General features: G+C 43.2%; 5 protein-coding genes and 1 long non-coding RNA gene across 16 annotated transcripts; 4 read left to right on the top strand and 2 right to left on the bottom strand.

Moving 5' to 3' along the window:
• The first annotated feature begins 24,805 nt into the window (after positions 1 to 24,805).
• Positions 24,806 to 63,513, top strand: TECPR1 (tectonin beta-propeller repeat containing 1). 3 transcript variants are annotated; one of them, XM_073362135.1, is made up of 25 exons: positions 24,811 to 25,003; positions 30,337 to 30,569; positions 33,815 to 33,997; positions 34,462 to 34,584; positions 35,509 to 35,634; positions 38,739 to 38,913; positions 39,006 to 39,106; positions 41,736 to 41,837; positions 42,286 to 42,431; positions 44,083 to 44,612; positions 45,581 to 45,726; positions 46,734 to 46,889; positions 47,442 to 47,591; positions 48,418 to 48,575; positions 50,282 to 50,409; positions 50,713 to 50,815; positions 51,509 to 51,605; positions 52,066 to 52,145; positions 52,663 to 52,719; positions 54,900 to 55,074; positions 57,981 to 58,116; positions 58,946 to 59,038; positions 59,901 to 60,007; positions 60,445 to 60,564; positions 61,530 to 63,513. In XM_073362135.1, the coding sequence occupies exons 2-25, from the start codon at positions 30,339 to 30,341 to the stop codon at positions 61,725 to 61,727; spliced, it is 3,621 nt and encodes a 1,206-aa protein (XP_073218236.1). In that variant the 5' UTR covers positions 24,811 to 25,003; positions 30,337 to 30,338; the 3' UTR covers positions 61,728 to 63,513. The 3 variants fall into 3 exon arrangements, with proteins under 3 accessions (XP_073218239.1, XP_073218237.1, XP_073218236.1); XM_073362136.1 differs by lacking the exons at positions 52,066 to 52,145; positions 54,900 to 55,074 and having other exon boundaries at positions 24,810 to 25,003; XM_073362138.1 differs by lacking the exons at positions 54,900 to 55,074; positions 60,445 to 60,564; positions 61,530 to 63,513 and having other exon boundaries at positions 24,806 to 25,003; positions 59,901 to 59,987.
• A 5,944-nt stretch (positions 63,514 to 69,457) lies between these two features.
• Positions 69,458 to 75,159, bottom strand: BHLHA15 (basic helix-loop-helix family member a15). Of its 5 annotated transcripts, none has more exons than XM_073361389.1 (3): positions 75,069 to 75,159; positions 74,298 to 74,403; positions 69,458 to 71,628 (listed from the first exon to the last, which is right to left on the bottom strand). In XM_073361389.1, the coding sequence occupies exon 3, from the start codon at positions 71,548 to 71,550 to the stop codon at positions 71,023 to 71,025; it is 528 nt and encodes a 175-aa protein (XP_073217490.1). In that variant the 5' UTR covers positions 71,551 to 71,628; positions 74,298 to 74,403; positions 75,069 to 75,159; the 3' UTR covers positions 69,458 to 71,022. The 5 variants fall into 5 exon arrangements, with proteins under 5 accessions (XP_073217490.1, XP_073217488.1, XP_073217489.1 ...); XM_073361387.1 differs by having other exon boundaries at positions 74,890 to 75,159; XM_073361388.1 differs by lacking the exon at positions 74,298 to 74,403.
• Positions 75,160 to 76,563: 1,404 nt separating this feature from the next.
• LMTK2 (lemur tyrosine kinase 2) lies at positions 76,564 to 166,020 on the bottom strand. 4 transcript variants are annotated; one of them, XR_012161124.1, is made up of 16 exons: positions 165,748 to 166,020; positions 144,897 to 145,021; positions 143,713 to 143,857; positions 138,390 to 138,463; positions 137,824 to 137,942; positions 121,267 to 121,354; positions 109,965 to 110,098; positions 97,201 to 97,285; positions 92,987 to 93,108; positions 91,148 to 91,297; positions 87,789 to 90,804; positions 86,052 to 86,187; positions 84,620 to 84,868; positions 82,659 to 82,796; positions 78,315 to 78,434; positions 76,564 to 77,256 (listed from the first exon to the last, which is right to left on the bottom strand). XR_012161124.1 is itself a non-coding variant. In XM_073362133.1 (14 exons), exons 1-14 carry the CDS (start codon positions 165,899 to 165,901, stop codon positions 82,768 to 82,770), a joined length of 4,626 nt encoding a protein of 1,541 aa, XP_073218234.1. In that variant the 5' UTR covers positions 165,902 to 166,020; the 3' UTR covers positions 78,464 to 82,767. The 4 variants fall into 4 exon arrangements, 2 of the variants coding, with proteins under 2 accessions (XP_073218234.1, XP_073218235.1); XR_012161123.1 differs by having other exon boundaries at positions 76,564 to 78,434; XM_073362133.1 differs by lacking the exons at positions 76,564 to 77,256; positions 78,315 to 78,434 and having other exon boundaries at positions 78,464 to 82,796.
• Positions 165,389 to 182,247, top strand: LOC140918227 (uncharacterized). Its single transcript, XR_012161125.1, has 4 exons — positions 165,389 to 166,331; positions 167,052 to 167,128; positions 179,486 to 179,582; positions 179,951 to 182,247. It is a non-coding gene; the product is annotated as an uncharacterized lncRNA (long non-coding RNA).
• A 22,180-nt stretch (positions 182,248 to 204,427) lies between these two features.
• On the top strand, positions 204,428 to 246,305 carry LOC140917864 (parvalbumin beta). 2 transcript variants are annotated; one of them, XM_073361393.1, is made up of 5 exons: positions 204,428 to 204,451; positions 242,666 to 242,733; positions 244,160 to 244,292; positions 244,652 to 244,761; positions 246,056 to 246,305. In XM_073361393.1, exons 2-5 carry the CDS (start codon positions 242,673 to 242,675, stop codon positions 246,079 to 246,081), a joined length of 330 nt encoding a protein of 109 aa, XP_073217494.1. In that variant the 5' UTR covers positions 204,428 to 204,451; positions 242,666 to 242,672; the 3' UTR covers positions 246,082 to 246,305. The 2 variants fall into 2 exon arrangements, with proteins under 2 accessions (XP_073217494.1, XP_073217493.1); XM_073361392.1 differs by lacking the exon at positions 204,428 to 204,451 and adding an exon at positions 240,710 to 240,762.
• A 19,725-nt stretch (positions 246,306 to 266,030) lies between these two features.
• On the top strand, positions 266,031 to 270,777 carry LOC140917865 (parvalbumin, thymic CPV3-like). Its single transcript, XM_073361394.1, is given in 5 exon segments — positions 266,031 to 266,136; positions 266,139 to 266,216; positions 266,656 to 266,788; positions 267,250 to 267,359; positions 270,662 to 270,777. Coding segments are annotated over 5 exon segments (453 nt in total). The 3' UTR covers positions 270,688 to 270,777.
• Positions 270,778 to 285,519: the final 14,742 nt, after the last annotated feature.

Consider the following 285,519-nt stretch of genomic DNA (forward strand, 5'->3'; position numbering starts at 1 on the left):
TCGTGTCAGTCAGGGTGGGTCAGAGACAAAGCAGCTCGCGGATTTTGTAAGGGGAGGGGGGGGGTTCGTTCACTGGGCAGATATCAATATTATCCCTCCTATTGCAGGTGCTCAGTGCTGTAGGGACAAACTGGGGGACACTGTCCCTGTCCCCCAGAGCACGGCCAGGCTGAAGGGATTGGGTGGCCTTTGTTGCAGTCTCTCAGGCCCCTGGCGCCAGGTTTAAGAGCACACAGGCCATGACATAAAATAGCACATCCAGCAAATGAATCCTCACCCCCTAACAAAAACACACCAACCAAACCACTACAGACTGAAAAGCTAACCCCAGGACGAAGGGAGACTGTCCGGCTGTGGATTCTTTTTCAAAGCTAGGGGTTTTGGGTTGGGGGGAGGGGGTTGTTTTTATGGTGATGTAGGATTTTGTGTGTGTGTTTCGCTGAGACACCATTTAAAAAAATCTCAAACAAACCCCAACTGAGATCCTGCCCCTGTTGCAAACTGACAGCTTGCATCTGCCAAAACATAATGAAGAATGAAAACCATCACTTTATATTCCTTATCCAGTTGATCAGAGCCAAGGTTCTCATCTCACTCTGAGCTGGAGGGAGAGCAGGACCCAGGCTCAAGTCTCTTTAAATCAAGAATTGGAATGGAAGGGAGAGAGGACAAAGACCACCCACCCACCCCCATCCTGCAATTGGATCCACTTGGACAGACTCATGCAGAACCCTAATCACTTCAGCTGGACTCCAAGCAGGTGTAAGTGTCTGTACAGATCTCATGGCAGGATGGGGAGAAAGGCGGCAAGACCAAATCAGAAATAGGGTGACCAGACAGTAAATGTGAAAAATCGGGACGGGGGTGGGGGGTAATAGGAGCCTATGTAAGAAAAAGACCCAGAAATCAGGACTGTCCCTATAAAATCAGGACATCTGGTCACCCTAAATCAGAAATGAAATAAAGCCCTTATCCTCCAAAGACTTATGCACATACTTAAATCCGTGCATTGGGAGAAGTACCATAAGAGTCCAGAAAGAAAAAAAAAAGAGATTTGTGGGCGTAGGGAATGAATGGAAACATTTTCTAAAGATGAACAGTTATAGCAAATTTGTTCTAAGGAAATACTGTGAAGAAAAGACATAAGGTATAAAAGGAAATGAGTAGTGAGGTGTAGAAGATCATTTTACCTCTGTATTTGGGATTGCTGAGACCAGTACTGGAATACTGTGTCAAGTTCTGGTGTCCATAGTTTTAAAAGGATGTTGAAAAATCTAGAGGGTATAGAAAAGAGCCAAAAAATGACTGAAGACCAGAGATAAAGGCCTTACAGTGAGAGCTAAAGAGTTTGATCTGTTCAGTTTATCAAAAAGAAGACTGAGGTGCTTTGATTACCTTCACAGAGAGAAAATACTGGGTATGAAAGGGTTTTTTAATCTAACAGAGAAAAGCAAAACAAGAACAAATAGCTGGAAGCTGAAGCCAGACAAAAATCAAGTTAGACACAATTTTTTAAAAGTGAGAGTGATTAACCACTGGAACGAAGTACAAAGGGAAGTGATGGACTCTCTGTCTCTTGGTGTCTTCAGATCAAGAGTGGATGCCTTTTTTGGAAGATCTGCTTTAGACAAACACGCCTATACTGAGCCCGATTATTTGTAACTGAGTGAAATTTAATAGCCTGGGTAACATAGGAGGTCAGACTAGATGACCTTTGTTCTAAGGAAACAAAGCTTTCTGTCCTTAAAAGCTATGAAAATCTATGAGCTGCTGGAAGAGAATAAGGAAAGTAGGGGGGACGCAAATACCGAGTTGCTTGCTTTCCCCAGTACAGTAACCTGAATCAGTGATTTCTTGGTGCTTTGAGTACTAGTAGTTATTTTTGAAATCTTAAGTTCTTGACTGTTGTCCCTCCCCACCCCCTGAATGTATCAATCACCATCAATTTCTATTAGATACATGTCTGGGAATGTTTCCATCACTCCAGATACCTAGATGGGTCCCATCACAGCAGTAGCTAAGTTCTCCCAGACATTTAAGGACCTATCCTTACAACACTCCTGTGAGGTAGGGAAGGATTACCCCATTTTATAGCTGGAAAAACTAAAAAGCGAAGAGATTAAGTGACTTGTGCAAAATCAAACAGGAAGCCTTTGACACACCTGGGAATGGAGGCCAGATATCGTGAGTTCCAGTCTAAGACCAGGGGAGGGAGGGAGGGAGGCATGCGGGTGTGCCTGCCTTTTTTTCCCCTCTTCCTCCAGACTTGCAAGCCTCATTAGGAGGAATTCAGCAGTGATTCTGCAGCAACGTTTACAGGCTCCTTCCTGCTCTTGGTGATGAAGGATTTTGCTCATGTGTGTATGTGTACATGCTATGTGAAACCTTAAAAGCCTTGCTGAAACAAGAACACAGCATAATCCTTTCTCATCGGGAACAAGGGCACTTCCTTAAAATGAATGTCACGTGGCACGGAGAAGACTTCCTTCTAAAGAGTTGAAACTGAGGAGGGCTTGGAAAAGACACAAGAGGGAAGGGAAATTTACTAGATAGGGCTTGCCGGAATGTTGAGGGGATATTTTCATCCTCAGTGAAATCATTTTTCTTGGAGCTATTAAATTGCAACAGGGGCTCTGTCTCAACCTGGAAAATTTACATGAGAAAGATGCCCAGCACATGATGAAAAAGATTTTAAATGTCCTATTTGTGAAAAGCCCCTAGCAAAGTCCATCATGAGGGAGAGACTTTAAAAACTGCCTTAAAGTGAACCCCATGTGATTCAAGCCTTGGCAAGGCATTTCCCCCCAATTACAGCCATGAGTGTTCCTGCAACCCCTAGTGTAGATAGGCACCACCATTACTTCTACTGGGGTAAGCTTCTCCTGTGCAAATATTGGCCAGGCCTTCCTACACTAGGGGTTACTCTCAACTTTCCAAGATCCTCCCTCCACCTGCCCACAGAGGGAAAGATCAGTGCTGAGCGTGACATCCGGCCCCATGCTAGCTAAAAGCAGGGCAAATCTCCAGCCTAGACGAGGTCTGAGTCACCTTCCCAAGTGAGTGAGACTTGGTAGCGCTGAAGAGCAGGGGAAACAGCAAGATAGGTGTCAGGAAGGAAGACAGTTAAATAACAATCCCGCTCCATGAGCAAAGGCTAGGAAACTTCAGCTCCCTGAGTTCTAATCCTGGTGCAGATGCTCCTTCCCTCAGTGGCCTTGGACAAATCCTGTACATTCTCTGCCCCATTTCCCCCCATCTGTAAAATGGTGCTAATAATAAAGTACCTCACAGACTGCAAACACCATATAAATTATGAGTATTATTAATGCTACTTGATAAAATCATTTTCCTTATAGATTCTAGCTCTGTTAAAACCCCGTGATGATAGTTACTTCCTTCTGACCAGATGTGTACGGTATGCACCCATGAAATGGCACTTCGGTCTCTCCCTGCAGAGAATCTACAGACTCTGACTGAGGTTGAGAATCATGCCAATGCTCAGGGGATACACAGCATTGCCACAGCTGCCCTAGACACTGGTTATGTAGGCTCTTTAGAAGTGCTTATGTGATGCAAACAAGCCCTATACTAAAATGTAACCATGTAAAACCTTCCGATGGGTCTAGCATCTAGCTGTTTATTTCTACAGAATTTTCCTCTCCTTGCCTCCATGCAGGGCCGTCCTTACCCATACACAAAGTACGCAGCTGCGTCGGGCACCAGGAAATTTGGTGCCCCAAATTTCCTGGTGCCCAACGCAGCTGCGTGCTGCTCCAGCCCCTGCCGCATGGCCCCCACCCCTGCTCCGCCCCAGCCCCGTCCCCACTCCACCCCTTCCCCAAAGCCCCCATTCCTGCTCTGCCCCCACTCCAGCCAGCCCTTCTCCTGAGGACTGCAGCAGGGGTTGGGCTTCCTGCACTCACCAGAGGTAGTAAGTAGAGCGACCTGGCCCCAGCCCACTCTGCTCCCCTGGCTCCCAGCCATGCAGCCAGCAAGTGCTGTGGGGCGATTCCCCTCTGCCCCCCAAGGCTGTGAGCCAGGGGAGCAGAGCAGGCTGGGGCCAGGTCACTCCACTTCCTCCAGGAAGTGGCCAGCCCCCACCCCACGGAGGCCTGGGGCCCCACACAGCCCCTCCCACCCCCCGTGGGGGGACTGCGTAGGGCACCAAAATGGGTAGGGACGGGTAGGGATGCCTCCATGTTGAGTGAAAGCTGCCACACTGAAACAACAGCAATGGAGCAAGGCAGTGCTCTGCATTAGGCACCAGGCTGTAAATAAGGGTATGTACGTCTACACTGTAAAAACAAAACAAAACACACAGCTGGAGCCTGGCTCTGAGACCCACCCTCCTCACTGGGTTTCAGAGCCTGGGCTCCAGCTGCAGTGGGAACATCTTCACTGCTCTTTTTACCTCCATAGTATGAGTCCCACAAGCCCGAGTCAGTTGAGAGGCTCAGAGACTCGCTGCCATGTTTTGCGGGGGGAGGGAGGGTTGGCAGTGGAGACATACCCTAAGAGTCTTCATAGGGGATTCGCCTGCTCCTAACTTTAACATTATACTGTGTCTTGGAGGAGCAGGTGAAGGGTGAGCCAGTGCATGTGTTAGCTGGCTACAAACCAGAGATAAGTTACACAAAGGCACCACACTCAATATTGTTGATTTAGTTTCACCTCCAAACTTCTCATTTATAACAAGCAAGAGGAAACTCTGCCACTGGCTTATCATGTGAGCTTCTTGGGCAATACTGCACACTAGCATCACGTGGATGTGATCGTGTCTGGAGACATGGTTTCAAAATCCAGGACTGTAAAAAAAACAAAGAGAATGCTCTGTGAACTTTTACTCCACAAAGGCACCATCCTGTTCCCATCGAAGACAATGGGAGTCTCTCCACTGACTTTAATGAGAGTTGGACTGGTCTAGGAGTTAGGGGGACAGCATAATTCCCGAGTACTGTACAAGTGTAGCAGTTCCACACCCTCCAACGGACCTCAAGGAATGACACTCGGGATATAAATAATACTTCATCTTTATATAGCACTTTGCAATATGAATGAATCTCCACAAAACTCCGAAGGGATCGGTTTAGAACAGAGAACAGTTGTACTGTTCATATTTTTACCCAAGGGCAGGGAAGTTTGCCTGTAAAGCTTGTGTTCCTGAAGGATAATCAGTCCTGCAGGAAACAGTGGATATGGTCAGACGGTCTGACATGCGAAGCCTCACGCAGATGAAACAAACAAGAGGAGCTCTAAGCCTAGCAAGGCAAAAGTAAACTGCAAAAGGGGGAGGGAATGACTTTTCTGGGCCCATTTTTGGCAAACATTTTCTGCAGCACTGTTCCCTTTTTCATCTGCACTTTTTTTCACCAGGAGCTAAACGGACCCCCAAGGGACCAGAATTTAGTCCTAGGAGAGTCAGCCAGACACTCCTTGTGTCTGCTGAGTGATGATCCAAACTGGGAGGCTCTTCTATATGCAGACTTCTCCCTAAAGCATTTCATGCACACATAAGACCCTGACACCCCCCACCCTGACTAGAAGATGAGAGCAAGGCAGATGTATTCTGCCCAATTCAGGTTTACGGTGAGTATTCCAGTTCAGCTTGAAAGTGGCTTGCAATTAAAAATAATTGAATTTACACCTCTCTTTACTAAGTCATTAGCATGCATAGAGAAGGCTTGCAAATGTTTTTTGTTTGTAAGTCTCTTTCCTGCTTTTTTATCCTATTACACACGCCAGCTCTTGTCTATCCTATTTTATTGGACTCTGTGGGCAACTGGAGAACAAGTGGGATCATGACCTCACAAATGACAAGAGATGGAAATTTGAGCAAATACAAAGGGGAAGAAATTTTATTTGGACTACTTGAGGCAGATTGTGACCCTCTTGCTCACAGCAAACAGAACCGAACAGTATGAGTAATCTCATTGAAGTTGAAAAGACTCCTTGTGCAGTAAGGCATTACTCAGCCCTGGTCTACACTAGGACTTTAGGATGAATTTAGCAGCGTTAAATCGATGCAAACCTGCACCCGTCCACACGATGAAGCCCTTTATTTCGACTTAAAGGGCTCTTAAAATCGATTTCCTTACTCCACCCCTGACAAGTGGATTAGCGCTTAAATCGACGTTGCCGGCTCGAATTTGGGGTACTGTGGACACAATTCGATGGTACTGGCCTCCGGGAGCTATCCCAGAGTGCTTCATTGTGACCGCTCCGGACAGCACTCTCAACTCAGATGCACTGGCCAGGTAGACAGGAAAAGAACCGCGAACGTTTGAATCTCATTTCCTGTTTGGCCAGTGTGGCAAGCTGCAGGTGACCATGCAGAGTTCATCAGCAGAGGTGACCATGATGGAATCCCAGAATCGCAAAAGAGCTTCAGCATGGACTGAACAGGAGGTATGGGATCTGATCGCTGTATGGGGAGAGGAATCCGTGCTATCAGAACTCCGTTCCAGTTTTCGAAATGCCAAAACTTTTGTCAAAGTCTCCCAGGGCATGAAGGACAGAGGCCATAACAGGGACCCGAAGCAGTGCCGCGTGAAACTTAAGGAGCTGAGGCAAGCCTACCAGAAAACCAGACAGGTGAACGGCCGCTGTGGGTCAGAGCCCCAAACATGCCACTTCTATGATGAGCTGCATGCCATTTTACGGGGTTCAGCCACCACTACCCAGCCGTGTTGTTTGACTCCTTCAATGGAGATGGAGGCAACACGGAAGCAGGTTTTGGGGACGAAGATGATGATGATGATGATGAGGTTGTAGATAGTTCACAGCAAGCAAGCATAGAAACCAGTTTTCCTGACAGCCAGGAACTGTTTCTCACCCTGGACCTGAAGCCAGTACCCCTCGAACCCACCCAAGGCTGCCTCCTGGACCCGGCAGGTGGAGAAGGGACCTCCAGTGAGTGTACCTTTTAAGATACTATACATGGTTTAAAAGCAAGTATGTGAAAGGATTAATTTGCCCTGGCATTCGGGGCTCTCCTGGATGTACTCCCAAAGCCTTTGCAAAAGGTTTCTGGAGAGGGCAGCCTTATTGCGTCCTCCATGGTAGGACACTTTACCACTCCAGGCCAGTAACACGTACTCAGGAATCATTGTACAACAAAGCATTGCAGTGTATGTTTGCTGGCATTCAAACAACATCCATTCTTTATCTCTCTGTGTTATCCTCAGGAGAGTGAGATATCATTCATGGTCACCTGGTTGAAATAGGGTGCTTTTCTTCAGGGGACACTCAGAGGTGCCCGTTCCTGCTGGGCTGTTTGCCTGTGGCTGAACAGAAATGTTCCCTGCTGTTAGCCACGGGGAGGGGGGAGGGTTGAGGGGGTAGCCACGCGGTGGGGGGAGGCAAAATGCGACCTTGAAACGAAAGCACATGTGCTATGTATGTAATGTTAACAGCAAGGTTTACCCCGAAAGAGTGTAGCCACTGTTTTATAAAATGTGTCTTTTTAAATACTGCTGGCCCTTTTTTTTTTCTTCTCACCAGCTGCATGTGTTTCAATGATCACAGGATCTTCTCCTTCCCAGAGGCTAGTGAAGATGAGAAAGAAAAGAAAACACACTCGTGATGAAATGTTCTCTGAGCTCATGCTGTCCTCCCACACTGACAGAGCACAGACGAATGCGTGGAGGCAAATAATGTCAGAGTGCAGGAAAGCACAATATGACCGGGAGGAGAGGTGGCGGGCTGAAGACAGGACTGAAGCTCAAATGTGGTGGCAGCGTGATGAGAGGAGGCAGGATTCAATGCTGAGGCTGCTGGAGGACCAAACCAGTATGCTCCAGTGTATGGTTGAGCTGCAGCAAAGGCAGCTGGAGCACAGACTACCACTACAGCCCCTGTGTAACCAACTGCCCTTCTCCCCAAGTTCCACAGCCTCCACACCCAGACACCCAAGAACGCGGTGGGGGGGCCTCTGGCCAACCAGCCACTCCACCACAGAGGATTGCCCAAAAAACAGAAGGCTGGCATTCAATAAATTTTAAAGTTGTAAACTTTTAAAGTGCTGTGTGGCATTTTCCTTCCCTCCTCCACCACCCCTCCTGGGCTACCTTGGTAGTCATCCCCCTATTTGTGTGATGAATGAATAAAGAATGCATGAATGTGAAGCAACAATGACTTTATTGCCTCTGCAAGCGGTGATTGAAGGGAGGAGGGGAGGGTGGTTAGCTTACAGGGAAGTAGAGTGAACCAAGGGGCGGGGGGTTTCATCAAGGAGAAACAAAGAGAACTTTCACACTGTAGCCTAGCCAGTCATGAAACTGGTTTTCAAAGCTTCTCTGATGCGTACCGCGCCCTCCTGTGCTCTTCTAACCGCCCTGGTGTCTGGCTGCGCGTAACCAGCAGCCAGGCGATTTGCCTCAACCTCCCACCCCGCCATAAACGTCTCCCCCTTACTCTCACAGATATTGTGGAGCACACAGCAAGCAGTAATAACAGTGGGAATATTGGTTTCGCTGAGGTCTAAGCAATTCAGTAAACTGCACCAGCGCGCCTTTAAACGTCCAAATGCACATTCTACCACCATTCTGCACTTGCTCAGCCTGTAGTTGAACAGCTCCTGACTACTGTCCAGGCTGCCTGTGTACGGCTTCATGAGCCATGACATTAAGGGGTAGGCTGGGTCCCCAAGGATACATATAGGCATTTCAACATCCCCAACAGTTATTTTCTGGTCTGGGAATAAAGTCCCTTCCTGCAGCTTTTGAAACAGACCAGAGTTCCTGAAGATGCGAGCATCATGTACCTTTCCCGGCCATCCCACGCTGATGTTGGTGAAACGTCCCTTGTGATCCACCAGAGCTTGCAGCACTATTGAAAAGTACCCCTTGCGGTTTATGTACTCGCCGGCTTGGTGCTCCGGTGCCAAGATAGGGATATGGGTTCCGTCTATGGCCCCACCACAGTTAGGAAATCCCATTGCAGCAAAGCCATCCACTATGACCTGCACATTTCCCAGGGTCACTACCCTTGATATCAGCAGATCTTTGATTGTGTGGGCTACTTGCAACACAGTAGATTTGCCCACTTCAAATTGATTCCCAACTGACCGGTAGCTGTCTGGCGTTGCAAGCTTCCACAGGGCTATCGCCACTCGCTTCTCAACTGTGAAGGCTGCTCTCATCTTGGTATTCATGTGCTTCAGGGCAGGGGAAAGCAAGTCACAAAGTTCCATGAAAGTGCCCGTACGCATGCGAAAGTTTCGCAGCCACTAGGAATTGTCCCAGACCTGCAACACTATGCGGTCCCACCAGTCTGTGCTTGTTTCCGGAACCCAGACTCGGCGTTCCACAGCATGAATCTGCCCCATTAGCACCATGATGCATGCATTGGCAGGGCCCATGCTTTCAGAGAAATCTGTGTCCATGTCCTGATCACTCACGTGACCGCGCTGACGTCGCCTCCTCGCCTGGTATCGCTCTGTCAGGTTCTGGTGCTGCATATACTGCTGGATAATGCGTGTGGTGTTTAATGTGCTCCTAAGTGAGCTGAGTGGCCTCCATGCTTGCCTTGGTATGGCGTCCACACAGAAAAAAGGCGCGGAACGATTGTCTGCCGTTGCTCTGACGGAGGGAGGGGCGACTGATGACATGGCTTACAGGGTTGGCTTACAGGGAATTAAAATCAACAAAGGGGGTGGCTTTACATCAAGGAGTATTTCAGGGAGGACTTCACGGAGGGTTCCAATAAGAAATGGTGCACCTAAGTAACTGTTCTTATTGGAACAAGCAGGTTGGTCTGGCCTCTGACTGATACATGGCTAGATTTACCTCGCTGCACCTTCTCTGTGAGTGACTGCAGTGTGACCTAGAGGAATGAGTTTCCTAGATGGGGGAGGGGGGGGAAGCAAATGAGTACAAAACAAATCTGGTCTATTTCTTGTTTTGATCCACTCCATCTATCTTTTACATCTTTGGCTGGCAACAGACGGTGCAGAAGGACTGCAAGCCATCCACCTCTCATGGCTGCTCCGCAGAAGATGGTACAGTAGGACTGCTAGCAGTCCGTATCGCCTGCCTGCTCACCATAAGATGGTTCAATAGGACTGACTGCAGGACTAAAGAGAATGACCTGGTCAAGTCACTCTAAATTTAGTCCCTGCACCCATGTCTGCCCCGGCGCTCCTGGCTGACGTGGCCAGGAGCACCTTGGACATGACAATGACGGCTACCAGTCGTATTGTACCATCTGCTGCCACAAGGCAATGGGTTGATGCTGCTGTGTAGCAATGCAGTACCATGTCTGCCAGCACCCAGGAGACATACGGTGACGGTTACCTGAGCGGGCTCCATGCTTGCCGTGGTATGGCGTCTGCACAGGTAACTCAGGAAAAAAGGCGCGAAACAATTGTCTGCCCTTGCTTTCACGGAGGGAGGGAGGGAACAGGGGCCTGATGATATGTACCCAGAACCACCCGGAACAATGTTTTAGCCCCTTCAGGCATTGGGATCTCAACCCAGAATTCCAATGGGCAGCGGAGACTGCGGGAACTGTGGGATAGCTACCCACAGTGCAACACTCCGGAAGTCGACTCTAGCCTCGGTACTGTGGAAACACTCCGCCGAGTTAATGCACTTAATGCACTTAGAGCATTTTCTGTGGGGACACACAAACTCGAATATATAAAACCGATTTCTAAAAAACCGACTTCTATAAATTCGACCTAATTTCGTAGTGTATACATACCCTCAGTGTGAGTAAAAAGAACACCGCCTCACCCTATGATTTACATGTTTGTTTTTGTACACACTGATGTATCTCAAATTCTTGACAAATACTTAGGAGACAAGTTCTCCCTTTTTTTAAAGATACAAACAGTTTCCACTGATCACTGAGAAAGCTCCCACCTCATTTCTCTTATCCTCCAAGGAGTCCTCTAGCAAAAAGTAGTAAGAAAAGACTTGACATTTCTGACATTTCTTTAGGAACAAAACAACCAAAACCACAATTCCTTTATAAACCCCTTTCAGGCCTTCTTTGTGTATCACAAAGAATGAAAATGTCCCAAACCCATTTTTTCCCCTACCGTTGGTAGACCTTTTCTAGAATCTAACTTTCCCTGAAGCCTGGAATGGTAGGAAAATAGAGATTTCAACAAAGACTTGAAGGTGAGTCATATCCTCTCAGCCTCCCTCTCTAATTGCTCTTGGACCTCTCTCTCTGTATTTTTCTTAATACCATAGAAGGCAGAAATTTCAGAGCCTTTGGATGAAATCACTTCCTGCCAGCCTGTGACTTGTTAGCTTTCAGTTTTGTTTTCAGTGCTGCGAACCAGTTTCTCAGGAGCTGTTGTGTTGCATTGCTAGACTGATCTTTTCCAGTTACCCATGGAAGAAAAGAGGTGATTCCCCACTTTTACAGGGGACAGTTATAAAGGAATTTATAATAATATGCCTCAGGGTTCATCCAGATACTGACCCCTTCTATGACCCTTTTCACCACTTTGGCAGTGCAAACAGACCGTAAAGCTGATTGATTCAGCTAGCTGAGGATTCCTTGGTTCAGGGGAGTCCTTAGATGGTGGAGAAATGACACCTAATGTTTTCCAATTGGAAAGAATTTGTACATCTAAACCAGGATTTTCAAAGACACCTAAGGTATTTGGATGCTCAAGCATGCGAATCACTTAAGAGTCTTCGAAAAATCTCATCCCTTATTTACTTGTCATTGTTCATGCCACTTACTTTTTGCATTTCTCTCCTGTTGGACAATGATACTAACTAGTCAGTTCCACCTCTGTTTATAGTAATTTTCACTTTCCTGCCCTAGCACATTGCTGCAAGTGTTTGGGTTGCCGGCCTGAAGGAGAATTGTTTTCTCTTAAAAACTTGCCACTGGGATTGTTTTAGATTTTGTGCAGACATTTTTCTGTAATGGTCTTAGGTTTCATTAAAACTTCATTCTATAAAATCTACATTTGTGGGCAAAATTGCCCTCACAGTGTCCTTTCAATTCTGTAAGTGTGTCTAGTGACTATGATAGGTACATTAAAATTACAATAGAAATGACACTTAGCAAAGCTATTGGTATTTGAAAATCATATAGTGAGTATACGCAGCACATAAATAAGAAACAGTGTGAGCAAAGCAAAAAAGCCCTTCAAATAAATAGTTATCTCTACCCCCAGATCATCTTTACTGTCTTCGTAAACACTTCATTTCCTCTATTTTCCAGTTTTTATATTCACCAGACATTTAAGATTTTTCTTGTTCTATATTAAGCAGCAGATGTTGTTAGACACTGACCAAAACTGCTCTTTTTATGGCTAATTCTGATCTCTTTATACCAGTGTAACTCCATGGAGTTCTTTTACACCAGCATAAATGAGATCAGAATGGAGTTTACATATTTAAGCCCACAAAATACATAGTTAATTGAAGTACCAGGCACATGTGCAAGTATTTGAATTGATCTCTCAATGGGTCATACGTACCAATATTCAATTGTGGAGAAGCTCCTTTTGTACCCTTTTTGTAAACAATAATCCAAATAAATTTGAAACTTGATAATAAGTCATCTCAAAGACTGATGCACTGAAAATTCAGTAAAGTTACTTAGTCCTTCAAAATCTGATACAGAGAGAAATAATAAGAGTTGGGTTAAAATTGCTGGAAACATTGATAAATATCAACTAGATGTTGCAGGGGAAAGCAGTATGCAATGCAATAGAATATAACCAGAAAAATCAGGGTTTGGTCCACAATGTTGTACTAACAAGATGAAGAATTGTGAAGAATACAAAGCCACTCACAATTGTTCTGGAACCACAGAATAAACTTTATAAAACAGATGTTTAATCCTTTATACTGTCTGTGTGGAGAGATTCAGTGTCATAAAGACAACCTGATATATGGCTTTTGTTTTATAACTCCCAGTATGTCCATAAATCAGTCGTTGGTCTCAGTGGCTATCGATAGTGCCTTCATAATAATAACAATGAGGAGTCCTTGTGGCACCTTAGAGACTAACAAATTTATTTGGGCATAAGCTTTCGTGCGCTAAAACCCACTTCATCAGATGCATGGAGTGAAAAATACAGTAAGCAGGTATAAATATACAGCACATGAAAAGATGGGAGTTGCCTTACCAAGTGGGGAGGTCAGTGCTAACGAGCCCAATTCAATTAAGGTGGAAGTGGCCTATTCTCAAGGGGTGAATATCAAGAGAGGGAAAATTACTTTTGTAGTGCTAACGAGGCCAATGCAATCAAGGTGGACGTCGGCCATTTCCAACAGTTGATAAGAAGGTTTGAGCATCAGCAGAGGGAAAATTACTTTTGTAGTGACCCATCCACTCTTGATTCAGTCTTGATTCAGGCCGAATTTGATGGTGTCCAGTTTGTAAATTAATTCCAGTTCTGCAGTTTCTCGCTGAAGTCTGTTTCTGAAGTTTTTTTGTTGAAGAATTGACACTTTGAAGTCTGTTATTGAGTATCCAGGGAGACTGAAGTGCTCTCCTACTGGTTTTTGAATGTTACAATTCTTGATGTCTGATTTGTGTCCATTTATTCTTTTGCATAGAGACTGTCCAGTTTGGCCAATGTACATAGCAGAGGGGCATTGCTGGCACATGATGGCAAAAATCATATTGGTTGATGTGCAGGTGAATGAGCCCCTGATGGTGTGACTGATGTGGTTAGGTTCTGTGATGGTGTCCCTTGAATAGATATGCTGACAGAGTTGGCAATGGGGTTTGTTGCAGGGATTCGTCCCTGGATTAGTGTTTTGGTTGCGTGGTGTGTAGTTGCTGCTGAGTATTTGCTTCAGGTTGGGGGACTGTCTGTAACCGAGGACTGACCTGTCTCCCAAGGTCTGTGAGAGTGAGGGATCGTCCTTTAGGATAGTTTGTAGATCCTTGATGCGCTGGAGAGGTTTTAGTTTAGGGCTGTAGGTGACGGCTAGTGGCGTTCTGTTACTTTCTTTGTTGGGCCTGTCCTGTAGTAGGTGACTTCTGGGTACCCTTCTGGCTCTGTCAATCTGTTTCTTCAGTTCACTGTTTCTGTTTTCTTCATTTATAATAACAGCTGAACAGAAAACAGTTTCTATGAGAATGGCTTTCGGTCCCATCTGTAAATCAATTTTCAATCCTGGATATGATTTATATAAATGTTGCAGCTCAGATGCCTTTTTCAGCAGCTACATCTCACAGAGGTTAATAACAATTCATAGTAAGTACAATCCACACAATATGAGAAGAAGGTTTGCAAGGTTGTCAGTCAGAGAAGCTAGCTATAATTCTGTATATGACTATCTTGTTCCTGAAAGGCATAGTATTTTTAATTGAATTCTAGGCTCTCATGCCAGCATTTCAGCCTGCACTTGTCCTTTGGATCTTCTACAATCTGGAAAGAAAACCAGACACCTTTAGAAGTTAAAACTATTAAATTGCCTTGCCCTCCACAGAAATATTCCTAAAGCAATTTATAAAGTACTTTTAAACACTCTCTTTAAAATTAATAGTTTGAATTATATATTAAATGTACATACAACTCGTATAACCCATGACAAGTAGGGAGATATATAAATGGTGCATTAGGGCCCAGTCCTGCCACAGACAGAGCAGGATTGCGCCTTTAGTGAGAAAACAGTTTTACACAAGAGAGACCCCACTGACACTAACATGAAACAAATCAGGACTGTAGCGGGTCATAAGCAGATGTGAAAGATATGTTCAGTAGTGAGGACAGCATAAAATAAAGAAAGGAGAGGACAAACAACAACAAAACCATGTTGGGTGCTGTGTGTGGGTGTGTATTTATCGCTCATGAGAGGTGCCAGGAAACTGACTTGAGTGACATCCTGGCTCCACTGAAGTCAATGGGAGTTTTGCCATTGACTTCAGCAAGGCCAGGATTTCACCCTGGGACTGCACAGTTCTCTATTTTCCATAGGACAAGTAGAACATGAGTTAGTAGCCATCCAAACGTCTCTCTACCACTGTGGGCCAAAAGCTTTTCCAGGCCTATTCCATTCTTGGTCTCTTTGCTCTGACTGCCAGCAAGGATGACAGTTCATGATAATTGTGCTGGTGTTCAGTGACAGTTACCCCCTCAGAACTGGACTGAGACCAGGTGCTCTCTTAATGTGGGCCACTAGTTGGTAATATTGTAGCCATATACCATCCTTCCAGATTTGAACTTCTGCAGCATAGACAGGTGGCATCCTACGTCATCCCCTCATGGCCTGGAATTGCCTTGAAGGCACATTGCCTCAGTTTCCCCCTGAATTTCCCCAGAATAATCTAGTCACAGCCAAGGTGTTTGAAACAATATTCCCCCTTTCCTGGTCTAATTTATTCAATACTATTCAGTCCTCTTTCTGCTCACCCCTCAGGTTTAGGGTTTCCCAATCCTTCTTGGGACTGTGGCTTTAAGTCCCAGCCTCCCTGCCTTGCAGACTCAGCCCCCTTAAATTAAGAGTTTCACAATCCTCCTTCCTGGAACTGCAGTTTTAAGTTCTGGCCTCCCTGGCCCACAGACCTCCCCTTAAGTTCAGGGGTTTCCCAGTCCTCCTTCTTAGGGTCTATGTTGCATTGCCCAGCCCTGCCTGAATTCCTTCCCCTTAAACAGCTGCCTCAGGCTCAGCAACAATCCCTGCCTGTGCTTGGAGCCTCTTTTTGATTCACCTGCCCAGGCCTCTAATCAGGATCTTAGTTCTTCCCAGGTTGGCCCAGTAACCACCTGTCTATGCTTGCAGGGAGAGAAGGGAGCCTTACCCTGCCCACTCTACCAGGCTCTTGGTCCTAGGCCCTTAAAGGAACAATGGTCTGGGAGGCCCTAGACCTTCCTTCAACACTAACTGCTCCCTGGAACCATCTTCCTTCCTCCCAATGACTGCTTCGGTCATACCAGACACTTGGGATGGGGTAACTGGCCTCTCACACTACCTTAAATGGACAGCACCCCATTACACCCAGGTTCAAGAGGTGAAAGGCTCCATATCCCAATTATCCATCTCCTGAGTCATCCAATGTCTCACACAATGTTAAGAATTTTTATAAACGATGGATGAGATTCCCCACCCTGCTCCAGTCCTTTTACACTGGGTAAAAGCTCCAGAGCCGCATAAAGAGACCCTAAAAGCCTTGTCTGTATCCAGCCAAGGGAGGATTCCCCCAATACATGCACTGCAGAGACAGCCATAAGGCTGTCTTCCAAGGACTCCACCGTGAGTCCTGGTGTAGGAACATGAGATGGGATGGGATTAGGAGCAGAAAGATTGTGTCGGGGTAGGTCAAGAGCACACAGCGCTGCAGAGATTCCAGGCAGTGTGGTAGCCAATGGGGCAGTCCAAAGAAACTGCTGTAACTTAGATAGGCCCTCAGGGCTGTCTAAGTTACATCAGGAGCCTCTCCATACCCTGAAACAGTGCAGGCTCAGGAAGGCACAAAGGCCACCTTAGTGCCCCCCATCCCCCACCAATCCCCAAAGCTGTCAGTTCTATGATGCAGCTCTTAGGGTATGTCACAGCTAAAAATAACAGAGTGGCCGCAGCAGCAGCATAGGTGGCAGCTCAGGCTAGCTGCCCAAGTATAACCCCACCACCACCTCCTGCTTCCATGGGTACCTGGCCACCACAGCCACAATGCTGTTTTTAGCATGCTAGCCTGAGCAGAGCTAGCACATGTATGTCTACTTACACAGGACATTACACCTCTCCACTGCTGTGGAGACATATCCTTAGGCTTATCCTCCATGACTCTCTTACAAGAAATAATTCCTCACTTTTACTTTCGATTAAAAACAATTTTCACACACGTAGTTAGATCATATTCATACACAATGCTGCTGCTAAAATCATTGGGCCTGATTCTGATCTCACACCACAATAAATCAGGAGTAACTCCATTGAAGACAGGTGTAAGTGAGAGAAAAATCAGACCATTATTCTGCTCTTACTGTTCTGACCATGTCCTTTTCTTGGATGGATTCCTCCACTGGTCTCCTCTCAAATACTACAGCTAGTTCAAAGTTCTCATCCTTCCTCTCAAGACTCTGTACCACTCCACCTTGCCTACAGATCTGATCTAATTTCCTTTAGTTCCACTCCACTGCCGGCACTCCTATCTAACCTCCTGCTAAACAATCGTTTGTATCCTGAATCTACTGTCGTCTTTGTGGCTTCCTTCTTGTTACCCCATGTTTGGAACTTCTGTATCAAGGCAGGAATTCACCACTGTGCCAATTCAAGGCCTATCCGCCACTTAAGAAAGACCATACTTATTTGTTTTCTCTCCTTTGCATTGCTCAGAGACATGGCCATTGTCGGGGCATGTGGTACATTACGTGACTGGACTCTACTGTCTGTCTCACTAAGTGAAATGTAGCAGCTGTCTGACAGCACAAAGCAACAGTACACTATAGTTTAGGACAGGAAGTGAAGCATCCTGTATCCAATTTAAACTTCAGGGCAAATGTATGAAAGAATGGAATTACCCAACATGGAATTTGTTCAGTACAACTTTCCCCAACTCTAATGAAAAGTGTTATGGGATTTTAAGGACCACAAGTGGTCAGAATAGTGGTTTTACATCTTGTCCAAAGGATGGCACCACCGCGCAGAGCTGTCCCTTGGGTACGGCGAATCGGGGCAACCACTCCAGGCCCTGCTTTTTGGCCATGTAGACCATGCCGGGCGCAGTCGGTCCCGGAAGTGACAGATTCGTCACTTCCATGGCACGCCCCGTATCCCCGTAGGGATGGCTCTGCCACCGTGCACTGCCAGCAACGCAGAGCCCTAACATTATGCTCTCTCATTGCTTCTGTAGTGACTGAGAAATGCAGTAAACACAGTACAGTACTGAATCATCAGCACCCCTTCCTTCAGCCCCTTGAATTTTCCACTTAGGTTACCCAAATTACTGTCCAGGATTGTCTCTGCTTCCCCTATGAATGGACAACCCAAGGTAGCACGGCTTCTGGCCATATAAACGTGCAGAAACATTACCTACTGTCAAGGATATCAAAGCATGAGGAGGGAATCCATTGTTTATTTGTCTGTCCTGTTAGTACCTGCTTGTTCCTGTCTTGATAGAAAGAAAAAAATTTAGAAAGAAAGAAAAGAGACTAACATGACATCTTACTTTCTAATCTCTTTACTTACCCTCTCTTCAGAACAAGTCACTTACAAAACCTTTCACCGTTAATCCCCCAAAGAAAGAAGTGACTATTTAAAAGAACAGTTCCCTGAAATGGTCTGTGATCCAGCTGTCATCTAAGGATTGATCTTGGAGGTGCTGAGCATCCTCACCTCCTGCACTTTGCAGGATTGAGCCCCCAATCATCCCATATAAACTGCATCATCTTTTCAATATAAACTGCAAGCTCCTTGAAGCAGGGATTTTCTTCCTCTGTGTTTTGTACAGGGCCAAGCACACTGATGGCACATAATAAATCACAATTAGGCTTCCTCAGTTTTCATTTTCAATCTGACACTGCTTCTCATTGCAAGAGAGGAAGCTCATTACTTTCTCAAAGCAGGCGCAGCACTTTACAGTTAGGACGTAAGATCAAGTGCAGTATTAGTTCAGTATTTGCTGCCCCTTGTGCAAAGCTACCTCATTATCCACTCTCAAACCCCTCCTCATAATTCTTCTTTGCCGTGATCCATTGTTTACTTGACAAAAAAATTGACAACTGTTCGGCTCCTGGAGTGCTGTGACTACTGCCTATCACTAGCATTGTTTCCTTGTATTCCCTTATCTGCCCGTATCTATCTGTTGTCTCTTTTCTTATATTTAGATTGTAAGTTTCTTGGTGACAGAGGCTTTTTGTTCTGTGTTCATACAGTGGCTAGTCTAGGGATCGGCAATGTTTGGCAAGCAGCCCGCCAGGGTAAGTCCCCTGGCGGGCTGGGCCGGTTTGTTTACCTGCCGCGTCCGCAGGTTCGGCCGATCGCAGCTCCCACTGGCCACAGTTTGCCACTCCAGGCCAATGGGGGCTGCGGGAAGTGGTGCAGGCTGAGGGATGTGGTGGCCACCGCTTCCCGCAGCCCCCATTGACCTGGAGAGGCAAACTCTGGCCAGTGGGAGCTGCGATCAACCGAACCTGTGGACGCGACAGGTAAACAAACCGGCCCAGTCCGCCAGGGGGCTTACCCTGGTGTTCCGCGTGCCAAACGTTGCCGATCCCTGGGCTAGCACAACGGGGTCCTAATCCATGCTCTGGCTCCTCATAGACTTTTAGGTCAGATGGGACCACCATGATCATCTAGTCTGAATTCCTGCACATTGCAGGCCACAAAACTTCACCCACTCACTCCAGTAATAGATGCATAACCTCTGACTGAATTACTGAAGTCCTCAAATGATTTAAAGACTTTAAGTTAAAGAGAATTCACCATTTACATTAGTTTAAACCTGCAAGTGACCCATGCCCCATGCTGCAGAGGAAGTCGGAAAAAAACTGCCGATCTGACCTGGGGGAAAATTCCATCCCGACGCCAAATATGGTGATCAGTTAGACCCTGAGCATGTGAGCAAGACTCACCAGCCAGACACCTGGGGAAGAACCTGTAGTCACTCAGAGCCCTCCCCACTAATGTTCCCTCTAACTTTTGACAGGCCATGTGCGCAAAAAATTTCTTCTGTGCAAATTTTTGAAGCAGAGTTCAAATTTGTACGCCATGAAGCAAATGCGCCCAAGCGAGTAAAATGCTTATACATTTAAAAAGTTTTAATTTGCAATTTGTCAATTTATATGGGTTTTCAGATAGAGACATCATAAGTAAAAAAAGAAAAACAATAGTTTGTTTTAAATTTAAAATTTTCCTAAAAAATATCAATAAATGATTATCAGCAAAGAATAAGATGTAATTACAAATGCATTTTAATTTCCTTATTGGTCAAAATGTCAAAGACTGCTAAACTAACCTTACTGTTTTTCCCTGCAATCTTTTTCATTTGCCCATTCAATATAAACTCTGTCCAGATCTATCAGTCCTCCATCGAACTGGTAACTCTTAATACACATCAGCATGTCCAAATGATCTACAGTACTTGTAAACGATTCCATAATTTGTTTTTTAGAGTGTTCATTAAGCTAAAGCCATACTCACAGTCTGCACTTTGATGCTAGGAATGTTCCTCCAATATCCATCAACTTTGCAAGATCCTGAAACTGTTCATTCTGGTGAGCAAATGTCACCATATCCGGGAAACTTAAAACCAATTGGCTTTTGATTCTTTCGGCTACTGCAAACTTGAAGTCATTGTACTGACTGACTATAACAATCTCTTCAGCAAGAAAGTCTTTGTATTTTGAACATAGGGATTTGACCTGATGAATTCCAAAATTGAAGTCACACTTAACTATTGCTGCCCAATCAAAAGCGGACGACTCCTGGACTTCATCCTCTGGAAACCTGTCTGCCAAATGTGCACACAAGATGTTTATGAAAGTTATTATGGAACTGGTATCAATTTCATTATTTCCTTGAGAGCTCATATCTAAGAGAGCCTTAACTTTGTCACTTTGAATCCATAAGACTGAATCTCCAAGGTACTGTCTTCTGATCTTGCTCAGTTTACCTCAGGCAAGGTGAAATGCTTCAAGAGGTGTAAGACCCCGTTTCTGGAGCAGTGTGGATAGTGAAGCCAGCTCTGACAAAACATCATTCAAACCTTCTAATGTTATTTGGTATTCCATGGTATTCAGCTTTTTGTGGCAGTATTTAGAAACTGGATCAGTATCTTTGTCTTGCTCAAAAATATTCCAGAAGAGGATTATAGTTGCGAATAATTGCTCGAAGTGCAAAGTGCCTCGATAACCAGCGCACTTCATTGAGTGGGCTGAAAGCCACTGACTAACATTCAGAAGCATCCACTATTTCCTGAAATTTGCATTTTCTTCTGGATGACCGACAGAACACCATGTAGACAGTTCTCATTAAGGTTTCAATGTCGCTTATTAGCTTGACCTCTTTCCATGCATCGGAAATCCCCAAGTCTTCCCGGTGTGCAACGCAATGTTGCTGGACTAAGTGTGGAATATCATGTTTCAGCTGAGCCACCACGCCATTGAGTTTGCTCAACATCATGGAGGCACCATCAGATGTGAACATCACCATTTTCATTAGATCAAGTTGGTGTTTTTTATAAAACTCTTTGATTGCAAATGGCCATGCATCTGAAGAAGTGGGGTTTTTACCCACGAAAGCTTATGCTCAAATAAATCTGTTAGTCTTTAAGGTGCCACCGAACTCCTTGTTATTTAAAGTAGAGTATCAAGTATCTGTTAAGGGATATATCAGTGCTTTCATCAACAGCTAGAGTATGAAACTTTGTCGATGCTATTTCATGCACGAGGTCATTTTGGACAGTTGATAATTTCAAGAAATTCAAAAGCATAATTTTTACTTCTCCAGCTTGATGGTAGAGGCACATACTTTTCCATATGGTCATTAACATCCTAAACAGAAAGCACTGAACTGTTCATTTTAATAGCCAACAACACACTGTCAATAAGTACCTTGATTTCTTCTGGGTTTGAGCGCTTGCGTTCAAGATTAATTTGCCTCCTCTGCTTTTCAGCTGGACTTTCAAGAATCATGCTAAGCAATCCGCTCCATAAGGAAGGGTTTTTGTTTCTAAGTCTTGTTACACCATCTATATGAGACTTACTTGACAGATGACGCTTTAAGAAATCCAACTTCCATACATCGTTCCGCATTCTTCCTGTTGAAAATTCTCTCGAAGCTCTGGCATCTCGACATTATACACAAACCACTCCGTTGTCCTCATCATATGTGACTATTTCATGAAGTTTAACAAGTATTACACTATGTGACTTCGGTGTAACCGTCTCTATAGTCTCATCCAGCCATCCAGATTTAAATGAAGTCGCTGTTCTTTTACGCTTTAGACCTCTAAACAGTGACATTTTGGGATTGATTTTTTTACCAGATTTATTTAAAATTAATACTTCTATTATATGGCTACTATTTCAATGTGCTTAACAGTGTGACTCGACAAAAGGGCAAACGGGAGATCATTCAGATCAGGATACCGGAAGTTTGTGCACAGCTCCGATCACGTCCATGCTTCTGTGTCAAAAAAACATGGGAAAATGGTAAAACATCACGTGTAAATGTATGAAGTCCAATGCCTTTGAAAGATGTCAGTCACAAAAACAACACGTACTTTTGTTCATTTCTGGGAAATCGTTGCAGTTCCTTAGCAACTACGGCCAGGCATTTTGACTTATTCACACATACTTGAGTTTGTACACAGCCAAATGAACACACTACAAGGAGATGTGTGGGTCCCGACCGTCCTGATGTGATCATGTTCCACGTTCAAAATACTGGTGGGGAAGGATAGCTTGGTGGTTTGAGCATTGGCCTGCTAAACTCAGGGTTGTGAGTTCAATCCTTGAGGGGGCCATTTGGGATCTGGGGCAAAAATCGGGGATTGGTCCTGCTTTAAGCAGGGGGTTGGACTAGATGACCTCCTGAGGTCCCTTCCAACCCTGATGTTCTAGGATTCGTTCAATATTCTATGATTCAATGCCCTCCTTTCCCTTTTGCCAGCTAGTAGAATCTGGCTGTGTTGATAGATGGCGGGCGAATAATGTCAAAAGTCACCCGTAAATAGGGTGACCAGATCGCAAGAGTGAAATATCAGGACACACTGGATGAGCGCGGGGGGGGGGAGGTAGAGACCTCCCCTGCCCTCCACTCCCTGAACCCACTATGCCCAGAGCCCTCCTACATTTCCACCACAAATGCACAGTGCTGTGTACACCACCACCCCTGCCCAGCACCCCCCAGCCCACAGCCCCACCACAGCTGCCCAGCACCCCACACAGAACCCCCCACTCGCTAGTTTCCCAATACATACAGATTTCTCCTCCCTCCCTCCCAGTACCCTTCCCCACAGACCCACCACCACAACTAAACAATGCCCCACACAGACCCCACTGCCCAGTGCCCTGACACACACAGATCTCCCCCCCATCCAACACCCCCCAACAAGCCCCCACTGCCTAGCACCCCGAAACACACAAACCTCCCCCACTGTCCAGCGCCCTCCATACCCTCACAGCCCAGCACCCCACCACAGACCTCCCAGACACTCACTCCATCACGCCCTGCCCCCTTCCCTGGCCACACTCACCAGCCCTGCTGGGAGGTCTCTGGCCCCTAGGGTCAGAGCAGCACGGGGGGAAGCAGTGTCTCCAGACTCTCCACGTGCTGTGCCTGCCACAAGCGTGAGCTCCATGGCTCCTGTTGGCCAGGAAAAGGGCCAATGGGAGCTGCCAGAGCCACAGAGCAGGGCTTGCAGGTGCTGGCAGCACACAGAGACCATAAAAGCCAGCAGGTCCCTCTGTCTCCTAGGGTTGGGTCGGGTCGGGGGGGGGGGGGGCGGAGAGTTCTCTGCCCTCTGCTGATGCCTGCAAGCCCCGCCCCCGCAGCTCTGATTGGGCAGGAGGGAGCCGGTGCAGCACACTGAGACCCCCTCCGCCTCTGTGCCTAAGGGCTGCCCGCACTGCAGGCTCCTGCTGGCAGGCGGGCGCTCCACGGGAGCTGCCCCAGGAAGCACCGCCACGCCAGCCCCGGGACTTTGGCAGTGTTGGTGAGTGGTCCCTGATTTTGGGACAAAGGGTGTCCTGACCGATGTGCAGTCGGGACGCGGGACAAACGTGCGCGCGGTGTTTTGCCGTGTGAGCAGGGTTTAGGATCTGTGTGCGTGCACAGTTTAGAGAGAACAGTGCTCCCCACTTAGTATCCCATCACCAGCCATTGGAGCTATTGCCTCTAGCAGTCACAGATCAGCTACATGTCATTATAGGCAGTCTCATCATACCAGGGCTTAAATTCTCAGAGAGTATTTCCTGGAACCCCACCCACGCCATTCGGGGTTCAGGGCTTCAGCTGTGGGGCAGGGGGTCTCAGGGCTTTAATTCAAATTTAAATTCCTCTGTTCAATCTAGCGCATTTCTGAAGCAATTTTTTGTTGTTGTTGCAAAGATCTTCTTCTGCCTGATACAGATTTGACTGAGCCAGACAACCTGTGCAGATGACCAACATCTAATGTTGGATAACCACTTCTCAAGCTGATGCTAAGGGATGTGTTGGGGAGCTAGCTCAATGGTAGAGCACTTGCTTAACACGTGAGAAGTAGCGGGACTGATGCCCACATTTCCCAGGTGCTTTAGTTACGTCACTCAATAAACTACTGGAAGGTGCTCTGACACTACGGTGATGAGGGAGATATAAGAGCCTGAACAGAATAGACATTAGTATGGATAGTACAACATGCTGGGCAATCCCAGACCTCATCCTGCTCCCCCACAGAGATCCCCAAATACCCTTTGTGGGAGGCGGGGTCTAGTGACCCTTCACCATATTCCAGTGCTGTATCGCAATGGGATGTACTGGCATAGCGCCTCGGGCATGAAGATGAGGTTTCTACCCCAAGCAAATTACAATCCAGTTGCTGCTGTTATGAATTATTCATCCAGCACCGACAGCATGCCAGGTGCTGCGCCAGCATCAGGGTGTCATGCCACCCATTGTGCTGGCTCCCTACACTGCACATCGGGGGACACCATCTCCCTCACACTGGGCCTCCTGACCTTTGTGGCTCCAGGGAGGGTGCAGCGGCCTGGGCCTGTGGAGGGACGGGAATGGAGGGACCAGGTGTTCAGCTGCCAGCCAACACATCTCCCACCCACGTGGGGTGGGGGGGGGGGGGGCAGCCGGCTGGTTCCATCGCCCACCTGCATCCCGGGAGGGGGCGGGGGAGAGCGAGCCGTGGAACGCGGTGGAGCCAGCCGACTCCACTCCTTAGCGAATCGCTGCCGGGCTTAGATCCGAGCTGGGATCGCGCAGCCAGTAGGTCGGAGGCTTACATTCGCGCGCGCTTCCTGCTGGAGCCTGAGCCGCAGCCGCCCTCCTTGCTGTGGTGCCTTGGGGCTGCTGGGGCCGCAGGCGGGGGGAAGCGGCTCGAGCGGGAGGCGGCGGCGGTGCAGGGTCTGCAGGAGGAGCCGGTAAGGGGCTGGGTCCTGGGAGGCGGTGGGGATAGGGCCCAGGGCTGGAGCAGGCCCCACCGCCCCTATTCCTGGGGCTGGCAATCAGAGCTCCGCGGCTGGTGCCGGGGCTTTCTTGGGCAGGCTGGGGAATCCAGCGCCCTGGCGCCTGTCCCTCCCCCCGGGGAACGTCTTCCACCCTCTTCTCCAGAGCTTGCTGCGGCGCGCGTTTATCGCTTGCTGGGATGTCGTCCCCCCCCCCTCCCGTGGGGCTCGCGCCCCTTGTCCTGTTTCAAATCTTGTGCAATTCATGGCCCCTGCTCTGCCCGTCTGGAATTGCACGATAAATGCAATCGCTGAAGCATTCCTAGCCGCGAAAGGGTTAATTAACAGCGGGTGTTTAGCCGGTGCCAGAGAGCCTTCCTTGTATTATGCAGGTTTTATGCTGATGCTTTTGTCACCAAACAGGAAGGAACAAAAAAAATAAATAAAAAATCCAGGGCCGTGGCCCTGGGGTCATGCTAGGGCATTTGTTTTGCAAAGGGGGCTTTGAATAGCTGTCATCTGGAGCTTATGGTGACATCTGAAAACGTGAGAATTGCTGCAGCATATAGCAAATTGCCCTCTTTGCTATGAAGCTTGTGTGTATGGCACCATTTCTGGGAAAGAGCCCTGGACCCCTCTTTGGCTCCCCCATAGTATCACGCAGAGGGCATTTTGCGCTCAGGAGGAGCAGTTCCTGACCTACGCATCTGTCAGGGGATGTGACCAGCCACTGGCTGGAATATGGAATGAACTGGGGGCCAGATCAACAGACTTTACCCTGGCTGTGAAATGTTTCTGATAGCTGCTTTATTTCCACCCCACAGTCAGCTGCCATTCAATAACAGATTTATTCTTGTATATATAGTGTGGGATGTTTGTAAAGTGCTTTGAGATCTATTTGAATGAAAGGCAGCGAATGTGTGGAAGACCATTATGGAGCCCTTTTATTATTAGTCCTAGAAATACTTGTCAAGTGCATTCATAGAGAATGCATGAGAAGCCTGTAAGTGTAAATTTTACATTGGAGCAAGAGAATATCCATAGTGGCACAGCTCACAGATCCATCTAAGGTGGCATCCCACCTCCACCAGTGGCCAGTACCTGAAGAGAGAGGCTGAAAACCCCCTCTGAAGAGTCCAAGTAATTTTTCAGTATTGTACAAACAGATAGGGATTGTTCTTGAACCCTGTATGCCTTGCAGCAGGGCTTTTCAATGACCTGTATCATTATGTTAACTTTAACCATAAATATTTATAGCTACTTAAACTATTTAGTTGTCCTAATTTGGGTGGGGAAGGAATGGATGACTTACACACAGTCCTGGTCTGGTCTCTCCCCCAGCCCCACGTAATGGGTAACCTCTGTACTCACTGTAATGAATGACTGCTGCAGGCACTGAGCACCTTTGAAAACTCAGGAAGTATTTCTCGCTTTGGTGACCTACTGCTGCAATGAATGCCACAGACTCCTAAATCCAATTCTCAAAAATAATTGAAACTCGTAAATACTTGTGAAAATTTTACCTGAAGTCTTTTGTTCAGTTGGCTTTACACTTGTTGCCCTTCAGTTCATGGTCACACCCTTTATTCTCAAATAACACAGAGTAAACAGGAACTACTAGTTTTCCCCTCTATCCTTACTCTTGCATACCTCAATCTAGTTCCATCTAATTCTTCTTCCTGGTTTAAGTAGCCTTAATAATCTTTGTGATCTTTCACTGTGTATGGATCCCTCCATTTTGCTAAGCTCTTTCGTTGCCTGTTTCTGAACCTTTTCAATGCTGTCTTTAACCAGCATTGGACAGAGGGCCCTCCATATCTGGATTGATATTTGTTTGTCCTCCTTGTCTTAAGACTCCCAAGCATTCCACTTTAAAAAAAAAAAAAAAACACAACACACAGCAAAAAACCCAAACTACTGTGTTCCGGGCAGATATCTTAATTGAGTTATCCATGAGGAGTCATTTTCCCCCCAGGATCCGGCAGGTTGGGGATCTGAGATCAGTCAAAGAAATGTAAGGTTGGAAAGGACCTTGAGAGGTCATTTAGTTCATCCCCCTGCAATAGGGCCAAATTTAACTAGACCACCCCTGACAGGTGTTTGTCTAACCTGTTCTTACAAACCTACAATGATGGGGATTCCAGAATCTCTCTTGGAAGCTTATTCCAGTACTTAGCTACCTTTATGGTTAGAAACTTTTCATAATATCTATCCTCAATCTCCTTTGCTGCAGATCAAACCAGTTATTTCTAGTCCTACCTTCACTGGACATGGAGACACCACATTCCTTTCTTATAACAGCCTCTAACATATTTGAAGACATATCAAGTTGTCCCCCCACCCCAGTCTTCTTTTCTCAAGACTTAAAAAAAATTATACATCTTTAAAAACCCTTCCTCATAGGTCAGGTTTTCTAGAACTTTTGTTGCTCTTCTTTGGACTCTCTCCCATTTCTCCACACCTTTCTTAAAATATAGTGTCCCAAAACTGGGCACAGTACTCCAGCTGAGGCCTCACCAGAGTCAAGTAGAGTAGAACAGTTACTCCCTGTGTCTTACATATGACCCTCCTGGTATTACATCCCAGAATGTTAGCCTGGTTATCTTTGTCATTCTGCTTTACTCAACAGTTATTCAAATTTTCTTACTTAGAAAATGTAACTTGCACTGCAGTATTTTTCTAACACTAATTTGAAAAGGCTCCTTATCTTGGGCTCTGTTCTTCCAGTGATGCATGCAGTATGCTATAGATCTGGCCCTCATCCCCATATAGTTGTTATAATGCTTCATACTTGCACAGTACCTTCCATTCAAAGATCTCTAAGCACTTAAACATTACACACACAAGCCTCGGTGAGATAATTATCACCCCAATTTTACCTATGGGGAAACAGAGATGAAATGACTTGCCCAAAATAAGATGGGAGGTTTTACACATCACCCATTTCCTAGAGCTGCACCTTAAACACAAGGTTATCCTTCTGTCTGTTTTATGGTAAGTACCTCTATGGCCCTCATCACTGCAGCTTCTCTGAACGTCTCCAGCTCATGACAAATAGTAGCGATGATGAGCTACAACCAGAGAGGGAGGTCTGGGCTCAGATTAAGATCCCCAGAAAGACAGGCTAGACTACGTATGAAGATGCCACACCTGGGCTGATGCATGTCTGCACTTGGGGTCCGTATCAATGCAGCTACTCTTGCAAAAGTTAGGCATAATCTAAAACCTAGAGAGAGCTTCTCTAGCAGCAGGGTAACCTCTTGGACTCAGTTGGAGTCGTGCTGCTGTAACTAACAGGAGAACTTTGCCCTTCATCTCTTCCCCCTTGGCTGATACATGTTTGTCTCTACTCTGTGCAACTTTATGTCCCATTAGACACAATAGAGTGGTACTAGTCAGCATGCCTCCATCACTATTAGTTACTGGTTAGAAGGCGAGCAGGCTAGTTTCCTTAGGCTCCCGTGAGAGCAAGTTGCCCTTTCACAGGCAAAGAAACAATAGCGTCTGCTGCTTCCAAGCAGTGCTTTCTCTTTTCCTCTCCTTGTTTTGGGCTTTGCTTTCTTCTCCCCTTTGCTTCCTGCCTGCGTATCACTTTACACAACAGGAAAAAAAAATTGGGTTAGCAGTTCCCATAGGTGAATCCCACCTTTCCCATAGAGTGAGTGGCTCTGAGTTCTCGCCACTGTTTCTCCAGGGGTGGGAGATGCACATGCCCACAGAAATAAGTCTTTATCCTTCTTGAAATAAACTTAGTGCTGGCCTGTTAGAATTCCATGTCAGACTGTAGACAGGTGCCATCCCAGAACATCCTGCCCATGACCTGGGGAGGTCTACTGCGCACCCTGCTTCAGTTTCCCTCCAAATTCCCAGAATAATCCAGTCACACCCATAGCCTTTGAAACAATATTCCCCTGACTTGGGGGTCTAACTTATTAAATGTCATTCAGCTTTCCAAAGGGCCCCTTTCTGCTCACCCCTCAGATTCAAGGTCTCCCAATCCTCCTTCTTGGGACTGTTTTCAGTCCGGGACTGTAGACTCTCTGCTCCAGTTTAGCTATTCACAGCCCCCACCTAGGTTCTTCCACTAGCCTGGCTTTGGATCCTCTTTTGAGTTTCCCACACAGTCAACTAATCAGTCTCTTGCTTCTCCCAGGTGAGTGTAATAACCCCAAACACCTGTCTGTGTTGGCTAGGAGACACTGGAGCCTTGCCCCACTCACTGCAAAGCTCCTGGTCACAGACCCTTAAAGGAACAGTGTTCTGGGATAGCCCTAGGCCTTTCCTCTCCCCAGCACTAACTGCTCTGGGGATCATTTTTGTCTCTTCCAGTGATGGCTTCATTTTTCTTCCCTGGACACATGGAACAGGGTAGCTACATTCTTTGGCCTTAAAGGACCAGTATCCCCTTACAAGGACAAAAGGTCTGCCTCCTCAGTTGAGAGAGGGGCCACAGAGCCCAGAAAACAAGAGTTTGTAAGACACCAAATGATCAACCAGGAATGGGATGGGGGGGGGGTCAAAGGTTCAAAATGCAGGGGACTGGGCTAGATGACCTCTTGAGGTCCCTTCCAGTCCTACACTTCTATGATTCTATGGGGGAACTCTGGATCACCCAGCAGAGAACCCTGGACAGCCCCTACTGCTCCATGAAGGCTCCAGAGGAATGCTGCCCAGAGACAAGTAGGAACTGAAAGTAAGCAACACAGTCACAGAGAATCTCCCTGTCGAGCTTCCTCTTCCTGGATTGATGGAGGCCATCTCAGCCAGTGCCAGGAGGAGACTGATGAGGTGTTCCTGTGACTTTGTGTGGTCCTGGACACCGAATGCGTACAGCTTGGGAGAGTGAAATCTTCTCTTTAGCCAGAGAGCAGTAGCAACACAAACTCCACCATGCTGCCTAGTTAATGTGCCTTAGCCCAGTCCTGGAGGTCCCTCTTCTGGGGTGAGAGCAGTTCAGGCCCCATGTATCCATTTGACCTTTGGCTTTTCTTCCTGGCCTGAGATTGTTGCTGCTAATTGTGTTGGAAGGGTTTGCAATGTAGATTCCAGTTGGTATCCCCTAGGCTGGGATTTCCAAAGGAGCCTAAGACAGTTAGGTATCCAACTCTCATTGAAAGGTAATGGGATTTGGATGGATGAGTCCCTTAAGCTCCTTTGAAAATATCATCCTTTGTTCTCAAGTTTAGTATCATTGGCGAGGGGCCCACAATATTCAGTTCAGTTTCTGGGTCTGTTGGACTGGGAGTGGGGTTTGAACCCACCTCTTAAAAATTAGCCTCTGCATTAATACCTCTTCCTTTGCCTTTCAGCTATGGCTACGCCCAACTCCCTCTTGTGGGCAGTTGATATCTTTGGGAGGGTTTACACTCTTTCTACAGCCGGCCAGTACTGGGAGCTCTGTAAAGACAGACAGCTGGAATTCAAACGAGTCTCTGCTATCAAACATTGCTGCTGGGGAATAGCTTGTGATCACCAGGTATATGCCTACGTATTCTCAAGTGATGTTCCAATCAGATACCAGGAAGAAACTTATGAGAATCAGGTATGTAAAGTCATGAGCACATCTGTTAAACTTGCCATGTGCTTTTCAGAGAGGGTTGGCAGTGAGAGATCTGGTTACTTGTCCAGACTGATCTGTGGTCCAGTAGTAAGGTTGGTTGTTGTGTAATGTGTAAATGTAAGAGCAGACAAGAGGAACCTCATATTTGGGGTTCAAAGTGAATGTGGCAGCTAGGGAAGGAATCCCTAGCTTTGGGTGGAGTTCTCCCTTCTCTGGGTACTGTGAACCATCCTGAGCATTCAGGGATTGTATTTATTTATTTATTCATTTGTTTTAATCCCCGATGCGTATTTCTGAAGAGCAGATCCTAAATGTCCCCCTAAATCCTTCCTCTTTCTTCCCCTTGAAAATAGTGTCCTCTTGAGCACCGGCCATCCCAGTTGGGGGTCATTCAATCTCTAAGTCTGATGTTTTAGTTCCATCAGTGAGCAATACCCGTTCCCTTATGAAAAAGTCACGTGGAACTTAACACTAACAAAGCCTATAGAGTTATTTAGATAATGTTTTCATTTCTATAGGTTAAAAAAAAATTCCCCAGATACAATTCCCTATTAAAATCAACCATGTCTTTTTAAAAAAACCTGTAAAAAATGTTATTGTCACATTTTATAGGGCTTCTCTGTAACGGATGTTTCAACAGAGTGAATTCATTAATTGCTTTTCTTAAAAGAAACAAACAGCCCTCCCCCCCCAAAACCCCCCCCATTTCATATACAGTATTTAGTAAAATCATTCTAGAGCTACAAACAAAGGATTTTTTTCTCGTTTCTCTTGCTTTCTAAGGTATTACTAGATAAATGTAGTATAGAGTGCTGTGTTTATATTTAAGCAGGGGAAGGCATATTTTCCTGACCTTTTTATATTTTGTCTAACATTGATATAATTATGCATTGTATCTTATGGAATGTATTTTAGAACATTCCTCCTTTTATGAAAACATTTTAAATGATCTCAGTTAAATATGCGTTATCTGGGTTGTAAATTGTGCGTTCTTCCCTTTGTTTGGTCTAAACCATGAAAAATAGAAATCGGAGATGTGAAACTTTTCTGTGGGAACAAACTAAAAAAGTCATAGCTATCAGACCTTGAATAATGGATAAAGAATGTGCAAAGGAGTTTAGCCTAATAATATTGTATACACTATAACCAATATTGAAACATCTTGAATCGTTTACGATCTCTGCACATAAGAGGTCTTACACCAGACAAGGGAGTGGCTGTGGACTAGCCCAAGGTCACTGAGGGAGAGCAAGTTGGGTAAAACTTCGTGGCAATTTTATTTGATTAAGGTTCTTTGTTGTGGGGATTTTTTTGTTTTGTTTCTTTTTAAAGCACTGGGCTGTGTGTGGTCCTTCAAAATTTTTATTATTATTATGTAAGTGAACTTGGGCAGGTTTGACAGCATTGGAAACCAAAGTCAGTGTAGAGAGCAACGTGGCAGGTCAGCTTCTGACCTGGGGGGACACCTCTAAGGATCAATCAAAAGTATGTGAATATCCCCACCTACAGGGCAAAACTTGGAAGTGTTGTTACCATAGAAACCCACAGTTTACTGCCCTTTCTTATGCTGCATCAGATGCTGTGCCAAGCCCATGTAACATTTATAGTTGAATTCTGTTCAGTCAGTGTTCAGTCAGTTTTCAGTCTAAGACATCTATGGTAGGGGTCTGTGGACTGCAGGTTGAATTTCCAAAGGGGTCTGCACCTCAATTTGAAATTTTTTGGGGGTCTGCAGATGGAAAAAGTTTGAAAACCACTGGTTTATTTCATTAGGAGAACTGGTGTAAGCTAAACGAGCAAAAGAATTGCTGTTATTCGCTGTATCTCCACTAGGAGGGTTTACTGGTACAGACGTGTACCTGGTTACGCAAGACCCGACTTTCGCAAATTGAGCTGTAGCTCACGAAAGCTTATGCTCAAATAAATTGGTTAGTCTCTAAGGTGCCACAAGTACTCCTTTTCTTTTTGCGAATACAGACTAACACAGCTGTTACTCTGAAACCTGGAAAAAGTCCCGTAAGCTAGAAATAAGAGGTTGTTTATTATTGTTGTTTTTTTGCGTAACAGTCGGGTATACGTTTCTGACTGATGCAAAATTCGAGTTATGCAAGGCGTTCCGGAACGATTGCGTAACCCGGGGAGTGTCTGTAGAGGAATACTGGCAAACCCTTTCTAGGGTAGACAAAGTCTTAGGGTATGTCTATACTGCAATTAAAAACTCGCAGCTGTACCATGCCAGCTGACTTGGGCTAAGGGCCTGTTTAACTGTGGTGCAGATGTTTGGGCTCGGGCTGGAGCCCAGGTGCTAGGACGCTGCAAGATGGGATGATCAGAGAGCTCAGGCTGCAGCCCAAGCCCAAACATCTACACCACAGTTAAACAGCCCCTTAGCCTGAGCGCCACAAGCCCAAGTCCACTGGCACGGGGCAGGCATGTGTTTTTAATTGCATTGTAGACATACCCTGAGTCACCTTTCCATTAGGAATTGGACTAAGGCCCCATAATCCATGGCCACTTGATGGCTGTCTGATGTGGTGGCCTTTATTGGCTACCAGGCCGAGCTGAACTTGGACCAGTATGCTAGAAATGAAATGCTGCAGACGGTCCCCCAATCAATAATGCTTTCTAGTATGTGAATGGGAACACTTGATGGTGCATCTTATTGTTTATTATTCCATGATCTTTGGTAATAGAGTGAACAATTGAATGGCATCAATTAGAATGACACCCACCACATGCTTGTAAAATGAAGAGAAGATCGTGCATTTGCCGGCAGTAACTTTCCCCCGTAGCGTTATTCAGTGTAATTGTAGCCATGTCAGTCCCAGGATATTAGACAGACAAGGTGGGTGAGGTAATATCTTTTATTGGACCAATTTCTGAAGGTGAGAAAGACAAGCCTGAAGAAGAGCTCTGTGTAAGCTCGAAAGCTTGTCTCTCTGATCAATAGAAGTTGGTCCAATAAAAGATATGATCTCATCCACCTTGTCCTCCTTAGCACTGGCATTAAAGGAAGGACACACTCTTTAAAGAGTGTATGAGCCAGTAGCTGGTATCTGAAAGATACTCCCTCCAAAGATATTAGCCAGTAGCCAGTGTTTGGATGCCTTCTTGTTTCCCGAGTGGATCATTTCTCTTGAGGTGTGGAACATCTGAACATCCCCGAGGCCCCCAAGGTTACATGACCTTAAAGACTTGACCTGTGCAATTTTTCTCCTTTCTGGCAGCGTTGGAATCCGGTTGGTGGCTTTTGTGAGAAATTAATGCCCAGTGATCGCTGGCAATGGAGCGACGTGAGCGGGCTAAAACATCAGCAGCTTGACAGTTTCACACTGCCATCGCCGCACTGGGAATGGGAGTCTGACTGGTATGTGGATGAAAATATTGGAGGGGAACCAACAGAGAAAGGGGTAGGTGAACAATACCGGCAAGGGATCCATTCTGGGAATCCACTCTGTAAAAGTAGAGGCACCTCCCATCTTCCCACAGCTGGGAATGGAGATCGCTATAGTATAGTGTTGGAGGCATCTTTTTCAAGGGCTGTTGAAACCAAAGGGAGTCTGTCCGTTCACTTCAACGGGCTTTGGATCAGGCCTTGAAGTGCTAGCAATTGGATGCTGTTATTCACTATAACATCTTTATTATAACAAAAGTAAAATGCTTTTCTATATCTTATTTGTCCTGTATGCATTGCGCAGAGGAGTTGAGAAATAGTTCATGAATGTCTATAGAGTTAGAAGATAAAAGCCCCTATGTATGTGCAAAGTAATTTGTATTATGTTTGTAGGAGTGATCCTTGTGAAGAATTGTTCTGAGCTACTATTTACTGTAGCCATCTGCTCCCAATCTTTATGAAAGGAACCTCTGTTTTTAGGGTTGGACGTATGCCATTGACTTCCCAGCTACCTACACAAAGGATAAGAAATGGAATTCCTGTGTCCGACGTAGGAGGTGGATCAGATACAGGAGATACAAGTCACGAGACACTTGGGCAAAGGTCTCTTTCTATGTTTGTTTTTTTATTTATTAACGCAAGTGTATATGAACGAAGTGATGACATGAGAGTGGGGAAGTTTGCACTGCTGTCACTGTGGTGTGTGCTGTCAGCAAAGATAGGACCTTGGACTCTGCAGCTGCTGATCTAGCACCTCTCTCAAGCATTACAAATTCAAGGCTGGAATTTTTCAAAGGAACATAAGGAAATTAGGTGCCCAAATCCCATTGAAATTCAGTTGGATTTATTTTAGGTGCCTTTGAAAATTTCCACCATAGCTTTGAATTTTTTTTCTTTTCTAACATAAAGCACTTCAATCCAGCCCTCAGATCTTTGTCTGGGATATGACATGTGTTGATTCACAATCTTGTGTATGGAGACATAGGCAGAGAGAGGAATTCTGATCACTTGTCCACAGGCAGCTAATGCTACGTGATGAAAAAACATGCTCCATTTTTAACAGGACTTTTCCCAGTACATGGCAGCCATTTGGTGTCAGTCCACTCGCTGTCTGCCCTACAGGCATGTGTGATTGCTGTTTGCATGCACTAATGAGAGTACACACAAAAACATAGATTATTTATTTTAGTGACTGTAATGCTGGATTGACAGGTGTGGGAGCAAAAGTCTATGGCTTTACATAAGAACAGCCCCAGCAGCAAGAGTGCAGGCTTCTTCCATGCTGCTCCACAAATGTGGCCCCACCCTGTCTGATCTGAAGAAGCATCCATGAGTGAGAGAGGGAGTCCATCCTCTATGCCTAACCATTTGGCATCCAGGTGGTGGCTTTGTGATGCAAAGATTTGTCTGCTAGAAAATTAGATAAGTCCCTCATACCAGAGTGCACCAAATAGCCAGCAGGTATATGTGGGGTCAGGTCTCCTTCTACTTCTGCTCTCTAAATTTTTCTCCCTCTCTTTGCTTTAGATAACATCCCATGATGATCCTAATCAGTTGCCAGATCCTTTCAACGATATCTCCATTGGAGGATGGGAAATCACTGACGAGCCCATGGGCCGGTTATCGGTCTGGGCGGTGTCCTTACAAGGAAGGGTATAACTTGTGTGTGTGTGTGTGTATTCCTTATCTGCAGTGGTTTTGTAGCCATGTTGGTCCCAGGGTATTAGAGAGACAAGGTGGATGAGGTAATATCTTTTATTGGGCCAACTTCTGTTGGGGAGATAGACAAGCTTTGGAACTACACAGAGCTCTTCTTCAGGGCTGGGAAAGGTACTCTGAGTGTCACCACTAAATACAAGGTGGAACAGATGGTTTAGCATTCGTAGTTAACACATATTCTAAGAGACCTTTCAAGGTGAAGTGGCCCATTAAAACCTCTGTCATCAGGCAAAAAGAGGATGTTAATGGGTCACAGGTAGTTGTACTGAGGCATCAATCCAGTTTCTTTGGGCTTGACTACACTTGCAATAAAGGAGCCCCGGGCGCACTAGCTCACTACCTGTCCACACTGGCAAGGCACGTAGAGCGCTCTGACTCCGCGGCTACAGCGCTGCTGGTACTCCACCTCGGCGAGTGGAATAACGTTTGCTGCGCCCCCGCTGGAGCGCCGCAGCGCCAGTGTGGACGAGGTGTTGCATTACTGCGCTCTGACCAGCCTCCGGAAATGTCCCATAATCCCCTTAAGTCAAGTGGCCACTCTTGTCATTGTTTTCTGAATCACTGTAGGAATGCAGAAATGCCCTTTGAAAGCTCCATTTCTGACAGTCGGCTGCTTATCTGCTCTGAGACAAAGCAAGCCATTAGTGTGGAATGCTGTGTGTGGGAGAGAGGCGCAGGGGGTGACGGGGGTCTGCTGCTGTCTGCACTTACAAGACAGCATACTAACATGCTCTCAGCCCCCCAAAATCCACTCTCTCTCCCCCCATATACACACAACACACACCCTGTCACACTCCACCCCACCCCACCCCCCCATTTGGAAAGCACGTTACAGTCACTTGCATGCTGGGATAGCTGCCCATAATGCACTGCTCCCAATGCTGCTGCAAGTGCCGCAGATGTGGCCACACCAGCGTGCTTGAAGCTGTCAGTGTGGACAGACTGCAGCGCTTTCCCTGCTGCACTCTACGAACGCTGGTTTAACTCAAAGTGCTCTGCAAGCGTAGCCATACCCTAATATTAAGACCATGATTTTTAGTATCTAGCAAAGTTATGAATTTGAGCTCCCAGGTTCATCTTTTGAAGGTGTTGTGCAGGTTTCCATTGAGGACAAGGACTGAGAGGTCAGATATGGAGTGATCATTTTGTGAAAAATGTTCGCCCTTTAATGTGGTGTTTTTTTTTCTTCTATCATTTTTATGTGAGAGTTCATTTGAGAGCATAGTGATTGTTTGGTTTTACCCTTCTAGTTGTTTTTGGGGCATTTAGTGCACTGGATGAGGTACACCACATATGACAGACATGTGTAGGACCTGTGCTTCTTGGAAGGTGTGTTGCAGGTAGGTATTTATCATCATAGCAGTGGAGATATACCTGCAGGTTTTGCATCTGTTGTTATGGTAAGGGTCTGGTACCACTTTGCGTTGATGGGTCCTGGTCCATAAGAAGCTTGCTTCTGGTGATGAGGTTGCGGGGATGGGGGATGATATCTGAAGGCCAGATCACAATTGACTAGGTGGCTGTGAATCTCAGTGTTTAAGCCCAGACAGATGTGCTGCAAGCTAAAGCATTGCCTTCATACGCTAGTCAGGATCTTTGCTGTTTGGCACGGCTGACAGGGGACATGGAAATAGAACCCTTTCTGTGATAGGCTGTTGACTGATGCTGCTTAATATCAAAATAGAGAGGGAAAGTTTAGAGGTGCTGTGTCATAGGTGAGTGTTTCTTCAGTGTGGAAAAATGAACCCATAGAAAGGATCCAATTTTGCTCACCCTTTCTTGCGTTGAATAGGGAAAGGGAAAAGTTCAGCTTGCTTAATGGGTTAAACCTTCCTGAGCTGTCAATAGGGTAGTCTTGGAATGCAGCCTTGGCAAGGTTTTACTTTGTATAATATTAAATGACAAAAAGAGTATGTATCTCCCATCCTGTTCTTAGGCCCACAATGAAGTCTGTTTTATCCTTCCCCATGCTGTAAGGATTTCCATCCTTCACTCTTAGGTACATGTCTTAGCTGCCATCCTTCTAGCCATGGTCTATCCCTAACTTGTGTCTTAACAGGTCTAGAAGTAACTTTAGATGTTTGAGAGAGTGTAGACTAGTGGCTATAACAAATACTCTTAGGGTCTACTCACATTTTTCCACTGACTGGCTGTGTAGCATTGGGCAAGTCACTTAAAAAACCAAAACTCCCTGTGCCTCAGTTTCCCCATGTGGAAATGATAGCTCCCTGCCTTACAGGCTTATTTAATTAACATTAAAGTGCTTTGGGTTCCCCAAAGTGGAAGTCCTGCCAAAGCAAAATGTTGTTAATACATGTGGGGCTGTGCTCACTGTCCACCACAAGGAGAGAATATCAGCCTAAGAATGCTCTGTGCTCTCTCCATATTGAACCTTCCCACCAAGTTCTCTCAAACATAAGGTGGAGAAACACATGTGAGAGACCAGGACTGGGAAGTACAAAACCCTTAAAGTGGCATGTTCTCTCTGCTGTTTGTAAATGTTGGGCTGGACACCATCAAAGGTTATGAAGGTGGTGAGGTATTGGCCCTTACACAAACGGTGTCTGTCTAAATGGATAGCTCATTACAGTTAATGCCAAATCATGACTTTTTATGTATAGCAGTAACCTGGGTGTGTGAATGCTGCATATTTTCCTAAGGAAGAAGGATTCTTAGCATACGATTCAATGGTTCTAAGTTTATTTAATGTGCCTTGAATTATATTTAACTGCTCCGAATGTTGAAAAACCACACAGATCGTGTGGTAAGAGATCATGGGCCCAGTCCAAATTGGCTTGCGTCATAAAAGCTAGTCTATAGAAAAGCCTCCTCCCTTGATACACAGGGAAATGGTCTGCAGCTGTATAATCTACTCAACTAATGCCACTTAAAGGTGAGAGTTCAAATGCTATAAAAGGAGCCTTGGCTAGAGAAGAATGGTTCTCTCCTTTCTGTCAGGCTGGACATCTGTTTGCCCGAAAAGTTCTGATTGTTTATATTAGGGTAGCATTTTTCTAAGGCTTTTGTGTCTATCCTAGGTATGGTATAGAGAAGACGTTTGCCACCACAATCCAGAAGGCTCCTGGTGGTCCTTAATAGCCACCCCCGGAGAAGCAGTACAGATCAGCTGTGGACCATATGACCTCCTATGGGCAACACTTTGGGAGGGGCAAGCTATTGTGAGAGAAGGGATTGATAGAAATAATCCTCAAGGTAAAACCCCATCCTGCCATGCAGGGAAGTCGCTTTGATTTGTAGAGAAAACAAGAGGCTAATGAACAATGTCTCCTTGTTTTACTTGGCAGGAATTTCTTGGACAATTGTGGAACCCCCAAGCTCTGAAAATGGGATCCTGCACATCTCTGTGGGTGTAAATGTGGTGTGGGCGGTTACTAAAGACAGAAAAGTAAGAGGCCTGGAGCTACATTTCTGGTTCTCTTCCCTGTACATTTACAGTATGTTATTCTTCTATGCAAGCTTATGAAATGTCAGTGATTTGGGATCTCTTGCTCCCTTTGCTGGATAAGTTCCAGTGCCCCAAAATTGCAGGTGTGCTCTGTGGCTCTTAGTGACTGAACCACCAAGAGGCATACGGGTGTGTGAATGTCTCTGAGAAGGCTGCTCAGTCACTCTCCCAGAACAGAAATAGGTTCCAGCTCGACAGCATGCTGCTGCCCATTTAGGATAATGTTATACACAATAGGCCAAACTCAAGTCAAGCAGCAGCAAATGAGTGTAAGAGGAAGTTTCACAACCCAAGGCTGGGACTCCTTTACAGCTGCTCAGTGATGGTTGTCATGTATTACATCTGAACATGGCCAGTAGAGTGGCATGTAGCGATAACGGGGATATGAAAAGAAACTGGAGGCAAGGAGCAAGGCACAGTGTGGAATTCACAGTGAAGAATACAGAAAGGCCTAGACTGAGAGATGTACAGCCATTTCCCCTGCTGTGGTTTTTGAGCCCCCTGGAAAGAGTGAAAACTGCTTATTTCACACAGGCATCTTGATTGTCTCTAGCTGATGATCACTGGTACAGATTCAAAGCTTGGAAATATATACCAGTCCCAAAACCAAAATGCCTTTTCACCAAAGAGTTTATAGCCCCAGCACACTGTGAAATAGGCAGGTTCGGTAGTCAGAATAGGTAAAGCATTAGTCTCCAGCCTTGGGTGATAAAGTCTATTGTGTATTTCTAAACCTGGTGATTAGCAAAATACTTGACCGTATAAAGGTCACCAATCCCTCCATCTAGTAGTGCTTTCTGTTACTGATCCAGGACAGAATATAGCAAATCCCACCTATGGGAACAAGGCAATATTCAGTCCCTACTTTATACTTTATAACAAAACAAAACAAAAATTATGGTTCAATCTTGGCTTCTTACCTAGGATGCCCATGTATGTGCATGTGTTTGCTCATTGTGTTTACAACTTCAAGTCTCTGTGCAAATCCCAGATAGTCTGTTGTTCTGATGACAGTAAACCCTCTTTACCTATATTATACTGCATGGCTGACTAATAACAAATATCTGCTGTACTTGGGAAAAACTCACTGGTTCTAAGCACCAACAGAGTGTAATTATCTCAGGTTCTTACTGCAAATTAGTAGTTTCCAGGGTTTATTGATGATAACTTTATTGAAGTTAAATAACAAACATGAGGTCCCTTATTAGTACAATACAATAGCATGTATAGCTTAAGGCTTGTCTAGACAGGGACTTTATACCGGTATAATATAGGGGGTGAATTTAAAGCTCTGTAGTTATACCAGGATAACTCCCTGTGTGGGCACTCTTAGTCCAATATGAGTGTCTTTTTCCAGTTTAGTTTATGTTGTTTTGGAAGTGGTTTAAATTAAGACGTAAGAAGTTGGTCTTTTTCCGGAATAAGAACATCCACACACACTTATACTCGTATAATTAAACTGCTATAGCTATACTAATGTAACTGGAAAAATCTCTCTCGTGGACAATCTTTTAGATGTTTTTTATTTGGTAAAGAATGAGGTAGAACCAAGCTAATCTAATAGGAGATTAAATACTTGGTATGTTTTGATTATTTAAAAATCTAACCACTATTTAACAAACAACTTCTAAAGTAAACACAGCCTATTCATTTGGACTTAATATAATAAAATGTCTAAAGCCCTTGAAAAGCTTGGTGAGGTGACTTGGAGGTAGTTAGGCGCCTTTAGTAGTTAGGGGCCTTTAGATGTGATAAAAGCCATCCTACAATTGAGATATAAAAGAATGAATTTTCCCATGCACCAGAGAAACTCTCATTCTGAGGGGAAGAGATGGGGAACTGGCTGGCTCACCCTTGTCAGCTATTTGCTCTCTAACTTCTCAGAGAAGTTCTCCTTACAGAAATTATGGAACTGCCTCTCATTTATACCATCCTGGCACTCTAAGGGGCCTTAAAGTGGGTGTGTTACATTTCCTTCCACCGTAAGGCCTGTTTGCACTGCCAGAATGGTGTAAAGGGGCCATAGTGCAAATGAGAATCTGATCGCTTCTCCCTCATTCCTAAAGCAGCTCTTTAGTATTGAAGTTCTCATAGTGTATTAGTAACTTTTGAAAGTGTTAGCTAGTAAAAACTGTTGCTGGGATTTTGAAACCCAACTGCCAAGGGGATTTTAGGAACCTAACTCTCTTAGGTCCCTTTTCAGGGTAGGATTGTCAAAGCTGTTCTGGATAACTGCCCTGTCTGAGGTGCATGCCGGTGTATTCTGTGCTGCCCCGAGGGAGGTGATAGTGCAGCCTTGGGAGTTTGGAGTTCTATTCCCCACTCTGCCACTGACTTGCTGTATCACCTTAGGCAAGTCTCTTAATGGCTCAGTGCCACAGTCTGCAAGATGCTTTGGAAGCCTCAGACCAAAGGCACTACTGAAGTATTATTGGTTGCTCAAGGCCACGTGGCAATGGCAGAACTGAGAATGAGACGCAGGAGCCCTGGCTCCCAGCCACGACTTTAACCATTTAACTGTCTCCCTGCTAGTACCATAGTTCAAAACTTGGATTTTAACTTGTGACAGGTGTGGTTCAGAAGAGGTGTGAACTCGCACAATCCATGTGGCACCAGCTGGATTGAAATGGTTGGAGAAATGATGATGGTAAACGTAGGCTTAAATGACCAGGTAAGACAGCGGAACACCAATTGTGTGAACACATGAGCATGTTTAGACTCCTTCTGTAGGATCACTGTTCAGCTTTGCGGTCGGAATACACGCGGGGGACGCCAGGATGTTCAGTCCAACAAGAGGCCCAATTGCCTGAACGGCCAAAAGCCACATGAGGCACTGGGGGTTTGCAATGCGAGAACGTTCAGCAAACCTGCCTCTCATCTGATACACTTGAGTACAAACCAGCCCCCATCCCACAATCAACCCTATACAGGAGTGATGCACTGCACCTAAACTACCAGCACTAGAGACAAACCCAAAGAAAACCCCGACTCAGGAAAGACTCTTGCCCTCAACTGCCCTCTTCTCACTCCCCTGTTGTAGCTGATGCCCATCTGCTTTCCATGCCATTCATCAACTTAGGATACAAAGACATCCCCGTCAAGACCCCTTTCTCCCCTAGGTCTGGGGAATCGGCTGTGAGGATCGAGCTGTTTATTTCCGGCAAGGTGTCACACCGAGCGAGCTCAGCGGGAAGACATGGAAGGCGATTGTATCTGGCAGAGAGAGTGACAGGTCTCAGACCGGCAGCTCGACCAGTCTGCTCAGGTAGCTAATAAAGTGTCCACAAGCCCTAAAGGCCATCAGATTTTGGTGCTGCCAGGGCATGAGGAGTATTTCTGTGAACACAATCCATCCAGTTTGTTCAAGGCTCCTCACTGTGACCTTGAGCAAACCCCGCACATGGTTCCGGCTTCTCGCCAGGTGCTGAAGTCCATTTGTTTGGGTTTTTTTTTTTTTCCCCAATTAAAATGCAACAGTGAGCAGCAAACTCTTCCTCTCTGGGGAGGGAGGCAATGTTCTGACTTGAGAATTCAGTGCAGCCTGGCAGTAAAGGGAGCTGAGCTGGGATTTGCCCTCAGATTCCAGGGTCCAGTCTAGAACAGGATGAAATGTTACCTGCCAGATATCCTGGAGGTGTTTCCCCCACTTAACTATTATCCTCCTCTTGGGGTCACTTGTGTGGCATCTTGCCACTTTCTTTCCCAGAGAGGGTAAACAAATGGTTCCATGATGACAGTTGGCCCATCGGCCATGCTGGGAACACTGCGAGAAGCCACGTGCTGAGCCCTAGGGCTCAGAACATCTCGTGTTGCTGAACAGAAACTATCTGCTGTTGAGAATGAAACCACAGTGTTGATAGGCTCTATTATTATTATTCATTTGTGCTAGTGGTACCTGGGAGCCCCAGGCCTCCATTGTCCTAGGCAAACACAGAACAAAAAGACAGCCCCTGCCCCAGAGAGCTTGCAGTCTGAGACTAAGACAAGACAACAGATGGATGCAGACAGAGGGGGAGTGCAAGGAAACAGTGATGCAATCTTGTCTTTACAGATCAGACAAACACAGGGTGGGGGAAAGGTTAGCACACACAAGCAGAGTGAACAGTGTAATGGCAGCGAATATCGTGTTAATGCCAGGATTCTTTTTAATTTGCCGGCAGAGGGGTGGAGTGAGTTAGGAGGGGATTGGCTAAATAGAACAGGGAATGGAGGGGTGGGGGGCGGGTAGGAGGGGGAAGGTAGCTGTGGAGTGAATCTGTGTGTGAGATGAAGGTGGCGGGGAGCTGAAGGAAACAGCTGATCAGCACATTCTGTAGTCCTGACTGGAACATCCAAAGGTCTCTGCTTCCAAAGGGCTGGAGTCCTCTAGCTGGGTTCTCTCTGCACCTCTCCTCCAAGGCCACATGGAAAAGACAGGAGGCACCGCATGGGCCCTAGAACCCCCAGAAGGTGTGTGGGGTTTCCCCTGCACTGTTCGGGGGCCAAGGGCACATTGGGAGGAAGAAAGGGGCCTGGCTGGACCCATATTTTACCTCTGCTCCTCCCAAATGCAGCAGTCCCTGCTTTGGCTGCTTCTGTTCCTACCAATTGGAGTCTCAAAAAAGTCCTGCTCAGCATGTGTAAACCAAAAGACAGGGCCTTGGGGTGTTAACACTTGGGGTATTCTGGAGAGTTCTGTGCAGCCAACCCTACAGGCTGTCATAAAAGGATTTCCCAGCATGGCCTGCAAAGCCATGCGTTGGGCTCTCTTCCTTTGGGGATGGAGTTAAGCTTTTACCATAAAAGGTCTGGTTTGTATCAGCTGTTCATTGTGTAGCCATCTCTGTCTGTCGTTCTCTGGTCTTTTCTATGGCTTTGTGCCGGTTGATAATTCGGGGAATGGTGGCTGATTAGTTACTTGTCTGTTTGTCCCCAAGCGCTGGCTGTTTCTTCAGTGATGACGTTAGGGAGCAAATGAATTTGATCATTCAGAGCGATGCGGACATTTCCTCTGATACCGAGAGCCCACAGATACATCCAAACCTTGATGACATGCCCCTGTCAGGTGCTGCAGCTGGCGTCAATGGTAACAGCGTGGGAAGCCAGTCAGCAGAAGTGAGTGCAAACTTGGCTGTGGATCCTCTGGACTCTACTCCCGAAGAAGCCAGCCCTGCTTCAGACAATGGCGAGAAGGCTGGTCTCGAAAAACCCAAGTCTTCTGCTGACCAGGATCCCCATCCTGCAGAACTGCAGTGGACAAACATTGACTTAAAGGAGGCCCATAAAAAGCCTCTGCTCGCTGCCAGCACCTTCCCGGAGACATCCAGCCTATCTTCCCTTGGCATGTTCTCAGTTGGAGTTGAAGAACATTATGGAGCTGATGAGCACCCGTTGTGGGCTTGGGTGTGTGGGGGAGGCTGCCTGGTGGATTCACACAGCTTGCTGAAATGGTTCACCCTTCAGTCAGGTACTGTCAGCTCAGTGTAGCTGGGCCTTGATCCCCACTCAGGGCCTAATAAGATACCATGCTTTTTTATTTTTTTAAGCTTGCCCTAATCTCAAAATAATCCCTCCTTCTCCCACCCACTCTCTTACCTAGTATCCTGCATGCCAGTTAGTTGTTACCCTTCATCCCAGAAGAGAAGGTATTTCCTGCTGTGCATATCTACCTGTAAAGCACTTTATGAACGTAGTTAGTGACTATTTCTCTGCATTTTTTGGCAGACTTGTTACACAGGGAATAATCCAGTTTGTCGGAACTCCACACACCTGTTTAGCTCTCCATAGCGTTGAAACTGGAGCTCAGGATAAAACGGCTCTTGGGTGTGACTGAAAACTAGTCAAAAGCAAGTTGTGGAGGGAGCCTGTTTAGAGACAAATACCACAGTGCCCTGCTGGTACCATAGTCCTTGTGATCTGAGGATGAGATATACACTATCGTAAGCCTTTCTAATGGCAAGAGGAACTGAAAGGTGGTTTTCTGAATGAGAGCCCAGCCTTGACTCCTGGAGGGGTTAGAACAGGGAGGCTTTTGAAGAAAGTGAAATATGGTCAAATTTCCAAATAAGTTGGTTGTCAAATTAGTGAGTATGTGGCATCGCAATACTTAGTCTTGTCTTACTGGTCATCTCAGCTCTGTATCAGAATCTGTAGAGCATACGGTCATCTCCTAGGACCATATAGGTGCTACTTTAGTGGAGGAATATAGAGAGGAGTTTATGATAAGTCTTTCAATCCATTTTCTATGCACCATTTGCAGTATTCTCACTGACCCTTTGGTAATGCCACTGGGGCTAGTGTGTCCATGCAATAGTGCTGTGAGACCAGAGGCATTTCGCCCAGTGTTTTTGAAGTGGCAAATTGTGTCTTGAGCATCTAATACTTCACATAATTGAGTTTAAAGCTCACTTGGTTATCATGTTGGTTCTGCTCTAGGTCTGTTATCCTCTGTGCAGTCCCTTTCCCTGTCTATCAGTCCAGCACAGACAGCAGCGTGGCGAAAGCAGATTTTCCAGCAGCTCAGTGAAAGGACCAAGCGGGAACTGGAGAACTTTAGACACTATGAACAAGCTATTGAGCAGGTAAGTGAAAGTCCTCCTGTTTCCTTCCCTTTAACTCTGATCATGATTTAACATCTGACAGGATTGGGCATCCGTGACGGTACTGTCCAGTGTGTGGGCTGCAACCTACTGTTATTAAGCATTGTATCCTTGCCCCCGTTCACATTTGTCCATTACCACAGCTCTTGGAGTGCTTTGGAAAAGTTGCTCTAACTGGAAACCCTAGTAGCCATTAGATCTCTGTCACAGCTGCTCTTGTAGAAAAGTTCCACTCTAAAAGCTAATACTATAAAAAAGAACACTGGCTGACTCTGTTGCACTTGTTACTGAATATGCTGAAATCCCTAATCCAGGACACCTTTAAATTGTGTTAGATGCATGTGAGTTACTGCACTACACAAATTCAGGGCCTTCTGTTTGCATGAATATCCTTATTACTTCAATAAATGAGAGAGCTTGTTCTCTGTGAACACCAGGGGGCATACCACGGCTTCCATAAGTAGTGCTTATAATGTCAAGAACATCTGAATAACAGGATTTCTAGTTAATATTTCCCTTCGAATATCACACAAAATTTCCTTGGGCTCTTCTTAGATTTCATTCAGGATTTTGGCCCCTCCTTTTCTAAGACTTGAGTTATCCAATATCACCTGTTTAAAGTATTAAAATACAATTCGTTTCAATATAGAACAGTTTGGTGTATGCACTTTCAATCAGTTTGAATAGATGATTATGTTAAAAGCATTTAAACTCTAGAAACACTGTTTCTAACTCTAACCCCAGTTAGAAACAACCTGCTGTATTTTCCCAAGTCAGAGACTCTCTCTGTGATTTTAAGCTCTCTGAAGTGGCGACTCTCTGAAGGTGGCATCTCACCTCTTTACCATCGAGTTTTGTTAGCCTTCATCTGATCACATTATCTTCTGCTTGTGTCAGAGCTTCTCGGTATTGTATAGAAAGAACGAGCAGTTGAGGGGGTGTCAAGAAAACTCTTTGCAGCTCCTTGTAACCTTGTGTTTCTGCCACAGTCTGTCTGGGTGAAAACGGGGACCTTACAATGGTGGAGAAGCTGGAAGCCTCATAAATGGACAGATGTGCGAGTAGCGCTGGAGCAGTTCACTGGGAATGACGGCATGCGAGACAGCATTCTGTTCGTCTATTACATGTATCATGAGGAGAAGAAGGTGCATTCGAGAAGCACATTGCAGTGCTGGTGTCCCATTTGACAAGAGGAAAAACATGACTAGATGGGGATGGGCATTGTGATACAGGATTTCTCGTCTAGGTCACCATTTCTGATCTGGCCCAGGCCAGTAGCAAATGAAAGTCTTTTCTCTCTGATGGCTGTCTCAGGGGCCTGTTAGAAATAATCCTGCTCTCAGTGGGAAAGCCACCACCAGGTTGACACCAATTAGCCATCTTGTTGACAGCCCAGAGACTGAATGGTCATGGAGAAAGAACCAACCTTTGTGGCCTAGCAAGGGGGCCCCTCTGAGGTAGGGTTGACACACACTAGCAGAGTGGTGTAGAGGCGGTAGATAGGACCTCAGTCATCCAGGGCTGTAAGTCTAACCCCATTTCACGAGCACTCCCAAACACAATGTGGGTTTTCTCCCAAGCAGAATGTTAGTCCCTCTGCCATCCTTACCAGGGACCATTTGTGCAAGGTTTCCCTACTGTGGGGGAGGTTTAATGGGAGTTTGCCTTGTTCACGAATGCCCTTTGTATTGTGCCAGTACATCCACGTGTTCCTGAACGAAGTTACCATTCTGGTTGAAGTTCTGAATGATGCCAAACACTCCTTCGCTCTCTACACACCTGAGAGGACAAAGCAGCGGTGGCCAATTCGTCTAGCAGCCGCCACAGAACAAGAAATGCATGACTGGGTAACTCTGCCAACTTTCTAACGCAGTCTGGTTACATTTGAAATGACTTCCTTAATCCCTCGTTTGTGTGAGGTTTGAGCATCAGGTTTGCAACCTCTGGACTCTTTGGCTGTGTCTGCACTAGCAAACATTGGGAAGATATACCACTAGTGCTACAAAACTTCAGCCCAAGTTTACTTGACACCATAGTGAAAACACCTGCCGCTGCGTGTCACCACTAGGGCTCGTGCCGGTGTGACCTGTGGTGCAGCTGACCCCATGATCACTCATGTGGGATTTTTGTCCCCTCTAAAATCCCCTACTGTAGACCAGGCCACAGGAACTGTGGCAGGATTAACTCAGTCCTACCCTTCTTTGGAGACAGAGAAATGGAGTTGTGTGTGATGGGCGGGGCTACAGGCATTCAAACCTTAACTACTAAGGTTTGCTCAGCGCTGTGTAGATATTCTACTTCTCATAAAGAGCTTAAACAAGTGGGACAAAACTTTCCTTCACTTTTGTGCATTGAGCTGTCTATCCGCCTGCTTGCGTCTCTGTGGCACAAAAATGGCTGCATTTCAGCAGTGGTGAGAGGGAAGGAGGAAGGTGTGTGCGTGTGTGTACAGAGACATTGTGAAGACTCTGGGGATCCTGAAAGATAAATCATGCTGATAGCAATGAATCATGACACCTTTGATCTGAACTCTGCTAGTTCACCTTGGAGATTTGTAAAAGGCAATGAGGATAACCTCCTTTCACTAGCACTAGATGACCTACGTTAAGGGAAAACCTGTGTTCGCACCATGAAATGCACCTCCTCGTTCTTTGTTCCTTCCTTATATTGTAGCTGGCTTTGCTGAGCATGTCCTGCTGTGAAAGCAGACGGATTCAAGGCCCTCCCTCCCACCAGGCCATCTGGTCTGTTACCTGCAAAGGAGACGTCTTCGTCAGCGAGCCAAGTCCTGAATTAGAGGCCGCACCACACCTGATGCCATGTGACCAAATGTAAGACGGTTTTAAAGTTCCCCTCACAACTGTGCATTTCAAGCAGCCAGAATTTTCTTTAATTGCATGTCAGCGGTTATGCGGTCTGTTGTGTGAAACGCATGGTGTGCTGTAGATGTCAGCCAATGATGAAGAGAGACATGGGGTTGCCTTCGTTTTCATAAGTGAGATGAAGAAGTTTCCTCAGGCTACATTTTGATGTTCACATGCTCAAGCTGCATGTTATGAGCCAGATCTTGCAAGGTTTCCTATCTGATTTCATTGGGATGCCCTGTAAGACTTGCAGGGTTGGATGCTAAATTCTCCTACACAAATTAGTGGATGGCATTTTAGAGTAAATGAAACATTCCGTTCATTAGGGCTGAGATTTGAATAGCACCCAAGTGAGGGGATTCAGAATTCTGAATCCCACATGCAATGGTGGTAGATGCTCTCTAGTGAGGACAGCAGCTGGGTTTCCATTCTAAGCATGATATTGCAGCCCTGACCACTGTAGTCCAAAAGCAAAGAGGCCCTTAATCTGCCTCAAAATTGGCAGGTTAAGGGCCAAGTAGAATTTTTGCTACTAATTGGAAGTGACTTGCACGAGGTGTTTCTGATTTCTGAAACCCTAAAAATCCCTTGGGTGCATCTACAGCGAAGCTGGGCGGTGCAATTCCCAGTGTGGGTAGACGGATTGGCACTAGCTCAGTTCCAGCTAGCATGCTAAAAATAGCAGTGTGAAGAGAGATAGCAGCATGGAGGGCGGCTGGGGGTAGCTGCTGGAGTCCAAGCCCGCCTGATCCCTTGGGTCAGAGCTCAGGTAGCTAGCAGTGCTGTTCTAGCATGCTAGCTTGAGCAGAGCTAGTAGGAGTCTGTCTACCCTGGATGGGAATCGCACCTCCCAGCTGTAGTGTAGACATACCATCAGAGTCCTAACGGTGGAAGGGAGAGGTGGGTGGGGCTCCACTCAGGCCCTAAAGCTTGCTAGGTTGCTGGTGCCTTTATCTACTCCTGCACACTTCCTGATCTGTAAAAGCAGGTCTTCTTTTCTACTCCCCCAGACTCCACACTGGCATGTTCCTCTAGAGTCCCTTTGCCTTCCCTACTCTTCCCTAGACACATGCTCCATACCCTGCGTGGCTCCTGGTCCCCAGGAAGGGATTTCCCTCTGCTAGGCACCTCCTCAGAGTTGCAGACATGGGGGTCCATCTTGAGTATGTGAAAATAAGACTCTGCTCCTGCAGAAGGTGACGGAATCCCCTCTGGCCTCCTGCCTTCCCTCATGCCCATGTTAGGACCATCAATCCATGTGTATTAAACCAAGGAAATTCCTAGAGGAAAAGCTTCTGGGCGAAGTGAACCTGAGGGCAAATATCCACACCTAACAAGTGAAAAGCCTCACCAGTATATCCTAGCTAACTGTTCTAAACAAACCAGCAGGAAATTCAAAGTTAAACTTAGACGTAAGTGAGGTGTTTGACAGGCTGCAGACTTGCAGCTGAGGTAGCCAAGCGGCCTCCACCCACTGACAGGAGTCAGTCAAAAGGCACATTCTTAATTGGCATCAATCGCCTTCCCCACGGGTTGGATAGAGGCCGAATGAGCTAGCGACTGAACTATCCTCCAACCCTCCCTAAGTCAGGGCTGAGGTGCAGGGCAGGGAACACGCGCCATTACTGACTCCGCTATTGAGTTCATGTAAAATGTTCTCTCTCTCCCTGCAGGTTTTGGCGACAGATTGGAGGGCATCTCCGCCTGATAGAGTGCAATAGCCATGGCATAGTATGGGGCATAGGTTACGATCACACGGCCTGGGTTTATACTGGGGGATACGGAGGCGGCTTCATTCAAGGTAATGACACACATTTATTCTACCAGGGTGTATAAATTCCCTATTTAACCTCCTGCGTGGCACCAGCAGAACAAAAAATTTCAATCCCCCATCTTTGTATTGTGTCTAGTCTGTAGAATGAGGTGATGGGCATGTCTCATCTCTGCAAGGGAAGCAGGCTGTGCATCTTAGCTTTCTATCTTTGGCTCAAAAATGAGCAATAAAATGTGCATAAAAGTTCCACCTGGCAAAATTTTGAACTATTGCAACTTTCTTCTTTAATATTTAACTTTGCTTTTAATCCGAGTGATTTATTGCCTACAGGATTGGCCAGCAGCGCCGATAATATTTACATGCAATCAGATGTGAAATGTGTTTATATCTATGAGAACCAGCGGTGGAATCCAGTCACAGGATATAGCAACAGGTAAGTGTGTGCGTTTATAATGGTCAAGGGAAATGTCAGGGTGTTTTTAAACTTTTATTTCATGTGTTAAATTGAGATGGAAGGCACATGGGCTTTGAGAGGCTAGATTTCATTAAAGGATGCCTTTGTAGGCCTCAATCCTGCAATGCATTGTACCCCAGCACACCCCTGGGAAGGCACAAAACCTACCTGCAAGCAACGCATTGCAGGATTAAGGTCATAGATTGTAAGTGCTTCAAGTCAGGAACCATGTCTTCCTGTGTGTTGTGTAGTGCTAAGCACAACGGGTCCCTGATCCTAAGGGGGGGCCTCTGGATGCTGCATTTAATAACCATATTTAATAATCATCTAAAGACATTGGGGTCTAATGAAATGGAAGTCAATAAATCTCTCCTTGGTGGGTAGGAAAGGTTTTTCCACCAAACTTTGGAAAACGGCAGAATTCTCAAGTTTCACCCTCCTGGTTTTTAAATGCAAAATAGTCAGTTTTTTGAGATCTTTGATCAGTGTTTGGCAGGCAACTGAGCTGCAGAGCAAACCTGTTTCCTTTCAGTCCCTTCTTCAAGAGAGTCTAGTGATTGAAGACAGTGTTCAGTGTGTGGACATGGGAAGTGCTAGGCAGAGGTAAAGAGCTTGATCTTTTATCCTTCTCTCACTGTCGCTCATTCTTTATTCCTTGTACTTGTGTTGCAGAGGGCTGCCCACAGACAGGTACATGTGGAGTGACGCGTCTGGCTTACAAGAATGCACAAAAGTTAACACAAAGCCTCCATCCCCGCAGTGGTCTTGGGTAAATTTTGTCTTGAAATTTTTTTTTTCTATTTTTTATTTAAAAATAAAAAAGAATGGCCTAGTTGCTCGGGCACAGAACAGAGATGTCAGGAGACCTGGGTTCCATTCCTGGCTCTACCACTGACCTGCTGCGTCACTTTAACCTCAGGTTTCCTCATCAGTACAATGGAGATGATCTCCTTACATCCTAGGGATTCTGAGAGGATTGATTGTCCCCCCACCCTCCCAACCCAATTCCTCTTTGGCTCCTTTGTGAATCCCACCCTGAATGTTTTTAAAGTCCTTGGGGACCCAGGATGAAGTTGTTTTCTACAGGCAAAGTTGTACTATAAGTATTGTTATCAGAACATTCCATACAAGCAATTACAATGCAAAGTGTGCAGAAGAAGAGGTGAAAGGTGATCTCCCTGCCTTCACTTTCTGTTGTGCTCCTATTCACGTTATCCTTCTGACTCTAGGTGTCTGACTGGTATATTGATTTTAACATTTCCGGTGGAACTGATCGGGAAGGCTGGCAGTATGCAGCAGACTTTCCAGCGTAAGGAGTTACCTTCTTGTACCTAATAGCCTGGCAGGACCATGCCAATTTTAACACCTGATTGGCTACAACCACAGTGCAAGCAATTATTTAAAACTAGTTGATTTGCACTTCAGCTTTGCTTTAATGGTGGCATCTGAGTCCTTGATTTCCCCCTTTGCAAAATGACGGGGGGAGAGCTGCGGACAATTAGTGTTGAGTACCATATCGATTTGAAGTATTAGTGTCCATGGTGTTTGGGGAGGAGGGGTGAAATATAAGTCCCACACAGCAAAATAAGGGTTTGCCAATATTCTAAAGTGGCAGGGAGGTCTCCAGGGTGGATAGTTATTTACAGTTGCAAGCCAATGCCTGGTATCCTCACAACACTGTGTGGTGTGAGGGAGAGCTTTGTACAGAACAGTTGCATGGAAAATAATGCTGGGCTGAAGCATAGTCAGCGCTGACAGGCTGTTGCTGAAACGTGAGGTATTTCCAAGTCCTCTCAAACGTGCATTAAACCACGTATCTTTGGCAGATCCTACCATGGCCACAAGACGATGAAGGATTTTGTTCGACGAAGACGCTGGGCCAGGTAAGGGATTAAGTTATGGATATAAAGTTTAGAATTCAGACATGCTCCTTTCTTAAGAGCAAGCTGTTTAGTCCCTTAAATATCTCTCCACTAACAAAGGGCAAAAGCACTGAAACCTGCACTGAAGAACCCATCTCCAGCAGGGCAGCCCATGGCTTTAGCAACCACTTAAATTACACTTTTCACTTCCAACCTTTGCACACGTTTCCGTTGTGACTGTGTGAGATCTCTGGGTAGAAGCCTTCTGGTCACAGTTCAGATCAAGGTTCTTGTCACAGGACAGAGCGCCCGAAGTATCGCCTCGTGGACTGCAGTCCTACAGGCAGCCTGCCACAGTGTTCCCCTTTAAGGGGCTTCTTCAAAACCTCAAACCCTTGTGTCCAGTCACAGCCTATTTCGGGTTCTGGTTTGTTAAATAAACAAAAAAATTCAAAATAAAGCTCTTGTAAGCCATTTATCCCCTTATTAGGACACGTTCAGGCCTTCCCTACCATAGTCTCACTTCCCCAAGTCCCAGCTTTCTCTACTGGAGCCTACTTTCACCCAGCAGCCTCTGTACTCTAGTCTCCCTGAGCATCCTTCACTTCCTGCTGCTCATTACAAGGGAATCAGCTAAACCCCCTACAGATGAGCCTTAGTAACTAGGGTTGGCTGGGCCCAGGCCTCTAACCCTTAAAGGGGCAGACCACCCTTTTATAGCTCCCTTTACAAATGGTGGTTAAATGATTAGTAGATGATGTTAGAGAGTCTGCCAAGCCAGTAGGTTGCTTGTAACCATTTATAACACATGCTTCAGATGCTTAGATTGCAGGCTCTTAGGACTGTCTTTTTGTTCTGTGTTTGTACAGCACCTAGCACAATGGTCTATGACTGGGGCTCCTAGGCACTACAATACACATAACAATAGGGCTTTAACCCTCTTATAGATGGAGTCCTAATATAAATGTGACCAGCACCACCTACTTACTAGGCAACTGATGACTTCCCAGCCAGGCTTTACTATAATAGGATGGAATCAGAAAAGATCAAACGTCACTGTATCCTGCCTTGAGCAGGAAGCACCCCTGTACCCTGCTCTTTCCTGAGGGAACCTGGGGCAATTTTGAATCACTCTAGTTTTCCTCATGCACTTTCTTGTGCTAAGCTATCAAACACCCTTACTAATGAGGCACTATGAGCCTACAAATTAAAGACTTTGATGTTTGGTGCTTGGTGCTTGTTTTGTGGCTGCAGAGTCAACGTTTTAGGCTTCAAGCATCTCTTCCTCCCGCTCAGCGAGGCCCTCGGGCCACAAACAGTTCTGCTGTATGTCCTGTAACGAACTGAATCCAAATGAACTAAGTGCTGATGCCAAATATAACTGACACACGTTGAGAAAAGTCTTGAGCCCAACCGTTCCTCTCTTTCAGTTGCACAAATTAAAATTGAAAACAAATAGGGGATTGCTTAGGGCTAGATCCTGGATTTGTGGGTTGGAGGAGAGAGAAATTCCCTGTGTTCCCGGGCTGGGTGCAGGTAGACATTCTGCCTGTAGAGTCTAATGTATCCTCCCTAATTTGTAACGCTACTTATTTCCACATGGAAACTAGAGCAGTGTAGCTTTCTGTAATGGCCCATTAAGAGAGAACCTTTTTCTGTACTGCTTTAATGGAAGGCTGCCAGCTCTTAGCCAACAAACATGCCTCCCTCCCTTGGGATGCTCTGTGTTACCTTCAGACAGTCCCCTCCTGAATCAAGTCCAGCTGTCACTCCCATTGCCAGTACAGAGGAGGGAACGGACCACCTACAGAGTTCTGCTCTCAGCAATGGATTCTCCCACTAACACGATGAAATGTTTTTCTTTATCCTGAAGTTGTAGGCTAGGTTTAGACAGGTACGAAGTAAAGTCTAAGAGGGCCTGTTTTTTCTTTATTAAGTTACTCTTAAAAAATAAACCCTGATAAATGTTATCCAGTGTCTAGTGCTTTAGAACTCAACCTGGAAACACAAACCTGGTTGGTGTCAACTCACTTTCAAACTGAAAATATTTGTTGCATGGTATCTCTGCTTTCCATATTACCCATTGAATGAAAGGATTTGGGGACTTCCCCCACCCTTACGAGTTATTCTGTCAACCTGGGAGCAGATCCACTCACAGGAAGTGCGTGTTCCTAAAGGGTTGTGGGGGTTTTCCTCTTTAGAAAATGTAAAATAATCACCCATGGACCCTGGCTGGAAGTGCCACCCATCGCCCTGTGGGACATCGCCATAATCCCTAGTTCATCAGCAGACAAAGAAGAATCGATAGCACTCTGGGCAGTTAGCAACAAGGGAGACGTGCTGTGCAGACTCGGAGTAACACAGCAAAATCCAGCTGTAAGACTTTCTCGTTACTGCCTCTCTCATATAAGTGTCATTTAAAGTGCATGTATGTAGCGTGTGCACACATGTATCCCTCAAATCACTTCATTGGTTTTTATCTCTTGTGTAAACCCCCGTTAACCCCTCAGCCTTCTTTTCCTGCTCCACCGACCCCCGAGGTGCGCTCATTCCCCACCTCTTGACTCATGCTGTCTCCTGTGCCTGACACAGCTCTCCTCTCCTACCCCATATGTCTCTCTACCGCCCCTTTCCTTTCCTTCCTCTTCAGTCACTGAGGGGTCTGCTCCTGCCTTCTCTTCAAATTATTGGTAGCATGTCCATCTGACTTAGATATTAAGCTGCTCAGGGCAGGAACCTGGCCAAGCTGTGGCCCCCATATAGAGCCCACTGAAGTCAATGGGAGTCTTTCCATTAACTTCAGTGGGCTTTGTATTGTGCTGTGTGTTTTTTTATAAAAAACCATGCACATCTATAGTGTCTAGTATAATTAATACTAGGTTCACATTTACCTACAGACTATAATAGACATTGCAAAACAGTAACCTCCATCCACTAAAGTACTTACCCATGTGAATCATCCCTGTAATAGCAGCTGCCTCCCAAGTGCCCCCTCCTGGCTAGGAAGACCTCAGTTTCCCTCTTTTTCAGGGCTCCTTAATAAACTCCACAGACAGGCTAGTGCTGGAGATGTGGATTAGCCCTCTAGCCACCTCACAAACAAACTTAACCCTTCTCGGGGGTAACAAAAAAATAGAACTGAAAAGTCCCAGCAAACAAAAAGGTAGAAGAACCTTCATGGGCTTTTCTTCAGCCTACCCCAGGGCTGTGTTTCCAGCACCTTTCCAAGCTACCTTTGAGTCTTCTCCTTGCTCTGGTGTAGAAAACTCAGCCTCTAGCCTGATTTCCCCTAGAGTACTGTTCTCCTGCAGCTCATCTGGTTCAGTGCCTTCCCTGGCACAGAGCAGCCAGACTGACCAGTCCCTGTGATTCTGCTCCCAGACGGATCTCTCTGTCCCTTTATAAGGCTCAGGTGTCCATTAAAGCATCAGTTGAGTCCCTGAACCATGCCTCCCCTCTGGCTCTACAGCAAGGCCAGCTGCTCTCTATTAGCCCCATTGTAAGGCTTTTAATGAGGCACAGGTGGGCTGGATCAGTATCCTCTTAGGCTATATCTAGTCTGCACCCCATTGGGGGCAGCATGTAGGCTAGGTGTAGCTATAGACAGCAGTGAAAAGCAGGCTGTGTCCACACTGCAGCATGTAGCTACAGATGGCAGAGAGAGGCTCTGGCAGGGGGGAAGTCATGGGGAAAGGGTCTGGCAGCGGGGAGGGCATGGGACCCTCCCCTCCCACTACTAAAAATAGTAGCACAGATGTGGGAAGCACTACTTGGGTGTGTAGAGAGCCATAGGGGGTACATACCCAAAGGTTCTGGTGTGCTTTTATTCCCCTAAGCTATTCATACCTGTGCTGGGGATGGAGGGTCCAGTGTATGTACTCCACATGCTGCCGTAAGAAGTGTGCAGTATAGACATACCCTTAAAGGGCCCAGTCCACCTGGTGACACGCCCTTTGACTTCAGAAGGATGCTTGCATGTTTAATGTTAAGCATGTGTAAGTGCTTTACAGGATTGCGGCCAAATGTGCACTAATTTTTGCAAAAGTCATATCTAGAGCTTGTAGAAATTTTTCATTTTTTTTAATATAAATTTAAATGTAGACATCTCGAAACTTTGGAAAAACCAGTATGAAAAAAAGTTCAAAAAAAGTTCATTAATATGTTTCCTGTTTTTTCTACCAGTTCTGTTTCAACAGTTGTACTGTTAGGTATAACTAAAGTCATAATGCGCTTATAGAAAAGTCCCATAGAATTGAACGGAAGATTACATCCCTGCTCTAGCATAATCTAAACCAGGGGTGGGCAAACTTTTTGGGCTGAGGGCCACATCGGGTTTCCGAAATTGTATGGAGGGCCGGTTACGGGAGCCTGTGCCTCCCCAAACAGCCAGGTGTGGCCTGGCTCCCACCCTCTATCCAAACCCCCCTGCTTCTCACCCTCTGACGGCCCCCCCTGGGAATCCTACCCCTCCCTGACTGCCGCCAAACCTGCCCCACCCCTGCTGCCCCATCTAACCTCTCCTCTCCTTCCTGACTGCCCCCTGGGATCCTTACCCCCATTCAATCCCCCTGTTCCCTGCCCTCTGACCACCCCGACCCCTAGCCACACGCCCACCCCCCTAAACTCCCCTGCTCTCTATCCAACCCGCCCTGCTCCCTGCCCCCTTACTGCGCTGCCTGGAGCACCGGTGGCCGCTACCGCCGTGCCATGCAGAGCACCAGGACAGTCAGCCACGCCGCCGCGCAGCACAGAGCACCGGGTCCAGCCAGGGCTCCACAGACAAGAGCTCACTGCCCAGAGCATTGCGCCGGCAGCACAGTGAGCTGAAGCTGTGGGGGTGGGGGAACAGTGGGGGAGGGGCCGGGGCCGAGTCTCCCGGGCCAGGAGCTCAGGGGCTGGGTAGGAGGTTCCTGTGGGCCGTAGTTCGCCCACCTCTGATCTAAACAAACGAGGGAAAGGCCTTTGTCGGTTAAGTCATATAGGGTTCTATAAAGGTTACTCTTCAGAACCAGTTGCATTCTGTAGGATTTTTCCCGTCACGTGCTGATCAGCCAGCAGGCGCACTGTGTTATTCAGGTCTGCAACAGGTGCATGGTTCCCAAACCATACTTTAAAAGAAAAGGAGGACTTGTGTCACCTTAGAGACTAACCAATTTATTTGAGCATAAGCTTTCGTGAGCTACAGCTCACTTCATCGGATGCATACACAAGTACTCCTTTTCTTTTTGCGAATACAGACTAACACGGCTGTTACTCTGAAATCATACTTTGTCATTTGCTAGGGAACATCATGGCTTCACGTGGGAACAGATCAGCCCTTCATGTCGGTCTCGATTGGGGCATTCCACCAAGTCTGGGCTGTTGCCAGAGATGGCTCTACCTTCTACCGGGGTTCAGTGTCTCCAAAAAAACCTGCAGGTGAGTGCTGTGGAACAGAGTAGGTCTTCTCACAGCAAGGATGTAGTGAGCTGAACGAGCACAGGACGGAGACATTTCAACATCATCCCTGCAAAGAGTGTGAGGCTGATGCAAAGTAAACAGCCTCCTCCTCACTTATATTAACATGCTTTAGGACGCTTTTAAAAAGTTAGTTAATGTTTACAAAACCTTGAGTTTCTTTTTGTTAGCAATGTATCTGGGTAACTTCTTGGAAGCCCAAGAGAAGTTTTACCAGCCTTGCCCACAAGGAAATGCCATTTCACACAGATCAGCAACATTCCTCCTTAAATTCTCCAGGCCAAACTCTCTTGAGAAGGTCGGGGTAGAAACTATCTAGCATTAAACACACCTCAATGTGGAAAATATTGAGTTAGGAAAGGAGATGGAAAATATTGCTTTATGTGAAGTAGGTTCCCACTCTTAGTTTAACCATTCTGTGCCTCAGTTTCCCCATCTATAAAATGAGGATAATGATACTGACCTCCTTTGAAATCTAACAATGAAAAGTGCTATATAAGAGCTAGATATTCTCACCATGTGTAATTCAAATGGAGAGGATTAGTGGTTTGGGTGTGCTTGACTTTTAGACTAGCACTTCTCATGTTAGCCAGTCATGTTATTGTATAGCCAGAAGGGCTGGAAGGCTTCTTGGTTCCCTCTGCTGTGATTCACCACTGCGTTGTGTAGCTAGGTATTTCTAATGCTCCTACCCCTATGGTGTCTGAACACAAAGCTTTCTTTGGCCTATTACAATACCCTTCTTACTGCTGTTTTCTCAATGTCTCGTTCATTTATTTCCAACTTCTAGGCGATTGTTGGTACCATATCCCTTCACCTCCAAAACATAAATTAAAACAAGTCTCAGTAGGACGGACATCTATGTTGGCGGTGGATAAAAATGGTGAGTTTTAAGTGATAAGGACTCGGAAATGAACCAGAGATCTGACTGCTTTAAAACAAGATTCTAGGCCACATCCTCCACTCGTGTAAACTGGCATTGCTCCATTGAAGTTAGTGGAGCTATGCTGGTTTACACCACCTGAGGATCTGTTCCTCTGTGTGTGGGAATAGCCTTGCATTGGCACAGTGATGGACTGGGTGCGGTAATCACTGTCTGGCTCCTAGGATTGTATTTGACGTAGGTAGTGCCATAGATAACATGGACACAGCATCTAGAATGCTTTTTTAAAATATTTATTGGATTGTCACAAAGAAGAAAATAACCTCTCTCACTGCGTCTGAGGAGCTTTGCCAGAAACCCCGAAACATGCGAATCTGCAGGAAGAATGCCTTGCAGTGAACCAAGCACATCATCCACAGCAAACAAACTGGTGCATCATCACTAAACAAAATTAAAGGATCCTTTCACAAAAGAAACAAGCCTTTAACTCTGCAGCGTCCTGTTTGAGAGAACTCCTTTTCCATGTTGCATTACTTCTGTACCGCCAATGGTGTGCATGGATCTTTGTAAATCTATAATGCATGGTCCTTTCCCCAAGGAGCTTTAGAAATTAGGGTGTGCACCATTAATCAGGAAGGTCAGAATAGGGTAAATAGAGACTATGAAGTTCCACTCACTAGTGAAAAGTGTAACAGGATTCCATAGAAAATAAGGAAGCAATAACTAGTGATCTCTTATTATGTTTAATTAAACAGTGCAGAGTTCATGGCTTTAATGCAGTGGGCTCATCCTACATGAGCAGAACTCCCGAATTCTGTCTAAAAGACCTTCCCTTCATAGGATTTAATTGATCTATTTATAGGTAATCTCTGGTACCGTCAGGGAATCACACCAAGCTACCCTCAAGGATCTAGTTGGGACCATGTTTCAAATAATATCCGTAAAGTTTCTGTGGGACCCATGGATCAGGTATGTATTTAACTTTGCATTTCACTAGTTATGAATGACATAGCTAAATCATCAGTAAACAGTGGTTTCTACTTGTGTTTCCCTCATAAGACAGTGACTCACATGCTGGCATCCTGACAACCTGAAAATTAACTCTGTGAAATGGTAACACAGACTTCTGCTGTCCCACTGAGACTATGGAAATAGCATATATTGTAAACCTTCCTTGTTAAATCTCAGTGGGAATGTTTTCACTGCTAATCTTCGTGCCTGGGTCTCATTTGTGTAGGGATGTTTGGGTTTCTGTTTGCCCAAATTAGAGCTGTTTTGCTCTAAGCAAGGTCACTGCATCCAGTCTTTGGAGCTGTTTGTGTGACTGAGCCGGGTACTGTCATGGTTTTCATTTAGAGGAAGAGAGCAGTGTGTGAAACACATTTTATTCATTCTCTCTCTTTAAGGTTTGGGTGATAGCTGATAAAGTGCAAGGAAGTCACAGCCTAAGTTGCGGGACAGTCTGTCATCGAACAGGAGTCCAACCATTGGAACCGAAAGGGCTCTCATGGGACTACGGCATTGGGGTGAGTGCTGGGAGCGCAGAATTGCTCTAGAGTTGGTATCTACACAGTTATAGGTGGTTGGGCACTGTCTATAGAGGAAGATACAATCCCTGTTTCAGCAGGCGCCTACGAAATTTTGGATAGGTGCTCATCTCCTTGTGCAAGGCAGGAAACTGGTCTTGCACCCTGTACTCTCAAATAGGAGCACTCCTTGTCTTGACTATGGAGACATTTCCATGTCAAGTGATTGTGTCTTCAAATGTATTGGCGTCTTTTTTTAAAATGAATGAAGTGTGTTATGCAATTACTGTATAGAACAGTGCCTCATTTACATTATACTAATCTTTAAACTAAGGTTGGTTTTTAGGTTGAGCGTTTTGAAGTCTTCATTAAAGAGTTTAATTTTGTGTCCAGTGACACTGTTTTAAAATATGTAGTTAACTGTGATTAGCCAAATTAAATATAATACAGCAATTAACATGGCAGCATTTTATAAGTAAAGCTTCTCCATGGTCTGTGCATGATTATCCCCCATTGTCATGATGCTGCAGTGTTTGAAGTGCAGATATTTAAACAGTCTCATTGAAATCATAGCCCCTTTGAAGTTGATGGCAAAATTCCAACTTCGGTGGGGACAGGATTTCACCCAATCCCCATTATGCAGAATACTAATCCTTATCCAGGCCTGCTCTTTTCCTTGAGCATGTGTCTCATCCATTTTAGATGCTCTAACCAGAGTATCCAAGAGATAGGAGTCATGGGGATTTGAGTGTGTGGACCAGGCAGTTATGCACCCAGCTCCCTCTGGGAGTTACACATGCTAGCAGGTCAGGATTTTGTAAGGAGTCCTTTTTCTGAGCTGAGGTAGGGTGGGAAAACTAACCCCCGGCAGGGCATTAAGAATAAATAGTGCAAAAACCTTCCTGTAAACAAAGCTTTGAATCAAATTGCGATGTTTCTTTAAAATATATTAAAATCTCATATAGGGTGGATGGGAGCACATTACAGTCAGAGGAAATGCAACTGAAGCTCCTAAGGCTGCTTTACATGAGACCTCTGAAGAGCATTCAGCAAAGCCAACGGATCTAGAAGATGGGGAGAATGGAGGAAAAGGAAACTATTCTAAAACCACCTTGATGGTTAACGAAGGACAAGCACTAGACAGAAACTCTGTTAATTGTTAGTATGTTCTGTTCTCTGTACACTGGCTGCTGCTTGTTTCCCAAGTAATTTAAAGAAAAACAAACTGTAGGATACAACAAACTCAATCCATTTCTGCTCAGAAAAAAAAAAAAGCCTTCTGATAAAACTGATGCATTTTTTAGAACTGGAATTTACAAGATGGGCATTTTAATATTTAATTTATTCTTGTACTACTAAGTTAATAGAGTATGGCTTGATAGAACTGACAGAGTTTTGCCAAGAGAGACAAGGTGCTGTTTGGAGCTGCAGGAATAGCCTTGACCCCCATTTAAAGCTGCTACACAAACTGTGTGAATGTGAATATCTTTGCAGACTTGTTTGTTTTTCCTGTAGAAGTCTTTAATTCCCTTCCCTACATCCCTTAACACTCACTCATCTTATATGCCACTCTCCAGTTTTAGTATTTCTCGTCTTTGGGCAGATAGGAGGATTTTAAAAATTGTATCAATATATAGTTGATTACTGTACAGAGCACTCTAGTCACTGCATTAGTGTCAAATCTAGGGTCCTGATCCTGCAGACACTTATGGACATGCTTAACTTTGCTCATGTGAGTCAGCTCATTGATTTCTATGCTACCCTCACATTGAGCGGGGATCACTTGTATCAATAATGTTCCACATGAGTATAAGTGTGTGTTTGCAGGACTGGAGTGGAGGGAGTACACATTACTAAGGGCCAATTTCTGGTACCCGTTCTCATGCTGCATAGAATCTTATTTCACAAGTGGTCCCATTGGTGTCAGCGGAACTCATGTGGAAGAGAGTCCTAATCTCTCAGTAGGGGTGCTTCTACATTTATCAGATATGAGGTGGAAAAATCATCTTTTTAGCCTCACGTTCAGCTCGTCCTCCAACAGCTCACACCTCATGCTTTGTCCAAGTCTCTTCGAGTGAGAGACTGGAAAAAGTTCTTTGCCTATTTCCGGCTTCATAATGGTAGAGAGCTACAGTCTTGCCCGTGAAGTCAGTGTAGACTAGCATGCACTCAGAATGGGGCTTTGCTGTTAGTTTGTACTAAGTGATCTGTGCTGAATATATTTCTGGCTCTTCTCCTAGTGAGTTAACACCTTAGTGTACATTATTCCTCAAAAGAGAAGGTCTAGTTCTGTCCTGCTTTAAAATTGTAGTTAAGCCTAGATTTTCCTCTGAACTCCTCTTTATTTTAAAGCCCAATATTGTGTGGTGCCAGTCACCTTCTGCAAGGTGCTGAGCGTTCACCTCCCGTTGGTTTCAGGAGGGCACTCCACACCTTACAGGATAAGGCTTTATCCATTGTAACTTTTAGAGAGGTTGTCACGGAGGGGCTAATCTTGCACACTTAGATTTAATGGGAATGTTGAGAGCAGGCTCAGACCCCAAGTTTCTTAATGGTAGCACTGCAAGTTTACATTCTTTTTCCCTATATTGTGTGTGATTGTATATGGAGTTATTTTTATATAAATTGAATAGCAATGTGGCATGGTCTCAAGTACTGTATTTGTAGAAGTAACTATTGACTGTATTTAATATATATATATATATATATGATATTTTAATGCCAAGACACTGTTTATGTCCAAATGTGAAAAAGAATCTTAAAGATGCTACTGTCTAACCTATTGAACTTTCCAATATGTGATTATAGTTTTTTTATTGATTTTTACATCTGTGGTGTTTCAAGTGTCGTAAGTGACATTATTTGCATTCATTCCTATAAATACTAGGTTACATACAGTTCTAGAAGTTACACAGCAATTGTTCCAAATAAACATCATTAATAGCTTTACCACATATACTCTTAGGCTTGCTTTTTCTCTGCACTAACACATAATCTATGTCAGAAGGTCAACTTATATTTTCCTTTTGAATATCCAATGTTTACATCTTCAGTGCAAGTGTTACATATAATACTAACTGACTCAATAAAATATACACTAATGTAATCGTGCATTTTCTCCTCCCCCCCCCCCAAGGGAGGGACCCCATTTTGTCTGTTGTACAACAAAAAGCTGTTTAAGGGAACATATGCAAAATATAAAATCTATATTTGAGCAGCAAATCTCTGCCCCTGAAAGTCTTCTTAAAGTAGAAAGTGACAGATGGAATTAAAATGTACATCAGCCCCCTAATTGTAAAATAACTTTACTGAAATTAATTGAAGGTTGAAATGGATTTTGAAAAATAAAGTTCATCTGTCAGAAAAAAGACTCCCATTGTGAAATTCCCTTGAATTTGTCCAAGAAAAACCCTTGTCACTAGCTACTATTTTGAAACTAGGGGTAGCTACTTGCCCTAAGCTATAATGCTAACACTACTGGAAGAAGTAAAATACCCTAGCAATTTTGTTCAGTGAGAAGCAGGTCATAGCTGACAGCAGGGCAGTATTTACTGAGGGAAGGACACGCCCTTCATATCTGATCTCTGCACCACTAAGCTACCTGATGCTGCATTTACTGTTAAAGGTTATGCAGTATTGTTTGCCAAATGCTTTAATAACTTGTAATAATGCCCCTTTATTTACGCTAAGCATTCAATCCAGACACTGATACGCTGTCTTGGCAGCTAAAATGCTGTCTGTCCCCTTCCCCTCCCCCATAAAAAATCCTACAGAAAAGGACTTTAAAGTCCACAGAATGCTGCTGTGGGAATCTCCATTGTAATGTATTGGTGACTGAGGAGCTTAAAAACCCCTGCAAGATGTATTAGACTCCCTTAATGTTTGTCACTCAATATTACTTCTCTCACTTTCATTACTGTGCCTAGACACATTCAGCAAAGCACATAAGCACACACTTAAGTGCTTTGCTGAATCAGGGCCTATATAAACAGTCAAGAGAGCTTTTAAGAAATGGGACCAGGATTCACCAAAACTAAACTGTCTGTAAATCTAGGCATAACAAGAGAACTAGAGAGCCATGTACATGGCATTGCCCTTTGTTGTATTCCAAAGCCTGGCTAGTACGCTGAGTTGTCTGTCTGGACCCTAACCCAAGGAACTAGTGTAACTCTACCCATATAAAATGCCTTTTACATGATATCTTAACTTGAATTGTAAGTTGGGACTTGCATAACTCTTCCCTTGTGTGTTTAAGGGGGATTAGACTCAGTTAATGGCCCAAGTTCAATTATTTTGAGCTTATAAGAGAACACTAAAGGCAGCTTTGTTCCTGCTAATGTGCAGTTTAGCAATGTGGGGCCTGGTCTCTATAAGAGATGCAAAGAGAATGACATTTCAGAAGTGTAGGGAGAATCGCTACTGAAGTAGTAAGTAGCAGCAGTGTTTGAAAGGTAGGAAGTTGGGTCCATTTCTCCCCCGGCCACAAAGAATCCTACCAGAGGGGACTCACCAAAGAAAGCTGCCCAGAGACCTCCTTGGTGAGTTCCCCCTGATGATTATGGGAGGCTCTGAGCCTGTGCCTCAGTGGTTCTGGCCACAGTCATTGACAGCCAGGCTACCAGGGCCTCCGCCCAGCCATAGCTGCCTCCAGGATCCCTGCAGCAGGTAAGACTGTGCAGAGCAGGTGTACTATGGCCCCAAAACGTGCACTGGGCCCAGGGATGGTGACATGCAACTCCCCCTATTCCCCCTTTTCATTTAGTTAAAACATAGTTGTACAAAAACTAGTTGAGCCAGAGAGACAGGCACAAATGGCTGCTGTGTTGCTCCTGTCATGCACTTCAATATTTACTCAAACAATCTAGTATTTACATTGCAATTAAAGTATTTAAAAATGTTTCTGACCTTCATTAGCCTTTCCAGGTTGGCGGCTTCCTAGCTGCTGCAGCCATTTTCCTCCTAAGCCAGCTTTCTCCAGCTGCCACAGGGGTCACTAGAATTCATTTTGGGTGGTGGGGGGAAGGAGGGGAGAACAAAATCCTGAACATACTTATCTGCACCTGTTACATATTGGAAGCATTTGCTAACGTGATCTGTCCCTTACCACTGCTTGTCATGTAGGCAGAGGAGAGCCCTCAGCCTAATTCACTTTGGGCCAGTGTCTGGTTACTATTTTGTTTGCAACAATGACTTTAAATGCCAGACCAAGGCTCTAGGCCCACAGGGAACTGGGTTTTTAAAAACCAAAAAAGCAGGAAGGTTGTCACATTATTTAGACTTATCACAGGGTACGCACCATGGGTAGCACTTCCTCTGGAGAACAGCTCTCTTCCAGGTCTAACAGTTGCCCTTGCAGGCTCTCAACCCATTATCCTTTTGCTTACCTTGCACCCCCTCTCTCACTTCAGGAGCTTCTTTGTGACTCGGCCCTCCAGCCAAACTCTGTGGTTTCTCCTTCTGGGGTATAAAGTCTTACTGGACCTGTTGATAAAGCCAGTCGTTCTCAACCTTTTCAGACTACCGTACCCCTTTCAGGAGTCTGTTTTGTCTCACGTACCCCAACTTTCACCTCACTTAAAAACTACTTGCTTACAAAATCAGACAAAAATATAAGTATCACAGCACACTGTTACTGAAAAATTGCTTACTTTCTCACTTTTACCATATAATTATAAAATCAATTGGCATATAAATATTGTACTTACATTTCACTATGATACTTGAGCATGTTTTTCAATTGTGAGCTTTTTCTGAAACCTGAGCCCCAGGCAGTAGGGCTGAAGCATGTAACTTAGTTTTGCGGGGCCCCCTGTGAAATGGGGATCCAGGCAATTGCCCTGCTTGCCACCCCCTAATACCAGCTCTGCACTTGCAATCCCCCTAAACCCATCCCATGACCTCCCTGGGCACTGAAACTCCCAGGTTGAGAAACACCATTCTAGATGAGTTGAGTACACTCTGGAAGACCTCTGCATACCTGCAGGTTGAGAACCACTGGTCCAGGCTATGCCACTCCATCACTGGCGGGTAGGGGAACCCAGGGCCACCCACTACTCCACATTCCAGCCCAGGGACCCTGCAAAACACCGTCAAGGTCTGCTCAGTCCCCAACCTTGCTGCTCTCTCCCTGGGCTGCTGCCTACGCCACCTCCCGCTTGGGTTGCCAACCCTCCAGGATTGTCGAGTCTCCAGAAATTAAAGCTTAATCTTTAATTAAAGATTATGTCATGTGATGAAACCTCCAGGAATACATCCAACCAAAATTGGCAACCTACCTTCCACAGACTGTCTTCTCTACCCTGCTCTCTCCTGGGTATGTCCTCCACGAGGGCCATGCTCCCAGGGGTTTAATTCTTTCCCTGGGTGCCTTCCTGCCTTCTCTAACACACAGAGGAGGATGGTGGCAGACTTCCTCTCTGCAGCCATTGCTGTTGCCAGCCCACACCTGCTCACCTGAGCTTCAGCTTTGGCTCAGGAGATGCATCTACAGCCTAATCCCCTCCTGTGTGGCCTATCACACTAACTGGATCTTTCTTGGCTTCCTGAACTCTTTTAGGGCTGCTGTGGGTGGATACCCCATCACACTTGTGCTTCCGCAAGTTCAGCAGTTCTGGGCTTTACTACCCAAGTCTGTTGCTAGGAGAGGTACCTATGATTTGCCAGACCAGACCACTGAGCCATCAAGTCTGAAATGCCACCTCTTGGCCAGGATTGTCCTGGAGTCTCCAGAAATTAAAGCTTAATCTTTAATTAAAGATTATGTCATGTGATGAAACCTCCACGAAAACATCCAACCAAAACTGACAACCCTATGGCCTCTGGCAGACACAAACATCTGGGGTGATATCCTGATACCACTGAAATCAATGGGAGTTTTGTCACTGATGTCACTGGGACCAGGATTTCGCCCCTGCATCAGAAGAGGTGGGGATGCATAAATGAAACACGCATTCGGAAGTTCACTTGTTGTCTGGGGGAAATAGTTTTAAGCAGTTGATTGAGCTCTCTGGGCAAATCCTCTATCAAAAATGAATACTAGCAGGTCTGCCACCTCTTTAAAGAGTCTGAATCATTGCAAGGCCTTCCCTGTGGACAAGAGGTGACCTCAGCAGGTCTCAGATTGAAAGTCTACAGTTTGCCCTTGAGGCTACAGGCTCCTCCACTTCCACATGCTGATCGGCTGAGGTGCTGGCTCCTTTCCTTCTGCTTCATCAAGCAAAAAAACCCATGAAAGGCCCTCAGCACCTAGCAGATTTCCTCCTTTTAGCAGTCTGCTTCTGCTAGAGAGAGAAGAGGTTTTGTTCACTGAAACCTGGTTTGCAGTAGATAAGAGAAGTGAGCAGTTAAATTTTAATAAATAATCTCTTCCCATCCGTCTACAAAAAGAGAGCGCAAGTGACAGAAAATACCTTGATTGGACAATGTTATCCATCTCCCCCAGTAGAGCACGGTACTAAGCTAAACTGGAGATATTACAGGCATTTGTGGGCACTGCACAATGGAAGATTCTAGCCTAGATGGCTCAATGGTCTGATCTGCCATTCAAATCCCTGTGAGGGAGAGATTAGTTCAAAACACCTCTCACTAAGTAATGGGGTTTTTTTGGGAGGGAAAAAAGTCGTTGGGAAGAACTCAAGTTGAGGCGGTAGAATCCAGCCCCTGCAGTTAAGAGAGCGCAGTGTGTGAAAAGCAACATTCATTGTTCCCTGTTGTATCAGCAGGTAGCTACCGCAGAAGATGGAAACGTGTCTCTCTCACAGCCAGTCTCTGACACTTTACATATTCCAGATAAAAACATTATCACACTACCGGTCCAGTGGAATAAATATCACATTACGAAGTCTCTCCACACTGCACTAAGCATTAGAGTAGGGAGAACTCATAGGGTCTCTCTACATTGCATGGCACCAACGCTGAGGCCGGGTCAGTCGACTCGGGCTCGGGCTGCAGGGCTTAAAATAGCAGCGTAGATGCTCAGGCTCAAGCTGGAGCCCAGCTCTCAGACTTCATGAAGGGGGTGGATCTCAGAGCCCAAGGCCAAGCCTGAACTGCTACACTGCTATTTTTAGCCCTGCAGCCCGAGCCTCACGAGCCCAAGTCAGCTGACTCAGGCCAGCCGTGGCCATGCCACAAGTCTTTTATAGCAGTGTAGACACACCCATAAGGGTCAGAACTGCTTTCTGTTGCACACAGAGCACCTTGGGTTGCCTGGGTTCTTTACACAACACACAGTCAACCTGTGGAACTCTTTACCAGGGGCTGTTGTGAAGGCCAAAACTATAATGCGGTTCAAAGAAAGAACTAGAGAAGTTCCTGAAGGATAGGTCCATCAATGACTATTAGCCAGGATGGGCAGGGATGCAACACCATGCTTTGAGTGTCCCTAGTTTCTGTTTTGTTAGAACCTGGGAGTGAACAACAGGGGATAGATCACTTGATGATTGCCTGTTCTGTTCATTCCCTCTAAAGCACCTGGCATTGGCCACTGCTGGAAGACAGGATATTGGGCTAGATGGACCAATGGTCTGACCCAGTATGGCCATTCTTATGTTCTAGGGGGTCTCTGCAGCTGTTCTCTTCAACACCCCCTGCAAAGGATCCACCAATCTCTCCCTCACTCAGCCTGCTTCCCCCTTGCACTACCCTACTCTGTGGGGACAAAGGTAGGGCCCATGAAGCTACATCCTGTGCAAACATGAGCACCTAAATCCTGCCCTTGCCCCCTCTGCAGCATAACCACAACTGTCCGGCTAACATCAGCACTCTATGGCCATAGGTGGAGACAGTTGTTACATATGCTGTACGTGCAACATTTCCAAACAAAGAAATCTTAGCTTGGGGGGAGGCGAAGAAAAGCAGGGCTAGGAGAAATGGAAGTTTTTATTCCAACTTTTTTTTAAAAAGTTTCTTTTCTTGTTTCAATATCTCCTGTTTCATTTATTGTATTTTATAGTACCTAGCCCAGAATGAATCCTAATTGATTACAATGCAGGCTTTATTAGCAGAGTTCATTTTAAATGCACAGATTATCATTGTCCAACTGGTAAATACACAAAACATTTGTTCTGCAATCACATCATTTTTGCAAAGATCACAAGTGAATTAACTATAAAATATTTATAATACAATAGCATCCAAAGGGTCCAAATGGAACTGGGATCCCATTGGACTGGGTGCTGTACAAAGACAAGCTCCTGCCTAGAAGAGCTTACAATCTAACAAATCTCTTTTAAGGTTTCTGTTAAAAGGCACTTTCAAATATATATAATGCAACAAGGATCACATTAATTATCGTGCATTTTAAGTGTACTTGTAGGACTACATTTTAGGACCGTGACCCAAAGCCCACTGAAGTGAATTAGAACCTTTCCATTTACTTCAATGAGTTTAGGGCAGGGGTTCTCCAACTGTGGGTTGGGACCGCAAAGTGGGTCGCAACCCCATTTTAATGGGGTCACCAAGGCTGATGTTGGCCCTGGCTCCCAGCAAGTCTGAAGCCCAAGCCCCACCCGCCGGGGCTGAAGCCAAAACCTGAGCCTCACCACCCCGGGCTAAGGTTACATGCCCCCACCCACGGCACACAGCACCCCAATTTTTGTTGTCAGAAGTGGGTCACGGTGCAATGAAGTTTGAGAACTGCTGGTTTAGGGCATTTAGGATCTGATCTAAGGCCATTTTGTGAGGTAGTATTCATACCTGTTCGATCACACTAATCAAACTACTCAAAATATGTTTCTATTGTCATTAAAATTGTTCCTCCCTCTGAGTAGCAGGATATTTAAGAATTCAAGGGGAAAAAAATCCAGGTAATTGTGGTTAAAGAAATTAGTCCTGCTATCCAAACATCAGGTCAGTTAGATATGTCCCTCCAGTAGCTGTACACATTCCAAAGTACCGTACCGGGCCATAAACTTCATTATTTCTGCACCAAGATTCCCCATTACATGGTGTCACTTCTGGAGGAATAGAAGTTACAGCCAGTATTTTCAATAATGACTAGTGATTTAGGACATCACTGTTGGGTGCCCAACTCGAGGTACCTTATAAAAAGAGTAATTTTCCTAACGGGCAGAGCACCCCCTCCCACTGAAAAATAATTTGTTTATAAAGCCTGCCCTGCAAAAGCAATCTGGGTGTTGAACAATCAAACAATTTCTCATTACAAATTAAAAGAACACTCTGACCTCAGGAAAATTACAAACAAAGCAGGTAAACAAAAACTATAAGAACACAGAAGGTGTTTCAAATCGGGCAACCAAAATCACTAATCTCTTTGAAAAGCCTGACCTACAATTTAGGATAATTTCAACAAGAACTATGAGATCTAGCCACTAAACATTTGTCTTTCCAAAAACAAACAAAAAAGAAACCCACCAGCAGGAAATAACCCCTTAATCCTCTAAATGCTGAAATATACAGGCATGTGTGGAGAAGAGAGAATGAGGCCAGTAGCTAACTTTAGCTGCCTTGTCTGAAGCTGTGAATTTGTGTGGAATATTTTTTTAGCTGTTCATCGCGTTCCTCATCGCCGTGTTGCTGTTGGTAATGCTGGTACAGTTTGGAGCTATTGGCTGCCCCAGTTCCTTCTACAGTTGGAAGGTGCCCACTGGACATATGGAGTATGGTGGAAGTCAGTGATTTAATGTAATTTTTGGCTAGTGTAAGAGTCTCAATTTTAGAAAGTTTATTCTCAGCTCTCACATGAGGGATAACCTCCCGCAAGGCCTGGAATGCATTATTGAGCTTGTGCATTCTCTGCCTTTCCCGTTCATTGCTTTCCAATCGCCTCAAGTGTCTGTCTTTGTTGTTCCAAGCATGTTTGGCTTTGACTGTACCAGTCTTGTTGCTCTCATAGTTTCTGCCATTTCTCCTTTCTTTGCGTCGCAAACATTTCACCGGTTCCTCTTTGCTCAAAGTTGTCTCCCCAAGAAAGGCTTCTTTATCAACAGCAAGCCTGTGCTTCATTCTTTTGCTTTTGGTCTTCATGTTTCAGTAGATGATGGGGAAACGTCACCCAGCCTGTTCTCCCACTAAGTTAATCTTCTGGTACTAGCCATCAACATGCTGCAAAAACATAACATCAACATCTTCAGCTGTCGTTACCTTTCATACTGAACAAATGGAAAGTCATTGTGCTGTTTTGCTTTGTACCAGCATCTACCTGCAAAATACTGTGAAACTACCAGCTGGATCTTTTATTTGTTAGTATATGTTTTACTGATTGTTAACATCAGACCATCTGGGCTCTGTGGATGGAAGTAGGGCCCCTGGAGAGGATCCTCTTAACCACAGCACGTGGGCAGTGGTGGTGGTGATGTATTTGCATCTTGATTCATGCATGTTAGTGGGACTGGGGGGTGAGGGGAAGAGGGAGGGAGCCTGTACTACATCTGTTCTTAATGTACTTGCTTTGGATTTCAGTCTCCAACTGGCAACATTCATTGTCTCATTTGTCTGATTCAGTTGGCCTCTGTTTGGGGCCCCTCCCCTCTAATTGAAGGAGAGGCCACTGTAGTTCTCTGTGGCGAGATCCTCTCCAGGTTCATTCAGTCCTTGGCCTCTCTGCTGAGAATGCCAATGAGCATGCTAAAACTGGAGCCAAATGAGTGTTTGACATGGGTTCCTGTCCACTAGAGCCTGTTGCTTTCAGTCCAGTTCCATTTCACATATGCCACAGGCCAACTGAAATGACTACAATGTGACAATGCTGATAACCACAGAGTAAGGCATTACAAGGAAGATGGACAATGGGAACATTTGGCCAAGTTCTTCTCTTGGCTACAATGGTATCGCTAGTTTAAGTGAGAGAAGAATCTGGTCTGTCTTGAGCAGCTAGAAACAGAACAATATTAAAAAAAAAGTGACTGCAAACATTGGTGAGCCAAGTCTGTTCCCTTAAGAAAGAGCTGTCCTGAGGGAAAACAGGAAAGGAATTTAAAGGCTGGACTGAGACGCAGCATTTCCAGTTTAGAGATCTCAACAGCAAAAAGAGGTCTTTGGCGTCAGCAAACCAGAAAGTGAGAAGCACGACAGGAGCATGACTGTCAGTAAAGGCTTAGTTATAAACTCCCTTTCCTCCCAGCTCCTGGCACCCATTCCTTATGAGCTGAATCACATCCATGTGCATGCACACAGAATTGATTTGGGACTAGATCCCTGGATATCCAGCTCCAAATAAGGCAAGTCTCTTCCACTGGAGCTAAAGGAAAACTTGTGAGAGTAGGAGGTCCTGTTTGTGGGCAGCAGCACACACTCACATCGCAAAGCCAACACATTATGCTGTCCTCTGAATGCCCCCTTTCTCTTCCCCCCCATTCCTTTGAGTGTTGCTCTCTTGCTTCCTCTCACAGCTCTCCCAACTTCACCATATGTCTCCCCACCTTCTCTTCGTGCCATCCAGACAACTTTTAGGAGCCATTAACTCAAATTTGTATTCACTTCTCATTCACAAGCCAATGCCTTCCTATTTGTCATTTGCCTTCCTGCTTTTAGTCTTGCCTTTAAAATGCCAGCTGTGTCAGTTTTGTCCACAACCGGTGGAAGGCTCAGACTGCTCCTCCTCATTGATGGTCTTCCCAGCTCTCTTCCAGGGACAGCACCTTGCTATTTTGGACTGCTGCAGTTAGAGGAGGAAGGTTGGCTGTTATCAGCACCCACAGTAAAAGCTCCTGTATGGTGCAGCAGCAGCAGAGTTCCTGCTGCTCAGTGAAGACTGGCATGCTGGCAGCAGTACCTCCTCCCGCAGTGACAGTAGCAGTGCAGGAGGGGGAGTGGGTTGCAGCCTCTCTTCCTTCACCAGCTAATGGCCAGGGTATAGCCATTTTGACACCCGGTATAACAGCAATTTCTACACCTCCCAAGTCAATAATCCAGCCAACACTGGCAGCATGGCAGAGTCTAGTCTTCCTGTGCCACGGGACAGGGCACCTGCACAGGTGCAGCAATGCCCCTTCCTTCCAGGCTGACGAGCCATTAGACAGTGATGATGCAGAAGCACCCTCTACCTCCACTTTGTGCCAATGCTTGGTTCAATGGCAGGCACCTGGCAGCAGCCCCCCCTTTTGCTGATGACTGGTATTAATGGGGTGGGGGGGGTGTCCATTTACTCCCCTTCGTTCCAGTCTTAGAAAATATTTCTGGTGATGCACTGAAATGCGAGTGACTGGAGAGTCGGACTGCCGTTAGAGAATGGCCACGGAGCTTAACTCCCCTCCTGGAAGGACAGGAGAGATGCACCACCATGCCACATCACCACCCCTTGCAGTAGAGGGTAAAACTGATTGAGGATGCTGGGAAAACTGACATCGCCACCGCCGCCACCTAGGAGCATCCTCAGCTGCTCCTTTCTCCGTGTTCACGGTGTTCCAGCTGCCCTGTGCCAGCTACTCTGGCCGCTCTTTGGGTTCATACCTCATCACAGGGTACTCAAGTTTTCCACAGAGGACCTATGCTCACCTCACAAAGTGGCTTGATTGGGGGCCTCCAGCCCAAGGCTGCCAGGGGAGCAAGACAAGACTGCATCTCAGGTTTCACCCACCAGCCCTACACCATGCTGCCCGAGAGTCATGGGCGCCTGAGGAAAACAGCTGGAGGACAGGGCTGATACTGGGGAAAAGAAAAACCAAAGCCAGGCCAAGAGAAACCTTGGAGCTTCTCTCTCTCGGAGAGATGGCAAATCAGAAGTAGGATGGAACAGTGCAAATAGGCACCGAGGAGAGCAGCCAAATCCCTACCTCCCCTGCAGAAGGCACTGCCATTGGGAAAGCAACCAGCTGCTCCTTGACAGACACCCACCTTCCTGGACTGGGGTGGCAGCCAGCAGAGGAAAGGGGGGAGCTCCTAGGAGAAGAGGATTTGGCAGATTAAGGGGAGCACGGAGCCAGGTGGAACCAGTAGACTAAGGATAGCAGGTGACTGTAGGGTACATGAAGTGGTTTGGGGGAAGGTTGTTTTCAAATACAGCTACACACGCCAGACCCATCCCCTACCCACCCCCAAACCCCTCGTCCTATAGCCCACAGTCCTGTAGTGTTACTGGACAGGCTCGACACTACCTCCAGGGGAGACGGGGAGACAGCGGGGATGAGGGAGAGTCCTGGCGGGAGTTTGGGGTCAGCAAGGGGGGGGCAATGGGGGCTGGGGCAGGCTAGAGCAGGAGGGGCTGGGGGTAGGAGGCCGGTGGAGGCATTCAGAGCTCGCAGAGCCGGAGGAGAGGCGAAGGCTAGCGAGGGAGCAAGCGGGCAGGCAGAGGAGGAACTCGGTCGGGGCAGCGGGGGACGGAGCGGGGGGAAGGCATAGGAGAGAGCGACCGGAGAAAAGACCTACCGAGGGCGCAGGGAGCCCCCAGGAGGGACCGGAGCCCCGCGGGGGGGCTCCAGAGGGAAGGCGGTGGGCACGGCGGGGTGGGAGCGGCCAGTGCAACTTCAGACAGCGGGAGCCCTTCCGCCACTCCCCGAGCGGCCCTTTGCCCCCCGCGCCGGGAGCCCGGTGCCCGGCACGCGTACCTGGGAGCCGGCGCGGAGGGCGGGACGCCGGAGAAGGGCCGCCGGGCGAGCAGCCGCTCGCAGGGGGCTGAGACGCTTGTGACCGCAGCCCGCCCGCCGGGCCTGGGACACGTCGCTTTAGCGGCGGAGCCAGCGGGAGGCGGAGCCCGGCGCAGCAGGAGCTTCCAGGCAAATCCCCAAGGGAGGCGGAGGCGGGAGGGGAGGCGGGCGGCTGGCCCAGTGCGGGGCTGCCCGAGGTTCCGCGCCACCTGCACGGGGGCAGAGCCGGGACCTTAGAGCCGCGGGGCACGTGGTTGTTTCCACGGGACAGCGCGGCGAGAACGTGGGTCCTTGTCGCGCGGGCGTCCTGCGGCCCAGAAGGCGGCATTGTGCGGCCCAAGTTAAGCGTGAGATGGGCCCCCCCGGCCCTGCGAAGAAAAGCCCCTTTGTCTAAGAGGTTGGAGAACTTGTTCAAACACAGCTTAATCCATATGAAAACAAAGCACCAGGAAAGGTGCCCACATCAGTGCGGCACAGGGCTCTCTTCCTGCAAACATTGTGTCAGTTCACCAGAGGACAGCTTCAGCTTGCAAACTCAATGTTCCCAAAAGGCAGGGGTTTTTAAATCAAATTTAAATTAAGAGGCTGGGGTAGGCGGGTTCTGCTTTGTGCTGCAATTCCAGCTGGTCCCCGAGACTGCGCTGGTTTTGGATGGGTCAGCGCGCTGGGGGGCTTCCCCTTCAACACGCGGGTGCTGCAAGTGGGACCTGGTGATTCAACAGGTAGAAACTCTTCCCTCACAGTCAGTACCGAAACAATGCTCCATCCAACAGGATCGCCGTTGGCACGCTGCTGCGGCAGCCTCTCCGACAGAGCACAGATCATGAGGTCAGCATGACTACTTGTCATTATAAAGGAACAGGCTTGGCAAGCTGGTCAATCGACCTATTTGTCCATGGTTAAATATAGTCCAGTGTTCCAGCAAGAATTCCCTGAGGTAGGTGGTGGCCTGCTTTTTTGACTTCAGGATGGTACTATTCCATCTTTTCTTTAAAAAAAAAAAAAAAAAAAAAATTGTTTTGCATTTTTCTGAACTAAAATAACCCACTACACTAGCTTTTTAATTATATATAATTAGGCATAAGAATCTAAGGCTAAGCCTACTGGAGACCATAAAGTCTTCCTTTTTTTGTTACTGTTCTAATAAGTTACTGCTTTAAAATATTTGACCATTTTTGACATTTGACAATATTTGACTGGTCAAATACCCAGCCCTAGAGAGGAAGGGTGTGTGATAGGGCACTACTGGGACTTCACAGAACTGGGTTCAATTCCATATTCCACTACAAACTAACACCTTGGGCAAGTCACCTAGTCTTTCTGTGCTGCAATTTACCATTTATAAAATGCAGTGAATAGCACTTCCCTCTTCCACAATAGTGTTGTAGTGGTAAATGCATAAGACTGGGAGGTGTTCAGATACTATGGTGCTCGGGGCCATGAGATATGAAAGTGATAAAAGTGCCATGGGATCTTTAAGGGCTGTGGGAAAAGCCCCCATGTCCTAGTCAAATTTCAACCTGAGCCATTACATTTTGCCTACTTAAAGCTCCTACTATGATTTAAGTTGAAGCATCTGTTGGTTAAAATCCATGGAAGGAATTTTCAGTTGGAAAAAAACTGCAGAGTTACATTTCTTAAAGGCAGATACCAAAAGATTCATATATTCCATTGTATAGTGTAACCCAGGTTATTTGTTTTCTGAAGGCTAGAATTGAAAGCATTTCTTTTAAAATTTTAAATGCATTTTAGGATCATGACAATGAAAAAGGTCTATGAAAAAGAATTATTTCTATTTATTGTGCACTTTGGGGTAGTTTTGTCACTTCCTAAACTGAAGACAGGAACACAAGTAGTGAAATTAGTAGCATAGCAACAGTTTACCATGTTAACTCTACACAATCGATATTGCTGTTCACTAAATATATGCTACAAATTCTGAAATATTATAATTTTGTGCCAAATTCATCCTCACTAAAATTCCATTTCAGTTGCATTTTTTAAAGTACAAATGTTATAATAATGGATTTCTTTTTAGAAGCTAATTATGTCATCTGTATTTAAATATGTTCACCTGTTCAATATTTTCCCAAGTTTCTTGCACTGTTTCCATTGTTCAGTCTTAGTTTCTTGCATGTTTTTCACATTGCTACAGTAGAAGAAAGAGTCAAGAGTTGCAAACACAACAAATACTTTGTGCCTATCCTGCCACATGGAAATCAAAGTGCTTTACAAACATTAAGCTTCAATGACCTGTGACTAGGGAAGCACTATCCCCGATTTACAGATGGAAAAACTGAGGCATATAGAATTTTTGGCCCACATTTTCAAAAGAGGCCTCCAACTTTATATGGCTAATGTGGGACACATAACAGCCTCATTTGAGAAAGTGATGACCACACAACTCCAATTTAAGTCAATAGGAAATGCAGGTGTTCAGCACTATGAAAGTGCCCCTAAGTTGGGCACCCAAAATCTAACGCATTGAAGGCCATTTTTGGAAGCACTGGCTCTTTTTGACTTGCTCCAAAGTCACACAAATAGTTTGCTCAGGAGCTGGAAATAGAGTCTAAATCTTGTGACTATATGCAATTTTGGTGGTGTTGGTAATGGCAGCTTTAGAAGGCCCAGGCATAAAGAATTGTATTACTGAAGCATTTTTGAGCACTTCATTTACATTATTTTTTTCATTTTAAAATGTTTTCCATCATCATCTAAACCAGGAAAAGAGGAGTTCAGAGGTTTATACCAATGCCATTCACCCCATTAATTGTCTGTAAAGGGAGAACTGATATGCAACCTCTTCACAACAAGACAGCGAGTATGTCAGTTCTACTGAGACCTCCTTATGCCAAACAGCAGGAATCCATGCCTACTTCATGACAATAGCAGGGTTTGTTTTGTTTATATAAAGACATGTACATTCATGTGTAGTCTCTGTTAAACCTTACATAATTATGGCAAAACCCATGGTGATGATTTCAGATGCTAACACATTTCAACACATTTTCACTTGAAAGATATTACTACAAATTAAATCTGTGCTGTACTTTGAACAGTGCTTCCCTGTAGAGGGTATGTGTTATGCGATGTGATGTTCAAGTGATGGCGACACATACTAGCAGAAGAGATCAGGAATCTAAAATACACCCTCTCATATAGGCTGTGTTGTGCTGTGTAGGTTGAAGTGTCTGGGGCTTCAGGCACCTGGGGTAGAATAGATGCTGCCCAGTTCCTCATTTATGAGCACATTGATTTCACTCCCATAAGTAGTCCCACTGACTTCACTGAAATGAGGAGCTGAACAAGTACCAGAACTGAGTTGGGCTAAGAATAAACAAACACAGACATGAAGGTTATAAATATATAACTGTATTTTATTTTTGAATATTAAATAGTGTTTTTAAATTACAAGCAATTTATTGAATCACACTATGCATGGTAATCAATATACAGAAGAAATATTACAATTTAAAAATGTACACAATTGCAAGACAATTTGACCTGAAATTCCATTAACTATGATGTATTGCCAAAAACTTCATACCTGTATTAAATTACAATAGGAAAACCTCATACCTATGATTTTGTTACATAGCTTCTCATTTACAAATTGAATTAAACATTGTATATATACACACATCAGTACCATTTATCATTAAGTTACACCTATGACTGTGCAAGTTCAAACAATTTAATAAAACTAATAATTTTAAGTCATATTCAAGTTTATCTGAAAAACAGGCTGCTGGTATCACAAATACTTATTTTCAATATATTTATATGGTCTTGTACTCTCTCTAGATTTTTTCATATCAAAGACTTGATCCAAAACTAATTAATATTTAAGGATATTTTTGTATGACTTAAAGCTGAAGAAGTTTTGTACACCCCATTCTTATTTTAAGGCTATTTCTTATAAGGCTAATATACTTCGATTCCACCTTTCACTAAATCCAACAAATAGCCATGTCACTAACACCTGACTTACCACTGAAATTTTAGCATAGTGCTTAATAGTTAAAAAACAAAAAAAACACAACACAAGTATTTCCCTACCAACCAGCCCCTCATGAAAAAAGATTCAATACTACATATAAACTTATTACTTAAAATACTGATAAAAGAAAGAGGCTTGAATGGCTTTCATTAGTGCATCACCAAGGATATGAAAAAAGTGTTTAATCTGTTTGTTTCCATGGAAACGGCAGCGTACATGTACAACATGTGGCTGAAGGTTAGGGACTCGGGAAGGTACAGGTGTTTCAAATAAAAAAATTTACTTTCTTCTCACTTCATTGGCCTCTGTGTGACCGAGTCACATTTTCTCACCAAGAAATTTTTAAAATCACGTTAGCTTCCATTTTAGACTGTAGATGCGATCTTTTTTGTAAGATACTTAAGTAGCCAAATTAAGATAATGCCTTTTAGCATTTAAATAAATAATCAAGACTTTCTATTAGAGAAGAAACTAAAATGGAATCAACCCTCATAATAAACCATTGAAAAAAAACCAGATAAGTATTTCTAAAACTGAAACCATTTGGATAACTAGTGCAAGAGATTACAGAATTTAATGTATGGCCCATTTGACAAATCACCTCAACGTGATTACATTTCAGCTACTCCACAAATTTGCCTTCCTGGCATAATTCATTGTTGGAATGTGGTTTACCACTTGAACACGGTAGTAGTTTGTAATAAAATTTAACGATACATATTTCTAAAAAACTGATTACAATTTTAATCTAGTGAATTGGATTAATGAAATTAGCATCCACTGAGATTAAAGAAGTGTGGCAATTCACAGATATAACAATGATTTTTCTTTGTAATATGGCTAAAGAAACACTTTGTATATCATCCCACACACACAAATCCCATTTTGAACAAAAAATGTCTGTTTGGCAATTCATTATCAAACAGTCCATTTGGACACAGGAGTAAACTTTCATTATTATGTAAGGTTTTAAGACATGGTACTCTTACTAAAGAGAATGGGAGTCACAAATGACTAACACCCTATCAACTGAGGAAAATCCTGATGTGTTGAATGCAAGGTTAAATACTGCTCAGCTGCACAAGATCTGTTCCATAATCTAAATTCCTGAAGTTACAACAGGAACAAAAGTGAAGCTGCATCTCAATATTCCAGTCAAACTATATTAGCTTTTATTTAACCTCAGAAACTATGTTCAAAATCAAGAGATTCAGAATTAAGGCTGAAACTCCTTCTCTAACCCTGTGATACTTTAGGTGTTTCAGCACACATGGGGTAGACAATTCCATACATTCTTTGGAGACTCAGCATATGGAGTTTCATTCTTAATTTTGGATTTCCCTGCTTTTTTATTTATGGTAATATAAAAGTGTTACAGAAAAATACGAAGACTGATGAGACACCTTAATCTGGTGTGTGTTTAAGGAATTTTTAAAAGTCTGTATTACAGAACTAATAGGATGTTTAGTGTGCCACAGGCCTATCATTTATATTTTAATATGTATAAAGAGCATACCACGTAAAAGCTCCTTTAAACCCATTACAGTATATACTGTAAGTGTATATTTAGAACTGGCTTTGCATTTAAAGATATGTTGAAAAATTCTATGAAAAGTTGTTGCTCTGCATGGGCAACAGCAAATTTCTATGATGTTACTCACACTGAAGTACAAGTCTCCCTGTGACTCTCAGGTTCCCTCTGGACCTGAGCTCCTCAGTAGGACAACTCAGTATCTCAGCAATTCATTTTATTTCTAGAACTAATCTCTTTCCCTTGAGGGGTATGAAAGCCATTCTAGCTGTAAGGGCCAAATAACTCTTTAAAAAAAAATATATTCTACTTTTTTTGTACTCCTGTCACTTAAAATCAATGCCCTGTTTTAAACCAAACTGTGTATAAAATAAAATTGCAACATCAAACAGAGCTTAACAGCTGAAAATATGTATTCTTTACGCTGCAGATGATTACAATTCTTAGCTTTTCTGTACCTAGATCTATTCAGCAGAAAAACTAGTCCTATACTAAAGCAGAGTAAACAATATTTATGCCACTAAGATGCAGTATGCTGTACAGCCAGATAGCAGTGTTGACCACAAAGCTCTAAATGCCAGCATTTTTCAGCTTTTTCCAATCTGGCCCCACATTTGCGGCTGCATAATGCATTTCACAGGCAAAGGAATTATTGCCCAACTGTATTTAGTGAGACAGCGAGGGAACTTGTTAGACAACTTATTTAAAGGATTAATTAAAACTAGCTGGATTTGTAATGGAGAGATAAAACTACGTTCACTTCACTTGGACAGCTTAATGGCAAGCTTTACTATCTTACATCTTTGGGTCAGTGCACATTTCAATCAGCACCATGGAGCCCTGGTGATGTCTTAATACAGGCCTGGACAGTTCTCTGGGTGACAAAGTATGAATGCCAATTTTCTACTGATTTAGAAGCAGGATTATTTGCATGCTTAAATCCCCAGTTGTTAATCCTAATACTCAATATTTTTTGCAGTAATTGAGATAGAAGGATCTTTCTGAATGGGAAGGAGGCATGGAAGGCCCAAATCCATAGTAAAAAAAAAATAATTTGGGCTTCAGAATTCATAGGATGAACAAGTGAGCAGCCAGGCCTGATGGGTCAATTTTTATTAAAATTAATCTTTTTACAAGATAACTTGCATTGAAACTGGGTTTCAGGGCCAACATATACCTCCCTCCCTCCAAAAGTAGAAAGTTTTAATGGAATGCAGAAAGGCCATCAAATATGACTAGATAGGAAGGTGCTACTATATGATCACTTTCAAGAGTGAAAATAAGATATTCACTTAATCGAAAATGGATCCCAAAGATACTTCAGACATCCCTCCCCAAATTTCCTATGAAATACAGGCACTCTCACAATTTGTAGTAGCTACCACTTTAAATGGTACTGCATGTAAGATTCCAGCAATTCTAACATAACACTCAGAAATTATGTTTGTTTTACAAGTGCAGTGCATAGGAAAGACTATAACAGTACAAAATGAACTGGTTAACTGGGCCAATTCTATTTGTCTTAATTTTCTTGAAAAAAAATTAAGATTTTGATTCTATACAATGTTGGGGAACATGGGAAGAAAAATCTATAGTGCAATTGCAGTAAGCAAAGTAATATGTAGTAAGTGATATCTTTCAGAATAAATATGGCTCACTATTGATCAACTATCATTCATACAGTTTCAACAACACAGCCACCTGTTGCACAGGACAATTATACACAATTCTACAACAGGTAGTATGTTCAATAGATAACGAACTACATGGAAAAATATAAAAAGAATATGATACAATCCCATACATAAACCAGAATGTAGTGTAACTGCTTTACATGTTTGTTACAAATAATTATCTGAATACTTCAAGTACTTGAAAACAGCGGCAGAATCATTCAATGAAAAGCAAATTGCATTGATTTAAAAACAATACATTACAAAGTTAAATACACATTCAAATTAATGTCCTGATTTAACATTGCTTTCAGTGTTTGTTTTAAGTCTTAGTATTTCTTGATTACCTGTATTTCACTCCAGCAGATCCACATAAGTTTTAGACAGAGTTTATCAGACATTAGTCCAGAGTAGGTATGTACCACATGTATAATTACAGTGAGGAAACTAACTCATCTAATCTTTTTCTCCATCTTCACTGCTTCCTATTAGGAGAGGAAAAATCAGAAGACATAGGTAAGATACTTGCACATTTTCTTTATTATTTAAAAATATACTAAGGATTTTCTGTATAAGCCTTCCCTAAATTCTTTGTTAGACTTTTCCTAGAACATGACATTCTGGTTCACTTTCTAAAGTACTGGTTAAAATTTCCTTTTTTTTAAACTTTCAGCTACTCCAAAGTTAAACATGTGGCACACGCATATATAAGCACATCTGCTTAAATCACACAGTTCAATGTCACTGTTTAGGTCACATGAGAAAGTGATGTATGATCTCTAAAACATCTCTTATCAATAGATTACTAAGCAGCAAATATAATACAATGCAAATAAAACTAATATTGATTCATTTTTTATAAAAACTGAGAACCAGGGAACATCAGTGGCTAACATTTATTTTTAATCTCTTGATAAAATATTGTATTTATAAAGATACTTTGAAATTATTTTTGAGTTTGTCCCTATTCTTATTTTATCGTTTTTTTCTGAGGCATTTTGGTACTAAAATATACAGAGGAACACTTTAGCAGAGCCAGGAATATAAAGGAAACTGCTCAGTACAGAAATAGCATCAGTACCTTAACATTACTGTATATGGGTCTACTGCTAAACCCTCCTTTAAGAAGGAAATTCCCTACCTACAACAGATCAAGTTCTAAAAAGACGTTGCAATCCCTAGCAGAGTCTCAGGGACATACTTCCTACAAGAAACTAGATTATAAAACAAATGTAGGTACTACAATAGTCTAATACTGCTCTTAAAGGTCCTTAACTAGCGAAATAAAAACAAAAATTAAATTATGGCCAGTGATGGGGCCATCATAGAAAGATTCTCAAATACTTTAGAAGCTATAATTTTTTCCTCTTTATGGGGGAGCATGGTTCCTTCCAAAGCTCCACAGAGTGGCTGCCAAGGTAGAAATCTTATTGTTTTTCCTAGAAGGGATAACGTAGTTCTCTGCTTTAGGAACAAACCCAGAATTTTGGCAGTGCATGTGCACAGGTTTTTCTGGAGAACATTTAGCAACAAAAACACAATTATTTTGATCTAAAATGTTTTGAGCCCAGTATAAGAACTATTAATAAATTACTCGTTTAATCAGGAAAATCATTTAAGATCTTATTAGCAAGGAAAAAGTTATTTGGATTTACCAAGACAGTAAACACACAAATACAGGCCCCAACACCAAGATTTATATTCAATTCACTGGTTTCAGAGTAACAGCCGTGTTAGTCTTTTTTCGCAAAAAGAAAAGGAGTACTTGTGGCACCTTAGAGACTAACCAATTTATCTGAGCATAAGCTTTCGTGAGCTACAGCTCACTTCACTGGATGCATACTATGGAAAATTGGGTGGGGAGAAAACCTGGATTTGTGCTGGAAATGGCCCACCTTGATTATCATACACATTGTAAGGAGAGTGATCACTTTAGATAAGCTATTACCAGCAGGAGAGTAGGGTGTGGGGAGAGAAAACCTTTTGTAGTGATAAACACCCATTTTTTCATGGTTTGTGTATATAAAAACATCTTCTGTATTTTCCACAGTATGCATCCGATGAAGTGAGCTGTAGCTCACGAAAACTTATGCTCAAATAAATTGGTTAGTCTCTAAGGTGCCACAAGTACTCCTTTTCTTTTATTCAATTCACTGACAGTATTTGCATTATTTACAGCTCTGCATTCTATTTTAATATAACACTTGTTCAACAAGCTATTAAGAACAGGCCTTACTTAAAAGCCAAAATATTACAGAAGTCATCAAAATATACACGGTTTACTTGAAAGAAACCTAAATCTACTTACCTCCTTGCTCAATATCTGAATCTGTAACATGTGTAAGAGAAAAACTTGCAATGTTTGCAGGAGAGATCGAGAACCTGGAATAAGGTGATGAATGTGACCAGTTTTGTTCAAGACTCCGGGAAGGTGGAGGTGGAGAAAAGTACTTTGAAGTCTGAAGAGGCGGCTTAGAACTAATGAGGTTATTTGCTGACTTAGCTATAAAAGAGGGTTCTGAAGAAGAGAAATCATCATCCCATTCAAAACCTCCACCTACAATAAACAATCAGAATTAATAAAGATATACATAATTTAAGGTAGTGTAAAATAATCAGTTTAAAAAGCAAGCAGTGAAAAATTGTACTGGATTTGAAGAGTACAACTTGGTATATCACATTCCCGCTCCATAAAAACAACTGCTTATTAGAAAATACAATTTAATTTAAAAGTGCTGTATCTTAGGGAATCATTGGGGCTACAAATGAATGCTGAAGGAAATCTGACATTACTAGCTTTCTGATGGTAGAATGTACAGGTCACAGAATAAGGGACCTTAAAAATCCCAACATTTTCTACCCTTTCAATTCCAATTGGATGTTAGTGGCTGTTACTGAGAATTGCTATCGGAAAATATTGCTTGCTAACTAAGAGAAGTTAGGGGAACTTGTTTTCAAAGAAATAAACATTAAATTGCTAACTAATGGCTTTGAGATATATACCAATATTATTGTGGAAAATTAAATGGAATGGGGTGCAAGGTAGGAATTCTGATTTTTAAAGATTATTCTTTATTAAAAATCTTTAATTTGTTATGTTCTCTATGATAAATCATGTGGACCTATTCAGAAGTTTCCAAAATTAAGTTTTTTGATCTCTCCAGGTCTCTATCTTAGTGAAGCTTAAGAAGCTACAGACTCCCATACGATCATCATGAAAAGTTTGTTTCCATGGTCAAGAGGAGCTACAACGGCCCAGTGGAAATATTACTTAAGAAAGTTTTATTTTCTCCTCTTGCTTCATTAGGCCATTGAAGCTCCTCTGGTATGGCAGGAGGAACTCCCTTCGAACAGCTTCTCTGGCTTCACCAGGAGAGGGAGCCACAGTGAAGACAAATTTTTAATTTTTAAGGAAGCATGAAGAAGTTTTACAAATTTACAAGGAAAGAACAGTGGGAAAGTTAAAACCATAAATGTCGTCCAGTTTATTAAGCAGTTACAACAGGTCACCAGGAACAGAAATACTCTGCAGGGCCAGTAAAGTCTTCCAGGCCCTAGTATGTGCCAGAGGAAAATGTCTGAGCCCTGCTAAAGAGTATCTTATAAAATTGAGAAACTGAAGGCAGTGTTGTATGGCATATTTATGAAGATTATATTCCATAAAAACACATTTAAATTGCTACCAAAGAACCCAGAACTAGGTTTTGTTTAAAATATAGAATTTTGTTAACCAGAAGTACCTTCTTCATCAGTAGAGCTTTCTGAATTTGTAAATCTGTTCAAGTAACTGAGACCTGAAGAGAGGACAGGAGTGCTAGCAGAGCCTTGGTTATTTGATTCTGTTGCACGGTTTCCCAGCTCTTTGGTTGGTGTTTCCTAAGAGAACCCCAAAAAAATTTAGTTCAATTCCATTACTGTACATGTGATTTTATATATATATATATATAAATAATAATATATATATATACACACACACACACACTCAGATGTCAGCAGTTCCAAAATCATGTTATTTCCCAAACCCACTTAGACTGTACAGTCACTCTTCAACCAAGAACACAGCCAAAATTCCATTTATATTTTATATATGTATTTGAATTGAAATATTATACATTGTAATCCATAGTAAAGTTGCACGGATGAACACTACAATGTGTGCCGGAAGTGTGAATTTTTAAACTCCCCCCACTGTCCTCTACTTAGAGAGGGTCCTTTAAAAAAAAAAAGAAGCATATAGCAATGAAGTGTAAGACTTTTAGACTGACCATTGTCGTCTTCTTTGCATGAAACAATTTAGTTAACTATTTTTCATTTTCAAAATCCATCTTTCAGTTCCACCCGCCACCATTACAGTTCTATCCTTTAATAATACTTCAGGGTGAGGAAGTAAATTAGAAGTTTAGTATGGTATATGAAAAAGCTACTAACATGTAATCAGTTAGTGAAACCAAGAAATAAGAGACCAAATATTGGTAGAGATATCGTTCTAAGGTAGCAGATGTTTTTCCTCTAACAAAAGGATTGCTATTTTTTTTATGGCAGAGGCCACAGAGCAAAAGAGTCACCTCTATTTTTTTTACTCCAATATGCAATAGACCTTTTAATATTTTTTATCCACTTCTTCACAAGCAACATTTCCAAGGCTTGACAGTAGGTCTCTATTCATTTAAAATTACCATGCTAGTCTGGGTTGCTATAAGCTTTAAAAAAACACAGCTTGTTATTATATGAAGTGAATAAGGAAACAAATGTAACCTTGGATTTTATTAAGTAGATCAAGCATTTATATTTTATTTGTACTGGATTAACTTGAAGAATCACATGTATCAGATGAAGAAAAAGAAGAAAATAATACTGGAATTCAAATACTGAACTACTCTACTGTTTTAGTTTAGGCTCATTAGATACACGTATATCCACCCTGGATAGGTGAAATGCAGGAAAAGAGTTAGTCTGAAATAGTAAATGAAGATACTTGGACTGGAAGTATATTTGAATTCAAATACTTAAACCAGTTAAATATAAAAATGGCAATATTTCTACCAACAGTATAAGAACAGTCCTGACCTATAAAATATTTGTGATATATATTAAAAAATAGCCCAGACAAATGAAGTGCTTGTAAAAGGTGTCAAAATGACAGTCTTGAAGACCATATTCTTCTAGCCAGCACAGGTGTGGTTATTCAAGTTCTTTCATACTCTCCATGTAAAGCAAACTACATTTCACTTTATAAATACTAACTTGCACCAATACACTGCACTGAACCTTGGAATTTCAAAAGGTCCTTTTCTAATGTGGATACATGTTTATTAGTTTTTAATGAGATGAGTGGATAAGTTTGTAAAGACTTAACAATAATGAAGTTTGCTGGTATATCATCTTGAATCTGGGCTTTAAAATTTTGATCATGTCCTTTTTTAAAAAAAGGATCTAAATTCTAGAATCAATGCTTAGTAAGTAAGAGGTCAAGATACCTGATCAAACAGATAGACTGTGACATCGTCGAAGAATGTTACTGCCTTTTTCTCATTTTTCCAATACTCAGAGGGCATGTCATGTTTAAGAGATTTTGGAAGTTTCAGCAGGCTTCTCAGATGTTTTCCATCATCTTTATCAGAAAGTATCACAGGCACTTGATGCACAGTTTCATCTTCACTGTCAGAGCTAAGACTACACATACGGAAAGTTCTCATATCATCCTCAGAATCATCACTGTTTTCATCTTCTTCATCTGCATCATCTCCATCCTCTGATGAATCAAGCCTTCCAGAAACATCAAGTTTACCAAGGTATTTTCCTTCAATATCTGGCTCTTTCAGTTTAGGTCCTTCAGTGTGGCACAAGGATTTTTCAATATCAGTTGAACCTGAAGGACTGTGTATGTTATGAATAGACTGTAAGTCTCCGCATGCAAGAAATTCTGAAGTATTAGTGCCAACACAAGAGACATTTCTGCGAGATTCCTCACATAGTTTAATTTCACCCCTATAGTTCTGTTCAGAATTCACTGCAAATATCGGAGTTTCTTTATTCCATTTGTCAGGACACACCTGCATCATTACATCTGTTTTCTGTGTCCCCAACTTGTCATTTAATTCTAACTGTGTGTCTAAATTACTGGGGTCCTGGTAATCCTCTATTTGACTGTGCTTTGACTGTATATCTCCAAAATAATAATAATCTTCAGTTTTATTCTCTATGCTGGAAGAGGTACTACAAATATCTACTGTTGGTTCTGCTGATTTGTTTACAATCTCTTCTGTTTTTTTGTCTGGCTCAGAATCATTATCAGAAAAATAAGCAGAGTCCCTGTAAGAGTTCTGATTTCCATTAGCAAAATTCTGTGTGGTTATTTCAAAGTTACTATTGCTATGTATTGAATCTGAGCAAGCTGTTTCTGCAGAAACAATGATTACTGGATTGGCTGACAAATCACTAGCATTCCTATCACCAACACCACATAATGCAGTGTCTGTGTTAGACGTATCATCAACAGTAAGATGTGAAGACCATTCTGGAGACTCCAGATTTTCAGTTTCATAGCCACTATCAGCAGGTTTATCAGGTGGCAAAAGTTTCTGCGAACTTTGGGCCCCTAAAGACTCTAATACCTCATTCACATCTAATGAATCCATGGAGTCTGGTGTTTTTATGGATTGTTCTGTAGTCTGTGAGGGAGATGATGAACTATCTTCCAACAGATTATCTTGACTTGCACAGTCTGATGAAATGCCAGATATTAAAGTCACTTCTTTAGGAGCGTCACTATATTTTTGAAGATGATTGAAAGTTTCATTGTTGTTTTCCAGTAAACCCCCATCATCCTGTTCTAAGACAGGAGACTTGTTCTGCAAATCATAGTTCATAGATTCCTTATTAGTATTTCCTTTCTCTACACCAAGGTTTCTCCCAAAAGTAATTTCATCATAATTAACAAGTGTTTCATTTTTTATTTGTCCCTCAGACTCTTCAATTTCAAGTGTGACGCCATAACATGAATCGTTTCCAGAACTTTGATTTTTGGCATTACTGGATAGTATTTCAATGGCGGCATCTTCAATGCCTTGTTCCTTTCCTTGACAGAGACCATCATTAATACTGTGAGATGAGTTTTTATCCACTCCAACATATGAAAATGTATCACCACCTTTCAGTATGGGGAGGTTCTGATATTTATCTTGTGACTTCTCATCTGTTACAAGTGAAGAAACAGAAGGCACCTGCATTTCTGCAAGCGACTGAAGCAGAACAGTCACATCTTCATCTGCAGGCACATGGACATGATCTTCTTTGTTCCCAGTTTTAAAATCATCATGCAATAAAGAAAAGTCTGGTGTATTTTTAGCCAGTTTTAGCTCAATGTCCAGAGAGTTCCTAGTTGATGTTTCTGATATATTTTTAAAATCTGTTTTTGCTGATTTTGGCCTGATATCATCACTGCTATCTTTGTTAGTCAATATCCCCTTTAATAAATTCTTCTCTTGAAGAAACAGAAAGTTATCAGAGAGTTCTTCTACAGATAGCACGCTAAAATCAGACTCTCTCATATTTTCATATAAGGAAACAGCCTCATTTGCAGAAACATGACTAGAACTCTCCTTATAAGGATAACTGACTGCTTTTGATACCTCTACACTTGAATTTAAAACTGTTGGCTTAAATTCTACATGAATATCATTTAGTTCAGTTAAGTCAAATATATTTCTGTTATTTGTCAATTCCTCTGCTCTGTCAATATCACTAAATATATTCTGGAAAGGGCTTTCAGGACCATTAGTAACATGCAAAGCCTCATCTTTAGGATCTCTGTTATAGTAGAAAAACTCCCCATCTGTGCTGGATTCTTCAGCATCAACATCCCTGGGAACCATGAAGAGAGAATTTTTGTCTTGTACAACTTCTTGATGATCAACTTCTGTTGTTAGTACAGCTGACTGATGATCAAAATTCATGCGATTGCCCCTGTCTTTTTCTTCTAACTGGATATAGTAATCACTTCCAAGAGAAAGTTTGTGAGCATCAAAAACAGGAAGCACCCCAGGTACATTAAGTGAAGCTTCCTGACCACTTTCATCCTGTGCTCCAGACCGTTGCTCTGAAAGTGACCTTTCAAAAACCTCAACTGGAAAGAAAATGTTTGTATATGCCATTGCTTCATCAGAATTCACCTGACCACATTCATCAAAATGATCATGTTTAGCTGCCTCCCAGATATATTCAAAGCTGAGTCCATGACTTGTTTCAGTTACAGTGAGGACTTCTTCCATTTCCTGGCCAAGTCTATCTCCTGTGAAATGATCTAGGATTGGAAATGCAGAGTTATTTGATTCTCTATTGGAAGTGTTTGGCTTAAGAGCATTCCACTGCTGTTCAAAATCTATCTCAGAGTCCCTTTGGCTTTGCATGCGGAGATATGTTAAAAGTCTGTGTACTTCCTCTGCTGTTGGTCTCTTATCCGGAGGTAGCCAGCAGAACTGTAGAACTTCATACCTGTGAAGAAGAAAAGGATATTTTCAACAGTTACAATATACAAAAATAACTGCATTCCCTTTTCATTCACTGCATGGACAGGCTACACGTTTCAGTTCATTACTTTACATCAAGCAATTAAACTCAAGAGGTTTCCTTTTTTATTAGTATACTTCGCTAAAATGCTTTCCTTATCTGTTGCAATTCCTTTTGCTTGTTAGCTAGGATCACTTTTCCAGAAATATATGAATATGCAGCTCTTCTGACTTATTTTTGATAGTATAAAAATTACAATGTTTGAGAAACCTCTAACAGTTCAGAGTTTGTTTGTTTTTAAATAGAAAGAGTCTAAAAAGAAAATTACCATCTATCAGAATATGGCTGTTCCAGATGTGGCTTAGAGAGTTTAACGAGTTTCTCTTTTATGACCTGGATTAGAACTTCTCTGTCAGAAAAGTGTGAATAAGGCTGAGCAGCATTATCAAAGAGTTCCCATAATGTTATACCCAGTGACCTGAAAAAGAGAAGTGACAGTTTTCTATGAAACAATTTTTTATTATTTGTACTGACGTACTATATAGTGGCCCTCTTGTGCTAGATGTGATATACACATGCCCATAAAAGATTAAAATAAAAGCAGGTTTGTTTTGTTTTAAATGATGCACATCAGAGCATCAAGACAATGCTACAGGTGCCAGCTTTTGGCAAACCCTCCTCTATTCAAACAGCGTAAAACAGGTGTGTATATATGACAGCTCCAATTCAGCCTTTTGTTAACTCAACAAAAATCAAAATCCTTAGCCTATGGAACATAAGAGCCTTAAGGGATTCTACTATAAGAATTATTTTTTATTTAGTTTCTGTCCCGGTAAGGGTCAGCCTATCCCACTGCGTTGCATTGAACAAATTTGTTTTTAAGTGTAGCATTTCTTGCTCAGCTATGTAAAATAAATGTTATAAACAAAGTCACAATGAGTTATGGCAGGAACACATACAGCAACACCTTAACCCTCATCCTATCTAAAATGTCTATTCAGAGCAATTTATCCCTTAAAATATAAGGAACTATCACCCTGGCCAACCTGCCCTCTTATCCCAATCTCTGAAAAACAAAAAACAAAAAAACAACAACCCAGAAACATTAAAATACCAATAATATTAAGATCTGATATTTATCTATTAAAAAAAAAAACACAACCCTGGAGTATCTACCGTGTATGATGCATAGAATAGCCACCAGAGTTTCACTTGGAATGCTTAAAGTTTAACTGCATGAGCACATAATAGCACAATGTCTTATCTGCGGATCTGGCATGTAAGATGAACAGATGTTACAAACTGAGACTTGGAGCCACTACTGTCACAGGCCACCTGCTTTCTGACTAGTGCAACAAACAGGAAATCAACTTATTCTACTATTCAATGCATTTTATTCTACTGTCTAGGTACAATAGGAAATTAGGATTTTGGGTAAAATCTTGAAGAGCACTTAAGTGACTCAGGAGCCAAAGTCCCTTTTTCAAAGTAATTTAGAAGCCTAAATATCACTGAAAGAAATGAGACTTTGAAGATAGAACTTAGGTTATTTTGAAAATTTTACCCATAGCCTAGATTCTTTGCAGACCTTGCTTATTAACCGATGGCAACAACCAATGCAAATGGGAGTAAATGAATGTATTTAACTTACTTCTCTGAGATGAATGGTATATTGTGGAGCACAAATGTTAAAGCTCTACTGTAGTGAATTGTGCCAAGGCCACATCTGACCCAGGAATAATATTTTGGCCTCCACTATCAAAACGGTCTCCATCATCAACGACTGTTACCTTAATGGTCAAATAATTTGCTGTTTCTCTTCTTAACTGCTGGCAAGTGTTTGCCTTGTATACAGCAAGTATTTCTTTTACAACTGAAATGTAAAAACCTATTCTGCTAAACATATTTCCATAATTTTATTTTGATGTTATAACCACTTAACAGCAAATTTAGAGCATTAAATACAATTTCAAGCCAATAGAGATTAATTTGAAAAATTCCTACAAAATGAATGATAGCAGAATATTAAATCCAGTACATCAAGCCAACAGTCAGTCGATTCAGTCCACTCCTTACAATGAAAATACATTGATTAATAATTGTGTATTTTATACTGAAAAATGTATGAACTCCAATTCTTTCAAATATTTAAAAGTCTACTACATACCATATGTTACTATACTTGGTTTGCTCTGCTGCTAACAATCTATCTTGAAAGCTTGTTACTAGCTCAGGTGCAATCCATCGAAGAGGAATAAATTTCTTCTTATCTGTCTCAACATAATCCTCCTAGTGATGGGAAAAAGAAAACCAAAATAAAAGCTAATCCAAGGTTTATGCTTTCCAGGGGCTTCAAGGTTTGTTTTTTAATTTATCTCCCTGATTTCTCTCATTAAGAGAGGTTTGTAGCCACTTCCTTTCTTCTCAATATTTTCTTTCAGCAGAATGGCAAGTAAATATTCTCTGAAGGTCCTTAAATCTTTCTATAAAATGATTACACATAGAATAAGTGATCTAAGCATCCTTCTCACCATAAAAAATTAAGGTAATTTTCTATGCAGCATAGAGGTCCCCATTGAAAAAGAATATCTTCCACAAGTGTATATCAAAGTTCAATCAATTTATATTAAGAGAACAGTTCTCAACATATTAAAAACATTTAGAAATGGTTTGGTAGCTAAAATACTTGGAAAATCGGTTAAGTGAGAAAATGGATTTCAATTGACATTCCCTTCTCCCTCCACTATCCAATTTGTTGAGTATTATAGTTTGAATTAATATGAAATATTATGAACACTTACATTTCAAACAATATTTTAAAAAATTGATCAACAATGTGTTTTACCTTGACTTTAAACTTTAATGCATATCTTCTTTAATAAAATTTTAACTTCTACATCATCCCTGCATTCTTTTATTTTAGGACTCTTGTAGGGCAGGGCATACAAGCCTGAATGGTAAGTTGAAGTTTAAGAACACAAGAATGGCCATGCTGGGTAAGACATATGGTCCACCTAGCCCAGTATCGTCTTTCAACAGTTAGTGCCAGATGCTTCAGGAGAAGTGAACAGAACTGAACAATTTATCGAAAGATCCATCCCGTCGTCCAGTCCCAGCTTCTGGCAGTCAGAGGTTTAGAGACAGACACCCACAGCATGGGGTTGTATCCCTCACTATCTTGGCTAATAGCCATGGATGGACCTATCCTGTATGAAATTTATCTAATTGTTTTTAGAAACCAGTTATACTTTTGGCCTTCAAAACATCCCTTGGCAACGAGTTCCACAGGTTGACTGCACATTGTGTGAAGAAGTACTTATATTTGTTTTAAACCAGCTGCCTACTAGTTTTATTGGGTGACCCCTGGTTTGTGAGTTAGAAAGGTAGACAACACCTCCCCTGTTCACTTTCTCCACAGCACTCATGATTAAGGCTAAGATTTTGTCACAGATATTTTTAGTAAAAAAGTCAGAAACAGGTGACGAGCAAAACAAGAAAAATTCATGGAAGCTGTGACTGGTCTGTGACTTTTAGTAAAAATATCCGGAACAAAATGGTTATCTGCAGATCTCCACACTGCCTGAAGTGGGGCAGCTGTGCAGGGGCTAGAAGCCACCAGCACCGCATCTGGGGGCTGTGGGGTACCCCTGCCACCTGCAGCTCCATGGATCCCCCACTGCTCATGGGGGTAGGGAGCTGTGGGGTGCCCCTGGCTCCCGTGTCAGCTGGGAGCTATGGGGTACCCCCACCACTCAGTTTGGGGACCTGCCACCTCCGGCTGCCCGGGGATTCCTCCGCCACCCACAAGCTGCAGGGAACTCCACTGCAAGTGGCGGCTGGGAGCTCTGGGGGCCTCCAGAGGCGGTGGGGTACCCCACAGCTCTTGGCCCCGGCAGGCAACCCTGCAGCTCCCCACCACTGCAATCATGGATTCTGTGACTTCTGCGACCTCCGTGACTAAATCGTAGCCTTACTCATGATTTATAGACCTCCATCATCTCACCCCCTCAATCAGCTCTTTTCCATGCTGAACAATCCCAGTTTTTTAATCTCTCCTCATATGGAAGCTATTCCATACCCCTAACCATTGTTGTTGCTAGTCTCTGCATCTTTTCTAATTTTAATAAGTCTTTTTTTGAGATGGGGTGATCAGAACTACATGTAGTATTCAAAGTGTGGGTGTACCACAGTTTTATATAGTGGTGTTATGACATTTTCTGTCTTATTATCTATTCCTTTTCTAATGGGTCCTAACATTGTTTATTTTACAGCTTATTTGACTAGCACTTCACATTAAGCAAATGTTTTCAGAGAACTATCAATGACGACTCCAAGATCTCTTTCTTGAGTGGTTAACAGTCAAGTTAGAACACACCATTTTATATGTATCGTTGGGATTATTTTTTCCAATGTGCATTACTTTCCACTTATCAACACTGAATTTCATCTGTCACTTTGTTGCCAAGTCAGCCAGTTTTGTGAGATCCCTTTGTGACTCTTCACTGGCAGGCAGGCCGGCCTTAAACTACCTTGAGTAATTTAGTATCACCTGCAAACTTTGCCACCTCATTGTTTACCCCTTTGTCCAGATCATTTGAATATGTTGAACAGCCATGGATCTGTACAGGGACCAATGGACTCTGCTATTTACCACTTTCCAGTGTGACAACTGACCATTTATTCCTACCCTTTGTTTCCTATCATTTAACCAGTTACTGATTCATGAGAGGACCTTCCCTCTTATCCCATGACTGCTTACTTTGCTTAAGAGCCTTTTGTGTTGGACCTAGTCAAAAGTTTTCTGAAAGTCCAAGTAAACTATATCCACTGGATCACCCTTGACCCACTCAAAGAATTCTAATAGATTGGTGAGGCATGATTTCCCTATATACAAAAGCCATGTTGACTCTTCCCCAATATATCGTGTTCATCTGTGTGTCTGATAATTCTGTTCTTTACTATAATTTCAAACAATTTACTTGGTACTGAAGTCAGGCCTCTAATTGCAAAGATCATGTCAGGAGCCTTATTTAAAAATTAGTGCTACATTAGCTTTCCTCCAGTTATCTGATACAGAGGCTGATTTAAGCGATAGGTTACATACCACAGTTGTTAGTTCTGCAATTTCATATCAGAGTTCTGAAGGAACTCTTGGGTGAAAACCATTTGGCCCTGGTGACTTATTGCTGTTTAATTTATCACTTTTTTCCAAAGCCTCCTCTACTGACACCTCAATCTGGGACAGTTCCTCAGATTTCTCACCTAAAAAGAATGGTTTAGGGATAGGAAACTTCCTCTGCAGTGAAGACCAATGCAAAGAATTCATTTAGCTTTTCTGCAATTGCCATGTCTTTCCTGAGTGCTCCTTAGTATCTAAGTCACCAAGCAACCCCCACTGATTGTTTAGCAGTCTTCCTGCTTCTTACGTACTTAAATTTTTTTGCTGTTAGTTCATGTGTCTTTTGCTGGTTGCTTTTCACATTCTTTTTTGGCCTGCCTATCTACACATTTACCAGACCTCCAAATTTTTAAAGGATGTGTTTTTGCCTCTAACCACCTGTTTTACAATGCATTTTAGCCATGGTGGCATTTTTTTGGTCCTCTTACTGGTTTTTTTTTCTTTTTAATTGGGCTATACATTTAGTCTGAGTCTCTATTATGGTGTTTTAAATAGTTTTCATGCAGTTTGCAGGCATTTCACTCATGATTGCTCCTTTTAGTTATATTTAACTAGCGTCCTCATTTGTGTGTAGTTCCCCTTGAAGTTAAATGTTTCTTTGATCTTTCCCCCCCTTCTATGATGTTACATTTGATTACATTATGCTCATTATTATCAAGTGGTTCACCTATATTTACCTTTGTACCAGATCCTGTGCTCCACTTAGGACTAAATTAAGAATTGTCTCTCTCCTTGTGGGTTCCAAGACTAACTGCTCTAAGAAGCAGTCATTAACGGTGTCTAGAAATTTTATCTCTGCATCCTGTCCTGTGGTGATACGTACCCCGTCAATATGGGGTTAGCTGAAATCCCCCATTGTTACTAGGTTTTTTGGTTTTGTAGCCTCATCTCCCTGTGCATTTCACAATCACAGTTTAGTCATGTTAAGAACTCTTGATCCACTCGTCAGTTCTCCAATAAGCGATGTTATTGTATTAACATTCAGTTACGTTTTATACATCCTTTACTTATATGAAAACCAACGATCTAATTTGTAAAGTAACTGATCAAAATCATAGCTCCATAAAAGCAGTCATCCCATAAAATACTGGTTTGTAATCTTAATGTGTTTCATCCAAATATATTTGATACATTTTAATTTTAAGTTGCTCTGAATCTCTTTAAAATTGATTTAGACAAAGAAAACAGATAGATTGACTTACCTTGTATCTACTGAATCCTATTCCATAATCTCCTACTTTTACATTTAAATCAGATGTAAGAAAGCAATTCCTTAAGGCTAAATCACTGGAAAACAAAGAGTACAGTAATGAGAAAAAAAACAAGACAAAAGGATATTCAATACACATTCGAGAGAAAAATCAATAATTTGGAGAATGTAATGAAATTAAATTTAGCATCAGACTACACCAGAGCTTAAAGACCAATTATGATGTTAAATGCACAAAAATCTATAGAAAATGCCATCACAAAAAGTAATTAAGTATATTTATATGCCCTTTTTCAGGACTGTTCTTGTTTACATTTTCAATGCATTTCAGAAGCCACACAAGCCAACAAAAGATCACATTATGTTGCACTGGAACAGTGGAGATCATTTATGCTTCTGTCAGTCATTTTTCTAGAGGTGTAAGTTTAACAACTGATGTACTGAGAAGCTATCCATCTCTCTATATAAAGAGTAAGTATTAATAAATTTATTGGACCAGATATACTTCTATGGTACATGGAGCTAAAAATGACCCCTCCTTATGCCAGCCCACCTCACTATACCTCCCAGAGCATTCCCCAAAGGAAAGGCAGATGAGGATATCCCCCAGTGAAAGTAATGCTAGTGCCTGCTAAGGACTGCTCCCAGTGGAGGAGGCTGCAGAGGGGATACTCTCAATTAGCACATTCTATAATCTGTCACTGACCAGGCACTAGCCCACTATGTACCTTATACACAGGGGAGGTTGTGGTTGAATTGTGCTGCCACAACCTGAATTTGTCGTCATGCCCTGTGCATGAAGTTAAGGTATTAGAAGTCTGAGCAATCCTGAGGTGAATTTATTTTCTTGTTTCTGTAATTTAAAAAGATGAATATTTTGCCATCAATGTTTGTTTGCCATCAAGAAATTTTAAAGCTATTTTAGCCCCTGCTCCCCCTACAAAAAAAGTAAAATCTACCAACCACATGGCTACTTTGAAGGTTCCCACTGCTACTGGTTGAAAAAAAAAAATCTATTCAATCATAGATGTGGGTCATGTTTATTATCACACAAAGATAGTCATTTCCGAGCATGCTGTTAAACGAAAGCCCTTCACAACATATTTTAGGTATCAGAATTATCTGAACAATTTGAGTGTGACAAATCTAGAGACAAAACACAATACCATTTAAATCTCAGAATATTAGAAAGTGACAGCACACTGTGCCAAACTAAAAATAAATGCCAGGATTTCCAATAATGAATAATCAGTGTGGTTAAATAATCTACCATAATCTAATAGTATGATAACTTTCTATCATGCTGTGCTGAAAATGACCGCACTGCACCTTTAAGCGGGGTGGAGGGGTGGGGGAGGGCAGGGAATTTGGCTGGCGGAATGAAAGGAGCAGTGCTTTAAGGCTGGGGTAGGGGAAGAGAGTCTAACTGCTGCAAAAGGGGCGACACGGACATCCCCTGGAATCTGGATGGGCAGAAGAGTTTAAAAGGGGCAGCCCATGCAGTGAAGCCCCCTTTTACATGGAGCAGGCTAAGGCAGCACCCATGCTCCATCCCCCTTAGGTGCTGAAGTACCAGGTTTGGTCTAGACTTGCTGTGGGCATTGCAGTAGCTGCCTCTTTTTAGAGGGGCTGGGAAAGAATTTTCCCCTTACCACTAGACTGGCCTAGGTGGATTTGGGTTTTTTTCACCCTCCCCACAGCACGTTTGGGAAGGGCTTTGTTGACATGTGGCATGAAAGGAGTTAGGCGATATGTCACAACTCATTATATAAGTGGGACAGATGTTCAGTGCAGGTACTCCATAGGGAAGGTGTACAGTGACTGGAGAAATGGCTTGATAAAGGACTTGTCATAAAAATAAAGGGAAGGGTAACCACCTTTCTATATACAGTGCTATAAAATCCCTCCTGGGCAGAGGCAGAACCCTTTCACCTGTAAAGGGTTAAGGAGCTAAGATTACCTTGCTGGCACCTGACCAAAATGACCAATGAGGAGACAAGATACTTTCAAAGCTGGAGGAGGTGGAGAGGGCAACAAAGGGTCTGTCTGTGTGATGCTTTTGCCGGGAACAGATGAGGAATGCAGCCTTACAACGGTTAGTTAGTAAGTAATCTAGCTAGAAATGCATTAGATTTCCTTTTGTTTAATGGCTGGTAAAATAATCTGTGCTGAATGGAATGTATATTCCTGTTTTTGTGTCTTTTTGTAACTTAAGGTTTTGCCTAGAGGGATTCTCTATGTTTTGAATCTAATTACCCTGTAAGGTATTTACCATCCTGATTTTACAGAGTTGATTCTTTTACCTTTTCTTTAATTAAAATTCTTCTTTTAAGAACCTGATTGATTTTTCATTGTTCTTAAGATCCAAGGATTTGGGTCTGTGTTCACCTGTACAAATTGGTGAGGATTTTTATCCAGCCTTCTCCAGGAAAGGGGGTGTAGGGCTTGGGGGGATATTTTGGGGGAAGACATCTCCAAGTGGACTCTTTCCCTGTTCTTTGTTTAAAACGCTTCGTGGTGGCAGCATACGGTTCAAGGACAAGGCAAAGTTTGTACCTTGGGGAAGTTTTTAACCTAAGCCTATAAAAATAAGCTTAGGGGGTCTTTCATGCAGGTCCCCACATCTGTATCCTAAAGTTCAGAGTGGGGAAGGAACCTTCACAGGACTTTAAGAGGTGGTGTTGATTAAAGGACTGGAACTGAGGAGAAGGGGCGGTTGGGGCACCTATGATTGGTACAGCAGGGAGCCAACTCCCTTTTCTTATAGCCCACCTTAACCCTTCTGTGAAGGGAGTGGATGGTAAGGTCCCAGCAATGAATTGGCTGGGGCACCTGGATGGAAAAAGAAGTGGGGTGGAGGGCGTCTGGTAGAACCCTCCCCCTCGGGGAAGTTATTGAATGAACATGGTGTTATCCACGCTGCACACTTATCCGCCGGATAGTCCCAGAAATCTAATAGTAAAGTTATGGCCCGATTAAAAACCATATCAAATGTCTCCTGTCCTCCTTTCAGTATAGCCAGACAATAAAAAAGTAATGAACTTTGTTGAGCATTATAAACAAAGTTCAAAATGCAGCAAATTACTACCCCCTTGTGGTCCACTGTAATTATGCATGCTCTTAAAAAAATGCTCACAAAGCTGGTTGTGATAATGTATGTTCAATCATTTTATGCCACTGACAAGAAGCTGTGCATCATATGAGTTCTCAGTTCTTCTACCCTATCTAAAAGAACCCTCTTACTTGACACACCTAGCATTTCATTTCTGCCATGGTTAACAGTTCCTGTCAAAACGGAAGATACAAATAATTTAGGTTTTAGATACTAGATTTAAGCATTTGAAATGGTTTTCAATAGCACAAATCTGTTATACAAATAATAAGGAACTAATCCATGTTCTGCATAATGATTAAGTTGCACTTGAATTCCTGTTAATATAAATATACTATAAACTGAATTTAAATATCCATAAAAAGGCAATTTATCAAAGCAAAGAGGAAAAATGTAGGAGGTGCACAGAAGTTGTCTCACAAGAAACAAACCCAAAAGCTTAGAGAAACACCAACACTACTCATATCCAGTTTCCATTATAAATTCGTCACAGGTACACACGATCAGTAAGGTAGCTATAGCTGCTCCAGCTAATGATAGTAAGTCAGTAGTGGTTATAGAAAAAGACTCCACATAAAAATATTAGAACTTCATTTTTCACCTTTAAGCTGGGGGAACTTGTTCCTCTTTGACAATATCTTTTGCAAATGTCATCACTTGACAGACAACTTGGCAATGCATTTTAAGCATTTATATTTACACCCATAAGACAAGAAATTCCCACCTAATTTCAGGCAACTATAGCTGGAAAAAAAACCTGGAAGAGAATATGAATACAATACAATTCTAGCTGCTTGAATTTACCACTAACAACAAAATCACTGATGCTGGAGCTTTACCACATACTCTGACAGCATCAGGATAGTGTTGCCAGAAATAAACATTTGCAATGACAGTCTTCCAGGTCCACAGGCAGTTATCTACCAAACTTAGCTACATTTTGAAAAAAAAATATATTGTTCATTTAATAATTGCAAAACCATTGTTTCTTGCATTACAGCACCATCACTCATATTGTGAGTTAAGACTGGTGGTACTATTATAAATCATTATTCAAAACTGTTAGATTCAGATTAAAATAAAAGCTTTCTACTTGTCAGGGAATCTTAGAGGATGTAACAGCCATCACCTACTCATCCTCAGTTGAGGACTCAAGTTTTTATATTCCATCCCCTGCTCTAAAACAAAACCTTTCTTATCCACTACTTTCCTTGGCTTAGGGAAGGGATGCATTTTGGAGCTCATCAATACTATCCCTATCCTGCTGGAGGAACTGTAGCAGTGATATGGTACTCCCAGTTCCAAGGACAGAAATACTGAGCCCAGAAGTCATATGTAATTCTCCTGCAACTTCATACAGTGGGTCAAGTCAGTTGCCCCCATTGCTGAAGCATCTAAGACACATCACCATCAAATTGGGATGAGATGCATGCCTTTGCTTCAATCTTCCGAACAGATACTCAACACACTGGTAACAACAAGCAGCAATGAACACAAGCTAGAACTGAGAAAGAACAGGTTAAGTATAGATAAGTTATATGTATTCAAGTCAGCAGGGCATGATGAAAGTCATCCTAGGATAGTGAATGCACTAGCGGAAGCAATCTCAGAACTGCTAGCAAGAACTCATGGAGGATAGGTGAAGGTCCCAGCATACTGGAGAAAGGTACTATGTTTGCCTATCTTTAAAAAGGGGAAGAAGGAGGACTGAAGGAATTAGAGTCCAGTCAGCCTAATTTTGATACCTGGAAAGATACTGGAACATACCATTAAACAATCAATTTGTATGCACATAGGGTATAATAGGGTTATAAGGAATAGCCAGCATGGATTTGTAAAGAATAAATCATGCCAAACCAACCTATTTCCTTCTTTGACAGGGTTACTGGGTTAATGGAGAGTGGAAGCTGTGAGGTGATATATCTTGATTTTAGTAAGACTTTTGTCAGTCCTGCAGGAGATTCTTATAAGCAAACTAGTGAAATATGGTCTAGATGAAATTGGTTGGTGATGGTCTACAAGGTGAGTGTACCAGTGGTTGAAAGACCATATTGAACAGTTAACAGTTCACTGTCAAACTGGGAAGACATTTCTAGTGGGGTCCCGCAGGGGTCTGTCATTATTCAATGTTTTCATTAATGACTTAGATAATGGATAATATTTGTGGATGACACTAAACTGGGAAAAGTCACAAGCTCTTTGGAGAGCAGGATTAGAATTCAAAACACCATGACAAATTGGAAAATTAGTCTGAAATCAATAATATGAAATTCAGTAAAGACAAGTGCAAAGTACTACACTTAGGAAGGCAAAGATCAAATGCATAAAATACAAAATGGGGAATAACTAACTAGACAGTAGCATTGCTGAAAAGAATCTGGGGGTTATAGTGGATCATAAATTGAATATGAGCTAAGAAGATGCAGTTGTGAAAAAACTAATATTCTGGGGTGTTTTAACCCGAGTGTCATATGTAAGACATGGGACATAATTATTCCCTTTACTCAGCTGGAGTAGTGTGTTCAATTCTGGGCACCACACTTCAGGAAAGATACGCACAAATTAGAGGGTGCAGAAGAGAGCAACAAAAACGATACAAGGTTTAGAAAACCTGACCTATGCACAAAAGTTAAACGAGGCATGCTTAGTCTTGAGGAAAGAAGACTGAGGAGGCATCTGACAACAGTCTTTAAATATGTTAAGGATCGTGAATAATTGTTTTCCACGGCTATTGAAGGTAGGACAAGAAATGATCTGCTCAAACTGCAAAAAGGGAGATTTAAGTTTGCTTATAATTAGGAAGTTTTCCCTAATATCTTAGTTAAATACTGCAATAGGTTGCCAAGGGAGACTGTGGAATCCCTGCCCATGGGCATCTTTAAGAACAGGTTAGCCATAGTGCAGGGGGGATGGGATATATGAGGTCTTGAGCTCCCTTCCAGCCCTACATTTCCAAGTCTTTATAATATAATGCATTATATTATCTGTCTCAAGCTAACTAGTTGCACTGTTGCAGTATAAGGATTGTGGCATTGGGCAATATCCCTGTAAGGTTTTCTCCAACTGCAGTAACCCAAAATTCTAATTCTCTATTGTCTTTGCCTATCAAGGCACTTGCCAACATAATTCTACTCTTATATTTTCTCCTTTTTTAGTGTTTTTGCACTATCTGAGAAAGAGTACACCCCTTTAAAACTGGTGCATGGTGGGAAACACTTCCAAGATATGGAACTGTTACCAGAGGACTCTCAGGCTACCTCTATACCGTGAGCTAGGGGTGTACTTGTGTACACAAACTTGTGCTAGCTCTCAGCCAGCTAACTCAAGTATAAATAGTAGCATTGTCCCAGTAGCACAGGAAGCAGCAGCAGAAGCCTGGCTGAGCTATGTCAAGTACATACCTACCACTTTCAAATATGTTTGTGTGTCATGATTCAGCTGTGACTCTGCTGCCACCACCCAGGCTATTTATACTTGTGCTAGCTTGACGAGCACTAGAGTGAGTATGTGAAAACAAGCTGGGGAAACAACACTCCTAGCATATAGTTAGACACAGCCTCAGTCTGACAGAAGCTGCGACAGAGGAAGTATTTAGAAGTGAAGGAACCTAGCTGGAAGAACCAAACTCTGTTAAATACAGTCTGATTAGCTTCTGACATTCTCCTCTCACTGCGTTTTATAGCGTTTGCTTTATTATAAAATTGGTTTGAGTATTTTGCAAGCATCTTGAGGCCATGCATCATATATTAAAAGCTCCAGAATCCCAATGAGCATATTTCATCTCCACACAGCAGTCCAGCCACTACGGCTCCAATGGCAAAAGGCAACCCAGAGAAAATTAGTCCTATTAGCATTGCTACTGATCACTATAGAAAAATCTTCAACAGCTAGTCCTTTATCCAGAGCTAGTAGGAAGTCTTGGAGTGGCAACAGAGTATTTCATTCAATAAATAATTTGGAATACCACCATTTTATTCCTGGCCCTACTTCATACATCATACCTTTGAAATGGTCATCATAACTTTTCCCACCAGAAAGATTATGTAAGAAAACTAGGAAAGTTGGACTAAGGTCTTTCTTTTGCACTGAGACATGCAGTTATGTTGCAAGAATACTTCATAACTAGGGCTACAGTCTGAAAACGAGAATCCCACTGATACTATGGATCTTTTTGGGAACCAACAGAATAAGTGCAGCTGGGAAAAGGAAAAATATCTCAGACTGAATACCTTACTAGATAAACTACTGTTAACATCAATGGCTTGCAGTAACTAATGCAAAAAAAAACAAACAAAAAAAAAAAAAACACACCACCAAAACACACTCTGGACCATCTTGTACCTAGGTTAAGAACAGGTCAAGTGACAGATCTCCAGATGATGCAAATCTGTTAAAAGACCTATCAGCTGAATTACCATTCATCTGGGAGGACCATTTGTCTCAGTCAACTGGCTGTCTTGTTGAGATTGTGCAAGGTGGAGATTTGAATAGATAAGAGATGGTGGTGATGGCCAGCTTAACATCATTTAAGTTCTTGATTTCTGTCTTTGCTTGTTCAGACAAGAAGTCTAAGCACAATGCCCACCTTCCACTTAGTTTCTACATTAGTCCTACTAGGACAGGATGCTATTTATTAAATACAGGGCAGGTGTTTGGTTTAACCTAAGTTACTAGGCCTTCACAGGATACATCCTGACCTAAGCCTTACACTACTTATGACTGGCAGTGCATTGTCACTACCTCTGATCCTAGTCATCTTTTCCTATGTTTCTATTACTATCCCAGCTGGTTACTGAACTGGATCCAGAAGATGGTAAGAAATTGGGAGAGCACTAAACATAGTGTTTTTCTTCACTTAATAGTGAAGAATCAAATTGGTCAAGGTTCTTATGACCTTGAAGCAACTGCGATAACCTTGACCAAAGTTATCCAAACAAAATCCATGAACATATGCATATTCTTCTCACAACTACCAGGACTACAGTGCAAACCCTGGGAGCAAACATCAGAATAAATGGAAATTCCTATTATTAGAAGTATTCCAGCCTTGGAACCAACCAAAAAAATCTGGTATTTTGCTGCATATTACACATCTTCAAAATATTCTGGTGCCAAGTTATTTCCCCATATCCTCTAAACTGAAGCAATCGTGGCCCTTAATTTTTTTAAGTTCTTGCAAGCAAAGAATACTGTGAGTCAGCTCAAGCTGAGGATCAGTAACACCTCCCGGAAAGGTTTTGGGAACATTATACTTTGTGGATCTACCACTGCTACTACCAAACTAAAATGAAGTATTATTAACATGCAAACACTAAAAATTCATTGTGTGCTCTCCCCCCATCCCAGTCATGAAAATCCACAGTTTAAGCACTACTTGGGATGCTGAAGAGACTGGACCAAAAACTCGGTTAAAGTATCCGAATATATACATGCCTTTGGCACCTGATTACCTTATCTGAGAAATGGATGCCTTGTGTTCTGTTTTTAACACTTAGTAATCACAGTCTGTGGTTAGAGCTCAAGAAGCATGCCACATCTTTTTTGGGAAAGAGGAGCAAGGATTTTGTTTTGGTACTTTTAGGGTCTTTTGCTCTCTCAAACACCCAGAAACATAACATACTCATGCATGTGCAAAAGGCATCCTCAAGACATACGCCACCTCTGGAGAACAAGGCATAGTACTTTCTTAGATCACAAACAAAAATAAATTTGGTGATTTCAGTTCTGTCTTTAGTGAACATTTACACATATAGAATCACCACATATTTTGCACATTGGCAGTCTAATTAAAAAGAACACAGGACAGGAATAGCAAGGGAATTTCAGGTCAGGACTGAGATGTACTGGTTAAGCTTTGTGGGGAACTTGCCCAGCACATGCCTGAACTCTGCCCGAACTATTAGCCTATCTTCAAGAGCACCAATTCAAATGTTACATCACTCCACCTAAACCAAACGTCTTGTCATAGTCTTATCCACAGACCTACTGCCATTAATAAAGAGGTTCTCTACAAATGTTAACAAAAATGAATTAGATGTATTTTTATATGCTCAAAATTCCAATTAGTAAAAGGAGGAGACACTGAGCACAAATTAAACCACACCCCCTTTCATATTTAATATTCCCTTCCTTAGTCTCCCTCCTGAAGTCACTCCAGTTGGCCCTCAGTAATTCCTGTTCAACCAGTTTAATAGTCTCCTCATATCCAAAAACGTCAACAGCAAGGTAATTCCCATTCCATATCTTCACATCAAAGCAATAGCTAACACAGGGCTGCCTTTCAGACAACCAGCTTGTTTACAGTTTTCTTTCCATTGGCAAAAGATTACACCATAGTTAACACTTTCAAGTAGATTTGGTATCTAGTGCTCTGTTCTGAAGCCAAGAGATGGTAGATATACAGATAGCTGGGAAAAAGAAAGTCTGTTCATAAATTGATATATCTGCCTGGGTGATAAGAGTAACATTCTGTATTGGTAAAACTAATGAACATGTGTATACGAAGCAGTTTAAATAAAGATAATCAGTATGGGCCTGTAAATTAAATACAAAGTTTAAATTATTTTAAAAATTGTCATCTATTATTTACTTTAAGTATTTTATTATTATTTCCAGGCGCACTCACAATGTGTTTAACACTTAAAGTAAAAAAGATGACCTCTAACCCGAGGAGATCAAAGAGCAATAGAAACAAAAAGGGTTAAAATGAAAAGAAATCCCATTATTTCAAATGTTTCATTAGACAATGTATTTCAATGTAAGCAAAAACAGACACACACATGCCAGGTACAATGTATAATATAAAACTGACAGACTTCCTGTAGGTCATAAGATAGGAATGGGAAAGTACTTAAGTCAAACCTGACATTTTACAGACTGTGTACTTCCATAAACCAAGTCAGCAGTTGGCATGCAACTATGTAATATCGTTGGTAGTATGAATGAACTTACAAATTATCTATGCCTCACTAATTCTGACACACAGGTACAGACTAGGGGGGAAAAATCAAATATCAAATGACCCCTAACTTAAAATGCATATTCATCCTATTCCTGTAACAGTTGTGACACCCGCCCATTTATTTGAGTTGTGTAATTCAATATCCCCTACTTTTCTCAGCATGTAGAAAAAATCAGATAAACAGAGTAACAGATTTACATTCACGGCCATCTTTACATTTAGGTTTACTTTACTCAACGAGAGAAAAAGTGGTTTCTATTCTCTCGGTTTGTCTTTATTTTAAGATGCATGTTTGAGCTACATATGCTATTTATAATACTGCAAATACACCAATGGAAGCACTTCAAATTCAGGGTTGAATTGGTCCAGTGGCATTTAAGCAACATGTTGCATGGGAAATCTTCAATTTAAGGAACAAAGTCCCAGGCTTCTGGCCAATGAAGGTCGGGAATGGCATGTTATGTTAGAACTACAGCTACAGAATCGTAGACAGGACTCAAAGACTGCCACATTTGCTATTTCAGAATGTATGAACACCACACACAGGAGCAAGTCTCTCCTCAGTTAATCTAGTTTCTTAAGATGTTCCCTTGCATTTAGTATCATCAAACATGGATGAGGGTTTTTTCAGTTTGACATCTCCACTGTTCCACTTTCAAACACTATTCCCTGCACTAGGTGCAGTTCAGCCAGCAAGGAAAGGAAAAATTCTTTATTCCTTTTTCCAAGATATAAAAAAAATCAGAATAGATTACTTTCAGATTACTTCATATAATCTTTTGAAACTCTAGCTATTCAACTCTGGTAACTAAGTAAAAATGTAATTCGAAGAAAATGTTATAGAAGTCTGTTATAAATTAAGCAGAATTGCACGTGCTTAAACTGAAGCTGAATTTGGCTCAAAACCAATTAACCTCAGCTCCTCACCCTACAAACAAAAAATGGCAAAAATAATTGGATCTAATGCAAACCTTTCTCCTTGTAATGCAATCTTAACCAGTTTACTCCATTTTAGTAATGAAACTGATTAATGGTTGCGTTCAAGTTAAAGCTCCAAGTTATAAGAGCTTTCATAACAAAGTATACAGCTTTATAGCTAAGTCTTGCACTTAATTGGAGATTTTTAAAAAGTGATAGCTATTTTTGAAATGATATGAAAGCAGTTACCTTGCAGTTACTTCCATTTATTCTCTAGTTGGGCCATGCTGTTTTGGGACATATATATTTTCTACTGTACTATATAAACTGTCATTTTTAGGGTTAAGATTTCAGTAAGAAAGTTTGACAAAAATTTGACAGTATGCAGTGTCTCGAATCATGAGATTTAATAAGCTTCATTGACAACACTATTTATATAGATGCTAAGTCTTGGGGGAATTCATTAAGACAAAATGATTCTGAAATTCTTGCTCAGGACAGTCAACTTAAGCAGTTGTTGACCCTTAAAGTGGACACACAGATCATCTGAGAACACAACCATTATGCTCATATTTCCTTCATACAACACAGCAATGCACCCGAGCTCAACCAAACTCAAACTCAATTCTTTTGAGCACAACTAGCTCTTCCACATGGCAGCAGAGATGTCTACTTCACCCCTTTGCTGGCTGCTTGCGTTCAGGGCCGGCTCTAGGTTTTTTGCCGCCCCAAGCAAAACATTTTTTGGCCGCCCTCCCCACTTTTGGGGGGGAAGCGGGGCTTTTACACGTTTGCACTTTGCAATATTTTGAGGGGGGGGGGGGTTGACTGTTTAAAATTTAAAAAAATGAAAACAGAGAATTTGTAGTTAGTGAAATAAAACAATTTCCTACTAGTGTACTCATTTTAACAAAATCACAATTACAAACAATTTGGGTTCAACTATACACTGTAATGAAAAACGTTAGTGTCTTCCAATGCGCCCAGTTTCTCATAAATTAAAAAAAATTATATGAACTGAATTTTTCTGGTTTTTATACTTGCATAGTCTTTTAATAATTCAGTGAAATCTATATTTTTTGCAATGGTACTTTAAATTGAAATTAATGCAAGTCCCGAAACTATTTTGAGACATGGTGGACCTCAAATAATTTTTTAGTAATTTCAGTTTTGAGAAACTGCGCTCACCAGAAGCCACTGATACTGGTAATGTTAAAAGAATCCGTAATGCTATAGCTTTAACGTTTGGAGTGAGATGCTTGGGGCTGTACATCCTGCCCGTGGGCCCCCAGCCCGATCTCAGACCCGGCCCCACCATCACAGAGGAGACAGTAACCGACAGAGCGGCTGGGGGGCGGGTCAGCCGCGGGGAGGGGGGTGGACCAGGGGTGCCCACCCAGCTCTAAGCCGCCCAGGGCAGTGGGTCCCTTACTGGCCACAGGTCCTGCCCCGATCCCGGGCTCTGCTCGGCTCCGGCTCCTCCGCCACTTGTGACACATGTGGCAGAGGTGGATGGGGGGAGGAGCCACATCATCCTGCTCCAGGTATAGGATTTAAATACTATAATTTAGTTACCAACTCCATGAATACAAATAACCCTTCTTAATGAAGAAAAATATCATCTAACTGATTCAGAATCATATCTTAAAATTTCTTACTTTGATACATATTGCTTTTATTTCAATCATGACACAAAGAAAAGTCTGCATGAGTTTTAAAGTGCAGCATAACAAAACAAACATTCTTATTTATTTGGAAAGCATACCTATGCACAAAATTATGTTTATGCATTATGGCAAGTCCAGCAGCGATCTCACACGCCATTCTCTGTAGCAGCATTATTTGTGAATCTCCATTAATATGCTCCTGCTCATTGCAGAGATAGGTTTTTAGGTCACCCTGTAAACAAAAATAGATGGAAATTCTTATCAACTATCTAGTACACTGCTTGCACCCAGATACTTAATGAAGAAGCAACAAGACATATTACTTGGTCCTCATCAGTGAACAAGGTTATTATTAGTATTTAAACATAAGTTTGTTCTTAATATAGAGTCTCCTCATCAAGTTTCAAGTCTCTACAGGTATTCTTACAGAAGGCATCTAAGGCATATGGTACTTTTCTTTTAAGGGTATTTCATTTCAAGTCATTCAGTAGTTAACACTCTAGATCACTTTTTCATATGTATACAATGAACAGCAATAATACTTAAAATGAAAAATATGGCTTGATGGCCTTGTGCTACCACAAAGAGATTGGTGTGAAGCCATCTAAAGACAATATTCTGCAAACCAGCAGAGCTGACCTTGGAAGTGGGGAAAGACAAGCGGTCCCCAATTGGCCAGTTCTTTCAATGTCAATTGCATGCCTTATTTGCCACATTCCTAGTGAGAATTCAGGCATCACAGGAGGGCAGCATGTGGATGGAACTTAAGTGATATGGTGAATAAATGATACACAGGTGAATGTGCCCATCGGAGGGCTCCATCTGGTTTGATTTATGAGTTTGGATCAGATGTAACAAAGGAAATCATATAAAAATGGTAGAGTCCTTGCCATAAACTCTGCTAGAAAGAGAGTCATTTTGCAATTGAGAAAAGAGTTTACAATAATTAATGTGTGTTCCTAAACATTCAAACAAAATTAACCAGTTTATCAGAAGTGTCCAGAAGCAAGAATACAGTAATTGTATCCAGTAATAAAGGTGAAAGTCTAAATCTCTCCAAAATGCCACTATAGCTCTTATGTTTGGATTCAGAGAGTTATCAGCACCAGGCTTTGCAGTGCTATAGAGTCTTTGGTATACCACAATAAGATTCAATTCAACAAACAGGTAAAAAGCACAGAGTAATTCATTTCAGGTGGGGCTGGCAGCACCACCTACTAAGCCTGCCTAATTCTTCCCATTACAAGATCCCGTTGCAGTTATTTATAACTTTGCCAGACTAACCACTTGAGCTGAAATTTTAGATGCCCAGGTGTCTGCCTCACACTGAAGTTTTCCAAATAATTTCAGCCAAAATGGTTCACGTGTTCCCAAGAAGGAGGCTAAGGTAGAAGTATGTTTGTCCATCTTAAATTCTGGGGACCTTTTTTAAAAACAGCTCTGTACCATATGCTTCGGAGCAGTGACTTGAAATTTGGCAGTAGCTTGTGTGTCAGGTATGTGACTTTGCCACCCATGTGAAAAAGTGCCTAAAAATTTGGTCAAGTTACAAGCCTTTGAAAAATTGCAATTCACATGTGATAAGTAGAGACTTCTTTGATTTTAGCAGCTAAAATCTCCAAAGCACTTCAAAAAACCAAACTAACAAATTCCGAGGACTGTTAGGTAGGGTTCCATGGGAACAAAATCTGAGGGAAAAAGGAGTTCAGGAGAGCCGGCAGATTCTCAAAGTGACAATATATAAGGCACAACAGCCAACTATAGAAAACATGATCTATGAGGAAAGGTTAAAAAACTGAGTAGGTTTTATCTTGGAAAAAAAGAGGACTGCAGGGAGAACCAGATAATAGTCATCAGATGTGTTAAGGACTGTGATCCGTTGTTCTTTATGTTCACTCAAGGTAGGATAAGAAGTAAATGGCTTAAATTGCAGCAAGGGAGATTTAGGGAAGAGATTAGGAAAAAATTTTTAACTATATGCAAAGTTAAGTACCAAGAATTTAAAAAGAGATTAGACAAACTCCTGCCACAGACGGTCTTAAGTATACTCAGTCTTGCCTTAACATGGAGGTGTGTGGACTAGATGACCTCTCCAGGTCCCTTCCAGCCCTATACTTCTATAAGATTCCATTTACGCTGAGCATATTGGAGCCTCTCTCAGCTTCTAGCATTGACCAGACTGCACATGCACTATTGCATAATGACTGAGCATGCTACAGGAGCAAACTAGAGCTCTGCTGGGGACTAATTTTTAAGCCCAGCCCAGACCCAAGCCCACATGACTCAATTCTTCCCCATGAACCTAAGTCAGTGCTATTGTCACCTCCTGCCCATGCGGTTGTCCCAATGGTGGCTGCGTGCCCTGTTCCTCCCATCTACCACCCCTGCTGCGCTGCATGTACTGCAGAGAAAGAGGTGCTGAGACTCCTCGGCACACTCACTCTGCAGTGCACACAACATAGCAAGATGTCAGCAGCCAGCAGGACATGCACCACCATCACACCGACCAGATTGGGTCCAGTTGTTTTCTCACCTGACCCAACCTGGACCCAACACTTGCAATCCGATTTGGGTTGGGTTGCAAGACTCTAGAACCAAGCAGGGGTCTTTCCCTATAACGGCCACTCTGGGATGGGCACTGCTTCTCTTTTGCTCTCAATGACTCTCCCCTGCTGGACCCCAGTCAGCATGGAGGACAAACCAGCCTGATTTCAATACGGAGGGAACAAAAAAATAGACCAGGGAGTATACTGAGACAAGGAGCCTCCTAAGACAGACTAGGAGCTGCAGAGGAAGGGAGATGGGATGGGACATGGAAGGGTGGGCAAGGAGCCTGCTGGGAAGGGGGAATGCAGATTGGATGAAGAGCTGGTGTAAAAGGGAAACTGTCCTTCACAGCAGTATATAATACTAACCCAACCATAGTTCTATAATCCACTGAGCCAATATCACCTACATTTTAAGGTGACCATTTAAAGTTTCATTTCTAGCACAAAAATACATTTATCTTGTTTATAAAGATATGAAGTTGCAACTTCAACACTAAGCTGCACTACAATTGTTATTAAATCCAAATACTTGTCTGGTATTTATCATTTTAGGACTAATCACAAACACATCTTCCAGGAAAAGAGACAGTAAACAAAACTAAGCCCTTCTCAGCTGCTGATCTTTAAAGACTGTGCCTGATCAAGTTTCATCTTTCAAAACACTGGTACTTGCAGTCCTCTAAACTTCATATATATCAACCTGGTTTGTTTCCAAAAAATGAAAGTCAGTGCAAATGATCTCTATAAACTCTTGATTAGAGATTTATGCAAAGCAAAGCAAAGGTCTCAGCATCAGCTAACACTGTCAACAGGCAAGTGATAATACAAAGATACATAAAAAACAATACCAAGCCAAACAATACCTTATCAACTCAAAACATTTTAGTGATTCATACGGGTTTGGGCAAACAACACTAATGACTTAGTATTAAAAGGTTTCAGAGTAGCAGCCGTGTTAGTCTGTATTCGAAAAAGAAAAGGAGGACTTGTGGCACCTTAGAGACTAACCAATTTATTTGAGCATAACCTTTCGTGAGCTACAGCTCGCTTCATTGGGCATCCATCAACAGTTAATTTCCAGGGAAGTGGTATTCATACACTGACAGAAAAAACCCCTTCTGTCAGTGGAGACTGCATCTACAATATGGGGCTATGCCAACATAGATATGCTGACATAACTATGTTACGATAGTCTTTTATAGGCATATCCTAGAACAATGCTGGGTGTGCACACTGCTCCAGTCCTGCAGAAGGTAAGATACTCCTACATAATGACTCATTTGGAACACAGCCAGGAATGCAGCATAGACTTATATTCATACTTCTGCTGAAAGGTCACTAGAATTAGTTTACTCAAAGATCTTAACTGGTTATATGTTATATGAATGCACAAGTTAAGGAAAGTAGCACATAAAATCGTAGGACCTCGAGAGGTCATCTAGTCTAGTCCGCAGCACTCATGGCAGGACTAAGTATTATCTAGACTATCCCTAACACGTGTTTGACTAACCTGCTCTTAAAAAATCTCCCAAAGATGGAGATTCCACAACCTCCCTTGGCAATTTATTCCATGCTTAACCCACCCTGAGAGTTAGAAAGTTTTCCTAATGTCCAACCTAAACCACCTTCCTTGCTGCAGTTTTAGCCCATTGCTTCTTGTCCTATCTTCAGAGATTAACGAGAACAATTTTTCTCCCTCCTTGTAACAACCTTTTATGTACTGGAAAACTGTTATGTCCCCTCTCAGTCTTCTCTTCCCCAGACTAAACAAACTCAAATTTTTTCAATCATCTCTCATAGGTCAGGTTTTCTAGACCTTTAATCGTTTTTGTTGCTCTTCTCTGAACTTCCTCCAATTTGTCCACATCTTGCCTGAAATACTGCGCCCAGAACTGAACATAATACTCCAGTACAGGCCTAACCAGCACAGAGTACAGCAGAAGAATTACTTCTCGTATCTTGCTTACAATACTCTGGCTAATACATCCCAGAATGTTTGCTTTTTTTGCAACAGTGTTATACTGTTCACTCATATTTAGCTTGTGATCCACTATGACCCCCAGATCTCTTTGTACAGTACTCCTTCCTAGGCATTCATGCATGGTCTCATGAACATACAGGTTATGAAAGAGATTACTAACATGTTATTTTCATCTAATACTGCATGACAAATGATGTGGCAATGGAGAACTTACTAAATAAGTAAAAAAATAAGCAGCTGCCATCCCTGTTTAAAACACATTACTTTAAATAATCTGGACATCAAAATTATGTCTACAGTACAAGTTGCTATTCTATCCACATTTGCTTTTACAATAAGTTTAGTATAAATCCTTTGTTTTAAATCAGTATAACTATTTACAATTAAAGCAATCTGTAGCTTTTCTATTATGGGTACATTGGGTCCTTCATTATAATCTCTTCTTCTGCCCTGTTTTCAATGCTAATTTCATAAAGTTTGAAATATTTGATATTTTCATCATGCTATAGAATTAGTCTTTTAGAACAGTTAAATGTATGATTAGACAATTGTTTTAATTTGATATAAAGAAAAGGAGTACTTGTGGCACCTTAGAGACTAACAAATTTGAGCATAAGCTTTCGTGAGCTACAGCATCCGATGAAGTAAACTGTAGCTCACGAAAGCTTATGCTCAAATAAATTTGTTAGTCTCGAAAGTGCCACAAGCACGCCTTTTCTTTTTGTGAATACAGACTAACACCGCTGCTACTCAAACCATAATTTGATATGTGGATTATATCTCAAAGATAGGATGCATATGTCAATATATACACTGTTTACCTTGCCAGTGAAAACATACACACAAACTAAAATTTAGTTCACTAGGAAAACAGCATCCTCACTTATACAATTCAGTTTCAAATTACATGTTAAAAAAGCATTGAACAGAACTGCCTAGCTAGCTCTAGATGGCAGCAAGCTGCAAGAATAACAGTCAATATGTTCTTTGTGAAACTATCATTCAGAATGACAGCAACTGTTCATTTACGGTTTGCTCCAGTTGGATTAAAGTCCTAGATTGTCTCTCAAGTGCACTGAATAGGAGTTTCTGATACCCATTTTTAAAATTTAGGGAGAAAAATGGACTATGGGGCTCTCATTTAGTAAATAATTTAGCTATATATGTTTTACATAAAACAATGTTTTATAGATGAGCTATTTTAAGTCAGTTTAAAATGCATTTTAAAATGCATTTTAGTTTGTCACTGTACACAGTAATTAAGGGCTTATCAAAAGGGAGAGTCAGTGCACAGCAAGCTAGGGGGTAATCTACAGTACATTAGCGTGCCACATACTAACCATCCATGTGGACTCTACTGCCATGCTCTAGAAGTTCCTTAGTGTGCTTTGATCTCAGATCAATAAGCACTAGTGAACTTTTAATGTGCAGTAGCAGGGTCCACACAGACAGTTCGGGCACCACATGCTAGTGCACTGTAAATTTACAGCCATGTACTGACTCTCCATCTAGACAAGCACTCTGGCAATCTACCTTCCAAGCAGCAATATAAAAAGTATCAGTAAAGGAGGACACAAAAACAACTTGTATGTGGCTGTATAATGACTTTCCTGGGATTCATCTGGGATGACACGCATTACGTAATCATGGCTTTAGCACTCTAAGTAATGTAGCCATCCCAAACATACTTATAAAGCCTTTATGCCACTACAGCATTGTGCATTTACTAATAAAAAGTTCTGAAAATTCAGGTTGTCCCTGGTCAGCTTAGATCTCACTGTGAATCATGTTAATTTATTTCAATGAATGCTGCCATTTTGCTGCTACTTCTCAACAGGTAGTGTACTCAGCTGACAGTTTGTGACAAAACGAAGAGGTGCTCAGCATTTGACTGCATCAAAAGGCATGGGGGAAAGATGATTTTCACAGTCCTAAGGAAAGTTAAGTTTATTAAATAAGACTTGTGGAAAAACACAAGCATTAGAATTTAATCACAATTGAGAGTCCTGAATCTCATACACTGAAAGATTAAGATATCTGTAAAAACAAATAACCTAGCTTCTGAAGTTTTAAAAATGACTGTCAGTGGAAGGCTGCTCTTTTTGTGACTCCAACTATTTGAGACTTCACCGGCAACACAATGTTCTAAGCACATGCAGAGCACTTCAAATAACTGTAGACTGCTGCTGACCTCATTTGCTCATGAAACTCGTAGGCTCCGAGAGAGAGTTTCTGCAGAAGTAGATTTTGACAGGTAAGCCAACCTCACAATACAAATTGTAACTCCACTTATTCTAAAGTTTTCTTTGCTCATAATTTAGGTCATTCTATTAAAGGATTTGCTGTGCTAACAAAAAGTTGGCTGCATCTGGCTGGTAATATATTAAGGTAAATAAGCTGGCTACTATACTAACTTGGCACCATCTTAAGACAGTAACCATTTTACCATTAAGTAATTATAGATCAGAAGACTGCACCCAAAGTATCATGTAAACTATTACAGGATCATTTAAGATGAAGTAACATATATTAAGCACATACTTCTTCTACAGTAACTATTTTAAAGAAGTTGGCTTTAATTCTTTATGTTACAAAGTGAAAATTAGGATTTAATCTCTTTACCCAGCCACCCATGTAAATTTACACGTTTTCAGAGTGTTCATTTGCTTCCTTTTCAGTTTTGTAAAATGAGTAAGGTAAAATAAATTTAATAGCTCTATCACAAAGACACGTTACTGCCAGAAGTGCCATGAACAATGGATTAATTCTCACCCCCAGAAAGGATAGTCACTTCAGGTAATTTCTGAAAGCATAACAGTTCCTGCATCAAACATGATTTGCATCTTATTGCTAGAAATCAGTTTCCTCTTCATGCAGATGTTAACACAGGAAATTTATTTTCTATTGACTAGAATTTCACACATTTTCACAAATACTAGTAACAAAGTGAAGGATTTTACTGTGGATGATATTGCTATAGTATATATAATATATTGCCTCCCACTAGACCCACATGAAGCCACTCAAGGCACCAATGACTCTAGCCACCAACCTTGCCAGGACCACAATGGGAACTGAGGAAACTTGAATGGCAGAGTATGCAAGGTTCAAGTCATTGCAAATACCCATGTACACCTAGCAGCAGTCATCTGGGGACAAGGCTAGTGCAGGGCCTGCCACCTTTTCTATATCTGCCTAAACTGCCCAGAAATTCCACCAGCAGTTTCTACTGCAGCCACAGCAGTAGAAGCAGCTTCTAGAATAGCAGACTCTGGATATCAGAACTGATATCTATACTTGAGTTTTCTTTGGACTGCTACAATCACAGAACTCCAATCCCTGAGGCCCTTCCTCACCCATCCCATATTCCCCTCTCCACTCTCACCACTCCACCACCCTCACTCCAAATCTTACTGCCTTTTAATCCTCACTCCCTAGCCTCTTCCCCCACCTCACCATCTAAACAGGCATGAGACTGAGAAATTAGTTTAATAGTACCGCACATATGTTCTTGAAGTAGTAAATCTTGTTTTTCATTATCCTTACCTCTTCCCTTATGATGTCTGATTAACTGTAAGATCTCTGGTGTAGGGACCACATCTTATTTGCCTGTCTGGCATCTAGCACATAAGTATTCTCAGTGAATTAAAAAAAAAGAAAATCACAATACATAGAACCCTACCCTAGAGGTCAGAACTCCGCCAGGTAGTCTAGATATTCAGTCTGAAAAACTCAAATTATACAGGCAAGCCTTGTTTAATTTTAATTTACTATATATTTTAATTATACATTTATTACTCTATCTTCTAGATACAATTTTTAGTTTGCTTGGAACAGAAACCAGCACGTGTTTTTTTTCCATGTCAATGAGATAATTTAACTGCATTCAGGTTTATGAAAGCCACTTTTTTGGCTGTCAAGCTTACTGGCTGCAATTAAGCTGAAAGTTTATTTTATCCCCTATAAGTAAAATCCTTCTCTGGATTACCTTCTACTGGACCATGATAAATTCTGGCATTAACTGTTAAGTCTCAAACCAAACGAGAGTATAAAAGAATATTTCTGTACTAAGTGAAGTAGGGCAACTTGTACATTTTAAGATTGAGTAATTTTTAAAGTCAAGTTAAATAATTTAACTACTCAGAAATATGGCAGTAAGGGCTGATTATGTGTTTATTTGTGTTAACATAAGCAGTGTAAAACGCAACTTTCTTCTAAACTCAAATCATTTTTCTATAAAGAGAAAAGATGACTGATATTCTATCAGGGATTCATGTGTCTCAATTTATTTAAATCCAGCGAATACAATCTGAGCAAAAAAGCCAATGATTAAAACAGTGTAGTCATCTTTGGAGGTTAACTAGCATTTCCTCTGAGAAAAGTCATAGGTTCACCCTGCTATTCTGTTTGAAATTGCTTGCATCAATTAATGTGAATACAATCATACTTGTGCACTGAGCTTTTAGGGAAAGAATTTTATACTGGTAAAACTGATTAACAATGAAAATTTTACAAGCAAAGCCTAATCACTACTTTATTGCTTCTGGAAGATTTACTTTTGATGTAAATTATATATGCACACTTGAGTCTATTTCTGCCTTCATACATTTTGCAATGAAATTTAGGAATTCTTTGAAACCACAATCCTTTAAACCCCTATGTTTGCCCTGTCCATCTGTCTGCAAGGCTTACCATTCCCTGGAACCTGGGGGAAAAAATCCAACTCTCTTAGACTCTCCTACAGAGTCTCTCTGTATCAACCTGTCCCCCTAACAGCTGTTGACAACGGACTCCTCCCCTCTACCACCACCACCTTCCCATTTCCTCAGAAAGGTTTTTTAAACTGTTTACTGTTCTTTTGGTCTCTTCATTCAGAATACTGATAGAACAGCTGTGTCACTTTGGCCAGGGGCCTAGAAATACAGCATAGTTCTGTAATTGGCCCTGACCCTGGAAGTGTTTTGTCCAAGGTTGCTTAAACAGGGAGCTACTGTGTTGCCTTCCTGTTTGTTCTTCCCCAGTCACTTAAGCTAGATCAATGAATTCACACAGGGAAGTCCTAGAACCCAGTATACAAACAACTTGACTTCACTGACAAGGTCACAGAGTGTTCATAAAATTGTTACATCTCAGTATTCTTAGATTATTACATAGCAGCTCCTTGTCCATTACACAGTTGTTTTCAGTTGCTTGCAACTTTGCCAAATTAGTCATTTGGGCACAGAAAATTTCAACCCGTATCTACCTCAGGCTGAATTTTTCTGGGAAATTTATGGAAAATGGTTCATACGTTTCCAAAAATAAATTTACGGAAAAATAAGTTGCTTTGCCCATATTAAAAAAAATTGAGTAAAAAAAGCATCTGAGAAGCTCTAACTTTCCATATTTTGGAACAGGGAACTGAAGTTTCGCAAGGAGGTCATACCGGCATTAGGAACGTGCCAATAAAAAATATGCTTACCTTTGGGCAGTTTATAAGCCTCTGAAATCTCCGTTTGCACATGCTCAGCATAGGCTAGCTAGAGTTATGCAGCTAGATTCTCCAAAGATTCTGTTTTTCACTGAGTACGCTCCATTTCCTAACAGCAGCTACATTCCAACCAGACTGTGCACACACCATACCCACAGAGACCAAACATGTTCTAACCCAGGGTTACCAGGACTAAGCAGAACCTTCTCTGCAACTGCTCTTCCCACTGCCAATGGCTACTGTAGCAGCAAAAACTGGAACGGAGACCAGTGAAGACTGTCTTTCCTATGCTCTCAATGCTCCACCTGCTGCCACCCTCACAGCATGGAGAAAGAGGAAGCTGCCTGATTTGAACGTAGAGGGGCAAGGGGGAAGAGAGAATGTTGGGGGCAGGAAGGATAGGATCAGAGGGGAAAGCCAACTGTGCAGGAACAAGAGGGGCAGAAACCAGAAAAAATAGGAGTAGAAATGGACAGGGAGAGATTGAGGGGCAGGGACAGAAGAGTCTGTTAACCATAAGAGAACCCTTCCCTACAGAACCTGAAATTGAGCCTACTATTCCCGAGTCTCAACATTCTTTTGCTAACAAACTGCTGTGAAACCGACTGGGGAATCTCATCACCATGTCCTTCTAGTGCCAAATCCACAAGAAAGATAACAGCCTTCTATTCTATCAGTTAGAAGCCTAAGAACTGTGTTGTGGATCTGAAGATCCCAAACCCTGACAAAAATCCATATGAAGTGTTAACAGATTTCCACCTTATTGAATTAATTTTTTTTAAATTTTAAAGTTCTTAATTTAAGAAGTTACATTAATAAATGACATTAAAAGAATGTTAACACTAAACTCAAATTCTCAAAAGTTAGGAAATGTATGTATTAAGGTTACCTGTGCAACCTTTATTTGATTCCCTTGGGCTTATGCATTAGGATACCAGTCTTCAGTTAGATGATCCTGTACTTCACCCTTTCCTTCCCTACCTCCACCCCCACAGGACCTCTGCCTCATTCATGCATAGAATTAGCAGGGGGTTGTTTTTTTTTTTTCAAAATGTGATATACTAACAATTCTGTTGTCCAGGAAGAACAAAGTGACAACACTTACTTTCTGTATAATAATTTTCTTCTTTAGAAAGTCCCACAACGAACTAGAAGTCAAATCCTGACCTTAGAGAGCTAAGTATAAACAAATATTGCTTTTGTGGTCAGTAACTGAAAAAAGTAAATAAATGTTATTTACCTTTTAAAATACCTTCATTTGACTCTTCATTTCTGAAATATTCCTCGAACAGGTGGTTTCAATAATTAGGTTCACAAAAACCTCTTAAAACATACTCTAAAGAAAACAATATTTTCTAACTATTACTAAATTTACGATTTTCACTATTAAGTTTACTTACTAAGTCACACAACTCAAACACCAGAAGATATGGGATGGCTTCCACACACTGCCCAATACACTGCAGTATATTTGGATGCTGAAGAATGCTATAATAAAATACAAACAGATTATTTTAAGTCAGAAAGAAAGCAGTACACATTAATAGCTCTAACATGATGGAATAGTACTATCCACTATGCATCTCAGTTTTCGCTTTTGAAAGTCAGATGTAAATCCACACAGAAACAGTATAAGAGGCAGATCTTCAGACTCAATAAATCCCCTTTGATATGCTCTAGCAGTGCAAGAAAATCTTCAAGATGCCTTAAGTAGATTGCTGAGAATTCTCCTGGAGTGGGGAACCTCAAGTGGTGTAAAGACAATGCTGCTACATCCTGTTTCCCCGCTCCCCCATGGTGGATGTGTCAGGAGCATTCAGGGCATGGCTGGGGCATACTGTGCTCCAGTACCCCCAGTGGGCCTGTACAACCATTGTAGTTTAAAGCAGCCACTTATTCAGGGACCCCTTTGCCCCCAGAACTGGCAGTGGAAACATGACAGCCACTTTTGCCCACTCCCTGAAAAGCACATGAAGATTCAGCCTTTAGTTTCCAGCCAATTCTCTTGAGTATCCTTGGACTCAAACCAGGAGACCAAACAAATGGAATTCACTTACGTGGTTCCTGTCTGTATTCCACAAGTGGGATATGTATACACATGGTGTATTCTTATGGAATACACCATGTGCCTGAGTCAGGAATTTTTTTTGCAAGCACTGTCAGCTGGCCTACACCTACATTGTAGATCCCCTTGTGCTCAGAATCGAGGGTATAAAGGTGGTGCATGCCAACGCCTCTCCTGTTTCCCATTCTTACTGCAGTTCAAAATAATCTGCAGGGATGGGAGTGGCGGTAGTGGAATGCAGATAGAGACCACACATCTTGAAGAACCTCCAGTTACAGGTAAGTAACCTCAATTTCTTCTTTGAGTGATAGTCCCTATGTGGAATACACACATGGGAAATTAACAAGACAGTCAAATGGTTTGAGTGCGAGGATGCAGATTCGATAGTTGACGGTAATACTGCTGTCCTCAGAGCTGTATTTGCAGTGGATGACTGGACCAGAGCGTAATATCTCATGAAGGTATGCAAACTGCTCCAAGTAGCTCTCCTACACATCTTTAGGAGGAGTATGTCTCTCAGCAATGCAGCCAGAGTAGTTTTCCCTCTAATGGAATGAGCCCTCACCTCCTCTGGAGGGGGACTATGAGCTAGTTGTAACAAAGGGTAATACAACCTGAGATTTAGTTTGAAAGTCCCTGGGTTAATTTAGCTTGACCCTTTGATCCCTCCGTTATGTAAACAACTAGTTTAGGTGTCTAACATACTTTGTTCTTTGCAGATAAAAGACCAAAGGCCTTTGGACATCTAGAGAATGCAGCCATCTCTCTTTGTAGTGGTGGTTTTTGGAAAAAATACTGCTAAGTGAATTACCTGATTCATATGACACTCAGAAACTACTTTAGGAATGAATCTAGGGTGGGGTTGTAAAGAGATCTTTTCTTTATAGAAGACAGTATACGGTGAGTCTGCCATGAGTGCTCCCAGCTCCGTTCTGACTCTCTCAGCACATGCGCAGCATGCCCAACCATTTGACTGCATCGTCATCAGCCAGTGAAGAGCCAATAGTCCACTGTCAAAGTAAGTCAGTGGGCAGTTTTCAAGGATGTGCAACAGAGTCTGAAGTTGACCATATCTGCATCATGGGTCATTAGAGAAACCCCCTTTGAAAATGCTGGCAGCACCATTGCCCTGCTCGGTTTAAAACCAGTTCAGGAACGACCACGTCAAAAGCTGACAGGCAGATGGTTGCATCGGCGATGAGAGAGTGATTAACAACTGTCGTCGCTAACCACTCGTTACACTAAGCACATTCCACTGTCACGTCCTGTGGAGGCAGAAGTGACCATAAAGGATGTCTATAAGACAGGTGAACTGGTGGGTGGTTGAAGAGGTCTGAATACAGAGGCAAATAGCTGTTCTCACAGATCTTGACCAGGAGCATGATGGAGGCCCCCTCATGGCGAATATGGTGCGGTGCTATGTTTTAAGTATTGGCAACCACGGCAATGGAGTTGCACTTAAAGTCCCGGTAACAATACACATAGCTTAATTAAGACCTACATCGACCAGCCTCATGCGAGACAAGTGACACCAAACAGGAGCACAATACTCTGCTCAAGTAGCAGAGGGCAAGGGCTGATGTTTTAAGTACCTGGGTGCAAGCACCCCAGGTTGAGCTGGCCAGTTTCCTGAGCAACATGTTCTGAGTGTTAACTTTGGCTGCTGTCTTTTTCAAGTGGTTACGGTACATCAATGACCTATCCAATGTCGCCGGACTGACATTATGGCTATTAGAAAGACCAACTTCATGGACAGACAGGTCGTAGAGCATATGGCTAAAGGCTCAACGGGGGGCTTAGTGAGCAAATATAAAACAAAACAGAGGTCCCACTGAGGCGCAAATTTCAATAGTGGAAAGGATCTGAGAATCCCCTTCAGAAATCTAGTTGTGACAGGATGAGTGAATATGTATGGTTATCCATCAGAGGATGGAAAGCGCTGATCGCTGCTAAATGCGCACTCAGAGAACTGAGCACAAGACCAAAAGACTTGAAAGTAGATACTCTAAGATAGCAAGAATCCCAGCAGATTCCGTAAACAAGGTACACTAGTAAAAAGAAAAGGAGTACTTGTGGCACCCTAGAGATAACATTTATTTAAGCATAAGCTTTTGTGAGCTACAGCTCACTTCATCGGATGCATCGAATACAGACTAACATGGCTGCTACTCTGAAACCTGTCAAAAGGTACACTAGTGAGTCACAGAGGAGAAACGCTTCCATCTGCTGAATAACAGCTTCTCATAGCGTGTTTTCTGTCTTTGGTTAAGGATGGACTTCACCCTTTTAGAACATGAGCACTCTATTTCTGATGCCCATCCAAATACCTGGCTGTGGGCTTGAACCTGCCCTTATACAGTGTTAAAAGGTCCAGCAGCATGTGGGTATTCAAGGGTGGGTGAACTGACAGCATAAGCAGATGCGTAAACCAAAACTGTCTCGGCCAGTTGGGTGCAATCAGGATGACTCAAGCTCTGTTTTGGCGGATCTTCCATAGAACTTGTATCAATGGCATGGGAGGAAAGGTACATCCCAAGTGACCCTGTCATAACACCAGTAGGGCATCTGCCTTGGGGCCCTTGCCCAGGGCTGCTCTGGAGAAGTACTGAGGAAGTTTCCTGTTCTCCCATGAGGCAAAAAGGTTCCAGGTCAGCATTCCATAAATGGGCAAAGACGCTGTCAAGAACCAAATTGTGAATCTCTGATTTGTGGAAAAATGTCTGCTCAGGCACTCTGCTAGGGAGTAGAGACCACAGCACTGAGATTCGGGGAGCGCCATCACGCTCATCTCAGGAAAGCTCGTGAAACGTAGTCAGTTACTACAGGCAAAACGCACAGGGGTGACATGCATCCATGGGACAGTTAGTTACTACTCCACCATCCCCGTAAAAATTGAAATCCAAGGAAACGCTACAGAGGTAGCAGCAGGTGTAGTGCCTAAACTCCCTTACCCAGTGCTCATAGGGAGGGACTTCCCCTACTGGGAGTAAGTCATCAAATCCTGGGGATTGGAGAGAGGGGAGGATCCTGAAGCTAGTGAGGCATCCACAGTAGACTGTCAACTCCCAATTTTCTCCGAAATTTCCCGAGACATTTTCTCCACTCCCAGGTCGCGCAGAAAGACAAAAAAGGAAAGAAGGGCAGCTAAGCCCTTGGGAACCCAAATACTGACCCAAAGCCAGAGGGTCGCTCTCATAGGTAGGTGGACCCGAGCAGCTGAAAAGGAGGCCGCCCAGGAGGGAGAAGCACCTGAGCCAGACCCCAACCCTAATGCCTCCGAACCGGCAGAAGCAATAGAGACCCATTCCCTAGAACTCAGGCAGACCAGCCCCAGGAAGGAACATTTTGGACGGGACCAAGCTGAAGATCCAAAGTACGACAACATTAGGAAGGAGGTAACAGAGATAGATGGGGTTCCCATGGAAGGGAAAACCCAGGGACCCAGCCCCTACTTCATTATAAAAAAGGATCTCCTGTACCGGGTTGCACCAGTACAAGGACAGAAGGTAGTGCGGCTCCTAGTGCCTCACAAACACCAGAAGGCCGTATTAAGCCTTGCACATAGCCGTCTTTTTAGGGGGCATTTAGTGGTAGAGAAGACCCTGGCAAGGGCTCTAGGAAGATTTTTCTGGCCCGGCGTACATGAAGAAGTGTGGCGATACTGCGCCTCGTGCCCAGAGTGTCAGCTGCACAGTCCCCGTCCCCACTTGAGGGCACCTTTGGTACCCCTACCCATCACAGATGTCCCGTTTGAGCGAATAGCCATGGACCTAGTGGGACCCCTAGAGAAGACTACCCAGGGCCACCAATATAGACTTGTCGTTCTGGACCATGCTACACGTTATCCAGAAGCTGTCCCCTTGCGGAACACAGCCTCTAAAGCAAAAGCCAAAGAGCTAGTGGGGATCTTTGCCCGAGTGGGGCTACCAAAGGAAATACTGATGGACCAAGACCCCATTTATGTCAAAACTAATGAGGGACCTATGTGACCTACTCCACATACATACCTTGAGGACTTCGGTCTATCATTCACAGACTGATGGGCTGGTAGAAAGGTTCAACTGAACCCTGAAGGCTATGATAAGGAAGGTGGTAAGTCAAGATGGGAGGGATTGGGACACCTTACCACCATACCTTATGTTTGCCATCCAGGAGGTACCTCAGGCCTCAACTGGGTTTTCTCCCTGAGCTGTTATATGAGCGCCACCCTCGCAGCATCTTGGATGTAGGAGCATCTTGGGAGGAGGAGCCCAATGAGGGGAAGAATGTAACTGAGCGTGTGTTACAAATGAGGGACCGGATAGCACGAGTCACTCCCATTGCGCGGGAACACCTAGAGAAGGCGGAAGAGGCCCAACGAGCTCAGTACAATCGCCAAGCCAAAGTTCGGCAGTTCCAGCCCGGAGACCGAGTAATAGTGTTGGTACCCACAACAGGGCGTAAACTTTCGGCCCAGTGGCAAGAACCCTACGAAATAGTTGAACCAGTAGGGGAAGTAAATTATAAGGTGTGGTAACCGGGACATCGGAAACAAGAGCAAATATATCATGTCAACCTTCTGAAACCCTGGCATGCACAAGAGGCATGCGCAGCTGTCCAAAAAAGACCTACCCCAGGAAAACAAACCCTCCAAACAGGTAAGGGTGTCTCCCGATTTAACGCCAGACCAGAAGAATGAGGTGTCTGAAATCATCTTCCGGAACCAAGATGTGTTCTCAACAAAACCGGGTCGAACAACCAAGACATACCACCACATCGTCACAAACCCTGGGGCCAGAGTAACAATGAGGCCCTACCGGGTGCCAGCAGCCAAAAGGGATGAAATAAAAGCGGAAGTAAAAAAAATGCTGGAGTTGGGGATCATTGAAGAATCCCACAGTCAGTGGTCCAGCCCAATCGTGTTGGTGCCCAAACCTGATGGCACCACAAGGTTTTGCAATGACTTCCAGCGACTACATGAGGTATCCCACTTCGATGCGTACCCCATACCTCGCATAGATGAACTAGTGGACCATCTGGGCAATGCCCGAACTTGACTACCCTAAACTTGACAAAGGGGTACTGGCAGATTCCCCTTGCCGAAGATGCAAAGGAAAAAAGACTGTGTTCTCTACACCAGAGGGTCTTTTGCAATATACTGTCCCCCCTTTTAGACTACATGGGGCCCCAGCTACTTTCCAGTGTCTCATGGACAAGCTATTACACCCCCATAATCATTATGCCGCTGCCTACCTAGACGATGGGGTCATTCATGCCCCAGACTGGAAAACCCACTCAGAGAAGGTGGAAACAATCCTCGATACCTTCAGGTGAGCTGGCCTTACAGCAAACCCTGCCAAGTGCGCCATAGAATTTACCGAGGCCAAATATCTTGGCTACATTGTGGGGAAAGGTCTCGTAAAACCCCAATTGAATAAGTTAGAGGCCATCTAAAATTGGCCTTGTTCAAGTAGCAAGAAACAAGTCCAGGCATTCCGAGGTGTGGTGGGGTATTACCAACAATTTATCCCCCATTTTGCCACAAGGGCAAGCCCTCTGACAGACCTAGTGAAGGCCCGTGGACCTGATCTGGTGAGATGGTCTGACGCAGCAGAGCGAACGTTCACAGACCTACAGACTGCCCCTTGCAGTAACCCCATACTGATAGCTCCAGATTTCACCAAGAAATTTATTCTGCAGATTGATGCATCAGATGTAGGGTTGGGGGCCGTCCTATCACAGATGGTCGAGGAGGAGGAAAACCCAACTCTCTACCTCAGTAGGAAACTCTTTCCGAGGGAACAAAAAATATGCAGTGGTGGAGAGAGAGTGCCTCACTGTAAAATGGGACATGGAAACATTGCGTTACTACCTGCTTGGGAGCAGATTTGTCCTCATGACTGACCATGCCCCTCTTCAATGGATGCAGTGGAACAAAGAGAAGAACGCAAGGGTGACCAGGTGATTCTTATCCCTCCAACCTTTCCAGTTCCGTGTGCAACACAGAGCAGGGAGCTGTCACGGCAATGCCGATGGCTTGTCACGTGTGCACTGTCTGGCGTCCCAAGCTGCCCAACCCCTTGGAGTTGAGCAGAGGGGAGGGATATGTGACAGACCCAGGCCAGTGGGATACAGGAGTCTGGTAGAAGGCAAATATATTGGCCACTGGATGAAGAGTTTTCTGTTCCCTGAGTAACCAGAGCAGGGGCTGCCCTAGAACAATCCGGAACCTGCCAGAACCAATTAAGACAGGCAAGCTAATCAAGACACCTGAAGCCAATTAAGAACTTTCTAGATTCAATTACAGCAGGCAGGCTAATCAGGACACCTGGTTTAAAAAGGACCTCCCATCAGTTAGTAGGGGGTTGCGCCAGGAGCAGGGAGTGAGAAGGCGTGCTGCTGGAGGAGTGAAGAGTTCAAGCGTGATCAGTCTTCACGAAGAAAATCCTGCAGTGAGGATAAAGAAGGTGCTGGGGGGAAGACAATGGGGAAGTAGCCCAGGGAGTTGTAGCTGTCACGCAGCTGATACGGGGAACATTGTGGACAGCTGCTATCCACAGGACCCTGGGCTGGAACCCGGTGTAGAGGGTGGGCCTGGGTTCCCCCACCATCCCCTGATCGGACACAGGAGGAGTTGACCTGGTCTGTGAGAAACACCAGAAGGGAAGGTCTAAATTGGAAAGGGATCTGCCCTGTCCACAACCCACTAGGTGGGACACAGAGACTGCGGAGATTGTTCTCCGTTTCCCCCATACTGGCCAGTGATGAGGTTAGCTGAGTGGACGGCAGGTTTGAGCCACTAGCAAGAGTGGCCAAACTGAGGGCTGCCGTGAATCTCTGAGGCAAGCAAATCCGCTAATAAGTGCGGGACCCACTGAGGCAGAGGAGGAACTTTGTCACAGGGTCAACATGCATTTTTGTGATTGACACAGACACCCAAAGAAGGCAGAAGGTTGAGCAGAACACTGGCTTCCTGCTGGACTTCCTTCTAAGAACTGCCCATCTGAAGCCAGTTGACTAGGTAAGGAAAGACTGTAAATCCCTCTCTTCTCACCCAAGCTGCCACTACTGAAAAAAATATTGTAAAGACCGTGGATGCAGTAGCTAGACCAAAGGCGAGACCTCTGAATTGGAAATGCTCTTGATCAAAGAGGAACCAAAAGAACCTCCTGTGGGTTGGATGGATATCTATGTGAAAATATGCAATCTTTCATGTCAAGAGCTGCAAACAATGTGTCCTTCTCTAACAAAGGAATTTTTGATGCCAAAGATATCATGTGGAATTGTAGTTTTCAAATGCACCTGTTCAGCTGTCTCAGATCAAGAATTGGGCTCCATCCCCCATTCTTCTTGGGGATCAAGAAGTAAAGGGAATAGAACCTCTTCCCTTAACGCGGAGGTAGAACCCTTTCTATGGCTTCCCTGAGAAGAAGGAAGTTCACCTCATGTAATAGAATCTCCTCATGAGAGTGGTCCCTGAAAAGGAACTGGGAAGGGAGTTTGTGGGTAGGAGGTACCAAAAAACTCAATTAGATAGCCACATGAATAATCTCTAATACTCATTCATCTGTATTTAAAGCCCTCCAGTTTTCGGCAAATTGGGTAAGGTGGCCTCCGAGTATCAGAGGAGGGAAACGAAGCAGCATCAATAAAGGGACATGAGTCTTAACAGTCCCACCAACAGAAACTCTTTGATTGAGAGTTAAAATATGATGTAGCACTGGATGTTGTAAAAGCTGGGTACCTGCGTCTATAATACCCTCTGTCTTTTGCATGATGCCTCCTGAGTACATTGGTGGTAAAACAGCTGAGGACACTGTCTTGCCCTATACCTTGGTGTATGGTAAATTAAACTGAGGCTACTGGACTTTCTCAAACTGAATCTGTACCTGTACATGAGCTTTTGATATTCTTTGAAGTCATCTGGCAGAGAGGGAGTAGCTGGAGTAACCACCTCAACCGGTGAAGACAATGAGACTGCTTTCAGAAACAGTGAATCCAGCTCACCTTCCCCTTCCAAGTATTCCAACAGGGCCGGTTGCAAGAGACAAGGTGATGGCAAATAGGACTCCTGAACTGATCCTGGGTATCTAGCCTAAGGCTCCCACAGTCCCCAATATTAGCAGTAGGATGGATCAACTGGTAGAGAACCACCGCAGTTGCAGGGCCTCAGACTCATATGAAGAGAAAGCCAGATCCCTCATCTCCAGCAGAACCAACAATACCGATGGCTGTGCCTCAAGGCTGGCAGACGGGATGGATACAACTGCCTCATCAAGATGGTCTCTTCTTCTGGTGAATTAACATTTCAGAGTAGAGATGGTCCTAATAGGAGGGGTGAATATGGATAGTGAAGAGCAAAGGATGTCCTCCAGGGAGACGTAGATCTCTGATAGCAAATAGACTCTCCTTGTACCTCAGGGCAAAGTCGTCAGAACTAGAACTTCCCTGGTCACCATGGTCAGCTCCCTCCAGGGCCAGGTCGCTATCAGTACCGCATCAACTCTCAAAGTGGATGGGAACACCAGTAGCTGTTTATCCCAAGCCTTCACCATTGGAGCTGATGTCAAAAAATGGTTACTCACCTTTGTGTAAATGTTGTTCTTCAAGATGTGTTGCTCATGTCCATTCCACATTAAGTGTGCGTGTGTTGCATGTACCATCGCTGGAGATTTTTCCCACAGTGGTATCCATCAGGCCGGCTCTAGCACACTCTGATGCTGCATGTTCATGCGTCAGTCGAAGGGGCCCAGCCAGCCCCACACACTCTCCATTCCTTCTTGCCAGTTAACTCTGAAGAGGGGCAGGCGGATAGGTCATGGAATGGACATAAGCAACACATCTTGAAGAACAACAGTTGTGGTAAGGTTAGTCTTTTTCTTCTTCAAGTGCTTGTTCATGTCCATTCCATGTTAGGTGATCCACAAGCGGTATCCAAGGAGGTGGGCTCCGAGTTCATGGACTTGCGGACTGCAACATTGCTCTTCCGAACTTGGCATCTCTAGCCTGCTGGATGATGGTGTAGTGGGAGAAGGTATGTATCAACGACAAGGTTGCTGCTCTTCAGATGTCTTGGATGAGGATCTGGGACAGAAATGCTGATAATGAAGCCTGAGCTCTCATCTAATGAATGATCAAGATGGCAGGAGGTAGAATGCCCACCTGTCTGTAGCACATACGAATACAGGAGGTGATCCAGGATGAGATTTTCTGGGCTGAAACAGGTAGGCCTTTCATCCTGTCTGCTATTGCCACAAAGAGCTGCATGGATTTATGGAACGGCTTAATCCTCTCAATGTAGAAGGCCAGGGTGTGTAACATCCAACTAGTGGAGATATTGATCTTCTGCATTCCTGTGCAGTTTCGGGAAGAAAACTGGCAGGAAAATAGCCTGGTTACTGTGAAACGATGAGACCACCTTTGGAAGGAACACTGGGTGTGGGCACAGTTGAACCTTATCCTTAAAGAACACTGTATACAGAGGCTCTGATGTAAGAGCCCTGATCTCTCAGACCCTCTTGGCCGAAGTAATCACTTCTAGGAGAGAGATAGCAGAGGCACAATGCCAGCAGCTCAAAGAGAGGGCCTGTGAGCCTTGACAGGACTAGGTTTAGCCCCCCACAGTGGAACTGGTTCATGAATTTGAGGAAGCAGATGGACATTTCATGAGAGAAGACCGACTTACTGTCCACCGGAGGATGGAAGGCTGAGATTGCTGCTAGATGCATCTTGATTGATGAAGGAGGCCAGACCTTGTTACTTCAGATGGAGCAGGTATTCCAGTACAGACTGGAGGGATGACCGAGTTGGTGAGAGATCTCACTGAAGACCACACCCAGAAACGTTTCCACTTGGCTAGGTAAGTCGCTCTAGTAGACTGTTTCCTACTACCTAGCAAGGCATGGCAAACTTGTTCTGAAAAGGCCTGTTCCTCTGGGTTCAACCATGGAACTTCCACACAGTCAGGTGAAGAGCCACGAGGTCCAGGCAGGGTAAACGGCCTGTGAGATCAGGTTCAGGCAAGGCAGAAGCAGCAGCATGCTGAACCAATGTTGTTGCAGGGAACATGCAGGGACTATTGCCTTGTCTCACTTGACTTTCGGAAGGAACCTGTGTATCAGGGGAACTAGACGAAACTCATAGAAGAGGATCTCTGCCCATGGAAGCAGGAAGGCATCAGAGAAAGCCCGAGCTGTGACCGCATAGCAACCAAAACTGCTGATATTTCCTGTTCTGCCTGGCTGCAAACAGATCTACCTGGGGAGACTCCCACCTCTAGAAAATGGATCTGACCACTTCTGGGTGAAGGGACCGCTTGTGATGAGAAGTGAAAGACCTACTGAGGCAATCTGACTGTGCGTTCCAGGCTGCCGGAAGATAGGAAACTTCCAGGTGGATGGAGTGTTTCACAAACAAGTCCCACAGACGAATGGCCTCCTGGCACAGGGTAGGGGATTGTGTTTCTCTTTGCCTGTTGATGTAAAACATGGCTGCCGTGTTGTCCGTAAGCACTCGCACAACTTTGTCCATGATCTAGAAAAGGAAAACTTGGCAAGCTGAGTAGACTGCTCTGAGCTCTCTGAAGTTTATGTGTAGGGAAAGCTCTTTCTGGGACCACGAGCCCTGACTCCTGAGGTGCTCATGGTCATCCCCCCAACTTAGATTGGATGCATCAGAAATTAAGGATACTGAAGACTGGGGGGATGACAAAGGGAATGCCCACAGCCATCAACTGGGGATCCTTCCACCAATCAAGGAAGGGCAGGAACTATAAACACCAAGTCTAAGTGGTGTCAGTTTGGTGAGTACATCGAGGCCAGCCAAGCCTGCAGGGGTCTGAGGCACAGCCTTGCATGCTGAACCACGTAAGCAAATGCAGCCATGTGCTCCAAAAGTTTGGCAAAACTGGGCTGTCATGACAGGGTGGGCCTTGACCTTGGATATCAGAGATGACACTGGAATTGAGCCTCTGGGAGGAAGGCTCTGGCCTGGGTCCAGTCTAGCACTGCCCCAATAAACTATTCTCTGAATGGGAATGAGAGTCTACTTTTGCTCGTTTATCAACGAGCCCAGTGCACAGAAGGTGGCTTGAACCAGGCTGATGCTGTTTTTCACTTGAGCCTCTTAGCGGCCCTTGATCAGCCAGTCATCGAAGTACAGGTCGACTTGTAGAGGCTTTTCTCGGAAGGCAAGATGTTCAATTGCCATGTGTTTTGTGAAAACCCAAGAGGCTGTTGACAGTAAACTGGCAGTAAACAGGGGAGGACAGTAAACTGGCAATGAGTCTGGGTTATGATAAATCTGAGGAACCTTCTGAGGCCTCGAAAGATGGAAAGGTGGAATTAAACATCTTTCAAATCAAGGTTGGCGTACTAGTCCTCTGGATCCAGAGAGGGAATGATGGAGGCCAGGGAGACCATGTGGAACCTCAGTTTCTTGAGATAACTGATGAGCCAACACAGGTCCAGGATGGGTCAAAGAGCCCCTTTGGCCTTTGGGATTAGGAAATATAAGGAGTACAACCCATTCCATCTCAAATTCTGAGGCATCTCTTCCACAGCCCCTACCCACAGGAGGGCTTGCATTTCTTAAGCTAGATGTTGCTTGTGGGAAGGGTCCCTGAAGAGGGATGAGGATGACAAGGAGGGATGGAAGAAGACTGAAGGGTGTAACCTTCCCCTGCCATACTCCACACCCAGTGGTCCAAGATGATGAGGGACCACCGCAGGCTGAAGAAGAGTTAGTCTGAAAACAAGGGGCGGGGCAGGATCCAATGCAGGAAGTGATGTAACGCCCTCAGGCGCACCTTCAAAAGTTCTGTTTGGAGCCTCCCAGATATCCGTGTGACCCCGGTAGCAAGACTAAGGTGGAGGGGCGTGGCTGCCTGCACTTGTAACCCCTGCTCAGTTTCTTACACAGGTCCCGGCGAGGTGGTGGAGCGGAGAAGCAGGTCAGTTGCTGAAGCCTGAAATGCTTCTCAAAGATGCCAGGGAGTAGCAGCCCAGGGATCTGAGGGTAGCCCTGGAGTCTCTCAGACCATGAAGCTTTGAGTCGGTCTGTTCTAAAAACAGGGAGGTACCCTCAAATGGAACATCCTGGATTGATTGCTAGTCCTCAGGTGGCAGCCCTAAGGATTGGAGCCAGGAGTACCTTCTCATGACAACAGCTGAAGCCATTGTTCTGGCCGCTTGGAGGGAGGCTCTCGCTATGGTCCTCCGTTCATAGAACAGGGCAGAAAATCTCTTACCTGTGACAGCAAGTCTTTAAACTTTGCCATAGAATCCCAAATGTTGTAACTGTACCTCTCAAGCAAGGCTTGTTGGTTGGAAATGAGAAGCTGTAACCTAACCGTTGACTAAATCTTCCTACCAAACAGGTCTAGTTTCTTTAAGTCCTTTTGTTGGGGGGGGGGGGGTCGCACCTAACTGCCCTAGTCTATCCTTCTCATTGGCTAGTCTATCCTTCTCATTGGCCGCTGGGGGAGGGATAGCTCAGTGGTTTGAGCATTGGCCTTCTAAACCCAGGGTTGTGACTTCAGTCCTTGAGGGGGCCATTTAGGGATGAGGGGCAAAAATTGGGGATTGGTCCTGCCTTGAGCAGGGGGTTGGACTAGATGACCTCCTGAGGTCCCTTCCAACCCTGATATTCTATGATTGTATGACCACCAGGGACCTGGCAGGAGGGTGAGAGTACAAGTATTTGTGCCCCTTCGCAGGCACATAATACTTTTTCTCTGCTCTCTTTGAGGTGGGAGGGAGAGAAGATGGGGTCTGCCACATGGTCCTGGCCGGACCTGTAACGGCCTCATTGAGAGGTAGGGCCACCTTAGTCAATGAGGCTATGTGAGGACTCTGTAAGAACCTCCATCTCTAGGCCCAGGTTAGAAGCCAGCCTTTTTAGAAGTTCCTGGTAAGCTGTAAAGTCATCCTGTGGCACCGAGACACTCGGCCCTGAGACCGGTTCAGCTGTGGAGGAGTGTGGTGGGGCCGTGCCCCATCCCCAGGCAAGATTAGGCTACAACAGGCCAGAGTGGCTGCGCGGAACGGCAGCTAACCAGAGAGGGCCTATCAGGGGAGCCAATCAGTGCCAAGCAGAGAGCAGCCAATCAGGGCCAGGCTAGGCCCTATATAAAGGCTATCCAGGAGAGACGCAGTCAGTCTCTCCCAGACCTTCAGAGGGGAAGGTCTGTCTCCTGAGATAAGGAGACCAGCACCTTGGACAGCGCAGTGCTGGGCAAGCTTGGGGGAGCAGAGGAGAGCTCCAGCCTGATATCTATCAGGCTGCGGGACCTAACCAGAAGGCCCGAGAGGGTCCAAGGGGTCAGAGGGGAAGTGACCCAAGGAGGATGGACAGATGAGGGGAGAGAAGGAGGGTGAAGAGGCCGCCACTAGAGGGTCCCTGGGTTGGGACCCAAAGCAGTGGGCGGGCCTGGGTTCCCCCCTTCCCCCTTATACTGCACCTGGCTATGGAAGAGTGGCCATGACAGACTGCAACCAGCCCTTGAGCAGAGGGGCTAGACTTTGGGGGGTTGTGGTTGGCCACTGTGGCAGGAGTGAGTTGGAAGACTGCTGTCATCTTCCCACCCCCCAGAAGGGGGTAAGGATGGACTAGGGGGCACTGCCAGAGGGCAGTGTCCTGGAATGGACGTCGCCGAGTGGGGAGCAATGCAAGTCCAGATACCAGCACAGCAGACGATGGACGGGACACCACACCACCAGCAGAGGATGCTCTGCAACGGAAAAAGCTAATTCCCAGACGTGCCAGTGGGAGGCGCAGCGGTGGTGAGTCCCAACCCCATCACAAGGAGGAAGAGGCCTGTAGCATCAGGGGGCTTTCCTCCTCTTCTTCAGTCCCGACCACCTCATCCAGGCCCAAATCCTGCATGTTGGTACCTGCCTCAGTGCCAGAGTCTGGGTCAGGTGCTGGATGGTACAGCGGAGGAGCCCTCCTCTCGGATACTGCCAAACAGAAATGGCTGGACAGAGGCCCCAATACCGGGAAACTCCAGTGATTCCAGAATGACTGCTGGGCCTGCAGCAGCCACCACTGTTCTCCGGGCCAGGTGCTGGGGAGAGGGCCCGCACTGAGATCCGGTGGAACATAGACCATGCAGGGCTCCACCTTGGACTCATAGGAAGAGTCCTCTTGAGACCATGGAAAAGAAGGGTACTGTTCCCCCATCGACCGGTGCGGAGGGTCTGGGGATCGGTGCCACATTGGGGAAGTCTTCACAGACAACAGAAGGGCAGTTTTTCCTCTGGTCAGTATCCAAGGGCCCTGCACCAGGTATGAGCTCGGGGCAACATGCTCCCTTCTGCTCGACACACTTGCCATGGCCAGTAATTGTCCCATTGGGATTGGCAAAACCGGGAATGTCAACATGTCCCTGGCCCTGCCACTCTGGGGTGGAAGACACCACAATTCTGCTGGCACCACAATGTCCCCCTGGCATCAGTGGGTGGTCCTGCACTAGACTCAATGACACCTGTGAGCAGGGTGGAGTCAACGGTACTGCTATCGAAACAGGACTGGAGCAGAGGCCCAACAGAGGTCACGTTCCACTGCACTCCCCTTGTTTGTCCTTTCTCAGTATCGGGTGTCCCCTCTTGGAGCATCATTTCTTATGCTTCTTTCTCGGTACTGGAGAGGGGGAACAGTGTCGAGAAACACATGGTGTTAGGGGAAGGGGGGAGGCAGATGCAGTGTTTGGCAGAAATATGAGCCTCACCCAGGTAGTAGAGGCAGCGTTGATGTTCATAGCTCACCAAAAAGGAGCGAGGGAACCAAACACCATTTTGAACCCCAGAACCCTGGGCATAATCCTAGACTTCTCAGGGTTTGGGGAAGTCCCAGGGAAGAAAATGGGGAAAAACAACTAACTATACTATGTAGACTATATTATAAAAACTACTGCAATTGTTAAAACTATATACAATATCTTACGGAATGACACAGTAAGAGAGGAGCTGACACCAAAGATTCCATCTCAGACCATGCAGCAGTAAGAAGGAACTGGAGAGGCATCAGCTCACACCACTTTTTATGCCCTCAGTTTGGAGCAAGAGAACAGCTACGGCACATGTGCAAGCCAACAGACACCGCTTGCAAAAAATTCTGGACTCAGGCGCACGTGCACATGCATATCCCACATGTGGAATACAAAAAGGGACCATCATTCGAAGAAAGCAGAATTACTGGCACCTTTGGAAAGGACGACAGTTTACAAACTGTACAGCAAGATAGTAAGCACTGAAGTTTGCTCGATTTCAAACTTCTTCACTAATTTTTTTTCCACCACTAAGTTAAATTGCAAGTGACCCAAACACAACGATAAAAAGCTATTTGTATAACCTAGTAACTCTGATTGGATTTAAGATTCGTTTAATGTTTAAAAACAGGAAAGATGGTGCTTAAAAATAAGTTTGTTAAAAAAATAAAGTACGTAAAGCATTGCCCCCTCTTGTGATTTTTATCACAAGTTTCACTATATTTGGTTTTTCTCTCAAAGCTCAAGTTCCTGGAGGCAAGAGACTACATGAAAATCTCAGCATCGATTTAAAAAAAAAAATCTCTAGCCCTCATGCCCACAGAGAAAAGCATAAGCATGCAAACCAAATGTACTCTTAAAGGCTCAAAAATTGGAAGGCAATAAAAACACAAGCTGCACCATTTAAAAATCTCATGATTTGGGGGGGACTCAATTTTTGATAATTTAGTGTTGACAATATTGAATGTGTATTTTTCATTTCTTAAACTACCAACATTTACTTTATATTAACAGAATGAAAAGGAGGACAGAGGTGAGTATTATATAAAAAAGCATAACACTGAACAAGACAGCTTTCCCTGGCTTACGTATACATTAGTAGCGTGGACTATCTTCAAGTTACCCAAGATGTGACAGGCTACTTACTAGTAAGGTTCTCCATTTCTCAAAAACTGTTCTTGTTCTTTGGGACCTGCATTTGCCTTTAATTCCTTCACTATTACTCTTGCTACACTAGTACCTGAGTAGATCTCCCCAAGCAGGACCTGAAAAACAAACAATTTCTACATTACATAGTTTCAGTCACATTTAAAGAGGAAGTATCTGGTTTCCTGTTATACCTCAATTACACCACAGAGATATTAATCCTCTGCATTTTAAAAAAATTATGTAGATTTTTTAAAAATAAAAACTGGAGTTAAAGTGCTTCTAAAAAAGCTGCTAAAATTAAAACAGCGATTTACATAGTCTACTGAAGTGGAATTTCTGACTATTTTAAGTAATGTTTTGTTAAGCAGCACTGCATCTGAATTAGAGACAGCAATAAGACAAAACAAAGTGCATACAAATAGCAATACAAATTAAGTTCTAAAGACAATTTTCTTGTCATGTTCTTATTTTGAATAAATATAATTTCAATTGGTAATATAGGTCTCTACTTAGGAATAAACTGTCAACTGCAGAACTACAATATTAAAAGGAGGACTTTTTACCTTTCCAAACCAGCCATTTCCAATTTCTTGAATATAGTTTAGACTCTGACGTGCAACTTGAGACTTTGATCCTTCTGTTATAGAAAACAAAAAAATAGACACATCAAGCCACTCAAAATGGCCAAAATTACCTATGCTACTGTTGAAGAAATAATGCATGACCTTAAAATGCTAAAAAAAATTAGTTCTTACACTACTACTTAGAGTACACTACAATACAATGCACATATTAAGCTAAGCAGCAGAAAACATAGTTAAACATATACAATGACAAAGTATTAAAACAAGGCTAACCTAAGAACAGATGAACGAAAGCCAAGGCTGACACTTCTCAACTTGTTTAGGCTTTTGAACAGATTCAACTAGAAACTGATCCAAGACCACCAAAATACCTTTGCACAGTAATGCAAGTTAAGAATGGCGTGTAAACTTTAGCTTTCAACACATCCAGATATACTGCAAACCAACAAAAGAAAGAAAATCAAAACAGCCGAGTTTGCATTTGGTTCTGTAAATATATCTGCATTAGACGGTCATGGAATCTATTAAACCACTGTTTACAGGAATCCTACATAAATGGCAGAACACAAGCCCACAGCAAATCATGGAATACTCACTACTTTTACAAGCCCTGATTAGCCACCTTACCAGCAGAGCTCCAGTTCTTTACACACCGACCCAGCTGCTCTAATTGCAGCCTCTACCTATGTGACGGAAAATTCTCTTTTTAAAATAATGTACTTCAATGAAAATCCCCCTTGGCCAACTGCTGGAAAATCTGAAACCCTCAGCCCTTATCTACACTGGCAAAAATATACCCATAATTCACTGCCAGTGCAGCTCCACTGGTGGAAACAAGAAATTGCAGGGTAGACAAGGCTCAGATGTGTTTAACCATCCTGTCATCTAAATGGTAAAGAACACAGTGGTAAAGAGACCTAAGCCCTGTTGCCAATACAGTAACTCCTCACTTAAAGTAATCCCGGTTAACACTGTTTCATTATTAGGTTGCTGATCTATTACAGAACACACTCATTTAAAGTTGTGCAACGTTCCGTTATAAGATTGTTTCACTCGTCCCGCTCCACCCACCTGCCCGGCACTCCTGCCGGAGAGCAGGGTCGGGGAGCAGCGGCTTGCCCCATTCCACGCGGCGTTCCAGCTTGGGAGTGGGGTCAGGGAGTGGGAGCTTGCCCCGTTCCGCCCACTTGGCATTCCAGCTGGGGAGCAGGGTCAAGGCGCTGAGGCTTATCCCACTCCCCCTGTCCAGCATTCAAGCCAGGGAGCGGGCAAGCCTCCCACCCTGCTCCCCGGCAGGAGTGCCAGACAGGCGGAGTGGGGGCAAGCCCCCGCGCCCCAACCCCACTATGCCCTGCCTCAACCAAGCCCCACAATCATCATTGGTGAGTACAGTATTAAATAGTTTGTTTACAATTATTTAAAACTTATACTGTATATGTATATAATGTCTTTTGTCTGATGAAAAAAATTTCCCTGGAACTTAACTTCCCCATTTACATTAATTCTTATGGGGAAATTGGATTCGCTTAACATTGTTTCACTTAAAGCAGCATTTTTCAGGAACATAACTACAACGTTAAGCAAGGAGTTACTGTACAGTACAGCTTTTGTCACTGCTACTATGAGTTGCTCTAGTGGTAGCTCCCATTTTTGCCACTGTAGGCCAGGTCTACACTAGGAGTACTTTACCAGTATAGCTTATTCCATGCCCTCCTTCCCCACCCCAAAGCAAAACACCCTATATCTGAAAATGAACAGTTTTGCCAGTATACCTGTCTAAATCATGGGCTTTTTCAGCACAACTATGTCAGTCAGGTATCATAAGTCATCACAATCCTAATCAATACAGCTATAACAGTAACAGTTTGTAGTGTAGGCCTTGCAATGGAAACAGTCTTGGGGAGAGGCAGCAATCTGCTGGGGTGACCAGACAGTCTCTCCTTTTGGGAAAGAGGTGTGGGGGAGGGGGAGGAGCGTTAAATCAAGTGCTGAGATTTTGTGATCGTAGTCAGTTTTGCTTAAAAGTCAGTTCTGCAGAGCTTAAAGAAGCAGCTGACTAATCCTAATCAGTTTTCCTTTACAGCTCTCAACTTTGTTTTTAAAAACAAGTAGGAAAAAAACCCAAAAACCCAGGTACAAAGAGACAAACAGCACAAAAAGAGGGGAAAATGCAAATATCAGCAAATAGGCAGAAGAAAGAGGGCAATAAAGGGAGAACAGGCCTCTTTCAGAAAGTCTCCTGCTTTTTAGATCTTCCACCTCCCAGGTCTAAGATTTTTGGTTTGTTGGGGTTTTGGGGGGGGGGGGGGAGGGGAAGAGAATTGAGTGTCTGCAGTAAGTTGTTCCACACAGGGTTTAAAAGTTTCCTCACTGAGACCCAAGCATTTTCAATCTGAGTGCCATCAGCTTCTGCTAAAGCTAAGCTTCCTCTCCGCCCCCACAAAAAAAGTTTCAAGCCCTTAAGGTTGCAAAGACCATATTAGGAAGGCTAACTGATATAATGCGGTCTTCTTCTACAGACAGATCCAGAGCATCTATTGCTGCGCATATTTTTCTGCAACCTGCAGAAGAAAGAAAGTTAACTAGCCTTGTCAGGTTTCACTGCTGATTTTCAGAATCTCATGAGAACAGTAAAACTGATAGTTATTTTCATTCTGCTGGTGTTGGGAAAAACTAAGAGCAACAGCAAAGGAAAGCAGTAGATCTGTTCACCAGAAATGTATATAGATATAGACTTTTTTTTTTTTAAATGGAGCCTGGGAGATGCGTTGAGTAGCAGAGACTCCTGTCATTGTAACTAGAAGGCTGAGGACAGGAGAAACAAACAGTGTTCCTTCACCCTTGTAAAAGGAAACTGGGAGAAGGCACAGGAAATTGAAGGGCGTCTTTGTGTATAAAAACCTACTACCTGGAGAAAGATAAAGATTGGGCTCACAAGTAGGGTCCAAAGAGAGAACCCTAATAGGAATCCCAGCACCTTCTAATTTTCACAGTATGTTAAGGAGTGGGACTGACTTTTTACCTGCTATTGTCTCTGGACATAAGACCCTCCCAAATCCCACCTTTCATATTAGCCTGTGTCTAGTAAATTTAGTCTTTTAGCTACTAAGGCTTAGAAATTTCTTCCAGACATCTGCCTGTAGGGCATGAGACTGTGTAAATGACTGATAAAGAAACAGGAACACGATACACACAAATTTTGTGATAAAATAAGAGAAAATATAAGGGAAGAGACAAACAACACGACTTTGAGAAAGAGAAGGGTGGTGAGAATGGCCGGAATATGTTTAAAACAACTCAAAGAAATACACCATGATCTAATGTAAAAAAAGAAAAAGTGGCATGAAGTCAGGAGTGGAAAAGAGGAAAAGCAAATGCAATAGTGACAGTAAGTAGGCCTGACTGAACACTATCTGACAAAGATATTTACTGAATTGCACCAAACAGGGATTAATTTTCTTCTACTTTTTGGCCAGACTTGGTAGTAATATTTTTAAAAACATAAACAGGAAGATTTTTTTTTTTATACATAGTATACAAATGCTTTTTCCTTTTAAGTTGAAGGTGGTATAAACTTGTGGGGATGGCAGTAGGCTTAGTGCTCAAGCTAGCAGTAGCTGAGTACATTTTTCAAGCATGGGTTTACATACACAGATGAGGGAGGTTGACTGCCAGAAATCTTATAATTGGACCCTGAGGAACTGAGCACAGACACCATTGATCTCTGGTTTGGAGGGGTCTTTAAGCCTTCTTCAGCATGTGAATTCCAGACATGACAGACTAGGACAGTTCCTGTGGAGCTGTTATATTCCATTGTATCAAGGCCTAGAGTTCACCGATTTGTGAACCACAATAAAAGTATATCATTTCATAGCACATCATGCAAATGTACCTACAGTACTTACAGATTTAACACATGGGCTCAAATACCTTTAAATTACACTGATTATTGCTCATACATAGTGGACATGACAATTCCTAGACATTTCTAAGCCATTCCTACCCCATACAAAATGCTCTAAAGGTATTAGTCTACTTTACAGTCTGGATCAATGGCCTTCAAAAAGTTGTATAAAAAATAGATATCTTCTGATAAGAAAGTAAAAAGACACCTGAAATCACTGTGATTTATAATTCTCACTATTAACTTCAAAGCTTCCAAGCATTTTAAAGGTGCAATCCAGTTCATACATTTGCCTAGAGAAAATTCTTGTGGCAAAGTTAGACAGTCTCATGGAATCATTGGTAACCTGGAAAGACCACATTAATAGGTAGCAGATATGTAGAAAATTCAGCATGCATACAGCTGAAATATAAGATACTGTATTTCTTAAGCAAAAATTTAGTTAATGGTTTCCTTTTAAAAACTCTGGATAGTTACTGAAGTCTCCTTTGGGTCTCCTCTCTGAACACTTGCAGTTGGCTAAGGATGTATTGCCAGAGAGATTTCTTTGTATTAAATGAGAAGTGTTATGTGCATCTGAAAATAGTAATTCCATATTTTATATTAAATAGTAATTTGTGTGTAATATTTGAGATGCTGCAATTAAATTAAAGGTAGCTATAGTTTCCTATATGGGGACTGTGCCTTTTTTTTTTTTGGAAGTAGACATGAAACCTTTTTAATCACAGGGGAAAAATTAATCTGATTCAATTTTTCAGCATCATCCTCACAAATCTGAGGCAAAGGATGTTCTCAGATAAGTTCTCAAATAAGCCAATGGTGTGACAAACAGGGTTACAGGTACAAGTTTCAGATCCCCCCAAAATCTGCTAAAATGAAGCTCAATCTTGCTGCCACTTAAGTCAGTGGCTAAAATTCTTCTAGCTTCATTGAGAACAGACCCCAGTCCATGAACCACGACTATTAAGAGGCAAAAATTATACATGGCCAAACTAAGTCTCTCCATCTAGTCCTTTTTTTAATATTAGTTTAAGAGTGGAAAAAGTCATCTATTAAAATATTTACTGTGTACTCATTTTTGAAAATTTAGAGTCTGAAAACTATTTTATAGCTGATTTCTGAAGAGAGGGAATATGAATACATTTTATTTTGTATCTAACAGAAAAACAATTTTTTTCTGGATTTCATAAAGTTCTTGATGCTGCAATAAAAATGATTAGGCAAATGTTTATTTGTAAGACTCAGTCAGTAAACTCTTTAGTAAATAAACAATAGATTTGTGTAATATATACCGTATAAACAAGATGTACATATGAATATTATATTTCAGATATTAGAATACTAAATGACTATCACTTGGTCATCTTCAGTTTCATAGTAAGAAAAGGGTCACATCACCTGCAGCTGGCTGAAACTGGGATGGAGCTGGTAAAGCAATGGTCGGAACTGAAAGAGTAAACACTTCTGCTGGAGACTGAACAGATGGGGTATCTTCTGCTGGTGGTGTAAAATCTATTTCATCATCAAAATTATCTTCGAATTCCTGCAAGGGCAAAGATGTTAGGAAACCACGATACAAGGAATCTTCCTGCCTTCAAACTGGAAGACTAATATATTCTTTCACAGTGCATCAGATTTGAACATGAAAACTTGACATCAGAATTAGCAGCTCCAGAGTGACAAACGGCCCCATCCAGAGACAACTGCAATGTGTTTTATAATATATTTAAGTGGTTTTTTGGGGGGGGGTGTAAAATCATTTTGATCTAATGTCTTTTCACGTTCTCTAGTAGTTGAACAAATTTATTCTTTTCAACAAACCACTTCCATTTTAAAAAAGGACTTGTTTGAAGACAAGATTCCCAGAAGTCCTGCATTTCCAAAAACTATCTGTAGCAATAACTTTATTCTTTTTTCATTTAATCACAGTGTTATGAGGTGGAAGCACTGCTAGTCTGATATGCTAAAAATTACAGAAAGATTTCAAAAGATGTTGCCTCAGATGATGTAAATAACTTGATCGAACATCTACATTATCTCAAAGCAGCTGAGCCTAAGCTTCACTTCCAGTGATTCGAAGTAATTCCAAATTCACAGAGGTCACAAAGATAGCTATATTTGAATACTAATCAGAATTTTTCCACTAGGTAGAGTTTAGCTATTGTTAGGCTGTACCTTCTAATGACTTAACAGAAGTTCTGTAATCCTTTCAATACGTAAAAATGGCAATTAGACAAACAAAACAAGGACAATATAAGAAAAACTGAGCTTGATCATGTAGTCTTGCAAAGCATTAAACAACTAGTAAAATTATTAGCAAATATATACACTTAAGATAAACTTTTTACTGTAGTAAATTACAAGTAACTTGCTGTAGTATGCACTCTGGGCCAAGTTCTGCACTTATTTGTGTTCAGTGGTATTGCATAGCATCTAAGCAAGTAAAGAATTTGGCCCTTTCAGGAGAGGAAAAATGTTTAAATCACATCCACTGTAGAGTGATATTCTGAATCATTTGTACGTTAGTTATATCACTATCCATCCCAGATTACTTTTGTATCATTTTTAATTTCAATGCTTACCTTGAAGTCTATCTCTGGATCTTTACAGCAGGACACACAGTTCACAAGCAGTATTACCAGGACTACTAAACTACATGCAGCCAAAGCCACAAGAGAGGAAGAAACTTCATCTGCAGCTGTTTCCCCTAGAAATAAACACATATGCAGTTTTAAATAAATTTATTTAAGTCTTAAAGTTTAAAACTCTTTAAAACATACACTGCCTACCACTATTTACTTTGCAAGACATAAATGAATTTTAGGGTATATGTCTATACTGCAATTAAACACCTATGGCTGACCCATCAGCTGATTCGGGCTTGTGGGGCTGTAAAACTAGTATAGACATTTGGGCCCGGGCTGGAGCCCAAGCTCCAGGACCCTCTCTTCTTGTGGGATTTCGGAGGTTCGTCTCAAGCCCGAAAACCCATACTGCAATTTTATACCCCTATTGCCCGGGTCAGTACAGTTATTCAATTGCAGTGTAGACATACCCTCAGTGCTTCTGATAATTCTTGTTCACATCCACGGAATTAAGCATGGCTTGTGGAGAAATATGACATATTGGCAAATACCTAGAAGTTTTTGCACCTTCCTTTGCAGCATTACACATGTATAATAGATTAGGATCAACTGCTTTTTACTAGGGACGTTATGAAAAATGTCCAAAAATACTGCATATAGATAAACTGGGTTATCACATACATAGTCACAGATTTGCATGACATTTTACCAAACAAACAAATTAAGTCCTTGCCAGAATAGCTGCATTAAGAGGACAACACAGGGAGGGACAAGGAGTGAGAACCAGGGCAAAGACAGACATGTTCATATAGTTAATTGGGAGGATGCCAAGACATACATCTTCAGAATGACAGGTTTCAGAGAAACAGCCGTGTTAGTCTGTATTCGCAAAAAGAAAAAGGAGTACTTGTGGCACCTTAGAGACTAACCAATTTATTTGAGCATAAGCTTTCGTGAGCTACAGCTCACTTCATCGGATGCATACTGTGGAAACTGCAGAAGACATTATACACACAGAGAGCATGAAACAATACCTCCTCCCGCCCCAGCAGGAGAGTGGGGTGGAAGGAGGTATTGTTTCACACTGGATCTCCCAGCTACAAACTCCCCTACAAGAACTCAGACCATATCTCTATACTGCTTCTAATAGCAGTTGACCTCCTGAACACCAGACCACCCATTCACCACTTGAGCACAGCTCTGGACTGCCCCTAACCCATTTCAGGCACTGGGCATTAGTTTGCTCACACTGCTCAGTCTCCTCCTAAGCTCATCCTACTCCAAAATGGTATGGACCCAATACGTATGGCATCAAAGGAGCCCAAGGGGATGCTGAGTCCCTAGGAGCAAATCACCCACCAAGACCCCCTCAAGGCCTTTGGCCAATATTACAACGGACTTAGTCATCAAGCTAACAGAACCTGAGACACACCAAACCACATTGACAGTAATGGATCAACTGACAAAAGCAGTGCCTTTCGTTACTGGGGCACTTCTTCCCACAGCCGAGGATACTGCTAGTCTCCTCATCATGCATGTTCTCCCTCTACGGCAGGGGTGGGAACCTACAGCCTACGGGCTGGATCCAGCCCATTGCTTAATTTCATCCAGCCTGCAGCAAGTATTTCTAAACATATAGACCTATGACAGTAGCCGGAAGGAGGTAAGCTGCAGACAGCAGCTGTTAACAGCAACACTGGGGCAAGGTGAACCTCCAGCCACTCTAGTGCGTTATGACCCTACAATAGCCAGTGCTGGAGCCCAGCAGCGCATACCTCGTCCTCGGCCCTCGCGTGCTTCCAGTGCTCTAGTGGGGAGCAGCCAGTAGTGTCCCCAAGCCACCTATGCGTGCCTACGGTGGTGTTCGGGTTGCAAGGGTTGTAGTGTGAAAAACTGCTATCTGACTGAATTTGCAACCTCAGCCATCATACTAAAAAAAGCAGGAGAGTTGAATGTTTATTTTATTTTTTTAGAGAGAGAAATATATTAATTTAAGTTGCTTTTTATTTGTGTGTGGCCTGCAATTGATTTTTTCTGTGGCTCAATGGCCCATGATAGAAAAAAGGTTCCCCACCCTTGATCTACAGCCTTCCACTTCAGACCGGGGATCCTAGTTCATAACTCGGGTTTGGCAGGAGGCATGCCACCTACTAGAGGTGCATCTCTATTCACCAACTGCCTACCATCCACAAATAAACAGTCAATCAGAAAGACTGAACCAGGAATTGGACCTATACCCTAAGTTCTTCACAAATTACCACCAGAATTACTGGGCTTTACAGCTTCCATATGCACAATTCACATACAACAATGCAGACCACGCCTTGACCAAGATGAACCCACATTTTGCCACTTATGGCTTCCACTTCTGTTCCCACCCCACACTATCCACAGCATTCATAGTTCCTACTGCCTTAGATCTGTGTCGTCATATTCATCAAACACAGGAAGAGTTGAAACAAAACAGATGCAGCCAAGGCACTATACAAACACCATGGTCACTATCACCGGCAGGAGGGCCCTACATTTGCAGTAGGGCTGAAGTATGGCTAACACCCAAATAACTCAAAATGAGTTGCTCGCACATAAGCTGGATAATGAGCACCTAGGACCCTACCAGTTCCGCAGGCAAATCAACCCGGTAAACTTTGAACATCAACTTCACCACTTCCTGAAGGTGCGCTCTGGACTGCCCCAACCTGCTTCAGCCACTGACATTACATGATGTTACAAACACTCTCAATCATTTTGTAGTGAAGCTGATTCAAGTGTTAGGAAGGCCAAAGAAATTAAGTGGAAGATTTAGGACTGAACAAGATTTTTACAGTGCGAACAAAGGAATGAGAGCATCTTAAACGTCAGGGACAAAACTGACAGAATTCAGTGATCAAGTTTATGAGATGGAACAAGAGAAAGGAGCCAAATATAACAGCAAGCTTGCTGACATGTGGAAAGGGAGACTAATAAAGATGTTGAAAATGATATAATAAGGGAGAACTTCGGGAGAACGATTAATTCAGTTTTTGACACAGCTTGAGCTGGCATCCAGTAAACATCAGAAGAGTCTTAAGAGCACATAGGACAACAGACATGATAGAGATGACTATGGAAGACTGCTGGGAGCCAATGCCGCTGCAAAACAGAGCAAGAGTGAAGAGGACAGAGCCAAAAGGGGGACAGAAGGGCAATATAAAAACCAGGCTAGTGGACAAGTGCAATAGACAGAATTCAGGTCTGCAAAAGTTATTTCAATGTAGGTCAAACTTGCATAGAAGTCTTATAATTTGTGACAACTGAGAACTAATTTATCATGAATTAACAAGCCCAGGAAATATCTATAGCTGGAAGATGACAGTTATGTGGGAAAGCTGGTACAGAACACTGCTTTTCTATTCCCAATGCTAGCCCTTATGAGAGACAAGATGGATGATGTAATCTTTTATTGGACCAACTTCTGTTGGCAAAACAGACAAGCTTTTGAGCTTACACAAAGCTCTTCAAGTCTTGGAAAGGTACTCGGAGCTATAAAGGTACTCGGAGCTTCAAGTCTTGGAAAGGTACTCGGAGCCACAGCTATATACAAGGTGGAACAAACCATTAAGCAAAGGAGTTAACAAAGGGGACGGCAACCTTTCAGAAGTGGTGTGCTGAGTCTTCATTTATTCACGCTAATTTAAGGTTTCGCATGCCAGTAATACATTTTAACATTTTTAGAAGGTCTCTTTCTATAAAGTCTTTAATCTATAACTAAACTATTGTTGTATATAAAGTAAATAAGGTTTTTAAAATGTTTAAGAAGCTTCATTTAAAATTAAATTAAAATGCAGAGCCCCCCGGACTGGTGGCCAGGACCCAGTGTGAGTGCCACTGAAAATCAGCTCTCGTGCTGCCTTTGGCATGCGTGCCATAGGTTGCATACCCCTGAGTTAACACATGTTGCAAGAGACCATTAAAGGTGAAGTGGGCAGTTAATACCTCACAGTCATAAGACAAAGGAGCATTAGTGATTTACATATTGTTCTACTGAGCCATAAATCCAATGTCTTTTTACTGAGTCCATGACTTTTAGTGTCCAGCAAAGTTATGCTTTTAAGCTTTTTAAAGCATTGTGCAGGTTTTCTTTCACGATATGGACCAACACAGCTACAACACTGTAAACAAGAATGCTACCCCTTGTCATTTGTCTCACATTCATGAATACAAGTTATTCAAAACACTGTAAAAAGGTTAAGGAAATACAAACAGGAGCATGAGAGCTGGCATAATTGACCATAAATCCGAAGGATAAATCTGGGAGTTGTTACAATCCAAAATGTCAAGACATACAGTCTTTCAGGTTGCAGATGAATGGCCAATTATAAGAGCAAGGCAAGGACTTTGCATGCGCACCAAAGTACATGTAATGAAAACCCTTATAAAATGTGAGGAAGGGTTGTTTTGGGGAGGAAAGGAAGTAGAGCTGTCAATTAATCGCAGTTAACTCATGCGATTAACTCAAAAACATTGATCGCGAGTAATTGCAGTTTTAATCGCACTGTTAAACAATAATAGAATACCAACTGAAATTTATTCAACATTTGCAATGTTTTTCTTATACATTTTCAATTATATTGATTTCAATTACAGCACAAAATAAAGTGTACAGTTCTATTATTTTTATTACAAATACTTGTACTGTAAAAGAAACAAAATATATAGTATTTTTTAATTCACCTCAAACAAGTACTTAGTTCAATCTCTTTATCGTCAAAGTACCACTTACAAAGATAGACTTTTTTTGGTTACATAACAGCACTCAAAAACAAAAAATGTTAAACTTTAGAGCCTACAAGTCCACTCAGTCCTATTTCTTGTTCAGCCAATCACTAAGTCAAACAAGTTTGTTTACATTTACGGGAGATAATGCTGCCGGCTTTTTTATTTACAATGTCACCTGAAAGTGAGAGCCTGCATTCACATAGTGCTTTTATAGCCAGTGTTACAAGGTATTTACGTGCCAGATATGCTAAACATTCGTATGCCCCTTCATGCTTCAGCCACCATTCCAGAGGACATGCTTCCATACTGATGATGCTGATTAAAAAGTGTGTTAATTAAATTTTTGACCGAACTCCTTGGGGGAGAATTGTATGTCTCCTGCTCTGCGTTTTACCAGCATTCTGCCATATATTACAGCAGTTTTGGATGATGACCCAGCACATGTTGTTCATTTCAAGAACACTTTCACTGCAGATCTGACAAAAGGCAAAGAAGGTACCAATGTGAGATTTCTAAAGATAGCTAGAGCACTTGACCTAAGGTTTAAGAATCTGAAGTGCCTTCCAAAATCTGAGAGGAACGAGGTGTGGAACATGCTTTCAGAAGTCTTAAAAGAGCAACACTCCAGTGCAGAAACAACCACAACTTGAACCACCAAAAACAGAAAATCAACCTTCTGCCAGTGGTATTGGACTCAAATGATGAAAATGAACATGCAACAGTCTGCACTGCTTTGGATCATTATCAAGCAGAACCCATTATCAGCATGAATCTCCTCTGGAATGGTGGTCGAAGCACGAGGAGATATATGAATCTTTAGAGCATCTAGCACATAAATATCTTACAACGCTGGCTACAACCGTGCCATGTGAATGTCTGTTCTCACTTTCAGATGACATTGTAAAAAAGCGGGCAGCGTTATCTCCTGCAAATGTAAACAAACTTGTTTGTCTGAGTGATTGGCTGAACAAGACATAGTACTGAATACACTTGTAGGCTCTAAAATTGTATATTGCAGTTATTTTTTTGTACATAATTCTACATTTGTAAATTCATCTTTCATGATAAAGAGACTGAACTACAGTACTTGTATTAGGTGCAAATATTCGTAATCAAAAATAAATATAAAGTGAGCAATGTATACTTTGTATTTTGTGTTGTAACCGAATATATTTGAAAATGTGGAAAACATCCAAAAATATTTAAATAAATGGTATTATATTATTAACAGCACAATTAATCACACGATTAATCACTATTAATTTTTTTAATATCGCTTGACAGCCCTAATATGAAGACCAGTAATATTGCTGTAAAAGATTAGAATGCAGTTTTAACTCAGAATTATGGACTCTATGTTAGTGTATAATTAAGAGTTATGGAGCACTACACACCTCTTCTACCTTAACCTGGTCATTCCTTACTTTATTTGTGAAAAGTTAGCACCCAAGATTTTATTTATACTATAAACTCTTTAGGACAGGAACCCTCTCTTTGTTCTGGGACTATTAAATACAAAGCCGAGCACAATAGGGTTTTGGACCATGGTGGGGTACTACCACAGTACAAATAAACAGTACTATTTGAGTGTCCAGACAAGTGCAGTGTGAATGTGTGTATGTAGGGGCTGTCAACTAGGGAATCGGGAGGAGCATGATTGTGGGATGGGGTAGAAGTAGTGTGTTTGAGTAGGAGCACACTGTTGAGAAATGAAGAAAAGGTAGGCTGGGTGACAAGGATGGCAAGGCAAGCTGAGCAGAGTAGGAATTATGTTAGAGTAACATCACTACCAAGAGAGGTTCAGTTCATTAACCTGAACGTGGCCTGTGGTGCTACTGAAGGGATGCATCTTGTACCAGTCTTTTTCACCTTACATAGTTTTTAAAACTATTGGCTCCTTTGTGAACATTTAAAGGAATTCTCCATCCCAGGAAACCTAGTCAACCTGAATAAGTGAGCTCTCTGCAGTAAATTTAGGCAGGGGTTTGGAGGTGGTGTAATCTGCTTTCCAACCCAAACCCAACAGGAGAGTATGTTAATGCCTGCTGCGTTCCTCCAAACAAAGGGGTTAAAGCCAGTGGATCCTCTCAGTTGCAGACTCACCAGTTCTGCCAGTGTTTTGCTGCAGAATGTCAGTACTCCAAAGGCACAAAATGATTCAACATTTCCTTTTGTTGCCCCCCTGTCAACTTTCCCTTTCTGGTCCAACACATCAATACATAATGATTCTATGACTTTTCTGACCTTGCATATGCAGCAAGGGAATACCTGATTTGGTCAGGAGAACATATTTTCAATTAGAAAATATTAATGTCTATTTGGAAGTCTTGAGTGACTGCTAAATTAACTTCCCATTCACTTTTAATACTAAGTAACCATTGTAATACACAAAAATAATGGAATGGGCTAGGGAAGGACAGCTGGAATACCGCAGATTAAGAATATTATATAATACCATTTAGATCAAAACTGACATTTATAAAACCACCCTAGTCGACTAGTAACCAAGCTTAGGAAAGCCTAAGAAATTGAGTTAATTTGTCTTTTTTTTTTTTGAAGATACTACAGTCTTTTAAAAATATTGTACTAATTCAAGTGCACAAAGCCTCCCTTGTTTCCATAAAGTTTTACTAACATCAAAAGCTACACCTTGAAACCAAATGCACTCTGAAACACTTTAATGACTAAGAACATCCACCCAAAATGACATCTTGATATAGGGTCAGAACGTGAAAGGAAAAAGTAGTCAACTAATTGTCCCTAAAGATAACCTTCAATTACTGTGGACAATGTTCAAGTAATCTGAACAAAAACAGTGTAGGTCTACAATCAAAGGAATTTTTTTCTGACACAATTACTTTACTTATTGAAGGTCAACTATTTGTTACAGAGAAAACATGTATAAACATCTGCTTCTACCTTTTCCATATTCTTTCCAGGGTTTAAGTGTTGAAGCTTTAACAGATTAATTGTAAAACAGATTTTTGCCTTGGTCTTCAGCATGAGAGTTAAACTGAAAAAGAACCCCTCACTTATTCTGTACACGTTTTAAAATTAATTCAGTTGACATAATGAATCAAAATATGGTTTACAAAGATCATATTGGTGTATTTTACGACGTTTAAACATTTTTACTCAGACAATAGAAGTAAGAATTATTAATGCAGAAATTATAACAAGTTCAGAAGTTAAGAGATTTCAGCTGTAGTTGGTGGCTTTGATTTATTCCCTCAAAATGGCTCTAAGCATGCTAATCTAATTAGATTACACGCACACCACTATTGTAAATATTGACTATTTATTTGAACACAACAGACATCTTAGTACACCACAGGGTTACTCAACTATTGCCTTTGAGTCAGAATTATGTAGCCAGGCACGGAAACAGCTCTGGTAGCAAAACAAATTATATGCATTCAAATAAAGTCTTCTACATAATGCCTATATATTTTTCCATTTGTAATAATTTAGAAATGTCAGCAATTTGTTGCATAATCTATTCCACATCTCTGACTCAAGTTTCCTCAATTAATAAGGCTGGGTATAGTATATGAAGTTACACATACACACACCCAGATTTTCTGAATTCTGAAAGCAACAGTAAGTGTAACACTGAAAATGTAAAATTTACAGATGTTTAAAACAAGAAATTTTGAAAATGACTGATGAATCAGTATACCTGTTTGTAGGTTTACTTTGTACCTTAGACCTCTCTGCCCACAAATCCATTTCCTCTAGGATGATTGAAAGCTACTTGAAACTTAGAAGTAACTGCCTTTTAAATAAAAGAAAGTTGCATAAAACTTTCCTTCTTTCCCTCCCAGCTGCGTTTCAGGTAAAAGCACTGACTGAAAATTACACTTTGTGGGCTATATTTACAATTAGGGTGCTCTTCACTGCTCTGGCAACAAAAAGTAGCGTAACAGGCACTCTTCTTTGAATCACCAGAACAGCACTCTCAGATCCTCTATATTCAGTCAAAAACCAGTGAGAGTTTTAAGTTTCTATATCTTGTGACTGGCCAGGAATCCCACCCTTTCTAGCGGTAATAAGTTTATTTCTTTATTTATTCCTACTATCTGGTCAAAAGACATCAAATATTACAATCATGACATTCTGATTTATGAAAAGCCTACTTTAAAAATATGTAGTTTAAAAAAAAACTGCTGTAGACAAAAGAAACCTAAAATCCTCATCTGTATCTTAAAATGAGGCTGAGAAATTCTAACTCTCTAAAGGGAAAAAATATCTGTCAACAGGAAAATTAACTGAGGGAAGTATTTAAACAGGCAACAAAACAATAACTCATTACAGTTTAAAGAATATGAATCCTAGCTCAAACTAACATGTTAAATTTTGAAAACATTATTCTAGCTATATTGAATGGAGGTACAAAAACAGTATCTCAGTACTTTAATCAAGAAAAACAGCCTATTTGAAACATAGTAGTCCTCCAAAAGAGTTGTTAAATGTGGAAAGAGAGTAAGAAATATAGCTGATTTAAAAGTGTACTACTCTTACGTTACTTTTCAGTTATTCACGAAACACACAAATTAAAGTCATTCACTCTTGGAGATCAGACACATTCTTTTCATGAAGTTTGGAATTTTTGCTCTTGCTAATTTTGAAAAATTATTTCTCAAGCAATCAAACTGGACTGGTAAAAAGCAGACTTTAATCTGTGTTAGACAAGTACTGTTAATATAATTAGAAAAAAGGTGCTCAACAGCTCATTCGTAAAACCAGTTAGCCAGCACTCTGTCATCAGTAACCTTACGTAGAGCACTGAAAATTGTTTACTTCATATTCTGTTGAATCTGAGATATAAGTAGTAAGATTACTGTGGTTTCTCAGGTGCTGCAATCAATTTGAGATAACCTTAACTGGAGAGCTGAAGAATTTACTTTGACCTTCTAATTTAAACCAAATCATAAAATGTAGGACCATTAGAAAAGACATGTGTTAAGTATACTTTCAGAAAAATATGATTTGACAATACTATATAATCTAGGTTGATTTTTACTGGAGATTGACTGCACCTAAAATGCTCCTTGTGAAGGAAGCAACACTAGACTAATTCAAGCAAATCTTTGAAAGGTTTTTCTTCAATAGGTAGGCTGGCTGTGCAGTCCAAAATGTGTTCCCTGTGAAATGTTACCATCTCCTTTCACAATATAGAAAAACTACTTGCAACATTACAAATTGGCTATCACCACACGGTCTGTTCTGTCACTAAACGTGGGAGAGGAGAAATGAGACACAAACCTAGACTGGAATTTCCTATTTGCTTCTGAAGACAGACATGTACTAAGTCAAGAACCACAGCAGTTCCATCTAGGACACTGAAATATAAAATAATAGCATGAAACAATCTTAGACTGCATCAGACATTGGGATTTGAAAATAGATTTTCCTTGGATTATCCCAAAATATTGTATATTTGTCTGATGAAAGTACATAATGAACACATAGATGTCTATTGAACCATCACTTTGCAGCTAATTAAAATGTTTAAAAAGGTACTATATCCCGAGTATACAATGGAAACGGGATTAGTAAAAGTTATAGGTGGCTAGAACTGCTAAAACCTGTATACCCACTTATAAAGTTTTCTGAACTACTTGTTTCCAAATCCTCATGACTTAATTCTTCATGTCTGAGAATCCAAACTTTGTCTACTCTTTTACTGTTGTGCTTACCACATTTTAGAATTGGATACAGGGAGTGAAGGAAGTCATGTTTATGAGCTTTGTTTACTACTGAATTAACATACTAAATGCATTGTCCATGCAATTTACATTAAAAAGGGGCTCATTAAGGACTATGAATGCCAGTTTTAAAATATGCAAAGTAGCTTTCAGAAGAAAATCTAACAGCATTGGAGTCTAAAAGCTTGAAAAAGTGTTTATATACAAATCAGATTTTTTCAAAAGCCCTTTGGCAATATCTGTCTCCTCTTCACATAATCCAGAGGTGGGAAAACTACGGCCAGCAGGACCATCCTGCCCAGCTCCTGAGCTCTCAGCCGGGAAGGCTAGACCCCAGCCCCGGCCCCGCCCCCCACTGTCCCCTCTCCACCACAGTCACACCGCCAAGTGGGCAGCGCGGTTTGCACCCACCCACCTCCCAGGCTTTCAAATAAGCCTGTCCTGCCACTCTGAGCGGCAAGGTAAGGGGGCGGGGGGAGGAGAGGGTTGGGTAAGGGGCAGGAGGTCCCGGGGGGGCAGACGGGGCAGCTGGATAGGGCGGAGGTTGGGGGGGGTGGCAGTCAGGAGACAGGGAGCGGGGGGGTTGGATAGGGGGTGGGATCCTAGGGGGGCAGTTAGGGATGGGGGTCCCAGGAGGGGGTAGTCAGGGAGTCCCGGGAGGGGGCAGTCAGAGGACAAGGAGCAGGGGAGGGTCCTGAGGGGGACAGTCAGGGGGCGGGAAGTGGAAGGGGGTGGATAGGTGATGGGCGTCAGGCTGTTTGCAGATACACAGTTTTCCCTGCTCAACCCTCCATACCGTTTTGCAACCCCGATGTGGCCCTCAGGCCAAAAAGTTTGCCCACTCCAACATAATCCCTTGAAAATGCATTGGGATAAATATAGAGAATTTAAACATATTGCTTCTGTTGACTGGTTTAGGAAGGAGCATCAAAACAACAGCCTTAAAAGAGAAACTACTTATACTTCCCAAGCTACAGGAAGAATGTGAAGCTACAGCAATCAACTGGGGAAGCTAGTGAAGGGGGAAGAAAAAAGCGGTAGAAGATGACCACCTCAGAATACAGAGTAACAGCCGTGTTAGTCTGTATTCGCAAAAAGAAAAGGAGTACTTGTGGCACCTTAGAGGTGCCAAAGGTGCCACAAGTACTCCTTTTCTTTTCACCTCAGAATAGAGAGCTGAGCACAGAAATTCTAGAGGGAGGGGGAAGGAAGAGCTCTGTAATTCCCAACATTACAAAATAAAAGGTGAAATACATATGCTTCACTTCAACTATTTTCTTTTAAGCCACTATGGACTGCAACTTTTAGGCATTTAGGATAACAGATGAATAAATGCTACTTAAAAATGTGACTAGAAGCTTCAAAATTTGGTCTTATTTGGGGGAACTGAAAGCTTTCATCTCTGCATGATGAATGCCATGGAAGAATATTGCTTCACTACTACTGCACTAAAATCACTAAATATAAATACAAAATCCAGTGTGTTCCTATTACCACACGGTTACCATGATTAACTTAACATTACTTTAAACATAAGTCAGACAATTTTATAATTGAAGGTAATGCCCGCAAAAGCAAATATGTTACTTTCCAAAATGACATCTGTGCAACATATTCGATTGTAAGTCATTAATACACAAAATATGATTTTTTCAAAAAATCTTACAGCATTATGTGGTGGTTAGACGCTATGATCTTTACATATAAATACAATGCTATGAGCTTATAAGCACAGATCAGATTTTCACCACTTTCTTCTATTAGAAATAAAGAGGCAAATAAAAAACATATTGTAGGGTACAGTATACTGGAAGCTGCATACACACAAGAAATGTTCTAACCCACAGTGTACAGATCTATGTTGAACATCCGTAGTTAACAGTAAAGTTATTTGCAAATAAAAGTGAACACTGTGTTAATCATTCAGCCTATATATCAGGGTTGACTGTCTCCCTCTCAGCCAAATTCATTTTATTGCAATCCTACACATTCGATGGAAAGTTATGCTATTGTTTCAGTTAATGTTTTTAATAAAAATTCAGATGTATACATTTCAAGGAGGGCTGTCAAGCGACTAAAAAATTAATCACAATTAATCGAGCTGTTAATAGAATATCATCTATTTAAATATTTGGGGATGTTTTCTACATTTTCAAATATATTGATTTCAATTACAAAGAATTCAAAGTGTACAGTGCTCACTTTATATTTATTTTCGATTACAAATATTTACACAGTAAAAAAAATAGTATTTCAATTTGCCTAATACAAGTACTGTAATACTATATCTTTATCGGGAAAGTTGAACTTACAAATGTAGAATAATGTACAAAAAACTGCATTCAAAAACAAAACAAAGTCCACTCAGTCCTACTTCTTGTTCAGCCAATCACTCAGACAAACAAGTTTGTTTACATTTGCAGGAGATAATGCTGCCCACTTCTTGTTTACATCACCTGAAAGTGAGAACAGGCATTGGCACTCTTGTAGCCAGTGTCGCAAGATATTTACATGTCAGATGCGCTAAAGATTCATGTGTCCCTTCATGCTTCAACTACCATTCCAGAGGACATGCATCCATGCTGATAATGGGTTCTGCTCAATAACGATCCAAAGCAGTGCAGACCAACGCATGTTCATTTTCATCATTTGAGTCAGATGCCACCAGCAGAAATTTGATTTTCTTTGTTGGTGATTCAGGTTCTGTAGTTTCTGCATTGGAATACTGCTCTTTTAAGACTTCTGAAAGCATGTTCCACACCTCGCCCCTCTCAGCTTTTGGAAAGCACTTCAAATTCTTAAACCTTGGGTCAAGTACTGTAGCTATCTTTAGAAATCTCACATTGGTACCTTCTTTGCCTTTTGTCAAATCTGCAGTGAAAGTGTTCTTAAAATGAACATGTGCTGGGTCATCATCCAAAACTGATGCAACATGAAATATGGCAGAATGCGGGTAAGCTACTACAGCACTAATCTTGAAGTTGTCATAAGAGTATCAACTGAACATGCACTGAGCAAGGTAAAAACCTGAAGGGAACGCTTATTTCACATATGCATCTACACACTTAGGATTAAAACAGGGCAATGGTAGCTTGTGGGGCCCAATGGAGGACACAAATAGAATCCGTAAGCATGGTGAATTGGGGGGAGCATGTAGGGAGTGAGCAATATTACTACTAAGAGTTAACATCACAATACTAATGTGATAGTGGACAACAGCTTTCTTTCTTTTTTTTTTTTCTGACACTGAGTCAGATCCAGAGTAGTCTATTATTCTGAAATACTTAGATAGGTGTTCCAGGTAGTTCTGTGGCCATTCTTTGGTTTTTCAGTTCACTTACTTCATACTTATAAGTATCAGGCCTCTCTGTTTCTGGACAATGTATTATTTGAGGGCTTGTATTATCAAGGTATTACTGAGAGCACATGTTTGAAGCGTGCAATCTCATGTGTATCTGTAAAATTGATTATATGGTTTTGCAAATGTCAATGGCTCTGGGGTAAAGTGTAAATCCAAACAGGAGACCTATTGGTGAGAAACTACAGGGGCTTCGACTTTTCTTCCATGTTAGCAATTGTTTTCAAATGGAGAAATATTCTGGAAATTCTACCTGACTTCTTCATTGACATGACTTTTGATTCTTAGATTGTTAGCAGTTCAGGAGAAGGACCATATCAGACCTTTATTTGTTCTACAAAGTCTCCAAAATACATTTTAAGATCTATCTAAATAGCTACAGAACCATAGCATGCATAGACATGGAAACATGATGGTGCCATTCCTAGTATTTTCTTACTCAAGTCCCTGAGTTTTCAATGCATATAGATGACAGGCTAGGACCTTAAACCAGTTAGCCTGTTTAAAACTATGTCACAATACATATTCTTGATAAGGCCTGATTTGTAGGTTAAAACAAAACAATACCATCAGTGGACTGTCCTAGATTCAGAATGACAGACTCTGAAGCGCATTCCGTTGCGCGCCCCATTCCTGTCATCCTGCATTTTTTCTCCTGTACTCTGTTGAGCAACTCTTAGTCAAAAATAACAATTTTTCTCATGATAATGCCCTTAACAGCTATTTCTGCAGTGGCACAATAGACTATATCATTGCATAATAAAATCAAACAGCCCTTAAAATTACAGCATTTATATGTTTTACACTAGGTCTGTTACTCAGAAAACACCATTCATCATCTTCTGACACACTGCAATCAAGCAACAAGCACAGGTTAACAGGAACTGGTGAAGGAATGTAACCTGAAGTTCAATCTCTTTTAAAAAGTAAAGAAAATTAAAACACGCTCTTCATACAGCTTCAGGTAGCTCTTATTTGTCTTATATTGTACTGCAAACATCTATTAGCAACTGGTACTTAGTAAGAAAATACACTATCAATTTATCTGACTTCTGCTGATGTGGTAACTTCAGCACAATGTTAGTATTTTGAAAAAATAATATTTCAGATCACTGAAACTATTTCAAGTGGAAACTAAACATGTTCCCTCATTTCAATGTGCCCAGAATATAACAAAGTTATAACCACATACAGGAGTTTTTATTAGGTTATATCTGAACCTCTCACACAGGCTTTTTAAAACTCAGATGTTAAAGGGCTTGTCTATATGGCAATTTACTGCACAGCAAACCAGAGTGTATATCTAAAGCACCCTAGCCTGTCATTGGCCATGTGGATCCTGCTGCAGTTGAGCAAGGATTGAAACAGCATCTGCTGTTGATACATTGTGAGAGAATAGTGATCCATGAAGCTGTGAATTAAACTTCACACACAGATTACAGATTAAGTACATTTTGCAGACGCATGCCCTTGAAATTACCACCTCCCTAGTTGGGTGAACCCTAAGACATTTAAGAACAGAAGCATGTGCTAGCATATAATACGGCAGGATGTATAATCTTATCTACTTTGATAGTTGTGGCTCTAATCCTTCCCTTTTCCCTGCAAAGGCTACAAAAAGCCTGATTAACCACCTAAACAGCTTAGTTCCAAGAATATACAAATTCTATAGCACCTAGCTGAAGATTACTAAATATCCCATTTTGTTACTTGTATAATGGGGCAGATATGGCATTGGACTCGCAGAAATTAACTCCGAGTGCTTCACAATTTAAATTAGATATAATAGTAAGTGATAACCATCAGAGGTAGAAAAGAGATTCAACTACAATTCCTCAACTTGAAGAAAGCTGGGTAGACAACACAAGTTGAAATTCTACCAATACACAGTTCACATCTCCTAATGGCAGATTTCAACACCATCGTCTCCCAGCTCTTCCAAGACCTACTGAAGATCAGCACCTACTTCAAAAGCAGCTAACTTAAGATGAACCAAGGCAAGACATAGCAGACACTAGTTCTAAGAAGGAAATGCTTTTAAGGACTTGCCTCCTCAATAACATCGCCTATTGTCAGGGGCACCAGCCAATTGATTGTAAAGTTGTCCCCGTGGTCCTTCTCAACTTCCTAACTGCCCATGACTGAGAGAGTCTTTCACTTCCACTTACAGATGTCTAGAAGATTATGCCTCATCCTATGAGGCATACATCTGGCCACAGTGATCACCAAACTAGATTACTGCAGGTTCTAACTAGAAATGAAGCCATACTCTGAAAGAGCTTCAACTAGTACAAAATGCAACAGCCCCATGTAGGTGGTTACGAACACACCACACTCAATGCTTTGCTCTTAACATTGACTCTCCATTAAATATGCAGTCTATTTCCAGGCGTCCACCCTAATATTCCAGCAGGAGTGTGAATTTGTGGGGGGGGGTGGAGGGTGAGAAAACCTGGATTTGTGCTGGAAATGGCCCAACTTGATGATCACTTTAGATAAGCTATTACCAGCAGGACAGTGGGGTGGGAGGAGGCATTGTTTCATATTCTCTGTGTGTATATAAAGTCTGCTACAGTTTCCAAGGTATGCATCCGATGAAGTGAGCTGTAGCTCACGAAAGCTCATGCTCAAATAAATTGGTTAGTCTCTAAGGTGCCACAAGTACTCCTTTTCTTTTTGCGAATACAGACTAACACGGCTGTTACTCTAAAACTAGGCAAATTGGTGAGGCTTTTTACCAAACCTTGTCCAGGAAGTGGGGTGCAAGGTTTTGGGAAGTATTTTGGGGGGGGAAAGACGCGTCCAAACAGCTCTTCCCCAGTAACCAGTATTAGTTTGGTGGTGGTAGCGGCCAATCCAAGGACAAAGGGTGGAATATTTTGTACCTTGGGGAAGTTTTGACCTAAGCTGGTAAAGATAAGCTTAGGAGGTTTTTCATGCAGGTCTCCACATCTGTACCCTAGAGTTCAGAGTGGGGGAGGAACCTTGACACCCTTTTTAGTTGGTTGGTTTGTTTTAAAAAAAAAAAAAGTGTATTTTTAACCCTTATGGTTGGGAAGATAACGTCAAAAATCTGAGCCAAATATAAATTGATGCAGGAATGGCTGTCTGAGTCTCCAAACAGCCTGAAAAACAGTAACTCCAAGAGGTATGAACTGCCTCATTCATCTCAATCAAGGCCATGGCGACTCTGCAATTCTGTGGTCATGGAATTTAGCATGTTTCCATGATGCCACAAAATGCAGCGTTATTTTTAATACGGAATTCAACTTTTTCTAGTCATGTGTCCAATGTAATCTTTTTGTCCATCTGTCTTGCTAGGAACTGCCTGTAATTTGTCTTCAGTTTTAGCTTCAAAGGGAAGTTAACTTGATTACAGTACCTGTTCCCTACACTATTCAAGAGAGTCTGGCAACAGAGCAGTTTTTCCCACCCCTTCCTCACTTACCTCTCATGGCCTCAGGGCACGCATGCACACACAAACACCACCCCCCCCCAAGAATGCTTGTTAGCAACCGAAATTCTTCAAAGGACCAGTCACAATAGCTGGCAAAGGATTCTGAGGCATGCATATAGACATTAAAAAGAGGGACAACTGAGCTTGCTGGAGACCAATCATCCATCTTTATGAAAGAAACCGACTGAATCATTCAAGCAAAAGCTTACAGATTTACAAACCTATATGACTTAACAGCAGCAATTTTGTAAGCACGACTTCCCCCTGAGCATCATACTTTGTCACTGCAAATAATGAAAGCTGCTAGCTTCAAAACATGGGAAACACTGCAGACTGTTTCAAATGTCATTAAATGTTGTGTTGGAATCTACTGCTGTCAGTCAGTCAAAGCACTTTCTCTTCATGATGCAGTCACCTGATGAATTTGTGACATGGCTGCAGATGTTTGGGAACAGAGCTACTCAATACAACAGGATAAAATTACAGATGGGTCTTCTACCCAATTTTTAGCATTTGTTTGGTGCAAGTGAGAAGGGCTCATGCGTGAGGACTGCCAATTTTTTTGTTCACTGCCAGGCTATTCTACAGGAGAAAAAAAGGAAAGCTTTCTAACAACTGGTTCTTGCTGCTGGATTGGTACTGCTGTACTGATATTTACACTGACAGTGCCTGAGCCATGACAAGGAGTACTTGTGGCACCTTAGAGACTAACCAATTTATTTGAGCCATGACAGAAACTCTCATAGCAGCCTTGGGACTAGAAGTCAGTCTCTTACTCACCAAGCCATTTGAACACATTGTTCAGTGAATACGCTAAGCAGCTTTGGAAGTAAAGAGGATGCCAGTGGAACTGAAAAAGGTACTATGATACTGTAACAGTTTTGACATTTATTAAGGGGTAAGACCAATGCACACCTCCACTATTTTATGCAAAGAAATCATAGAATATCAGGGTTGGAAGGGACCTCAGGAGGTCATCTAGTCCAACCCCCTGCTCAAAGCAGGACCAATCCCCAATTTTTGCCACAGATCCCTAAGTGGCCCCCTCAAGGATTGAACTCACAACCCTGGATTTGGCTAGGCAACATCAGCAGTTCCCCTTTCCACACCAAAGTTCACTGACTTTCTCATGGCAAAAATCAATCTTTTGGTTAAGCTCAGAGAAGACCCCAGAATTTTCCATGTTGAACATTCCTCTACTCTTGCAGAATACTAAACTGATCAGCACTGGCTTGCTTTGAATGCTTACTTCCAGAGACAGAACATGAAAACTCAAGTTGGGGGTCACCAAATGGGAAGTGGTAGTTGTGATCTACTGACACCTGGCATTCTCTGTACGAAAAAGGTTGAGTTCAACTGGTCTATTAAGTATTCAAAGTCTTTTGGTCTAACACTGAATTCATGCAGAGCTACAATACTCCATTCAGTAATAACTTTGTTTCTCAAGCGAAGGGCTCTATACATTAGTATCTCTTTAACTGCACTGTACATGGCACATCATGTTTAGGTTGTTGTTATTAATACATCTTTATTAGTATATCCCATATAGCATCTATTCAGTTTTGGCCCCAATCTTCCAGACTGAGGATGAAGCTTGTTATTAGCACTAAAAACTAATGTTTTGAGTTTCTAACTTTGTAAGATATACTGCATAATACTGATAGTAAAGAGGAACTTAAACAAAAAAACAAAACAGAGATACTTTGAGAATGAGTCCAACATAATCAGGAAAAGTCCTCTGCTTTTGAGATCACTCTAGAAAAACAAACCCTGCATTCCAGTTAGGAAAGGAAGGAAAAATCACAAAACTGAATTTGCCATGTAGAAGTCATACAGCCTGTTGACAAATTTATCCTATTTGGATAACCTTCCTAAAATTCACAGGTGAGAAAACTGCCATTCTGTTCTTAAGCAGCATATACATTTACCAATTTCTCCTCTTCAAATATTCATCTTTACATAAACTAAAAAAGTGCTTTATAAACAATTTAGAATTACTTACTCAGAAGAAAATTCAGGAGAAAGGGTGGTTTTTTGGTTATGGCTCTGGCCTAAAATAGAGGGGAACTGAGTTCAGTCCCCAGTTTTGCTACAGAATTCTTGTGGGACCTTGGACAAAGCATATAATCTCTGTCCATCAGATGCCAATCTCTTTCTCCCACACTTTGACCATATTGTCTATTTCAACTGAAAGCTCTTTGGGGCAGGGACCATTTTTACTATGCTTTTGTACAGTGCCTAGCAAAGTGGGGTCCCGGGCTCACTTAGGGCTTCTAGCCCCTAATATAATAAAATAAATAAATAAGCTACATCATTCCCATCACCACTAGAAAGATTTTTAAAACCAAATTATACTACCAACACAGAGTGGTTTTTTCCTCCAAACCATATTTTAAATTGGCGTACAGGAAAATAGGAGGAAAACCCAATGGAGGCTGACAGCCAGCAAACAAGTGTGACAGGCAAAGGTAAACTACAAGCAGCAAGTAAAAAAATTACAGCAATCTGGCCAGAAACAGGGTAAGCAACATCTGTACTAGGGCGCCTCCACCCTCTCTGCCTGTTAGTCTCAGTGATTCATTCCCAAAATTAGAAAAAAAGAGAGAATCACACAAAGGTCTCATAGCTGTGGGCAACAGAGGTAGAAGCCATACAAAGAACTTAAAACTGTGTAAATAGATAAGGTGCCACAAGTACTCCTGTTCTTTTTGCGGATACGCACTAACACGGCTGCTACTCTGAAACCACAAAATTCAACAGCTCCAGAGACTTAGATAAATAGTAAGACAACATTTAATAATGAAACAAGCACATGATTTGTGCAACTGGATCAGAACACCGGACCATCTAATCTAGGATTCTGAGTCGGTCAATAGCCAATACCTGATGCTTCAGAGAAGGTAAAACCCTTAGCACATACCATAACAACACACCTAGCTAAATGTGACACCCTGTAGGTGGAACAAGGAAGGGGAGCAGCTCCTCCCTGACTCCAAATAGCACAAATGTTACCAAAATTATATTGGGAGAATTTACTGGATACACTTGATCCTGCTTTCCCACCCCCACCATGGATCACCTAGCCCCCAAGACTGCAGCCTTCCTGTCCTCCCCAAATCACAATGAACACCTGGGCAAGGATTACGGTGGGTGTCTTACTCCCCTCCTTACCGCTCCTCCCAGTTTACTCCCTTCCAGATCTGCCTCATCGCTCCCGACCAACCCCCTCAAACCACTACACATCACAGCCCCCTCACACAGCACGTCTCCCTCCTCCTCCTTCCTCCCATAACCTCATCACACAACGGGTCTCTCCGCCCCCACAGTCCGCCCCAGTCCCCGCGCACAGCAGGTCTCTCCTCCCCCCCATCCCCGTAACCCCTCTGACCCCCTTGCACACCAAATCTCTCCCCCCTCACACACATCCAGAGCAGATCTCTCATCCCCAGCCCCCCCGCACAGCAGGTCCCCCCTTCTCCCCCCACCTGTCTCGCCCCTCATCCCACCGCGCCCTGCTCCCCTGGCTCCGGACCCCCTTACGCGAGGTGCTTCCGACCCCTTTCTCACCTGCACCTGTTTGCGGAAGCGGAGCCGCCTCGCCGTCTTCCAGCAGCAGCAGCAGCAAGAGGAAAAAAAGCCTGAGCCCGAGCCCGAGCCCGGGTCCGAGGGGCAGCAGCGCCCCCCGCCGCTGCCCGCTCCCGCCGCAGAGCCGCCACCGCATCTCGCCCGCTCCAGGCCCCAACGTTCAACGCCGGACACGGGGACTTGGCTCTCAGGGTCTCTGGCGAGCGCCCCCAGCGGCCGCTTCCCCCCTCCGCCACGGCCCGGCGGCCTCCGGCATCGGACCCCGCAATCCCCCTTCCCCCTCACAGAACCCAACCGGCCTCCGCAGCCGCAGCCGCCGCCATCTTCCGTGCTACCTGACTGTGAGGGGTGGAGCTAATCGACGATTGACATTCCTATACACCAATCTTCGCGCCCCGGAAGATTAAACCCTGCTTGGCCGCCCAACCCGCCCCGAGCAGGGAAGTGAGGTGGGGCGAACGCGGGATTGACAAGCAGGTCTACCAATCAGTGTGCGTTTCGGATTTGGCGAGTGAGTTACAAAGGGGCGGAGCTAACTCGAGACGACCGCACCGCAGACTCAGGAGGTGGGAGTAAAAGGAAGCGGGTGCGAAAAGAAGATAGGTGGGAGGAGGCGGGATAGTAGCGCCCCCTGGAAGGAGGAAGGGGAAGTGAGAGCAGCGCCCCCTGCAGGGAGGGGGAGAGCAGTACCCGCTGGGGAACCCCAGGACCTGACCCCTCACTGTAGCGGGGGATGCCGGGCCCCACTGTCTCCTCTGGCCGCAGCTCCCTAGCACGTGCCACCAACAGGTCCCAGCTGGTGGCTAGGAACCCCTGTTGTCATGGGTCCATCCCCTGAGACGCCAAGGCTGGAGCCACGGTTCTCCTCCTGTCACGAGCAGTGGTGTGGTCCCTCTCGTCACACCTTGCCTGTGTCTGCGTCCCCACTCAGGTCAGCATGCGCCTGAGATGGCACCTGGGCCTGGCCTAGACCTGGACGTAGTTTAAACCCTTCTGGCTTCCCCGGGTCAAATGCCCCGTGCACTGTGTGTACCTTCTTCGTAGCTAAACAAAACTGCAAAGAAATGCCTATTTCTATTCCCAACTGGAACACCCCCAGAGCCCCAAACTTTGACCAGCCTCTCAGCTCGAGAATGGGACAATAATACACATATACCTCCACCCTATCAGTGCCCCCTAAACTTGGATTATTTGTACCCTTGGAAGGACTAGTTCACAGGGAAAGCAGCGTGACAACAAGGACAGTCACAAATGGGCACACACACCTTAATATCGTCTCCATGTAGATTTCCAATGCAGAACATGATCTCGATAAAGGACACTCTACATGAAAATGAGAAACACCAGATGATGTAGAAATAAGGTACAGGTTCTTATGTTTTAGGTTCAGAATTCTTCTGAATTTTAAAAATTACAATAAGTAAAAGCAAGGTGGCAGTATTAAATGGAATAAATGGGTGTTTTAATCCTAATCAATGAGGTGCTAATATATAATGAGGAAAATTTGAGACATATGCAAATTAGATTTCCAGTTTCCCAATAATTCAGCAGAAAAGGCTAATTACATCAAGATTAGATAATGGCTTTCAGAACACAAATTGTCTAAAGATATATTCATTAACTGCACAGGTAAGACTTCGAAGTTATATGAACTAAATGGAAATTATGACATTATGTCCGGGACAACACACAAACCCAAATCCTTCCGATGTCTTAAAGCAATTTTTTTCTAAGGTCATTTTGCCCCACAAAAGAGGATCCACTTCAACTCCAGCTACTCTGTGTCTCCTTTAAATATCCTATCACTGGCTTGATGGCATCAATTTTATTACCAACTGACCCATATTCTTAAGGTGTTCTAATTAGTTTTTCCTTTTTCTCAGAAATATTTTGCTTGCACAGTACTACGCAGAAAAAAAAATCTTAATTTTGATTTTAGAATACATTTACTGTATTGTTAAAGCTCCATACTGTCTGTTGTGAGTTCTTAAAAACCAGCATTAGACCATTCCAGAGCTTCCTTTATTTGACTATCAGTGCACATCTCAGAAATTGGAGGGCACAAGTTAGCCCTAAAATGAATGTGTTTGTGGAATAATATTACCTTTTTTCCATGTACAAATAAGAACCATATAGCTTCAATCTGAATAACTTATTTTAGACGGAGGGAAAACAAAACAAAAAGTAAGCTTTCCATGAGAGAGACTAGACCATGTGTCTCAATTGTAATATACTACATTAACTCTGCCTCAGAAAATTGCAGCTGCTCCTTCACACAGACTATAAATATTAAGGTGGATGTGACAGCGTGCATTACTCACTTCAGGGACACCTCCATGTGACTCATTGGAGCTTAGCTTTTGACCAGTCTGATGCCCCCTCCTTCAGTTGCTCACCCTGTGGTCTCTCTCTCTGAGGTCCGGTTACTCCCTCCTTATGACAGTGTGCTCCCTCTTCGTGGCTTGGCCTTCCCGCCAGGTCACTATAGTATTCCCCTTCCAGGGTATCACAGTCCCTAACTGTCTCAGCCAGTCTTCCAATTCACTGCCCAGACTGTACCACTTTCCCAGTGGCTAGTAGGGGAATCCAGGCCCACCATCTACTCCAGATCCCAGCCCAGGAATCCTGTGCCCCAGCAACCACAGTCTACCCAATTTCAGACCCTGTCACTGTTTCCCTGGGCTCTTTCCTACATTCTCTCCTCTGTCTTCTGCACCCTTTCCTGCCCCCTCAGGTTAGGGTTGCCAACTTTGTAATATTTAAAAACCGGACACTCCAGCAGGAGATATGGAACCTCCCCCACTCCACCTTTTCCTGGGGTGTGACCTGAACTGTGGGACTGCTGAGACCTCTGTCCCACCAACCTGGGGTATCCCTCTCACACTGTGATGCTGTGACAAGCTACAAACCTCTGGCAGGTACTGCACGTACACAGATATCCACAGGCAGGAACACACCCAACTGAGTTACATGAATGCTTCTCCCAGCCACTCATGAACCAACAATAGAGAGGTTCCAGCCAATTCCCCTAGCTCCTCAGCCTTGCACCCTCGGAATATACCATCTTGATTTGGTCAGAAGCCTGACCAGTGTAAGTTCATTACCCAATCCACCCCTCCCTCAACGTGGAAAGGACATACACTAGCCTTTGTACACAGAGCTGAGATTTCCCAAGCACTTCAACCAAAACAGACTGTTTATACAAAACAGATTTATTAACTACAGAAAGATAGATTTTTAAGTGATCATAAGTAGTGAGCATAGAGATCAAAGTTGATTACCTAAGAAATAAAACAGATTCATAGTCTTAGTTTTATAAACTAAACAGGATTTGGGTCAAGCGGTGTCTAACCCTGATCAATAGTACAAACAGGTCACATACAGGCTGGAACTCTCCTCCATCACAGGACCACCTCCCCAGTTCAAAATCTTTGTCCCGCAGACCTATTTCCAGGTGTTGAGTTGTGGGGGGAGTGAGGCCAAGTCATGATGTCACTCCCCTTCTTTTATAGTTTCTTCCAGCTTGCTGGAAAGATATTTTGCTATGATGTGGATCAAGCAGCCTCCATTGTATATATACTCTCTCTGAGAAGTCTCCATTGTATACAGTTCCTGGGATAGTTGTTGGGAGTGTGGCTTCCCTTTAATGGGCCATCAGCACCTCTGGCTACTCCATTGTTGTGCCTTAAAGGCTGGTTGTGGGTGTTCCCAAACTCACAACATATTTCAATAACACACACACATAGTAAAACTTCATAACTTCACAAACAATGATAGCACATATGTTCAACAGTTCAAGACTTTGAAAATGATACCTCACGAGTACGTAGGTGATCAGACGACCCGATTTTATAGGGACAGTCCTGATATTCGGGGCTTTTTCTTATATAGGAACCTATTACCCCCCACCCCAGTCATGATTTTTCACATTTGCTATCTGGTCATCCTACTCACAAGGCATATTTTGTACAAACCATATCATAATTATATGACAGTGGTGAATATGGAGGTTCCAGGGTGCTGCTTGGAGGTACAGTGTCACATCCATTTCTTCCCCCCCAAAGCCTCACACCTGCCCCACCTCTTCCCCAAAGACACTCCTCCTACCCCACCTCTCCCCAGGTCAGGAGGGACTCACTTGCAGAGCTAGGGCTAGGAGCTGCAGCCGCCCGATGCAAGTAAGAGACAGCCCCATCTGAGTAGGGAATGGTGCAGATGATGACCAAGTGCCTCCCCCACCCACAGTAACTGACTTTCGGTGTCCAGTCAGTAGATCTAACTGGACACTGTCAGGTCCCCTTTTTGACCAGACTTTATGGTCAAACACCAAATACCTGTCCACCCTACCCCAGGTTACCACTGGAGCCTCCTCTGCTCCGCATGGCTACTTCACACTCTCTCGTGTTCTTGCCAAAGTCTATATTCCCAGGCAGGATCCCAGGGTTTGTTCCCCTAGGACTCCTCCTTTTCTCTTACCAACACCTATCCTCTCTAAAGAGACCCATTCCTCCCCCTTACCACCAACTTCCTCTCTTTATGCCTAGCCCAGCTCCTCCCCCACCTGGGTTTCATCAGCCATTAGGACTTATCAGCCCTGACTCTTCTCCAGGTTCAGCCTATCACAGAGTTAATTGGCCTTTTTTTGCCTAGTCAGGCCTTGTGTGCGGTAGACACCCCATCATAGTGCACCTACTGAAGCACTGGGGATAGGCAGGAGCCCCTCCCTCCTTCATCTTAAAGGGAGGAGCCACCAGACCCAGGCATCATATAATTTCAGGGAGCAACAAATAAAAATCAGGGATCCAGAGGGGGACCCTGAGCAGAGAGTGCCCACTGCTCCTCAAAAGGCATCAGGGAGCCAGTGGACATAAGGAACTCTGCCCAGAGACATGACTTGAGGGAGGAACAGGAGAATGACCAAAGGACAGTAATGTAGAAGGCATGTTTCAGAGGGTTGAGGTGTGATGCGCCAGAACACCTGATTTTTTCATTATTAGTTTACCATTGTAGTCTCTGTGGAGAAAGTTTACAGTGGGTAACACACTCAATAAGTGGGACTTATCACAGTGCTGTACACAGAAAACAAAATTATAGTAGTTACAAGGCTATGTACAGCACAGACATAACTTTTGAAAACTAGTCATTCTTAACCTTAGGAAGGAGAGGAACTAGGTGGATAAGCAGTTCCTTTCACCCTAAAATATCTGGCCCTGATTTTTCTCTTACTCCCCAAGTGCCTTATAAGTGTTCCCCTGTAGTGTCCAACCTCAGATGCACTGAACACTCACAGAAAAAGCAGGTCTCCTGTCCCCAAGGGAACAGTGTACATACCAGCTTGTATGATTCAACTCAGGATCAGCACTTTGTTTAATATCACAGCACTTAGATATATTTATAGTGAAAACAAGGATAAGTTTATTACCAAAGATTCAAGAAATAGTGTGTAAGGATAATGTAAACAAAAGATTACGTATAAAAAAACAAAATCATAACATGCTTTCTAGAGACTAAACTTAACAGGTTAACCTCCTGTCTAAATAAGTTTATCTCACCCGCAGCCTTCTGCAGCATCTTCAGCCAAAGCTGATTGTGATCCCATTTTGATTAATATAAACACACTGCCAGTTTACTTCCTAGGTGCAGGATAAGGGGATATCCTTTTTGCCTTCTCCTTATATCTCCAAAGTTAATTATATGTACTCAGAGACAATATAACCCAACCATTGCTTGTTTTAGCTGTGTGCTCTTCCCTGTTGACTTTGAATGTGAATGTCCATCTATTGTGTTATCTTACAATGCTTAATTTACATGCTGCCAAACAGACACTTGAATAAACATCTTTTGTCTGACTGAAAACCGGTTTGTCAACCCTGCCTTCACACAGACTTTAAAATGTTTTCAGTATAGATATGTAACTTCTTACAGTATCTGTACATACATTTGACAATGATATTACTGACCAGAGTGACCCTGCCTTTCATTTATGACTTCACATAACATTCTTTGGTTACCAGAATGTACATAGCAGCATTGAGGGGTTCTTGTGTCACAAGGATATTTGTATTGGGCCCCTTCTGGCTCCCTCTATCTCACATTGGGTCCACATTTTCTATCATTATAGAATAGGATATCATTATAGGATAGGATACAGAGGGCCCTAGACAAATTAGAGGATTGGGCCAAAAGAAATCTGATGAGGTTCCACAAGGACAAGTGCAGAGTCCTGCACTTAGGACGGAAGAATCCCATGCACTGCTACATTCTAGGGACCGAATGGCTCGGCAGCAGTTCTGCAGAAAAGGACCTAGGGGTTACAGTGGACGAGAAGCTGGATATGAGTCAACAGTGTGCCCTTGTTGCCAAGAAGGCCAATGGCATTTTGGGATGTATATGTAGGGGCATTGCCCAGCAGATCGGGGGACGTGATCGTTCCCCTCTCTTCGACATTGGTGAGGTCTCATCTGGAGTACTGTGTCCAGTTTTGGGCCCCACACTACAAGAAGGATGTGGAAAAATTGGAAAGAGTCCAGCGGAGGGCAACAAAAATGATTAGGGGACTGGAACACATGAGTTATGAGGAGAGGCTGAGGGAACTGGGATTGTTTAGTCTGCGGAAGAGAAGAATGAGGGGGGATTGGATAGCTGCTTTCAACTACCTGAAAGGGGGTTCCAAAGAGGATGGCTCTAGACTGTTCTCGGTGGTAGCAGATGACAGAACAAGGAGTAATGGTCTCAAGTTGCAGTGGGGGAGGTTTAGGTTGGATATTAGGAAAAACTTTTTCACTAGGAGGGTGGTGAAACACTGGAATGTGTTACCTAGGGAGTGGTGGAATCTCCTTCCTTAGAAGTTTTTAAGGTCAGACTTGACAAAGCCCTGGCTGGGATGATTTAGTTGGGGATTAGTCCTGCTTTGAGCAGGGGGTTGGACTAGATGACCTCCTGAGGTGCCTTCCAACCCTGATATTCTATGATTCTATGATTCTAATCCAGACTACAGCACTATCATTGCAGATGTGATAAAAGACCCCATCTACTACATATCTGTGTAGGCCTGTCTAATGTGCCAATCACCGTAGTATCAAGGTGTCTACATACAATAGGATTATAGATACATCTGTAGCCATTTCATAAGTTTACAATATAAGGGTGTTCTCATTTCAGCAGTGAGACAACAAGCAGTTAGTGTTTCTTAGATACAGCAGATACATTTATTTCACAATCCACTTATCATAACTGAACATCAGGCCTTTAAACCAATAAGACGCCAAGTTACAACAATATTCTGGGTGTTATGCTCGGATATCACCAGAGGTACTAGTCAGAGTGCAAAGTTTCCCAATGCCATTTTCTAATTGTGATACAATAAGGTACTGTGAGTGATAATAAAGTACACAGTAAGTCAGTAAAGCCTGGAGTAGAATACAGAAAATCTAACTCCCAGTCCCATGCTTTAACTACTTGCCCATGTTGCTCTTCACCTTCAGAAAAATAACTATCAGAGCGACAAAGATGCAAAAATCTACCCTCATCACCAGGAATTGTACAATCTACCTACAGATGTTTCTGCAGTGAGACATTTGTAGCAACTATATTAGGCTAATACAATGAGTAGTATTATGACAAATAGTCCAGTAGACACTTAAAAATTAAACATTTCCAAACATTTATATTTATTAAAATGAAGTAAAAAATCTCATACACAGAATGGGATATACATTACCCAATAGCACAGCCTCCTGTTTCTTGATTATGCACTGTTAACGTTGCCAAATTGCTGTTATGTGTGGGAGGTGTTAAAAAACTTTTTTTAGAGAGAGATAATTGGATCAACTGAGGGATGTGTAGTGTTTTATTTCTGGCAGATTTTCTTAAATGCTTCTGATAATTTTATTCATTTGGAAGGAGTGTTGTCTAGCAGCTAGAGCAGAGAACTGGGAGTCATGAGTGCTGGGTTATTTTACCAGCTCTCCTTGAGATGAACGATGTGATTGTAAGCAAGTCACTTAAGCTCTCTGTGCCTCTGTTTCTCTATCTGTAAATTGGGCATAATACTTCCTTGCACCATGGGGCTATTGTGAGACTAAATTAATTAATATCTCTGAAGCAATCTGAGATATTTGCATTACACCTTGCTATAGAAGTGCAAAGCACTATTTATTATTGATTTGATTAATGTATTTTGTTTTACTTGAGTAAATATTTTCCACTTCTGCAATACCCTCCATCTGAGGACCTCAGAGTGCTTTACAAACATTTGCTAATTAAGCCTCATGACCCCACTGATATGTACATAAGTATTATCATTCCTATTTTACAGCTGAGGAAACAGAGAGCCTGATTCTCAGTTGCTCCATTTCTATACATGAGGCAGGATGGAGAGGCTAGGCAAGGGCTTTTTAGACCCTGTATAAATTGGAGCAGCTGGGCTGGAAGAAGTGTCAGCTCTGCCCCAGCTAGGTAGGACACATACTCAGGATGTTGTTTTTTCCCCACTTGAAGGCCCTTTTATGTTGCCAGAGTGGCATAAAGAGTCCATAGAGTAACTGAGAATCAGGCTCAGAAAGATTAGTAACTGCAGAACACAGAGAATCAGTGGCATAACTGGAAGTGGCCCCTGGATCTCCTTATTCCTAGATCACTATTTTAACTTTTAGACTTTTCATTTATTTTGCATTATCTTGAATGATGATGGGGATTTCCCCCCATAAAAATAGACTGTCCAGTGCAGGGTTTTTTGTCTCTATTGTTTGCGAACAACATATTTTTCCACTTATTTTTGTCTTTTCCAGTGTAACAAACTAATTGTTTCCCCATTGATTTTAAATGCAGCTGAAGTTAACATGGCTGACTTTGTTTAACAACAACTTGCATTTATTTGGCTTCAGAGTAGCTTGATGGTGTTTTTACAGCTCTGGGGATAGGGTTTCATAGTTAACCGCTTTGCAGAGCCAGCATGAGAATACAAAATGTGGTTTAATGGATCCCCAAAAAATTGGCTATGGAAGAGTAGCTTCAAAACCAGGGGTCTCAAACACATGGCGGAGTTATTTCCTGTGGCCCGCCATAGGCGCCAACTCCACCGGCAGCCAAGCTCCCCTATCCCCCTCCCCTCCATGTCCCCGTTCCTCTGCCTCCCTCCCAGTGCTTCCTCAGTTACGTGTATAGATTTAAAGAAAACCCTGTTACAAGAAAATATAAAATTGAGAATACCAAAATATAAATGACTCTTTCCCCATTACTACATTTAAAGAAAAGTTGGTGAATCAGACTAGTTGAGACAATTTAACTGGAACAGTTTGGCTAAAATCAAAACAACATTCAAAGCATACAATTAAAATAGAAGTTATTTTTCTCTCCCAATTTCCCCTTGCTGTAATTAGCATTGCCCAGGCTTCTGTTAGAGGGTTTGCAGCAAAATGCTTCAGAGTGAGGGATAATAGCCTGCTTTCTGCTCCTGGGCTTAGCTTCTCCCAACTCACACAGAACACATGGCCTTCTGCAAAGCAGCTGCCCTGACTGCTTGCCCTCATGAAGTCTGACCCTAACAACAGGGAACTTATTGGAGCATACCCAAAACTACCACACCCAATTCCAGAAGCTTCTGGATGTGGAGTGCTTAATCTGCCTAGCAACCATCTGTCTCCATCGTTCAGCTGGAAGAACAGTGCAGTTTCTTTTTGGATTCCAAGCGCTGCTTGCTGCCCGTTATTGTGAATGTACAGTACAAGTGAACAGCTTCCTGGCTGTGCTGCGGTGATCCAGGTGCCAACGTGTCATTGCATCTATGTTCCGTGAAAAATGTGCAGCTGTAACAAAACCATCTTCTGTGGTTTTCCATATTAAACATATTCAAAGTTTAAAAAAAAAAAAAAAAACCAATGACCCAGACACAGTTAACTCCTACTTCCCCGCATGGGTCTCTTAAAGAGATATCTCTCTATTAGGCAAAAGGGTTACACAAACAGGTGCTCCTGAAAATTGTGCACACACATTTTTGGATGCTGGTTGAAAATTGAGTCTGCAGAATCTAGAAGTGCCCAGTAATTTTAAAATAAGCTAAATAATAGTCCTGAAGCCATTGGCATATTTCTTTAAGTATTTATTATCTTCTTGACTAATGCAGTTTCTGATTTGGATTTGTATCTGTTTCAGAAATGCCTGTGAAAATTAATATAATACATCTCTATTGGCCCAGATAAAATATTATATCCCTATCGCCTCAATATGACAAGGTACTGAGTATCATCAACTCCCACTGATTTAACCAAGGGCTCTCATGACCTTGCAGGAGGTGTTCAGTCAACACAATCGCAGAGGCTTGGTCTTTGCTCCCTGTTGCATAACTTTCATGTCTGTACTGTATTATAAGGTTTTTGCTTCCCCCTTCCATTTGTTTTTAGGAAATATTATACTTGAACTCTGTGCAAAGTTAGAACATTCTAGTCCAGACACAGTATGGCAGGAGCACTACATATAGTAAGAAACTAGTTAATCAAATGAGCATCTACTACAATGTTTGTTTAAATAGATATGTATATAGACTAGGGCTGTCGATTAATCACACTTAACTCACACAATTAACTAAAAAAAAAATTAATCGCAATTAATCGCACTATGAAACAATAGAATACCAATTGAAATTTATTAAATATTTTGGATGTTTTTCTACATTTTCAAATATATTGATTCCTATTACAACACAGAATACAAAGTGTACAGTGCTTACTTTATATTATTTTTATTACAAATATTTGCACTGTAAAGATGATAAACAAAATAAATGGTATTTTTCAATTCACCTCCTACAAGTACTGTAGTGCAATCTGTTTATCATGAAAGTGTAACTTACAAATGTAGATTTGTTTTGTTACACAACTGCACTCAAAAACAAAACAATGTAAAACTTTAGAGCCTACAAGTCCACTCAGTCCTACTTTTTGTTCAGCCCATCACTAAGACAAACAAGGTTGTTTTCATTTACAGGAGATACTGCTGCCTGCTTCTTATTTACAATGTCACCTGAAAGTGAGAAAAGGCGTCCGCATAGCACTTTTGTAGCCAGCATTGCAAGGTATTTATGTGCCAGATATGTTAAACATTCGTATGCCCCTTCATGCTTCAACCACTGTTCTAGAGGACATGTTTCCATGCTGATGATGCTCATTAAAAAAATAATGTGTTAATTAAATTTGTGACTGAACTCCTAGGGAAAGAATTACATGTCTCCTGTTCTGTTTTACCTGCATTCTGCCATATATTTCATGTAACTGCAGTCTCAGATGATCACCCAGCACATGTTCATTTTAAGAACACTTTCACAGCAGATTTGACAAAACGCAAAAAAGGTACCAATGTGAGATTTCTAAAAATAGCTACAGCTCTCGACCCAAGGTTTAAGAATTTGAAGTGCCATCCAAAAATCTGAGAGGGACAAGGTGTGGAGCATGCTTTCAGAAGTCTTAAAAGGCCAACACTCAGATGCGGAAACTACAGAACCCGAACCATCAAAAAGGAAAATTAACCTTCTGCTGGTGGCATCTGACTCAGATGATGAAAATGAACATGCGCCGGTCTGCTCTGCTTTGGATCGTTATCAAGCAGAATCCGTCATCAGGGTGTTTGAAGCATGAAGGGACATATGAATCTTTAGCACATCTGGCATATAAATATCTTGCAATGCCGGCTACACCCGTGCCATGCGAACGCCTGCTCTCGCTTTCAGGTGACATTGTAAATAAGAAGCAGGCAGCATTATCTCCTGCAAATTGCAATCAAACTTATTTGTCTGAGTGATTGGCTGAAGTAGGACTGAGTGGACTTGTAGGCTCTAAAGTTTTACATTGTTTTATTTTTAATGCCTTTTTTTTGTACATAATTCTACATTTGTAAGTTCAAGTTTCATGATAAACAGATTGCACTACAGTACTTGTAGTAGGTGAATTGAAAAATACTATTCTTTTGTTTTTTACAGTGCAAATATTTTTAATCAAAAATAAACATAAAGTGAGCACTGTACGCGTATTCTGTGTTGTAACTGAAATCAATATATTTGAAAATGTAGAAAACATCCAAAAATATTTAAATAAGTGGTTTTCTATTATTAACAGCACAATTAATCATGCGATTAATCACGATTAATTTTTTTAATCCCTTGACAGCCCTAATGTAGACCAACTAATGCTTTAAAAAGAATGCAAAGAAATTGTTACCATGTTGTAGGCCAGATCCTGAGACCTAACTCACACTAATAGAACCAGTAAAGTCAATAGATCAGACAATGAATTTTTTATTCAGTACTTACCAGGGGTGAAAGTAACTTAAAGGATTTACCAGTACGCCGGAGTCCTGAGTGGGGGCGTGGCCTCAACAGGAAGAGGCGTGGCCTCAACCAGAACAGGCAATTTAAAGGCCCTTGGGCTCTGGCTGGGAGACCTGGGGCCTTTAAATCACCCTGCTGCAGAGGCGGATGGGAGGACTCAGGGGTGCTTTAAAGGGTCCGGTACTCCTGCCACTGCAGGGAGCCCGGGGCCCTTTAAAGCACCGCCCAAGCACCACTGCCAGAGCTCCGGAGGTGATTTAAAGGGCCCAGGGCTCCCCGCAGTGGCAGGAGCACTGGGCCCTTTAAATCACCACTGGGGAAGCCGGTCCGGTCCGGCACGGCATACTGGCTCTTGCCAGTAGGCCAGACCGGACCAGACCGGCTTACTTTCACCTCTGGTACTTACCCAAGCAATACTCCCACTGAAGGTACTGGTTGTAGCATGTGCTCAGTACCTTTCAGGAACTGGACCACTGGGTCTGCTCAACTGAATAACCATGACCGCATCAGGCCCTATGAATTTTTATTTGAGCACACAAACTCAGGTAGTGTTTCCACCTTCCTAAGGGCTGGTAACTGGACCCCCGAAGCCCCACCCCCTGCTCTGCTTCTTCCCTCCAAGACCCCGCCTTACTCCACTTCTTCCCTCAAGGCCCTGCCCCATTCTCTGCCTCTTCCCCCCAAGGCCCAACCCCTGCTCCACCTCTTCTCCCCCCGAAATAAACAAAACTGGACATCAGGGCTTGTCAAATGGCACCTAGACACAGAAGCCGAAAACCAGACTGTCCAGGTGAAAACTGGATGGGCGGCAACCCTAGATTCAGCAGAATCCTCCAAAGATTGCAGAATTAACCATTCCAGGAAAAAGAAAGATCTAGCTGCAAATTGACATGGGTGAATTGTAATGTTAAATGTTCGTGGAACCAGTTTTATATACATTAATCTCATGTTGGTGTAAGCAAGTATCCAAGTGAGCTTCCAGCAAAGACAGTCTCTCAAGCTGTGATCCTGCAAGGAGGTCCATGTGAGTGCAGCCGTGCCTGGGACTTGGGTTTCTTGACCACAGAGCTCACAAATCCAATCAACAGAGGAAGGCAAACTTTGAAAAGAGGGTATAATATGATTTGCAGATATTCTAACAAACTAATGCTATAGATATAAGTCTATAATAAACACACAGATCATAATCCAAATGTCTGGGCTGTCTGAAAGAGAGCAACAGTATGAGAAGTCTCTTACAAAAACATTGCTGTACCTGGGCCCTATCCAGCAGTACTTTCTCAATCGAAACTCCCACTGACTGACTATTTTCCATTTCTATATATCACCTTCAATCCACTGATCTCAACTTACTTTATAAACATTAAGGTTTGTAACAGTATTATTATCTTCATTTTACAGGTGAGGAATCTGAAGCACAAAAACACTAAGGGACTTGCCCAAGACTGAGCCAGAAATTGAGCCCAAATCACCTGAGTTCCAGTCCAGTGCCTTAACCGTAAGACTCTCCTTCTACCCCCCCAAATTTCAATGAGAGTTTAGTATGAATAAAGGATTCAGGCTTAGACCCACTGAATATACTGTGCTGTCACATGGAAAATGGTCTCAAATTCAGAGGAGACCCAGAGGGAACAGTGAGTCAGAAGTTGAGAGCAGCAGGCTGAGTTGCAGCAACACAGATGATTTTGCTGCCCACAAACTCTCTGAGCTTAGCTGCCACACTTGGGGGAAAGATCAAGAATTCAAGATTGGAAGGAATGCACTTGGGAGGAAAAGTGTTGTGGGAGATGGGTGAAGCCTTGAATTACTGGTGACTTTGGATCTTGTTTATCCTTCTCCCCCACCGCTGAATGTTGCTGTCCATAGCATTCAAGTTCCTGCATTGCCAGCAAACTATGCAGGACCAGAAGGAAATTTGCCAACTCTGGGGTTACATGGAAGTGGAAGGAAGTTGACCTCAGAATGAAGAGGACAGCAGACTACAAGATGATATGTCCAAGGAGTGTATAACAGGGAGTGTATACCTTTTGGGGCTGGAGGCTTGTTTTTTTAATAGCATGGGGTTAAGACACAAGATTCAATCTGGACCCAGATTTTTAAAACCTTAAAGATGTGAAGCATTTGGATTCAGGATTTTTGTTTGGATTCATCTCTGAATTATTTAAATATCAATGCATAACACAGATGTATCTATGCAAGGTATCAATAGGGCACTGTAATATCTCAAATGACAGCAGAAAATTAAAACAGAATAAAAAAAGCCACAGGGATTTGTTAGTATAGATGTAAAAAACAAGGAGCAAAGTCTAATGCCCTACTCAATGAACAACTCTCTAGAGACAAGTTGCTGACTCCTTTAAAAGACAGCTTGACAATGGTAGAAAATGTCTTATTTTAAAGGTTTATTTATTAATTTTAACTAGTTACTTAAAAAAAATCCCAAACAAACGATGGTTCCCTTTCATCACCACAGCAGCCTTCAGAGTCTAAAGATCATCCAGGATCAAAAGGCCTCTGTTCATGTATATCCTCTTCATGTCCTTCTTAGTAATAATAATTAACTCTCTGAATGGGGCAGAAACAGTTCACAGAGCAATCAAAATGTTTGAAGACTCTTATGAATTAATGTGCTCTGATACCATGATGATGAGAAAGAGAGATCATGAGCACTGAAGACATAATTATGTTTGTCCAAATGGGTGCTGACACACACACGCCTGACATTTAGACCTAACACAGTTCAGCACAACCACACTGCAATTTTTTTTTCCTGCCACAACAGAACTGCAATGGTATTTGCATGCCCACATATACCCGTCACAGGGCTGGCCCTTTAAAGGAGTCAGATGCCCAGCCTACTTGAAGGGAATAAACCAAACCAGGTCCACCAGGAAACAGTGAACTGCTTAAGTAGCTGGAAGACAGGTAATTAAAAAAGGAGCACCTGGGCCTAATAAAAGGCTTAGGAGAGCTTAGCTGGGGAAAATAAAAAAATAAAAAAAAAAGCTCCTGAGGAGAAAAGAACAGCTCTAGAGAAGAAAGGAAGCTTTTAAGCCATGTCTATACTACAATTTACGTCACTCAGGGATTTAAAAAAACGCATCCCTGAGTGATATAAGTTTCACTGGCATAAGTGGGAATGTGCACAGCGCTATGTGGGTAGGAGAGCTTCTCCTGCCACCATAGCTACCGTCGCTCAGAGGAGGTGATTTAATTATATCGTTGGGAGAGCTCTCTCCTGTCAGCACAGAGTGGCTACGTGAGAGATCTTACAGCAGCGCAACTGCACCGGTACAGCTGTGCCGCTGTCAGGTCTCCAGTGTAGACACAGCCTTAGTGAGCTGAACTAGGCAAAAGTTTTCCAGGTGGGGAAGCCTGGGTGAGACCCTGGACAAGCAGGAGAAAGATTGCAAAAAACTCTCCAGGTAGGGAGATGTGGCAGGGTGGTTCTACACAGCGAGCAGTGGTGAGTCTCAGAGCCTGGGTCTGCAGACTCAGGCTTGTGGTATGGTGCTAAAAATAGCTGTGTATATGTGGTTCAGCCTGGAGCAGAGAGCCGAGCTCCAACCCAAGCAGCAATGTTTACACAGCTATTTTCAGTGCCATAGTGCGAGCCTGACTTTGTTAACCCAGGCTATGAGACTTGCTACTGCTCACTGCACAGATGCACCCAGAGAGACTCTGAACAAACAGGAGAAAGACTATAAAGCTTTCCAGGCAGGGAGGACTGGGAAAGACACTAAGCAAACAAGGGAGAGACGACAGAGCTCTCCAGGCAGCTGAGAAGCCTGAGGCCTTACAGCAAAAGAAGCAGCAGCTGGAAGCTCAAGTCTTGTTTGGGGACTGTTAGGTGGGCTTTATGAGTTAAAGGTAAGAGCATTTAAACCAGTGGTGGGCAACCTGCAGGCCGCAAAACATTCTGCTGATGTTGACAGTCTGCATACACGACCCCCCACGGCTCCCATTGGCCAGGAACCAGGGCTGGCTCTAGGCACCAGCAAAACAAGCAGGTGCTTGGGGCGGCACATTTCTAGGGGCGGCATTTCGGCGCCGGCCATACCGCCCCTAGAAATGTGCCCCCCGCCGCCCCCAGCTCACCTCTGCTCTGCCTGCTCCCCTGGGCGCGCTGCATCTGCTCTGCTTCTCCCTCCTCCCCTCCCAAGCTTGCCAGGTGTGAAACAGCTGTTTCGCGCAGCAAGCCTGGGAAGGAGGGAGGGAGGGAGGGAGAGGAAGCGGAGCGGCAGCGTGCTCGAGAGAGGCGGTGGAGGTGAGCTGGGGCGGGGAACAATTCCTCTATCCCCCCCCATTACTTCCTGCACTCCCCCCTATCCTCGCTCACCTCTGCTCTGCCTGTTCCCCTGAACGTGCTGCCTCTCCCTCGCCTGAGAGGGAGGGGGGAGAAGCGGAGCGGCGGTGCGTTCAGGGGAACAGGCAGAGCGGAGATGAGCTAGGGCAGGGAGTTGCGGGGGGGGAATGCGGCACACCTGGGGGAGGAGGCGGGGCTGGGGATTTGGGGAAGGAGTTGGGAAAGGGCAGAGTAGAGGCGGAGCTGGGGGCGGGGGGGCACCAAAAAAAAGCGGGGGCGGCCAAAATTTTGTTTTGCTTGGGGTGGCAAAAATCCTAGAGCCAGTCCTCCAGGGAACAGCGAACCGCAGCCCCTGGGAGCTGTAGAGGGCCATACCTGCAGACAGTCAACATCTGCAAAATGTCTCAGGGCCCACAATCAGATTACCTTGATGGGCCGCAGGTTGCCTACCACTGCTTTAAACCCTTGTGTGAGTGCTCCTTTCAGAAAGCTTTTTTAAAGGGAGATACACAGCTGTAAAATAGAGTGTTTTGCATCTCCTTGAGCAGGCTGCTTAAGTGACCTCATTGATACTTCATTCAGGAAAGGAAACTAAGCAGGGGTGCTGGAACAATTTGTATAGTGGCGGTGCTGAGAGCCATTGAACCGAACTGTAAACCCTGTGTATAATGGAAACCTCTTCAAGCCAGGTGGTGCAGCAGCACCAGCACCTATGAAACTAAGGTAGTTCACAACAGAGCCTCACTCACCGGCAAGCGGGTGCACAGAAAGTGACGGTGCCCCTTCTACAATATTGCACTGTACAGCTCTGAGCACGCTGCACAGCAGGGGTGCTGGAACTATTTGTATAGTGGGGGTGCTGAGAGCCATTGAACCAAACTGTAAACCCTGTATATGAGGGAAACCACTTCAAGCCAGGGGAGCGGTAGCACCCCAAAGACTCCTAGTTCCAGGACCTATGCTGCACAGTCATGCAAACAGGCGTGTGAGTGGGACTGCTCATGTGATTTAAGTTACTCATTTGTCCCATGTCTGCATCAGTGCATTCTGTGACAATCTGGGCAATGAGCCCATGTTGCTTGAGCAGCTGCTCCTCAAGCACAAGAAATGGAAGGTATTTTTCAAGATTCTTATCCTTGCTCCCCTTGGTGAAGTCTGATTAGAAAGATCTGATTTTATTCAATAAATATTGCAAAAAGAAAAGGAGTACTTGTGGCACCTTAGAGACTAACAAATTTATTTGAGCATAAGCTTTCGTGAGCTACAGCTCACTTCATCGGATGCAAAGCTTATGTTCAAATAAATTTGTTAGTCTCTAAGGTGCTACAAGTACTCCTTTTCTTTTTGCGAATACAGACTAACACGGCTGCTACTCTGAAACCAGTAAATATTGATAACTGTCAATTCCCTCTATTCAAGAACACACAAAAAATTGTCTATCACTAAAACTACCTGATGCACTTATAGAGAATTGCTTCCTTCTTTTGCAGTCAATTAGAACTGTCAGTTGATAAATGTATCAAAGGAATGTATAGGATACCAATCACCATAGAATCTAAACATTAGTATGAACAGTATAAAATGTTATGATTATCAACTATTCTGATATTATTTGAGTCTTAAGAATCTTAATTTCTACAGACAATAAATATGGAATTAGTAACAACTACTAGTTGACAAGTTGTGTTTTTAATCACACACACCTGGGAAAGAAATACCTGTCTAAAATCCCTGACCAAAACACCACACTTCTTGGGGTATTCAGAAATTGGATCCAACATTGAATCTTATGGCTCAAGTCCCTGATGTTATCTTCTGAAATCCATTTTAAAAAAAATATCAAACCTTTCAAACCTAACTATACTCCTGTCCTTTGAAACTGCCTGCCTTACCTGGCTGATTTTATTACATGCTTCCTTCCCTGCCCCTGATTTTAGTATATATTGGGAGGAAGAGGTGCTGTCAGAATTTAAAAATAAGCCTTTTTACTTATAAGACAGATGGAGTATCATCTTCAAACATACCCTGATAGGGTTGCCAACTCCCCAGGATTGTCGTGGAGTCTCCAGGAATTAAAGATTAGTTTTGAATGAAAGATTATATCGTGATGAAACTGCCAGGAATACATCCAATTAACATGGGCAACCTTACCAGGCATTCACTTCCCTGCCCTACAGTGATCTCATACCAGATCGGAAGGACTATCAGTGATATTACACTATTAAAAATTCAGAATATTTTTGGGAAAAACTCTCTTCACACTCTGCTTAAGAATGTAACTTCATTCATTCATACATGCTCGCTCCTTGGTTTCTGGTAAAAGTAGTAGTAAGGAAGTGCATTGGGGATGCCAAAACTATCTCACTATTTGTCTTTGATAAAGAATATTTAAAAACAATTTGTTTAATCCAAGACTATTTACTAAATTCCTCTTTATTGCACAATGTTTAGACCTACACATTTATTTTATTGTTTTGCTCATGTCACACAATAAAATAACAGTGTAAAGCATAATTTATTCCTCCTGTGGTATGGGGTTTTTGTTTGTTTTTCTGTAAGAACCAATAACAAATTATATGGACCTGATCCTAAGAAGATGTAAATTAGGATAGAGCCATTGACTTTAATAGAGCTATGCCAGTTTACACCACCCGAGGGTCTAGCTCTCTATATTTTGTTTCTTTTAATCTAAGTGAAGTATGTTAATAGATGATCCAGCACTGGGGAAAGAGTCTGTAGTTTAGGTTTGCAAGATAGACACATATAGATAGACACTTGTGCCACAGACCTACTATGGCTTTTGGATCAATGTGAACCCTTCCGAATGTATTACTATTGAACGCTCCTATTACTAGGATAAGTGTTACAATATCAAAGAGATTTATTATTTGAAATTATTCTGATATATTCCACATGACAATCATTCTAAACTGACTACAAATTATCACAAGAGATTATACTGGATGAACACACTGTTAACAGTAATATTCATTTCCTGCCAAGTGCACATCAACAGAGCCAAATGATTTTATACATCCAAACTTTTTTTGCATTTAAGGATTCTGTGTAACTGGAGAAAGATGACCTATATATGCCAAGAAGTTGTATCAGAAAGGGTAAAAGCACTTCCTCTTGAAACTTCCCTTTAGGCTAAATAAAGCAGATGTGGATTAAGAGTGTCATTAGTAATTAAAAGCTGTTTTCAGTCTAATAAACCCCTGTGATGAAGTCATATCAAAATAAGATATGATCTTTGCTTGTGCTATGTATACATGCCTTCAGCAGGTGGCTCGAAAGCTGCCCAACAAAATGACAACTTCTACATTGACCTTGTGTAAGAGGACTGTGGTTATCCTGACAATTTATAAAGCTATATCACAAGCGCAATCTATAGTGTGATGTTATAGGAAGCAGCTTGTAAAGAAAGACATTCTCATTTGAAGGCAACCCAGGTGCTCAATTGTGCCAGATCAGTCTTTTCAGCCATTGCTCTCAATTAGAAATCCAGGTACTCGGTTCTGGCACAGAGAGAGAATGGCCTTTAACATTCCCATTTCCCAATGGCCACCAATATATGGATTAAACATGGCTGGCTTCTGCTGCCCAGTTTACTGCTCAGCTGATATTTTAGAAGCAGGGCTAACACCTGTCCCCTCTGCTTAGTAGAATCGTACGTCTCAGCCATTCCACACACTGATGGGTGCCTTTTATTTTAGATCCAAATATAGTCTCCATCCCTCACAAACCTCCACGCACTTTATTTTAGTGATGTGTCTCGGAAATGCTGAATCATTGAACGTACGTTAATAGAAAATGTTATTTATGCCAAGGAAATTAACACTTCACCTCATGTTAAATTCCCATGTAGCTGTTAGCCTTGCGGCCTTCACCAATCTCCTCCATTGACCTCTGTGCACAAGCAAGGCCAGCAGTGGAACTGATTTTGAGTTCCCTCTGCCTGGCATTTGGACATAGATGTTGCAGGTGTAACTGTGAGAATGATTGCTAGAGCTACCCTCCCTGTCAACAGTGCTCAACCAGTAGCTGGTCCCATAACAGGGGATGGGTTTATACATATGTTCTCTGTTGAAAGTGCTTTGCTCCAGCTTGTAAACACAGATCTAGCAATAAAGAGCCTGCATTCTGATCTATTCTGCACTCCAATCCAGATTCCTTGGATGGGCAGATCCTCTGAGGAGAAAACAGCCACAATAAGGGCCCCAGCCCCCATTCAGTTACTTGATCCCTCACCACAGCAGATGAAGATTCTGAGGCAGAGGCCATGCTAACATAGGGAGCCTTCCAGAACATCACAGACGAATGCCAAGGGCAGGAGGCATGGGCATCGACTCCCTGGGTACTCCGTGGCTGAAACACCCACGGAAAAAAATAGTGGGTACTCAGTACCCACCAGCCACAGCTGTTTGGTGGCGCCCCCGCATCAGCTAATCTGGGGTGCCACCAAACAGCTTATTGGGGATGCCGTCAAACAGCTGATAGGTGGTTTGGGGGCGGGAAGAGGTGAAGCGAGAGTGGGGCCTTGGCGGAGGGTGCGGAGCAGGGGCAGAAAGAGGCAGAGCAAAGGCGGGGCCTTAGGGGAAGGGGCAGAGCGGGAGTAGAGCACCCCTGGGGAAAAGTAAAAGTCGGCACCTATGGCAGGAGGTACTGTCTGTACCCTACTGGCTCCTGCCAAAGGCTGCCACAGAGCCCTGAGCTGCTTCAGCCAAAGCCTGGTTCTATGTTTCCCATTTCCACAGGCTAGCTTGGGTGGAGGTTGCACAGAGGGCCCAGAGAAACTACACACTCCTGCTTGTGGCTGGAATAAGTGATGAGCATCTAGGAGGTCTGCCATTTTGAATGCTCAGCATGCAAAGCTCTGGCCAATGGGCATGACAAACCCATATTTCCTGTAACCATGTCCTTTTTCTCTTCTGTTTACTACTCCACTCCCTTCTGACTCATGGTTTTGTCCACCTCTGAGAACTGGAGCATGTCCCCAAAGAACATGGTTCTGAACATTTACTCCTTTTCATCACAGCTTCCCGCATTCCTTCCCCCATCCTCCTCCCATTACATGGAAGTGCAAGATAAGCCAGAATGTAGGGGAGAAAGAATAGTGAGCATCTTGAGGGTCAGATCCTATGAGGAAGGTATGAAGTGTTTACAGAGAGTTAGGCTGTGCCTCTGCAGAGGTGTAAAGGGAAGTAGCACTCCACCTTAGCCCCTGCATGGGCCACTCAGATCTGGAGTCCAGCTGTGCACAGGAGAATGTGGAGTGGATAGGTGGGGAGAAAAAAGGGTTAGGCCAGGAGCAAATTACTGCACCCTTCCTCTCCCTTGTGCAGTGAGGACATAGGGAGAGAACTGTGCCTCACAGATGTGTCCAAGTCCCCATGTCTCTCAGGACTACCCCTTGGGTGGCCCAGCTTGTTCATCTACCCTTTGTCAGGGTTGTGCCTAAAGGCACAAGATAGTCTTAAGAAAGTAAGTCTAAATAATTCAAGAGGGCCAAGGTTGGGTGATATACACGTGAAGAGAGTGGGAATAAGTACAACTTGCATCCCTTTAGATTCCTTCATCCTCAGTTGTTTGCTTTTTTAAAAAAATGATGGAAATATGAAGCTAATTGGGAGAGAGAAAGAGGAAGCATAGTAAAGGGGAAATACAAAGCTGTTTGGAAAAGAAATGGGGGCCTACGGAAAACTTCACATTAAATTTCAAAGAGTGAGCTTCTGTCAGAAAGATGATTGTTGTCAGTTACAAGCCTTCCAGTTATTCCAAGCAACATGACCTTCAAACAGCCTCTGATACAGTAATGATAACTTTCCAGTTAAATCCTGATTTGTTGTGAATAGAGTTTTCCCTCAATTTTCTCTCCACTGACTCTGATGGAATTAGTTCCCCAGCCAATGCTGTTTATAAAACTGAGATGAGTCAAACTAAAGCATTTAACAATATGTAGCAATTACTTTTTGTTTGTTTGTTTACAGTATGTGGAGCATACCTTTAAAATAAAAACAATGGTTCTTGTTGGACAAGTTATTCCATATTTTCAACAAGACACTAGCATTCTCCTTTTTGCGCAAACACATACTAACACCTCTTCGGCAATTTGAAACCTAAAGAGGTAAATCACAGAAAGTTGTAACTTTATTTATGTTAAAACCCATTACAGCTGGACCACAGTTCTAAAATACATCCAAACTGTGGAGGAAAGAGAACTGAACTTTGCAGCATAGGATAGGCTCCTCTCTAAAAGAAATGTTTCTGTATTTTCATTGGCACCAGGAACACCACACAAGATTTGTTTTTGGAAAAACAAGCACATGATCACTCAAATAATCTGTTTTTCTGACTTCTAACAGATCCAACAATGACAGGCAAGGACAGTGGGATCTTTCCTAACCATAAACCATGAGTACCTGAACCCAAAAATTAATTTGGAAGATTATACTATTTGGCTTCAGATTATAGAACAAAGATATGGATTACTGGATCAGGCCTTTCCAGCCTTGTGGTAGGTTAAACTTGGGAGGTTTTGGACATTGATCCTGCAGTCAGATCTCTGCAGGGATCCATGTGTCCACAAAGGTCTACCCATGAGGATCCAGTTCCAGGACAGTGGCTTTGGTCTGCTACTATTGCCCAAATATAAAAATTGGCTGAAATCTGAAAGGGTTAAAATCACAAGGCAGGATCCCATTGCAAAGTTCCTTGTTATAGATATTGAATGAATGTAGCGCTGGTGAAAAGACCTGGATTGACAGCTAGAGACTAAAATCCTGTCTCTGCAACACAGGCATCAAAATTATAGGATTCGCCACACCATTTCCTCACACGTACCAATAAGCCTCAAACCAGACCTGGAGTGAGAGCTGGAAAGGGTAGATCATTCACTGTTCAGTCCTTGGCCTTTCTCTTAAGGCTTCCAGCAAGTGCTAGTTAGTGCCAATTGTGCTGGGGGTTTTGAGGTGGAGACATTTTTCCCACTAGAAACTAAACCCAGGCCCCCAGTTTACACAACTCAGGTCTTGTCTATCAATAATAATCAGAGCATAACAGAACTTGATCATGATTGACCTGAAAAAGTGATATAAATATCCAGTGAAAGCAGAAAATAATGCTGAATGGGAAATGTTTGAATAAGAAAATCCATATTGTAATGTTCACCCATTAAATAGATGAGGTGCACGAATATCCAAGATGTGGGTATTTAGAAGTTTTTTCAGGGTAATTTTAATCTGTGATTTAAATCAGTATTTTTTATCCACACCTCCAAAGAGCTAGTGTTTGAACAAACTGGCTCAGCAAGCCCAACTTTCAAGTATTTTTTCAAAGCCTACCCCTTTGGCAGGTTTTCTTGATTTATGTTCTTTAACACAATGGCCCCAATTCACTGCTTCCCTGCACCTAATGTAGTCAAGTACATGAATGCAAAGCAACAGCAAAGAGAATGTAAAACGACACTATTCTGGCTGGACAGCACTTTAGATTTTAAACTCTTTGGGACAAGGGCTGTCTCTTTGTTCTGTCTTTGTACAGCACCTAGCACATGGGCACACCAACAATATCCTATCAGTCTTTTTGGAGGACGTGTACTAATGATCCACCAGTCCAATTCAGACATCTAAAAGTCAAAGTCCTCTTCGCAGATCATTCTTGTGAATCTAAGGACACTGTCGTATTTGTGCTGTGCCTCTAAACCATGCCCCAGACCACCTTCTTGCAGCATTCAGTCCTGTGAGTGCTCGGGGGATGTGACTTTGACTAAACACCTGCTCTGAAATTCCTGGGCAGGCATCCACACAATGAAACCCAGACAGAGTGCACAAAAAGCCATTTCAGACTTAAAAAGTACTATCCTCACTGCCCCAGCTCCTCCCTTTGAGAGGTGGTAGGGTTGACAACTTTCTACTCGCACAAAACCAAACACCCTTGCCCCGCCCCTTCTTCAAGGCCCTGCCCCCGTTCACTCCATCCCCCATCGCTCGCTCTCTGCACCCTCACTCACTTGCACATTTTCACCAGGCTGGCTCAGGGGGCTGGGGTGAGGGAGAGGCCTACAGCTCCGACTGGGGGTGTGCATTCTGGGGTTGGGCCAGAAATGAGGAGTTCAGGGTGTGGGAGGGGGCTCCAGGCTGAGGCAGTGGATTGGGATATGAGACAGGGTGAGGGCTCTGGCTGGGGGAGCAGATTCTGGGGTGGGGCTGGGGATGAGGGGTTAGGGGTGCAGGAGGGTGCTCTGGGCTGGGGTCGAGGTGGGAGGAGGATCAAGGCTGGGGCAGGGGGTTGGAGTGCGGGAGAGGGCCAGGGGTGCAGGCTCCAGCCGGTGCTTACCTCAGGTGGCTCCTGGAAGCAGCAGCATATCTCCCCTCTGGCTCCTATGCGGAGGCGCAGCCAGATGTCTCTGCTGTGCACTGCCCTGTCCTCAGGCGCCACCCCTGCAGCTCCCATTGGCCGCAGTTCCTGGTCAATAGGAGCTCCAGAGCTGGCACTTGGGATGGCGGCACTGGGCAGAGCCCCCTGGCTGCCCCTACACCTAGGAGATGGAGTGGAGACATGCCGCTGCTTCTGGAAGCTGCGCAGAGCTCCAGCAGGCAGGGAGCCTGCCTTAGCCCGGCTGCACCTCTGACCCGACTTTTAATGGCCCAGCAACCCTTAGAAGTGGGAAAAGCAATGTTTACAGGCCTCACCAGGGTGTTGTGAGGTTTTATTCACTGCTTAACTTAAAGCTCCTTATAGCTGTAAAATTATAGATCAGGGCTAATCACTCTTGTAAACAACACACTAAAATGAAGAATGTGAGCACAGAGGCAGTAGAACACGGTCAATGATGTGCATCAGCCAAACATTAGGAGCATCATCATCTCAGTCACACCTAATAATGTAGTCGCTTTCACACCACAAGTCTAAGCCCTTGCTATATGAAGAAATACAACACTTGGGGGATGAAGCGACTGCAAGTGAGCTGCTAAGTTGTAAACAACGTGAAATGGCTGAGGCACGTGTTGCTGGGAATGTTATCTTCAGAGAGGTGTTGAGCTATTTTTGATGTGATCGGATGGGTCTGAAGATTAATCAGATACAAATTACCCTGCCTTTGAAAGCTAGGGCTGATTCACTGAACGTTTCCCTGCTCTCGCCCTTCTGTCTAATGTAATTTTACATCCCTGAGAAACCGGGCACAATGCATTGCAGCCAGTGGTAAAAGACAAAGGAGAGAGAGTGTTACCGGAGCAGCACGGCAGAAGTCTCACCCTGAATCAGGAAGAGACAAACATAACTCCTTCCTGTCACTGCAGAACTTTTTCTCTGGGCTCCAGCCACACTATATAGTCCCCTTCGCTAGCATAGAAAAGCATATTGTGAAATCAGTTTCAGAGCTGCTCTCTGCCAGGGGCAGCTGGGTGTGTTTGGCCCTGCCTGCCCAGGGAAAGTAGAACAATCAACTAGGTAATTTCCAAGCAAATTATTTTCCATCTGACATTTGCCCAGTACTAATTGTTGAGAAGCAAATTTCTGGTACTGGGACGGGTGACCAGGTGTCCAGTTTTCGACCAGAACACCTGGTCAAAAGGGGACCCTAGTGGCTCCGGTCAGCACCGCTGACCGGGCTCTTAAAAGTCCGATCAGCGGTGCTGCAGAGCTAAGGCAGGCTAGTCCCTACCTGTCCTGGCACCATGTTGTGACCCGGAAGTGGCCAGCAGGGCCAGCCCCTAGGCCGGGGGGCCACTGGGCTCCAGGTGCTGCCCCCGCCCCAAGCACCAGCTCAGCACTCCCACAGGTGGATCTGCAGGGGTGGTGCCTGTGAGCGAGAGCAGTGCGCAGAGCCATCTGCCATGCCTCCACCTAGGATCCAGACCTGCTGGCCGCTTCTGGGGTGCAGTGCGGAGTCAGGACAGGCAGGAATCCTGTCTTAGCCCTCCCGCCCTGCCCTGCTGCGCTGTTGATCGGAAGCCACTGGAGGCAAGCCCATGCCCCAACCCTGAGACCCCCAAACCCAGAGCCTCCTCCTGCACCCCAAACTCCTCATCCTTGACCCCACCCCAGAGCCTGCACCCCCAGGTGAAACCCTCACCCCCCTGCACCCCAACCCTCTGCCTCAACCCACAGCCCCCTCCCACACCCTGAACCCCTCATCCCCAGAGCCCACAGCCCCAGACACAGCCCTCACCCCCTCCTGCATACCAACCCCCTTCCCCAGCCCAGATCCCCCTCCCACACCCTGAACCCCTCTGACCCACCCCCCAGCCTGAAGCCCCCTCCTGCACCCAAACCCCTCATCCCCAGCCCCACCTCAGAGCCTGCAACCGCAGCCAGAGCCCTCACCTGCTCCTGCACCCCAACCCCCTGCCCCGGCCAGGAGCCCCCTTCCCCTGTCCCCACTGAAACTGGCACTCTGAGTGAATTCCTCCATGATCTTGGCGCCTATTCTTCGGAAAAACCCAAGTCCAAGGCTGGCAGGCGGCTGGTTGAGCATGGGGCACAGTTGATTTCTGGTAATCCGAGGAGAGCTCTCCCCAGGTGGTGATCCTGGGTACTGATCCTGTGTACCGAAAAAATTGAGTGTCCTCAGCTCATGGCCATTTCACAGTCAGTCTCGTAGCTCACAGAGTGGAATTCACCATGTTGAGGGGTGACAGAGACCCCTGGGCAGTTTGTTGTGATGCTGGCAAAGGTTATTTCCTGATTTGGACTTACATTCCTACAAGAAACTGATTGCCTGTGAGTGAAAATATCCTGCACTAACTCTTTATGTGGAGTCCATCTCTTTTCTGCACATTCCTCCTGCAGATACCCTGAGCAGGTAGATTAAAAATGAAGGACAAGCCCCTTGTCCTTCTGTGATGTCCTAAATTATTCCTAATTCTATGTGGGTCTCTCCCAAAACAATAGAACCAGCCTGGTTTCCTGCTGGGAGCCCAGGATACTAAAGCAAATCTCCAGCATTTGCCAACAACTGAGAAAAACAGTAGTTAGGTACCCTGTAACAGCTTCCTTCTGAAAATCCTGCTGCCTGAGTGCAGTGGGGGAACATGAGCACTAAGGCAGCCTAGGTGCCTAGAGAGGCATCTGAATTATAAAGTGTTGAGTACAGCACATCCTCACCTCTGAAAAATATTCAGTTACCTGAGTGGCCAAAGACAATACGACTTCTCTCCTGCATGTCCCAGACATCCCCTTTGAAAGCCACCCTGGATATGCCCAATCCTACACAGAGTCAGTGCCATGGCCAAGATTAGAACTCAGGAGTTCAATCCCAGGTGTAACTCCCCTGGGCCAAATTCTCAGTTCCTGTGTGCTGCTGCTTTGGCTCCAGTGGGGTGGCATATGTAAACTGAAAGCAGAGCCTGACATACTGCCCTTAAACTATTCCAGGCTAGGACTCTCATCTTCCATTCATTGCACTACTCTTGCTTTGTTACTTTATCCTACACAGTCTTACAACCAAACTCTCAATAAAACCATTCCTTGATTTCTTGCTATTTCTAAGATCATTGGGTGTGATTCTGATCTCATTTACCTTGGAGTAAATCAGGAGTAACTATACTGTAGTCAATGGGGTTACACCAGTGAACCCTGTGGAAGTCAGGTTGGAACCACACCCATTATTATATATTTGGGGATCTCAGTTGATTATTTTCCTTTCAAGTGTCTTTGGTCCACAATCTATGATCTCTGTTTTATTGACTCTCCACTGTCTTAGCCCTGGTCTACACTATGAGTTTAGGTTGAATTTAGCAGCATTAGATTGATTTAACCCTGCATCCGTCCACACGACGAAGCCATTTTTGTTGACTTAAAGGGCTCTTAAAATCAATTTCTGTACTCCTCCCTGATGAGGGGATTAGCACTGAAATTGACATTGCTTGGTCGAATTTGGGGCAGTGTGGACACAATTTGACAGATTGGCCTCCGGGAGCTATCCCACAGTGCTCCATTGTGATCATTCTGGACAGCACTTTCAACTCAGATGCACTAGCCAGGTACACAGGAAAAGCACCGGGAACTTTTGAATTTCATTTCCTTTTTGACTGGTGTGGCGAGTTCATCAGCAGAGGTGACCATGCAGTCCCAGAATCACAAAAGAGCTTCAGCATGGACTGAACGGGAGGTACTGGATCTGATCGCTGTATGGGGAGACAAATCTGTGCTATCAGAACTCCATTCCAAAAGACTGGTTTCAGAGTAGCAACCATGTTAGTCTGTATTCGCAAAAAGAAAGGGAGTACTAGTGGCACCTTAGAGACTAACCAATTTATTTGAGCATAAGCTTTCGTGAGCTACAGCTCACTTCATCAGATGCATGATGCTCAAATAAATTGGTTAGTCTCTAAGGTGCCACTAGTACTCATTTTCTTATTCTAAAAGACTAAATGCCAATATATTTGAAAAAATCTCCAAGGTTTTGATGGACAGAGGCTACAACAGGGACCCGCAGCAGTGCCGCATGAAAATTAAGGAGCTCAGGCAAGCCTACCAAAAAAACAAAGAGGCAAACGGCCACTCCGGGTCTCAGCCCCAGACATGCTGCTTCTATGATGAGCTGCATGCAATTCTAGGGGGTGCCCCTACCATTACCCCACCCCTGTCTGTGGACACCTGCAAGGGGTGAGTCTCAAGCAACAGGGATGAGGATTTGGGGGACGAGGAAGATGGAGGAGGAGGAGGACAGCGCACAACAGGCAAGCGGAGAAACCATTCTCCCCGACAGCCAGGAACTGTTTATCACCCTGGAGCCAATACCCTCCCAACCCTCCCAAGGTGGGCTCCCAGACCATGAAGCCAGAGAAGGCAGCTCTGGTGAGTGTACCTTTGTAAATATAATACATGGTTTAAAAGCAAGTGCGTTTAATGATTAATTTGCCCTGAAGACTTGGGATGCATTCGTGGCCAGCTACTGGAAAAGTCTGTTAACATGTCTGGGGATGGAGCTGAAATCCTCCAGGGATATTATTAAGGGGACATTCAGAGGTGGCCGTTCCTGCTGGGCTGTTTGCCTGTGGCTGAAAAGAAATCATCCCCGCTTCTAGCCATGCGGTCGGGGGAGGGCCTGTTCATGCTGAGCTGTTTGCGTTTAGCTGGCAGGGATCTTCCCTGATACTAGTCACACGGTGGGAGGAGGGGTGAAGCAATCATCCCAGAGAATTGGAGGGGGGGGGGGCTTCGTTGGGTTTGTGCTGCACGTTAACCCGAAAACCACAGCCCCTCCTTTTAAATGGCCAACCCAATGGGTCCTTGGTATGGGAAAGGAGGGTGCTGCTGTTTGAAACCATTCCCACATGTTATGAAGGTTGAAGAAGCCGAAAGACTGTGGCTTACCATGGCTGTCTGCAAGCCGAATTCTGTTGCCCGGCCCTGCGTGTGTGATCTTTCACACCAAACTGGCAGGTCCTCAATATAGCAGGCAAAATGCGGCCTTGTACCGAAAGCACATGTGCTATGTAATGTTAACAGCTTGGTTCACTGTGAAAGGGTCAACCCATTGTTCTCTAAAATGTCTTTTTAAATACTACTCTCCCTTTTTTTCCCTCCTGCAGCTGCAAATGTTTCAACGCTCCCGCTATCATCTCCGTCCCAGAGACTAGCGCAGATAAGAAGGCGAAAAAATGCACTCACGATGAAATATTCTCTGAGCTCATGCAGTCCTCCTGCACTGAAAAAGCTCAGCAGAATGTGTGGAGGCAAACAATGGCAGAGTCCAGGAAAGCAGGAAATGAATGCGAGGACAGAAGGGACGAGCAAGATGAGAGGTTGCGGGAGCAAGAGAAGAGGTGGCGGCAGCGTGATGAAAGGAAGCAGGATGCAATGTTGAGGCTACTGGGGGATCAAACTGATATGGTCCGGCTTCTGGTGGAGCTTCAGAAAAGGCAGCTGGAGCACAGACTGCCACTGCAGCCCCTATGTAACCACCCACCCTCTTCCCCAAGTTCCATAGCCTCCATACCCAGACACCCAATAACGCTGGGGGGTGGGCCTCTGGGCACCCAACCACTCCACCCCAGAGGACTGCCCAAGCAACAGAAGGCTGGCATTCAATAAGTTTTGAAATGCAGTGTGGCCTTGTCCTTCCCTCCTCCCCTCATCCACCACCCCACCCGGTGCTTGCCTCCTCTCCCACCCCTCCTGGGCTACTTTGACAGTTATCCCCCTATTTGTGTGATGAATTAATAAAGAATGCATGGTTTTGAAACAACAATGACTTTATTGCCTGTGCAAGCGGTGATCGAAGGGGAGAGGGGAAGGCGGTTGGCTTACAGAGAAGTAGAGTGAACGAAGGGGGCGGGTTTTCATCAAGGAAAAAGAAATAGAACTGTCACACTGTAGCCTGGTCAGCCACGAAACTGGTTTTCAAAGCTTCTCTGATGCGCAGCATGCCCTGCTGTGCTCTTCTAATCGCCCTGGTGTCTTGCTGCACATAATCAGCAGTCAGGCGATTTGCCTCAACCTCCCACCCCACCATAAATGTCTCCCCTTTACTCTCACAGACATTGTGGAGCACAGAGCAAGCAGCAATAACAATGGGAATACTGGTTTCAGAGTAACAGCCGTGTTAGTCTGTATTCGCAAAAAGAAAAGGAGGACTTGTGGCACCTTAGAGACTAACCAATTTATTAGAGCATAAGCTTTCGTGAGCTACAGCTCACTTCTTCAGATGCATATCGTGGAAACTGCAGCAGGCTTTATATATACACAGAGAATATGAAACAATACCTATTCCCACCCCACTGTCCTGCTGGTAATAGCTTATCTAAAGTGATTTCCAGCACAAATCCAGGTTTTCTCACCCTCCACCCCCCGACACAAATTCACTCTCCTGCTGGTGATAGCCCATCCAAAGTGATAACTCTTTACACAATGTGCATGACAATTAAGCTGGGCTATTTCCTGCATAAATCCAGGTTCTCACATCCCCCCCACCCCCATACACACACAAACTCACTCTCCTGCTGGTAATAGCTCATCCAAACTTACCACTCTTCAAGTTAAAATCCAAGTTAAACCAGAACATCTGGGGGGGGGGGTAGGAAAAAACAAGAGGAAACAGGCTACCTTGCATAATGACTTAGCCACTCCAAGTCTCTATTAAAGCCTAAATTAATAGTATCCAATTTGCAAATGAATTCCAATTCAGCAGTTTCTCGCTGGAGTCTGGATTTGAAGTTTTTTTGTTTTAAGATAGCGACCTTCATGTCTGTGATCGCGTGACCAGAGAGATTGAAGTGTTCTCCGACTGGTTTATGAATGTTATAATTCTTGACATCTGATTTGTGTCCATTTATTCTTTTACGTAGAGACTGTCCAGTTTGACCAATGTACATGGCAGAGGGGCATTGCTGGCACATGATGGCATATATCACATTGGTGGATGTGCAGGTGAACGAGCCTCTGATAGTGTGGCTGATGTTATTAGGCCCTGTGATGGTGTCCCCTGAATAGATATGTGGGCACAGTTGGCAACGGGCTTTGTTGCAAGGATAAGTTCCTGGGTTAGTGGTTCTGTTGTGTGGTATGTGGTTGTTGGTGAGTATTTGCTTCAGGTTGCGGGGCTGTCTGTAGGCAAGGACTGGCCTGTCTCCCAAGATTTGTGAGAGTGTTGGGTCATCCTTTAGGATAGGTTGTAGATCCTTAATAATGCGTTGGAGGGGTTTTAGTTGGGGGCTGAAGGTGACGGCTAGTGGCGTTCTGTTATTTTGGAATTTGGAATACTGGATTTGCTGAGGTCTAAACGAGTCAGAAAACTGCGCCAGCGTGCTTTTAAATGTCCAAGTGCACATTCTACCACCATTCTGCACTTGCTCAGCCTATAGTTGAACAGCTCCTGACTACTTTCCAGGCTGCCTGTTTATGGCTTCATGAGCCACGGCATTAAGGGGTAGGCTGGGTCCCCAAGGATAACTATAAGCATTTCAACATCCTCAACGGTTATTTTCTGGTCTGGAAAGTAAGTCTCTTGCTGCAGCTGTTCAAACAGACCAGAGTTCCTGAAGATGCAAGTGTCATGTACCTTTCCCGGCCATACCACATTGATGCTGGTGAAATGTCCCTTGTGATCCACCAGTGCTTGCAGCACCATTGAAAAGTACCCCTTGTGGTTTACGTACTGGCTCCCAAGGTGGTCCGGTTCTAAGATAGGGATATGCGTTCTGTCTATCGCCACACCACAGTTAGGGAATCCCATTGCAGCTAAGCCATCCACTATGACCTGCACATTTCCCAGAGTCACTACCCTTGATAGCAGCAGCTCAGTGATTGTGTTGGCTACTTGGATCACAGCAGCCCCCACAGTAGATTTGCCCACTCCAAATTGATTCCCGACCGACCGGTAGCTGTCTGGCTTTGTAAGCTTCCAGAGGGCTATCACCACTCGCTTGTGAACTGTGAGGTCTGCACTCATCTTGGTATTTTTGCACTTCAGGGCAGGAGAAAGCAAGTCACAAAGTTCCATGAAAGTGCCCTTATGCATGCAAAAGTTTTGCAGCTACTGGGAATCATCCCAGACCCGCAACACTATGTGGTCCCACCAGTCTGTGATTGTTTTCCAGGCCCAGAATCGGCGTTCCAAGGCATGAGCCTGCCCCACTGCCACCAGGATGGCCAAACTGCCGAGGCACGTACTTTGGGAGAAGTCTGTGTCCATGTCTTCATCACTCTCATCACCGCGCTGCCATCGCCTCCTCGCCTGCTTTTGCAGGTTCTGGTTCTGCACATACTGCAGGATAATGCACAAGGTGTTTACAATGCTCATAACTGCCATGGTGATCTGAGCGGGCTCCATGTTTGCCCTGGTATGGCATCTGCAGAAGAGCAGAGTTGCAGCGGAAGCAGTGGCTGAAGACGGATGTCACAAGAATAGATATTTAAAGAGAAAGACAAGAGGACCTGCAAGGTGGATTCATGAGAGTAGGAGAGCAGAGTTGCAGCGGAAGTGGTGGAGGACAACAGTTAGCACCGCGCATATTTCCCAAGGAAGAACACATGTACCTGGGAGCCCACAACAGACAACATGGAGAAATTTGCTATTGAGACAATAGCAGCAGAGCAGAGTTGCAGTGGAAGCAGTGGATGACAACGGTTAGCAGTCCTACTGCACTGTCTGCTGAAAGCAGTATGGCGTCCGCATGGAAAAAAGGTGCAAAACGATTGTCTGCCATTGCTTTCACAGAGGGAGGGGCAACTGACAACATGTACACAAAACCACCCGCGACAATGTTTTTGCCCCATCAGGCACTGGGAGCTTAACCCAGAATTCCAATGGGTGGTGGAGACTGCGGGAACTGTGGGATAGCTACCCACAGTGCACCGCTCCATAAGTCGATGCTAGCCACAGTAGTGAGGACGCACTCCGCCGACTTAATGCACTTCCTGTGGACATATGCAATCGACTGTATAAAATTGATTTCTAAAAATCGACTTCTTTTATATCGACCTAATTTCATAGTGTAGACATACCCTTAGAATCACAGAATCATAGAAATGGAAGGGACTTCGAGAGGTCATTTAGTTCAGTCCCCTACACTCATGGCAGGACTAATTACCTAGACTATTTCTGACAGGTGTTTGTCTAACTTGCTCTTAAAAAATCTCCAATGATCTAGATTCCACAACCTCCCTAGGCAATTTATTCCAGTGCTTAACCACCCTGACAGTTAGGAAATTTTTCCTAATGTCCAACCTTAACCTCCCATTGCTTTTTGTCCTATCCTCAGAGGTTAAGAAAAACAATTTTTCTCCCTCCTCCTTAACAACCTTTTACGTACTTGCAAACTGTTATCATGTCCCCCCCCCACCCAACCCAACCCCCAGTCTTCTCTTTTGCAAACTAAACAAACCCAATTTTCTCAATCTTCCGTCATAGGTCATATTTTCTAGACCTTTAATCATTTTTGTCACTCTTCTCTGGATTCTCTCCAATTTGTCCACATCCTTCCTGAAATGTGATGCCCAGAACTGGACACAATACTCCAGATGAAGCCTAATCAGAGCGGAGTAGAGTGGAAGAATTACTTCTCATGTCTTGCTTACAACACTTCTGCTAATACATCCCAGAATGATGTTCACTTTTTTTGCGACAGCATTACACGGTTGACCCATATTTAGCTTGTGGTCCACTATGACCCCAGATCCCTTTCCCCAGTACTCCTTCCTAGGCAGTTATTTCCCATTTTGTATCTGTGCAACTGATTGTTCCTTCCTAAGTGGAGTACTTTGCATTTGTCCATATTGGATTTCATCCTATTTACTTCAGACCATTTCTCCAGTTTGCCCATCATTTTATATTTTAATCCTATCCTCCAAAGCACTTGCAACCCCTCCCAGCTTGGTACTATCTGCAAACTTTATAAGTGTACTCTCTATGCCATTATCTAAATCACAGATGAAGAAATTGAACAGAACCAGATCCAGAACTGATCCCTGCGGGAACCCACTTGTTGTTCCCTTCCAGCATGACTGTGTACCACTGATAACTACTCTCTAGGGGCGGTTTTCCAACCAGTTTTGCACCCATCTTATAGTAACTCCATCTAGGTTACATTTCCCTAGTTTATTTATGAGAAGGTCATGAGGAACAGTATCAAAAGCTTTACTAAAATCAAGTTATATCATGTCTAGCTTCCCCCTGCATCCACAAGGCTTGTTACCCTGTCAAAGAAAGCTATCAGGTTGGTTTCACGCTATTTGTTTTTGACAAATCCATGCTGACTGTTATTTATCACCTTATTATCTTCTAGATGTTTGCAAATTGATTGCTTAATTATTTGCTCCATTATCTTTCCAGGTACAGAAGTTAAGCTGACTGGTCTGTAATTCCCTGGATTGTCCTTATTTCCCTTATCACAGTATGGTACGTGATGGGGATCTTAAGAAAAATCAGCTACCATCCACACTACAGAAATTCATGGACACAGCTTTTGTGCCTGCCAGAGGTGGCTCTCTGAACTGCTGCAGCATGGATGGATGCACGAAATTAATGTTCTTTTCCACTCCTACCTCCTTCCCCACCTAGTTTACAAAGAAAGAAACCTGCCATTAATATTTACATAATATGTTTCCAATACCCAGCCACTTGACTTTAGTCAGTTGGCAAAATCCTATCTTTTCCTTATTTTTTCTCTTCAAGTCAAACTGAAAAAAGTTCCCAGCCCACTGTAAGTGCCTTGGGCCGGGAACATCTCTTCTTGTATGCCTGGAAAGCATCTAACACACCACAAGCACTAATGAGTATATAATAAATAAAATAACAACAACCAACTAATTGATTAACAATAATCCCCAGAACAATAAAGTTTACCAGATTTTGGAACAGTGGTAAATTTCATTTTCTCTTTAACCTTTCCATATAAGAAGCATAGTCAATAACTTTGTCTATGAAGACTTTGCAGATCCAGCTCATCTTGATAATTCATTGTGCTCCTTAAAATATGTTCACCATAGTCACTCTGTTATACAGAATGGACTCAGTCATGTCTGCAGTGCCATCTCCTCCACTGGATCCTGCAGTTTGGCAGGATATAAGTAGATCCATGAGGATCTTCTGTACCGGAGCAACTTTGGGGTCTTTTCTGAGTGGGGCAAACCCCGCCCACTGGGGCTCTCTGAGGGATTTCAGCAAGAGGGGATGAATAGGTCCGCTGACAACAATGGGAATTACTCATATTCTGAGTGGGGAAATCCAGTCCCTGGGAAGAAGCTCTGTTAGATAATTGGGCAGCAGAGCCAGGTGAGAAAGCAGAAACTTAATTGCCACTGTGGTAATGTTAAATATCTCCAGTGCATGTTCCATACAGGAACAGGCCAAGAAGTCAGTAGGAGAAAGGCTCCTGCAGAAGTTGTGCTGGCAGGGGGAAGGGAGTCCAGGAGTCACAGTGGAGAGGAACAGTTCTTTGCTGAGAGACTGTGGAATCCAGGGGGTTTGCCCATTGACTGTTGGCCCTAAGACTGTTGGGCCCTTGTTTGTACATAAGAGTGAATCTGCAATTCTATTATCTTTGTACTGCACACTGACCTGTGGAGAGCCTCTGCTTGTCTTCTAGGGGTGGTGCTGTGAGGCTGAGATGGGATTAGAGAATAACAGACTGTGTTCTCTCTGTCATTTATTCTTTCATCATTGCTTTCCTTGTTCTCCAATAGAAGTTGATCAGACTAAAAGTACATAATTTTGCTTTTTTGCCACTAGAAAGCTGAAAGGCCTCCTCTGCAGGACCCAAACCTCTCCCTCTATTGTTATTATAATTTGGTAGCAGTGTATGTCTACATTGCAATAAAATACCCTCGGCTGACCTGAGCTCGCTGGGTTCATGCTGCAGGGCTATAAAAGTGCAGTGTAGACATTAGGACTCGGGCTGGAGCCTGGGGTCTCCGACCCTGTGGTCTGAGAGCAATCTTACAGCCCCACAACTTGAGCCCTGTGAGCCCAAGTCTGCTGACCCGGGCCTGCTGCGGGTATTTTATTGCAGTGTAGGCATACCCGACGAGCCCCAATCATGAACCTGGCCCCCATTGTGGTAGGTGCTGTACGAACAGAGAACAGAAAGACAGCTTCTGTCCCAAGGAGCTTATAATTTAAGTATGACAGAGGAGACAACAGGTAGATACAACAGAGAGATCAGTGGGGATAGGAGAACAGGGACTTTGCCAGACTGACTTCACTGAGTTTGCTGCTGACATTTTCCTCTCATGCTGATTTTCCCACTGCAAAGCAGGACTGGGTGGCCAATCAGCACATGCGGATGAGTCTGCCCTTCTCCTTTGCTCCCATAAAATAGCTTAGCACAGTAGCAGACATAAGTTTTCCCAAATTATTTGATAGCAAGTCTGATGCAGATAGGAAGTGTGAAATATTGCAACGGGGATTGAGGGGGTAATAGGCTCCTATATCAGACAAAGCCCCGCATATTGGGACATCTGGTCACCCTAGATAAAGGGGAAAGTTACTATAGGCAGATAAAGTTCTGGAGCTCTCTTCTTGCCAGTTGCACACAGTGACTCATGGGTTGAGCCCCAGCAGCACCTTGTTAGGGTATTATGTTTTCACACACAAACGGAATCCACCTTTTTCCTTGGGCTGCTGCAGAGAACACCCACCACCCCCAAGCAACCACAGAGACTGTGTCTGCATCCAAAGAAGCCACAAGGTGGCACTCACTAGCCTTCTTTGAAGCATCTCTAACACAGAGAGCCTGTACACACAAATGGCGAGAGGTTGCGCAGGGATACAGATGGTTTGGTGGCTGGAAGCCAAGCTGGGTGAATGTTTCACAAAATTACATCTTAGTCCTTAGGCAAGTATTTTCTAAATCAAAGTTGACAAATCACCTAAGTTTAGAGGGCTTGCATCTTAACAAGTCTTACTAAGCAAAACACTGTAACTGAAGCTGAGGCACAGAAAAATATCAGCAAGGAGACACGATTACACACAGGTGTCAAGTCTACAAGAGCTTGTGGCTCAAGATTCCTTAATATTTACAGACCTGCCACCCTTTGACTGTTCTCACTGGCGAAAGAGCTGAGATGATGGCTGTGAAGACAGGGCTATCCCAAAAGTGCAGTCTGATGTGCAGGGTCTTGTTTATTTTTTTCACTCTCGTTTTATATCTATATTCTGAATCATTTCATACTTCCCATACTTTTTTCTTCATATTTTTCACTAGTTTCTCTTCAGTTTATATAGTTTCTCCCATTCACTCCTTCCATGATACAGTTTCCCAGGAATCACAGAGAGCAGGGCCAGGGGACAGTGTTGGGTCATGGAGTCTGATACCTTGCATTTACCAGGATCCCTTCCTACATTGTTTCCACTAACCCCTCATCTATAGATCCCCATGCAGATACAAAACTTGTGTCTGCATCTGATCCGTGTTCCGCAAACATGGTCCGTGGATAGAAAGCAGATATCCGCAGATTTGCAGGGCTCTACTTATCTAACTTTTTTGAATGTCAGCAGTGATTGTGCCTCATCACTCTGTCTGCCTCACTGGCTTTCGGTGAGCAAATGTAGTTAGCTATTGTTTAAGTCTGATTTTACTACCACTGCACTGGGAGGTGGATCTAGCCCTAAGGTAGGAGGAATATTACTCCTTGAAAACATGCATCTGTGCACTGCATTAGTCTAGCTAAAGGATCTAATTCACTATTGTCTAAAATGTGAACATGAGGTCTCTCTCAGGAGTAAATGGATTGAGACTGTTTGAAAAGGCTCAGTTGTGGCTCAGAAGCAATGCACTGGGGGAGAAGCAGAGCCACACTATACTGGGCAATTCAGGGAGGGACAGTCTGCTTTTATTGACAGGTTTCAGAGTAACAGCCGTATTAGTCTGTATTCGCAAAAAGAAAAGGAGTACTTGTGGCACCTTCGCGACTAACCAATTTATTTGAGCATAAGCTTTCGTGAGCTACAGCTCACTTCATCGGATGCATACTGTGGAAAGTTTAGAAGATCTTATTATATACACACAAAGCATGAAAAAATACCTCCTCCCACCCCACTCTCCTGCTGGTAATAGATCACTTTAGATAAGCTATTACCAGCAGGAGAGTGGGGTGGGAGGAGGTATTTTTTCATGCTTTGTGTGTATATAATAAGATCTTCTAAACTTTCCACAGTATGCATCCGATGAAGTGAGCTGTAGCTCACGAAAGCTTATGCTCAAATAAATTGGTTAGTCTCGAAGATGCCACAAGTACTCCTTTTCTTTCTGCTTTTATTGTAATGTCAAGTATTGGCATCCCCTTCATGAACAGATATTTCATTTCAACCTCCATAGGGAAAGCCAGCCAATTAAACACCACTGATCTTTCCCTGAACATTTATTTTCTCAATTTGTGACCATTGCTCTTTGTCCAGCTGTCTGTTGAGAGGGTAAATTTGTATGGTTATCTTCAAAGGACGTGGGAACTGATACAAAGCCTATTGAAATCAATAGAAAGGCTCTCATCAACTTCAATGGGATTTTAAATATGTTGTAACCATGCCCTCTGTGCGGTGTCTCTTGTCTATAGAGCTGGCCAAGTTATAATTTGCTTTACTTACATAATCAAGTCACTTCCCATAGAAGTCAATAGAACTACCTGGATGAGTATTAGATTAACAGGATTAGGCCCTCTGCATCAACTTAGATTGCATTTTATCTCGCAGCATGTGTCTCAAATCTTATTATTTAGTTCTGTCCTCCTGCATTCATGCTAGCACTCTGATCAACAGCACATTTGGAGCCTGGTCCCGCTCCCATTGAAGTCAATGGTTGTTATATAGTAGCATTTTAGTCATGTGCCTTATCTTTATGTAATGCCAGCTAAAAGATCAGATTGTGTTTATACATAAGAACCTCTCCTTATTTTGCATGCATCTAGCCTTAGTTCAGACAGCTCAGAAATGCTTTCCCTTCTTTCCTCCTTAATGCCTTGTCAGAATTTGATTAGTTACATTTTTTTTAATCTTTCACAGGCATGCCTTTAGCAACTCAATTCACTCTCTTCTATTACAGTCTAGTTTTATGGCATTTGCTGTTAGGGGCACATCCTGCCTTCTCTATGACCACAGAGGGCCCTAGACACAGTCTAACCTGTGAGATTCCACTACCAGGTATGGCAGGATTTAAGGAATCCAAATGGTGAGGTCAGCACACCCTTGCAGAGCCCACTTCCATGGTCCGTGTGCTGCATGTACCCAGGCAGTGGGAAGGGTTTGAGAGTGAAGCAAGTTTGCTCCACTGTGCAAATCCACTGCCATTGCTCCCTGTGGAGTGCGCCTGCAGGAGCAGCTGGTGTTACAGCAACTTCCGAGGTGCTCAAGGGGCTCTGGAGTGGCTCTGCTGAAATTCTATAGATGGGGGAGGATTCTTTGCCTTGTAGCTTCTGTGGAACAGCTCTGTGACAAGGCTGGCTACTTGTGTTTGGTCAGGGGAATGGGATTTACAGATTCCTCTTTAGTTCACAGCCATCCTTGCCAGCCTAGTTTATCACCTAGATGAGTTCCTCTACTGTTCTAGCAGAGATTGCCTGATCTGCATCATTCCCTTTAACGATATTAAGAGGATCTTCATTCCAGACAATCTCCAAGCACATGTAGCACACCCCACTGTAGCGGGGTCTTATTGGAAAAACCCGGGAAGTGGGCGGGTGCAAGCCCACCCACTGCTGAAGGCCCCTCCTCCAGCCTAGCGGGAGGGACCACTGTGCCCAGGGACCAACTGGTTACGGGGGACAACTAATGAAAAACAGGGATCGGAGTGAGGGTCAAAGGTTCAAAATGAGGAGAGCGGATGGGGACACCGAGCAGAGAACCCCGCACAGCGCCCACTGCTCCTCAAAGCTGTCGAGGGAGCCAGCGGACGTGTAGCGGGGTTGTATTGGAAAAACCCGAGAAGTGGGCGGGTGCAAGCCCACCCACTGCTGAAGGCCCCTCCTCCAGCCTAGCAGAAGGGACCACTGGACCCAGGGACCAACTGATTACGGGGGACAACTAATGAAAAACAGGAATTGGAGTGAGGGTCAGAGGTTCAAAATGAGGAGACCGGATGGGGACATTGAGCAGAGAACCCCGGACAGCGCCAACTGCTCCTCAAAGCTGTAGAGGGAGCCAGCAGACATGTAGCAGGGTGGTCACCCGCTCCGGCCTTAAAGGACTTAAAATAGCCCAGAAGAGGGCTGTGGCTGGGAGCAGGCAGTTCCCAGGTTGATTGGGGGAAGCACGCTCATCTGTGGCCACACCCCAATCAGGGCTCAGCTGGCTCTTATAAGAGGGCAGTGGGCCAGGAGCAGATAGGATCTCTCTCTGCCTTTAGAGGGAGAAGGGCCTGGCTGCTGGGGAGCATACCTGGGTACCTAAGGTGAAGCAGGGCTGGGGAAGGCCAGAGGAGCTGGGAGGCTCCAGACTGGAAAAGCCCCAGGCTGAAGGCCCGGCAGACAGCCTAAGATAGGTACTGGGGTTGCAGGGGGCAGCCCATGGGAGGCAGAGGCAGCAGGTCAAACCCTCCCTTGCCTGTGATGATTGGCTTATACACTGCAGACCGCCTCAGTGTGCGGGGGCTCAACAGTGACTGGCAGTAGCCAAAGACTGAGGTGTGGTGGGGATAGTGGGTAGGGGTTCCCCTTAGAGGGGGAGACCCAGAGATGGTGGGGGTACTGCCAGGGGGCAGCACCCTGGGGAAAAAAGGGGCACCAGGGTCTGGAAGGGACATGGGCAGGGGCAAGCGGGACACTGGCCTGCAGAGGGTGCTCTGGAGGCTGGAAGAGCTAATTCCCTGAGAGACCAGCAGGAGGTGCTGCAGGGGTGAGTCTGGCCCCATTACACTCACCCATGAAGAAGTGCAATTTAAGTAAGGTGCTGAATGCCCTAATCTCCCACTATGGGGAATGGAAGTTGAGTTACTCAGGATCAGGCCCTAAATCATTAAATGCCATACAGATGCATTTCTAAATCTATCCTACAAGGAATTGCCAGTTAGCCCTGGTCTACACTACGAGTTTAGGTTGAATTTAGCAGCTTTAGATCGATTTAACCCTGCACCCGTCCACACAATGAAGCCATTTTTGTCGACTTAATGGGCTCTTAAGATCAATTTCTGTACTCCTCCCCGATGAGGGGATTAGTGCTGAAATCAACATCACCAGGTCGAATTTGGGTTAGGGTGGACACAATTTGATGGTATTGGCCTCCGGGAGCTATCCCACAGTGCTCCACTGTGATCGTTCTGGACAGCACTCTGAACTTGGATGCACTGGGCAGGTAGACAGGAAAAGCCCGTCAAACTTTTGAATTTCATTTCCTGTTTGTGTGGCAAGCTAATCAGCAGAGGGACCATGCAGTCCCAGAATCGCAAAAGAGCTCCAGCATGGACTGAACAGGAGGTACTGGATCTGATCGCTGTATGGGGAGACAAATCTGTGCTATCAGAACTCCATTCCAAAAGACAAAATGCCAAAATATTTGAAAAAATCTCCAAGGACAGAAGCAATCACAGGTACCCGCAGCAGTGCCACGTGAAGCTTAAGGAGCTTAGGCAAGCCTACCAAAAAACCCAAGAGGCAAACACTCTCTCGAGGTCAGAGCCCCAGACATGCCGCTTCTATGATGAGCTGCATGCAGTTCTAGGGGGTGCTCCTACTTCTGCCCCACCCGTGTATGTGGACTGCTGCAAGGGGTGAGTTTCATGCAACAGGCATGAGGATTTTGGGGATGATGAAGATGGTGCACACCAGGCAAACGGAGAAACCATTCTCTCCAACAGCCAGGATGTTTTCATAACCCTGGATCCAATACCCTCCCAAACCGGGCTCCTGGACCTTGAAGGCGGAGAAGGCAGCTCTGGTGAGTGTACCTTTGTAAATATAATACATGGTTTAAAAGCAAGCATGTTTAATGATTAATTTGCCCTGATGACTTGGGATGCATTCACAGCCAGTACAGCTACTGGAAAAGTCTGTTAGCGTGTCTGGGGATGGGGTGGAAATCCTCCAGAGACATCTCAATGAAGCTGTCCTGGAGGTACTCCCAAAGCCTTTACAAGAGGTTTCTGGGGAGGGCAGCCTTAAAGTGTCCTCCATGGTAGGACACTTTACCACGGCAGGCCAGTAGCACGTAGTCTGGAATCATTGCATAAGAAAGCATGGCAATGTGTGGTCCCGGTGTTTGCTGGCATTCAAGCAACATCCGTTCTTTATCTCTCTGTGTTATCCTCAGGAGAGTGATATCATTCACGGTCACCTGGTTGAAATAGGGGAATTTTATTCAGGGGACATTCAGAGGTGGCCTTTCCTGCTGGACTGTTTGCCTGTGGCTGAAAAGAAATCATCCTCGCTGTTAGCCACGCGGTGGGAGGAGGGGTGAAGCGATCATCCCAGAGAATTGGGGGGGGGTTAGTTGGGTTTGTGCTGCACGTTAACCCAAAAACATCAGCCCCTCCTTTTAAATGGCCAATCTGTCTTTTTCAATTTTAATCTCCTTTTTTCCTCCCGCAGCTGCAAATGTTTCAATGCTGTGACCAGCATCTGTCCCAGAGGCTAGCGCAGATAAGAAGGCGAAAAAAACCGCACTCGTGATGAAATGTTCTCTGAGCTCATGCAGTCCACCCAAACTGAAAGAGCCCAGCAGAATGCGTGGAGGCAGACAATGGCAGAGTCCAGGAAAGCAAAAAATGAAAGTGAGGACAGATGGCTGGAGCAACAGGAGAGGTGGCAGCAGCATGATGAAAGGAGGCAGGATGCAATGCTGAGGCTACTGGAGGATCAAACTGATATGCTCCGGCATATGGTTGAGGTGCAGGAAAGGTACAGATTGCCACTGCAGCCCCTGTGTAATCAACTACCTTCCTCCTCAAGTTCCATAGCCTCTACACCCAGATGCCTCAAAATGGGGGTGGGCTCCAGGCACCCAACCACTCCACTTCAAAGGACTGCCCAAGCAACAGAAGGCTGGCATTCAATAAGTTTTGAAGTGCAGTGTGGCCTTGTCCTTCCCTCCTCCCCTCATCCACCACCCCACCCGGTGCTTGCCTCCTCCCCAACCCCTCCTGGGCTACCATGGCAGTTATCCCCCTATTTGTGTGATAAATTAATAAAGAATTTGTGATTTTGAAACAATGACTTTATTGTCTCTGCAAGCAGTGATTGAAGGGGGGAGGGGAGGGCAGTTGGCTTACAGGGAAGTAGAGTGAACCAACAGGGCGGGTTTTCATCAAGGAGAAAGAAATAGAACTGTCACACTGTAGCCTGGTCAGCCACGAAACTGGTTTTCAAAGCTTCTCTGATGCGCAGCATGCCCTGCTGTGCTCTTCTAATAGCCCTGGTGTCTTGCTGCGCATAATAAGAAGTCAGGCGATTTGCCTCAACTTCCCACCCTGCCATAAACATCTCCCCCTTACTCTCACAGATATTGTGGAGCACAGAGCAAGCAGCAATAACAATGGGAATATTGGTTTTGCTGAGGTCTAACTGAGTGAGAAAACTGCGCCAGCGTGCTTTTAAACATCCAAATGCACATTCTACCACCATTCTGTACTTGCTCAGCCTGTAGTTGAACAGCTCCTGACTACTGTCCAGGCTGCCTGTGTACGGCTTCATGAGCCATGGCATTAAGGGGTAGGCTGGGTCCCCAAGGATAACTATAGGCATTTCAACATCCCCAACAGTTATTTTCTGGTCTGGAAAGTAAGTCCCTTGCTGCAGCTGTTCATACAGACCAGAGTTCCTGAAGATGTGAGCATCATGTACCTTTCCCAGCCATCCCACATTGATGTTGGTGAAACGTCCCTTGTGATCCACCGGAGTTTGCAGCATCATTGAAAAGTACCCCTTGCAGTTTATGTACTAGCTGCCTTGGTGGTCCGGTCCCAAGATAGGGATATGCGTTCTGTCTATTGCCCCCCATAATTAGGGAATCTCATGGCAGTAAAGCCATCTACTATGACCTGCACATTTCCCAGAGTCACTACCCTTGATAGCAGCAGCTCAGTGATTGTGTTGGCTACTTGGATCACAGCAGCCCCCACAGTAGATTTGCCCACTCCAAATTGATTCCCAACCGACCGCTAGCTGTCTGGCATTGCAAGCTTCCAGAGGGCTATCACCACTCACTTGTGAACTGTGGGGGCTGCACTCATCTTGGTATTCTTGCACTTCACGACAGGGGAAAGCAAGTCAAAGTTCCATGAAAGTGCCCTTATGCATGCAAAAGTTTTGCAGCCACTGGGAATCATCCCAGACCTGCAACACTATGCAGTCCCACCAGTCTGTGCTTGTTTCACAGGCCCAGAATCAGCGTTCCAAGGCATGAGCCTGCTCCATTGCCACCAGGATGGCCTCATTGCCAGGGACCATGCTTTGAGAGTAGTCTGTGTCCATGTCCTCATCACTCTCGTCACTGCGCTGCAGTCGCCTCCTTGCCTGCTTTTGCAGGTTCTGGTTCTGTATATACTGCAGGATAATGCGTGAGGTGTTTACAATGCTCATAACTGCCACGGTGATCTGAGTGGGCTCCACGCTTGCCATGTTATGGTGTCTGCAGGAGAGCAGAGTGGCAGCGAAAGCGGTCGTTCAATGATGATGGTTTGCAGACCTACTGCACCATCTGCAGCCAGGACACAACAGCTGAGCGGGCTGCTCGCTTGCCATATGATGGCAAGACAAGATCAGCCAAGCAGATTTGCAGTGGAAGCGGCCCTGCGAGACCACCAGGAGAGCAGAATGGCAGCAGAAGCGGGAGCCTATGAGAGACAACATGGAGAAATTCATTATCGAGACAAGAGCAGAGTGGCAGCGGAAGTGGTGGTTCGATGACAACGGTTAGCAGTCCTACTGCACTGTCTGCTGAAAGCAGTATGGCGCCCGCATGGAAAAAAGGCGAGAAACGATTGTCTGCCGTTGCTTTCACGGAGGGAGGGGTGACTGACAACATGTACCCAAAACCACCCACGACAATGTTTTTGCCCATCAGGCACTGGGAGCTTAACCCAGAATTCCAATGGGCGGCAGAGACTGCGGGAACTGTGGGATAGCTACCAACAGTGCAACACTCCACAAGTCAACACTAGCCTCGGTACTGTGGACACAGTCCCTCGACTTAATGCGCTTAGCGGGGACACACACAGTTAATGGTATAAAATCGCTTTCTAAAAATCAAGTTTTATAAATTCGACCTAATTTCGTAGCATAGACAAACCCTTAGTCTGTTCCATTCCCCATCTGTAAATGAAGTTAATGCAAGCAAGTAAGTAAACCCAAGGGTTTGGAAGAGAGTCTCATGTTGTAGGACAAAGCTACCCACTGCATATCTGAGTAGCAACCAGTAATACCACAACAGTTAAAGATCTGTTAGCTTTTCCACTACAAAGTCCATTTTTGATAGGTTTTGTAACTCAGCCATAAAAAAGTTATTCTGAGCCAAAGTTAGGTATCAGAATCTTCACTTGAGAAGGTTAAATGAATCAGCTGCATTTTTTTTAGGTTAGAGCACAGACATTAAAAAAGTTTACAGAATTTTGATGTTTTCAGTGCATGATTTTAGCTAACTTTTGCAATAGGTTAGTCAGTGAGGTCGACAGGCCCACACCTCATCTCCTGGAATAAACTGATTGTGGTGTCCTACATACATTATTGCACTTCTGCATATTGCAATATCACTGCTACATCAAGGATCACATGTCCAAAACAAACAGGAAATCCATTCTGGAATCTTAGCTCTCTCTCAATTACTGCTGTGTTTTTCCTCCATCAGAGCAATTGGTGGGCAAGTGTCCAGTAAAGCAAGATAGACAATCATTTTCTATCCAATGCATGATGTTTTAAAAAAAATTATTTAAAAAACATAATTTCTTAGAAACTGAAGGGGCTAATTTCTTTCCACAGGAAAGGATCCAACTTCACTTTAGTGATCCTTGGTATTTCAGTTTATTTTTAGAGTTCTTCAGAGTCCTTCAGGGTGCAAGGTGCGAGAGGAATATAAGGGATGATGCTTTTAAACTTAAAATAATTTAGAAATCCTTTGAAGATCATGTTGTTGTAAGGTTATGTAGTGGGAAGATAAATTTGATATGGGCCAAAGCCCTGCTCCTATTGAAGTCCATGGCAAAATTACTTTTGGTTTTATTGGACATTTTGCCTGCATAAGAACTGCCATAATTTGTTCTTGAATATCTTCTCTTGGGGTGTGATTTGTTCCAACTCTTTCACTTTCCTGATTGCCAGCATAACTGCTGTGAACATGAATTTCTAGTGGGCATATATGGTGAACAGAACTCTGTAGGATCACAGACTAAAATTCAGGCCCCCAGGTCCCAGCCTCTGGAAAAAAAGCGACTGAACTGGCTGCTGAGTTTTGGTCATGTGTTCTTCTGAGGATTCAAATGGTAAAACAAAAGCAAGGCAGCTTTGCAGGCACCATAGTCTAGTAAATGGAGTTTGGGAGAAGGTGTTAAGAGACCTGAGTTCTAATCCTGTTTCTGACACAAACGTGCTGGCCAGAATAGTATGTTGTTTCACCCCTACTTTAACCACAGCTCCTGCTCAGCCAGCACTTATACTACAGTGATGAGAGCCATATAAGTACTGTGACGGGGCAAGGCCAGATGGCTATAGAAAAGTAGTGGGAGATAGATATATTAGCTCCAGGCTAAACAAATCCCTGGTACCAAAATAAATTAAATGGCAGCTGCTCCAGGTCAGTTAAGACACCTGGGGCCAATTAAGAACTTTCTAGAAGGCAGGGAGAATGCTAAGTTGATTGGAACACCTGAAGCCAATCAGGGACTGGCTGAACCTAGTTAAAAGCCTCCCAGTTAGTCAGGAGCTGTGGGAGGAAGTTGTGCTGTTGGAGAAACTGAGCAGTACCCACCATATCAGGCATAAGGAAGGAGGCCCTGAGGTAAGAGTGAAGTGGAGCTTGAGGAAGTGGGGGCTGCTGTGGGGAAGTAGCCCAGGGAATTGTTTGTGTCATGTTTCTAAAAGGTCAGCTACCAGAGCTGATACTATTAGGGTCCCTGGGCTGGAGCCTGGAGTAGAGGGCAGGCCTGGGCGCCTCCCTTTGCCCTCCCCCGATTAATTGCTGAGACTGGGAGGCAACAGAGACTGTGCAAGGGAGGATAGCTTCTCAACTCCCTTGCTGGCTTATGATGAAAATGGCTCAGTAGATTGTGACTCTTGTCTCTAGAGAGAGAAGGGTTATGTGGAGGGTCACAGTGAGCCTCTGAGGCCAGCAAAATCTGCCAGGAAACATGGGACCCATGGAGTCAAGGACAGAGCTTTGTCACAGTACATAGACAGAAGTCAGTAAAGATCCTGGGTTAATCTAGCTCAATGTCAGCATGTGACTTGTTAGCTTCAGTAAGCTCAGTATCTTATGTCTGCATTAAAGAATGATTCATTTTAAAAGAATGTGGGTATCAAAGTGCATGCAGATCTCCAACTACTCACAAGTAGTACTGGAATATCTGTTTCCTGCTGATACAGATTTCCACCCACTGGGGGTGAAAGTGCCTCTTTCATGCATTGCTTGGTGCTGGATTGTATCCAGTTACTTTACTTACCATTATGCAACTTAACCCAATGCAACCCAACACCATAAGACAAAATTAGAAAGTGCACAAATATATTTATGCAATTCTTCACCATCCATAACAATATTCTTTTCACTCTTCAACCCAAGATGAACCTGAGGACACTAAGTTACTGATGAAGACTAACAATGTTTATTTTTCTGAATTAAACCTAAACTCTTTGTTATTGTTATCCTTACGGACTCAATTACTGACTCAGGAGGGAGTGCTGCAGTTCAAAATGCAGCATGTATTGTGCTGATAACTGGGAAAATCCATGATATATACACACTGGGCCTAAGGTCATTAATCAGTCCTTACTTAGGTGTCACAGAGTTCACTCACTGCTGATGGTGCCTCCTGCTGGCTACCCTGGGGATTAGCTCCAGCCAGGCATTGCACTCTCCCCTGGTGGTGCCTCTCCCATTGTCCTCTCACCCTGTGGACCCCCTCTCACTCAAGGCACTGCAGCCTCCTTTCATGACTCAGCCATCCAGCCAGGTCATCATACATGCTCCCTCATTCCAGGGTATCAAAGTCCTTCTTGACAAAGGGGCTCAGGGCGTCTTCCCGCTCATCAGTGCCACTTGGTCAATGACTAGTAGGGGGACCTGGGCCTGCTCTCTACTCCGGATCCCAGGTCAGGGGCCCTTTCATCAGCAGCCAAGGTTTGACCTACCCCATACCTCATTGCTTTTCCCCTGAGTCTTGCCTACCTTTCTGGCTCTCCCACTTCTCTGGGCTTGCCAAGCCACAAGCCTTCCTCCCAGTGAAATTGAAGACTCCTTCCCTCCAGCCCCTTCTGTCACCAGCTTCCTGGCTTATTTAGGGCCTGTTCCTACCCAGCTGAGCCTGTTCTACTTAATTCCTACTCCCTGTCTCTTTCTCCAGGTGCAGCCTGGGCAGCTAACTGGCCCACTTAGCCATCTTAACCTTCTAGACCTTGTGTGAAGTGAACACCCCATCACATCAGGCAAAAGTCCAATTAGCTTCCAGTGGGATCTCTGCCTACATAAAGAATAAGGACTTCCTTCAGGATTCATCCCAGTATTAATATAGGGCCAAATTCTGCCTTCATTGGGAATTACAGTTGAGTTAAAACAGAAGAATTTGGCCTATACTTAGCAATTACATCGCACTTTCATTTAATATTAACTAACAAATCCTTTCAATAATATCTCTGTAAGTAGTTATCCCGATTTTACAAATGAGGTGCCAGAGCAGAGAGGTTAACTAACTTATGTAGGGCCAGACTGTTATTTGCATTGAACAATACCATACTCCATGAGTCCCATGAAAGTAAATAGGACTACTCTCTGTAGAGTAAGGTTCTGTCCAACCTGCATGAGTATAACACAATCTGGTCTTTAGGTTGTAAGCTCCTTTGGCCATAGACTATCATTTTATTGTGTGTGTTTTCAGCACCTAGCAAAATGGCAGCACTGACTTCCTGACAGGGACCTCATGCAGCTATCACAATACAAATAAATTATAATAATTGCCCAGGGCCACAGAAAGAGTCAGGGTCAGAGCCAAGGTTAGAACTCAGAATCTATTCTGTGTTTAGCACTTGCCTTTCTCATTAGTATAAATAATCTGAATGCTTGTTAACTTTGCTGGATAAAGATACATTGCAAGCTCTCTGTGGGCAAGGACTGTCTCTGTAACTGTCTGTACAGAGCCTAGCATAATGGGGCCCAAAGGCTGATGGGGCCTTTTGGCACAATCACAATACACACTTTCACTAATAACAATAATAAGACAGGTAGTAGGTATTGTGGGTAGTTTTTAGAGCCTAAAAATAATACAGATACCATTTAACCTTTAACTAGAAGCACAGACAGGATGACAGGGGATGAATAACTTGATAAATTGCCCTGTTCATTCCCTCTGAAGCATCTGGCAGTGGCCACTGTTGGAATACAGGATACTGAGCTAGATGGACCATTGGTCTGACTCAGTATGGCCATTCTTGTGTTCACGTAAATTAAATTAGTAGAGGAACAGGGAAGAATTGATGCTAATGATCAGCACCTTATGTTACTCTTGGATCCAGCTCCTCAAGCAGCACTAATTAGACCATATTATTAATAGGAAATATATCTATCAAGGACTATGGTCCAGATCCGACTGCACTGAAGTCAATGGGAGTTATGCTATTGACTTCAATGGAAATAGGAAAACTCTCTGTAGAGCAGGCATCTATAAATGTCATATGTTTGTGCCTATAAATCAGGGGTGGCCAAACTGTGGCTTGCGGCTTTTTTACCATTAAAGTGTGGCTTGCAGGCCCGCCCCCACACACACACCCTTCTCTGCCTAGCAGACTTTGTGGGGAGCTCAGGACCCCTGCTTTGCAGTGGGGTGATGCTCTCTTGGGGCTTCAGCCATGCAGAGCGCACCTGCTGCGGCTCGGGGCTTCAGCAGGAATGGGGCTGAAGCCCCAAGCCCCAGCTCCCGGGTAGTTCGGAGGGCCAGTAAGTTTGGCCACCCCTGCTATAAACCCTAAATGTTTTCTCTGCTGGGAAGATTAAATCTTGCTGCAGCCAGGGCTCTCTGCAAGAAGCAATGGAATTTCCCTGGCTCAGGCCTGGAAACACTCCAGACATTCCAACACCATTTCACTCTGCAGTCTCATCTATTCTTTGGCCAATACAGAAGTGATGGTCACTATGCCACATGAACCTGGAGATGAGGGAATAAAGAGGGATGAAAAAGGTGTACAAGGGAGTCTCAGATGGGCTATGGGGCTGCCCAGAGGTAAGCTCCATTTACACAGAGAAGCCACATCTGGTGAGATGGAGTAATTAATGTCAATGACAAAATTACTGATTATTATACATTGCACTTCTATAGCAGCTTAAGTTTGGGGATCTCAGAGTACTTTATAAACATTAATTAAACCTTGTCACATCCCTGTGAGGTAGGTAAGTATTACTATGGCCGTTTTCAGATGATTGCAGTGATGCACAAAGTGGGTACTGTGAAGAACTGCCCTTGGTCTCAGTGTAAATGGATGAGGCAAAAACAGAATCCAGGAATTCTGACACTCAGCCCCATGCTCTAACCATTCTTGCCCCGCCCCCGCAATCTAAAAAACCAAAAGCCATAATGAAAGATTTGACGTGGCTATCAGATACCCACTGAGCCTATCTGCCTTTCAGTGTACAAGGAGAAAATCCTTTCTAAGTGTCACTGACTTTAGAGGATAATATTTTGCATGTAGTTCAGCTGGGGGGATTTACATTTTAATATCTAATTAGAAGGCCACATTCTCAATGCAGAGCAATTAAAAAGCTTTACAAGACTAGAAAGTAAAAATATTCTAACAAGGAACAGATTAGCTGTATGAGGATTCTAAATTCATTCTTGATAAGACATGTTTTTGCCTCACATATACATACTATGCTTCAGTGCTATGACAAATTAAATCTCTAAAAAACCCAAAACACTAAAAGAATTTGAGCTATTTCTGGTTAAAAAATGGAAATTAAGAGATTGGTTCTACAGACCTTACCATTACTAATGCAGACATCATGTTTTCTGCAATTCTATGGCTGCAGAACTGACAGAATTCACTCTAGTGCAGAACTTGCCTGCAGAAGGTAAACTTCCATTTACAAAAAACAAGTTCTGTCCCTGTTGCAGTAAATGGCAAAACTTCTACTGACTTCAATGGGGCCAAGGTTTCACCCTAAGTTACTAGTCAGTTGTGAATGTCAAGAAAGCTTTCTGACTGTGCACCTGCAGAGCTGCCTTTCTGTGCCTGCAGCCTGACACAAAAGCCCCACATTTCACCATTTTCAAAAGCGGCTACTGATTGGGTGCGCAACTTGAGACATGTTGGGCCTGATTTTCAGGAGAACTAGGCAACTCCAGCTTGAACTAAAGTCAAAGATGGGTACTGGGCTGGCTATACTCATGGTCTTCTGTTAGGATGGCACCTTGCTCATCCCAGTATTAATATAGAGCCAAATTCTGCCTTCATTGGGAATTACAGTTGAGTTAAAACAGAAGAATTTGGCCTATACTTAGCAATTACATCGCACTTTCATTTAATATTAACTAACAAATCCTTTCAATAATATCTCTGTAAGTAGTTATCCCGATTTTACAAATGAGGTGCCAGAGCAGAGAGGTTAACTAACTTATGTAGGGCCAGACTGTTATTTGCATTGAACAATACCATACTCCATGAGTCCCATGAAAGTAAATAGGACTACTCTCTGTAGAGTAAGGCAACCAGTAGGAAACCAGCAAAAGAAGACTGAAAAATAAAAAATATAGGGTGTGGTCCACTTGGTGCCTGCACATCTATGAAAACTAGGTGGGGGTGTCTAACCATTGTCACATAAGTGTACAGCCCGCAGGTGCTCAATGTGAATGCAAGCCCATTGGACAAGCCCAGCCACAAAGGAGTCAACGTGGTGGAGTCTAAGACATCAGTTGCATATGCTTGGAAGTGGGCAAAATGCAGAGAATACATAGTCCTATGATAGGGGAGTGAGCAGATTTTTCAAGTGCTCCGAACCTATAATTCAGGCTGAGTTTTCCAAAGTGCTCAGCATGAAGCCACACTCATTGTGACACCTACGCACAGATTTTTAGAAGAGCTCAGCACTCAATACACTGAGTTCTTCTGAAAATCTGCACCCTGTTGTGTAATGCTATTTATCATGAGATAAAGACAAAAATAGGTTCTTGGTATCTGTCAGATCTGCATAACAAACACCCTTTGTTGCATCTTGCGTAGATGGGGTTAAAAATGCTGCTGATACATCACTCGCTGTTAGACCATAGAAATGGGTGTGGTCTGTTTCTATGGTTATAACACTTTTGTGCTGACCTGGCGCTGCCTGGTAGCAGAGCTCAGACAGAAATGTGTGTTTCCCTTTAAGGGTAACTGACAGTGGGAAAAGAAAAGGAGTACTAGTGGCTCCTTAGAGACTAACCAATTTATTTGAGCATAAGCTTTCGTGAGCTACAGCTCGCTTCATCGGATGCATTCAGTGGAAAATACAGTGAGGAGATTTATATACACACAGAACATGAAAAAATGGGTGTTATCATACACACTGTAAGTGATCACTTAAGATGAGCTATTACCAGCAGGAGAGCCGGGAGGTGAGGAGCGGGGGAACCTTTTGTAGTGATAATCAAGGTGGGCCATTTCCAGCAGTTAACAGGAATGTCCGAGGAGCAGTGGGGGGTGGGGGAAATAAACATGGGGAAATAGTATTACTTTGTGTAATGACACATCCACTCCCAGTCTCTATTCAAGCCTAAGTTAATTGTATCCAGTTTGCAAATTAATTCCAATTCAGCAGTCTCTCGTTGGAGTCTGTTTTTGAAGTCTTTTTGTTCTGCGACCTTTAGGTCTGAAATTGAGTGATCAGAGAGATTGAAGTGTTCTCCAACTGGTTTTTGAATGTTATAATTCTTGACGTCTGATTTCTGTCCATTTATTCTTTTACGTAGAGACTGTCCAGTTTGGCCAACGTACATGGAAGAGGGGCATTGCTGGCACATGATGGCATATCACATTGGTAGATGTGCAGGTAAAAGAGCTTCTGATAGTGTAGCTGATGTGATTAGGCCCTATGATGGTGTCCCCTGAATAGATATGTGGACACAGTTGGCAACGGGCTTTGTTGCAAGGATAGATTCCTGGGTTACTGGTTCTGTTGTGTGGTGTGTGGTTGCTGGTGAGTATTTGCTTCAGGTTGGGGGGCTGTCTGTCGGCAAGGACTGGCCTGTCTCCCAAGATTTGTGAGAGTGATGGGTCGTCCTTCAGGATAGGTTGTAGATCCTTGATGATGCACTGGAAAGGTTTTAGTTGGGGGCTGATGGTGATGGCTAGTGGCATTATCTTTGTTGGGCCTGTCCTATAGTAGGAGACTTCTGGGTACTCTTCTGGCTCTGACAATTTGTTTCTTCACTTCAGCAGGTGGGTATTGTAGTTGTAAGAACGCTTGATAGAGATCTTGTAGGTGTTTGTCTCTGTCTGAGGGGTTGGAGCAAATGCGTTTGTATCATAGAGCTTGGCTGTAGACCATGGATCATGTGGTGTGGTCTGGGTGAAAGCTGGAAGCATGTAGGTAGAAATAGCAGTCAGTAGGTTTCCGGTATAGGGTGGTGTTTATGTGACCATCGTTTATTAGCACCATAGTGTCCAGGAAGTGGATCTCTTGTGTGGACTGGTCCAGGCTGAGGTTGATGTTGGGATGGAAATTGTTGAAATCATGGTGGAATTCCTCAAGGGCTTCTTTTCCATGGGTCCAGATGATGAAGATGTCATCAATGTAGCACAAGTAGAGTAGGGGCATTAGGGGACGAGAGCTGAGGAAGCATTGTTCTAAGTCAGCCATAAAAATGTTGGCATACTGTGGGGCCATGCGGGTACTGATTTGAAGGTATACGTTGTCCCCAAATGTGAAATAGTTATGGGTGAGGACAAAGTCACAAAGTTCAGCCACCAGGTTTGCCGTGACATTATCGGGGATACTGTTCCTGATGGCTTGTAGTCCATCTTTGTGTGGAATGTTGGTGTAAAGGGCTTCTACATCCATAGTGGCCAGGATGGTGTTTTCAGGAAGATCACCGATGGATTGTAGTTTCCTCAGGAAGTCAGTGGTGTCTTGAAGATAGCTGGGAGTGCCGGTAGCGTAGGGCCTGAGGAGGAAGTCTACATAGCCAGACAATCCTGCTGCCAGGGTGCCAATGCCTGAGATGATGGGGCATCCAGGATTTCCAGGTTTATGGATCTTGGATAGCAGATAGAATGCCCCAGGTCGGGGTTCCAGGGGTGTGTCTGTGCGGATTTGTTCTTGTGCTTTTTCAGGGAGTTTCTTGAGCAAATGCTGTAGTTTCTTTTGGTAACTCTCAGTGGGATCAGACAGTAATGGCTTGTAGAAAGTGGTGTTGGAGAGCTGCCTAGCAGCCTCTTGCTCATATTCCGACCTATTCATGATGATGACAGCACCTCCTTTGTCAGCCTTTTTTATTATGATGTCAGAGTTGTTTCTGAGGCTGTGGATGGCATTGTGTTCTGCATGGCTGAGGTTATGGGGCAAGTGATGCAGCTTTTCCACAATTTCAGCCCATGCACGTCAGCGGAAGCACTCTATGTAGAAGTCCAGTCTGTTGTTTCGACCTTCAGGAGGAGTCCACCTAGAATCCTTCTTTTTGTAGTGTTGCTAGGAAGGTCTCTGTGGATTAGTATGTTGTTCAGAGATGTGTTGGAAATATTCCTAGAATTGGAGACATCGCAAATAGGATTCTAGGTCACCACAGAACTGTATCATGTTCATGGGGGTGGAGGGGCAGAAGGAGAGGCCCCGAGATAGGACAGATTCTTCTGCTGAGCTAAGAGTATAGTTGGATAGATTGCATGTAGTAGTTTAGATAGTTTAGTATCCTTTTTCTTTTGTAGAGAAGCAAAGTGTGTGTTGTAAATGGCTTGTCTAGTTTTTGTAAAGTCCAGCCACGAGGAAGTTTGTGTGGAAGGTTGGTTTTTTATGAGAGTATCCAGTTTTGAGAGCTCATTCTTAATCTTTCCCTGTTTGCTGTAGAGGATGTTGATCACGTGGTTCCGCAGTTTCTTTGAGAGCATGTGGCACAAGCTGTCAGCATAGTCTGTGTGGTAGGTAGATTGTAATGGATTTTTTACCTTCAGTCCTTTTGGTACGATGTCCATCTGTTTGCATTTGGAAAGGAAGATGAGGTCTGTCTGTATCTGTACGAGTTTTTTCATGAAGTTGATAGATTTCCACTCCATACGGCTAAACGCAGTGCCTTGCATAATGACAGGTTACAGAGTAGCAGCCGTGTTAGTCTATATTCGCAAAAAGAAAAGGAGTACTAGTGGCACCTTAGAGACTAACCAATTTGTAAGCCTCCAGGTAGCAGGAGAGAGTGCCTTCATTCTCATCTTAGTCCAGACAATGAATGCAGCAGCATTTCCTTTCTCCTCAGAGGAATGAGCATGTGTAGGACAGGGCTTACTCTGCAGGTACAGTGCCACAAGTAACCACATTTGCTCCAACCCCTCAGACAGAGACAAACACCTACAAGATCTCTATCAAGCGTTCTTACAACTACAATACCCACCTCTGAAGTGAAGAAACAAATTGACAGAGCCAGAAGAGTACCCAGAAATCACCTACTAGAGGACAGGCCCAACAAAGATAATAACAGAACGCCACTAGCCGTCACCTTCAGCCCCCAACTAAAACCTTTCCAGTGCATCATCAAGGATCTACAACCTATCCTGAAGGACGACCAATCACTCTCTCAAATCTTGGGAGACAGGCCAGTCCTTGCCGACAGACAGCCCCTCAACCTGAAGCAAATACTCACCAGCAACCACACACCACACAACAGAACCAGTAACCCAGGAACCTATCCTTGCAACAAAGCCCGTTGCCAACTGTGTCCACATATCTATTCAGGGGACACCATCATAGGGCCTAATCACATCAGCCACACTATCAGAAGCTCGTACTAGTACTCCTTTTCTTTTTGCGAATACAGACTAACACGGCTGCTACTCTGAAACCTGACAGTGGAAAGGTTGCCATTTTGCCTTTTACCATGCCTTTCCTCTGGTGTCAACATCTTTTTTCTCTTGGCACTTGCTCAGTTGGTCATTTTAGTGCTACTTCATTACAGGCCAAGTGCCATATATGGACCAAATTTTGATGTCATCCTTGGAGGAGAGACAAAAAGTTGTAATGACCCCATACCCCCCTTCCATAATTTGTGGCACTGTACCTGCAGAGTAAGCCCTGTCCTACACATGCTCATTCCTCTGAGGAGAAAGGAAATGCTGCTGCATTCATTGTCTGGACTAAGATGAGAGAATGAAGGCACTCTCTCCTGCTACCTGGAGGCTTAAAAATTGTCTGTGATTAAATAAAATACCTTCAACAGGTTCACCTTGAGGCCACATCCCTTGCCTCAAACAAGTACAACCTGATGAAACAGCAGTCCTGCTCAGAGCAACTCATGAGAAAGCGAAGCTACAGAGAATTTGTCAGTCTCAGGTTCTTAGACACACAGGCACATCACCAAGGCGCAGAACTCAGAGTTTTTGTTAAATATAGCCCTAAACTCTCACTATGCTTGAAAGCATGTGTCAGCCTTAACTACGCTGAGATGTTTGTAACATTACACCCCTGTCAGGGATCTATGAAGGCGTTCTAACATGAACTGGTTTACTTAGCTTGCCTGAAAGTCTGTGCTTTCTGAAAGCCTCCATTGCTGTGGCAACATTCAGTTTTTTGTCAGGTTTTCCCACCATAGCAATAGCACCAAGGCAGCTCCCCCTCCATGCTAACAGCAGCACAAGCTGGCGTTGGAGTTTTTACCACTGTGTCATTCAACTCTGCTCAGAACAAGTACAGTGTAAATGAGGCATGTAATCCACAGCCTAAAAAGCCGATAGTCATTTCTGAGATCCACAGTGATTTCCTCTCATCAACGTGGTCCTTTTTTTTGTGAGTTAACTCTGAAAGTGTCCCAGAAACAGAAAGGGGCCCATTAATCTCCTTGTAATTTCTGTTCATTTCAATGCTATTAAAAAAACCACACTGGACAATAATGAGAAATAAAAATGTTAACGTCTCCGTCCCTTTGAAATCCTCTGAGGTTTCTAATACCCGTTATCTTTTTTTAATGAAAGTCTGCGCTGTGAGCAGGTAAACAAGCCTGTTAGCCACCAAGTCTGCAAAGTTCCCTAATGGTGCTAAAGCCAGCATGGGGGATTTGGGTCAACTGAGATGTAAGACATTTGATCCAGCAGATCCCCACTGGAATTTCCTTAGTAGCTGAAACAGAAGAGGACCAGCTGAATTGTCAAATTCATCAGACAACTTAAAATGGTCCTAAATTGAGATGGAATAATGAAACCTACTGATTTGGGGGGGCAGGAAGGGGAGAGGAGAGGGGCGAGGGGGAATCACGTCAGAAAAGCATCCATTGACTCAAATCCATTTAATTCTAAATGGAGTCAGCAGTCCTTACGTAACCCATGCTCACTCCCCTCCCTGAAATAGCCTCTCAGAGAAAATAAATCCGTAAGATACATACACGCAAATCCCTTTTGTAGCTTTAATAGCGAACGTTGGCAATCATTTCTCAGCTGCAATATGCGTACACGTTCTAAACCTTCCACATCTTCTCTGCAGCGCAGGTGCAGTGCTGTTTGGTTTCGTGACACAGATAATTACAGGCTCAGCAAATATATTAGCTCACTTCTGAATTTCTTTCATCAAACCCATGTCATTACAAGCATTAAGTGGGAGCGCTCAGCTGGCTAATGGATTGGTCAAGTACCACAGTAGGTTAGGGTATTTAGTTTTATTCCTAATCTCCATTAGTGGGGTCTTAAAAAAACAGTAGTTTCAGTTGACCTACAATACACCGCTCTCCCTTAGTGGTCCACAAGATAAGGTCACTGAAGGAGAAACAAAACAGTGCGCTCTCACTATTTGTGCGCTCTCATTATTTTACATAACAAACACAAAAAAAAGGTCAAACTTTCCTCAATGTTATTTAATGAGATGTTATCTCTGTAAGGAAGAGGAAAAAAAATAGAGAGCCAGAACCTCAGCCTGGTAATTCACTAGGGAGCACTCGGCAAAGCTGAATTAGCAGGCATAAAGATGCCCTTTGTGCTTCCCTGATCCTGAGCCGGCACCAACCTGCACCATCTGGCAATGGCCACGAGGGTACACTATGGCAGCTGGAGATCCCCAGGAAATCCTGGGGAGCCCGGGCCACACCGTCTTTGCCAGCATCTGCAGCTCTATGTCACCTGAGGAATCCTCTATGCACAGGAGATCCTTGAGGGGCCATATCCATCTGGTTTAAGGGTGCTCTGCACCAGTGGGTTGGTGCAAAGCAATGGGAGGATTGGTGCAAGAGTGTTTAAAGGGGTTAGAAATTGGGTATGTGCCTTGGGGTTTGAATTTGTGTGCGTGCATGTCTGTGTGTGTGTCTCTGTGTACGGGTGTGAGCTACTTTATTAGGTATGAAGTGGGCTTGAAAGATTTGTTGTTAAAGGTTCATCTATCCCAGGGATCAGCAACCTTTGGTATGTGGCCCACCAGGGAAAGCAGCTGGCAGGCTGGGACGGTTTATTTACCTGTAGCGTCTGCAGGTTTGGCTGATTGCAGCTCCCATTGGCTGCGGTTCACCGTCCAAGGCCAATGGGGGCTGCAGGAAGTAGCGCGGGACAAGGGATATGCTGGCCACCCTTCCCACAGCCCCCATTGGCCTAGGACGGCAAACCATGGCTAGTGGGAGCTACAGGTAAACAAACCATCCCAGCCTGCCAGAGGCTTTCCCTGGTGGGCCATGTGCCAAAGGTTGCTGATCCCTGGTCTATCCTGTTTTTCCTGGAAGACTCTATGGAGACTGGAGAACCAGTGCTTAATTTGTGACAAGGCTTACACCGGCACTTCTAGGCTTGGCAGTTCGTAGCCCCAACACTTCTGGGCTTGTTGCATCAGTTATGAATGTAAAAAAATTGCTTGAGCCCTGGCACCTCTTTCATTACAAATTAAGCACTGTGGAGAACTGATACCCTATAACATAAGGATACCATGCAAGTGAAACCTGCTTGTCAACCTTAATTGAAAAGGGAAGTTATTCTTATTCCAACAGTTAAAAACTGTGGGTGAAACCCTCCCCCAAGTCCAGTCAGTGCGAGTATTATCATAGTTATCAGTGGGCCCAGGATTTCACCCGCTATGCTTTTCGGTTACTTTTGTTAATGCCACTTAATTAAATGCTGGACCTTAACTGAGAAACATTTGGAAGAAAGGAAGTCTTTGCTAAAGACTTAACACCCCTGCCCCTTCAAATAAAGGCAGAAAATTCAGTCTATATTTGAAACCTCCAGCAAAACTAGGAAAGACAACATCTCTGATATTTACAAGGTAAAAATGAGCAGAAAAAAATTGTCACCATCTTTCAGGCCTTCTTTATGCAACATAAATCTGCAAAAGAGGGCACTCACCCAATTGTTTTTTTTTTTCTTTTTTTTGCAGGTCACCTAGAAGACATATTAAAGGATTTCTGTGCACACATGAAGCCCTTTCCAGCACTCATTACCCCACAGAATTCTCAGAGAACTCAGTGGGAGTTTTGTCTATAAAAGGAGTATCAATTAGGTTAATAAGAGGCAAAAGAAGAGCTACCAGATTCTGCCCTCTGCAGAATTAGACTTATGGATCATTCTGTTGGTGAGAATTCCAGATTGCATCCAATTTTTAATACATGTCTTGATCTGGTAGAGGCATCAAGAATGATCTGTATTGGGAATGGTGCAGTCCAAAGGTAAACTGAAGAAATCTTCCGTGAGATGTGAATGGGTATGTCCAGCACCTTGTCTGCATGCAAAATTTGCATCAGTTTAAATAATTAGTTTAAATAAATTGCTATAAGGCATTCTTAAACCAATTTAAGAGTGTTCAGACAAGGCGAATGCATCAGTTTAATAGTGTCCACACAACAGGTTACAGCATTTTAACTAAACCGATTTAGTTAAATCAGTGCAGCTTTTGTGTGTAGTCAAGGCTTCCATAGGCATCCTGCTTATCCTGTTGATGACAGAAAACCTGCTTTGTTGACTGCAGCCAGAGTGGATTTGAATATCTCCATCTTGAATTTGGATTCCCTCAAACAACAGTTATTCCTGCATGGTATGAACGTGCCTTAACTGAGTATCTTGATGATCTTCTTGCTGATACCTTTCTTTTCCCCCTTTCTCTTTTGACACCCATAATGATGCATCATGGCTGTACTTAGAATTTAAGATCTTCAGGACAGGACCCATGTCCTTTTATTTCTACTGCAAAGTGCCCAGAACAGTTTGGAGCATCACAGAATGATAACAACGACAGATCATTTATATGTCACATGGTCAATTTCCAGATTTATTAACAACTGCTTGAGATTTTGGAAGAAGTTTACCAAAAAAAAAAAGGGGGGGGGAGGGTCCTGGTATCCTTTTTTACTGTGGCCATCAATATCCCAATGACATTTCTACCGCACTCAGTCCCTTGATTGTTGAGGGCTTACTAACTTCATCTCAGTAGGCTCACTTTCCTGGCAGACAGAACAATATTTTTTTGACATATGCTTCTTTATCTACTTTGTATCCAGTTGTTTGCTTAATACCAAAATATCTGACTGCTTGGATGCCCAAGTATTCATGAACTTTAGACCTTCTCTGACATTTCTCCCAAACATGACTCGAGATGCTCATCCTGGTAGGTTTAACTTCTAATAATACACAATTTCCTATGCCAAAGTATTCTATTGTTCATAATCAGATTCATTGCATAATTGAAACTGCTGTCTAAACTGTCAACTACTCCATCCATTCTAAAGGTATGTGATCCTCAACCTTAGAGAATTTTTTGCACTGACAAGCAAGCATTTTTCAACATGACTATTAATGAAAGCTCTAAGTATTAGATCTTTCAGGAAATAGCTGAGATTCTGAAATTACCTTTTCCACAGCATTTTGAAATATTAGATCTGGGGAAATGGTTAGTACAGGCTTAATATGATGATCTAATTTCTGTAACCTCATATTGTACAGAAATAATTAACATTTGAGTAAAAATGTCAGGATAAATCCTACCCTGAATTACATCCTGTGAAACTCAGTCAAGATTCTATGAATCCCATGGGCATTTTTATATAAAAGAGTTCATAAAGCATGCTTAGTGCTTCTCAGCTTCATGATGTTCACATATAGGAGCTGCTACTCAGTATTACCAATTCCAAATGTCCAAAAATCATAAGATTATATTGTTTTTTGAACTCTTCCACCATGTATGTGGCAGCTACTGTTACCAGCTCTTGCAAATTTACAGAGTAGGTTGATTCTGAAACCCGCAGCTGGAGTTCTTGCTGGCTGCCTGATGGTGGCGAGCTTCCAGCTTCTCCTCAAACCCCACAATTCTACTTAATTATGTGCCCAACCAACCCCACATCTGCCTGTCATAAGACAGAACCTCCTCAGAGCACCGTTTTTTGACAGGCCACAAAACAACAGGTGCCCTTGCTTCAGTTTCCCCCCTTCTTGCAGCCACAAAAAAGAACATAGTTTCTCAAAATGTCCAATTGAAAAGCCCTTCTCTAGGCATAATTTATTCCTGTACATGTTCAATATTCCACACAATCCGTATGATAAAACCACTCTCCCCAAAGTATAACAGCTTCACATCAGTTTTCCAGGCCCCATCCTGGGATATCATTTGCAGCATCCCCTCTCAAAAGTCCATCTCCAGTCTGTTTCCAGACTTTTTCTGCCATTATTCCAGGGCTCCACTCCTCAGGCCATCTGCCCGAGAGCTCCAAGATTCATTTATCTCCCATGATCCTTCTCTAGTAGCCCCAAGGCAGGGCTCCAAGTCCTGTGACATAGCTCCCTGCAATGTTCCACTCAGCCAGGTCTCCCTGCCTGTGAGTGGTATCCTTGCCCAGGGAATGTCCCTCCAGGACCAAACCCTTGTCATTGGTTTGACTCACTGCAGCCCTCCACTCAGGCCTGCTCATAGGCACTGACTAAAATAAGAGTGTGTGTTCAACACCCACCAGCAACCCCGCTGATCAGCTCCTCCCCTCCCCCAGTGCCTCCCACCTGCTGGTGGGCCCTACCCATTAGCACCTCGCCCTCCCTCCCAGCACCTCCCACCCACAGCGATCAGCTGTTCAGTGGTGTGCAGGAAGTTCTGGAGGGAGGGGGCTGAGCAAGGGCAGGGCCCAGTTGGGGCAGAGGGTGGAGCAGGGTGGGAAGAGGCGAGGCAGGGCAGGCAGGGGTGGGGGCTGGGGCAGAGCAGGGGATAGAGCACCCCCCTGGCAAATCACAAAGTGGTGCCTATAGGCCTGCTACAAGGGGGTTTCTCTGCATATTCCACTGACCTAGGCCTCCTTGCCTATGAGTCCTTCCCCTGTTCCTGAGAGCCACCCTCCTGTATCAACTCTCTTGTTTTAGGCTTAACTTCCCCTAACCAGGCTGGTCCTTCTCCTTCTTCCTTGGGGCCTCTGCATGACCTCTCCTTTAACTCAGCACGGCTTCCCCAGGTCTGATCACTCCTCACCATCAATGTTTGCTCTTCCCAATGGTTCTCTGTACCAGCTCTCCTGTGCTGGGACTCTTCTTTTCTCCACAGGCAGCTCTCACCTGTCCCCTTTCCTGACTGACTCTCAGGCTGCTCTCCAGGTCTACAACTTGCCCAGTCTCTCCCCCTGCTCCCTTAAGCCCAGGTTCCCACTTATAAGCCAAATTGGGAGGCTGGTAATGAGTCACAAGTGCACTGGCCTCTTCCTTCTTAAAGGACCAGTGTCACTTTGTGACACTGCCCATCCCAGCAACTAATTACATACCCCCTCTACTCCCACATCAATTTTGCCCCCCCCCGTCCCACATCTGTGTCTTGCCCTTCTGCATACTGCTGCTCCTCCTGCAGTTCCAGGGGTTCTTACCCACTCCCAGGCCTGGGGGTCTGCAGCATTATGGTCTCCCTTTCCCTATTCCCAGGCCTGGGAGGGCACAGTTTCAGGCATTCTTCACTCCCCCTCACTCTTCTCAGGCATGGTGTTGCAGGAATGGGCAGGGTGTGATGTACACCTTGTACATGGTAGGTTGCAGGGCTGCTACTAGCAGGTCAGGCTTTTGTACCAGATATGGAATGGCTACAGAGTGTCCTTCCCTGAGAATACATCAGAGATGTGTTTATCTTAAGACATTTAATGTATCACCAGAAATGGCTGTTGTGAGCTTGTTAAAGTATTTGTGGCACCTTAGAGACTAACCAATTTATTTGAGCATAAGCTTTCGTGAGCTACAGCTCACTTCATTGGATGCATACTGTGGAAAGTATAGATCTTTTTATACACACAAAGCATGAAAAAATGGGTGTTTACCACTACAAAAGGTTTTCTCTCCCCCCACCCCACTCTCCTGCTGGTAATAGCTTATCTAAAGTGATCACTCTCCTTACAATGTGTATGATAATCAAGTTGGGCCATTTCCAGCACAAATCCAGGTTTTCTCCTCCCCCCTCCACACACACACAGACCCACTCTCCTGTTGGTAATAGCTTATCTAAAGTGATCACTCTCATTTCCAGCACAAATCCAGGGTTTAACAAGAACGTCTGAGGAGGGGGGGTAGGAAAAAACAAGGGGAAATAGGTTACCTTGCATAATGACTTAGCCACTCCCAGTCTCTATTCAAGCCTAAGTTAATTGTATCCAATTTGCAAATGAATTCCAATTCAACAGTCTCTCGCTGGAGTCTGGTTTTGAAGTTTTTTTGTTATAATATTGCAACTGTCATGTCTGTAATCGCGTGACCAGAGAGATTGAAGTGTTCTCCGACTGGTTTATGAATGTTATAATTCTTGACATCTGATTTGTGTCCATTTATTCCTTGACATAGAGACTGTCCAGTTTGACCAATGTACATGGCAGAGGGGCATTGCTGGCACAAAACCAGTCGGAGAACACTTCAATCTCTCTGGTCACCAAAAAACTTCAAAACCAGACTCCAGTGAGAGACAGTTGAATTGGAATTCATTTGCAAATTGGATACAATTAACTTAGGCTTGAATAGAGACTGGGAGTGGCTAAGTCATTATGCAAGGTAACCTATTTCCCCTTGTTTTTTCCTACCCCCCCCCCCAGACGTTCTTGTTAAACCCTGGATTTGTGCTGGAAATGGCCCACCTTGATTATCATACACATTGTAAGGTGAGTGATCACTTTAGATAAGCTATTACCAGCAGGAGAGTGGGGTGGGGGGAGAGAAAACCTTTTGTAGTGGTAAACACCCATTTTTTCATGCTTTGTGTGTATAAAAAGATCTTCTATACTTTCCACAGTATGCATCCAATGAAGTGAGCTGTAGCTCATGAAAGCTTATGCTCAAATAAATTGGTTAGTCTCTAAGGTGCCACAAGTCCTCCTGTTCTTTTTGCAAATACAGACTAACACGGCTGTTACTCTGAAACTTGTTAAAGTATGTTGCACATGGTGCCCTCTAGTGGCTGAACAGTATCATACATTTTAGCATTCCATTACCTCTCCCCCTTTAAGTTTTACCTTCCTACCATTTACAAAATTTACACTATCACACTATCTTTAAAGTTCAGTACAGCTCAGTCTGCAAAGTGTCTCCGAAACATACTGGTTTTCTAATTACAAGATCTGAACACGTAACAACTTGGTCATCCGGCTGTCCATTAATTGCAATGACCATTTCTGGTCCATTTGGAATCTTGGAGTTGTCTTCTTCTTGTTCTGCATCTGCCATCTGCAGAATTTGCACTGTTGATTGTTCTTTTTGAGGAACAAATGTAGATGTCAACAGTTTCTGCTGAACTATTTTGGTCTTGATCACATATAACCTGGGTGGTCCATTCTTTTTCTTTACAACAGCTGGAGTTCTTCATCCTATTTCTTTATCCAATTTGACACAAGCACAGTCACCAGGTTCTAGACCCTGCAGTTCTCTAGCTGAGTGATGTCTTTTATAAGAGTATTTGTAAGGTCTTTTTGCCTCTTTATCTGGTCGGGCTACTTTTTTTCATGCCTGGCCACTCTGGAGATAGGTTCTGTTCCAAAATTGGAAGAGTAGTTCTGAGTTGTCTTCCCATCAGGAGTTGTGCTGAACTATATCCAGTTGGTGCTATTGGTGTTGATCTGGGGAAGGATGAAGAGCAGGGAGGAGCCAACCCATTTTTTTCCCACAGTAAGGAAGAGGAAAGAAGGGAACTGAGCTGCTGGGCTCTTTCTATTCCTTCCTTCCCCTCCACTCCTGTGAAAATGTTGTCAGCTGCTCCCTCTCCCCTGTCTCTACCCAAAAATGTCTCTGGCTCCTGAAGGGCAAGGAGAGAGGTCTGCCTGGCCCCTGCAGCAGCCCTGATTGATGCTGTTCCCCAGGAGGTGGGCAAATAGGGAATAGAGGCAATTAGTGGGGGTTCCCCTGGGGCAAGACTGGAAATCACCTAAATGAGACTGGCTTTTGCAGGAGTCAAAATCACTGATGAGTTGGCAACACTGCCTGCCTTAAGCACCTTGGCTGTTCTCTCAGGAAAGAACACACAAAGTAGATGTTTTCTAGGAGAGTCAGGACCCAAAACCAGCAGGGCTTCTCAGACTAAATCCAACATCTTAAATTTCATTGAGAAAGGGATTGATGAGACTATGGAGCACAGAAGTCACATCCTTTCTTCAAGAAACATGGCAAAATGAGTGGGCAGAGCATTCAGTATCAGCCCAGGCTTCCAAGTGGCCTTCAGACATGCCCCCATAAAGAACATATTGCAGTAATCCATTCAGATGGTGACAAAGGTACCCATTACTGTGGTAAAATCTGTGCCTGTGTGATAACGTCAGAACTTCCTTGCCAAGCACAGATTATAGGAAGTGCTTTTGGCTTCATCTACTTCTTGGCCCTTTAAAAGCAGATTAGTATACAGGAAAACCTCTAGGACCTTGTTAACAAAAGGTGAACCAATTCCCATTATATCAACATTATACTTTCTGTTGTGTAAAGCCTCCGCTCAATCCAGTAGAATGCGATTGTAAAATTTGTAACTTTTCAGTCATTGCTAGTATGATCATTTAGTTTTGTAACCTTTTGTAAACTCTGTTACTTTTAGTCATTATTAGCATAGCCTTTTAAATTTTGTAACTTTTGTAAGCTTTGTAACCTTTTCAGTTACTACCTGTATAACCTCTGAGCTTTGCAACATTCCATCACACAATAAGGGAGTATGAAAAAGGGTGTGTATGTGAAGGATAAGAGAGCGTGAACAAGGGAGTGTGTGTGAGACTGGGCCGAGAGAAACTGCAAGGAGAAAAGAGCCAGGAGCCAGGTGTGTGATGTAATCTGCCCTGAGAAGGCAATCACGGGGTGCCTTAAAGAAAAAAAGAACCTGGTATGCGTGAAAAGAATGAGGTCTGGGAATGCTTCTTGGTGATGGGCACAGAAGGAAAACTCAGAGCTGCCCAGTTCCAATAAAAGAAAGAAAGCATGCTCACAAGCTCTATTCTTCTTGACCTGCTCGCTGGCCCGGATCCATTACCACAGGTGGACACACCAGATCTACTATGCTTTGGCTTCTCAGCTTCCTCTGCTGTCTCCAGTAACTCTCCACCTGCGTGAGTGTGTGGGTGCATGAGGATATGAATGCAATGAACGTGTGCGTGCATGAATAAGCTCCATTCCTTTTCTGTTTGATCCAATAGCGGCATTTAATAAAACCAATGTAAGTGTAACTCTGGGTTGGGTTTCTAGTGAAACTGAGGTAACACTTTCCTCTGGACATTTCCTCCCAGTCATCCAGCAATGCCTTTGTCTTGGCAGGACTGAGATTTAGCCAGCCAATCTTCATCTAGTTAAAGCCTTCAGTAGACAACTGGAGACCAGAAAGACTTCAATGTCCAGATTCGATGAAAAGGAGAAGTAGAGCTGATGCTTGTCTGTAGCCTAATGGCTCTTTTACCTAACTTGCCTCACTATCTGCCCAAGCAGCCTCACTTAATCAGTGAATAGAAGGGGCGAAAGAACAGAACTTTATGGCAACCCACAGAAGAGACCTCTCACGGCAAAACAGCAATGGCCTCCTGCTGCTCTCTGGGTTATCTTAGAAAATAATAGAGCCACTCAAGCATCACTCCAATTTTACTTGCCAGTGTCTGCAGAAAGGGTATCAAAACCTCATTGTCAATTTCTGGACATTTCATAGAAATTTCCTTTATAATACCTAGTCATTTATAGCCATGGTTGAATTCTTAATAATGAGGGAGGCTTCACATGGTAGAGCTTCAGTTAACCTTTCCCCCCCAAAAGTCCTAGCTTAAGAAAACGTCTCTTTTAGATCTTGGAAATGTTAGCAAAATGCTGTCAGTGCTACTATCCAACTGCATCTATGGCAATCACAATTTGTGTAAATGAATCTTTATGTGAATTAATTTATCACCTGATAAATGCATTTAATCAATCAACAGAGCAACATATGTGAAAAGAAATATGTTCCCTTCAAGAAGAGTAAGCCATTTTACTTTATTCCCACTGACTAGAGCAATTTGCTACAAGAAGCCACTGTGAAAGTCACCTAGCTTGTCCACAACTGGGAACTCAACATCTCTAAATAATAGGGACTCACATTTTCTGTTTACATTGTTCTGCAGTCTATAATAAAGCCTGAAATCAGCAGGAGATCTGGACACCAATACAAGTGGTAATGCTCATGAACTACAGTACAAATACAGTACTGTATAGAAAGGACAATGCCCTTTTCTGTTTTTTCATCCCACTGATCCTTTAAATATTTGAACAACTGAATCATTATTATTGATGCACTATTTGATTAAACCAGGCTTAGCATTAAAATGCTGGATGAATTCTTGTTTCTAAAGACTTAATGCTTCCATATCCAATATCATTACATCCGTAGTATCAGCTTCCATTTTAATTCATCTTATTTTTCTATGTTCCTCTTTCTGATTATTGTTAGTGCTTTGGTAGTTTTTGTGCACCGGAGACAGCATCTGTAAGGTTAATTTTTATGGCAGGAAACATTTTTATTATAGCAAACATGCTTTCAGTAAGCTAGAAATGTATAGGCTTGACAGGTAACTCAGTTATAGGAAAAACGAATGCATTGCATTTCAGCAATAATATCAGCCTCAGATGAGGGCATTGTTGAAATAATGGGCCTGATTCTGATTTCATACAGTTCTAGCCGCACTGGCTTCGATGGAGTTTCCCAGATTTACATTTTGATACAGCCCAAAAAATAAACCTGGATTCATCTCAAATATTAGTATGTCTGACAGTCTCCTGTGACTAACAATTTTTTGCTGAGGCAGTCATTTGCAGGCCTTTTCAATGACAACAATTTTCCAATGCAGTTTCACTGATCCCAGAAATTGTTATTTAAAATAATTATGTTGATGTGGGACAAAATCTGGCCGTAGGCCTATTGGATCAGATTGTCAGTTGCCCTGAGGCCCCTTTACATTGCTCTGGTAGCATAAAGGGGCATTAAAGTGAGTGTAAATGTAATTTATTCCCACGTTAAAGCCTCTTTACATGCCAGAGTAGTGTAAGCAGCCTTGTGTAACTGAGAATCAGGCCCTCTATGTCTGGAAGGGTTTGCTGACAACTATGCCACATCCATTTTTGTAATTTTCTGGTAACTTTCCAAATCTGACATACAATTACATTATTATTTATTACTGTAGTTCCTGGGAGCCCTGGTCATGGCCCAGGCCACCAGCATGCTAGGTGCTATACAAACACAGAATCAAAAAAGGTCCCTGACCCAAAGAGCTTCCTTCCTGCTGTGGTCAATATTATGCTGATTTCTGCAACACTCATGCAAATAGTCCCAATATCTTCAGCTGATTACTACATACGTAAAAGTTGCAGGTTCAGTGCACTTGTAGTGACTTATGTTGAGTCTCTCTAGGCTATTAAAGAAAACTTTGCTCTAAGGTGTGGGCACAATCACAGAATATCAGGGTTGGAAGGGACCTCAGGAGGTCATCTAGTCCAACCCCCTGCTCAAAGCAGGACCAATCCCCAATTTTTGCCCCAGATCCCTAAATGGCCCCCTCAAGGATTGAACTCACAACCCTGGGTTTAGCAGGCCAAAGCTCAAACCACTGAGCTATCCCTCCCCCCCAATGCAAAGCTACAACCAGCTCTGTAGGTTGCCTTTGCATGAATAATGGCCTCCTTTGATTATCCTATTGTTTTTACACTTAGGAGGAAAAAACTGGCCAGACAAACATCAAGTAGCTCTTTTCTTTTAATCATTAACTTTTGCTTATGACTTAGATATAAAATATTTTCTTCATGTGTTGAAGATTGCTTTGGTGTAGCTGAAGTTATTTTCCCACACAACTAATGATAAGGTTATCCCTCGCCTACATTTACATTGGCCATCTTGTTAGGATCCTTGCAGGTGGCATTCCACTAGGTAATGAAGTAGCTTTTGACTTTAGTATTATGGCAGGCAGGTTGCTGTATTTTTCTGATGTGGTCTGTGTAGGGTTTTCAAACCACAGAAACAATCACCCTGAAGTTCAAATGTTCTATTAAATGGATTCATGAATGAATCCAATGGATGAAATGGATTAATATATCATTCATCTAGGAAGTCTTTATCTGAAAAAGCCTTTTTCTTACTTCCTTCACATGCACACTCGTTTAGTTAGCATTAGAAATGGGAATGATCTATAGAGTGGATTCAGACATGAAAACCTTAAAAGTGCAGGTGTGATCAGATCTGAGGCCATTAGCATGATAGAGCCCAGATGTGAAATTCAGATCTGGATCCAAGTTTCCCTAAAGTTTTGGATCTAGGGTTGGCACTCATCTTTAGCAAATCACAGATGAGGGGCTAAATACAAATATTGCTTGTATTATGCAAATAATCCCATTGTCTCGTATGAATAAGGTGTAATCCCATTGACTCACATAAATAAGGAGAGTAAGGTCTAACTCTAGGTAGAAAGGTTTGTAATTAGTATATATATGGTTAGTTTGGTTGAAGTCAATGGGAGGTCTGAGTGCTCAGCACCTCTTAAAATCAATCACATAAATTGTAAGTATGTGGCTTCAGACAGTAACAACTTACTGTATGGTGATAAATTGATATCTAACAATTGTTATAGTTAATTAAAGTCTGCACAAAATAAGCCAGATCTTATTTGATTTTCATGCATTGCTTCCTGCCAGCAAAGCAGCTATTTACATGCTTCTCTTTCACTACCTTCTTGAGGGAAAATACTTTAATACAAATGTTCCCATGTACGATACAGTTACAGTCTGTCTGCTAGAATCCCTGGCAATTACTGAAAGTTGTGACTCTACAATCACCTTCACAGAAAGTAAAAACTTCTCCGTACAATGTTATACAATAGAAAACAGAACAACTGAGTGCTCTCAAACCTAGAATATCTGTTCAACAGACAGGTGGTCCACTGGCATAATAATAAATTTATGTGATTTATGTAAGAAAGGCCAGACCAAAGGTCCACCTAGCCCAATATTTTGTCTTCTGCCAGTGGCCAATGCCAGGTACCCGAGAGGGAATGAACATTCACAGCTTCTGGCAAACAGAGGCTACGAACACCATCCCTGCCCAATAGCCATTGATTGACCTAGCCTCCATGAATGTATATAGTTCTTTTTTGAACCCGATTATAGTCTTGGCCTTCACAACATCCTCTGGCAAAGAGTTCCACAAGTTGACCATGTGTTGTGTGAAGAAATACTTCCTTTTGTTTGTTTTAAACCTGCTGTCTATTAAACAAAGAAGCACTTCACCACAAATGGGATGGAATTGAACCCACAGCCTCTGGCTTAGAAGGCCAATGCATTATCCATTAGGCCACTGGGACCACTTTTGTCTTGTAGGATCCCAAAATATTATACAAGCTGAATGAATACTTTGTTTTCACTATTCAAATAGTATTGGTTATATATGATTGGTGAAGTAAGTCACTTGGTATGATTTCTATTCCCTGATTTGATGAGTGCACAGACATTTTCAATCCAGTGTTAAAAGCTGTATGTGTAACACCTGCCTGCTGGGTGGGTGCTCTGTCCCCCTCTAGTGACACCTACACCACTTAGAGATTAATGAGTCTGCTACAGCCTTAGCTAAGAGCATGTAGCTTTTAGCTCATGTAGTTGAGATTCATACATTTTGTTCCAGAGGTCCCAGGTTTGATCCTGCCCACTGACAACCGGGATCTGTCACGTTTCGTGTGTGCAACTATAAAATGCAGCTTTAGAAAAAATCTGAAATTCACTTTTCATGAACATGCATGGAAATGAAACACAAAAGAAATACAAGGGAGGCCTAGGCAAATAAATTGAAAATTATAGTGTATAGTCACAAGAAAATGTTTGCAGTATTTGCCTAACTACAACATACAAGAATCACTGCACCAGTGAAATGCAGCCACCTCTAGGGCGAAGGGGGACAACAGGAATATATTATGCAACTGGCACAGCACACTACACAGATGGGGAGGAAATGGGGAGGGGGGCAGAGAGGAGGATTTTGATGGCCCCACAGATCCTGATTTCCAAAGGAGAGCAACTTAATGTCCTCTAGTCTAAAACGTGGCCTTTTAACCTGGGGGGAGAAGATAATTTTGGCACTAGCAGGGTTAAAATCATAATCAAGACTGGAGGCCTAAAATGGAAAGAGAACAGTATTTATACCATTGCTTCTTCATGCATTAAACAAGAAATCCTATAGCAGGCAACCAGATGTAAGAGGATTGAAATGGTGCAGGTCCCTTGGTCTAAACTGTCCCTCAGAAGGAATCTGTCTGTCTGAAGGGGATCATCCTTTCCTTACTTCCTGCTGTTTCCTAATGCTACACAGATTTCCCTCCCCCTGCTAAATTGGGTGGCTGATGGAAGGCTATTAACAGGCTTTGATGAAAAAAAATAAAAATCAGCCAGACAGACAGATGTGTTTTGCAGTCTCTAAAGTAGCACTTGCTGCTAAAATGTCTGTTGGAGGCTGGCTGTAAATAGTGTTACATGATCTCTGTGCATTTCATCCTGCCAGCCACTGCACATGTTTTGGATCTCTGCTGCCTCCAACTTCAGTGAAAACCAGGCTCCAAAATTTGCCAGAGTCTGACCACAGTTCAACTGTCTGGGGCTGTAAATCATTTGATTCAGGATCTGTCCTTAAAATTACAGCAAACAAAAGGAATCATCTGGCTACAACCCATTGGAAAACAAAAACACATTTCTGTCCTCAAGTGGTTCACACACTTAAGCGCAGACTAATGGTTATGGGACCCAGTCACTAAAACAAATAATAGAATCAATGCTATTTTTAAATAGAAGAATGGGGGTGAGGGGTTAACATATGTGGAATTAGCTCTGAGCAAGATGAGATGCTATTGCTTCAAAAATTGAAAGCATCCGCTGACATAGACACCCGTGGTTCAAATTCTCATTTATACTCATGCCATCCCAGAGTTTTAGCAGATTTTGCCTTTCTCCTTAACTTAGTTTCATTAGCCAATATTATGCCATCCATTTTTATGCAGGACTCCCCCCTGATTTCATATCAGTTGCTGGCACAATGTGGGCCATTTTCTGATTTGAAAAAAAAATGGAGGGTAATTTTTCTAGCAGAAATTAACAGTTTCTGAAATAAATCAGCTAAACCTAGGCACTGCCATATTTGTACATTACATCTCATAAAAGAAAATTCAGACAATTCAATTGTTTCTCAGTTATTTAAATTTTTGAAAAGTGTACCATAGCACAGAGCAACTCTGGAAAACAGCAATGGGGAAAAAAATTAAGAGGATTAGATACCTAAAAGAGATCTGAAAACAGCTTAAAAATTGTAAAGACATCCCTTTCAGAGTGTCCTCTGCAGTGATGCTTCAGAAAATTTCCCCTCTTTTTTATTATAAATGCAAAGATCCCTCAAGCTGAAGCTCAGGGGCTTTCATCTCAGAGACAGCTAAATAGATCAGGCCATTCCTATCAGTCAGACATAACACAGCTAAACATGGGTGCTGCTTCTTAACTTTAAAGAATTCTCAGGTTCTGATTAGGAACAAACCAAATTCCTCAACCATTACAAAAATAGATGCTTTTTGCTGTTCAGATGGACTGGCATAATATTATTTTACCTATGGCAGCATTACAGTCACTGTTTTTAAAGTGACAACAGTCCCAAAATCCTTGTGAGAATGACTATTATTCTCCTTAAACTGTATGCTACCCAAAATTTCAGTATGGCAATATTCCTTACATGAGTAAACTTTAACTTCCTTTTTTTCCTTTACCCCAAGCCTTGTCTACAATAATATAACAAGTTATCACATTAAAATGTTTATCTAATGCATCTATCTAATGCATCTCATCAAGATTTGGTCCAGCTTCAGTTCATCTGAGTACTGGGATCAAATGTATTAGATTGTTCGTTTGTGGCCTAGATCATATGAAGAAGTTGATATTTTCTGCTTAAATCAGAAGAAATTTAATACAACGCAGTCCTTTCTACATATCTTGCCACTTATCTTATTTCATTTGCAAATATCATATGTATTCTCTTGAGATAAAAATAGTGTAAGATGATTAGTTAGGCAAGTTCATTCGACACCATTCCCCCTTCATGACGCTGAAATCTAAAATCTGTATATGGTATACAACTTAAAGTATATATAAGCAAGCTCAGCTCTGCTGGAGACACACAGCAAGTGCTTTCCTTCCAACTAGATTGCCTCCTTGTCCAGTCAAGAAGACCACAAAGGTAAGACCATTAGAACCTCTGCTTTTGGAAAAAGAATAAGAAAACGCTTCATAAACTGAAAGAACCTAGGCAATTAAAAGCAAAACAAAATCTTATAATCCTTGCAGTCTGACATACCTTTACAATCTAGAGTAGAATGAAATCAGTGATCAGACTAGTGGGAGGGAAATGGCAGTATGGTGCTCCTCTCAGAAATGATGGCATGCTCCAACTTCCCCTCCCCCCCGCCTTTAACTTTTCCCCTTCATTTTTTCTACCATCAGCAGTGAGAAGTGGGTGATTGGCATAACTCCCTATTAATGAGTGCTGAGAGCAATGGTAGCAAGTATTCACAAGAAGTCACTGAGATAAATTCACTGCTAGCATATGCGGAAGAAACACCAGTGGAGAAACTTAATTGGAGATGCACCCGTTGAGACCAGTGGGGAATTTGCCCGATTGTTTCTTTGCACCCTCTGAAGTACCTGCAAGCAAGGACAAGCCAGAGCTACATGATTAACTGTTTATTTCCTCTCTCAGAAATCAGTTTGGATTGACATAGCCAACTGATTGCCTGAGCAAGTTTCCAACTTATGTAGATCTGATTAAGAGGGCACATAGGTCATAACTGGTTAGCCACCCCATCTTCCCCCACATCCATGTGCCCAGAAAGGAAAACAAAAGGGGAAACATCTTTAATTTTTCCATAAGTATTTTATATGGGAAAGATAGTTTTTTGGGGAAAGCACTGGGATGGGACTTGGGAGATCTGGATTCTGTTCCTGGCTCTGCCACAGACATCTCTGTGACCCTCAGAAAGTCACTCCTTTGTGCATCAGTTGCCCATCCATAAGCAATATGTACCTACCTCACAGAAATGTTGTGAATCTTAACTCATTAATAATTGTGATATAATTTGAAATCTTCAATGGAGAATACTTAAGCAATGCAACTGTATTAATATTAAATTACATTCCCACAAACAGAATAGACTGGGATTTAGGGCCTCAGCAACTTTTTGGTAATCAACACACAGCTTTGTCAGACAGAGCCTCCGGAGTCATCTTTGGTTCAGTGCGGAGAAGTGGATCTTTGTTAAAAGCTGATGTTTTAGAATAAACTGGCTTCCCTCCTTCAGACTTCAAAGGTTTACTCTCAGCACATCAATTTACCAAAATGAAGGCATTTGGGTAAAAATCCAATTCATTCTACTTCTGTGCCTAGATAAAGCAGCCCAACTTGTTTAAGAAGAACAGTTGTCTAGACAGCTATGATGGGAGTTAGTCTTCTATAGGAACATAAATGCAAGAAGCCAAATTCATCTCTGGTGTAATTCAATTTACGTCAGTAGAGCTAGGCACAGGTTGAATTTGTTCCTGTGCATTTAGATTCCTTTAAAATTAAATTAGAATAAATCTTCATTTTATAATTTGTTTTCAGTTTTTAAAAATATCAACCCATTTACTGATAATCATGATCTGATTTTAAAATATTCTAGGCAAAATAGCTCCAAGAACTTTACCAAGGATAAAAATGGCCCTCTGTTTTATGTACTCTGTAGATACATTTTGACTGTATATATAATACCTTTTAAATGAGTAATAATCCACTTCCAGGGAAATCCTCGCAGAAGTCACACACTTTTGGGGTGCTAGACAGCTTTGACTTGCTCTCTTCCCATGCTCCTCAGACATCATATCTCACTCCGGCCCTACACCCTGTCATGTGGAATTCCTCACTCATTCCTCAGCTTCAAGTGGAAGCACCTGCTGCAGACATCTGTTACTGTATGCTCCATTTACAATTAGATGAATAATGCATCCTTTATCAGACATTGTCACACCAGCAACTTCAAACAGAGCCTTTGCGTGAAAGAGATGGAGAAGCTATTTTAATGACTAAATAGCTCACATTTATTTTGCAGTTCAGCAATGGCTATGACTGACATCCTTTCTGCTAAAGATATTCAAGCTGCTCTTACCAGCTGCCAGGGTAAGGAATGGTCCCTCTGCAATGAGGAGACATACATTATTTTTACATCTTAATATGACATGGCTATCATTTTCTCTGTAGATCCCTTCCCTGTAAGATCTCTTTGTAGCTGCATTATAAGGTAGCCGCCTGAAGTCAAAAAGACCTACAACAGGTTATTTTATGGGTACCATTCCCTTAAATGTGCAACAGCAAACTGGAGTTAAAGGGCCAAATCCTCAGCTGGTATAAATTTGGTGTAGCTCCACTGATTTCTATTGCACTATGCCAATTTTAAACCATTTGAGGATTTGTCCTTAAGTATTCATTCATTGAGGTCCTGCCTTGCAGGATTAGGCCCACATTTATGTATATTCCATGAGACAGTTGAAGACCCTGGACGAAATTTATTTTCTCTTGAAGCCTTTGCCTGTGTAAGGACTGAGTAAAGCTGGAGTAAAGGCTTCAGGGTTTGGCCTGAAGGCTTTATGTCAGAGACACATACTCTATATGTTTACTGTAATTGCCTGTGCGGTAGATTGAAATAAGTTTCAGGGGCTTTGCAGAATGTCCATTCTAACAGGAAACACGAATCTCGCCACAGGATATCCAACCATAGGCCTACAGTCGTTAGAAGGGGAAGCTCCTTTTAGATCATGTCTAGTCAGGGGTGAAAGTAACTTAAAGGATTTACTGGTACGCCAGAGTCCTGATTGGGGGCGTGGCCTCAACAGGAAGAGGTGTGGCCTCAACCGGAAGAGGCAATTTAAAGGCCCCGGGGCTCTGGCTGGGAGCCATGGGGCCTTTAAATCACCCAACTGCAGAGGCAGCTGGGAGACCTGAAGCTCAGGGGTGAATTAAAGGGCCCAGGGATCCAGCCGCCGCAGAGCTCTGGGCATTTTAAATCCCTGCTAGAGCCCGGCTGCCAGAGCCCCGGGGCTCCGGCAGCCGGGCTCAGGTGGAGATTTAAAGGGCCCGGTGCTCCAGCCACTGCGGGGAGCCCTCACCCGAGCCCCACTGCCAGAGCTCTGGCGGTGCTTTAAAGGGCCTGGGGCTCCCCGCAGTGGCAGGAGCACTGGGCCCTTTAAATCCCCTCCTGAGCCTGGCTCCGGCAGCCGGGCTCCGGCGGTGCTTTAAAGGGCCCAGGGGTCCTGCCACTGCGGGGAGCTCCAGGCCCTTTAAAGCGCTGCCCAAGTCCCACTGCCGGAGCAGCTGGTCCAGTCCGGCACGGCATACTGGCTCTTGCCGGTACACCGTACCAGACCAGACCGGCTTACTTTCACCTCTGTGTCTAGTGTGCTGCACTGGGGAACAAAAGCAACAGGAGCTGAATTGGAGCACTGAGCCTGGCACACAGATATTATGGGGATGGGTGCTTTAGAAATACATACAACAGTAATAGCCTCAAGAGAAAAGGTTTTAAACAACAGGTTTTTGTTTCTTCCAGATGCTGACTCTTTCAACTACAAGTCTTTCTTCTCCAAAGTTGGTCTAAAAGGCAAGTCTACTGACCAGGTAAAGACAATTTTTGCAATCCTTGACCAGGACAAGAGCGGCTTCATTGAGGAAGAAGAGCTTAAGTAAGTATAGCATAGCTACTGTTACTTGTTAGAAAAGGTAGGCTTCTGGATGTTCTCTGCATCCTGTTCTCTGCTGCTTTTAAATAAACTCGAGCATCTCGGCTGTCTCTGAACATGGTCTTAACATTGGCTTGTGAAATAAATTTAGGAATTTCCACATATGTTGATTAGACCTTATTCATTTGTGGGGTTTAGGCTGTTAAATTAGGTGAGAAAGAACTACCAAAGCCATCTCAGAGAACAGTGTGTCACAGAACTCTGTGTACGGCACCCAGAAAGATGGGGCCACATGCTGACTGTGGGCTCTAAGCACTTCCCTAATACACATAACACTTAGTAATGTCTCTGTTTTATTTCAGGCTGTTCCTGCAGAATTTCTCCTCAAGTGCCAGAGCTCTAACTGTTACTGAGACCAAGACTTTCATGGCTGCAGGTGACACTGATGGTGATGGCAAAATTGGAGTGGATGGTAAGTTTTTCAATGTGATCTTCAGTAAGTTTTGGTTTCTTCAAATATGTATTTTCAGGCTGAAAGTAAATTTACAGCACTAATAATTAGTGGAGTAATAGGGCCCAATTTCCACCTGAAACAGGTTTTACAAACGCGTAGCTTCATTGGCTTCAATCAATTTACTCCTATTGTCACTATCCATGGCAGCAGAATTAGGCCCTAGATGGAGCCTGATCCTGCACCCCCTGAAGTAAATGATAGCTTTGCCATTGCTTTCAGTGGAGGCAAGATCAGGCTCATCGACTCTAGGGGCCTGATTTTTCAGAGGTGCTAGGGACCAGCAGCTCCTATGGACTTTAATTACAGTTGTGGGTGCTCTGCACATCAGACCACAGGTGAACACTCGACCTATACTCAGTAATACAGTAAAAAGATTGATTGTCATTTTTTTTAAGGATGCTACAAATGCTGTAATGCATTTAAACACCCAGCACTCATTCAGAGTTTGTCTGACGATATTTGTGCTAGACAATAATCTGATCAGTGCAAGTTTCACTGGGCAGCACTTCTATGAGAAACTAGACCAAATTACTCTTAAAAACCCAAGAGGAAAGATATGGGCTGGCTGGGCAATTTCTTTTTGAACTCGCAAAGAAGCAAATAGGGCATCATGGATCATGTACTGGAGATAAAGTTGCTGAAAATTGGGCCAGACTAAGACAGGTGGCAACAACCCGAACAGACACACGTGCTAATCTTAGCCGGAGTTCGGGAGGAGAAGCAGGAATGTGCTTCAGCAGCAGCTCTTGTAGCTTCTACTTATAAACCCCAAATAGGACATCATCTTACACAGATCTCAGGCAGCGCCTTAACGATAACATTTCGGACTCTAAAACTATGTCACTGCTAACATTCCCTTGGAATGTTAGCCTCATTTGGAAGCTACAAAAGCAAGAAAATTCATACTGAAAGTGACAATCCTGTCCTAATCCACCCTCTTTCATTTTGGCTATTGCTCACACTCCAGCTGGAAACCCTGGTGCAGTGGATTAAATAAAATTCAGTTTTAACTCAGGATTTCCTAAGAAATATGAATTTATAGACATTCCTCATCTCAGCATACAATCTGTTTTAAGGAGTGAAGATTTTCTACACCCTCTGTGTTTCAATTTAGCAGTAGCTTCAAGTAGTTTATTTCGACAACATGGTGGGCCCTTGTTTAGGATTTTTGGACAGTTTTCTTTCCAAAGGCTTTAATAACCACTTTCATCTTGTTTTATTCCCTGCTTTTCTCATTTTCTTTCTCTAACAGAATTCCAGGCTCTGGTGAAGGCATAAAGAGCATTAGACCAAAAGCAACAATGGACAGTCTCTTCCAATTCCCTCCTCCAACAAGCACCTCACATTCAGCACATATTTGTACATTTTTATATTGTCTCATGGCATTAGTAAAATGCCTGTATGTTAACTCCACATATGGGACTGTGAAGAGATCTTGCAATGTACATGTATTTTGGTCATGTGGCATTGTTTTCAGTGTAAAAGCAGGCACTTTGTGATTTTTCGACCACTCACAATGTTGAAGTTGTGGCTGGAAGAAGGAAAACAATTATTAAAAAATTCTGCAAAAAAACTTCTTGTCTTTTATTTTCTCTTCTCATATCTTCCTTTCCCAGTTCCCCAGCCCCATTTTCCAGTCCACCCACCACAGACACACTTTTGATGATCTTAAACAATATGACATCTTTTAGCGCTTAATTGCTCTGATTTGGTTGAGTTTTGTTTCTGCTTAATTCTATGATCCTTGAGGAAAAGGGATGCTAACAAGGTATCTAAAAATAATCTATTTTCAGTCCCAGCTGTGAGACTTTTAGAGAAAAAATGTAAGAGGAGTTGACACATGGCTCGTAGCAGGGAATAAATTCCTGGTTAATTTAAAAAGCAAGTGGTAGGCTATAGCCTATATTGTCAAAAAGTGCTAATGGCCTAAAATGTAACTCTCTCAAGTGGAATTATTTTCCTTTATCTTTTTATTAACATCTACTGTGCAGCAGCCGCATTCTAGCAGGATTGGGGAGCAGGAAAGCTAGGTATTAATCCCAGCTCTGCCAGTATCAAAGGCCATGATCCTGCAACGAGCTACATGTGGGTGGGCCACAGGATCAAGGCTTTGCTGTGTAACCATGAGCATGTCACTTAATCTCTCTGTGCCTGTCACCCAGCTGTAAAACAGCTATGTTAACCATTTCCTGCCTTGTAAAAATGCTGTGCTTGCTACAGATGAAAAAGTGCTCAGCATCATTCCTCAAGTCTGTTATCCAATGCCAAATGGTAAAAATATCACCAGTGATACACAAATATAGAGTGGTTATTACCCAATTCCTTCATTTATCATAATGAACACTGACTGATGTACATTAATATTAGTATCTTTAATTGTATATCCTTAATATTAGCAGTTTAGCTTATGTCTGAAAATGACTGAAGCTACTCATTCCTTTGATAAATGTCTTACAGCACATGTACTGGGATGTTGCTAAGTCTCAATTATTTACTTAGTCCATTGATAAAGTGTTATAGTTAAATACAGGAAGAGGAGCATTTTTATATTTTCAGAGGGGTGGGTTAAAAATTTCCCCACCAACATTTAGTTACTTATTTTCCCATGACTTGGTTCTAGACCAAAAGTACACTGCGGTTTTAATATTCCTTGCTGAAATCGGATGATAACTATCACCTATTTTTGGCAGCTGTTTTGAAAAACTGCAGAAACAGAGCATGTTGGAACTTTTATGTAATTTTTGGTGCAGGCATCTCCATAAATTGCAAGCAAATCATGTAATGCATAGCATAGCTCACTTACACCCAGGCATGTAACTGAGCTTTTTGGCAGATGTTAAGACTGACTGCAGAAGAGGAATCCTTGCAATCTGTCTTGCTGATGCATTGGCAGTCGAGCATAACACAAAGTTATCCTGAATATAAATCCTAATTCTATCCCCAGTTGCTTTGATGTTAAATCTTGGTTTAAATTATTGCTAGTGTTAATTGCTAGTGTTAATTGTTAATGTTAGATGGCAATATTGCAAATATTGAAGAGACTACATAGACTCCTTCTACCTTTATTCATTCACCTATCTATGGAAGACAAAGATAAAGTGCATATCCATATCTGTAGTAGTCCATAGACACAAAACTGGCATTACTGTTAATCAGTACAAGTTAATGTCCGTTTTTCATAAGCATAATAGACATATATCACCAGCATACACAGATCAAGGGCCTGCTAATGCATTCCTTGCCTGCCAGATCTCCCAGTGGGTACGCAAGAAATGCAGGTTTAAGCCTTGAGCTAACCTCAATTTCAGGGGTCCCGAGCAACAACAGCTCTCACTGAATTCAGTGGCAATAGGGTGTGCAGCACCTCTGTGAATCAGGCCACTCGTTTATATGCTTCTACTCCATGTCAAAATTCCTGCCAATGTAATTGTTTTCAAGAGAAAATCTGCTGCAGTTATACTGTCATTTCTGACAATGTGGCAGATTTTAAACATTTAAAAAATGTTAAGTGGCCATGCCACCACTTTATCAGTGAGAAATCAAAACAAAACACCAAGAAGCCATAGACACTGTGCATGCAGGATCTACGCAAAATTAGTGCTTTATTCTCTACTGACTGGCACTGGGATCGGTATTCTCAGAGTTATGTTAATAATGCAGGTCATGATGTCTGTTACCTATCTACCTATTGATAGAAAAGAATCATTTCACTGAAATACATGGATAGACAATTACTGATTGGCAGATGCATTGACAACTGACAATGCTGCACTCAGATTTCATATTCCCAAGTACCTATCAATTTGGGCACTAGAGAGACCTGGGTAAGTACCAGCAGCAACCAAATGAATAGAAATTAGAGGCAAATATAACTGAGCCTTAGGTTTCATGCCTTGCAGTACACTCAATGTATGTACTAATAGCTTATTGCTACATTAAAAAGCTTTTTAACTGCAAGATCTGAAGGGAGGGATCATATCTTCTTCCATATCACAACGGAAATGAATAAAAGATAAAGTAAAATAGTCTTAAACGGCCTCTTTCAGTGAGTTTCAGTTCAGCCCGTGACAGACTCTAATTTCCTTAATGGGCGCAGGAGGCAGCGCTCTCCAAATTGCGGTGACCCAAGATCTCTGGGGAAATCACATTGATGGCAGGGCATCTAAGCAGAGGACCTTCCCCTCTGAACTGCTTCCTGAGCCCTTTTCAATGCTGGAAGTATGACTTCCACAGAAGTCCTTACAATGAGATTTTCTCAAATTGTAACAGGTTGCAGAGGCTGTGCCTGACAACCAGTGAAGATTAAACTCCTGCTCACAACTCACAGAGGTGCATGAGGTAGGGAAACTAAGTAGGGCTAAGCCCTCAGAGGGAATCCAGAAAACTATGAGCAGAGGGAGAGGAAATCCAGAGGAGACAGAGCTCCCCACAGTTGTTAGACAGTTGGGCTGTAGCACAAGAAGAACTCTTTCTATGTGATTCTATCCTTATGCAGTTCCAGGGTAGTTCAGTGTTGGGGTAGAATTGTACATTAAGGTAGAGTAACCAGAGCAGATCTGTGTTCTTGCTTTTCTTCTCCATTGAGGTGGTTGATAGTAGCTATTCCATCGAAAGCACAAGTTAGGGCTGCCCTAACCTGTTCTGGGGCACTGCACCAGCCCCACAACTCCTGCAGAGGTGAAGTGGAAGCCACCTCCTCTCTGTCTCAGCACCAATTACTGCACCAGTGTAGAGATTAATCTGGTCCAGGGACTTAAAAGAACTGTGCCTGAGAAAAGACCTGTTTTATCTGCTAGACCAGCTGTCCCACTCACCAGCATCCAAAAAAATGTTTATCTTCTTAAATAACATACCCAATATTTCCCTTATAAAATTTATTCCTTCTGAAATATAAAACAGTACCCCAGTCCTGCAAGCCTTCCTCAGTCAGGGCTCATTGGACTGTAGACTGCTGCCGAAAGGACAATTGGGGAGAAAAGAAGAAGGACCTGGTGTCTCCAACTCAATGGGAATTTTGCCTGAGTAAATACTGAGGGTTCAGGTCCTATGTTTATTCATTTGTGAGGAACAGAGAAGTAAACGTTATTGAAAAGAATATGCATTAAATACATAGCACCATCCTCTACTTAGATACATTTTTAGCAGTGCCTTTTCTCAGTGTATTTTTAATTGTTTATCTGTCACAAAACCGGAAAGGATCAATCCACACACTCCATAACACACTGATAGCCTGTTCTCAGCCTTTGGAATCAGGCCATACCACTGCCTAAGACACCTTTCTGTGGGCCCCAGGATAAAGGATGTAAAACCATGGTCTTTATATTTTACCAAATAAGAAGCAAAAGTGGGCTGCAAGATACAGATGACAGATCTGGATTTCAGACACCGCAAAGTACAGGATCTAGCTGTCTTAAGGCACATCTATACTTCAATCTGGAGATGTGAATTCCAGTTTGAGGAGACATACTTACACTAGCTCTGACTGAGCTAGCACTCTAAAAATAAAGCGGAGCTCCAGCGGTGAGAGGGCTAGCTACCCTGAGTACGTCCCTAGCGTCTTGGACAGCATCATATTCGAGGCAGCTAGCCCCTCCCACTGCTCATGCAACTGGGGCTACATTCCATTTTTACTGCACTGAATCAATCAGAGCTATCACAGGTATGTCTCCTTGAGCTGGAAATTACACCTCCGGTTCGAGTATAGACATACCCCTACGTACTTATATGGCCCCTGTTACCATACTATCTGAGCACTTTAATCTGTAATCCCTCACAACACCTCTGGGAAGTAGGGAAGTGCTATTATCCCTAGTTTGCAGATGGGGAACTGCAGCGCAGAGAGATTACGTGACTTGCCCAAGCTCATACAGGAAGTCTGTGATGGAGAAGGGATTTGAACCCCGGTCTCCAGCTAATGTCCACTGAACTATCCTTCCTCTCAATCCACAATTTGGGGGCCAGGCTTTTCAAAGAAGTGTAAGGGAGTTAGGGGTCCAAGCCCCCTTGAAATTCAGTAGGAGTTGGATGTCCAACTCCCTCAGGCTCCTCGGAAAATCTCAGCCAGGGGGCGTTTGAAAAGTCAGATCCAGGTTTGGATCTCCAATACCCATAACATTTGGTGGCGTTTTGCATGGGACTCATCTCTAATAAGAAGAGAGGGGAAATAATGCTAAAGTGTTGAGCTGAGGAGAAGAAGAGAAGAGAAATAGAAAGAGTATCTGAGAAAATTCAATCCACATTCACACCCAGAGTGGTAGTTTCTTCTTTGCATCAGCAGCCTGCCCATGTAAAAAAGTTTTGATGTAGCAGCACCACAGAAGCCTGGATCTCGACATACAAACAGAGGGGACAGAAGGATCAGAGGGTTGGATTTATTTCCTGAAATAAGCTACTGAAATAGATACATCTTGTTTGAATATTAATTCTTTGAATGGAGACAGACCTTACAGAACTGTTTTCATGCTTGTTTACATATGTTAAACATTTTAATAAGCAGAACCTATAGAATTGGGACTAATTTAATGTTTCAAATTTTATAAAACCCTCTGTATTTCTAATTCCAAATTATTTTACTTGCAAGCACACAGAGATTGCATAACAACAATTTAGGGTGACTGGTAGCCTATTTGTACATCACTTCCACTGAGTACACTGACTGAGATAGTCAATGGGAAATGGCTGCTCCACAGCTCAGGATTTTCTTCTCCCGGTGTACCACACCATGGGTAGCAGGAAAAGGAGGAGCTGCTGTAGGTACAGAGGGACTGTATCAAGGCCCAGTGGAGATAATCCACATACCATGACAGTTACATTACCACTTGGGAGCCTAGTAGATGCCCTTAGACAGTTACTCCTATTAGCAGTCTGAAGGTATTGCTGTTCACATGGCCTTTCAGGCTGGTTGTGACAACCCTGGCAGCATCCAGGGGGAACCCAGACCAGATTCAGGAAGTAGGAATGTCTGCCTTCTGAAGGGAGAACACTGTTTAATCAGATAGAAGCCCTCTGAAGACCTCCCAGGAGGCACTAGAACTGCTGGTTAACTAACTAATGGGCTTCTAAAACAAATCAACCTCCTGCTTCCAGTGATCTCCCTTGGACGGACCTGTACACCTCCTAGAGCATCTTCAGTATCTTGAAGAAAGGAGTCTGGCTGGTCATTTTGTAAACTTAAGGGGACTTTTTTCTTTTCAATCTAAATCCTCTAGTCCACTTTGTATTCTCAATGCTGAATTGTTACAATTTGAAAATTATGCATCCCCTATGTACTTAGGGCTTAATTTGTAATGAAAGAGGTGGCGGGGCTCAAGCAATTTTTTTTACTTTCATAACTGACATGGCAAACCCAGAGGTGCTGAGGCTATGAACTGCCAAGCCTAGAGGTGCCAGGGCCCAGCCCTGGCAAACCCTGGCACAAATTAAACCCTGTATGTACTGCCCAAATCATACAAATTGGTTTTATTTTGTTTACTCTCATCTTATTTTTTCTAGACACTTTTGGCATATTTTAGAAATGCAGTTCCCAAGTTCTTCCATCTCTTATTTAGGCTAAATGTTCTCCAGAGAGTTTGTGGGACAGCTGGACTTGACTGCCTCTGGTGCCACCTACAGGGCAACTGGAGTTAGTCTCTAACCTTGTCTCATCAAAACATGACTTTACAAGCTTTATTGGTAAATGCTTCTTTTTTAAAAAAGAAACAAAGCCAGTGGGAGTCAACAAAACTTTGCAGACTTACATCACATTTGACTTTTTGTTTCAATAACAATCCCTAAATAACAACAAAGGTTCAAGTGTTGACAGTTCTCAACCTTTTTCTTCCTGAGGTCCCTTCAATACGCTATAAAAATTTCATGGCCCATCCGTGCCACAACAACTGTTCTTCTGCATATCCAGTAGATTAAAAGCCAGGGTAGGCTTTAGGGGGTAGGAAGCAGGGCAATTGCCCGGGGCCCCATACCACAGGGGGGCCCCCAAAGCTAAGTTGCTCCAGCTTTGGCTTCAGCCCCTGTTGGCGAGACTTGGGGCCCCAGGCTTTTGCCTCACATGGTGGAGCTTCAACTTTCCACCCTGAGCTCCAGCAAGTCTAATGCCAATCCTGCTTGGTGGACCCCCCGAAACCTGCTCACAGTGCCCCAGGGGGCCCTGGACCCCTGGTTGAGAATTGCTGGACTAGAACTCAGATGCCAGATCTAGGGGCACTCACAGTTCTTGTGTAGTGTGAATTCCAGGCAGGAGTGGTACAGTAAGTTCCTTCTTGAATGATAACCAACTCCTGCCATTACCCCAGCTCTTCCCTGAGCACATGTGTAATTCCAATTACAGTTAACAGGAGCTGCTAGGACAAGACTAGGATTATGGAAGTTAGAGACAGGGAAGACTGATTATTCTTCAAATTCATCCCTCCTGCCAGTTCAGGACAAGATGCCTGAGAAAGGACACATTCAGTATTAAACTGATACTACAGAGCCCCCAAATCTTTGTTTCCAGGATGCTTAGTGTGCCCGCAAGGGCGGGGGGGAGATACCAGAGAAAGGAGGACACTCAGGCCTAAGAATAGTAAACTACACTTTATTGAAGGAAGGACTTACGCTCCAAACTGCGCGAGGAGCCCCTAGGACGAGCGAGGGGCTGCAAGGGACTCTAGCCGTTCGGGACAGCTGACCAGGCAGGACTCCGCCGTGGGGGGAGTCCTCTGAGGCACTATATTCTCCGCACTTATCTCGGGGTTAATTGAGGTCACAGCTGGTTACATTATATGTATGATTTATGCTTATTACATAAACTAATTTGTTTACAGGCAAAAATATGCTGAGCTATGCTACAATATCTTTTGGCAGGGTCTGTCGGACAAAGTTCATTGAAACTGCCTGCATCCTCCGCTTACATCCAGTCCTGTACTCAGTCCACCACTTAGCTCCTCGCCAATCTTCCACAACCTTGCCCCTACACTTAATTTGCCACATAACATGGTTTTAGAATTATACAATTAGCTCCTTTTTAAAATGTCAACAGCACTGCAGAGGTAACTAACACAAGCTGATAAATGTAAGGTGAAGTTTCTGTCTCCGTCTTTGACTCATGCTATTTTAGAAAGAGGTTGAGGGGGCAACTTCATGGGATAACAGATAAGTGTCAGTCTTTATTTTACCGACTCTTCCCAAACATCAAATTATTTTCATTCCCTTTCTTAAACTGCTGTATATTCCTGTGCGACATTAAACAACTGACACACACCACCTCCAGAAGTGGCTGCATTTATTATTGTTATTATTATTTAAAGTGTATATGATGCAATGAATTTGCACTGGCCTTTACAGAAATGAAAAGGCAAAGTCTCTTCCCCCTGAAGAACTTACAATCAAAATGACATGTTTCAGTAACAGATTAACGGAACTCTGTATCTAGCTTGTTAAAAAGCATTTTGGGATTCTTTAGAAGGAAAGATGCTATATATACTTTACACACAAACTTTACTCGCGTGAGCAGTCTCACTTAAGTCAATAGAACTGCTAACAGGAGAACCATTACATACATAAAGTTAGCAGGATCAGGCCTTAAGACTTCAAAGTCTAGCGGTGCAGACATATCTATCAGTAACTGTAGCCTAAGCAATATCACGTTGTTGAAACCTTTTTCATCCATAGTTCAAAAAAATCACTTACTTTGCTAAAATTAGGTACAAGTGACCAGAGTGGGTTTACCTTGTATGGCTCTAAACCTTATAATATTGTCTAAAACACCATGTACAATCCTCTATGATATAAATATCAATCTGATTAGCTAGCAGCTATAGTATCTCATCCCCTCTGACATCTGAGTCCTGACATGGTTCTACTACTTCTGTGAAAGGTCTTACAGGTCTAAACTAAAGCCTGTATGTCAAGGTCTCTGCCAAGCAAAAAATCAAGCCAAGAGCACTATTATTTTTCTGCCTCCTTCTCCTCTCAGCTTGGGAAAAATCCATCAGCAGGGTGCATTGAGTTTTTTGCCTGTTGTTTTTGGGTTTGAGTTTTTGTTGGTGGTGGTGGGGTTTTTTCCCCAGGCCTCACACTGACCCAGTCAAAAAAACCTACTTGGATATAACTGTGTTTCTCAAACTGAACCTCAAAAGCTGTAGTTTTTACAGGGTGCTTGGCTTTGTGCTGGCATCATCAACCTGAAGGATCAACTGGAGAGAATCCACTACAACCTATGATGAAAAACACGTGGCCAAATGAAAGGACTTGCTAAAGGAAAGAACCACATTCAGTGCTTCAGGGGAACACCTCCCCTAGGCAAGACTGTGGCCTGTGTTGCTGCTGCCTCCTGCAGATCTAAGGACATGTCCCCATCTGGTAGTGGCAGAGACCAATACGCCAAGATCAACATTCAGTGGCTCCGCAGGCCATTGCTGGAGCTGCAGTCTTATCTCACACTAAGCTCTCCAACAGCCTGTACTTGAAAATAGGTTTCAGAGGAACAGCCGTGTTAGTCTGTATTCGCAAAAAGAAAAGGAGTACTTGTGGCACCTTAGAGACTAACCAATTTATTTGAGCATGAGCTTTCGTGAGCTACAGCTCACTTCATCTGATGAAGTGAGCTGTAGCTCACGAAAGCTCATGCTCAAATAAATTGGTTAGTCTCTAAGGTGCCACAAGTACTCCTTTTCTTTTTACTTGAAAATAGTACTTGCCCATCATCACAGTTTGTTTGTATTAGCACCACTTTATTTTGTTTTCCTCTTCCCTGTAACTTTGACATGGCCCTCGCTGGTCTCCTGAATGATGTTGAAATCGCTGCTGGCCTACAGAGCTGGCACAGTAATGCCTGCCTTTTAAAAGCCTCCTGCCTTTTCTCTTTGCCTTTCAAATTCCCATTTCCCTGCCATCCAATCACTCAGTTCCAGTAGAAACAGAAAAGGCAACCGGATAGCCTGAAATACCCTAACATGCTTTATCATCTCTAGTGTCCATGACAAGGTTCTCTCTCCACATTTGTTTTACAAACTACATTTCTACTTGTATTCTCCCCCCAATAAGGCAAGGAGGTAGAATACATGTGAGTTTTAACCTGTGCTCGGCCTAGGGCCTAATTCCCCCAACACTTATGCATGTGAGTCACTTTAATCAGAAAAATAGTCACAAGGGAGGAAATCCTGGGCTCAGTGAAGTTAGTGATAAAACTCCCATTGACATCTGTTGGGTCAGGATTTCACCCACTCAGTTCAGTGAAAATTACTTATATGAGTGACTTCACTACTTGAACATGTAAATCTCTGCAGGAATGAGTCCAGAGTCATTCGCTTTTCTCCCTAAGCTTAAGAGAGATCAATGATTGAAATGTTCAGCTCATCTGAAATAGACTAAAAAAATCAATGAGTTATTGAGGAGCTTCATTGTGCTGAGGAGCAAAACAGCCTCTTTGCAGTTTGGTGAATATAACAAATGGAAAAAATTAGGGTGTCTTTTCAGGTTCCTAATCTCTAACTTCTCTTCTCCATCACTTCTTGCTGACCTCCCTCAGATGCAGATTCCTTCGGTTACAAAACCTTTGTCATCAAAGTGGGTCTGAACTCCAAGTCCAAGAACAGCTGGCCAAAATCTTTGGAATCCTTGCCCTTGATAGGAGTGGCTTCATTGAGGAAGATGAGCTGAAGTAAGTGGAACAAAACACTACAAACAAGTTTGGCCTTCACAATCACAAAATGCACTGCAGCATGGTATTAGAAATAGACTTATTCTGATCTGTATTTTTGAAACCTAGGCTGCAATTACTCACTTTTTTCTATTTGTGTTTGGGCTGAAAACCACAAGAAAAATATTTAAGAAAAAACACTTGGGTTCCTGGTTTATTTTATTGTCTAGTGTCCACTGCAAGAAGAGAACAATAGGAAGTCCAAAAAGGGTGGAGCACAAGGACAAGTCAGTTACATAGTTCTGAAAATATTTATTTTGTATGAGGATAACTAACAGGCTTTTAAAAGAATGAAAAACAGCAGTTCTGCTGGAGTTTGGCTTTTGTGCTCTAAATTCTAATGCTACTGACTTCTTAAATCCCTAATCTTAAAGAAGCTAATCATATGAATCTCATTTTGAAATAAAAGTTAGGATGGCTAAATTGTTACTGGTCATATCATCAGTCTAAATTTCCAGGGATGATATCCTGACCCCCTGAAGTCAATGGGAATTTTGCCATTGAATTCAATGGAGCCAGGATTTCAGCTAAGGACTTTTCATACTTGGATGCAAATAGCCTCTTCCTCCCCTAAAACACATTTGTAATTAAGTTTCACTTCTTCTTTTTATCATTGCATGGTAAACTTCTCAGGCAAACATGTAAAATTCTGTTCCAACTGAATTCAACAGGAATTTTGCTATTGACTTCAATAGGAACAGGTTTTTACGCATGGTGTTTTCCTCTCTGTTTTGTATAATACTGAGCACAGGAATAGAGGTCTACAACGATAACACATATTAAGTCCGTTCTGCTTTGGGCATATATCTCACTGATTTGTCCTCTCATCTTTGACAGGCTCTTCCTGCAGAATTTCTCCACAAGTATCAGAACTTTGACTGATGCTGATGACTGACTTTCCTTGCAGTTGAACTCTGGTCTGCTGTGGACCATGCTAGGTCCAAGCACCAGAACTGAAAGCAGAGAGACTTTCCTTCCTGTGCTTTCAAAACTCCTTTTGCTGAGCCCATGCAGCCGCTGCATTCAAATGCAGAGAGGTGAACCTGGAGGTAGAGAAGACTTGGACAAAGTGTCTTGGGGCGAGGGGGCTGAACCTGGAGGCTAGCAGGAAGGAGAAGGAAACTGGGACTGAGAGTTGAGGTGGAGGGGAGACTGACACGGGGAGCCAGATTGGGGCAGACAAACTGGCTGGGCAAGAAGACTGGGACTGGGAACCAGGCAGGGGGAATGGTAGGGACTGGAAAGAAAGAGAGATACCATTGTAGTTGTTTTTCCTTATGACAGGCACTCAGATGCTAGGGTGATGGGGATCATACATAAACCCTGATGGATAGCTAATTCAAACATAATCAATCTTTTGCTGACTTTGTGTTTAGTATTTATTTGGAATCACTTTTTTCTTTTACTGTACCCACTGACCATATGGATCATTACATTTCAGCATGATGGTTACTCCTATATACATCTTTTCACTTCAAAAAGTCATTTGATCCTGCAAACACTTATGCACGTGCTTTACTTTACCACTGTGAGGAGTCCCATCATGGTAACAAAGTTGTCTACTTATGCTAAACAATCAGTTCCACCTTGTATTGAGCTGTGACACTCTGAGTACCTTTCCCAGACCCAGACCTTTTGTGTAGCTCAAAAACTTGTCTCTTTCACCAGCAGAAGTTGATCCAATAAAATATTTTACCTCACCCACCTTGCCTTGGCAACAAAGTTAGACATGTGCAGAAGTGTTTGCGAAATCAGGGCTTTAATATCAAAAATATGTTGCTGCTAAAGAGGGCATTGGAGCAGGACAAGAGATTATCATCATACATTCTGCAGAAAGAGGGAAATGATTAGAAATAATAGAATGTTAGAAGATCATCATCATTAATGAATCAAGCAATCTGACTGGCTAATGTATAAGGTATTAAATGGGTGATCCAATGCCCATAAAAGTCAATGGGATTCCTTCCATTGACTTCAATGGACACTGGATCAGACTCTAATATTTTAGAATTTTCCTGTACATTGAAACAGCATCTTTTGTCACACAAACTTATGTGCATTATTCCTTTGCACCTCAGGAGAGTAATATAACTGAAGTGTTGGTATCTCCTAAGGATCAAAGGCTACAGGCAAATCATGGGGCCAACAGCTCTTTCTATGCAATCATTAATCTCCAGGATATGCCCTATAACTCAGTCATTATTATAATTTATGCTTCCAGTACCCAGCAGTTATTCTCTGAAGATCTCACAGAGCTTTACCAATATTCGAACACCTCACAATGCTCCTGTATTACCATCCCCATTCTACAGCCAGGGTAACTAAGGCACAGACACATGAAGTAACTTGTAAAAGGACCACACAGTGAGACAGTAACAGAACTCGGAGTAGAACCAGAACTTCTGACTTCCAGTCCTGTGCTATCACTTCTAGGCAGCCTGTTCCATTGCTTAACTATTTACATTTATTTCCACACAGATTATCCTGCTAGCAATATAAAAATCTGAGCCAGTTTCACCACTTACCATTCCATTAAGAACTGTGAAAATTGTATGATGACAGGTCCAATATCAGCTTTAGTGATCATTCCAGAAAGTTAAGAAGAGCAAAGAAGAGCTATAGAGCAGTTTTCAGACCTTTCCTTCTTTTAACCAGGTTTCAGAGTAGCAGCCGTGTTAGTCTGTATTCGCACAAAGAAAAGGAGTACTTGTGGCACCTTAGAGACTAACCAATTTATTTGAACATAAGCTTTCGTGAGCTACAGCTCACTTCATCTTTTATGCATCCGATGACGTGAGCTGTAGCTCACAAAAGCTTATGCTCAAATAAATTGGTTAGTCTCTAAGGTGCCACAAGTACTCCTTTTCTTCTTTTAACCATATTGCTGAGCAGTTAGTGGAGAAAATGTTTGATTTGTTTTTTACAAAGATGATCTTGCTGTCTCTCTTTGTTCTGAGAGCTGCCAATTGCTGCATCTGAAATAAGCCCCATAGGCCCCACACCTGAAAGGAATTCTGCATGAGCAGGCTCCTACATACGCAAAGAGCCCCATTAAAGTTAAGGGGCTCTGCATGGGTGCTGGGGTCTATGCGGGCAGAACAACTTGTGGTATTGGGGCCATAGACCCTGATTCAGAAAAGCACTTAAAACGTGTAAATGTATCCCTATTCAGCATGTGCTTAACTTTAATTTCACTGGCACTTCAGCGCATGCTTAAAGTTAAGCAAGTGCTTAAGTACTTTGCTGAATTGGAGCCATAACTGAGCACTATTTTGCTCCACTGTTATTACGAGACCACATCTGTTAGCCAAGTGATTTTTGTCAGCTCTCTGGGTGATTACTTATGACATTGGTCACTATATAAATATAGGGTATTTTTTTACATTATACATCATTTAGGATCTGAGCCTGGTCTCATTGCAGACAACAGGATTTTTTGCCAGTTATTTCAGTGGGAGCAGGACTGGTTAGTTAATAAGGAAATAGCTGGAACTACTGCAGTGGCATTTCTTTTATTTACCACTGTTCTTTATATTGTTGGTCATTGTGAGATGGAACTATTTGGAGAAGAGAAATGGGTCCCCTGCAGAAGTAACTAGAAACAATATACCGTAGCTCTCTCCATATCTGTTACATATACTAAAAAGCAGCGTCCAGGCTCTTAAACATCTTCTAACCTTTAGGGCAAAGTTACTGTTGAAATACAGGAAAATGTGAATAATGCAGGAATGCAAAGAGCATACTACCTGATTGTGCAGCTGACAGCAACCAGAAATATCTTAAACCATCATGTGTAGTGTCAGGGTTATAATATAGCATACTTGGTCATGATGACACTAGACAATTTGTTTAATGATAATCATACAGCATATCAAATGTTAGCAGAGACGGCATCTTGAATTGCTTCCGCTTTTTAAATGAAAAAGCACTCTGGACTAAAATATTTGGAAATAATTCTGCTGAAGTTCATGAAAGTATTTATTCTGCTATTATATTTTATTCAACAAATTCTTCTTTACTAGGAATGGAAAAGTACAGAACCCTCATTCTTACCACAGGACAGTAGGGGAGAAATAAACTTCATTCTTTAGACATTTCAACTCTTCAGAATATATCCTCCATTTGTCAGACACCCTGAACTCCCACCCAAAACTTTGGCTGATATCCTGACCACATCGTAGTCAAAAGAAGTTTTGCTATTGATACCTGTAGGAGTAAGATTTCATGTTTGATTTTTCAGTGCATTGTCATAGTGGTCATAGCAGAAAAAAAATCTAACATAAAATAGTTTATTCCCCAAACGTCTCTGTTCTATTTCCTTGAGGGTCCATACCAAGTACCAAATCCCACCTGATGTAAAGGCTTTTGGAAACTACCTCAATGGGACTAAGTATTTATTTCCTTATAATGGAAACGGATGCCCTGGGAGAGCACTAGAAGTGACATATTATTACTTGGTTCACTGTAGGGCATGATTCTCATTTACTCTATGGACCCTTCACACTATAAGTTACAGTTACATCCACTATTAGTTACATTGCCAGAGTTGTGTATAAGGCTTTAGTGTAAATGAGGACCAGGCCCTAAGGACTGTTGAGCTTCTAACGCCTCGTGACAAAAGGGAGAGCCTCTTATTGAGGATGATGATACCCCAGCACCACCTCTGACATGAGTGGAGTTTGAAGATGGAGTTGTATGGATTTTAGAACGGCTGTTAGAGCATCCATTTACACTATTGTAGTCAGTCTCAGATTAACACTTCTCTAGTCTCACCTGAGACTGCTGTTGAAGCTTCTCTTGTATCTGCTGGTGTTAATGTCCTAGTTGGCTGTCACTTGCTAATTAATTCTATGTAGCTTATAACAAACAGAAGACAAAGAGTAAAGGAACAGCCTGAAGAGTGTCAGTGTTTTAGTGTAATGCAATTTCCCCTATGCTTATGGAAGAAGTTAGTGGAATTAGATTAGGAAATAGCTCTGTAAATCTTTTATCTACATATGCTTTAATACTTTTATTTAGACTATACTGCAAGCAGATTCATTTCATGGTTAGAACTTCACAATATGAATTGCTTTGTATTTGTCTGAATTGCACTTTTCAATTTAATTCTGAAATTTTGAAGCCAAAAAAGCAGTTTCTTCCCAAAAGCACTGTGTTTAAATCGGTGCAGACAGTAAAACAAATGTGGAGGGAAAGTTATGTACCGGGTAACTCTCCAGAAAGACAAGCCAATGGGGGGTTTGAAATATACCTATTAAGCAAAAGGAAACAACTAACATTTCTTTAATTGTTTTCTGGACTTAATAAGAAAACTGGCCAAGCACTTCTGAAAACAGAATTCACTGCTCTAGGGCCAGCTCCTTAGCTAATGTAAATCGCCGATTGCTCAGAGATGGTTTCATTATTTAAAGTGTCATATGTCCACTCTATACTTGTACGCTGACTTCACATTATTTTTATAAAATATCTCCCTTTGTCCTTTTGGTTTAGTTCATTTTTATAAACACCTTACACTACTAAAATGTAAGCAGTTGGGTTAAGAGAAAGAGAGATCAGATAATCTGAAAACAACAACATATTTGGGTATTGTAGAGTAATTTATTTATTTAAAATACCTCTTTATATGATACACTCCTCCATGATGATTTCATTCTAACTGTAGTGGAGGGAAAGCAAATGAAGAGTGTCATTAATAAATAAATAAATACCAGTAACTCTAGATTTTCACCTGTATCACTATACAGTGACATCAACTTCATTCTGAAATTCAGCTCTTTTAGGCTTTTGTAACCCATCTTTCAGACAGGATTAGCATCACATTTGGTCTCGGTGTTGAATTTCAAACATTACAGAACCCCATCTTTAACTGTTGCAGTCACTCTGTGTTAGCCATTGCCCTACTTTTATTTTATATCTTTTACTGTGCTGTACAACTCATTTCAATTACTTTACTGCTTATGAATATTTTGCTTGGGGTGAATGGTTTTTAAATGTTGTGTTCTCTAAGTGACAGAGTTTATGAGACAGTCAGGCACAGTCCTTTGAATTTTTGGTCCTTAGATGTGGAGTTGAACATGGATGTTATACAAGCAAATGTCTGTGTGGTGGTCTCCCTAAGAAATTTAATCCACTAGTGTAGTGTTTTTGCTAACTGCAACATTAAAATAGATTTGGTTGATTTTTTACACTACATACATGACATAATTCAATGTAAAGGTGGGGAGGGGAGAATGTTTGATTTGGTAGCTGGCAGAACACCAGAAGTCTTCCAGATCTTGTCAGGTCTTCCATAATAGCCTTGGTCATGATGTTGTCTTCAATACAATTTATATTTCCTTTTCCTTGAAAATTAGTATCCACAGGCAAATCAAATGCTTAAGAATAAAAGAGTTCAGCAAGCAGCATATAAGGAATCCAAGTGGAAACAAAGGAAGCCCACAATAAAGTCCCAAGGTCAAATCATGGCCCCACTGAAGTCAATGGCAACACCTTAGCAGATTAAAAAATACAGTGTAAGTTCTAGCAAGAAAATGCTTGGATGCTGAAATAGATCCAAACAATATTTCAGAAGCAACCCACTAGTACATGAAAAGAAGGAAGCTCAGCAAGGAAGTTATAATGTGAAACTTCACATGATCTTGAAAAGACATAAGAGGACCTAAAATGGAAGATACAGAAGAGGATGCAAAACCCACCTGAAAGGGAAAGGGACAATTTATGAGAAAAACCTGCAGAAAATACATAGTACATCAGTCCCAGCTTCCTTTGACAGATGGACTATAACAAATTTTAAAATGGAAGACTAACATGAGTATGAAATACTGAGCTAAAAGGATGGATAGACAGACCATAAAACGCCATGGGACAAGATCTTCAAATGGTGAAAATCAGCATAACTCCATTAAAATAATTTCATATACATTGATTTGCACCAGCTGAGGATCTGGCCCATGTTTCAAAGTGTGAGCCATGATTACTACGAATAGCTTTCCGGTTGACCAGAGACAGGAAAAGAGCCTGCTGACTGCGTTCAGTATTTGGTATAGTTCATATGAGACCCTTTTTATGGAGATGAATCCTGAAGTCTATATTCAGTTTTACTTAGTCCTTATTGAGGTAATATTCTCACTGACCTCAAGGGGAATTTTCACTGAATATGGATTGACTAAAGGTTTCAGGATTTAGCCTACAGTGCAATTGTTCATATTCTAGCCATGGTGTATAGAATTGACCCTGTTTATGCAAACAATACAATTAGTCCCTATACAACAATATTTGAGTAGATACTTTGGGCCAGATCCTCAACTGGTGGAAATGGGACTTAGGTCATTTCATATCAACTGCCCCTATTCAAGCTGATAGATCTTATTTTGTTACTAATTGTGCAAAATTAAAGAGGCATTTAAAGCAAGTGTCTAATTATTAGTGATTTTAAGACTTCTTACAAAATGTATGGCAATAAAGAAAGGAAATGACTATTAAAGTATTATTACTTTTTTATATTGGTAACACTTTATATTTCTTGATTCCAAATTCAGGTACACAAAAATTATAATTAATTATATACGTCTAGGTTTGATTCTCATCTCATACTGGTGTAACTTCATGAATGTCAGTGGATTTACTAGTGATCTACATAGTATTAGTCAGAGGAGTATCAGGCCAGAGTAATTGCACCATAATTTTTGTGTACCTGAATTTGGAATCAAGAAATATAAAGTGTTACCAATATAAAAAAGTAATAATACTTTAATAGTCATTTCCTTTCTAATGTATGACTTCTGTCTCCTGTGAAATATATTCTCTGCTCAGCATGTTAAGCAATTCCTACCAATACTAACAAGAGTAATGCATGCACTTAAAGAGGATAATATATGCATAAATTAATTATTGTACTAAAACCTGACAAATCTGTAAGTACAAACTAACACTTCAAGTGCTTTTACTGTGGTCTTCATCCTGTAACCCTTGCTCACATGAATAATCCTTAACCACATGAGCAGAATCTTGCTTGAGAAGTGTAACCTGAACTCTGCAGTTCCAGGTTTTCTAACATTTGAGAGATTTCTTTTCAACTCTAATGTTCTTGAAAGTTAATAATGGACTCAAACCACTGCTATGTGCCTGCAATTCTAATTTCACTTTAAGGAAATTCCTTGTGTTGTTTTTTGTATAGGTCTATAGGCACACTAAGATCCAATCTGTCATTTGTAAAATACATCTGTTATCTATTCCATGTATTTAAAATGATTTACATATGGATTATTTAGATATCCATTTCTTCCTTGCAAGACAGGATGGCCTAACAAAACTAACCTGTTTACTTTTACCCTAGTTTAGCTGGCTTTTGCTGTCAGGGATGGTTTTGGTCTCCCCGCTGTCCCTTTCCAAGGATAGTACTGTAATTCGGAAATGGCTCGGACATGTGAAAATCCAGCTTGCTGTAGAAAGATCATCCCAAAGGACGTCTTCCTTTCCCCTATACTAGTGAAAAGTTCTCTTTGTCAGACTGACACATCACTTCAGATCTTTCATCTCTCACTTCCTCTGAGCCTCCCCAGAGTCAACAGACTTAGGGAAACCAAACTGGCTTTTCTTTTTTAAGGATCTGACAGTTGGAGTCACCTTCCAGCGGGTGACCTTAAAATCTGGATGCTATTTGGAAACCCCAAGTCCCTGGAGTTTATAGACTATGTCTTGATAGCAGAGTTGAAAATTTAATTAAGCACATATGTGGATTTATTAAAAATTTGCTGCTTTTGTTTGTATTCTCTTACAATATAAATAGAAAAAAAGGTTATTTAGTTAGGCAGGAAATTGGAGCTCGGTCTCAAATCGAGCATTTGATCCATGACAAGGTAACCTAAGTAGTGGTTATTGTCACCTTTTGAATCCTATATAAGACAGGCTGGCAAGCCAGACAACACTACTGTTTTGTCTCATATCTCTTCAGCTATTTTTTCTTCACCTACTTGGGAAAAACAAAAAGGTGAGCAGCCAGCTAGAGATTAAAGAGCAGATCTCTGCAAGAGTGAGCCAGTAGCAAGTGGCAGCTCATGGTGTAAGATGTCCAGTTTTATCTCTGGAGGTTATATAAAGATGGAGCTTATGTAGATAAGTACTGGTTTTTGTTTTATTTTTTAGGCTTGCTGGTGGAGGAAAAAAACTTCTTTTGATTCCTTTTTCTTCTGCCGCCCTATTATTGTGTATTGCTAAATACCACACATTCCAACAAACTAGTGGTTAGGTTACTTTGACTATTACATGGAGAGTTTCAATCTGTCTGACCTGCCTCAATATTGAGTCGGTAACAGATAAAAATGTGTCGCCAACTTAAAATGATGTTCATGCAAGCAAACTGATTAAAATAGGGGTATAAAAAATGTTAAGTAACAGTAGCTTCAATGACAGGTTTCAGAGGAACAGCCGTGTTAGTCTGTATTCGCAAAAAGAAAAGGTGTACTTGTGGCACCTTAGAGACTAACCAGCTTCAATGTTTACTAATTAGTGTCTCTTCCCTTAAAATACTCCTGTTACAATATTTAATTTAAAAATGGTCTGTTATAAAACTCTAAACAAACAAGCTTACTGGGGGGACGTATTTACTTGTGTATGTGTTTGCAATTCACTTGTACTCGTCTACAATACATTTTTTTTTTTTTGATGACCAGGTTTAAGATGAGCATCACTGACCTCCTCAGCCCTTCTGCTATTGCTGCTGCCCTGAGGGACTGCCAAGGTAAGAAAATATATAGGTAAACATAAACCTGTTATTCAGTAAAGTATGTAACAAATTTAATTCAGTCTTCAAGGAATATTGAAGACATGTTTCCAGAGAGTTCACGATGAAAAAGAGATTGTTTTTGTTGTTGTCTTAGTGGCTGGCTGAGTTAATTTGTTACTGCTCAGGTGGTGGGCTGAGTTTATATGTTATCCACACATGATTTTTTTAACGTTTCCTGATGCTCATTTATTATGTTGTAAGATTAAGTAAATTGTCAGGGCACCTAGAGCTTCTTGTATTGGCAGCCCCCCCCCTTTTAACTACTGTTTACATCTAAAACAATAAAATTAAAATATCAAAGTAACATGATCAGACTGTTCAGGATCTGAAGCTAATACAAGGAGTGCTAATGGAAGTGACCTGGGTTATCCTGGCTTTTATTGTTTATCTCCAGCCCCTGATTCCTTCAGCCACAAAAAATTCTTTCAGCTCAGCGGAATGTCCAAAAAGAGCAGCAGTCAGATCAAGGATATCTTCCGGCTCTTAGACAATGATCAAAGCGGCTTTATTGAGGAAGATGAACTCAAGTAAGAGTTTTCTTTGTTTCTTTGACTAGTAAGAGACTTTCACAGAGGTGAGCATTACTTTGTGTCCTAAACCATCCTCTGCTGAAGTTGAAGGCGGTTCATACTGAATATAAGTATGGTAAATCCTTGTACTGATTTTGAATGATGTCCTATGGGAATCTTTAGAGAGAAAACAATAAGGTCTAAAAACTAGCAAAATGGAGAGAGAAGGTACAGAAAAATGTCATTCCCCAGGGCTGCGCTTTGGCAAAGTGTACAATCAAACATGCCCAGACTGCACTTATCAAGCAGGAATGTATTAAATGAAGCTTCAAATTCCAAAACAATACAAGCTCTTTTTGGATGACTTGGCAACAAGGTGTAGATAATCTGTTTATAGAAACTGATTGGCTTGATAATGCACTTGGCATAAAAAGAATCGTCTTCCATGATAATCACACCCAAAGGATATTTTCCTCTAGGTATTTCCTCCAGCGGTTTGAGTGCGGAGCCAGAGTATTAACTACTTCAGAAACCAAGACTTTTTTGGCAGCTGCAGATCATGATGGGGATGGCAAAATTGGGGTTGAAGGTATGAAGTTATTTACATATTGAATAATGTGCAGGAGAATGTGTGATTATGGTGCCTCATTCTTCTCTCACTTACACTGGTTTTATATCAGGGTCACTCCACTGACTTCTGTGGAGTCACGTGTGATTTATAACCTGTGTTATAATATAAAGGGGAGAATGAGGGCATGATGTTGGAGACCCATCTTTGAAATCTCTTCTGCAGAAGCAGGCTGAAAAGATCAGATCATACATCCTATGGAACCTAATAATTACTGCTCACTCAAAACTCCTGTTTACTTCAATGGGAATTCTATGTTCAGAACAGTGGGATGATTCTCTTCCCACTTAAACTGGTGTGAATCAGGAATGACAACATTAGTGGACAGGTTTCAGAGTGGTAGCCGTGTTAGTCTGTATCAGCAAAAACAACAAGGAGTCCTTGTGGCACCTTAGAGACTACACTGACATTAATGTAAAACCCGAGAGGAAGACTCAGACAATGGCAGGATCACCACAGTATCACATACAAGTGGGCTCATTTACACTAGCATACACCAGCAATAACTCCATCAATGTCAGCAAAATTATTCCAGATTTGCAAAAGTTTAACTGAGAGAAGTATCCAAACCATTGTCTGTTTTGCACAGAAGCAATGCAGGGTGAGTGTAATTGGGGGCAGAGACAATCAAGTAGCATCATCTCCCTTCCCCAGATCCCACAAAAGGTCCTCTATGTGTGGGGTTTGGATGCTGTGGATTTCAGGTAGAGTGTCTGGGTGAGGATGGGGTCTGACCTGGGGGAATGATCACCCTAGGCCAGACGTTCTCAAATTTCATTGTACCGCGACCCCCTTCTGACAACAAAAATTACTACACGGCCCCAGGAGAGGGGACTGAAACCTGAGCCCACCCAAGTCCTGCCAAAGCCCAAGCCCCACCACCCCAGGCTGGAGGACCAAAGCCCAAGCCCAAGGGCTCCAGCCCCAGGTGGGGGGCCTGTAACCTGAGCCCCACCACCTGGCTTTGGCTTCAGCCCTGGGCGGTGAGGCTCAGGCTTTGACCCCAGATGGTTCAGCTCAGGCTTTGGCTTCATCCCCAGCAAGTCTAATGCCAGCCCTGGCAACCCCACTAAATGGAGTCGTGACTCACTTTGGTGTCCCAACCCACAGTTTGAGAATCGCTGCCCTACACAGTAGCATCTTTCCCCAATACCTGGAGATTCCAGTGTGACTTAATGCCCAATGCAGCAGTAACTTCCACATGTCCAAGTTCCGTGTCTTCTGTTCCCCTTTTGGGGCAGGTGGTGCACAAAGATGGACAGGTATCTAATGACAGCTTGGCTGAAGAAGAAGACAGGCTGCCAAGGAGAAGGGGCCCTAGAGAGCAACATGAAAGGAATATCCTTGTGTGCAGGTTCCCCAGCCTGCTGCATGATGGGAGAGCCACAACTCTCCTGTTCCTTCCCGTGGAGCAGGGGTGAGCAAACTACGGCCCACGGGCTGGATACGGCCCACAAGCTGTTTTAAGCCAGCCCACAAGCTCCTGCTGGGGAGTGGGATCTGGCTTGCCCCACTCTGGCGCTTCAGCCGGGGCGCTGGGTCACGGACCGCACCACGCAGTTAGGCCCTGCTCTGGCACTCCAGCTGGGATGCAAGGTTGGGGGCCGCATCACATGGCTCGGACCTGCTCCAGTGCTCCAGCTGTGGCGCAAGGTTGGGGGCCGCACCACGTGGCTCCCGGAAGCCGCGGCATGGCCCCTCTCCAGCTCCTACGTGCTCCAATGGCCCCTTCTGGCACTCCAATGGGAGCTGCGGGGCAGTGCCTGAGGATGGGTCAGCGTACAGAGCCACCTGGCCGTGCCTCCATGTAGGAGCCAGAGTGGGGCATGCCACCACTTCCGGGAGCTGCTTGAGGTAAGCGTCGCTGGGAGCCAGCACTCCTGAGCCTCTCTCCACACCCCAACCCCCTGCCCCAGCCCTGATCACCCTCCCGCTCTCCAAACCCCTCAATCCCAGCCCAGAGCACTCTCCTGCACCCCAAACCTCTCATCCCCAGCCCTACCCCAGGGCCTGCATCCCCAGCCAGAACCTGCACCCCTTCCCACACCCCTGCCCCAGCCATGATCCCCCTCCCACCCTCCAAACCCCTCGATCCCAGCCCAGAGCACCCTCCTACACCCCAAACTCCTCATCCCCAGCCCCACCCCAGAGCCCGTACCCCCAACAAAGCTCTCGCCCCCTCAAACACCCCAACCCCAATTTTGTGAGCATTCATGGCCCGCCATACAATTTCTATTCCCTGATGTGGCCCTCGGGCCAAAAAGTTTGCCCACCTCCTGCCCTAGAGGGAATGAAAGCTAGTACCACAGAAAATATGCATGGGTAAGATCAAGGGATTTCATGAATAATTTATCTACTCCTATGTGGATGGGACTGAGGGATCCCCACAGAATCTAAGGGGCTGCAAGGTTCTAAAAGCTGCCATGTTTCTATGAAGGCCCAATACTGTATATCAAACCCAGGCAAAATTCTAGTAGGATTTTTGCCCAAGGACTGAAATATCATGCTCTAAATGAACTAAAAAAAGGTCAATTAAAAAAACAGGGGATGGTTGAACTTATTTTGCTTCATTTAAAACCCACTCAAACATCATGGCTTCAGACGTTAACTCAAACTAACTTATTATTGGGTTCCTACTTCATTTAGAAGAGATTATGAAAAAGTGGGACAGAGGGAATTGGGAACAAGATTAATATAATATAAATACCACAAAGAGGACATTCAGTTGTGCCAGCCTAGCTCGTGGTGGCTTTAATACGTAACACAGATTTTCCTTGAGATAGGAAAACGTGTATTTCTTTTAAAAACGAAAGCAACCTTGGGGAAAAGGTGTGGGTTTAAACTACAGGAAAATGGGCTTGTGAAATTAGTCTGGTGAACCCCCCAAATAGTCCAAAAGGTCCATAAAATAGTGAACCTCAAGAGAGAAAATTTTCATAACTGTTTTCTTGGACGCATTAATCTGAGAGAAACAATTTAGGTAATAAACCCCTGTACTGGTGACTATGGTCCCAAAATTACATGACTCAGGACGATGCTTGTCAGTTAGTCTGAGATGGAGGAGAAACCTACTTTATAATGATCAGGAGGCTTGTTCAAAAACTTATATATTTATTCTATTTTTTTACTTCCCATCTAGGCTCCTTTTACTTGTTTTATGCTCTTTTCAGTTGCAAAGCTCTTGAAAAGGCTGTAGTGTTCAGTTTTTTTCCATGTATTGTTTTTATTAATGCTACTGTTACTTCTCTATTATTCTTTGGTAGAATTCCAGGAAATGGTGCTCTCCTGAAGGACTGAAGGCAACAGAGAAAGAAAAAGAAAGGGGAGGGGGAAACGAATCTCCAAGAAATGATACTCTAACACTCTGTAAATCAGAGAGTCCCCTTGTTTATTTATTAAATCTTCACAGTGTTTGTTATTTGTTTGCTGCTCTAATGAGGTACCAAAGCACCAGTTAATAATGATTTTTGGTAATGTGGACCATCTTACCATGTTCTAGGAACACATTTCAGCAGACACTGCCCTTAAAATTATCCAATAAAAATAAATTTCTCATCACATGCTGCTGCCTGTGTTTGATCTTTCTCACCACCACACTGGAACATGTGTGAACTCTTAAATTAAAAATGTTAATCTCTGAAAGATACTAATTCCCACTCCCCCACCAGCCCTCCATGGGCAGCCCTTCTGTTGAAGTCAATGGAAATTCTCTTGTTGGGTCAAGCCCAACATTTTCAACCAAACTGTTGACTGTCAAAAACTTAGTCTTGGAGCTTTTATTCAGGAGGACATGGGGGAAAGAAATCTCAGACTGACTTCCAATTAAAAAACATTCTTGGACTTTTGCCTAAGAAAGAGCTTCAGGATGGGGCTGTCACAATACCATGCAGACCCTTGATAAGGACAATAAACTATCCAAATAGGAGATTAACAGTTTTCTGCTTGAGTTTGTTTTAGTAATTTAGGCTCCGGACCATGTTCTCCTGAGGAAGGGACAAAGTCAGAAGAAAGCATACACATACTTGAAGCTGCAGAGAAATTGTCATATCATGGAGTCTTCAAAATCACAGAGAAGGCAAATGGCCCTCTTAACCATGGATTTGTGAGAAAATCCCTCAGATACAGCCCTGTTGTACACTACAAACTTATGTTGGCATAACTATGTCGCCTAAGGCTGTGGAAAGTCCAGTGTTATATCAACAGGAGGTCTTCTCCTGTGGACATAGATACCACCTCTTGAGGAGATGGAGTACCTGTGCCAACAGGAGAAGCTCTCCTGTCAGGACAGGCAGCGCTGTAAGTGTTGACAAACTTGTAGAAGCCCAGACTGTACTCCCTAGGCCCTTTTACTCTAAGGCTGTAGTGCTCCAGTACCTCCCCGCTGGTGGCTGGCCTTTAGTTTTCTCCACGGAGGACGGCTGAATGTGTGGAGGAATCTATGGGGAATTACTGCTGACATGGCTCAGGGCTCCTGTATACCAATCACAAGAGACTTTCAGTCTGTGCCTGCAGTGTCAGAAAAATGCCCTTCCCCAAGCCTGTTATTTTATGCACTGCTGGAGAAATACTTTTATGAACAAAAATCATCCATTCTTTAGGAAAACAGGACAGATGCATTAGATCAGGGTTCTCAAACTGGGGGTCGAGGTTATTACAGGGCGGGGGGTCACGAGCTGTCAGCCTCCACCCCAAACCCCGCTTCACCTTCAGCATTTATATATATATTTTTTTAAATTAATTTATAAAGGGGGTCACACTCAGAGGCTTGCTGTGTGAAAGGGGTCTCCAGTAAAAAAAGTTTGAGAATCACTGCATTAGATGGAGTATATCTGATGGACTCATTGACTTTCACAACTCATCCGGTTCAGTGTGGCACCTTTTTCTTCAGACTTGAACTGTAAACCTTTGTCTTGTCTACTCAAAATGCTTAACGTTCAAAATTAGTAATAGATTAGGAACCAAATTCTATCCACAGTCATATCTTTGAAGCCTCACTGGAGGCTGACCTCAGCAACTTCAAAGGGGATGTATGAGTGGGGCTGATGAAAGAATCAAGCTTAAAATTACATATTTGTTTATATTTTAGAACCAACTACTGTATTTGCAAATCTGTTCCCCAATTTACTGCAAAGACCTGAGTTCAGGAGTCCATGCTTTTCCCGTCAATGTCTGCAATGGTTGATGACATTACCAATACCAAATACATTGAGGGAAAATGCTGGCTAGAGCATTTGTGAGGTAGTCAGTTGTTGCAGAGGAAGGAAATACAGAATCTTTGAAAGCACCTAGGAGAGGGAGCTTTGTACATCTTACAGCAGCAAAGTCACAGAAACTGTATCAAATTAATCCAATTTACAAGCACTTTTACTTACTATTATTGGGATGTTGTTTTGGGCCACACACATTATCTTTCCCTCCAAGCAGTATGTTGCCAATCTAAAGTAATATACTGGAAAAAATCCCAATGGTTTCAAATGCATTTCACACTGAAACACAAACTTCTACACAAATTAAGCTTTTCCTTGTACTACATGAAGGTTTTTTTCTGGAGTCATCTCATTCACAATGTCCTAAACCAGCAGTACTAATTCAAATTCAAATATAATGCACTTTTCCAGTGTTCCTTTTTCTCCCACCTAATCTCTTCTTCCTTTGGGAGCACAGTATCATACAACCAAAGTCATCTTATCCTTTTTAAACAGACACACAAATTCAAAGTGCTACTTATATGGTTGGTTGAACAGCAGAATTATTATTGCAACTTCATTTAATTGTTTGAGCAGCTGGACACTGTGTACACATGTGGAGGGAGGATAAGGTTGCCATGTTTTCCCTTTTATTGTTAATACACTGTACTAACACATTCATCAAGAAATGGACATTTATTTAACTAAAGCACTAGCATTACAATATTAAGAAATGTGGGACCAGATCCTTACCTGGCCACCACAGCTTCATTGACTTCAACTGAGCTACTCCTATTTACACCAGCTGAGGATCTGGTCCATGGAGTTTTTGATAGCATATGATGAATGCCATATGACAATCACAAGAAAAAGAAATGTGTCTTGGCAGTGGAATCAGTCTAATGACAGAACAACACTGGACTAGTTCACATGTAAGTAACAAAAACAAACCCATTCTCCATTTTACTGGCAATAAAGTAAAGTGCCCTGATGTTGAATAATCGTATTATCCTGGCCCAAGCAATAGATGTAAAATAAAGAACACACCCTGCTGCCATTGCAGGACCCAGCTCTGGTTCATCTCAACCTGTAGGATATGCATTACAGACCCAGACCAGAAGAACCTGAGGGCACAGTAGCAAATCCATTATTCCCCTCCAAACTCAAATGCAGGAGAGGATCCCTCAGAACAAAATGCTTTGAGTGTGTCCATATAATATTTGAGCCCAGGGACAAGACCAAGCTCGTCAATCTACAGTCATTCAGACACCAAAGTCTTCACAGAAGAGCTGATCAAGACAGTGTCTGAATGATGACAAAGTTTACCAGGCTTGTGGTCTTTGGGGATGTCAGCATCCACACAGACAATATCTTTAACTCTGTGTCACAAAATCTCCTACGTGAGTCCCCCAATTTAGGTTTTTGACATGCAATTTCCAGATCCTCACACACATAGCTGACCATATTCTAGACCAGCTGTTTCCAAACTTTATTGGTTCAAGTAGTACAACCTGAAAATTTCTCCTTTTTGTGCACATTTATTTAGGCCTTAATAGGCTTAGCCTAAGTATTTCCAGATATTACAGTAAAATAATTGCCTAAGGAACACTAAAATGTTCAATAACATCCTTTTAAAACACCTCAGGTTTTTAGACAGTACATTAAAAGAAAACACAATGGTTCACCCACTATTATTATTTACGTCTTGGGTATTATTCAGATCACAAGGCACAACTACATGTTACAAATGACATCTTGTTATATTTTGATATGCCACTGAACTACATTCAGTGGCTTGTCTCTTTAAACGTGTCTCATTTAACTTCAACATTCCTGCTAATTCATTCTCTGGGTTATTGTGGCAGATGAGCAAAAGTGCCCTTTGCTTCCCTTTGTACAAAACTGAAATCAAGAAAAATACAAAACATTTTGAGTAGCCCTTGAAGAAAATAAAAAAATAGCGCCCTTAAGGAGAAGTAGGTGCCTGGGTCAAACGGCGGGGGTCTGGGGTGAGTACATGAAGGAGAAAGAGGAGCTCAGAAAGGAGGGGTGCAAGTGGGGAAGTCTTGGCTGCAAGTGAAGCTTTACCTGGGCATCAGGCAGCTTCAGCTCCAGGCCTCTGTCTCCTCAGCTGCTCCAGCTCAGCCCTATCCCAAGCTTGGCCCATGGAGGCCTGCACTGCTGGGCAAGCTGCACATGGGAGGGCTGGAAAAGCTGCTGGGAGGCAGCTCAACTGGCATCCAGCCAGCTACCCTGCGGCTGTAGCCAGACTTTTATGGTGCTGCCAACCCGAGTGATTTTTTGTGACTGACAGGATTTCAGAGGGTACTGGAGCCCCTCTGGTGACGACGCAACAGGCATCAGCCCCCTGGCGAATTCCAGCCCTTGTAGAAGCCATCAAAGTCTCTCCTCTCTGCCTTTCCCACAGGAGAGAGCAAAAAGCCCAGCTCAGTTCCCTCCTTCCCGACTCTGAGAAACCTGGACAAGACAGCGACTCAGCTCCTCCCCCATCCAGCACCTCATCTGGGAAGGGGCTGAGTAGGAGAGAAGAGCAGCTGGAGCTGCTTACCAGCGTGGGATGTGGGAGAGGGGACCCTGCTGTAGCCCCACAACAAAGGCCTGAGGGGGGGGGGGGAACCAGAAGGAAGAGAGATGAGGCTGATGGGGGCTGAACTGAAGAGGGGAGCTGATGGAGGCTTGAATTGATGGGTGGTGAACTGATGGTGGGGGCTGAATTGAGGGACAGAGGGGATGGCAGGGTGGGGAGGGGTAAACTGATGGGGGGACTGAGGGACAGGATTAATTGCTGGGCAGGGAGCAGGCAGATATGTGGGTGATAGCTCCTGCAGCAGGGGCCAAAATCAGTTTACCCAACACACTTGGGAGAGTGGGCAACACTAACTGCCACATAGCCTGGGGAGGGGAAGATGGAATTCAAATATCAAAAGACAGACTGGAAAAAACACAATCTAATCTTTATTTATAAATCATTTTTTTTAACCAACCAAATGATTTTGTAGTGTTCACCTCATGATTTTTTATCTCTTGAGGTTGTCAACATTCCTTTTACCTACCAGACCCGACCAACTGCCCCCACCCTTCAACTTCCCTGGAGAGACAAGAGGGAATTTCCCATACATCCCCCGACTCCCAGCCCTATAAGGAACAGACTGCAGCCTCTGCAGACCAAAGAGCTCAGATGGAGCTCCCACTTGGCAGCAGCTTCCTGTGTGGGGGGCCCTCTGACGTCAGGGCTCCCTACCTAGTCGAAAGCCAGCCAGCTGAGTGCCAGATGAGAATACAGCACCCATTTGCCCTGCCACAGTGCACAATACATCGCTAAACTCGACTTCTATGGAATGGTTGATGAGACTTATTCATTATGTCTGAAAGCAGCCATTAAAGAATATTTTGCATCTTGGCCATTTTCTGGTGCTCTGCAACCTGCGTGACAACCAGTGGTGAGCTGGAGCCAGTTCGCAACGGTTCACGCGAACTGGCTGTTAAATTTTGAAGCCAGTTTAGAACCGGTTGTTAAAGGGGTGGGCAAACTCCGTCCTGTCCGATCCGCCTGAGCTCTCGGCTGGGGAGGCTCCCCTGAGAATCCCTTTTTAATTTTTACTCACCTGGCAGCGCTCTGGGTCTTCGGCGGCAGGTCTTTCACTTGCTCCGGGTCTTTGGCGGCATTTCGGCGACGGGTCCTTCAGTGCCACCGAAGACCCGGAGCAACTAAAGAACCTGCCGCCAAAGTGCCGTCAAAGACCTGGAGCAAGTGAAGGAACCGGTTCTTCAGTTTTTGGCAGCTCATCACTGGTGACAACTGTTCATTTGAAACAGGCAGGGTTTTGTTTTTGTCTATTTTTCAAGAGTTTTGGGTGTACCACTTCCACCAAACACCTGTACCACACTTTGGGAACCCCTTCTCTAGACTAGATCCTTAGCTGTACATGCATGTAAGACACACAAACTACCCAGGGTCCTGGTCAGACTGCTCCTTTCTTCAGGTGGGAATCAGAACTGTCTGTGCCTCCAGGTAAGAAGAAGCTATTAATATGGTCCACACCAAAAGCTCATCGATGCAGTCAAATTTCCAAATGTACTTGTGCCCAATTGAGAGGCCAAGGAGTAGAAAAATTCATGAAGCACTGCAAGTTCTGCAACCACTCCTTGATTATTGCTATTGAGAGCAAGCACTGAAGTGTGCCCTCCCCTTGACCAACGTACCAGGACTGTGGAATGTCTGAGTGTATAATCTTGCTCGAGATTACCAAATGAAAACATACTCTTTAATTTGATCATATGCTTCTTAGTAGTTCTAATTGGATATGGCTCACAGGACATTAAGACATCAAATGAGAGAGGATACGATACAATATCTCAACATACTCCGAGACTATCTCCAAATTCCAGTGTTCAAGGCATAAGCATTCAAAGAAACCTTTGTATAACATTTCTTTGAAAAATCTCTATAGTACTGTTTAGTGCAACCACTGTGTCTTCCATTTTGAGAAACATTACTGGTTCCAGTGGGAGCCTGCATTTTAAGTAAAGAGAAACTGGTAGAATTTTTTGAAATGGAGGAAACTTTTAAAGTCGGATCTCTCTATCACAGCTTTACATCCTCTCCAAATCATGCTATTTATTCCTGTAACTTCATAGGGAAGGATGATCTTGTGTCTAAAACAGGGGTTCAGTGCCCAGTAGTACCACAGACCCAATGTGTGACTCTTAGACAAGTCACTTAAAATCATTCTGAGCCTCTGTCTCCCAACTGTAAAAGAGAAACAATACTACTTCCTTACCTCACAGAAGCATTGTGAGGATAAATTAATGTCCATAAGGTGTCTGAATTTTGTTTACCTGTTTGTATTACAAGACTACTTCTTTTCTTTATATAGACTCTTGATTCAGCAACGTATTTAAGCACATGCTACACCCCCAGTCAGGACCATATTGTGCATTCTCTCATTGGATATTGTTGGCATTCTACTTAAATGAGGGAAAATGAATGCAATATACCAAAGGAGAGAGAAGCAGCCCTTTGGCTTAATATTAGTAGACAATCCGACTTCCTCCAACCATATCCGAGAGAATCTAAATATTGATTTATAAGCAACAATTTATAAGCTTACTGGATTTTCTTCTTATCATGCAAACACGAATTTCAGTTGTCTTCAGACATATACTGGTTGACTATTTTCACTTCTCCTGAATATATCAGATGGTTAGTATTACTGATCAGTTGTCATTTAGAATGGGCCAGTTTGGGTTTCAGATCTGCATGTCCAACTCTCACTGAAGTCCACTCCACAGAAGATACATGCAGGTGTATGCGGTTAGAATTTGGTGCTGCAGTCATACATGATATTACAGGGGTGGACAAACTACAGACCGGGGGCCGTAACCAGCCCTCCAGACGTTTTAATCCGGCCCTCGATCTCCCACCAGAGAACGGGGTCCGGGACTTGCCCCACTCCAGCACTCCAGCCGGGGAACAGGGTCGGGGGCTTGCCCCACTCCAAGCAGCTCCCAGAAGCAGTGGCATATCCCGCCTCTGGCTTCTATGCGTAGGGTCAGCCAGGGGACTCCACACACGGCCCCTGCCCCAAGTGCCGCCCCTGAAGCTCCCATTGGCCAGGAACCGCAGCAAATGGGAGCTGCAGGGACAATGCCTGCGGACAGGGCAGTGCGCAGTATCGCCTGGCCGTGCCTCCATGTAGGAGCCAGAGTGGGGACATGCTGCTGCTTCTGGGAGCTGCTTGAGGAAAGCACCGCCCAGAGCCTGCACCCCAATCCCCTCCCATGCCCCAACCCCCTGCTCCCGTCCTGATCCCCCTCCCGCTCTCTGAACCCCTCGGTCCCAGCCCGGAGCAACCTCCTACACACCCAACCCCTCATCCCCATCCAGAACCCTTCCCTCCCGCATCCCAACCACCTGCCCCAGCCCGGAGCCCCCTCCCACACCCTGAACTCCTCATTTCTGGCCCCATCCCAGAGCCCACACCCCCAGCCAGAACCCTCCTGCACCCCAACCTCCAATTTTGGGAGCATTCATGGCCCGCCATACAATTTCCATACCCAGATGTGGCCCTCAGGCCAAAAAGTTTGCCCACCTCCTGTGTCTTGCATGTGTACTAGATTAAAACTTCATGTAGATTTGTTTTAGATTTCATGTATAATTATTACCAATAAATTGTAAATCTGTCTTAAAAGCAACTAGTGACAGATAAACATGAAACAAAAATTAAAATAAATATAGATTTGGATTCCTTAGACACAGAAAACAGGATACATGGATTTACGTCAGTAAGTAATTTGTTAACCTTCTGAACACACCGCAAAGCTCATCGTTAAGGCTGCTGAGGAGGGTGTGAACTGAGGTGAATATATTGAAATTTATATTGTAATTCTTAATCTACTACATAGGGACCCAGTGCACTGGATGGATACCAAGAAGGGATTTTAACATTTTGAAGAGATAATTAGTGAACAGGAATAGCAGTTATATAGTTTATTAAACAGTGAGTCATCAAATTAGAATGATAAACATTTATTGGAGATGTTATAAGGAACAATTTTGTATACCACAAACACATTACACTGTTTAATAACTAAATTTCACTGCCTGAGACTGGATTTTTACATTTGGGTCTTCTTCCTCAATACTAAGCATTTATAGAATCATGACAAAGCTCTGGCGTTAACTCACTGATAAGCTTAAAGAGAAACATATAATGGTTTTACCCTCTATCGACTTCAGACTTATAAAGAGATTATATAATATGAGCATTATTATGAGCAATACCTAAAAAAGACCCTTCCTTATGTGATATAGTCAAATGGCTGTTTTAAAATCCAACAACCCCTAATTCAAGCTCAGTCAGCCATGATAGATTTAATACAAATTCAAGCTTTTCCCCCCCACATTAACAAAGCAGCAATTCGTTGATTTGCACAGTGACGGATATTTTTGTAGTATAAGCCAAAAACTACATTTAAAAAAATATAAAGGGAGGATTTTGGAGAATGAAGCAAAATTTGTTGGAAGACTAACACTTTAAAAGCCCACATATTTCTACACCTGAAGATTTCTGTTGCTCATTATCTTTTATCTCCTAATTTCCTCAGAACAAATGTTACAGAAATCAACAGAAGGGGTTGGAATGACAGATCAGCCCCATATTGGGCTTTACAAGGGAAACAGGAAGGTTTCTGAATATTTCTTTTCATTATCAATATTTTTCTTTTTACTTTATTTTTACAGCTTACCACTTCCATCTTAGTAAAATTAAAATCACACTTATGCAAAATGTTGGGGAGGCATGTTACATACATGACATTTCAGAAAAAGGAGATAGAGCCCAACTATTCCCTCTATAATGTATTATCTTCTCATTCAGAGCTAAAATGCCTTAAGCTGCACTGTTATAAGAAGCTCTGTGTGGGCTCAGATTTCCACCTGCTTTGAGCTCATTCCAGGATCAGGGCCTTATTTTGTAATCACTTGCTATAGCAATACCAAACTGTTGACTCACCCACTTTTGGTTATACTTTTAGCCCACAGACTGTCAATTAAATAACTATTTGACCTGTCAGCTGTATTTATTTACAGCTGTCATCTCCAATACCCAGAGTGATTTATAGTATTCTTTTTGTTAAGTCTGCTATTATGCAGCTGACAGAGATGCTCAAAATAGTAGCAAGAAACAGTCAACAACTCTAAAAGTATGACATGATAAAAAATATTCCTATTTCCTATATCAGACTAAAGGTTGTGTTTTTTTATGTATGGTAAAACACAGATAAAGTTTTTAATTGTTTCCCCATGGATGCTGGGGTAATCCACTGTCACATTTAACTGCAAATGCACTTGTACAATAGTTTAATTTTATGTAATGAAGGACTAGGAATCAGATTTCAAACTCACAGCTATCTAATAACACACTGTAAATGCCAAGGAGTGGTATTACTGTGCATACAATTAAGAAGATAGGATGAAACTGGAACCACAATAATAGTTTCCATCTGCCTTGTTAATGTGTACACTAGGACTGTAGTAATTTACATTATGTTTTAACCATTATCACAGACAACATATATTTTGATAAATCCCTCACAAAAAACTTTCTTGAGTTAGAGTTAAGATTGTGGAAGTGCATTTCCTGTCAATACAATCACTAGACATTTAGAAAATCACTAGTTAAGAAAACGTTAGTATCCATACCACTCACATGCTACCTATCTTAGAAATCACACATAACCATACATACCCACATTCCTATCCTATATGCTTCTACAACATAGTTCCTTCCAGTATTATTATTCAATATTTGTATTGCTATAGTGCTTAGGAGCCCCAGTCATGAACCTGATCCCCATTGTGCTAGATGCTGTACAAATGCAGAACAAAAACACAGTACCTATCCACAATCTACTAAACTTTTAATAATTGCACTGGTGGAAAATGCATTTGATCATACTTCAATGTGAGTTACCAAACATATCAGCATTGGAATTTCCATTTTTGTTTTTAAACAAGCAATAAAGGGAAACGTTCATCCCATCTGACTTGCTGTTCCAATCTCCACCACCACCTACTATGCTCCTTTGGGATGTTTTTTTGGAAATATTTGATTCTGACTATTTCTAGGCTGTGTCAGATCCCTCAAATGAATTGGCAGCTGCAACATTTTGGAATGAAGTTTTTAATGTTAATTTTTTTTATAAGTGGAAGAATAAGGAACTGGAATGATCAGCCTTTTTGATTACTTACATTTGGTACTGGATATTTTTTTCATATGTTTGGCCAAACTCTCAGATCCTTATTCTATCTTTACTCTGGCAACTCTACTCAGTGCCACTCAATCCCTGAGTGTTTCTGTAGCCCTCATGCCCAGCTTCCTCTCCTGTCAGTACTGAAACATGCTCAAGATGAGCTGAGAGAGATCTGCATGGAGGACCTGGCATTGGAAGAAGTCAGTCTCCCCTTGCTTCTGCTTCTGTAACACCACAAACAGCAGTTTAAAAATCTGCTGAGGCTCACTGGAAGTCTTGGGTCCTTGCTAAGATTTGGGTGTACCAGAGCATTACTACTTCTCCTCTCCTAATTGCAGCCTCGACTGTAGGGAAAATATGGTCACAACTCTTTAGTACCTCTGGTGAAATATTTTATTGTGGAGGTGTCAGTAGTGACAACATAGTTAAGTTTGCATTAAGATTTGCACTTCTAATAGATATTACATTCCTTTCTCATATATAAAAAGTAATGTGTATCAATACCAAATTTACAACACTTACTTAGGGTCTTCTTCTTAGCGTATATGCAACATACTTCAGGTGGCACATGACCAAGATTCATCACCGAATTTGGTCCGCTGGTTAGATCATTAGCTTCCCCAGCCCGGGCACTAACGGGGAGCGCAAAGTGAATGCTGATCCATGCCCCTTATTTAGGGTAAAGACCGAGGACTTGATTTAGCACTACATTACTGCAGCTTTATGCCTGCGTAACTCCACACTGGACTAATGAAATGGTGAAACAGCTCCTGGAATTTTAGGGAAACCATCACCTGCAGGTTTCAGAGTAACAGCCGTGTTAGTCTGTATTCGCAAAAAAGAAAAGGAGTACTTGTGGCACCTTAGAGACTAACCAATTTATTAGAGCATAAGCTTTCGTGAGCTACAGCTCACTTCATCAGATGCATATCGTGGAAACTGCAGCAGACTTTATATATACAGAGAGATTATGAACCAATACCTCCTCCCACCCCACTGTCCTGCTGGTAATAGCTTATCTAAAGTGATCATCAGGTGGGCCATTTCCAGCACAAATCCAGGTTTTCTCACCCTCCACCCCCCCACACAAATTCACTCTCCTGCTGGTGATAGCCCATCCAAAGTGACAACTCTTTACACAATGTGCATGACAATCAAGTTGGGCTATTTCCTGCACAAATCCAGGTTTTCTCACATCCCCCCCACCCCCATACACACACAAACTCACTCTCCTGCTGGTAATAGCTCATCCAAATTGACCACTCTTCAAGTTTAAATCCAAGTTAAACCAGAACATCTGGGGGGGGGGGGGTAGGAAAAAACAAGAGGAAACAGGCTACCCTGCATAATGACTTAGCCACTCCAAGTCTCTATTTAAGCCTAAATTAATAGTATCCAATTTGCAAATGAATTCCAATTCAGCAGTTTCTCGCTGGAGTCTGGATTTGAAGTTTTTTTGTTTTAAGATAGCGACCTTCATGTCTGTGATTGCGTGACCAGAGAGATTGAAGTGTTCTCCGACTGGTTTATGAATGTTATAATTCTTGACATCTGATTTGTGTCCATTTATTCTTTTACGTAGAGACTGTCCAGTTTGACCAATGTACATGGCAGAGGGGCATTGCTGGCACATGATGGCATATATCACATTGGTGGATGTGCAGGTGAACGAGCCTCTGATAGTGTGGCTGATGTTATTAGGCCCTGTGATGGTGTCCCCTGAATAGATATGTGGGCACAATTGGCAACGGGCTTTGTTGCAAGGATAAGTTCCTGGGTTAGTGGTTCTGTTGTGTGGTATGTGGTTGTTGGTGAGTATTTGCTTCAGGTTGCGGGGCTGTCTGTAGGCAAGGACTGGCCTGTCTCCCAAGATTTGTGAGAGTGTTGGGTCATCCTTTAGGATAGGTTATAGATCCTTAATAATGCGTTGGAGGGGTTTTAGTTGGGGGCTGAAGGTGACGGCTAGTGGCATTCTGTTATTTTCTTTGTTAGGCCTGTCCTGTAGTAGGTAACTTCTGGGAACTCTTCTGGCTCTATCAATCTGTTTCTTTACTTCTGCAGGTGGGTATTGTAGTTGTAAGAAAGCTTGACAGAGATCTTGTAGGTGTTTGTCTCTGTCTGAGGGGTTGGAGCAAATGCGGTTGTATCGCAGAGCTTGGCTGTAGACGATGGATCGTGTGGTGTGGTCAGGGTGAAAGCTGGAGGCATGCAGGTAGGAATAGCGGTCAGTAGGTTTCCGGTATAGGGTGGTGTTTATGTGACCATTGTTTATTAGCACTGTAGTGTCCAGGAAGTGGATCTCTTGTGTGGACTGGACCAGGCTGAGGTTGGTGGTGGGATGGAAATTGAGGAATTCCACCATGATTTCAACAAGGGCTTCTTTTCCATGGGTCCAGATGATGAAGATGTCATCAATATAGCGCAAGTAGAGTAGGGGCTTTAGGGGACGAGAGCTGAGGAAGCGTTGTTCTAAATCAGCCATAAAAATGTTGGCATACTGTGGGGCCATGCGGGTACCCATAGCAGTGCCGCTGATCTGAAGGTATACATTGTCCCCAAATGTGAAGTAGTTATGGGTAAGGACAAAGTCACAAAGTTCAGCCACCAGGTTAGCCGTGACATTATCGGGGATAGTGTTCTATCATCACCTGCAGTTGAGCATGACTAATACTTTCCAGACTCACTCTGACAAGTTAGACAATCTGGACAAAATAGTAGAATAGATTAAGACAGCACACTACACAATGATGAAAGTAACTAACTGAGAACTTGAGGGGAAACAGACACAGAAAATATGATCTTCCAAATTTAATCCTGCACAACTTGCTTGCAAACTTACAGTCCAGTACTCTGTAAAAATGGCATTGTGGGGTACCATGCTTATTTTTGTTTACTCCAGATCTGTCTACAAGCAACAAAGTGTTGTTTTGTTTTTTTTAAATGCCTGACTCCTGAACACAGCTTGATTAACTAAAGCTGGGATTTTGCCATCTCAGGCATCATCACACGTAATAAAGAAACCGGAAAAATTCTGCTCTTAATTACACAGTTAAGAACAGAAAGAACCATATGATTATCTATTCTAACCGCCTGCAACTGCAGAGTCTATCAAAGAAATTTCTGCATCAAGTCTAATAATCTGTAGTTGAATGAGAGCATCTCTTAGAATAGCATCCAGTCTTAATTTAAAGACTTTAAATAATGGAGAATCCACCACATCTCTCTAAATTGTTTGAGTAGTTAATTATCTTCACTGTCAAAATAGTCCCTTTATTTGCAGTTTCAGTTTGTCTAGCTTCAACTTCCAGCCACTAGATCTAGTTCTGCTAGATTAAAAAAAAAACCTAGCTTCAGATATCTTCTTATACTAACACACAGTGGTCAAATCATCTCTTAATCTTCTCTATAAAATATACAGATTGAAATCCTTAGTCTGACATTGTAAGGCATGTTTTCTAGACCTCAGTCATTCCTGTGGTTCTTGGCTGAGCACGCTCCAATTTCCAACATTCTTTAAAAAGTATGACTATCAGAACAGGACACAGTATTCCACTTCTGATGTCATCAATATTGTATACAGAGGTAGTATCACTTCCCTTCTCCTACCTGGTATTCCCCCCAGAGATAGGCCAGTGTGGAAACAAGAGGGTTCCAGAAGTGTACTTGAGGACAGGAGTTGGCTCAGCACTTTGGGAACTTACTAATCACATTCATGTGTGAGGACAATATTGTAAGCTCCTGACTGGAAGCTGTTTGGGACAGGGACAGTGTCTACCTGTACATCTAGAGTGGAGCTCAGTGGTTTTAATAGGGGCCTTTGGCCACTCCCACAATACAAATAATAAATAATTAAAAGAGGAGGAGAAGGAATAAAACCACAAAGACCTTTTTCAAATGTTCAAGTTCATGAAATCCTGGTCCTGCTAAATAACGGCAAAACTCCCATTGACTTCACTGGGACCAAGACTTCACCCTCTATCTTTATCAAAGCTTGACCAGGGTTGACTCTAGAGCCACCCGACCGTGCGGCTCTGGATGTTTTTAAGCTTCCTTAGTCCACGCAAAGCACATGTCAAAATCCCTGCTATCCCTGAAAGCGCCACGAAGAAATGCTCACCCAGAGATCCTCACCATCCCACGACAGCACGAAACGCCACTCT

Source organism: Lepidochelys kempii, chromosome 10 (assembly GCF_965140265.1).
Source record: "Lepidochelys kempii isolate rLepKem1 chromosome 10, rLepKem1.hap2, whole genome shotgun sequence".
NCBI lineage: Eukaryota > Metazoa > Chordata > Testudines > Cheloniidae > Lepidochelys > Lepidochelys kempii.

Excerpts from the sequence above, each read along its gene's own strand:
- LMTK2 (XM_073362133.1), bottom strand. The coding sequence starts at position 165,901 with ATGCGGTGGCGGCTCTGCGGCGGGAGCGGGCAGCGGCGGGGGGCGCTG. Across the intron at positions 110,099-121,266 it reads TGTTTGAGTTGTGTGACTTA|GGTGACCTAAAAACCTATCT; the intron begins GTAAGTAAACTT and ends TTTTGTTTACAG. Across the intron at positions 82,797-84,619 it reads TTCAGATATTGAGCAAGGAG|GAAGCAGTGAAGATGGAGAA; the intron begins GTAAGTAGATTT and ends CTCTCCTAATAG.
- BHLHA15 (XM_073361388.1), bottom strand. The coding sequence starts at position 71,550 with ATGAAGACCAAAAGCAAAAGAATGAAGCACAGGCTTGCTGTTGATAAA.
- LOC140917864 (XM_073361393.1), top strand. The coding sequence starts at position 242,673 with ATGGCTATGACTGACATCCTTTCTGCTAAAGATATTCAAGCTGCTCTT. Across the intron at positions 244,293-244,651 it reads ATTGAGGAAGAAGAGCTTAA|GCTGTTCCTGCAGAATTTCT; the intron begins GTAAGTATAGCA and ends GTTTTATTTCAG. Across the intron at positions 244,762-246,055 it reads TGGCAAAATTGGAGTGGATG|AATTCCAGGCTCTGGTGAAG; the intron begins GTAAGTTTTTCA and ends TTTCTCTAACAG.
- TECPR1 (XM_073362135.1), top strand. The coding sequence starts at position 30,339 with ATGGCTACGCCCAACTCCCTCTTGTGGGCAGTTGATATCTTTGGGAGG. Across the intron at positions 39,107-41,735 it reads CGGTTACTAAAGACAGAAAA|GTGTGGTTCAGAAGAGGTGT; the intron begins GTAAGAGGCCTG and ends AACTTGTGACAG. Across the intron at positions 60,008-60,444 it reads CTGTGGGACCCATGGATCAG|GTTTGGGTGATAGCTGATAA; the intron begins GTATGTATTTAA and ends TCTCTCTTTAAG.